Source organism: Beta vulgaris, chromosome 1 (assembly GCF_026745355.1).
Source record: "Beta vulgaris subsp. vulgaris cultivar EL10 chromosome 1, EL10.2, whole genome shotgun sequence".
Taxonomy (NCBI): Eukaryota; Viridiplantae; Streptophyta; class Magnoliopsida; order Caryophyllales; family Amaranthaceae; genus Beta; species Beta vulgaris.
This window is the reverse complement of record NC_079202.1, coordinates 46,511,848-46,794,384: the sequence shown is the minus strand read 5'-3', so window position 1 is coordinate 46,794,384 and position 282,537 is coordinate 46,511,848. Positions and strand designations below refer to the sequence as shown.

The 282,537-nt window shown below is 36.1% G+C and overlaps 13 protein-coding genes, 4 long non-coding RNA genes, 1 other non-coding gene and 2 pseudogenes across 24 annotated transcripts; 8 read left to right on the top strand and 12 right to left on the bottom strand.

The window, feature by feature from the left end:
* Positions 1–8,522: 8,522 nt before the first annotated feature.
* Positions 8,523–8,612, bottom strand: LOC125494554 (small nucleolar RNA Z107/R87). Its single transcript, XR_007270801.1, has one exon. It is a non-coding gene; the product is annotated as a small nucleolar RNA Z107/R87 (small nucleolar RNA).
* Positions 8,613–16,308: 7,696 nt separating this feature from the next.
* On the bottom strand, positions 16,309–20,768 carry LOC104892266 (probable protein phosphatase 2C 10). Of its 3 annotated transcripts, XM_010678150.4 has the most exons (6): positions 20,352–20,757; positions 20,150–20,224; positions 18,624–18,863; positions 17,968–18,244; positions 16,970–17,124; positions 16,309–16,880 (listed from the first exon to the last, which is right to left on the bottom strand). In XM_010678150.4, the coding sequence occupies exons 2-6, from the start codon at positions 20,180–20,182 to the stop codon at positions 16,743–16,745; spliced, it is 843 nt and encodes a 280-aa protein (XP_010676452.1). In that variant the 5' UTR covers positions 20,183–20,224; positions 20,352–20,757; the 3' UTR covers positions 16,309–16,742. The 3 variants fall into 3 exon arrangements, with proteins under 3 accessions (XP_010676452.1, XP_048498198.1, XP_048498202.1); XM_048642241.2 differs by lacking the exon at positions 20,150–20,224 and having other exon boundaries at positions 20,352–20,758; XM_048642245.2 differs by lacking the exon at positions 16,309–16,880 and having other exon boundaries at positions 16,989–17,124; positions 17,873–18,244; positions 20,352–20,768.
* A 9,424-nt stretch (positions 20,769–30,192) lies between these two features.
* On the top strand, positions 30,193–34,682 carry LOC104892276 (uncharacterized). The gene is made up of 4 exons (XR_789911.4): positions 30,193–30,795; positions 31,416–31,543; positions 34,169–34,241; positions 34,422–34,682. It is a non-coding gene; the product is annotated as an uncharacterized LOC104892276 (long non-coding RNA).
* Positions 34,683–46,847: 12,165 nt separating this feature from the next.
* Positions 46,848–52,421, bottom strand: LOC104892284 (cryptochrome-1). Of its 3 annotated transcripts, none has more exons than XM_019248858.3 (6): positions 51,533–52,421; positions 50,307–50,525; positions 49,511–50,217; positions 47,948–48,762; positions 47,348–47,414; positions 46,848–47,266 (listed from the first exon to the last, which is right to left on the bottom strand). In XM_019248858.3, the coding sequence occupies exons 1-5, from the start codon at positions 51,843–51,845 to the stop codon at positions 47,381–47,383; spliced, it is 2,088 nt and encodes a 695-aa protein (XP_019104403.1). In that variant the 5' UTR covers positions 51,846–52,421; the 3' UTR covers positions 46,848–47,266; positions 47,348–47,380. The 3 variants fall into 3 exon arrangements, with proteins under 3 accessions (XP_019104403.1, XP_010676474.1, XP_010676482.1); XM_010678172.4 differs by having other exon boundaries at positions 47,357–47,414; XM_010678180.4 differs by lacking the exon at positions 47,348–47,414 and having other exon boundaries at positions 51,533–52,417.
* Positions 52,422–56,674: 4,253 nt separating this feature from the next.
* LOC125492348 (uncharacterized) lies at positions 56,675–59,861 on the bottom strand (annotated as a pseudogene).
* Positions 59,862–66,570: 6,709 nt separating this feature from the next.
* Positions 66,571–69,177, top strand: LOC130591008 (uncharacterized). Its single transcript, XR_008968887.1, has 2 exons — positions 66,571–67,270; positions 68,948–69,177. It is a non-coding gene; the product is annotated as an uncharacterized LOC130591008 (long non-coding RNA).
* Positions 69,178–77,045: 7,868 nt separating this feature from the next.
* LOC104892306 (signal peptidase complex-like protein DTM1) lies at positions 77,046–82,755 on the bottom strand. The gene is made up of 2 exons (XM_010678201.4): positions 82,213–82,755; positions 77,046–77,275 (listed from the first exon to the last, which is right to left on the bottom strand). Exons 1-2 carry the CDS (start codon positions 82,452–82,454, stop codon positions 77,188–77,190), a joined length of 330 nt encoding a protein of 109 aa, XP_010676503.1. The 5' UTR covers positions 82,455–82,755; the 3' UTR covers positions 77,046–77,187.
* Positions 82,756–84,033: 1,278 nt separating this feature from the next.
* LOC104892313 (multifunctional methyltransferase subunit TRM112 homolog A) lies at positions 84,034–84,644 on the top strand. The gene has a single exon (XM_010678213.4). It carries the CDS (start codon positions 84,144–84,146, stop codon positions 84,510–84,512), a length of 369 nt encoding a protein of 122 aa, XP_010676515.1. The 5' UTR covers positions 84,034–84,143; the 3' UTR covers positions 84,513–84,644.
* Positions 84,645–84,772: 128 nt separating this feature from the next.
* LOC104892323 (hypothetical protein) lies at positions 84,773–92,147 on the bottom strand. Its single transcript, XM_010678224.4, has 8 exons — positions 91,766–92,147; positions 91,521–91,661; positions 90,304–90,531; positions 89,414–89,621; positions 88,951–89,087; positions 86,813–86,893; positions 85,391–85,457; positions 84,773–85,293 (listed from the first exon to the last, which is right to left on the bottom strand). Exons 1-8 carry the CDS (start codon positions 92,038–92,040, stop codon positions 84,991–84,993), a joined length of 1,440 nt encoding a protein of 479 aa, XP_010676526.1. The 5' UTR covers positions 92,041–92,147; the 3' UTR covers positions 84,773–84,990.
* Positions 92,148–116,336: 24,189 nt separating this feature from the next.
* On the top strand, positions 116,337–116,981 carry LOC104892333 (hypothetical protein). The gene has a single exon (XM_010678237.4). The coding sequence runs from the start codon at positions 116,416–116,418 to the stop codon at positions 116,893–116,895; it is 480 nt and encodes a 159-aa protein (XP_010676539.1). The 5' UTR covers positions 116,337–116,415; the 3' UTR covers positions 116,896–116,981.
* A 713-nt stretch (positions 116,982–117,694) lies between these two features.
* On the bottom strand, positions 117,695–127,226 carry LOC104892341 (probable mitochondrial adenine nucleotide transporter BTL3). The gene is made up of 4 exons (XM_010678249.4): positions 126,706–127,226; positions 125,169–125,472; positions 124,342–124,803; positions 117,695–118,221 (listed from the first exon to the last, which is right to left on the bottom strand). Exons 1-4 carry the CDS (start codon positions 127,086–127,088, stop codon positions 118,153–118,155), a joined length of 1,218 nt encoding a protein of 405 aa, XP_010676551.1. The 5' UTR covers positions 127,089–127,226; the 3' UTR covers positions 117,695–118,152.
* Positions 127,227–134,590: 7,364 nt separating this feature from the next.
* On the top strand, positions 134,591–145,593 carry LOC104892351 (monothiol glutaredoxin-S15, mitochondrial). Its single transcript, XM_010678259.4, has 7 exons — positions 134,591–134,776; positions 134,947–135,043; positions 139,418–139,552; positions 139,685–139,784; positions 140,704–140,770; positions 145,078–145,156; positions 145,235–145,593. The coding sequence occupies exons 2-7, from the start codon at positions 134,972–134,974 to the stop codon at positions 145,292–145,294; spliced, it is 513 nt and encodes a 170-aa protein (XP_010676561.1). The 5' UTR covers positions 134,591–134,776; positions 134,947–134,971; the 3' UTR covers positions 145,295–145,593.
* An 8,037-nt stretch (positions 145,594–153,630) lies between these two features.
* LOC125492352 (protein FAR1-RELATED SEQUENCE 5-like) lies at positions 153,631–154,782 on the bottom strand. Its single transcript, XM_048634749.2, has 2 exons — positions 154,411–154,782; positions 153,631–154,024 (listed from the first exon to the last, which is right to left on the bottom strand). Exons 1-2 carry the CDS (start codon positions 154,740–154,742, stop codon positions 153,757–153,759), a joined length of 600 nt encoding a protein of 199 aa, XP_048490706.2. The 5' UTR covers positions 154,743–154,782; the 3' UTR covers positions 153,631–153,756.
* A 3,399-nt stretch (positions 154,783–158,181) lies between these two features.
* On the bottom strand, positions 158,182–159,377 carry LOC125499623 (uncharacterized). The gene is made up of 2 exons (XR_007276585.2): positions 158,982–159,377; positions 158,182–158,469 (listed from the first exon to the last, which is right to left on the bottom strand). It is a non-coding gene; the product is annotated as an uncharacterized LOC125499623 (long non-coding RNA).
* Positions 159,378–161,174: 1,797 nt separating this feature from the next.
* On the top strand, positions 161,175–168,117 carry LOC104892358 (synaptonemal complex protein 1). Of its 3 annotated transcripts, none has more exons than XM_010678280.4 (19): positions 161,175–161,711; positions 161,788–161,837; positions 161,940–162,147; positions 162,241–162,366; positions 162,514–162,612; positions 163,026–163,702; positions 163,788–164,036; positions 164,126–164,254; positions 164,343–164,411; positions 164,533–164,643; positions 165,351–165,458; positions 165,551–165,661; positions 165,738–165,824; positions 166,359–166,424; positions 166,540–166,647; positions 166,806–166,892; positions 166,991–167,053; positions 167,325–167,434; positions 167,751–168,117. In XM_010678280.4, the coding sequence occupies exons 1-18, from the start codon at positions 161,555–161,557 to the stop codon at positions 167,430–167,432; spliced, it is 2,613 nt and encodes an 870-aa protein (XP_010676582.2). In that variant the 5' UTR covers positions 161,175–161,554; the 3' UTR covers positions 167,433–167,434; positions 167,751–168,117. The 3 variants fall into 3 exon arrangements, with proteins under 3 accessions (XP_010676582.2, XP_010676574.2, XP_048498234.1); XM_010678272.4 differs by having other exon boundaries at positions 166,359–166,454; XM_048642277.2 differs by having other exon boundaries at positions 166,359–166,454; positions 167,325–167,438.
* A 26,646-nt stretch (positions 168,118–194,763) lies between these two features.
* LOC130590179 (protein MAINTENANCE OF MERISTEMS-like) lies at positions 194,764–195,666 on the bottom strand. Its single transcript, XM_057392208.1, has 2 exons — positions 195,232–195,666; positions 194,764–195,075 (listed from the first exon to the last, which is right to left on the bottom strand). The coding sequence occupies exons 1-2, from the start codon at positions 195,664–195,666 to the stop codon at positions 194,764–194,766; spliced, it is 747 nt and encodes a 248-aa protein (XP_057248191.1).
* A 2,984-nt stretch (positions 195,667–198,650) lies between these two features.
* On the bottom strand, positions 198,651–199,870 carry LOC104892378 (uncharacterized). Its single transcript, XR_789917.3, has 2 exons — positions 199,080–199,870; positions 198,651–199,004 (listed from the first exon to the last, which is right to left on the bottom strand). It is a non-coding gene; the product is annotated as an uncharacterized LOC104892378 (long non-coding RNA).
* A 3,714-nt stretch (positions 199,871–203,584) lies between these two features.
* LOC104892391 (carbon catabolite repressor protein 4 homolog 1) lies at positions 203,585–232,549 on the top strand. Its single transcript, XM_010678319.4, has 12 exons — positions 203,585–204,034; positions 210,748–211,471; positions 211,686–211,772; positions 212,012–212,095; positions 212,190–212,273; positions 212,395–212,475; positions 212,946–212,999; positions 213,079–213,167; positions 223,249–223,357; positions 223,555–223,696; positions 224,675–224,848; positions 232,031–232,549. Exons 1-11 carry the CDS (start codon positions 203,853–203,855, stop codon positions 224,812–224,814), a joined length of 1,776 nt encoding a protein of 591 aa, XP_010676621.1. The 5' UTR covers positions 203,585–203,852; the 3' UTR covers positions 224,815–224,848; positions 232,031–232,549.
* Positions 231,669–233,239, bottom strand: LOC104892385 (hypothetical protein). Its single transcript, XM_010678307.4, has 2 exons — positions 232,731–233,239; positions 231,669–232,447 (listed from the first exon to the last, which is right to left on the bottom strand). The coding sequence occupies exons 1-2, from the start codon at positions 232,980–232,982 to the stop codon at positions 231,998–232,000; spliced, it is 702 nt and encodes a 233-aa protein (XP_010676609.1). The 5' UTR covers positions 232,983–233,239; the 3' UTR covers positions 231,669–231,997.
* Positions 233,240–272,738: 39,499 nt separating this feature from the next.
* Positions 272,739–274,553, top strand: LOC125492357 (uncharacterized; annotated as a pseudogene).
* The last annotated feature ends 7,984 nt before the right edge of the window (positions 274,554–282,537 follow it).

Below are 282,537 nucleotides of genomic sequence, written 5' to 3'. Positions count from 1 at the left end.
TTTGAATTAATGCATAGTGAAATGAGGCAACAACTTACTATCTAGTGAGTGAATTCTCTTGAACTCACTAAGTTCCGTTGAGACCCCCACAACACATACCTACCTTAAGATCGTGCAATCTCTCGCGATACATCACAACGCTTTATAGCCATGCGCATTCCTTGGGTCTAATAAGTGCTCTAGAAAGACAGCCCAGTCTTTCATAGAAGGCGGCTTAACCTCCACACTTACGTAGGTAGTCCATCAAGTGTTTCTCAATAACACCACCCCGGAGGGATATGGAACTATTAAGAGCAAAAGCTCAACCTCTCAATGTATATCCATCAAGTGCGTCTCAGAAGCACCACCAATAGGCTATGGATAAAAGCACTACCATGGTCATAGGGATGGAAATGTAGTGCAAGTTAAGATTTATGGCTTCGTTTGACCTCAAACGGGTATCCACCTTAAAATCTCAACTAATGGGCTTTAGCCCCATCCCCCTCGACGACTCTAGGAAACTCTCCTAGATAACCCCTTAGTAAAGGGGTCTGCAAGATTTCTTTCGGACCTCACATAGTCCAAAGAAATTACCCCATTTTTCAGGAGTTGTTTGACGACTCCATGTCTGATCAGTGGTGTCTCTTCTTACCATTCTGGACACTGTTCTTAGCAACACCAATGGCTGCTTACGAATCACAATGAAGAGAGATAGGTGCACCCTGTCCTCCCCATAAAGGAACATCAGACAACAGTTTCTCAACCATTCAGCTTCTTGCCGCCAACTCGAGGGCAATGAACTCAGACTCCATGGTGGAACGTGCTATACAAGTCTGCTTCGAAGACTTCCACGATATAGCACCACCACCAAGGGTAAACACATAGCCACTAGTTGAACTAATCTCATCATTACCAGATACCCACTTGCATCACAAAATCCTTCAAGAATAGCAGGAAATTTAGAATAATGCAAACAAAAATCAACAGTTCTTTTTAGGTATCTGAGAAGACGATGAAGAGCACTCCAGTGTTCATTACTAGGGTTATGTGTATATCTACTAAGTCTACTCACTGCATAAGTATGTCAGGTCGAGTACAGTTCATGAGGTACATCAAACTACCTATGATTTTCGCATATTCACTTTGAGAGACACTTTCACCTAAGTTCTTGGTCAAATGAATACTAGAATCATAGGGAGAACTCACTGGAACAACATCAAAGGAATTAAACTTTTTAAGCACCTTTTCCATATAATGAGACTGACTAAGGGAAATGCGACCGGAGTCTCTTAAGTTTACTCCTAAAATCACATCAGCTTCTCCCAAATCTTTCATCTCAAATTTTGAAGACAAGAAAAGTTTAGTATCATTAACCACCTTTAAGTTGTTACCAAAAATCAGCATGTCATCCACATAAAGACATATAATAACACAATCTGATCCTATCAATTTGGATACACAGAATAGAGTTATTTACAATGAAGCCATTTGACACAACAGTACTATCAAATTTTTCATACCATTGTTTTGGTGCTTGTTTGAGACCATATAAGGACTTCCTCAACTTACACACTTTATCTTCTTGACCTAGCACCACGAAACCCTCAGGTTGAGGAAAGCAGTCTTAACATCCATCTGATGTATAACTAAATAATGAATAGCAGCAAGAGCTACCAGGGTCCTAATGGTGGCTATCTTAGTCACAGAAGAATAAGTGTCAAAGTAATCTAGTCCTTTCCTCTGAGTGAAGCCCCTGATGACAAGCCTATCTTTAAACCTCTCAATAGTCCTATCAGGTCTTAACTTCTTTTTAAAGATCCATTTACTATCTATGGTCTTTGATCCCTTAGGTAAGTCAGCTAACTCCCAAGTAGAGTTAGACACTATGGAATCTAACTCACTCTTAATGGCCTCTTTCCAAATCTAATTCGCTCTTAATGGCCTCTTTCCAAAAACTCACTAGTAGAATAAAGGCTACTTGCTACGGTTAAAAAGTGCCCTATTGCTGCGTTTTGGGGCGCGCAGCAATTAAGGGCGCAGCAATAGGTATTAATAATATTGTTGTGGTTTTAAACCGCAGCAATATATACCAATATTGCTGCGATTTATTAGGCCAAACCGCAGCAATATATGAATTTTTTGGCGAAAAGTAAGGTGACTGAGAGATAATATTGCTGCGGTTTTTAGACCTAAACCGCAGCAATAGGGTCCTACAAGAAATTTTTTTTTTTTTTTTTTGCATTTTTCCATAAGATTTGAAAAATAAAACCCGAAAACAAACCCATCCACAAATGAGCATTATATCATTTAATAGAAACCAAAATCAAAATGAAACCCACATCACCTCTCATTCACAATAGATAAAACTAACAATAAGAACCAGAAAATTATATTATGCAGTAAAATCTAAATAAAAAACTGTACCAAATTATAATTGTACCAACTTACAAAGAAAATAAAGATAATGAAAACAATCAGATCTAAGAAATAAAGATAATGAAAACAATCAGGTCTAGCCGTATGTTCTTTCCCGGAGATTCATCTGAGAAGGAACTTCGAAAATCCAGATCTGAAAGGGACAAAACTTCGAACAAAAGCCATCCACAACTTCGAAAATTCAGATCTGAAAGGGACGAAATTCATCTAAATAATGAAAAAAAAAACGAAAAAAAATAAAAACGAAAAAAAACCCGAAGAAGGAAGTCGTCGGCTTCGTGGAAATTCATCGCGTCCGCTTCGTCGCGTCGTCCGCTTCGTTGCGTCGTCCGCTTCGTCGGCTTCGTGGAAATTCATCCACAAATTCATCGCGTCGTCGCCGGAAATTCATCCACAAATTCATCGCGTCCGCTTCGTCGGCTTCGTCGCTTCGTCGGCTACGTGAAGTCGCCGGCTTCGTGAAGTGAGGGTTGAGAGGTTGAGAGAGGTTGAGAGAGATGAGAGAGAAGAGGGGGTTGAGAGGATGAGAGAGAGAAGAGAGACTGAGGGTGAGAGAGAGAAAATGTTCAAAAAACCCTAAGTTTTGAGCGCTGAAAGAACCTTTTTTTTTTATGGGTAATTGACAGCTAATATTGCTGCGGTTTTCTAGTAGGACCGCAACAATATATTAAAAAAATATTTTTTTTAATATATTGCTGCGGTCCTACTAGGAAACCGCAGCAATATTAGCAGTAAGGGGCCCCACATATTTTTAAAATGGTAACCGTTAGACAATATTGCTGCGGTTTTGGGCGGGAACCGCAGCAATATTGTCAATTTTTATTTTTTATTTATTTTTGTGTGTTATATTGCTGCGTATAGGTAAAACCGCAGCAATATCACCGCAGCAAATAGCATTTATTCTACTAGTGACTAGCATCCACATATCTCATTGCCTCTTCAAAGGTCTTTGGATCCTCTTTTACCATGAAAGCATAAACTAGTTTCTCACTCAACAAGTCAACACAAGAACTTTCAGACAGAAAAGCAGTAACAAAGTCAGAACCAAAGTCTTTTGCTACTCTAGGTCTTTTACTTTTCCTAGGCTCATCTACAATAGAGGAACTACTAGCATGTATGTCAACTGAACTACTACTCAAAGTCAAATCAGCAGGAATATCACTAGTAGGTAGAGCATCATGCATAGAACAAGTAGATAAATCAACAGCAGGAGAAGAACAAGAAATCACATATGCGATATCACCCTTTTTCAAAGGAAACACATGTTCAAAAAACTCAGCATCTCTGTATTCACAAATAGACCTATCACTCAAAGACATGAATCTATAAGCAGCATGAGCATAGCCAATAAACACAGCATCAAAAGTCTTGGGTCCAATGTTTGACTTCTTATAGTCAGGTAGCCCAACTTTAGCTAGACACCCCCACACTCTAAGAAAACTCAAGTTCGGAGGATAACCCTTCCATAACTCATAAGGGGTCTTGTTTAACTTTTTGTGAGGTACTCGGTTAAGAACATGACAAGCTGAAAGAACTGATTCCCCCCACAGCATCAGGCAACCCATAACTTACAAGCATAGCATTCATCATATTTTTCAAGGACCTATTTTTCCGTTCAGCTATACAATTTTGTTGAGGTATATAAGGAGCACTAAGTTCATGAATGATACCTAAAATTATGGACCCGTTGGATCCGGGCCGGATCCGGGTCTGCTTGTCATATCACGGATCCGGGTCCGCATCTATAAAATAGACCCGGATCCACATATCCTTTTTTTAAAAAAAAAGGAAAAATTGTGAATAACCACCTGTCAGATACCCCTGTTTCAAAATAACCACCCCAATTTTATTTGCATTTAAATAACCACCTCTACTTAGCTTCACGTTTTTAAATACCCACCTCTTAACGGAAAAAGGTGACTCCGTTAACAGTGGGGCCCATTTTTTTTTACTGACCTAATTTCCCTCCAACAGACCACGCATTTCTCACTTTTCTTCCTATTCTCTCTTTCCTCCTCTTCTTTCTTCTTCAAACTTCAATTATTATTTCACCTTCCCCTCCCCATTTGAAATTCTTCATTCAATTTTTCTGGACAAGATTCTTTCTCTCTCTAAACTGCAACTCAGTTTTTTACAATGAGAAGAAGGTGTGAGTGACGCTGGTGTTACTGCATTGTGTCGTCAGTGAAGTTGATTATATGCCCTAAACAAGGTAAAAAACTGAAACTTTAACCTTTATACTATACTAATCTGTGTATAAAGTATACAATTAAGTAATTAGAAGCTTGGTTAAGCAATTTCTTTTTCGTTTTTGATTGATTTTTAATTGTTGTTGATTGCCTTATGAAATTGGTAGAATCCTAATTTCAGTTTTGCCCTTGCTAGAATGTCGAAATATCAAATTAGGCTTCAAGTTGGTGGGGATTTTGTGAAGAAGATTATTAAAGGTAGAATTTTTAGAATTCATAAGAATACAAGAAAAAGCCCTAATTTTCCCTAGATATATACATTAAAACCCTAGAAATTGCAAAGAACATACCTTAATTTTGAGCTTCAAGAGGAATCACATTGGAATTGAAGTAAATCATTGCCAAATTTGTTTAGATTAGGTTTGTCAATGTTACAGAAATATATATATAGATCAAAGTCGAGGAAAATTGGCGGGAAATTTAATAAAAAAGCGTGTCAACAGGCCCCACTGTTAACGGAGTCACCTTTTTCTGTTAAAAGGTGGGTATTTAAAAACGTGAAGCTAAGTAGAGGTGGTTATTTAAATGCAAATGAAATTGGGATGTTTATTTTGAAATAGGGGTATCTGACAGGTGGTTATTCACAATTTTTCCAAAAAAAAACCATTGGGCTGGGCGCCTAGGCCTCTCTCCACTTTACTTCTAAAGTTCTAATGTCCTAAACTCCTAACTCCTAATTTTCTAATCTAACTTCTCCTGCGGTCCTGCAAACTAGTTCTAAACCCTAACTCGCATTTCCTCTCATTCATACAATCGTCTGTCGTTCCGGCCAGCTCCAGCCAGTTCCAGCCTCCAGTCTCCAGCAATTCCGACCACCGGTTCCTGCGCACGTTTCTCCACCAAATCTGCCATTCCTGCGCGTGTTTCTCCACCGCCGGTTCCGTCATCCTGTCTTTCCGGTACATCTTTTTCTCTTTCCCGATTTACTTTTCGAAATTTGATGTTTTTCTTGTTATCTTATTTGATATTGATGATTTTCTAGGGTTTTGATTTGGTATGATATGTTTAGGGTTTCGGTTTTTGATTGAATCGACTTTGTTGTTGAAAGTTATTGTTTGTTGTGGTTGTATTGTGGTGTTTAAGATGCTGTTTTTCGTTGTTAGGGTTGAATTTGAGTGAATTTGATTTGTTTAGGGTTGAATTTGAAGAAATTGCATGAAATAAGTAGGACCCATTTTGGACCAGGATCCGCAAGATCCGTCGGATCTGGATCCGGGTCCAATTTTCTTAGACCCAATGGATCCGGGTCTACCTGGACTCGGTCCAGATCCGACCCGTTGCCATCCCTAGTAGACGCATTCACCTTCTGTTGCATCCTGGAAATCATGGAGCAACTCCTTGTTCGAACACAAATGCTTTGAAGCCCCGATGTCCAGAATCCAATCAGTACTGTTTTCGATCAGGTTTGCTTCAACAACTACATCAGCAATAACATCATCAGATATAACAAGGTTAGCCTGAGGTGTTTCCTTTTGGACAGACCTGAGGACATTCATAAGCCTTATGATCAAGCTTAGCTTGCCGCATACATAGCAAAGGACAGTCCTCTTCTGAATCTTATCATTCGATTTGTTGAATTTCCCTTGCTTCTTACCTTTATTGACCTTCTTACCTTTACCTTTACCTTTACCTTTGAACTTATCAGAACCTGAAGAAGCAGTAGCAGATTCCACCAGATTAGCTTTGGTAACATTGACAAGAACCGAGTCCTGATTTTCCTTGATCCGGTTTGCCTCTTCAATCCTCATATGACTGATTAGTTCTTGAAGAGACAGGAACTCTATCCTATGGTTAAGATTGTTACGGAACTCCCTCCAGGAAGGAGAAAAATTTTCCAGCAATACATTAGCCTGAAAAACTTCACAAATTTTCATGTCTTCATTTATAACACCAGCACACAGATTTTCGTAGACATGAACTTGGTCCATGACAGGTTTGTCATCAACCATCTGAAAAGCCAGCCACTTTCCGACAACATATTTTTGTTTCCCAGAATCATCAGCCCCATATTTTTTCTCAAAGGTTTCCCAAATCAGTTTAGATGACTTATACACCATGAATAAATCAAACAGATTATTTGTCATTAGATTAAGAAGATGGAAACGAACAGTTTTATTGATTGTTTTCATATTTTAAAATTGCATCGTCATTCTACTTAATAACAGTAGCAGAAGGAGAAGATGATGAATCACCTATAGCAGAAATAATAGCAGAACAATCCTTGAAGAGAACATAGTCAATGTCCAACTGTTCAAAAAACATGAGCAGTTTATGAGCCCATCGTTTATAATTATTTCTGTGAAGGGACTCAAGTTTGGACAGATGAGCCATGGATTAATTTGGTTGAACTTTTAGCCATTGCGAATTAAAATAATTGCTTTCAAATTGATAGAAACTGACAGAACGCAATGGCAAAAGAACAAAAATTTCAAGGTTGTGCAGTGGTAGAAGACCACTGACTTAAAAGCAATTACGGTCCGACAACGGTGGTAATCGATCTGGCCGGAAAGCTCCCCAAGGTTTACACAGCAGCCTAGACTGCCACCACTAGGAGAATAGACTTTGGAGAAAAGCACGAAACCCAGGAAAGAGAGAAGAGAATGTTTTTGTGTATGTTAAACTGATTAGAAACACTGATTTATAGGAGAAAATCAGGCCAAAAAACGGAATGCAGTAAATGGGAGGATATTAAGGGATTGTCATAAATCCTGTAACGGTCAAAACGTTACAAATCTCCAACGACCACACACGCGCTCAGCCCGGATCCATGTGAGCGTTTAAAGAATTTGTTATTGGTTTTTTTGTTATTAAAGATGTTGATTTGTTGATCGAAATTTGTGCGGATTTGCGACAGTTGTCAAGACTTCGTTTACAATCACTTGAATTGAATCCGATTCTACTTCAAAACTACAAAAGATCGACAGATACCCTTGCAGAAGGTTGTATCAGACAGCGATGTGAAAGACGAGGGTTTTCATAAGTGTTAAATTCACTCAACGATTGTGATTTTGTTATATTAGAAATTTATTTATCTCGTAAAATTCTCTTGGTTGCAAGGTCTTGGGGTTTTACACCGGGGTATCAACTCAGTCCGAATTCGACCCTAATTCGTTCCGATCCAAAGGAAAAAATTTGAGTCGACTCCGAAAAAAATGATCCAACTCCGTTTAAAAAGTCTTACTCCAAGTCAGAGGGTCGGAGTTGGTTCTCATAAAATAGTCCGAAATCCAAATCCAACTTTTGAGCTTTCAGGAGCTTTAGCCAACAATATTATATAGGATTTTTCCATTGAAAAAATAATTGTTAAAAATAATAGTAATATTTATATTATTTGTACAATATAAAATTTTCATATAATTATAAAAATAAATTATAATTATTAGATTGTTGTATTATAAAGACTATTCTATTATAAAAAATGGGCGGAAAAATAAGTCTAATCTAGTTCAAAGTTAAATGTTTGGGTCGGATTGAAATCAGATATCGTAAGATCGAAATCAGATTATGCATAATCCGATCCAAATCCAACCCAATATCATTCCTAATTGTAAGTTTGTAATATCTTTAGTAATAATATACATTTTGATAGTAACGCCAACATACACCCAATGTATGTATAACCTTTGCGTATTTTAGTAAAATATCCTGTCCATAAATTTAACTAAATAAATGGTCTAAATTAGACAAATTATCACAAGATTGTAATTTGTTGCGTAAAATTATCCAAAATATATAACATAAATCCATAAAATGATATTATATAATCACTAGTCTTTATATTCGCATATTTCAAATCGAATTATATAACTGAAAAAAAATCCATCACTGGCTAACTGAAAAAGTTCGAATTAAAATAGAAATCGCTCAGCAAAGAAATATCGACACACACAGGAAATTCCTGTTTTCCGGTCTGTTGAGCTTGATAATTTAATAGTCATCACTGCGATTAATTACACGTCTAATTTCAAAAAAAAAAAAAGGAAATTGAGAAATCAAAGTTTTTATATAATTTACCAAACAGAGGGAATATCCAAATTGAAGAAAATAATTCAAATTTGGAAAAAAATACCCTCAAATTTTTGGAAAGATAAATTTATGCCTCCAGAACAAAGCGATACAAGAAATTGATCTAAAGATCTCACGCCTTGCAGCCGAAAGGAGAGGCATATGATATAATAATCAACAAAAAATTATGAATTAACGATGAATCTTGAAATTTGAGGAGAGAGAAAAAGTAACACTTACCGAATGTTGAAGTGCGTTAGATAATGAGAAAGATGGATGGGATTGGATGTTATATATACCATTGTCACCTTAAACCCTAATCTTTTTTAGGAACTTATTAGGGTTTATGATGGTCCGTAAAAAGCCCATGTGTTGAACCCATGTACATTAGTTTCTATAGGCTTATTATTTTAATGGCCCAATTTCTAATCGAGGGTTGTATAAGTCTACGACAAGAAACATGCTAATTTGTTGAATACTCTTAGGAATCGAGGTTGGCTTAAATCATGAGTACCCGATAATAATTTAGAGGATTTATTCTTACTTTTAAAATAAATAAAGGTTCTGTTTGACAATTAGAGTTTAGAGTTTAGAGGCTAGAGTTTAGAGTTTGTGGTTAGATGATTACTTTTTTGTTCAGAGGATTTGACTGTTGATTTAAACAATTGTTGTGTAAAGGTGTTTGGTAACACTTAGCTGATTGTCTAAAGTTTTGTACTTTTTAGAGCATGTAAAATGACATTTATGGACAGTATTAATTATATGGACAAAATAGTCATATGCTTTTTCTCTCTCCAAAACTCTCATGAAAAAGCTCTTCTACCCAGCTTTTTCAAAAGAGAGTTTTGATCAGAGTTTTTGGTACAAAACTCTCTTTAATCCTCTCTCTCACCAAACACCCAAATTAGAGTTTTTACTAGTCAAAACTCTAAACTCTCTATAAAACTCCCTCCCCCAAACACCCCCAAAATGTTTGTATCAATCTTACTACTAGATTCAAATTCACGCGTTGTATAATTCAAATTATAAAACGTGGGGAAAATTCACAAGATGAGGCTCAATCAACTATTACCTATTTTCTTTCATAAGTCTCATGTATGGATTATTCTCTGCAGGTCTCGAGTTTACCATATTGTGAATTACTTATAAATCAATTTAAAAGATAAGATTTTTAAATGTTCATCCCAGTTTATAGGTATTTGTCACTTGTTGGAAGTGTTCGAACATGGTAAAACATTTAAAAATCTTACCTTCTAAACTGGTTATAAGTAACTCATGACCTATAAAAATCAAAAGATGGTAAACATGAGACCTGCAGGAAATAATCCATAGTTGAGACTTGTAAAAGAAAATAGGTAATAGTTGGACCCGTTCTTGTGAGTTTTTCCTAAAACGTGTATAGTAGACATAAAATATTAACAATTAAATTATAAAACAATAAAAAACAAAAGACATTTAAGATATTTTAAGTGTTCTATATAATAGACATTTTGAAAAATTATTAATTGAAACCATTACAATTTATAAAAACCTCTTTGTCTCCTTTTATATTCTGAAGGTAATCAATTGTTTTTAGTTGCACCATTTCAATTTTGGCACTATTAATCAACCAACTTAGAAGTAAATTCTCTTACTATTACATAAGAAAAAAACATGGTCAAACATAATCTTGTTAGATTCATATAAATGCAAGGATTTTAAGTATCAACTTTTTATAAATTTTACTTATACACAAAAATAAAAGATACTAATGTTCAAATAAGCGTGTTGAAGTACGTGAAAAGGCAAATGGTACGGTGCAACTAAAAAAACAGAGGTATTACTATAGGAGAAAACATATTTAATGTTTATATGTAACCCTAAGAGCTTCATTTTTATTCCTAAAAAGATTACATATTACTCGAATTGATGTAATCTTTTTGAAGGATTACATTTTCATGGTACAACTCTAAGTGAGAAGTGTTATAATTTGGGTGTGTTTAATTGGGAGGAAAGTGTTTTTCCAAAAACTATATTTTATATTTTCCTTTGTTTGGTTTCGGTCGAATTAGAGGCGGGAAAATCTCGGATGCATTTTGTTTTCAAAGGGTAGAAAGTAACTTTTCCGAGGGAATTAGAAGTCTAACTTTTTTCGTCATATGAAATGCCCGATTCATCTCACTTGACACAAATAATCTCTCTCCGCTTCAACCACGTTGTGAAGCTCTCGTTCATTCTCTATTGTTCCACTTATTTGGTTAGCTACATCTCTTCGCTCTCACTCTATTTCCATACTTTCGATGCAACCAAACAAAATCAAACTAGAACTGAGTTTTCATCTGAAAAATGGATTTCCGACAAATCACTTTACATCGAGATCATTTTCTGTCTAACCAAACACACCCTAAGTCCTTAAGTGAAAACTGATGTCATTGAGATAACAGTTAGTGGCGGAACCAACATGGCTTTAACTGAACCCACACGAATCCAGCAAAAATCGAAAAAAAAAAGGTGTGGCTCAGTGGTACTCAGTGTGAGATAAACTCATCTGTCCTAAAGTCGCTTGCTCGAAGCCTCGAACTTGCATCAAATTTTTAATTTTCATAGTTATTCTTATTTTTTTAGTCGTTTCTTTTAGTGTAAGACATCTTTTGCAATTGGTCTACTCTTCTCCCTTCCTCAACTTCCCTTTTGATTGTAAGCTTATAATTTACATATCTCTCCCTTGTACAGTTGGACCCATGTATTGACACACTATTAAGTAATTGCTAGGATTTTATTTTAATACCGCAAGTGTACAATGTTTTAGCACATACGGGTCGAACTTAGAGAGGTAGAAGATTAACCACTACTTGATTTTAGATCATAAAATAGTTACACAATCTAGAAATGAAGGATAATCTATAAACTAAAGGCTAAGGTCCCGTTCGGTATTACTGCATTTTTCTTTTTTTGTTTTTTTGATTTTCAAAGTGATATGATACATGTCCTATAATGAATAAAAAATTAATCAAATTTATCGAAAACATGATGATTTTGAAAACTGACAACTAAGAAGTGAAAACCACTTTTTCTGGTGTCCTGTTCTTGGTTTTTAGTTTTCAAAAAACTAAAAACTGAAAACAAAAAAACGATAACAACAATCTTATCAAACCCTAAACATATAATTCAATAACATGAGAATTATAGAAGAATTTACATGATCAATTCATACTAGGGCTCAACTCAATCCTAGATAGCAAGACTACTCACTAATCATGGCAATAAAAACAATAAACATAATAGAAAACATAATTAAAATTATACTCCCTCCGTCCCTTAATAGAGTGCCCATTTCTTTTTTGGACACTATTCAAAGGTAAAGAAAGTCCTCAAAAAATATTTCTAATATATAAGAAAAAACATAGTCATGTGGGGTCTTGTTTGATTCGTCTCATTACGTACATTAAGAAAATCAAACTTTTATAATTTTTACTAATATGAAATTAAAGATATTAACGATACAAAACGTGCATTGGCAAACGTGCATTGGAGAAATGGGCACTCTATTAAGGAACGGAGGGAGTAATAATAAAGACAAGATGAGAGAATAAAAACTTGATTGAATTGAAGGTGAATATGAAAGCTTGAATTTTGAATCTCCAAAGTAGAAAAGTGAGTAATAGATGTCATACTCTAATTAGAAAACCCATAATATATAGTTCTAACTCCTAAAACTAGTAGGGAACCAAAATTACAAGATAAGGAAGCCAAATAAATCATTAAATGGCCGAAATTATTAAAATCGCGTGCGCGTAAGAAGTTTCTGGCAGACTGAGCCAACTTTCGAAACACATATCTCTCAAAATACAACTCGCCTTGGCCCGTGCGACATATTGTTGGAAATCTCTTCAAGCCTTCTTTCCAATGACGGTGGAATCAACCAAATATCAACATCGAGTCAGAATTTATGGATAAAAGAGTGAACATGACTTGATTTCCACAATTCTATCAATGAATTCCAACTCCAATTTAGCTTCAATTTGCACTCAAATACATCCAAAATTAATGATCTTTATTAATATAGGTTGCTTCTAATTGCTCCTAAGTACTCAAGCTTGTCCAATAATACTCCAATTATGTTCTCGATACCTGAAATTCATCAAAGAATACCAAAAACGCACAAGAGGAATAATATTTCGCAGATTAAGTAATAGCATGCAATTATGAATTACAATACACCTAAATGCTCCTAGAATGCAACATGAATGCAACTAAAACCTATATAAAAATACGTCACATCAGTAATAAATATGGTCCAATTTTCGTTTTCTTCCAATTGTGCTTGCTTAAGCTATTAATCAAGAATAATGAAATATGTAGTCATTGTTAGAAGGATTACATATAAAAAGTTAATACATTTTTCAGCATGGGAAGAATTTAAAAATGCACGATCGACAAAATCATGCGTTGATGAAAGTAATAGAAGTAAATGTTTGATTAAACTTACTATATTTATTTTTAGATTTTTTATAGGTCACGCTAACCCTTTATGTATATAACTTTCCGTTACTTATTTATACATTTAGTAAAACAAGTCACTAAAAATTTCATAACATTGATAGGTTAATTCAATGGAAATTTGTCTTAATAATAGATGCTATGTGATTTTCTTATGAAAAAAGTTATTAAGATGTAATTAATAAATTAAAATGAACGAAAATTTTGATAAATACAATGGTTAACCTTTATTTTCCATTAAAAATTGTAACACCATAGTAAAATGTGATTTAGAGTAAAAGTTAATTTTTGATTTATGTTCTTAAAAATTCGAACCCACAAGTTTCAATTCCTGGATCCGCCACTAATGATACTAACTCCACTTCTCACCATGAGAAAGCCAATCATAGACCGTTTTGCGGTTTTTGTTTATTAGGCTTGTGTGTACTCTGAGATAGGATTGGCTAGCCACAATCCATGTACCATTATTTAGTTAGCTACATCTCTCCGCTCTCACTCCGTTTTCATACTTTCTTTGCAACCAAACAAAATCAATCTACAACTGAGTTTTCATCTGAAAAATGGGCTTCTAATAAATCATTTTCCATCGAGATCATTTCCCCTCTAACCAAATACACCCTAAGTCCTTAAGTGAAAAATGATGTCATTGAGATAACAGTCAGTGACGTATCCAATGAGGGTTCAACTGAAAACCTCTATGGGTAAGTACTTATGTATATAATATTCTGTTACGTATTTATACATGTAGTAAATTAGTCACTAAAAATTGCATAGCATTGAATGGTCAATTCAATAAAAATTTGTCTTAATAATAGATGCTCTGTAATTTTCTTATAAAAAAGTTATTAAGATGTAACTAATAAATTAAATGAACGAAATTTTTTGGGAAATACAATTGTTAATTAAACTTTTATTTTCATTAAAAAAATGTGACACCATAGTAAAATGTAATTTAGAGTGAAAGTTAATTTTAGATTTATGTTCAAACAAATATGAACCCACGCGACTCAATTCCTAGATCTACTACTGATGATACTAACTCCACTTCTCACCACGAGAAAGCCAATCATAGACTGTTATGCCACAATCCATGTACCAAACTAAAATACAAGATATGTCAATGCCTGGATCTGCTACTGATAATACTAGCTCCACAATCTCCACTTCGTCTGTACTTTGAGATAGGATTAACTAGCCACAATCCATGGAGTTAAGGTTACAACTGGGTACCAAACTTTACCAAAAGTTTCAGTTTGGGTACTCAACTTTAAAATGTTTCAGTTTGGGTACTCAACTTTAAAATGTTTCAGTTTGGGTACTCAAACCAAACTTCTGTTACTTTTTTTGTTAACTCCAATTAAATAAAAAAAAAATTCTGCACAATTTGTTTTATTTCTCTTCTTTTAAAAAATTAATATCTCTTTCTCTCTCCTCTCCATAAGCACCAAATCCACTCCCACCAATCCACCACTCCACCTCCTCCCACCACACACCACGCCAAAATTGATTTTGCCATCGTTGATGATACCCAATGACACCATCACCGACCCATCAAAATACCCATAAACATCATCAATTTTAAGAGAATCATCACCATTACTGTTCTAATCACCATCAAAACACTCATGACTTTTCCCTAAATCAAAAACACTAGCACACTTCACATCATCATGATCATTTTTTTTTTGCCAATTAAGATAGGTAATGGATCAATTATACCTCCCTATTGATGCAAAACGACTCTGCTAAGGAACCAAGTTCTTATTCGATTTACTCTGCTCTAACCAATTTGAGAAATTTTCCCCTCGCCATAGCTTGATTCTGCAGGGGTTGGATCGATGCACGTGGTGTGAGAATCTTCTTGAATCACCACTGAACCTCATCCTCGATTTCCAGCATAGAAACCCCTAAAATCGCATCCATTGATTGTAAGTTCTTCGCCTGAGAATTCGCATCCATTGTACCTTGCTTGTTTACTGCCGAGACTCGCCTGAAGAACTGTCGTAAGATCGATCTACGCAGAGAGGAATTCTAGACAGAGAAAGGCGCGAGGTTCAATCATGTCTACATCATCATCTTAATCTGATGAAGAGGAGAGATAACTAATGGATTCAACCAGATTGACACTTTGAATTACGTAAATGCTTTCATCATCAATTTCGAAATCAAATCGTGATCCTAATTGCATATATTTTTTTGGGTAGAGATTGATACCATTTATTGTTTCGCCATTGAAGAATTTGAAGTTTTTCGTGTGTTTCGTTGATTTTTCTCTGTATTTTGTTTTGTTTTAGTGGAAGTTTCCCTGTCCAATTTTTGGGGATTTATCTATCAAATGTTGATTTTGCTTGTGAAATGCAGTATGATCATGTTGTTTTGGTTGCCGGAGAGGAGCGATGGAAGCAGGAGCGGAGGAGAGAGAAAAACTATGGGAAAGGGGGAGGTGGTGGAGTGTTGGTTTGATGGATTTGATTTTGAGGGGAGGAGAGAGAAAGACAATAATTCTTTTTAGGAAGGGAAATAAAAAAATTTGTCCAAAAACACTTTTTTTTATTGTTTAATTGAACTTAACAGCAAAAGTAACCGAAGTTTAATTTGAGTACCCATACTGAGACTTTTTAATGTTAAGTACCCAAACTGGAACAAAAGCCAAAGTTTAACACCCAGTTGTAACCTTAACTCCAATCCATGTACCAAACTAAAATAAAAGTGCCACGGAAGAGAACCCTAGTCTGAAATGAAGAGATGCTTATAAACACAAAGAATAACCACCTCACGGTAGTTGGTCATAATTGGTGGTAATGGGAATGAATTTATGTGTAAATTTGTGAAAAATATCATTGTCCATTACCATGGTAATGCTAATTTATCCTAAAGTGTCCACTTTCTTTCTTGAATTTTCATTCCCATCCAATACCACCTTGTAGGGTGGTAATGAGTGTTAATGAAAATTGCTTCCCCTTGGAGACAAAAACACAAGTTTAGGGGTGAGATTGCTTGTCTATGGAGAAAAAATGCCTCCCCATGCAGATTTTAAGGATGCTTCCCTAATAAAATTACACTTAAAATTCATTCCCATTACCGCAATTTATTAACGACTACCAAACGGGCCGTCAGTGCCTAATTAAAAGAAAACAATAAAGGTCACTAGCAGAACTCGTTTGATGTTCAATATACACATGAATATATATTACTAATAAAATCCAATCCCCATTACATCTGTACAATGCAATGTCTTCCTCACACGAACAATGACATATTCAACCCACTTCATTATCATCTTCCACAAACTTCAACATATAAATGAGAAAAAAAAACTCTCCATGTATCCTTAAACCACACAGAATAGTACCTATCACCCAAATTCCTCCAGTTATTAATAAATCAAATTATACATGGCAGAATAACTCATTCTGGCAAAAGAATAAAAATATTTGCATCAAATTTCGAACTTTTTTCTTCTGGGTAAAGAAAAAAAAGTTTACCAAAAAAACATTATGTCTACAAACAAGCATATTCCCCTGATCTTCATGGCAATGATCTGCAGCACCTGTGTGTTTATCTTACTAACATAGCTTCTGAGAGAAGTTTATATCACCGAAATCTCACTACAATACAGGATATGTCATCTTTGCTCTCTCTCTTCAATGCTTCCGATGCTAATTGTTTCGCTGCCTTCTGTGGATCTTTTATCTTTTTTGCGATGTCAACTGCCTCTTGATTATTCATTACCTGAACAAAGTACAAGCAGCGAAATTTGCTCAACAACAGCGTAGTAGTTTAAAATAAAGCAAAAAGTAGTAGAGAAGTCTAAGAATTACCTTCCATAGACCATCACTTGCAAGAATAAGGAGATCAGTGCTGAGATCAATAGTCATATCTTGTACATCTGGGTCTGAACGGAGATGTGATTTAAGGCTCTTGTCACCAAATGCACGGGAAACTGCTAGCTGACCGTTTACTCTAGGGACGTCTCCTGATAAATAAACAAGGGACATTCTTGAGCCATGTAACTGATATAGCTATGAAATATGATGGATGTTAAATGATACTAACAGAAATAGCCGCAAAAAATAGGATGGGAAGAAAAGCAAAAAGCTAGAGAGCAAATAACTGAGAAATGAGAAGCAACAGACATGCTGAATTCTTTTTGATTACAGACAATATCCAATGACAATAGACAGTCACAGTAATACAGAATACATAATCTATGCAGCACAGAAACAATTGGGGTCTCAGAAACAGAAAAGTCTTGAAAACAAGGGAAGTCCAGGTTGCAACCATTTGTAGGCTTCATCAACGGAAGAACGAGGCTGGGATTTTTGAGGAAACAAGTTTCCAGGCTTCATAGGATGTAATAAGTGTTGATGACCTTCTAAGCCAACTTCTCAAGTACCATGACTTTATACACACATTTGTGTTTAATCAAACTTCTAACCTCTTCCGTAATAGTTATGCCAATTTCATCTGAAAAAAAAAGACTTCTAGAAATGGAAACACAGAGCTCCTGAGATCTACTTTCTTAGGAACAAAAACCATATACTCAAGATAAGCGGTAGTTCTATGAGCAATAAACTCCTAATGAAGTCTCTCTCATTCCATACAATCATCGCAATTTGGTAAGCTGAAAACACTTTAAATCATTAAATGTGAAATGTAAAAACACCAACAATATGCTAAGCAACATTGAATTTTGTGAACATCTCACTTAGAAATGGCAATACCTGTTAATGGTTCAGAATGATAATTCCCATGATTGTAGAATGCCACATATAATGGCAAAAGATATGGGGATAAAAATGGAGTTGTAGAACCCAACCTGGCATATTTGAGACAAAACCTCCTTTGCCTTCGATGGTTGCTCTGTCGGTGTTTGGCTCATGATCAACAGTCATCTGCAGAGCTTGACCCCCTCTTGAAAGAACTGCTCGGGAATCTCCCAGATTAGCGATCCATAATCTTCGACCATTAATAAGAATAGCGGTAACAGCAGTGGAACCGCCTCGGGCAATATCAGATTTTTGAGACAGGATTTCTTGGTCAGTCTTCTGATAGGCCTTTGGAATTGATCTTCCAGGGTCAACCCAAAACTCTTCCTAAAAAGTAAGAAACATTGGGCCAATAACGTGTAAGAAGAAAGATCGGCTAGAGAAACCAAGCAAGGAAAATGTGATCATATTTGAAAGAAACTCAACTACACAACACTACCTCCCTCCCTAAACATAGGCCATATTTGACCTTTTTATGGCCAATTTTATCGACTTTGACCATAGCTTTTATCATTAAACCGCAGGAGAACTCATAAATCTATATATATAGAAATTAGTCTTCAAATATATCTCTAAGGATTGCTTTCACATCATAACTCTAGATAGTTCTTAATAAATTTACAGTCAAAGCTAGTATGTATTGTCATATTGACCATCAAAGTCGAATGTGAGTTATTAATTGGTTTAAGAGGGTGTCAACTTTTACCTCCTTAAAAATGTTGCGAAACAGATTTTTTTGGAGGTAGGCAGGTACAGCATCGCCCAAATGGCCATCAAATATAGCAAACAATCCAATCTCATGTTCCTCCATCGTTACAAATTTAGCGACATGGTAATCCTCCATCGGATGATTGGCTTTTCCTTTAACAAGACTGTATCCGTATGTGGTTTGACGTTGATTGCTTCTTCCTTTTCCTGAAGTACAGGAACTTTGCTGCCCACCAACCTAGAAAATGGAAAAAAAATTCTTATATTATTGAACACAACTATTACATGCAACAGGCAGAATATTTTCATTGTCAACTTGGAATCTATGGTTTCTTTCAATTATCATACTTAGTACATATGCTTTCTCTTTTCTACATAGCTGCAATACTTTGGCTTTCATATTTCACAATACAAAGTCTTGACCAATAATATCTTTGATCATGGGTCTAATTTGTTCACTGTACTTATACTCAGAAAAAAAAGTTTAGATAATGTCTAATAAGAATTAATACGGTATAATAAGTTCAATTCAACAAAATTAGGATTTGACACACTCACAAAATAGGGTCTAATAAGTTCATATAAATTCAAATAAGAATAAAAAAAAGGTCTTAGAAGTTTAGATAAGCATAAATAAGTTGAAAAGAGCTAACACTATAAGTGAAACATAAATATTTAACCATCTTAGAGATAGCATTGAGAAAAATCTAACACACACCATTTCACATAATACCATTTCTTTTGTAAATTAATGAAAAAAAAAAGTAGTCAGAATTAGTGTATGAATAGTCCAGACGTCGAAGTGTTGCATTTATTTAGGAACGTGGGAACGCATAAAAGGAGGTAGCCCAAAGAATTTCGAGTGCTCCAATGTAAAAGGTACCGTCCATAGAAGAATATCAAGATAAAATCAACTTTTCAGCAACTTTTTTCTTTTGAAAGCGGCTTACAATTGTAGTCAGCTGGTTTCAAGAATTAAGAGGACCAGTAAACAGTGATAATACTTTCAAACTAATTACCAGATACATAACAATCTTTATTTCCAATATAACAAAACTTACAACTATTAGCACTATATGAAACTTAAGCCCCAAGACACTAATTATCCTATAAATTGCAATTTGATTTTATTTATATAAAACTAATAATTAATATAACAATTCAACTACCAATTTTATCTCACACCCAGATATACCGTGAGCATTTTGCTGCTCATCGCTCATTTAAAATAATTCGAATAAGCAAAATATACTAATAAAAGAGTTCTAAAAGAGCAAATGAGCAGAAATTAGTATTGAATGTATTTTTTTTTTTTTTTTCGTTCTAAATGCAACAAATGGGTATTATTTGTGAGATATAAAATATTCTTTTGTTGCAATTAAAACGCAACGGAGGAAATACCATGCATGTGGTACACCCGAATCCAATACAACAAGTAAAATTCAAATTAATCAATCATAATCTAATAAAATAAATGAACAAAAAAAAAGCAGAAAGCAGAAAGCATGCGAGTATAAATTTTACCTCAGAACCATTGAAGCAACCCAAACAGTCCATAGAAATAATTGATGATCAGCAACAATTCAAAGTTCTATAATTCTACCAAAAAAAAAACAAATATAAGAATAATCCTAAAAATGAACCAAATATATAAAGTCAACCAAACTTTATATCAAAGTAACACCATACAAAAATACATAATACATGATATTAATATATATCTTACCAGACCCAATAAAACGCTGAAAAAACAGAATTTGCAGCAAAGTATAAAAATCAGTGATATAAAGAGAATCCTTTAATTGTTAGGGAAAGAAAAGAGGAGAGAGAAAATTAGGGAAATAAGGAAGTAGTAATTCTTCTTTTTCTTCTGCGTGTATCCAACTCTGTAACCGCCTTGAAGAGAGAGAAAGAAATGGGAATTTTAATTTGTTAGGGTAAATATAAAACAAAATAGTTATATAAATGATGATAACAGAAGTATTTTTATATGAAGGGGAAAAAAAAGAAAGGGAGGAGGTGAAGTTGGAAAGAGGTTTAGGGAATGAAGAAGAAGAAGATGTTTTTTTAAGGATTAAAAAGAAGGGGAAAACTGAAAAGGAAAGAAAAAGGGTGGGTAGCAGTAGCCTTGAAGGGAAGTACGACTTCTTCCGTGTTGACTTTCTTGTCTGTACCAATACTTATACAATACAACATAACACAAATCAATTTTGACTCTTCTACGCTAATTTCTTTCTTTTTTTTTTTATTATTTTATTAATGTAACAGTATTTGATTTAAATGATTTCTCACCTTGGTTGGTGTTTGAGCGAGTACATTACTTAGGCGCGGCTTTTTTCTTTTGGCTGTGGTCTGTGGAGGAGCTCACTTCTTTCTTTTTTTTTTTTTTTTTTTTTTTTTAAAGAAAGAAAAGAGATTTCATTAATATTTCGCCAAACGGCACTTACAAGTCATTTCTGAAAAACATAAAATTCTAATAGAAATACATATCACCCTAGAAATGTAAATGTCGCAGATTTGACTTAATTTTGCCTTAATAAAAATCTTCATGTGAAGCAATGCAATCTGTGAGTTCGCTCTGGTTCGGCATACGATCTGCAGGTGCGGAAATTTTGGGATGAACGTACTCCAATAGTCTTCCATAATTTTACAGAAGTTGTGAAACCCTAATTCTTCAGGTTGAATCTTGAACTTCAACCAATGAGAATAATTTCTCATACCTAAAAACAAAAGAACCATACTCACAACTCCCACAGGGGAGAAGGAGATTTCCAAAACAGAAACTAAAAACCCCATAAAAGGGTTTGAGAAAATCTCATAAAGAGATACTAATTTATTGAACAAAACAAGAAAATGAACTAAAAACTGAAAATAAAAGGGAAAAAGGGGCTTACCATGGATGAAAACATTCATGGCAGCCCCCTAATTGATGAACAAGGGGTAAGGGAGGCTAGGGTTTTAGAGAGAGAAAAGGAGAGGGGAGGCTAGGTTTTTTTTCTCTCGGACTACTAATATAGCTTCAAATGATCGTTTATTTTCTCTTTTTTTTTTAAACAAACCTGATTTTTACACATTTGTATCTATTAACACTAAACTTGTATTTTATCACTAAAATCAATAGAAAAATAATGGTGTTATGTACATTTGATTTTGGTGTGTTTGGTATTTAATTAAATATATCTTTAAACTTATTTTTACGACATTTTCTCTGTCATTTTGGCATGTGTCGAGGAGGAGAAAATTTCGTAAAAAGGGATAAGAGGTTGGGAGCTATCTGCCATATATGCCAAAGTCAAATCCACGTGACACCATATATTCTTTCTTTTTTTTATGAGAAAATACAGTTTTAAGGTTATTTGTAGATAGAGGTGTGATATATATATATATATATATATATATATATATATATATATATATATATATATACTGCTAGTCTTAATTATGAAGAGTTTGATTTAAAAGATCTTAGTGTTTGATTATTTCTACATAGTCCCCACTTTGTGTAATGTTTGCCCAAAATTGTCATTTAATTATGGCATAGGGTGTCTTTTGTAGCTCATTTATTCAAGTATTGAAATAATGAGACATGTGATGAGTCATAATTAATCAATTTAATATGTTAATTAAGATGAATAATCGTCTTGGAAAGATACCTCAAAGTTAGGACCATTGTGAGATGTCGCAATCTTGTGAAATTGGGACTAATTGTGCTATTTTTTCAAGTAAAAATGAGAGATTTTCTGTAATAGTTGTCTAAAATTGTTAAATTTGAGTTGTGCTACATTAGTGTGTTTGAGTTCGTATTTATGATGATGGTTGATGTTACGAAGTGTATGTTCTCCCTTATGATAATATAAATAAATCGTATTTAGCCTCAAGGCCAACTGATCCCCAACCTGAGGTGAAATGACTAAAATATCCCTAGTATTTCGAAAGAGCCAAATCCTCAGGAACCCATAAACATAGAAGTGAATATACAACCTATGACTCCCACCTGTTGGGCTTGTCTAGCTCATGAGCCCAGCTGAACTAAGCCAAGCTCGACTTGAAAAGCTCGTCTCGATTGTTATTTATATAAAAAATTAGAATTTTTGTCAAAAAGTATGTTTTTTTTGTGAAAAAGTACCTTAAAAAAATTATTGCGAAAAAGTACCTTTTACCATGTATATCGTCTGTTTCGGAAGAGTGCATTTACCATATTTTGGGAGTTGACCATAAACTCCGATGATGACTAAGTCACATGATCATTTAATCCCCAAAAACTCCCAAAAAAAATCCTGAAAAAAAAGAACCCCCCCCCCCCCCCAAAAAAAAAAAAAAAATTCCCCGGCTCCCAAGTTCCTTTCTTTCTTCTCCTCAGCTTCTTCAGATTCTCCAATTCAATTCTTAGGCCTTCAATTAGTAACAAAACTTACAAAATTAGAGATTTTAGAAGGAAAAAAGGGCCAAAAGAGATAAATCTGAATTGAAGTAGAGAGAAAGAGTTTGAAGAGAAGATAACACTTGGAAAAGTGCCAGTTGGGATGGAAGTCGAATGTTCAAATTAGGCCTAGAAAAATAAATGTTTTGAAGAGAGAAAGAGAGAGAGTGTGTGTGGTGAGTTGAGAGAGGGGTTTGAAGGAAGGAAGGAAAGTAGCAGAGACAGACTAAGAAGCAAGATTTACGGAGGTTACTTAGTTGTCACTGTTACAATTTTATGCCTTTCCAAGAGCATGAATTTGTGGATGAATCCCACCCTAGAGAGGGAGTTGAGAAATCTTTTAAGAGGCTATCATTGGCGGATTTGTCATCTACAAAACACACGGAAAGGAGAAGAGAAAAAAATAAAAATGAACACACACACATGGTTCTTGCAGTTCTTGTTCATTCCATTTGGTATCAATCGGGTTTTCTTGATGGATAGAGAAAACGAGGAGGTTATGAATATAGAGAAGAAAATGGTTGAGTGAAATTCGAGCTTAATCCTTTGTAATTAGCTTTAATTTCATCTACCATGTCCACTATAATTAGCTTTGAATCGAATTTGCCTATAATATCTGTCATTTCATTTAGTGATTCACTTGTAGATTATGTTGAGTTAAGGAAGAACATATTAAAAAAAAGGGGAAGAATCGTATTTATATAAAAAAAGAGAGAGAATCGTGGTGAAAGTTGAAATTTTGGGGGGAATTTGGGTAAAAATGGCGAACTGGGTCAAAATTAGGGATTTTAAATTTATTAAATGATCACGTGCAAGTCACATGACCAAGTCAACGCCGAAGTTTGTTGTCAACTCCCAGATTCCGACATACGGTACTATTTCGCAACAAAAAACATGGTAAAAGGTCATTTTTCACAATAATTTTTTTACAAGGTACTTTTTCACAAAAAAAGTCATTTATCATAAGGTACATTCTGACAAAAAATTAAAAAATTATTGTAACTTAAAGCACTTAAAAGAGTTACTATAAGCTAAAACACTTTAAAAAGTTATTATACGTATCCTCTAATACAAAATTTTTACATTGAAAGATTAATGGCTTTTCTTTCCTGTATCCTTTTTGATCTATTTTATTAATTATTTTATGTATGCTTGTAAGTAATTCATTTGGTTAGCATGTAAAAATAAAATAAGATATTTTTATTCATGTTACGTTATAAATTTAGTCTATAATTCTACAAGATATCACTACCACAAAAAGAGTGTTTTCTCAACACTATTCCCTCGACACTATGTTAAAGCGTTCTTCGTGTATTTATTATTCCGTGTTTTCTCGACACTTTTGTGTGTCTAGAAATATTCTCAACATATAAAAGCGTCGAGATTGGTCACGTGCCAAGCGTGTGACCATTTGACCGCGTCGTTTAAATTTTGGGAAAAATCATTTGCCCGCTCGTTAAAATTTTGGGGGAAAAAAGCGGTTGTCTTCATTCACTTCAATATTTCAGAAAAAAGGAAAATTAAAAAGAAAAGAAGAAAATTAAACCCTTCAGTCACAGACATAGGGCCTGTTCGGCAAAAGTAGCTGTTCGAGTAGCTGTTGGCTGTTCGAGTAGCTGTTAGCTGTTTGAGTAGCTGTTAGCTGTGTGATAGTAGCTGTCAGCTTTTAACTATGAAAGTAGCTGTTTAAAATATATGTGTTTGGTAAAAGTAGATGTAGAGATTATCATTATAATATTAATTTCAATAACATCATCAATTATTTTACGATATTATGAACATGCACAATACGTTACTTTCTTTTTGTAATAGATAGATTTTATTCAATGTTTATATTAAGATAAAAAATGTTTAAACTTTAGCTTATTTAATGTCAAGAAAGTTATACTTTATCCAGTCCAGGATCTATATACATCAGAGAACAAAATTATACAACTACTGGTAATATACGATCACCACAATACAACTAAACAAGTACTAAACAAGTATAATAATTTATGGGATCTACTATAAGTCTCTCACATGTTTTTATAATGAAACTCATCATAGTATGCAAAATGCCATAGAGCCCGTAGAAGGGCCCAAGAGGCCAAGATACTTAAGTCTAATTGTAAGCTAAAAATGACATGTATGCATCTCATCCTTCGCTGCCTATTTCTCTTCCCCTCTCTCTCAATTCCTTTAGAGTTTAGAGTCACCATTAACAACCACCATACCCTCTCCTCCATTAATGGCTGAAACGGCTGCCGCAACCACCACCACAACCAGAACCTTCGCTGCCGTTGACGAATTCTGTAGGGAATGATTTTCCTTAGTTGTATTGATATTAGGGTTAGCAATAAATACATCCTAATCAAGAGAGCTAATGGGCTATACACTCATAATACAAGAGAATATAATAAAGCATACATATATACATGGGCCTAACACCCCCCTCAAGTTGGAGCATGAAGATCACAAATGCCCAACTTGTCTAACAAGTAGTGAAATTGTCGTTTTCCTAGAGCCTTGGTGAAAACATCCGCAAGTTGGTCCGTAGTAGAAACATGATGGGTAGAAATAAGACCGGCCTGAAGGGCATCCCTAACATAGTGACAATCCACCTCGATATGTTTCGTGCGCTCATGAAAGACGGGATTCTGCGCAATATGAAGGGCAGACTGACTATCACAATAAAGGCGCATAGCACGGGGATGAGCAATACCAAGACTCTGAAGAAGAGCCTTAAGCCAAATCAACTCACAAGTAGTAGTGGCCATGGACCGATACTCAGCCTCAGAAGAAGAGCGAGAGACAGTGTGTTGTTTCTTAGTCTTCCAAGACACAGGGGAATGACCAAGAAACACAAGCCACCCAGTAAGAGAGCGACGAGTAAGGGGACAACTAGCCCAATCAGAGTCACACCAACCAGTCAACTGTAGATCACAATCCGCACGAAGGAGAATTCCCTGCCCAGGGCAACCCTTAAGGTAATGAACGACACGGAGAGCGGCGGCCCAATGTTCCTGACGGGGGGCCTGCATGAACTGAGCCAAAATATGGACCGTATAGGCAAGATCCGGGCGTGTGAAAGAGAGATAAATCAAACGGCCAACAAGGCGCCGATACTGCTCCGGATCAGCAAGAAGATCACCAGAAGCAAGAGCCAGGTGATGATTCGGTTCCATAGGAAAACTAGAGGGACGAGCACCCAGCAGGCCTGATTCAGCGATAATATCAAGAGTGTACTTGCGTTGACTCAAGAAAATGCCCTCAGAACTCCGAGCAACCTCAACCCCGAGGAAGTACTTGAGGGGACCCAAGTCCTTCATGTGAAAACACTCACCCAAATATAACTTGAATGCAGTAATGGCAGAAGAGTCATTCCCAGAAATGATAAGATCATCCACATAAACAAGAACATTGAGCTGCACAGAGCCCTGGGTAAGAGTGAAGAGAGAGTAATCAGAGTAAGATTGCAGGAAGCCGTACCGGTGAAGAGAAGCAGCTAGCTTAGCAAACCAGCACCGAGGGGCTTGACGAAGCCCATAGAGAGACTTCTTAAGCCGACAAACAAGGCCCGGGGAAGACCCATGAAACCCAGGGGGAGATTTCATATAGACTTCTTCGGCAAGATCACCATGAAGAAAAGCATTGTGAACATCCATCTGATGTAACTCCCAATTCTTAGCTGCAGCAAGAGCAAGAAAAACCCGAACAGTCACCATTTTTGCCACAGGAGCAAAAGTCTCATTATAATCCAGGCCCTCAACCTGACGGTTGCCAAAGATCACCAGACACGCCTTAAGGCGCTCAACCGAGCCATCTGCATGATATTTAAGTTTATACACCCATTTACACCCGAGCGCATGCTTTCCTGGAGGGAGAGGGGTCATAGACCAAGTATCATTAGCCTCCAAAGCAGTAATCTCCTTTTGCATGGCCTCACGCCAACCAGCATGAGTCATAGCTTCTTTGAAGCTACGGGGTTCATGACCTGTAGTAAGAGCAGCCAGGAAAACACGGTGTGGCAAAGAAAACTTATCAGCAGACACAAAATGCGCTAAAGGATAAGGAGTACCTGAGGAACCAGATGAAGCAGGAGAGCTAGAGGAGGGACTCAAAGTGGGATTCAGAGGAGTGACATAATCACGCAGCAATACAGAGGGGCGCTTAGCGCGACGACCACGACCCAAATCAGAAGCAGAGTCCAAGGAGGGGCAGGCGGCCTAGACGAGGCTAAGGAACCCGGGGCAGAAGGCCCAGCAGTATCGGTAGGCCCAGCAGTAACCGAGGCAGGTGGGCTGGAAGACGAGGGACCGGGATCTGTGCTGGGAGCTGTAGGCCCAGTAGTATCGGTAGACTCAGCGGGAGCGGTAGGCTCAGGAAGAGGGGGCCCAACAGGAGATGCAGCGGACCCAGAAGAGGACGAACCAGTAGGGTGGACCTCATCGAGGATGACGGACGAAGTAGTAAGACCCCAAAAATCCAATAAATCCGACTCCAAGCCCACATTAGTATCAAGCATGGGAAACTCATTCTCAAAAAATTGAACATCGCGCGAAACAAAAATTTCGTGAGTCTCCAAATCATACACCTTCCATCCTTTTTTATTATGAGGGTAGCCGACGAACACACCCTTCCGACTACGAGAGGCAAACTTGTCCCCCTTGGCACGTTGGTTATGAGCAAAACAAAGACACCCAAACACCTTCAGTTCATGAAAATCAGGGAGAACACCAAACAACATCTCAAAGGGAGTCTTATTGTTCAACAAACGAGAAGGGGTTCGATTAATTAAGTAAACAGCACCAAGCACACATTCACCCCAAAAAGAGATAGGAAGAGACCCTTGAAACATGAGAGCACGACTAACATTAAGAATATGACGATGTTTGCGCTCAACACGTCCATTTTGTTGTGGAGTGCCAACACAAGAGGTTTGGAACAGAATACCATGAGTAGAAAAATAATCAAGCATGCAGTTGAATTCTGTGCCATTATCACTGCGGACCCGTTTAACATGAACCTCAAATTGACATTCAATCATAGCAAAAAACGAACAGAAGGACTGATAAACGTGAGATTTGGACGGCAACAAATACACCCAAGTAGCACGAGAGAAATCATCCACTAAAGTTAAAAAATAATGTGCACCACATGAAGAGGCAGTCTTATAAGGACCCCACAGATCACAATGAATCAACTCAAAAATACGACTAGCTTTATTATAACTAATAGGAAAGCTAGGACGCGACTGTTTTGCCTGAGGACAAACAATACATGCCTTATTTAAACATTTCTTGCTACTACTATCACGAAGCACAGGAAGAAGCTTGACGACCTTATCCGAGGGGTGCCCCAAGCGGCGATGCCACAACTCAAATTCGCTGATCTCAGAAGCGGTCACAGCATGTATACGCGGAATCCCACGATAATAATAGAGTCCCTCCTTTCGTTCACCGGCTCCAATCAGGTTCCCCGAGCGAAGGTCCTGTATAGCACACAAAGAGTCAGTGAACCGAACAACACACTGAGAGTCATCAATCAATTTCGACACCGAAATCAGATTACAAGAGAGAGAGGGAACAAACAACACATGAGTAAGAACTAGACCCCCGGGAAGATGAACAGTTCCAGCCTTAGTAGCCATAACACGTTTACCATCGGGCAAACCAACACAACAATCAACAAGATTAATAGTGTCAAGTAAGAAAGAAGAAGTGCCAGTCACATGATACGAAGCTCCCGTGTCAAGGAGCCAAGAAGAAATAAACGACTCACCCATCATAGCATCATTAGAGCGTTCATTAACCATATTTAAGAGCACCTGCATTTGAGCGGGAGTGAGGGAGTCAAGGGATGTTCCCCCACCCCCACCGTGAGGAGCCTGCGTGGGCAGGGAGCTGCTGCCAAGAGCAGTGGCAGCTTCACACACAGCGAGTGCACGCGCAGCAGGTGCGGTAGAGCGACGGTCCGGCGGAGGAGGTGCGGACAGACCAGATTTTTCGGCGAGATTGGAGGAGGACAGATTAGAACCCTTGCCATATTTTTCCTCCCACCATGCGGGTCGACCATGGAGTTTAAAGCAAGAAGAAATATCATGGCCTCGTTTTTTACAGTGAGAGCACACAAGTTTCGACTTGTCCGGGCGGTCCAAGCGATCAAGAGGACCTTTCACAGCAAACACATGAGCATCCTCCGCCACAGATTTATCGCGAGCCATACCGCGAACCCGTTCCTCCTGTAAAAAGGCATGGTAAGCGCGAGTGAGATCGGGCGGTGGTTGTTGAGAGAGGAGATTGGACCGCACTGTGGAATACAATTCATCATCTACACCAATATAAAATTGATGCAGTTGCTCCTCATCACGATCGGCGGCGAATTTTGCAGCCACATCACAAGTACACGACCCACATGTACAGCCATGTAAAGGTTTCAAACGAGCCAAATCATCATATAAACCCATTAACGTGTTATAGTAATCCTCCATAGTCATAGTTTTGGTTTGTTTACAAGTAACAATGGCGGCCCGAAGTTGTTGGAGACGAGGTCCATCAGCGACACAAAACCGACCCTCCAAGTAAAGCCATAAGGGTCGAGCCTCCTCGTGATACGGGATAGAAGCCGCCAACTTCGGATCCATGCTACGGAGCATCCATGATACTAGCATGGAGTTAACAGTGTCCCAGTCAAGTAATTTTTTCTTTTCGGTAGGTTTATGAATAGTGCCATCAATGAATACGAACTTTCGACGAGCCTTGAGAGACAACGTGATTGCCCTAGCCCATGATAAGTAATTATCCCCTTTGAGAATCACGTGAGTGATCAAGTTGCCGGGTTGGTCGCCGGAACTCAAAAAAAACGGTGAAGATGCGTCGGTTTTAGAGTCCTCTGTCATGGTATTACGAACGCGCCGCTGTGGAGGGGCGTGAAGTAGGGTGGTGCTGCCGTGAGGAAGCAGTAGTAGAAGAGGGAAAAAAAACTGCAGGGAGGCTTATAGCTCCGATACCATGTAGGGAATGATTTTCCTTAGTTGTATTGATATTAGGGTTAGCAATAAATACATCCTAATCAAGAGAGCTAATGGGCTATACACTCATAATACAAGAGAATATAATAAAGCATACATATATACATGGGCCTAACAAATTCGAGAATTTTGAAGCAAACCCGATCGCTTAAGCACCTTCAATTCATATTGGTGATGGTGTTCAATTAAATATAATTATTGCAAGAAAAATATGGATATTCCTCAACATTCATTGAACTGCGTTAGATCTGGATGGAGGCAGAGCAAGAATGAAGATGAGATTAGGAGTTTTTTGTAATTTTTTTTTTTTTAAAAAAAAGGAACGCTACTTTCCTATTCCAACGCTATACATTATAACGTTTGCCAAAAGCTATCTAAACACTACTTCAAACTCTAACCACTACTCTAAACTCTATCATGCCAAACACTCAATTAGTGTTTTGACCAAGTCAAAACACTAAAAGCTAGTTGAAAAGCTATCGCCGAACAGGCCCATAATATTGTAGGTCTGTAGCAAGGCACTTATCCCACGAACTCCATTCTTGTTCATCTTTTCCTCCAAAAAAACCTAAATCAGAATAACAAAAAGCTATTGTTATCTCAATTTAAAGCAATGAGCTAATCTTCAAACAATCAATTTTTTTATGGCACTAATGTTTGTGAAGGTTGTCCAATCATCTTCTCTGATTTTTACCACTGAGTAGTTTCAGATCTGCAACAATTGAAAATGAGCATGAGGTATTCTGTATATCTCAATTGTATAGTTTCGATTTTTTTGATTTATTGTTATTAATTTGTCACAAGTTTTTTGAATATCTTCAATTATCCTATAGGGTTTTCGGTTTAATTTTGTTGGGATACTGGATATGCATTTCCTTTTGATGAGGTTTATTTTTGTTCAATTTAGTATATATTGGATTACAAAGTGTTAAGTCTGCTTTGCGTTTGATGAGGTTTATGTGATTTTTTTTTGTTATAATACTCTAATTTTGTTTTAATTCTATTGTACGATTGGCTAGTCGGAAATATGTGGACAATTTAGGAGATGGGCAAGTTCTGCTAGACTGTCATTAGCAGTCAGTCTAGTGCAATCGTTTGTATGGTGAAAGAAGAACTTCTTTGGTAGGGATACAGTTAATTTTTTAGAAGCAATTTGTCTTCTTGAAAGGATATATTGTTATACATTTACGTTGCAAAAATTGTTAGCGGTTTCATATGGTACGTGGTAAATTTGGTTTTCACGGATTACAAATCTTTGTTCATTTTACACGTATTGTGAATTTTGGATAAATCAGCTAAGTGAACTGTAAAGGGCTTGTGAATTCATTGTGTAATCATTTTTCTATCTTGGATAATAGAGTGACTCACAGAACAATAAAGGTATGATTGACTTAGACCCACAAGTTATTGCTCACTATGGAATCCCTTCTACGACTTCCTGTCTTGCTTACGATCCCATTCAGCAGCTTTTGGCAATTGGAACTTTGTAAGTTGAACTATGTCGTCGTTTTGCTAATCTGTGTTATCAGTATACTACTACCATACCAATATGCTTTCTATAAACGGTTAATCCTGATGTATCACTTATGAGTACACATGTATATATAATGATCGTTTCAATGTTATTGAGAACAAAATTACTGATAATTTTTAGTAATGATTAGGTTGTTGCCACACATTCTATCTCTTGCTCTCTGTCTATCTAAACTTTCTTGCCTCTCTTTTTGGCTTTTTTCCCTTCTATATGTCCAGAAGAAAAGAAAAGAAAAAACTGCTTGATTATTGCTGTGTGTTTTTATTGTAGTTTAGGTATCGATTTTGTACTGTTTGTGCTGCAGTTTGCTGCAGATTTGGGGCTATGAATGGGGTTGTTTTTGGCTTCTCATATCATCTGAATAGAGTATTGTTATGGCTACTGCCACCCCCTCTCCTAGGTACTGCCCTCCCCCTGTACCCCCCCTCTTTCTGCCAACCCTGCTAGCTGCTGCCCCCCTCCTCCTTTCTGCCAACTCCTAGCTACTGCCAACCTACCCACAGTGTAAGAGACAGATGAAAAGCTCTTGCTAAATGGTATCTATCATCATCTCATCAATGGCCTTTTGGCACTAATATGATGCAAATTGCTATTAGAATAAACTGTTCTCAAGAGCATCCACTTTCATTCTACCACAATCTAAATAAGTAGTAACTTAATAAGATAATGTAAAAACAAAGATTATTGACAGCTTTCCAAATGCCCCTCATCCAGTAAAGGGGGCATTTGGTTCAAAAGGTTGTAATGGAAGGTATGAGAATGAGAATCCCATGTTCTGTTATACAGTTAAAAGGTTCTAAAAGATAAAGAAACCTATAAACATTTGTTGTTGCATGTCTTGAAGCAGATCCAGTAATGCTAAAAAAAATACATGTTGTCAGCAAAATAATGGGCCAGCAACTAACAACACACAGGGAAACTTTCGAGGAAAAGAATGAAGCCTTTCAAAAGGCACAACACACACCTCAAATTGAACTTTTGTAATCAGAAGATGCAACAAGAATATCAAGGCAACATGAACTTAAGGGGCCTATTGGTTCCACTTCCATTGATCAGTTTAATGGGCTTATTTGTAAATAAACTAAGTTAATTCGGTTGTAACGTTAGTAGTAACAGTGCGTCATTAAGCTTGGAAGTGAAAGTAATTATACTTGGTCACATGTATGTTAAGTTCCCTATATGCTATTATTTTCCTTATTTAGTTATGTTTCCTATAAGTTGCAGATACAAAAAGGAGTTTGATTAACATATTTATATATTCATAAGTTCACCACTGGAAGGTTGGACAATTTTGATTAAACTTTTGTGTTTGGCTTCAAGCTCTAACAGAGAACCAGATTCAAAAGTGAATCCGGAGCCAGAGTTTTGTTTCTCCTTCATTGGAGATTTAGAGCAGTTACTAATTTATCTTTCAAACCCTTAAAGCCAGTGTGACACGATTTGTATCATACAGATCCTTGTCTATAAAGTTCCTTCGAGCCTTCCCATTCCTTACCCTTCATCACGAAGATAAATATTGCAGCACACCAAGAGGCAAGACAGACTGGCTGGATTAATTCAATGCGATTTGATTTTTGCTCACCTGAATTATAGCTAGAAGGGGCACCTGGAGATCCTTATAATCTTCCGAAGTAAAGACAATTGCCTGTAAAATTTACATAAAGATTAGAACACTTATAGGTTGCCTGTCAGAACATTATAGAATTCCAAATTGCAACGCCAGAGCCAGATTGGCAGTATAAATTTGCATGCTCTCTTATGTTCACAGAAAGATGAAAGGTTCCCAGGTTCAGTACAAGCTCATAAAACATAAAACACTTGGTCACATGTATGTTAAGTTCCCTATATGCTATTATTTTCCTTATTTAGTTAAGTTTATTTTCTTCTGTATTCTTCACTTTTGGTGCTTTAAAGAGCAGATACAGAACTGCATCAGATTGCTAACTGACAATAATCATTAATGATCTCATACTATATACACATTAAGCTTATAATTAAACATGCTATAATCAAACCTAATTAAGTTTAATTAACCTCAGATTACGTACCACTTAATTTTGTTGCTTCCATATATATATTGCTAAAATGATATGTACAGGTGAGGATTTTTTAAGCTTCTGCTGGATTAAAGTTCCAGAATGAATACTATCCTTCGTCTCTGGTTTTGATATACTAGTTTATCCTTAGTGAAGAACTTAGATATATTGTAGATCTTGTCTTCCAAATGTTTATTGTCAAATTTTGGCTAGTAGAAGGATTTTGACATTCCTAGTTTTCCACATTGCTAACCTACATTGCTCTTGTAACCTTTATGATGTATTTTCCATCTTGACATGAATCTTACAAGTATAATTTTTGTGATGAGGTGCAGTCATATCAATTACTAATGATGGTTAGCAGTGTAAACTATCCCCTTAAAAATTTAGGAATTTTTTGAGTGTTGTGGACTTTGCAGCACTACCATATGCCCTTTGAGCAGCCTCTAATTACCTTATATGTTTTCAGATGTTTCCTTGTAAAGAGTCTTGGATTCTTGCTAATGGGTGCTCCTAAGCAAAAGTATATTTTCTTTGGCAGATTCTAAGAGTGAACTTCAGTTGATGAGCGGTTCAATTCAGTCCATAGACGTTTGGCACAGTCGTGGTGTTAGGTACCATGTGCAGTTTAATGGGTTCTACCAACCAATTAGGAAAAATCAAGTTGCTTACTAGTTACCTATTCTTTTCTTTTGTCATTAACTGACTTATTTTACATCTTTTATAATTGATCATCACTATAATATATCACATTATATAAGATTACTTATGTCATTCTTTGTTTTTTTTTCAAGGATCAAGATGATGGTGAAGGAAAAGAAGCCAAGGATCCATTAAATTAGTACAACTCGTAAAGCTATTAATGATTTGAAAAGGCCTTGTAAAAGATATATTTCTTTTGTTATGTTTTTTTATAAGGTTTTAAGAAGTTGATAGTAGACATTATCTAATTGACTTATTTGTGATCGAACAGAATATTTTAGTGTGTATTTAATCATTAGTTAATTAAGACAGATATTAATATTATTATATATATTATTGGTCATTTCTACGTACTTAAGTATTTTTTATTGGAAAATCGCTTATAATATATTATATTTGATCCATATCCAATTAAATAATGGCTATTATTATTAGATGTTTTTTCTAAGCTAAAATCTCGACACTTTTTCGTGTTAAGAGTTCTTTTGGCTCTAAAAATTTATTTGTGGAGGTAAAATAATCTTGACGCTAGAATGTGTCTAGAGCATATTGCGCGACGTAGAAAAGCGTTGAGAAACCCAACACAAAACAGCATCACGCATATTTCAAGACGTAAAAAAAGCGTTGAGAAACTCAACACAAAAAAGCGTCACAAGTCATACTAGACGCGTCTCTGCGTTGGAATCTCAACGCAGGAAAGCGTCGAGAATTCTCCACGCGTGAAATCTCGACGCTTTTAGAAAGCGTTGAGAATCAATTTCTCAACGCATTTTTCCGTCTCGAATATTGAGGAAAAGCGTTGAGAAAACACTCTTTTTCTAGTAGTGTATGTCAACAATGTTTTTATATGTCGAATATGAATTGTTGCTTAATTTAATGTTGTGTTGGTTTATTTTTAATTTGTCTCAATGCAAATAGAGCTCGAGCCTTGATATAAGCTCATGAGTTCGAGCAAGCTTCACTTATCAGGCTCGTCGAGCTGAAAGATAAACAGGCCGAGATAGTATTGTTCAGGCTCGACTCGTGCGATAAGCAATCCTAAAAAGGACCAACGAGAGAGATAAATAAGAAGCTTATGTGCTAAGAGAGAGAATGGGAGAATATATTGCCGAAAATAAAAATCGTGCAAGTAATAAGGTATTGCCAAAATGGAAAACTATGCAAAGAAAAAACACGAATGAAGTACAATAAGAGTGGTACAATAATATAATAATGAAAGTGTTTAAACTAATACGAGACAAATAAAAAAGAAAAGTGTTAAACTATTATGAAATAGAGGAAATATATGATAGTTCGTTGAGAAAAATTTTCCATTAGCATGTAGCATATGTGAATAGAAGAGAGACAAAGGGAGATGATAAAACCACATTACCTTTATTAATTAAGGAAATGAAGAATCTTTAAGAACGCACTAAAATGAAAAACGGAGCAACTTTTTAGAAACCTACTTTCTCCATATTTTTATTACTTACAATATTTTGACTTTTTGACTATTTACGTTTTCGTTTGACCGCGAACGTGGCTAAAATATAATACAAACTTTAGCATGCGAAAAGTTGTTGGATTAATCTCATATATTTCAAATTCTTATAATTCTCACAAACAAATTATTTGAGATATTAATAGTCAACATTATGTATTGATTAAGGGTAAAAATCAAAACATTCCGAAAACAAAAAAGTAGGAAGAATCTATGTATTTTATTATTAAAACATGTGGTGGGGTATTGGAGCCCACCACATGTAACCAATGCTATTTATTAGGTTTTGATCTCTTAATCACATGAGTGTTATTGTTCTACCACCATACTACATCTCTTTATTTGTAAACTGCTATATTTTTTAGAAAGATATAATCATTTGTTCATTTCATATCATGTCAATTTTTTAGAAAAAATTGGTCTATCTCACAAATCCAACAACTAGTTAAGTAATCCAACTTCCTAAGAAGCTCAGTTGATTCCAATCTACCGGCCATCAAAGTTATAGCCGAAGTCCTGAAATGTCGGATAACAGATTTGATTTGCAATCATTATCGATATGACACTGAAATAAACAGATACTATTGCATTACTTGAAAAAAAAAAAGCAGATCCTATTGCATAATCTAAAAGATCGTCTTGGAAGAGATCAGATCAAACATTTGAAAAGTCCTGAAAGACATTTAATATTTGTTGAGACTAAGGTTAGCTTGTCCCGGATGGCTTCAGTTGTCGATCGTCCACGCAAAATATATCTACACTGGGTTGCTAAATGATCCTTTATAATTTTTTGATAACGTCCTAAATACGTATAAAATAATTATATTTTTACATTTTTTATTTCTTTCTCACTTTGTCCTCTTTCCTCACTTCCCCTTCTTCTTTCATACCACCACTACCACCACCACCTTCACACCTCCACCATCACCACCACCACCACCTTTCATAATGCTCTTTTTCTTTGAGAAAAGAGGGTAAAAAATCCAAACAAGAAACATTTGCTAAAATTAACTGCATAGTCCTTGCATAACACACGAGATTAGGGTGTCAAATAGCAATTCCCTATATTTAATTTTTTTTGGGCCCCCTTTTGGGAACCCATGGTTAAATGAATTTCCTCTAAACTACCCTCGCACAGGACCACTCACCCAAAGGTTCAAATAATTACTTTTATTTTGTAGCTAGTTTTTTTTCATTTATATCTTGCGTACTTAAAATATTCTATTCAAAGCTTATCGATTTTTCGTTTACTATATTTAAATGATTGTTATATAAAATTATGCAGAATATAGTTCTTTGACACCTTATTGAATTCATTCCATTGTGTAATTATGAAAATATCATACTTTTCATATGTTCTAGTAATTACTTAATTGAAAACATCAATTGAAAATGTGCATTGGAGATTGTGTAAAGCAAACCAACAAGACAAAATAATTCTTCTTCCATGACAAAAATAATGCAACAATTGAATGTTTTATACCTTATTGTTGATTTGGGTGGCCCAAATTCTTCTTCGGCCCAAATCATATGCTGCCCACACTAAATATATGTCGGTAAGTTTCAAGAATCATCTAGTAAATTCATGATATGTTGAAAATTAGAAGGGATGATGCTACGTGGTTTTTGCTAGATGGATTCTAGAGCTTTCTAGCTAAGCTCTTCTTGTTCCTCAACTAACCGACATTGTACACCTATAAATCTCGTTGACTTCATTTTGGTATCATCATCAAGATACAACAAGCCATCCACAACAAGCATCCACATTCTCATATACACACAATCTCCTACTCCACCATTCACTCTAATTTTTTTATCCTTTGTGAGTTTGTAACTAAATATTGTGAGAGTTGTTATGTTATCTTTACCCTATTAATTTGGGGTACTTGTACTCTCATAATTTTTATATAGTGGATTTTGGCGCTCGTCGTCTGTGGGTTTTTTACCTCATTTAAGAGGGTTTTTCCCACATTAGATATTGTGTGCCCCTTATTGCTTTTCTTGCATTATTTTCTTATAAATTTTTTTAATCATACTATGTTTCCGCTACACTCTTATACCTAGCAAGTGGTATCCGAGCTAACGATTCAATATGCCGACTGTCACTAAGTTCGACATCGAGAAATTTGATGGTAAGATAAGCTTTAGTATATGGAGGATTCAGATGAAGGTCGTTCTTACCCAGAACAAATTAAAAAAGGCCTTAGAAGGAAAATCTAAAAAGCCGACAACGATAACTGACGAGCAATGGGAAGAAATGGATGAGAAAACAATGTTAGCGATCCAATTATTATGTCTAGCCAAGGAAGTGATACGCGAGGTTATCCATGAAGAGACCACAGTCGGGTTATGGTCGAAGTTGGAGTCTCTCTATATGACCAAGAGCCTCGCTAATAAACTCCATCTCAAAGAAAGGCTATATACAATTCGTATGGTGGAAGGTACTTCCATTCAATCTCATCTAAATGAATTTAATTCTATTCTTATTGATCTTGAAAATTTAGAAATCAAGATTGATGATGAGGATAAGGCTGTTTTATTAATTGTATCCTTACCTCCCTCTTACAAGCACTTTAAGGAAATTATGTTATATGGTAATGATGATACTTTATCTTTTGAAGATGTTAAATCTAATTTACTCTCAAAAGAAAATTTTGACCTTGAAGTGCATACTTATGATAAAGCTGAAGGTTTAAATGTAAGAGAGAGATCACGAGAAAGAGGAAGTACCCATAAAAAGAAATTTAGATCTAAATCAAGGGGACATAAATCAAACATAACCTGTCGTTATTGTAAGTGGGCATGAAATTTCTGAGTGTTACAAGTTGAAAAATAAAAAAGAGAAAGAAAAAAAAAGTCTAAACAACCTCAAAAATCCGCCGAAGCCAGTTTCATTGAAACTGACTCTGAAGTGACTCAATATTATTGGTAACTTCTGAAAAGAAAGGTCTTCATGAATGGATTCTTGATTCTGGTTGCACCTATCATATGTGTCCAGTGTCCTTATAGGGACTGGTTTACCACTTATGAATATGTTGATTGTGGTATTGTCTTAATGGGAAATGATACTACTGCAAGGCTGTTGGAATAGGTTCAATCAAAATCAAGACTCATGATGGCGTTGTCAGGACTTTAACTAAAGTTCGTCATATTCCTGACTTAAAATGCAACTTAATTTGACTAGGCACTTTTGAGTCTCTTGGTTATAAATTCTCAGCTTAAGATGGAGTTTTGAAGGTTACTAAAGGTGCCCTGATTGTCATGAAAGCCTGTAGATATGGAAGTCTGTATGTCTTGCAGGGACATACAGTGAGAGGTTCAACATCTGTTTCATCCTCACTCTCTGATTCTGATTTCACTCAGTTGTGGCATATGCGCCTTGGCCACATGATTGAGAAAGGTATGGAAATCCTGAGCAAGCGTGGTCTTCTTACATGTGGTACTGGTAAAATGGAATTCTGTGAGCATTGTGTTTATGGAAAACAGAAGAAAGTAAGTTTCTCTACAACTACTCATAGTACCAAAGCTATTATTGATTATATTCATTCTGATTGATGGGGACCTTCAAGGGTCACATCTTATTCTGGTAAACGCTATATGATAACCATTATTGATGACTTTTCTCGTAAAGTCTGGACATATTTCTTAAGACAGAAAAATGATGACTTCCCTACTTTCAAAAAGTGGAAGGCTTTTGTTGAGAACCAGAGTGGCAGAAAAGTCAAGAAGCTCAGATCAAGGCTTGGAGTTCTGTGATGGTGAATTTGAGGAGTTCTGCGCACAAGCCGGTATTGCTAGACACAAAACATTACCTGACAAGCCTCAATAGAATGGTGTAGCAGAACTTATGAACATAACTCTTTTTGAGAGAGCTCGTTATATGCTCTCTAATGCTGGATTGTGGCATTGTCGTGACCTATGGACGGAAGTTGTCTCCACGGCTGCTTATATTGTCAACCGTTCTCCACACTCTTCTATTGACTTCAAAAATTCCAGAGGAAGTATGGTCAGGTACAACTGTTGACTATTCTTCTCTTAAAGTATTTGGTTGTACCGCTTATGCTCATATCAATGATGGGAAATTAGCTTCCACAGCTATGAAATGCATTTTCATTGGTTATTCATCTGAATCTAAAGGTTATAGATTATGGTGTCTTGAGTCTGACAAAGTTATTTTTAGCCGAGACATTACTTTTAATGAAAATGCTATGTTAAAATTCCTTGGATTGAGTCCTCTATTTCTTCTAACACAGGTGACCAAGATGGTGAGAAGGTGGAGTTGGAGACACGTAGCCAGTCTCCCATGGTTGATGTTGGCTCTTCCTTAGGCTCACAATCCATTAATGAAGCACATGATGATGATCATGCTCCGGTTACCACTGATACTAGCCAGCTACAACAGCCAGATTATAATCTTACAAGAGGTCGTCCGAGAAGGCAACAAAAGAGATCCACGAGATATCCAAAAGAGGAGTACGTGGTTGCCTATCCTCTCACAGTAGGTGAAGAAACTCTAGTTGGGGTCGAGCCATCTACTTATTCCGAAACCATCTCTGATCCAAATTCATCTAATTGGCTCGTGGCTATGAATGAGGAGATTGAGAGTCTCCATAAGAATGGCACTTGGGATCTGGTAGAGCTACATAAAGGCCGAAGGGCGCTTACATGTAGATGGATTTACAAGCAAAAGGAAGGAATTCCACGGGTCGAACCTGCAAGATGGAAGGCACACCTTGTTGTCAAAGGCTGCAATCAAAGAGAAGGTATTAACTTTATTGAAATTTTCTCTTATGTTGTACGTCATACCTCTATTAGAATCCTTCTTGCATTAGTTGCTATGTTTGACATGGATTTAGAACAACTCAATGTCAAAACTGCTTTTCTTCACGGAGATCTTGAAGAAGAGATATACATGAAGCAACCCGAGGGATTTGTTGTTCCTGGAAAGAAAAACCTTGTTTGTCGCTTGAAGAAATCCTTATATGGCCTCAAACAAGCTCCCAGACAGTAGTACAAGAAATTTGACTCTTTCATGATTGGACATGGCTACATACGTAGTCAATATGATCACTGTGTTTATTTCCAGTAGTTTGATGGAGTATACTGCTAATAGCATCTTATGATAAGTCTCTAATCAACAACTTGAAGTCTCAACTCAGTAAGGAGTTCGAGATGAAGGATCTTGGCGAAGCAAAGAAAATTCTTGGCATGGAGATACATCGAGATCGACAAGCCCGGAAATTATACTTATCACAGAAGAATTATATCAAGAATTGATAAATTCAGCATGAATAACTGTAAGTCTGTCTCTACTCCTCTTGTTGCTCATTTTAAATTATCATCTACCTCTTGTCCACAATCAGAGGAAGAAAAAGAAAAATGTCTAGCATTCCCTATGCTAGTGCAGTTGGTAATCTCATGTATGCCATGGTCTGCACTAGACCTGATCTTGCATATGTCGTTAGCATGGTGAGTGGGTATATGCACAATCCCGAAAAAGATCATTGGAATGCCGTTAAATGGATATTCCGTTACCTAAAAGGTATCATAAATCTGCGGTTGATCTTTGATAGGACCCTAACATCTTCAAGTGATGTTGGGTTCGTTGACTCTGACTATAGTGGTGATCTTGACCGTCGAAGGTCACTCTCAAGTTACATCTTCACTTTATGTTCTGGTGCAATAAGTTGGAAGGCTTCATTGCAGTCTAAGGCTGCTCTCTCTACAATAGGATCAGAATATGTTGCAGCTACTGAGGGTATAAAGGAGGCTATATGGTTGCGAGGCCTTGTTATAGATCTTGGAGTTCCACAAGGTGCTACGATAGTGTTCTTCAATAGCCAAAGTGCTATCTTTCTCACCAAGAATGATGCATATCACTCCAAGACTAAACACATATCAGTCAAATACCACTATGTCAAAAATACAATTGCTGAAGGTGAAATTATTGTCAAAAAAGTTCACATTTCAGATAATCCAGCAGATATGCTTACAAAGTCACTTTCTAGCACTAAGTTCGATCATTGCTTAGACTTAGTGTGAATTCATGCTTGCTAAGCCCGCTGGGGTTTAGACGACGAGTGACCTACGAAATTTGTTCCAAGGTGGAGATTGTTGATTTGGGTTTCCCAAATTCCTCTTTCACCCAAATCATATGTTTCCCACACCAAAAATATGTCGGTAAGTTTACAAAATCATCTAGTAAATTCATGATATGGTGAAAATTAGAAGGGGTGATGCTACGTGGTTTTTGCTAGATGGATTCTAGAGCTTTCTAGCTAAGCTCTTCTTGTTCCTCAACTAACCGACATTGTACACCTATAAATAGAGGTGTTGACTTCATTTGGGTATCATCATCAAGATACAACAAGCCATCCACAACAAGCATCCACATTTTCTTAGACACACAATCTCCTACTCCACTATTCACTCTAATTTTTTATCCTTTGTGAGTTTGTAACTAAAGATTGTGAGAGTTGTTATGTTATCTTTACCCTATTAATTTGGGGTACTTGTATTCTCATAATTTTTATATAGTGGATTTTGGCGCTCATCGTCCGTGGATTTTTTACCTCATTCAAGAGGGTTTTTCCCACGTTAAATATTGTGTGTCCCTTATTGCTTTTTTTACATTATTTTCTTATAAATTTCTCAATCTTACTACGTTTCCGCTACACTCTTGTACCTAACAACAAATAATACCTAAATGTTACTCTTTTACGATGTGTAACATAAGTACTCCATAAAGTCCATATAAGTAATGTTCACCTATTAACATACAACAACCTCCTCCACTTCTCAAGCTCCCTCTCACATATTTTATACTAACAAAGGTAAAATTTAAACATCAGACATGTTTTTGGACTAGCTAATTTTGCTGATTAAGCCTATATCCCCTAACCATATCCGTCTTTTATTATTTATTTTATTTATACTTTCTTTAAGATTTTAAAAATTAAAACTGATGAGCAATAAAACACAGATTTATTAGGTATTTCTTATACTTTTATCAACAAAGTATTTTGTTTAATTAAATCATTTCACTTTGTTAATTGATTATATTTTCCTTTTTGATTTACTACTTGATTGTGTATTGATTGATCAAATATTTGATTGATATAATTTTGGGATATTCCATTTGGTACCATTGAATTTTTGGCTTTTTCATTTGGTACCACTGTTATTTTAAAATTTCACATGATACCACTCTAGTTTAATATTAATCTTTATCATACCAATTTTTAAGTAAATGTTAGTAAATGGTTGAACAAGAATACAGTTTTGTTTGGGTTTGCATGTTTCTATTTGCAGTTGCAAAAATTTAATAAATTAAGATTTTAGAGTATCGTTTTAACCTTTAAAGCTCTATTTTTCAGTCAAAATTTTCATAAAAATGATCATAATATTCTATGTCTTTTTGTTGTCAAATATGACCTCAACTTTAACCTTAACGACTAAAACGATTACTAAAACCTTAACCCAAATTAAAACATGTAAATCAAAGTAAAACTCTAGTCTATTCTAACTTAAATTAACACATTACTTAGTTGAATGCTACAATAGAGAATAAAATCAAATTATAGTGGTACCATGTAGAATATCTGAAAAATAGTGGTACCAAATGAAAAAGCCAAAAGTACAATGGTACCAAATGGAATATTTGAATTTGATTTTCTTTCATTTTTTTGATAGAGTAGTTGATTTACTAATTACTAAGGGCTAATTAAGTAAATTTTTTATTGAGAGACGCCATAGCTCCTCCTTCCTTTATATAATAGAGATATCTCATAATTACACATTTTAAATTTTGCTTACATGACAAATATGCAAAGAATCATACTTAAAAGCATATAATTCTAAGAGCTCACGAAAGTACCTAAAAATTTCCGTGTACACACCTCCTACAATATAGCCAAAAACCGCCGTGGATTTTTTACCTCATTCAAGAGGGTTTTTCCCACGTTAAATATTGTGTGTCCCTTATTGCTTTTTTTTACATTATTTTCTTATAAATTTCTCAATCTTACTTCGTTTCCGCTACACTCTTGTACCTAACAATAAATAATACCTAAATGTTACTCTTTTACGATGTGCAACATAAGTACTCCATAAAGTCCATATAATTAATGTTCACTATTAACATACAACAACCTCCTCCACTTCTGAAGCTCTCTCTCACATATTTTATACTAACAAAGGTAAAATTTAAACATGAGATATGTTTTTGGACTAGCTAATTTTGCTGATTAAGTCTATATCCCCTAACCATATCCGTCTTTTATTATTTATTTTATTTATACTTTCTTTAAGATTTTTAAAATTAAAACTGATGAGCAATAAAAGAATGTTTCACAGATTTATTAGGTATTTCTTATATTTTTAAACAAAGTATTTTGTTTAATTAAATCATTTCACTTTGTTAATTGATTATATTTTCCTTTTTGATTTACTACTTGATTGTGTATTGATTGATCAAATATTTGATTGATATAATTTTGGGATATTCCATTTGGTACTATTGAATTTTTGGCTTTTTCATTTGGTACCACTGTTATTTTAAAATTTCACATGATACCACTCTAGTTTAATATTAATCTTTATCATACCATTTTTTTAGTAAAATGTTAGTTAATGGTTGAACAAGAATACAATTTTGTTTGGGTTTGCATGTTTCTATTTGCAGTTGCAAAAATTTAATAAATTAAGATTTTAGGGTATCATTTTAACCTTTAAAGCTCTATTTTTCAGTCAAAATTTTCATAAAAATGATCATAATATTCTATGTCTTTTTGTTGTCAAATATGACCTCAACTTTGATCTTAACGACTAAAATGATTACTAAAACCTTAACCCAAATTAAAACATGTAAATCGAAGTAAAACTCTAGTCTATTCTAACTTAAATTAACACATTGCTTAGTTGAATGCTACAATAGAGAATAAAATCAAATTATAGTGGTACCATGTAGAATATCTGAAAAATAGTGGTACCAAATGAAAAAGCCAAAAGTACAATGGTACCAAATGGAATATTTTTTCCCTCAAAAAAAAAAATGAAATATTTGAAATTGATTTTCTTTCATTTTTTTGATAGAGTAGTTGTGATTTACTAATTACTAAGGGCTAATTAAGTAAATTTATTAAGAAACGTCATAGCTCCTCCTTCCTTTATATAATAGAGATATCTCATAATTACACATTTTAAATTGGAAAAATTGATTTTATCAGTCCCAACTATGAGCGCCCTGACTAAAACAGTCCCAACTATTGTTTTTTAATGTTCAGTCCCAACTTTAGAGGGTATTTTACAATACCAGTCCCAGCAGGTTTCTAACCTGCTGTAGCAGGTAAACTTGCCAAAAAAACAATTCCCTTTTTTTTCTATCTTCTTCTTCCTCTTTCCTCTCTCCTCTCTTCACTGCTCCCCCCACCCCCTAACAACCCCAGCCCCCAGCCCACCACCCCACCACCAACCCCGACCCCACCAGCCCCACCAACCCCCTCCCTCAAAACCACCAACACCAGTCCACCAGCTCCCTCCTCTGCAGCCACCACCCTCCCCCACCCCCGCAGTCCCCTCCCCTGCAACTGCCGCACCCCCCGCAGCCCCCTCCCCTTCCCCTACAACTACCGCAACACTCCCACCCCCTCTCCCCACCCCCCGCAGCCCCCTCCCCTTCTTCTGCAACCGCCGCACAACCCCCTCCCCTTCCCTTCTCCTCCCCTCCCCTTCCCCCGCAAATGCCGCTAACCCCCTGCCCTTCCCCCGCAAACACCGCTAAACCCCCTCCCCTTCCCCCGCAAACGCCGCTAAACCCTCTCCCCTTCCATTCCCCCGCAAACGTCGCAAACACCCTCTGAAACGCCAAAAAAAAATAACCGACTGTGCACGAAGGGACGAGGAGGGGGGTTACGCGACCGGCGGGGAAGGGGAGGGGCGGCGCATCTGGCGGGGAAGGGGAGGGGGGCGGCGCGACTGGCGGGGAGGGGGAGGGAGTGCTGGGGCTGGGGTTGTTAAGGGTGGTGGGTTAGGGGAGAGAGAGAGGGGGTTAGAGCAGGGGAAGGGAGGTGGCAAGGGAGGGGGAAGGGGAGGAAGGAGAGAAAAAGATGAGTTAAAACAATAAAAAAAAAATGTTAAAATTGTTGAAAAAAAATTGACCTCTTCAACCGGTTACTGGTTAACCTGGACCGTTATTGTAAAATACCCCCAAAAATTGGGACTGAACAATAATAAATTAAAGTTGGGACTGTTTTTATCAGAGCGTCCATAGTTGGGACTGATAAAATCAATTTTTCCTTTTAAATTTTGCTTACATGACAAATATGCAAAGAATCATACTTAAAAGCATATAATTCTAGGAGCTCACGAAATTACCTAAAAAATTTGCATGTACACACCTCCTACAATATAGCCAAAAACCGCATTCTAGAAAAAACAAAGACAGAGAGATTTACAATTACTGTTACAGTGATGCTTAATGACAAAGCAATGCAATTGGTTCACCAGTAGTTGAGTTATCTAGAATCGATTCTGAAAGCCAATTAATGATGCTTCCCTGAAATTCTGCAAGTACTACACTTATCTCAACTTGGGTAGCACGCTATCTTGGCATTTTCGGTTCATATGTGACTCTGGAATCATAAAAGTGAAAAGAAAAACATAGCTAAATGGTAACAAATATTTGTCAGGAAAAATCTTATGTAGATGTTTATGATAATCTGAGAAAAACACATATGTAGGATAAAAATCCTCTTTTCCTCTCTATTGTTCATTTAATGAAAGAGCATTTCTTTTGAGGGGGATTCAACGAAGAGCATAGGTAACCTTCTTCAAAGGCAAAAGATACACACAAACTACAATTTTTTCCTTTTTCCCTGGAGAGTAATCACCTCATTGACATTAAAGTCGATGAGCTATAAATATAACAGTTGTAAATTATGAGTTTCTCATTAAAGTTGAGCTAAAGCACACAAGCATAGTGTAATATCTGCAAAAGCAACTTCAAAATCAGGTAATAGAAGTGATGCTGCACAAGAGATGAGAGGACCAAGCACCATAAACACCATTACTGACGATAGTAGCAAATATATTTCACATAATGAAATTGGACAAGCATGGGACTTATTCGAGGCTACACATCCCTGTAACAACTCGACTCTTCTCTCCCTTCGCAAAGGACACTACAACTATACAGCAAAACTACACACTATAATGGTACAAGCTACAATGGCATAACTCATAAGCAGAAGTGTCGATATCAATAAACCAGAATGGCATTATGCATAGCTGCAGATATGAATCGACCTTTCAAATTTCATGACATCAGGACGATGTCTGCTTTCAGCTGATAAATGGGATGTGCAGAAACATAACAAGTCCTCGCTCCCATATGACTTGTCTTTAGTATCAGGATATACAGTATTCTATCTTCGGGCGTTCTCCCCAAAATCATCTCAACTGTCAATAACAGGGTATTTTAGAAGAGTTTCTACAAATTTAATCAGTAATCAAAATGTTAGAACTTAAAGTAACTGCAACCTTAACAACCTTCTCCTAATCCTTATTTTCCATTTACTGTATTCCATGTTTCTTTTCCAGCAATGTCCTATAATCAAATAATGCATAAGCATGATTTATAAATGAGTGAACATTGATCACCAGTTTTCACATCAGATTGTTTGTATAAAAAGGTTATCCTTTTTGCCACATTGCTATAAAAAAAAACATATCCAACAGGTTAGCACATTAATTTTAAGCGGGATTGGTCTAGTTCTCACAGTAACTCATTTAACTTTTGAGCCTAAATTCGACCACTTCGGAGAGGGAGTGATGCTAGTTTATGGTAGTTTGAAATAGAAGGTGATAATATGACACATATTTCATACTCAAAGATCCATATATGATTCAGATTCACTCTCTCCATAACAATATGTCTGCTGTTTTCATACCAAGGTAGGGATAAAGAGAAAATCGTTTTGGCTAAAGCCTAACTTCCAAATGAACTTGTTCACTCAATGAACAAGGATCCGGTTGAATGGTTATATTGGTGCCTAAAACACCAGAATCAGGCATGGCACCGACATGTTTCTGGATAAACTGGTTTTGACATTATCCCAGACTTCAAAGTAAAGGGCTTACCCGGTTTGAGAAAGTCGTCTCCAATTCACCAATTCGTGAGACTGTGGATGCCTCTGCAAGAATGAGGAATTGGGTCCTATTGCTGTTTCATCATTTAGATACTGATCTGCAAAGGTAGAACTTGAGGGAGACCAAACAGGAACCACCCCACTACTTCGGCTACCACCACTAATAGAACTTGAATCAGCTGTAGACTCCTCTATTTCTATATTCTGCAGCCCAAATGTGATGTTAACCTGTGGTGGAGCAATGGCATTATTTCTTCGCTGAGCAAGTAAAGCTCCTTGGTTTAGTGGCTCTCGTTCCTGATGTCCATTCAGATTTCTTGGAACCTCTGCTCTTCCCTGTTCCACTGATTGTTGCTGAACATCTGAAGAAGTTTCATAATCTTCAACCCTAAACAAGGTTGAGGTGATGCTTGGGACCATCTGGTCCTCATGACGTCGGTTAATCACACTATGGTTATTAATTCTCACTGGTTCACGATCAATATCCATTTGTAAATCTTGTGGAAATTCAATGGGATCTGTTTCTGCAGAATCACCGAGCCCTTCTTCTGTCCCATTTTCAACAGCAGCCCTGTGAGCTGCTTCCAGCTCCCACATCCTTGTGAGTGCTTCTTGAAGTCTTGCTTTTGCTGCATCAATTTCTACAATGGGAAGAGGGTAATTCGATCCCAACTCTACCCCTGCAGCTTGTAGTACAGATTCCGGAGTATCCCATGGATGATGGATCCATTCAGTCGGTAGCCTTGCTAGTTCAGGGAGCCAGCGCCTTACATATTCTCCATTAGGATCAAATTTGTAGCCTTCAAACTAGAGAAAGAGACAGAAAGATTAAGGTTATATACTCACAAAGGAGGTGATGTTCATTAATAGAACAAACATAGCAGAACGCTTCCCCCCCCCCCCCCAAACATCAATTTTAAGGTTTAGGTATGTTTTCTTCAATTTATTTCAACAACTTTTTACTTATTCTTGTTACAATCAGATGAGACTGGAAAGATCAGACTAGAAAGTTTCAGGCTAAAAGATGTTTTAATATGAAACTTGCCACATCCAAAAAGATTGAAACCAGATCAGAAATGTTCAGACAAGACTAAATCAGTAAATCATACGATATTCAGATTAAAAAACCTCATTACAGGATGAAAGAAATCCTAATCTGTTAGAGCTTACTTTTGGTCAAAGAGATAGTAGTGTATGACAGGAAAAAGAAGCTGAGATGAAATTCTTCATTTTGTCAGAACTCAGAAATTAGAACACATAATAAGCTGGAGAGGGGAAAAGAAGAGAACACTTACCTTCTTCAATATGTTGTCTCCCATGCTAAATGGAAATTGTCCTTACAATGAAGAGTGATCATTTTCATACTATCGTCAACCCAAAATGGTAGTAATCTATTACGGTCTTATCTAATTTATTTAATGCTAGATAATAGCAGAAGGAAGCTCTCGTTTGAATTCTCCCTTCAGCAATCAACTGATTGAGATGAAACGAAATGAAAGAAACATCTAAAAACTGATGTCTAAATCATAGCTAAATATTAAAGATGAATAAATACCTGAGGATTATCAATTCTGTCAAACTCACGGGCATCAGGGAGAGTACCCGTAATATATTGCCACCCAAGGGCGTCACTTTCGAGATCTGCATCCAAAAGGGTATCCCAGAAGTATTTCATACCCCACCTCCATGGAAGTTGCAGAACCTTAACAAAGAAGCTGGAGACAACAACTCGTATCCTATCATGTAGCCAGCCAGTTGCCCATAACTCTCTCATGCCAGCATCAACCAAAGGATAGCCTGTTCTACCTTGTCTCCATGCCTTGAAATAGCCTTCGTCTACCACCCAAGGGAAGAACTTGAGGTGCCCAAGTAAAGGTCTTTCGTGGCTATATGGATGGTTGAAGCTCATATACCTTGAATATTCTCTCAAACCAATAGATTTGAGAAACAAATTGCAACTCTCATCACCAGCTGTGTTCCCTTCATTTGCCCATGAGACCTGCTTAATGCGCACTAGGTGGAAGGCCTTTCGTACACTGACCTCTCCAAAATGCAAATGAGGAGAGAGAAAGGAGGTTGTCGCACTATCTGCCTTTCTACGATTCTTTGCGTACTCGATCAATGCTCCATTGATGAAAGTGGTGAGAGCCTTATCAGCATTGCTCCAGCCAGGTGACCATGCTCGAGCAAGTAAAGCATTGCTTCCCCTCTCCGATTCATCTTCAAACACCAATGTGTCTGATGGACACTTTGACACATCTCCTAAAAAAAGCCCAGCATGAGATTTACTTGACAGATCAACTATTATAAATATTTCAACTCTAAATACTGGAATATTGATGAAAACTAACCAGAGATTATCCTCTTAGGAGGAAGAAGTGGAGCGTCAGGATCAAAAGGCATGCCAAGGCATTTTTCCCAGAAAGAAGTAAAGGTAGTAAATGGTTGGCCTCTTTCATCCACAACTTCCCAAGGTTCATACAGCAAATCTGCATTAAAGGACCGCACTGATACACCATTTGCTGTTAAAACTTCCTTTGCACGGTGATCTCTAACAAGTGACAGAGGATCTGAAAATTTTGCAGACAAAATGCAAAACGGCGAATGCAGTTAGTTAAGCCTGTCAAAAGAAACATGCTAAATGAAAATGAGCTACATACAATGTCACAGTCGAACTAATGTGAATTATGTTAACTTGCTGCATCTAGCTACTAGTACAACTGCTTAAAACGAAACCTGCTCAAGTGAAAGATGAAGTTTGTAATTTCTTCTACATAAAAAAATCGATAAAGTTGCAAATTTTAGACATAATCACTTTCGTAAATATGTATACAACAAAAATCAAGCTAAAACATCAAAAGTTTTCCATTTACATGAAGATAAGCTTCAAAAATTGTCTTCCATACACATCCTATTATATTCCACAGATAAAGGCAACTGTTGAACTCAGCTTCACAAGTAAGCACTAAGCAGCAGTAGGCTTGAGCAAAAGTACCAGCATTCACTGGTATGAGCTGCAGCTTGCAGTAGCTGTGTACAATCCCTTGCTAATACAAAAATTTGCATGTGAGGGCAATTTTTCTTTAACATCAAAAGATTTCCTCCAAAGTCATAGTATTACCAAGATTAAACAAATACCCCAAAAGAGTAAAAAAAGTACTACCACAAAGGCACAAAGCACAAAAAGTTGCCAATTCTTTTTGGTAAACAATCCTACTCAATACAGAAATTGCATGCTCACTAAAACAACAAGCTTCAAATCACCACATATAGTAAACTAAAAAAACCCTCATCACATACTTCCAATTAATTACTTTAATACTCCATATCAAGAGACTACCTAGAAGGCAAAAAAAACCCAATTTTATTTTTAAACAATTGACAAAATCCATGTCTCAAAATCAATAAACAAATCCAAAAAGATCAAAATTCCAACATAACCCATCATTAAAAACACAATATTAAACAAAACCCATGTACCAAAAAGATCAAAATTCCAACATAACCCATCATTAAAAACACAATATTAAACAAAACCCATGTACCAAAACAAAGAAAAACTAATCAAGAATTATACCATATAAATGATTAAACAGGATCTGAGATGCACCAGTTGACTTAACAACCTCAAGAAGAGATGAAACACTATCAGTAGATCTCTTGGTGATAAGACAAGTACCAAGACTGCGCAAAGATGAATCAAGTTGAGCTAAACTATTTTTAAGCCACCACCTTGAAACTCTTCCTGGATAATAATGACCTTCTTCTTCAGGTGCCCATATAAATACACAAATTACTGCACCTGCTCTTACTCCTGCTGCAAGTGCTGGATTATCTTCAACCCTCAGATCCCTTCTAAACCAAACTATACTACACCCATTTCCTTCCATTTTTTTTTGTTGTTGTCAGAAAAATATTTACTTTATCTCTGATTTTTATCAAATATGAGCATAATATATAAAAATATAGTTATTAATGATATGTAATAATTGAAGACTTTTTTGGTATGTATGCTGAATTTAGGATGGTATTTATTATATAATTAGGTGGGTTTTTTTTTTGTTTGATGTAGAAAAATGATTGAATAATTTCCTAATCAAGATGTTTGAGAGTTGAAAATTATGGTTATATGATTTTGGGGGGCTTAAAACATGAAAGCAATAGTACTATAATTCAAGGGTCACTCCACATGGAGAGAGGAGAGAGAAAATGGGTTATAGGCCAGGTTGATGAAGGTTGAGGATAGGTTACTACTCTTACTTGAGTGGGCATACAGAGAAAATTGATAGGCAAATTGCAACCACAACTTTTTATGTTTCTACAAATTTTTTTTTTTTTTTTTATTGAAATTAATATTCTTTCCTCTTACATTTCTTTGTTATCCCAGTTGCAGAAGAACCAAAATCTTTTTTTCTTCGAGTTGCTTCTTTCTAGTATTTTCTCACATGGATAGGAACTTTTTCACAAGTGCCTTTTTGTATTGCATTAGTTGGGAAAGAACTATGATGTGACAAATTAAGAAGGAATAATATATGATTAAGGTTAAAGCAATAGTAATTACCAAGTACAGTACATCTCATTTTTGTCATGGTATTTTTGGATGTTAGGTGGTCTAAACCATCAAGTATATTTAGGATTGATTTTTCATTGTTCTTATCCTACACAACCTAACCAAATACAAACAATTTTTACCAGTCAACTATTTGTTTGGTTATATAGAAAGAGCATAAAAATATTATAATAGGTAGTCTAATTTTAACATAAAATTAGACGAACCTCTAGCCTCCCCCTCTCTCTTTTTCTCTCTAGAACCCTAGCCTCCCCTACTCCTTCTTCATCAGTTAGGGGTTGACATTGATGATTTCATCCATGGTAAGCCCCTTTTCCCTTTATTTTCAGTTTTTAGTTTATTTTCTTGTTTTGTTGAATAAATTAGTATTTCTTTATGAGATTTCTTTAAACCCTGTTCTGGGGTTTTTAGTCTCTGTTGTAGAGATCTCCTTCTCCCCTATAGGAGTTGTGAGTGTGGTTTTTTTGTTTTTAGGTATGAGAAACTGTTCTTATTGGTTGAAGTTCAAGACTCAACATGAAAATATTGGAATCTCGGATGCGGTTAACATTGCTCGATCAAGAATGATCTTCCCAAACTATGTCAGAATGATAGACTTCCTCATCAATAGCTGTTTGATTCAGCCAATACAAGGGGGCTGCATTATATTACTCGATCTGGTTCATTATAGTTTCTTCGAAGACGAATTTGATTTAATCTTGTTTAATTGTATCTTGTTTTTCTTTAATATCTATCGTAGATGCCGTTTGGCCTTCAATTAATGAAATTTCTTTTTCAAAAAAAAAAAAAATTAGACGAACCTAATACTGAATTTTTCTAACAAGTTCATTCCATTTTACTCTAACCCAACACTATCCTAGTCATCCCTTCTCTTCTCATTCCTTGTTTTCTTCGAACTAAAACAACCAATTTCAAAAAATAACTCGACAGTCTTATCGAACGGATTAAACTAGTCACTAAATGGATTAAGCTAGTTACTGAATGAGTTAGAGAATGTCATTACTGAATAGATTAAATTGATCACGAAATAAATTAAAATGGTCCCTAAATAGATTAAACTAGTCATTATATTAAAAAATGTGTCATGTTCTCTTCTTAATATTGAACTTGGACCGTGCCTAATTTTAAACTAAATATAAGCGGTCTCTTACAAGACCAACTGGTTTAAATAACAAACTAGAATTTTTTGCACGCGCTGCGTGCTTGAATTTTTTTCGAAACAGAAACTCGATTTTCTTCAGCATAAAAGTCAAATTTTGAACATTTTAGAAAAAAAAATTATATATCATTGTAGATTTCGGAAAATGTCATTGCGAACATAATAATATTCTAGAAATGCGCGAATATTGTTAATCTAATCATGACCTATTAAGTTATTAGCGTTTTAAATTTATTTTAGTTTTTTCACTCTTTTGTGAGGAGCTTCTCTTCTGAGTTATAAAAAATTTATTAGATTGTAGTATTGTGTAGTTATAAGCCCATAATCGAATCCGCGCAACCTGTATGATATATGGCACAAAATATTTTTTTTCTTGATTGTAGCTGTGGGAATTGGATATCGTAACTTCTTTTTGAGGGAAAAAAAGGAGGAATACAGTTTGCCAAATATATCCAGCTCTTAAATTTAGCAAAGTCAAAAATACAAACACTATTTTGTAATTTAGAAAGAGAAGGGGGCAAAATTGGCATTTCAAAAGAGGACATCATTACTCCCCCTTCCCTTATATAATAGAGATAAAGAGGTGTGAAGTATTGTAATTCACCAAATTATACTTAGACTTGATTGTCATTGTTCTTAGTTCTTACAAAACCAAACCAAATACGATAGTATCTACTTTTCAATTGTTTGTAAGGATTGTTTTTCATGACATCAAGGTTGTGATATCAATTTCTATTAAGGCGTACTCCCAGAGCTAGTATTTCCCTTATTCTTAAGGGGCATCATCTAATTTTCTTGATTGCGTCGGATTGTCCTAAGAGATTATTTGGTCTAGTGACAAATTTCTTCTTACCATTTTCCAGGAAAAAGAAAATTGAGTAGATGATAATCAACCAAATTATGTTTTTACAGTTCTCGAAAATAATAGTTCCTTTAGAATGCAATTTTGTAGGAAGTTACAAACGAACTACTGAAAAAGTCATTTTCCATTTTTTTTATTCCTCCCACATTAATAAATTAAACTTAATTTTACTTTTTTTTATTATTGTTTTTCCTAGTATTGTTTACTAATTAAAACTGAATCGAACTAATTTTTTCAAAACGGAACTAATTTAACATCATATATTATAAGGTGAATTTAAGACTTAAGTTAAATAGATGCCAATAAAATTAGTTTAGATATTTCAACAAAAATAATGTAAAAAGAATGCATCTTAAGAGCAAATTTAATGATTTATCCATTTACTTAAATTTATTTTTACAAAATTGTGTTTGAATAAGTCTCAATAAGTTCATAAATGTGTTCCATTTCATTGTTCTTAATTACTTATATGCAAATATATATGCCTAATTAAAACTAATAACATTTTATATTCCAATAGCATCAACTTCGTCAAATCATTAACCATATGATTGTTCAACACATAAAAACTTATTATTGATTTAGTATAAAGACAACTAAGTCTTAATTATGACCAAAGAAATCACATTTTGTCTAATTCTTGCTTGGTGTACTTAGCATCCTTCTAACTATGGTACTTGGGGATAGTGTTTCCCTTACCTTTCCCCCTAGTCTATCTGGCCTATAAATGCTAAATCAGAACATTGTTTGAGTTGAGATCTAAACATGCTCCTTCTCCGTCCTTACCCATTAATTTTGTTTTTTCCTTACATGAGTTACATCATTACCTTTAAAATATCCCTTGGCTTGAATACCTATATAAATACAAAGGAAAATTGATATTAAAAATCCTAAGTTATAGGCGTCTTCCTATTATTAAGCCAAATTTTGATTTATAGCTTACTAATATGTGACTTACTACCGTTTCAACATGTTACAATTTGCTCTTTTCGGGTGGAGAGGAGGCGGAGGGCTCTCGTTCTTCTTCCTCTTTTAGTGATTTCTTGGATTTTCTTCATCAACTGTCTCAATGATAATATAACTACTTCTGTTCCTCTTTTCATGATTATATTTTTCCAAGGTACCACCACTTCTTCGCTTTCTTCATCAACTCCACTATACTACTATTGTCAGTTAGAGTTTGACATATGCCTTTTCTTTTTACATGTTGAATTGATCAACTTTCAATTAGCTCAACATGGAAAATGTATCCACAAACTCGTGATAACTCATAATAAATCGAATTTGGGATTATTATGGGAGGACACCCCAAACTTGACATATATGGTGTAATTTTTCGTACAATAAATTATAAATAGCTAGATTAATTTTTCAAATAATTTAATAAACTAAGAGTCATAAGCACCTATTAATTCTAGCCCATAAAATACTTATTAGTACAGATCCACAAGGACTTATACTAATTTATTGAAAAAAAATATAAACAACGCTAACAACTAAGTTGCCCTCATAATTCTTCTAATACGCGGGACTTCATCTTGAGTCAGTTAATCATGTTGCATTCAAATCCTTAAATTTATAAAATAAGTATGTATTTGCCACCAAAATATAAGATAAAGATATTTTTTCACAATTTTGGAGAAGATAGTTTTTATAAAGTTGTTCCTCATATACTTTCATATAAATATTAAATATTATTGATCGACTTATAATAATATTAACTAGTTATTAGGCCCGGGCTATGCTCCGGGTAAGAAAATTTTCATTTATTAGTATTGTACTTTGATATGATATCACTAAATAAAACTTGGTCTAGTGGTTAAAACTTTAGTACATTGAACTTGAGGTCACGGGATCAAAACCTATACTATGCAATTTCTAATTTTTTTATTGTACATGGATTACATGAACTAAAACTCCTCAGAGAGAGCGCCATGTGGCACCGTTCCTGATTTATGCACGCCTTTTAATATATTAATACTAGTTTTGGGACCCGTGCAAAAATGCACGGGAAGTGATTTGCTTAATAAGACAGACTTTTCAATGAAACCAATAGCAAACAACGAATTTTGTAATGAAAGAATAAGTAAAAGTTATATTAACAAACATTACAAAAATGTGTATGAAGTTATACATTTTGGAACACTTCCTTGTAAACAACATTTGTGGTTGTTTTGCACACATTATTCTCTTTATCACAAATCAGAATTTTAAGTCCTTTTTTGCTCGTGACTCGGGAAATAGCGACATATAGCTGACCATGACTGAAAACAGGCCTCGGTAAATACAACCGACGTGCGACAATGATTGTCCTTGACTTTTATTTATTGTCATGGCAAAACACACAGTCAAAGGAAATTGTCGTCTTTGAAATCTGATAGGAAATTTTGTTGAGTCAGACGGTGTTAGTGTCATTCGTGGGATGAATACCTTGTCACCAACATTGCTCCCTGAAATGACAGTAGCTTCAATCACTCGATTGCCTAAATGCTTCACTACCAGCCTCGTGCCATTACACAATCCAGATGTCTGATCAATATTACGAAGCAACCATGATAGGCGCACCAACTTTTAACTTAATACTATGATTTGGCAGCCCGAGCACTTTATTGTGTTTAAGAATTCAGTGGAATATATATCATGAGCCCCTAAGTTCCCTTCATCTTTACTAATTGCATCACAACTCAAGTAAATTTTCTCTTCACCTGGAATTGTGGACAACACATGATCATTTACCTTCTCAACTATTTCATTAGTTGGAGCTAGAATTGCTCTTTCTTGGAAGTATTTGGCTTCCCAAAGGTGATCAGTGAGTGAAGGGTATGTGCTGTCGACAATGGATGATATGGGGTCATCTCCACCGTCTATAAGAATATCTTCAGTGATTTCAATATCGACTTCTCCATCATTGGGCCCTCCAGCTCTGCCATCACCAACGCTCAGTATCCATTATGAGAAGTCCCTGATTTCATTAGCGCTAGACGATGAAGAACATGATTGAAGTCTCATATTGCGTGTAAGCTTCAAAACCTTATATGAATCCCATAGAAACGAAGAGTTTAACGTCGCAAATACTATATCTTGCCTTGTACCCTTGGGTATAACAGGCAGAATCTTTCGTAAATCACCACCAAAGACAACAACTTTACCTCCAAATGGTCGATGCAAATTATCTCGATCAACAGCTTGCATAATATCCTTTAAACTCCTATCAAGTGCTTCAAAGCAATATTTGTGCATCATTGGTGCTTCACCCCAGATAATTAGTTTTGTTCTCATGAGCAATGCAGCTAAGTCAGAACCAGGCCTAATAGCTACACACGTGGAGTTTTCACAAACATTGAGTGGAAGCTCGAACCTTGAATGGGCGGTTCGGCCTTTTGGAAGAAGTAGGGACGCAATTCCACTTGATGCTACTGGCAAAACAATTTCACCCATCTTCCTAATTGCAGCACACAATGTCCTCCAAATGTACGTTTTACCCGTGCCTCCATATCCGTATACAAAAAACACACCTCCTGATTGGCCATTAACAGAGTGCATTATTTCGTTGAAAACCATTACCGCTATTAGCTTGTTTTGACCTTCAAACACGACCAATTCATCTGGAAAAGGCATCTCACTGAATTTTCGAAGGCTACTTCCATTACTTTGCAGTTTAGCTTCAATATCTGCCAGTGCAAAAGCTTGAATTTGTTCATCCGTTAGAGTTAAATCTGCAATGCGATAGGGAAGATTTAATATTAGATGCCTTCATTTATGTCATAGCGATCCTTTTTTCGTTGCACAATTATTAAACATCCAAGTGAGCGAAAAAAAAGTAAGTATGCAAAATACTGCGACTTTTACCTTTGTTTTTATGAATACGACGTTGTTTATATAGAATGTCATCAGAGAGTAGGTGCCATGTCTTTTCCCATATGTCTTCTGGTTTAGATAAGCTACCAGACATAAGTAACATGCAAAATAGATTTCGCAGATAATGCCCCGTTTCTCTAAAGCTTGCCTCTGTTATGGCGTCTATGTATTCCTTGTCGTCATCAAGCAGCCCCCTTGCGTAGCAAGCTTCTTTGAAGGTTGGATACACTACACCATCAACCGTTCTTATATCCTCGTAGCACGTCGGGCCTTTTACAAAATTAAGGAGCGTTCTTAGATAGTATTTCTCACCAGAACCTGGAGCGACATGGTATACCCTGCCAAGTGCGAACCCTTTCGACCTAGGTGTCCATTCTCGCGTAGGTTGTTTCCAAACAAATTTCGTGGGAATTCTACATAACTCAACTGTCTTGCTTCTTCATACTTTTGGTTGCATTCCATCCACGATAAAAACTTTGTGCTATCGACATTAGGTCTATCAAGTACATCTCCCACGTCCATCTGGTCAGTGTAGACGACCGTTTGCTCCTCAGGTAGATGGAAACTCAATCTCTCAACAGGAGGGGTTCGATAGTGAATAGGAAATCCATATATCCTCCACACTGCCTCACAAGCAGATATGTAACGGCAGTCGTAATACATTTTAATCTCATCAATCTTTTGTGGATCATCGCAGCTATTTTTGTTCTGATAAGCAGCAATAGTTACTCTATCGTAACCCTTATTTATGTACTTGAACAAATACTTTATCGATCTGGATTGATTGCACCATTCAACGTTTATATGAGCACGATACTTACGAAGCAGTTGTGGATTATAAGGAACAACAAACCTATTATCAAGATGCACTCCGTTCTTCTCAACCGAGATTCCGTTATCTCTTCTTCTATAAACTGGATATCCTTCCTCATCAACCTTTGTTTCGTCAATAAATCTTTTAGGAAAATGCTTTGTACACTTATTTTGATCCATGCAAGGTGCATTAGTGTTTGAGGGACCACATGGACCATGTAGCATCATTTCTGTAACAGTCTCATACAAATCCGGATCCTCAATTGGATCTGGTAACTCAGCGCATATAATCTTGTCAATATCGCTTGCCTGTGGATATTTGTCAGCAGGGTGCAGGAAAAGAAGTATATGAGCATGGGGAAGGCCACGCTTTTGAAACTCAACTGTATAAACAACTGGAGAAAAAAGAAGATATGTATGCATCATTATTTGAACAACTTTATAAGTAGACCAACTAATCTTGACTGTGTAAATTGTTTGTAAAATAGTATGAAATTCAAGTAATTCAATCTATATATATATTAAAGATGAAAAAAGCTGTAGAAATCAACATAATTATACCGGATTTATTTATACGTACCAGCTTTGACTCGGCCAAATATCTCATTCTCCTTTAGGTCTTTAACCAATTGGTCGAGCTTCATTTTAAAGACTCGACAGATGATATCCGGTCTGTCCTCGGGTCTAAGTCCCCTTTTTTGAACGAATCTGTTATTTCTGGCCATTAGCATTACACGTAAAGGTTATGAACAAATCTGGATAACCATACCATCTACAAATGGCCATTGCATCCTGATAGTTCTCTCTCATGTAGCTATGACCACCTGTGAATGACGGTGGTATAACAACGCGACTACCATTGGAAGATCCCTCTGTATCACCTCTTTCCACAGCCCCTCTTAAATTCTTCACATTATCTGATCTTAAACTTTGTTGGTTATTCTTTAGAAAGGAGAGCCTCTCCGCCTCAATCATAGTGTAACCGTCAACCAAAAATTGTTGATACAACGACGACATAAATAACAAAGTATCGGCTTCATGTTCACGATCTTGCATTCTTATGCAAACCACACCCTCCGCATAGTAAGTCGTTCTCTTTTATTCGTAGAACTACTTGATGCGGTCTTGTCTCTATGCATAACATCTACTCGATATCCATCTTCCCCATATGGGAAAATCAGTGGATATTGTAACGGTAAATACGATGGGTGAAGCTCAGATATCTGCCTTAATCTTCCATTTTTCCTTTGGACTACTATATTCCCTCTTATCTGCTGTATCAATGTCTCCAACTATAAGAGCGGCCACTTCAGATGTTGTTGGAAGGTTATAAGTCCTTCCATCAGAATCCCTTCTTCCAATTAGCCTAAGTTTTAAGTCTTCGCCGTTGTTTGATTCAAAACGATCTCTAGCCATTCTAAAACTCTTGGCCAATGGGTTATGTTGATCAACCATATCCTTCAATTGTGCAACGACACGATCTTCAAATTTATTAGGGTCTTTAGAACTGACGAAATATAGTGTGTTTTAACGTTAGCATTGCTTTATTATGAATGAGGATATATATATTACATTTAATACAAATGACATGTTCAAATATTTGCAGTAAAATAGCACGATACCTTGCCGCATTCTTCCTATTGTTAATCTCTTCTTCAGTGTCATATATGTATAATTGAGAGAATTTAGGACGTGCTCCATCGTTCGGCAACAAACTGCCTATCAGGTGATGATTTTGACCTCCAATCTTGTATGTATATGGACCACGACCATGGGTAGTTGGTGCAATTATTACCTCCCATAGAAGTGAACGAATACATCATGTTATACCCTCTAATATTTTCAAGGAAGTGCGCACTTCTACTATGTCTCTTTTTCAATAGATCTTCCAAAAGTTGGGGTGGACGCTTTAGTAAAGGTAATTGTACTTTTCCTTGCATGCAACACATCCCAAACTTTGGTCGTCCGCTCTTATTCCGTTTGTTTACTCGTTCACCAAACCACATTTGTGCTCCACAAAACTCGCAAACACATGTGGGATCTCCCAAATCTGAATAACCTTCTACAATAAAGAAAAAACTTATAACTTTAATTAGTCTTTTAAAGAATATACCAAACTATTATATGCCTTACTGCAGGATTTATACCTGAATCAATTATTTCTACTCGCGCATTAGAATTTGAATAATTGTCAACATCCATATCATTTCCTTCACCATCACTGTCATCTGTACACAAAATTTAAATTTTTAATGCATAAACACACAAGTTTACTAATTGTATAACTTATCTACATACTATTTATTGTGCTATATTAGTTAATTAACAGTTACTATAACATACCTGGAATGATTCTCTTTGAAACCGATTCAAGACTTGCCTACTTCGGATTACACGTGTCTTTGATCTAAATGAACTGCATAATCGCATTGGTTGTATAACTTCCGTTGACAGTGGAAATGACGTAGACGCTATGTCAAGCGACAATAGGTGATGTCAGTTGGTCACAACGTTTTATATATTTATGATCATACTATGCCAAACTGAAATAGTATAAACGGTTATTTCACCAAATACCCCCGACAAATCAAAAAATTCACAATATACCCTCAATGTTTCAACAATTCACCATATACCCCTGACTTTTCATTTTTGTGCACCAAATACCCTTTTTCTAACGGACGTTAGGTTGCCATTTGCTTTATTTACAATTTTGCCATCATTATTCACTAACCCTAATTTAAACCCTAATCCCTAACCCTAATTTAAATACTAACCCTAAAATCTAAACCCTAATCTTAACCCTAAGCCCAACCCCCTCCCCTTCCCCTCCCCCTCCACCATCCCCCCCACCCCTCCCCCTCCCTGCCCTCTACCGCAGCCTCCAACCCCTCCCCCTCCCCTCCCTCTGCCGCAGTAGCCAACCCTCCCCTCCCCTCAACTCCCCGCCGCAGCCCCTCCCCCACCCCTCCACTGCCACTGCCCCAACTGTTACTCCTCCTGTCGATTTCCCCTGCCTTCCCCGTCGATTTCCCCTCCCTTCCCCGTCGATTTCCCCTCCCCTTCCCCATCGATTTTCCCTTCCCCGTCGCCTGCGCTTAGCTCGCTGGAGCTTTACTTCCTCGCTCTCTCTCCTGGGTCGCTGCTTTGCCATGGTTGTGTCTCGTGCCGTTGTGTCGACGGGGAAGGGGAGGAGGAAATTGACGGGTAAGGGGAGGGGCTGCGACGCCTGCGACGGTGGAGGGGAGGGGAAGGGTTGGGGTCTGTGGGGATGCTGTCTCGACGGGGAAGGGGAGAGGAGGAAATCGGCAGGGATGAGGAGGAGGAAATCGACGGGAAGGAGGAGGAGGAAATCGGCGGCGAGGGGTGAGGAGGGGCAGCGGCGGTGGAGTAGGAAATCTACGGGGAGGGGAGGGGAGGGGAGGGGGCTGTGGCGGTGGAGTGGAGTGGAGGAGGAGGGGTGGGGGCTGTGGCGGTGGAGTGGAGTGGAGGAGGAGGGGTGGGGGCTGAGGTGGATGGGAGGGGGGAGGGTGGGGCTGGGCTGTCATGGGCTTAGGGTTATGGGTGTGTTAGGGTTTAGGGTTAGGGTTATAATTAGGGTTAGAATTATGTTTAGGGTATTAGGATCTTAGGGTTAGTAGTTAATGGTGGCAATATCGTAAATAAAGCTAACGGTCACTTAACATCCGTTAGAAAAAGGGCATCTGGTGCACAGTTTTGAAAAGTCAGGGGTATATGGTGAATTGTTGAAACATTGAGGGTATATTGTGAAGTTTTTGATTTGTCAGGGGTATTTGGTGAAATAACCGTAGTATAAACATGGCATATTTATAATAGTTTTATTTATTACCAGAACTTCGTTTCTCTTCAATTATAAGTTTTCGTTGGTGCCTTGCTATCTTTGATGCATGTTCTTTATCTAACGCACATAATTTCACAAAATATCAATAGATTGTTTATACAGTAACATTATTAGACAAATTAACAATCAAAAAGTTAATAATTTAGTATAAACAAACCGATACTAATTTGTGTTATAGCACTTAATGGAGATTGAGTTGTCACGTGCACATCACAACTAATATCTTGTGAACTTGAAGATGGTAGACTTGTCGAAAATACTGCATTAAGAATAATGTTACATTACTATCTTGCAAGTAATACGGTTTCAAAGTAAAAGAAATTATATACACTCACCATTAGGAATCGGAGTTACGTACGAATTAGTAGAGAAGTTTGTAATTGTCGACGATAAAGGAGATAATCCATAAGTTGAGGAAAACGCTTATAATGGGAAGACAATAAACATGTTAGTTGCATATATAAAAACAAAAGGATAACTAATTATTGTCCAAAATGGTTGGATGATATGTGTTAACTACTTAATCTAATTGCAATTTATACCTGATGAAGATCCGTTAAGAGGTAAGTTGGTTGTCGTGGCCATTAAATTTCGTGATCGTATAGGAGCAGAGTTACGCGTAAATCTTGCACGCTTTTCTAACATAATAAACTTCCTCTTTTGTCTTGCATATTTTTGTTGAGCTTCTTTTGATAACAGTTGATTGAGTGGATGAGTGGTAACTAAAATAAGAAATGTTTTCCACGTTAAAATCCAAAATTTGTACGTATATTTAGATGGTTTTGTATTCATATGTACGTTCAATGAAATTAATGTTATAATTCTACTTATGTTATAGTAAGTTGTTCTTGTCAAAGTATAACAATAAGCAAATTAAAATAGTTAACATATAAGAATTAAGGTGTAGTATACTAAAAGCGAACTTTGAAATTCCACGTTTGCTCAATAACATAAACATTCAGTCATTTATATTGTTAATTTACAAATTAAATAATATAAATTTAGCATGAATTAACAATTTTTTAAATATGTATATGAAACAATATTGAATGGATGATAATAACAAATTGATTAGTTTACATAAAATAACACTTACGAATGAAATATGTTTAGAATGCTTAATGAGAAGGACATGACATTTCTATATTCTATAAAAAATTTGTAAATACATAGTATGATTTCCAAGCCCAATATAGATATATATATATATATATATACTTCCTTTAAAGCCCATTATACATTTCCATGTAAACATAACCGTAATATGATACTCTTGATATACTACCTAATATTACCTAAGCTAAATCTTAAATACCTAAACATATGTTAACCTACATATAACTTATATCAGTGTAACTATTAAAAAAAATTTTATGACGTATAACAATGATTTATAAATAGTTGCGACGACAATTATTTATTTAGGCATAAAGTGATTTATTTAATGTGGCCTTATAATAATATAACTTGTTTTTAAAGCGCATTATACATTTACACCTAAACATAATATTTACTATAATAAGATTTCCAAGCCAAATATAAATACACAATTATATATATATATATATATTATATATATATTATATATAATATATATATAATATATATATATATATAATATATATAATATATATATATATATAATTATATATTATATATATCTCTTTAATTATAAAGCCCAAGATACATTTCCATTTCCATTATACATAATTATTTACTATAATACTCTATTTATACTACCTAATACTACCTAACACAAACATTAAAAACCTAAGTATATATATAATTCCATCAAAACCAAATGCACCAAACCAAACATTTTCTCATTCATTTGGCCGTTCATATTCCCTCTCTCTCTCTCTCTCTCTCTCTCTCTCTCTCTAATTTATCTCGAAGATTCATTTCCAACATCTCGAACATGCATGAACATATTCTCATAAAAAATGGCAACTTTCCTTCTCTTCTATATTTTCTAGATTTTTTTAAAGCTATTTACACAACAAAAATAAATTCGATTAACAAAGAAGACAGCAGAAAGTTTTAAGATCATCCGAAAAGGGGATTTATAAATTGGGGAGTTCAATTTCGGAAATTTTTATGCAAACCGGAAAAAAAGTTCATTGCCATTGATGAAGAATTGAAGAAACGAATTACAGGTGTAGTTCATATTAGTTCATGAGTATATGATTATATTAGTTCATGAGTATGAAAATTTTGTAGATCTTCAATTTTTTGCTTAAAAAACAGTAAATTAAAAACATGCATCTATATCCTCTATTTGTTTTTCTTTCGTTTTTAGTTTATATGAATCTAGATTTTTTTTTTCGCATGCATGTGACCAAAAAAAAGAATTAGATGAAAATATTACGATATCTGAATATCTAATTTGTGTTTTCCTTATACTTTACATGGTGATCTATATATTTTGTTGATAATTTTTATGGTTAAATACATTAAAAAAATCAGTTTTGCATTAAAATAATGAACGTATTAAATGGTTTTGACTCTACCTTTCTCGCAACCAAATTGCACAGAAATTTATGATATTGTGTAATATTGTTAAAAGTTAATTTTTTTTACTATTTACAACCTATATTATTTCATGAATATATGATTTAAGATTCAATCTTAAATCGGTTCTTAAAATTTGCATGCATATCCTCTATTTGTTTTTCTTTCGTTTTTAGTTTGTATGAATCTAGATATTTTTTTTCACATGCAAGTGACAAAAAAAAGAATTAGCTGTAAATATTACGAAATTTGAATATCTAATTTAAGTAGAAATATCATAATACCATTTAAATTTTGCATTTTTGCTAATTATTTCCTATATTATTTCATGAATATATCATTAATTAATCAATCTTAAATTATACCTTTTTTAAAAACCGTAGAATTAAAAACTAAAGTGTATCCTAAAGTGCTTTATTGTTAAATATAAGCTTAAAGAAAAAATGATTTCTCGCATGCATGTCACCAAAATTAGCTTTAGATTAATAAAAATAATATATAATTTTAAAAATAAAAATCGTAGTAAATAATCATATATCATTTAAAAAATAGTTTTTTTAAAAATAATATCATTTCGTAGAAAAACAACAGTTAAGCATTAAAATAATAAACGTATTAAATAGTTTTGACTCTACATTTCTCGCAACTAAATTGCACAGAAAATTATGAAATTATGTAATATTGTTAAAAGTTAAATTTTTTTACTATTTACAACCTATATTATTTCATGAATATATGATTAATGCATCAATCTTAAATTACAATTATATTTGCATGCATATCATCAATTTAATTTTTTTCCGTATTTAATATGTATGCATCTGTAATTTTTCTCGCATGCATGTCACAAAAGTACGAAATATAAAATAAGTAAAAATATCATAATATCATTTAAAATTTTGCATTTTTTCTAATTATTTCCCATATTATTTCATGAATATATCATTAATTAATCAATCTAAAATTATACCTTTTTAAAAATCGTAGAATTAAAAACTAAAGTGTATCCTAAAGTGCTTTATTGTTAAATATAAGCTTAAAGAAAAAATAATTTCTCGCATGAAAGTCACCAAAATTAGCTTTAGATTAATAAATAATAATATATAATTTTAAAAATAAAAATCGTAGTAAATAATCATATATCGTTTACAAAATAATTTTTAAAAAATAATATCATTTGGATAATAATTTATGAATGTATGAAATATCTATCCATAGATATAGGTATAGAATCGAATGTTAATTAAAAAAGTAGGTGATAATATGTAGTTGATCCTTTAAATCAAGTAGTTCATATCCTTAATCGTATATCCTTAAAAGTAATTTTTTTCAATTTCATATTATGTTCTGATTTTATAAATTTAGTTGATAATATTTATGATTTAATAGATTAATAAATAATCATAAATCCTTGATAATATGTAGTTGATTCTATAAAAAGTAGTTGATATCCTTAATCGTATTTTCTTAAAATTTTATTTTTTTCAATTGTATATTATGTTCTGATTTTATAAATGTAGTTGATAATATTTATGATTTAATAGATAAAAAAATAATCATAAATATTTTTTTAAAAAATATCGTTAAATACATAAGCTAAGCTATGTTTGTTTTTTTTTGGAGGGTTTGCTTTGGATGCAAAGGATGGTGGCCATTGAACAAATAATGTGAGATGAAAAGGTAGTCTTTTCTTTTCCTCTTTATAATTATTAATAATTATATACTTTATATACATGATAAATATAAGATATACTAAATTACCTTGACTTATGTATGTTATAGTAAGCACATTTCATGATGAATAACTTTATTTGTTTAGTCAATGTTTGATTATTCCATAAAAACTGTACAAATATGAATATAAAAAAAATGTGAGAAAGTAGTTTATATTGTTTCACATCTTCTTGAAAATTTGTTTTGATTTAATTTTAGATGGAGTAGAAAATGTTAATATATATATATGGGAAATAGTAATAGAATTCAACCATTTATGTTTGCATTAGTTTAAAAACGCGATATAATATTTTACTATCATGAGTAAGTAAGACGACATCAGAAAATATATACACTACAAATAAAAAAACTTGGCAAACACCATTAGTCTATTACAACATATGAAACATGGAGTCCTGATGAATATGTTGGTGTACATAATAATAAGATTAAGTAGTTTGAATACAAATGTATACACATAATATATGCCAACATACTAATCCTAAAATTATACTATACATTTATACTAACCAACAATACATACCATTAGGAAATATTAATTTCAGGAGATAAAAGAATGGGTACACTCAATTCCTGTGTTTTCCTTTTATTTTCAATCAAGCTTCCCTTCCTCCTTCCCCTACTGACCTTGTCATCATCATTTGTATTAGACGCTGTCTTTGTATGTAGATCATTATCTCTATTGTTACCTGGAATTAATATGTTTAATATAATATGGCTTAGTTAATGTCAATTCACAACTATGTTTAAAATAAGTAACTATATAATGAAAAAAAGAATTGCAAATCAACTTACCATTAGAAATGTCAATTAAAGGAGTTCTCTCAGTCGAAAAATTTGACCATTGGCTTCTACTTCGCTTATCGTTCAAAATTGATTTCCTCCTTTGCATAGCAACCTTTGCATCATGAAGTTGATTTGAATTGTTACACACAATTGGTGTATTGCCACCAAAATCGTTTTCTTTTCCGTAATCTGAAGGTTTCTTTACGCGTTTACTATTAGAGGAACTCATTTCTCTAATTATTTTTTATTAACGCAAAAAAATATGGTGTAATTCAAAAGATAAGAACACTATATAATTAATTTGTCTAAATGACCATGAAGAATATATGTGCGTTTTTAGTGGAGTGGAGGTATTATATAGACTCTAATATGCTAAAGTTTCTTAGTAGTTATATATCTTATTATATATATAGAGTCTAATATGCTAAAGTTTCCTTAGAATATGGTGGAGTGATCTAAAGTATCTTTAAATAAATATTATGTGAGCAATGGTTATTAGGAATATCATATAATAGGAAAAAAAATAAGATTTCCGAATAAATAAAAGACTCAATTCCTATTATTAAGCTTGTCAATATCTCCCACGTTTGGAAACAAAATTGTCATGATCATATATAGGTTTAAAAACGTAATTAGGGCCTTTTAATTAAGTTGATTTGATGCGCATTTAGAAAACTTGCCTAAATTTCTATAGTTAGTTATTTAGGAATAATAACGTGTTTTATATAATTTGTTTTATAATAATTGATATTGTTTTCCTATTATGAAATATGTTAAAGTAGTGGATTTATATGCACCGTTCCTGATTTATGCACGCCTTTTAATATATTAATATAGATGATTAAAGTAGTGGATTAAACTCGAAGCAATTGAAGGAGTAAGGGCTGGGGGCAGTTTGGGAGTACAATTGTACAACAAAACAGTTGGACAAAGATGTAAAATGTGATAATATCATCATATCTACTATGAACTATGAAGATTACATTGTAATCTGACATGTGGGAAGAAGATAACAGCAATTGAGCCTCTCTCTTGGTAAGATATACTAGTTGTCATCTGCCCTTTCACTTTCTAGTTTCTGGTGGACCAGCTTGTCTATTTTTCTTTGGGTTTTTCTTCTTCAGTTAAGGCCCAGATTCCATTCAGCAATTGAATTTATGCAAGTGTGCAACCACTATTACCAAAAATACCCACCCCGTTTTAGTACGACTTCTATATGATTGATAAATAAATTAGCTCAATCACTTTACATTATTATGACAAAATCCCAATCAATGTCTCCCATGAACTGAAATGGGGCTTCATGGTCTCCAAATCACTGTGACATATTGTACTAACCAATGAATACAATTTTTTTACCTGCCTAATTTATGTAAACATGCCCACTAAATTGCAAAGGCTACACATACACTAGGTGTATATGAGCTACAAATATACTAAGTATAGTGTTATTACTAAAGTTTATATATTGTGTAGGGGGTAAACTACCTCAATCCTGGAGCGAGTTGATTTATTTAAAAATCAAGTTCAATCCCGACATTATTTTTGTACTTGAAACTTTAACTAATAACGCCAATAGCAAACGCATTCTAAAGACGTTGCATTTTCATAATACCCTCATAGTCGATCCCATTAATCATTCGGGCGGCATCTGGGTATGTTAGAATAATAACAATCTTGCCCTCCATAATCACACTATACATGAAAGGCTAGTTCATTAGAAATTCAATACAAACCCACAAACAAAATGTATTCAATTTATCGGGACTTATTGCCCGCACAACCTGCCGACAAAGGTATCTTCTGGACATTTCTCAATCAAACCTTACTATAGGTGCCATGCCCGTGGCTCCTTATTGGCGACTTCAACGAGATGTTCCTTCACCAAGATAAACTTGGGGGTGCTTCAATTAAAAATAGTCAACTTCAACGCCTTCCCCATCTAATACGAACTCAATCCGCCATCGATGTTCCTTGTCATCACCAAGCTTACTCCTGGAAAGGACTGGCCCGCATTGGGCCAATTTATGAACGACTTAACCGGGCACTCTCTCATCCGCAATTTCAACATGAATTTAACCAAAGCACCTTGACCTATGGCAATTTCACAGTATCAGATAATGCACCTATTTTATTTTCTAGCAATCCAACGCCTCTAACCCACGCTCCCCCGTTTAGATTTCAAAACTTCTGGGTCATAGTCAAGGATTCTCACTCTCTTGTCCGGTATCATTAGCCTACTCAAATTACAGGCTCCCGCTTCTATCGTGTACAACAAAAACTTCAACTTGTCAAAGCTGCCTTAAAGTCTTGGGCTAAACGCAAGTATAAGCACACAACTAATAAATTACTATGTAATGACGAGAAAATTCAAGAACTATAAACTAAGGTTTAGACACAACCTTTTAATAACATCTGGATCAAACATATTAACCGCCTTATCCTAGAACGCGAGAAATTACTCCTCTTCACTCAGAAAGCTTGGGTCCATTCCGCCTGTAAAACATGGCTCACCCAAGGGGATCTTAACTCTAGATCTTCCATAACAAAATGAAACAAATCCGAACGCACTCCACCATCTTTCGCTTGAAAAATGAGGTAGGCCAATGGGTCGACTCTCAACATGATATTGCTACCCTGCTCTTCAAGTCCTTTCAACAACGATTCACAACCACTATTCATGGTCCACACAATATTGACCTACCCTATATCACTCCTTTTGTTTCACAGGCCGATTCCGATTCCCTCTTAGCCCCATACCCCAGAAGACATTAAGGACGCCATATTTGATATTAACCCTAATAAAGCGCCGCGCTCCGATGGTTTTGAAGCCAATTTTACCAAGCCTACTGGCCCATTATTGAAAAAGATATCACCCTCGCTATCCAAAACTTCTTCCATCATGGAAAACTACCTCCCTCACTTAACTACACCCTCATCACACTCATTCCCAAAAAAGTTATCCCAGAATCTCCGGAACATTATCGACCCATAAGCCTCATCAATACAATCTACAAAGCCATTTCAAAACTCCTGGTTAACCGACTACGACCACTTTTACAACGGGAAATCAACCCCCTTCAAAACGCTTTCACTCCAGAACGCTCCATTCATGACAACCTCCTCATTGCCCAAGAAGCTTCAAATACATTTCACAAATCCCAAAATAAAACAAGATGGCGCGCCTTAAAACTCGATATGGAAAAAGCTTATGACAGAATCAAGTGGGACTTCCTTTGGGTAGTACTCACTGCCTTCGATTTTCAACCAACTTGGATCCTGTGGATGGACCCCTCTCTCTCAGTTATTTTCTCTTCCCAGTCAGGCTCGATTAGAAGGAGAGTTGATGACATGGAGAGTGATGATGCCTCTTCTGCCTTGAAGAGGAAGAGAAACTAAGTTGGTTAGCATCCTTTTTTGTCAAAGTGATCATGCACTAATTTCTTAAGTTATGTCGATTGCTTTATGGAATGTTCGTGGAATTGGTAGAAAGAATGCTCTGTCAAAGGTGAAGGACTTTTGCCAAAGTTGTAATATAAAAATAATGATGTTGTGTGAAGTAAAATCTCAATCCCCTCCCTCTGTTAGTATTGTTCACCAAGCAGGATTTCAGTTCTATGATTTTATCCCCACTATTGGCTATTATGGGGGTATTTGGTTGTTTTGGAAATCTTATAACTTAAATCCGTTTAGTTTGTCTGTTATCTTTAAATCAAGTCGATTTATTACAAGCTCTATTACTCTTTTAAATTTAAACTTCTCTTTTGTAGTAATTTTCATCTATGCTCCTGCTAGAAAAGAACACAAACCAGAATTTTGGTCAAAGTTAAGGTTGTATGTGAATGATTTAAGTCTGCCTTTTGTCATTATTGGAGATTTTAATGGAATTGGTTCTGATTTGGATAAACTGGGGGTTGAGTTTAGTAATAACAGATTGAGTATTTTAAATCAGCTTTTTTCTCAAGTAAGTTGTGCAGAAATTCCTTTTTATGGAACCAGATTTACACGGAGGAAAAAAAGGACCGGTGATAATAATATTTTCGAACGATTAGATGGAGCTGTAGCCAGTGTCCCATGGCTAACAGAATTCCCTCAAGCAAAAATAATTCATCATCCTTTTACGTCGTCGGATCATTGCATCATTTCTCTTAACTATATTCCTTTGAAGAATGCTAAAGCGCCCCCACTTAGATTCGAAAAAATGTGGCGTACCCGAAAAGATTATGTTACTTTAGTTAAGAAAACTTGGTGCACTAGATTTAATAGGTCTTTCATGTTTTGTCTAATCAAAAAAATGTAGACTCGTAAAGGAAAAATCTAAAATCTGGAATAAAACGCAATTTGGAAATATATTTTGCCAACTTCGTTTAGTAGACAAAAAACTTTCTGCAATTCAAGAAGCTATTATTCATAACCAATTAGATTCATCTCTTCAAGCAAAACAAGATTTGCTTCTTTTAAAAAGAAATAACCTTGATCTTTTGACCATGAGTATTGGAAACAAAAAAGTAAGGTTATGTACCTCTCCTAAGGACATACCAACACAAGTTTTTAATTACCATGTGCATGCTTCTATTCAACGTAGTAGAAATCAAATTAAAGATTTTTTAACAAGAGACAACATATCTCTTACTTCTCCAAAAGAAATTACTTAGGCCATTTCCACAGAGTTTCATGCTCGTTTCTTGTCCAACCTGACTTGCCATTTTGATAGTAATCTGGATTTTGAGACTATTTCCCCAATCATCTCATAAGAAGATAATAGTTTTCTAACAGAGGATGTCTTAGGACTAGAAATTAAATCAACCACTTTTGACCTTACTTCAGACAAATTCCCGGGACCTGATTGATTTCCTCCTTTTTTTTTTTCTTTCAGAAATATTGGCCCCTAGTAGGTAATGTTGTTATAAGGATTGTAAAAGTTTCTTTCATTCTGGTAGAATTCTCAAAGAGATTAATCTCACCTTTCTAGCTCTAATTCCTAAAGTTGATAACCCCTCTTCAGCAAATTATTTTAGACCTATTAGTTTGTGTTCTACCATCTATACGATAATTTCTAGAGTAATCACAAATAGGTTAAAAGTTGTGCTGGGTAAATTAATTCATCCTTTGCAGGGAGCCTTTGTTCATGAAAAACTTATCCAAGATAACATCTTGCTCACTCGTGAGGTTTTTCATTCTTTCAAGATGAAGAGGGTTTTATCTGGGTGGATAGCAATAAAGTTAGGCATAGAAAAGGCTTATGATAGGCTAGAGTGGCCATTCATTTTCGAAATACTAGCTAAATTAGGCTTTTGCTCTCGGTGGATTTGGTGGATTAGAGAGTGCATCTCTACCACTTCTTTCTCGGTTTTAGTCAATGGTTTACCTGGTGATTTTTTTATCCCTTCAAGAGGAATCCGCCAAGGTGATCCCTTATCTCTATATCTCTTCACTTTATATGCTGAGATGTTGGCTCGACAACTTTTTGTTGCCAGTGGCCAAAGAGAAAAATTGGTTGGTGTTACCATTGGTCATTCGGGTGTCATAATCCCTTTTCTTACCTTTGCGGACGATATTATGATCTTTGCCAAAGCATCGGAAGCTCGTTATGTTTTGATTCGATCAATTCTAGATAAATATTGTTCTCAGTCGGGTCAATTAGTGAACTACCATAAATCCTCTTTCCAAGTGACGGCTAATATTTTAGATCATGAAAAAAGAAATTTTGCTAGCATTTTGGGAATGGTTGAGACCCAGGATCTTGGAGAGTATCTCGGCTGCCCGATTATTTTATCAAGGGTCAACAAAGAAACTTTTGGCAAAGTAGCTTCCAAAGTCATCAATTAGTTACCAAAATGGAAAGCTAACTCGCTTCCCCAAGCAGGAAGAACAATTTTAATTCAATCAAATTTGGCTAGCAAAGCCAATTACCAGATGCAAAGCTTTTATCTGCCTAAAACTATTCTAAATTCTTTAGATCAAACATATAGAAATTTCTTCTGGAACAAGGATCCTTCTAATGCTTCTGCTAACCTTATTAGGTGGGATAGGATTTGTAAACCTAAATGTTTTGGAGGTTTGGGTTTAAGAAAAGCGGAAGCTAATAATATAGCCATGCAATTCAAGCTTCTTTGGAAGCTTGTCAAAGATACTAGTAGTCTTTGTGTGAAACTTGTTCGCAAAAAATAATTTAAGAATGATTCTTTGCCGTCCCATAAAGTGCCAATCCTAGCTTCCTGGCAATGGAAAAATCTTATGCGTTTGAGGAGCATTTTTTGCCAAGGTTTGAGGTGGCAGATTGGGAATGGGACTGATATTCATTTTTGGGACGATAATTGGTTATTTTAGTCCCCTCTTAAGTCAATGGTGCAAACTCCCGCACATTCTCTTTCCCTTAAGGTAAGTGAATTTATTCTACCTTGTAGGTCTTGGGATAGTGTGAAACTAGCTTGTTTCCTCCCTTCCCACCTGGTAGACAAAGCCCTCTCTTTGTTCATTCCTTTACCCCCGCAACAAGACTCTCTTGTGTGGGGGCTTATAGCGGACGGGGAATATTCGGTGAAATCGGGTGCCCTCCTTGCCCAAGGCCTTTTCAACGAGAATGTTATCAAAGTAGACTATGTTTGGATTTGGAAGCTTCATCTTTCCCCAAAGATTAAGAATTTTATTTGGAAAGCCTGTGATGATGGCCTTCCCTCTAAAGAGCGATTGGAACGTAGCCATGTCTTTCTTCCTCAGGAATGTCCATTTTGTAATTTTCATTTTGAAACTACCAATCATTTGTGATTTCCTTGTCCTTTCATGATGGATACCTTTTCTAAATTACACCACGATTATTTTTGGCGTGTTCTTCATCCTCTGTCCCATTTGCATAATAAGTCTTTTAGTCAGGTTCTTAATCAGTACCACTCTCTCCGGTCAATAGATGATTTTAATTTGTTTGCTATTAGGTGGTGGTTTATCTGGTATTTTACAAATCAAGTTGTTTTTAATGAAGAATCTTCCTCTCATTCAGTTGCAGCAACCGTTATAAATAATTTCACTAAAAACTGGTTAAAGACGAGCTCTGAAATGCATAATTATTTGCCTAGTTCTAATGGTTCAACCCCAAATTCTGCTAAGTTGCCTCGTAAAAAATGAATTTTGATGGTTCCAAAATTAAATGTGGCAAAGCTTCTTGTGGGTTTGTTCTTCGTGATGAGCGGAGAACGGTGCTTCTGGCTGGAGCTAAGGCTCTTGGTAGTGCACCTTCGATCCTTCAAGCGGAGGCTTAGGGTCTTAGAGAAGGCGTTAGGGCCTCTCTAGTTCAAGATTATAGAAATATTATCATTGAGGGTGACAACCTTACGGTTATCAATTCGCTGAAGAATTCTTGGCGTATTCTTTGGGAAATCGCTAATATTATTTTTGATGCAGGTTCGGAGCTTCAGCAGTTTACTAAATTTTAAGTTGTCCACATCTTCAAGGAGGCCAACAGAGCGGCGGATTCCATGGCTAATAGAGGTCATCTTTGTTCAACGCTTGTTTATTCTTTCCCTCCTTTTGATGTTGATTTCTCTCTTACATCCGCAACGATGTTTTAGGCTGACCGCCGGATTAAAGGGGTCTGCTTAAGTTCTCATTTTTTTTATTTTTTAAAAAAATGAATCAAACCTTTTGATGTAAGCTTGCTCAAATTTCGAAGAACATCGACTTTGCTCTTATAATTAATCACCAGTCACCACAAAATTAAAAAAGCCGCAAAGATTCTTAAGTAGCAAGTTCAATGCAGGTGAACAACTTATCTCTATTATATAAGCCAAAGGAGGAGGTGTGGTGTCTCCTTTTGAAGTGACTAAAATACCCTCTAATAATTTTAAATAATATTTTCCTTTTTATAAAAAATTGAAAAATGAGAATCAATGGAAACTTGCCATATGAGTAGGTCAAACAATACCATTAATAACTTGAAAAACTAGATTGACACAATCAATTCACGAAATCAATTAGAATCTTCAACCAAAAAAAGTTTAGCAATATATCGTGATAACATAATATTTCATATTTACAAAGTTCAGACAATATGGTTTATTAACATTTATAATTGTTAAAGAATTATACTAAAGTCTCTGAAAAGAAAATTATTAAATCATCGATCAAATTTTACAGTGACGGTATTGAACAGTTAAAAATCATTCACCTTTAATTTAAAAAGATAATAACATCTACAAAAGAACCTTAATAATTTACATCACTATCAAAATAATTTTAGATTAAAAAAAACATCTCCATTTGTATATAACTACATAAGATTGTCGATGCACCAAAATTAAAGGTGAACTGAAACTCTACCAAAAAAACATTTACTTAAAGAGTTTGTGATCGTCACTAAAGGTAATAAAAAAATTACTTTGTCTAATGATCAACTACAGAAGATCGTCCTTCAATAAATTTACTTAATTACCCCTTAGTAAATCAACTACTCTAACAAAAAAAGATGAAAGAAAATCAAACTCAAATATAGCATAAAAAATTAACATACAATCAAGTAGTAAATAAAAAAGGAAGATACAATCAATTAACAAAGTGAAATGATTTAATTTAAACAAAATACTTTGTTGATAAAAATATAAGTATTCATCGAAAGGAAGGATTTATTTGCTTCGACTTGGATCAATTGCAATATCCGGAAACACTCTTTTTTTTTTATCATTTCTTCAATCCTTAACAAATCTGCGTAACATTCTTTTATCGCTCATTAATTTTAATTTTAAAGATCTTAAAGAAAGTATAAATAAAATAAATAATAAAAGACGAGTTTGGTTAAGTGATATAGGCTCAATCAACAAAATTAACTAGCCCAAAAAACATGTCCAATGTTCAAATTTTACCTTTGTTTATGCCCAAAAAAAGTTATAAATTATAATATAAAAAGTGAGGCACGCATCGCGTGCATAAATTGCTAGTTATATCATAATCAAATCAACAATATTGCATTTTTCAGAGTATTATTAATATGTAATAAGAATCATCAAAATCAATTAATCCAAACAAGTATTTGGTAGCTGAAAACTGAAATGTGAATCTAATCATATGGTGATTTGATCTTTATTGAATTATTGCCTTACATACGTCCACCACTTGTACAAACCAAAGCCGTAGACTACTGCGTATATCACTGTCCTTAACGGATAGAAGCGAAACCTGTATACATCATCAGTCTGTTATTAGTATTACTTCAATTAGTTGAACGGAGAAAGCGCAATGTATATACTAATTAAGTACTATTTTTGCAAATGCGCCAAAAGAATCCACTTATTAAGAAAGGGTTCAAATTCATGACTGCGAAAATATATACTTCAATGGTATTGCTCCTCTCCTAGGTATACTTATGGTGTACTTCCTCAAATGCCCTTTGGAGCTTGGGAGTGGAGGAAAGTTAAAAGAATCTCGTCATCAAAGTGCCTTTAGTGGGTTTGATCCCACAATCCAAAGGTTATGAGACACAAATGAAACCTTATCACTATATCAGATACTACTTAACATGTTCTCCAAGTTTTATAGAGTAAAAAGTATCCCATACATAACTTCTGTTTTATATGGTAAAAAAGAGACAACATTATTGAAATGACACATCTACAAGTTAACAACAATCCAACTTAGCAAATCGTCCATATGGGAGTACGGGAAGGGATAAAAAAGTCCCGTACGTAGATTTAACTTCAACATTATAAGGAGCACTACTTATTACCACTAGGCTAAATACTACATAATACTTTATAAACATGAATCTAAAAAATCGTAATAGATTCAGAGTTACAATTGAGATCCCAAGTATCCTTGTAGTAGGAGTATCATGTACTACTAGGCCAAGTACTATGGGGTACTTCAACGCCCCTCATAGTTAGGCATGATGAGGGCTGGAACGTGTAAAGTTGTAGTATTAGTGAAAGAAAGCCTTTGGTAATTCAATAGAACATCATCTTCGAACATGTGTTTTTCATCATATATTCTCATTATTACTTAATACTATCATATTTCAAAGTGGTAGCGAAATATTGTGAAGATTAAGAGATAGTTAAGGATACATATTTCACTCTTCTTTAGTTGATAATAAAACTGTTATTCATGCTTTCTTCCCCCCCCCACCCCCTCTAACCGTAGTTGTTTGAGTAAAGCAGTTTGTTGGCCCCCTCTTACTATTGGGTCTTTTAAAATTAATTTTGACGGTTCTAAGCTTAAAGATGGTCTTGCCTCTTATGGGTTTGTGATTTTCAACCATCTGGATTCACTGGTATTGGTTGGGGCCAATGTTATCCCTTCTTCCAACTCTATTATCCAGGCTGAGGTTTGGGGACTCCGTAAAATTATTAAGGCTGCAGTTTTCCTTGGTCTTGCCAATGTTGAAATTCAAGGAGACAATCTATCTGTCACCAATGCTATTTCAAATATTTGGAAGCCCTATATATATCATTACCTCTCTTATTGTGGATGCAGGTCAAGATGCAGATAGGTTCCAAAGTGTTAGTTACTCTCATTGTTTCAGGGAGGCGAATCAAGTTGTGGATTGGATGGTCAGCAAAGGTCACTCGGTGTCCAATCTTACTTATTGTTTTCCTCCTTTTCTCAATCTTTTTCCACTATCATCCACATGGATATTTAAGAGTGGCCTCATGATTAGGTCCAGCCCTAGTTCTCCTCTCCTAGTTAAAAAGAAATGGATATTGACAAAAAACTTTTTTCATAAAATTATCTGTAAATTTATTAGCATTACCAACTTTTTACCACGTATCAAACGGGTCCATTAAAGAATAAAATTACCTTTTAGGCTTTTATTGCTATTAATCAGGCAATTTGTTCATAGTTTTCAAGAAGAAATGTAGATATGTAATATGTACTTTTTTTTTGTTGTTGTTCATACTTCAACTTTTGTGATTAGAGTCAAATAAATGGATCGTTTTTTATTTATATAAATGAAATAATTATCAATGTTTATTTTCAAACTTTATTATTCAAAAACTTTCCTTCTTATGTGCTAAAAAGTAAAAAATTTATATGGACTTGATCCACACTAAATTAATGTGGACCTAATGTTAGTTCGTATAATTAATGAAAAAAAAAGTCACTATATAAAAAGAATAGATATAAAAGATGAGTAGATATAAATTGTGAAGTTTGACTATGTAAATAAAAAGGTTACTATGTCACAAAGTAAAAATTTCATCATGATAAACTAATGTGAGAAAAAGTGACTATATTAAAAAAAAAAAAAAAAAACAATCACTATGGTAGACATTAAATGTATAGTACTCCTTCCGTTTCTTTTTAATCTACCCACTTTCCTTTTTAGTCCGTTTCTTTTTAATCTACATATTGTTGCTTTTTCTATTTTTGGTAACATGTCACCTCTACTGTCTCCTCTTTTTCCACTCATGTCATTCACTTTTAAAATTTTTAACCCACTATATTGTTTCTCTCTCACTTTTCAGTTTCTCTCTCCACCTTTTATACTTCCTCCTTGGTTCTCCCCCAAAATGAAGTGAGTAAATTAAAAAGAAACGAAGGAAGTATAACTTAAGATTTTAAAAATGTTACTATATGGATATCACTATGTTAAATAAGTGGTTGGGTCTACAATAATATTATAATGGACCAGGTCTACATAAAACTAACTCAAATGTTCAATCATTAATGGGGATAATATTATTTTTAATGATTGAAACTAATTTTAGTTGATTGAACTACATTGTGCTAATCTCTTGTGCATTTCTCTTATGGCCTTTACTCTGATTTTTACAGATTATAATTTAATAGTAGAAAGTGATTTCTATTTAATAATATTCCTCTATTTCATAATAAATGCAACATTTCGAGTGACTTACTTGCTAATCACTAACTTTGAACATTAAAGCTCTAATTATTTACTAGTACAAATCATGAAAAGTATGTCGGGAGTATGCATTAAGATAAATTTAGTAACATTTTAAGCATTTGTTTCTATATAATAGTTAAAAGTTATGAGAGTTAAGGGCACAACAATTTTCACCGTTCAGGATCCATTAGTTTTTTCTTCACCGTTTAGGATCTAGAGTCATATTCCGGTGATAATTTCTAACCATGATTAAGCATGGGGTCCACTCTCGCTCCTCTCTTCTCTGTCCATATACTCTAAACCTCAAATTTTATTTTCTCTCTCCTCTCTCACTCTTTTTCTCATCTTTCTCTTAACATAATCAACTAAAGAACTCAAGAGCCCTAACACAATTTTTTCTCTCTCTCCTCCGTTACTCTTTCTTCCTAGATCTTCCTCATTTGTTCACCAATTTCTACCAAAATTTACCACAAATTCGCTTATTTCTGTTTTTGTCGAGTTAATGGAATCATTATTTTGTGGGTTTGAACCATTTATGGTTTACGATTTTGGTTTTTTTTGCGAAAAAACATCCGAAATCATTCAAGTTGGAAGAAGATGTTCAAACCCAAAAATCGAATTTTTCGGTTTGAATATAAAAGTTTCAAACCAAAGAATTCGTTTTTTTGAGTTTTTAGCATAAGATATGTTCAATGTGGATGAATCTCGAAGTTGGTCTTCGTCGTATGGTCTCTCTTTCTCACTCTTGAACTCTCTTTTTCTTGTGGATTTTTTTTGGATTTGTTGTATTCGAATTTTATGGGTATGTTTGATTTTTGTGGTATGATTTTTGTTGTGATTTTTTGTTGGGGTTGTTCTTATTTTCTGTTGGAATTGTTCAGATTTTTTGGGTTTTCTTTCGAATTGTTTTGATTTTTTTTGTTTGAATTGTTTTTATTTTTTGGGTCGTATTGTTTTGTATTGTTGTTTGAATTCTTTAGATCTTCAAGAATGGAGCAGTAAGTTCGAATTTTTCTAATGGGCTTGCGATAAATGTGAATTTGGCGATTATTAATTAGTCTTGTTCATTTGGGGTTTTAATTATCATTTTTTTTGAAGCTTTGGAGAAGATGAGAATGGAGATTGAAGTTGTAATGGAGTTTATTTTTTGTGGTGTTCTTGTACTTTTTGGATATTAAAGTATTATTTATTTTATTTTAGGGATGTGCTATATACAGCAAAAAAAAGCTAAATACAGCAAAACATATCAAAAGACTAATCTATCCTTGAGGGGGGTCATCTATGACAATTGACCCCCCTAAGGGGGGTCATCTATGACAAATGACCCCGCTTTGGGGGGTCATCTATGACAAATGACCTCCCTAGGGAGATCATCTATGATAAATGACCCCATTTTCATAATCGCAACTCGAAAAATATAAAATATGACTTACGCGATAAAGGAAAAAGTGTTTGTAGTGAGTGAAATTATATTCTCAAATTTGCTATGGGGTGAGTAATAATTGTGCAATTATATTATAAAAAAAAATTTAAATTAACCATGGTTAAGTTAGGCATAATTTTAGATGTTGTATTTAACCTTTTTTGTTGTTGAATATAGCACTTATGTTATTTTAATAGTTTTTTTTGTGTAGTTAACCTCAGTTGAGTTAACAATGAGTTAACTTGCCGGAATGTTGTCCACAGGTCCTGAATGGTGCATAAAATAGTTATAGGTCCTGAATAGTGACAAAAGTTATAGTTTGGGTCCTTTTTGTATCCTTAACTCAAAGTTTTTTTTTTTTTGACAGAACTCAAAGTTATGATTAAAGTGAGATCTGTAAAAGTGTAGAAAAAGTCAAATTATCGCATTTATTTGAGATAGAGGAAATAAATTTTTGAAGTAAAGTGAAAATAGCCTGAGTGATGCAACTACTATATATGAACTGCCGTTAATAGACTTAAGATTCTGTAAGGGCATAGTTCAAACAAATATTGATCTCTTGGCATAATTTCTAATTAAAAATTAAATTGCAGGAAACTACTATTAAAAAAGGCCATCTTGTATCACTCTCTCCAAAATTCTGATATATAGCACTTTTATTTAGCTAACATCAAACTATTATTCCCTAGCTAAATAAACTACGTATCAACACAGAAATATACAGTTTAAACTACATGAACATGCTTGTGTGAGTGTGTCCAAAAAAAAAAAAAACTAGATGAACATGAAATAAAACTATAGTTTAAAACTTGAGGATATAGGATACAGTAGTAATTATATACTAACCTTGTAGATCCGAGCCTAAGAACATCTGATCGCTTAATTTCATCAACAGAAACAGGTTGAGTCCATTCAGAAAAATCCCTATCAAAGAAATCCCAATCTGGCAAGAGCACACCACCTATACCAGCAAGTCCCATGAAATAAGTTACCACCATTTTCTTGAATGAATGAGTGTAAAATCCCACTATTATTACCACCATTGCTAGCCACACCAAACACCGCCTTAGGGCGACATCATCCCCCATCAGTCTACCCACCTTATTTAATTAGGAGAGAGAAAATAAAAACAACTTCTATATGTAATTTTTGGATGTAATATATATGCTAAGGTATCATGAAGAAGGCATGAAGTTGAACATGTGGTATTAGTGTGTGTGTGTGTGTGGGGTAGTAATGATATGTAGAGTTTTTCAACTTATGGAAGCAATGGCATTTGCATTGGTAATTGGTAGTTTGAGTGGGATTTTTAGGGCAGGATACAATTTATGTTGTTGTGTTTGTGCCATATTATTGAATGTCTCTCAACTGTTTCCTAACTCTATCAATTTAATGCACTGCCCTGGTGTAGTAAAGGGAGTTTATTAAGGGAGGACATCTATCTTGGAACGGTTGGTCATAACTCATAAGACGAGAAAATTTAAGTTGATCAAAATTTTGACTACTAGTACATTTGAGTGTATCGTGAGTGAATATCGGTAAATTTATATCAAAGTTTTGTACGTTTACTATCTTTGTTTCTACATGAAACGAACTTCTGACGGGGTTTGTCAAACATTACCCCCAAAATTATTTAAAATCGTTCTAGTCCCACTTTGAATTTACTATTTTACTCTTTTCTTTTTTCCACCACTCGTCACCACCTACCACCACCCACCCTCCACCACCTACCTCCCCCTGCCACCACCCACCACCAACTGCCACTCGCCACCACTTAACCACTTGCCACCACTTGCCACCACCCACGTCATACAAAAAATGATTTTAGTTGGGGATCTAGTTCGACCCTTAATTTAAAAATTTTCGAATTTTTTTAAGGGGACGAACATCTGGCCAAGAAGTTCGACCCTTAGTCCCAAAAAAAAATTCGAAATATGGGTAGTTGACGAGGTGGTAATGGAGCTTGAGGTGGCGATGGAGGGCTGGAGGTGGCGGTGAGACGGTTGTTGCAGGAGGTGGTGGTTTGGGAAAAGAAAAGAAAAAAAAAAGGAAAGGTAAAGTTGGAAATATTTGGTGGGACTAAGGAGATTATAAGTAATTTTGGAGCGATGTTTAGCAGTTTAGTTTTTTGACCAATCATGTCAATTAATAGCAAAAATTTATATTTGACAGTTTAGAACTTCTTTTTTAATGCAAAATAGTTATTTGAAAAACTTATCATAAACTTTTTAAAATTCTAAAGTACTTAAAGTCAACTTTTTATTAATGAAGATAGAAAATCATATTCAATGAGAAAATTTAGAGAAATTATTGGAAGTTGGAACTATCTTTGCCAAACTATTAAAAAAATAACTTTCAAATCTTATAAGTTTAGATGAGGTATAATCATGTTTAACAAATCAAGTTTAACACAATACTCAAATATAAGTTTTAATAAGATTTAATGAGATTTAAATCATTTAATAAGTTCAGTTCAGTTCAACTCAGGGCTTGTTCTCCCCCCCAACTTATTTTCAGTTCAGTTCAAATTCAATTCAATTTAGCTCTAGACAATACTTTTACTTTCACATAACACTTTTCATTTTAGTTTAGTTCAATTTAGTTCAGTTCAATTCAGTTGTTTTATACCGAAAAGAACCGCCTCAGTTCTAATAAGATTAGTTATTTCCTAAAAAAACCTCAGAAAGGCATAAACATCAACGCAAAGACTCGACTGCCGCCGGCTTTGCTCCAGAAAGATCAAAGCAAATAGAAAGAGAGAGAGAGACAGGTAGAAGATGAGGCTGTTAACTCACAACATGTTATCCTCAAACATCAAAGGTGTTACCAATGGTTTTCCTCTTAAAATAGAGCCCACTAAAGTTGTGGAGAAGCAAGTCGACATGAACTCCGACTTCCTCAAAAACATCTTCAACAAAATCGAATGGACACCCTTTGTTGAAGCTGCTAAAACCCTAGGTTTTTCCGAATTACCTGAAAATGCCGACGTTTCTTCACTTGATTCCGAGGATTTTCTTACCAAGTTTCATCATGCTCTCCTCCAGATTCACCTCGAAGAAGGTGCCCTTGTTTGTCCTGAAACTGGTCGCAAATTCCCTGTTAGTAAGGGTATTCCTAATATGCTTCTTCTTGAAGATGAAGTTTGATTTATTTTACGACTTACGCAGTTTATGTTGTTTTTGTTTTTGTTTTTTCTTTGGAATTTGATTAGAAACGATGCATATAAGATGTTCGATGAAATGTCTCAATGAACACCATTATTGTGCGTTTGGTTTTGATTTCGAGTGGCTCAATTGCAATTTTAAGATTCCGTTTTAGAGTTGAATCACTTGATTATTATCATACGGAACATTGTGATTTTGTATCTAGTTGATCATTGGTGACAAAATCTGGTTTGAGATGATGGTTTGAAGAAGGCGAATTAATGTAACTTTGCAAATATGAGTTGATTGATACATTCATTTCAATACCCAGATGGGCATTGTAACTTAATTTAACACTATTGCTAATAATCTAGCTAAAATCTAATTGTTGTACAAATTGCTCCTCACTAAATTTGGAACATTACTTGAGGGGAGAAAAAATGACAATCCCTAATGCGTTGCATGTATATTTTTCAATCTTCTACTTGTTTTTATAGCGCGGAGTGTAGCAGGGTGGTGGTGGCACACCAAAGACCCAATCGAGAACGTTTAGGTACTTGGATCTGAACACTTCCCTCTCTTGAGAATAACAGTGCATAATAATAGCTGTTGATAAGCTGAAAACAACCACATCAGCTCTCTTGATATTTACTAGTGATTGAGGCAGATATCCAACATCAGCCATACAAGTGAAGAAGCTCTCAATGGCGCGAGCTAGACAATAGAGCGATATTTCCATCCTTCTGCTTTTCTTCTCAATGGCTAATGCAAAGCCAGTCGGAAACTGTTTGAGAGCCAATGTGCATTATAATTTATAATCAGATAACACGGAACAAAATCTGATGTGCACATCAAAGGAAAAGGAAAGCGTAAGAGAATACCGTCCCCATTGCCACCATTGGGATGTTGCACGTCTTGAAAATCCTAAAAAGAATGCATGTCCACATCCTGAAACAATGACAAGTTGGGACTGTAAGTTCAGCTCTTCCCAGAACAAGCTCAATACAACATTCACTAATATTCCACCAAAGATCCTGTATATACTTTATAACTACGAAACTCACTGGGTCAAAGTTTCCAGTTGTTTCCACATAAGTAAATCCACAAAACCATGAATAACTATTACATGCAGTTCCATACTTCAGGACAATAAAAGGACTTCTGGTCAGATAAGCTTTTTTCGCTAAGAGACTATTTAATCTTCAAACTCATAACTTTGCGAGACATGACAATAACAAAAAAGATATATATTCCCCCAACATTGGTTAACAATGGTTTGCCTCTTCTTTCTGTGGTTCACCTATAGCTTATCTCTCTCTCTCTCTCTCTCACACACACACACACACACACATTCATACTGCTTTGTCTTCATTTACGCTCTCCCTCACAATTTTGTTTTCCATCTCATTCCCTCCCTCAACTGTACAGATTGAGGCTGACTTGCAACCAAGGTAGAACTTTGAACACCTTGATTTGATACATAAAAAAAAAGGTTCAAATAAGTTCCAATAACTTCTGAGTTCTGATGCATACAGATAAGTTTCAGTAAGATCTAAAAAATGGGTTACAATAAATTCAAATAAGTCAAAATCAGTTGAATACACAAAACCCTAAATATGATTATGAGGCACAGCTTTCAGGTTGGAGCAAATAGAGTTATGAATTCTGAAATTTCTCTCACAAGTGATGGGGAGGGGAAGTGAGCAAGTATGGAATCTGGGGGGACGAGACACACTGCGGAAGAGAGAGAAAGTTATTGAAGCAGCGCAAACTCCTCCCTCTTTCAGCTTTCTTTTCCTAATCACTTCTCTTCCTGCCTGACCCAATTCACAAACTCTAGTTCTAAATTACGGGTAATTAAGTTTTCTTTTATCACCTATTAGTTGTTATAAGACTTATTCTTCTGCTAAACAACAGTCATTCTTCCAGTAGTGATTACAGAAGCAGCAGCCTTTCTATTCAGAAGTGGGGATGCAGAAAAAGATTCCAGATAATTTGATGGGGACCTGTCCTTAACATTTTAATCTTTCAATTGATTCTAAAATCTTACTGGTTTACATGACTAGCATAAATGCAATAGTCTTCAGATGCATGCATGCAAAACATTCAAGACCTAACTCCAACATGAGTTGTTCTCCAACACATACACTCACACACATTATCATCTCTCAATATGTTTGGAACAAGTACTCTGTAACCATGTGGCAAGCAAAGCACTTCCTACTTGTTAGCAGCCAAGACTTACAACAAGTGCACGTTGATGCATCAATAACACTCAAGGTAGTGGACAAAAGAAGACCTACCAGGCAGAAGCGCAATATGAAGACAGGAACAAGCTTGATCGTGCAATACCGAAAACACTCTTCCCCACAATTGTGTAAGGTCTGCATAACAAAAGGCAGCAAAACATTCATAAACATTTCTAAATGACCCCAATAAATTAGCAAGGATAATAAGAGTTTAAATCACATAACTTAGGTATCATTTGGTATCATTTTAAGTTTTAGTTTTCAGCTTCTAAGAACCAGAAAACAAATTTAGGTGTAGTTCAGTTATCTCAAAACTAACACCCAAAATGGGGAAAAAAAAAATGGACTCATGCTCTTCTAGATACAACTCGGTTCCTTTTTAATCTACCCACTTCCTTTTCGAATCGTTCCTTTTTTAAGGTTACAATGTTACTTTATCTATATAAGGTAAAATGCTTAATCATTATTCCCCACTTTTGTCCCCCATGTGGTCTCTCACCAAATGAATTATCTCACTTAAACCCCCCACATACCCCATTTTTCTCTCTCCTCTATTTTTTATTTACTTTTTGTTCTTCTTACTCCCCATTTTTCATAATTTTTCTCCTCTCTCCCCTACTTTCACTTTTTCTTTGGTTCTAATAAAAAGCAAACCATGTAGATTAAATAGGAATGTAGGTAGTATTTAACCAAAAATACAATTGTTCTATTATATTATAAGCGATGAGATGCTATGCATCGAAATTCTCAAGGAAAAACATATCAAAAATTAAATAAAAGAGTAGACATGAAGGCGATGGAGCCAACACATGGCAGCACCAGTGTTAGTAAAATAAAGAGGCCACTAAAGAGAACATCAACTGAAGTTGAACTCATTATACATCATCTAGAGTTGTACAGTTTCAAACAATGAGTCAACTGACAGGAAAGAATCAGTAGAGCAATGAAGACAAAAGGCATAGGGGCTGCAGCAACGACGTCCTCTCCTGTTAGTGATGGTTGCCAGTGATGGTGTAACAGGAGGGACGCCATAAAGAGGGTGGTAGGATCCCTACTAGTGCAATAGCAGACTCAATGACATGGCAGGAAGAAATTCAAAGACCGAGAAAGATGACAGAAACTTTGAGGCCTTTAAGCTTCATTTTAGGTTTGTGAAAATTTTGTGCAATTTTAAGGGCCATTAGGTTTCCGCAGGTGGTCATTTCCCGGCGGCAATCATGGTTGCAAGGTCGGCCACATGATTTGACTGAGTTGCTGAATGCAATAATCTAGATTCATTCAAGTAGTTTCCTAAAACGATAAATCTAAACAACTAAGAAAGGTTTCACATCTTCCACTTCGGATTTGTAGAATCTGAAGGAATTTTTTTTTTTTCTACAGCATTCCCGAAAAAGTTTTCTTTCATTTTTATAAAATGAACAGAAACATAAAACAATGCTGAATGGCGCCTAAATTTCTACGAAGTGCAAGGTGCATCCATGAGGCAGAGATATATCCATCATGGACTTGAGATGCAACTTTTTGATAAATTACTCGAATATCATTTTAAAACAGAATTTACGGAGGAAAAAAAACAAAAGTTATACTCCTATTGCATTGCAAATTCAATATAATCCAGCTTCAATCAATTATAAACAAGAATAAAAACTGAACTGATTTTGGTGACATCAAATGAGTTGTTTCAATACACTAAGGTGTGGGCCTCACCCTATAAGTTGCAGAGGACAGTGCCTATCCGCAAGGAATCCCTAGGCGTGTTTTCTCAAGAACCCAAAGCCATTCAAAGTCTCAAACACTAATAGTTTGGATAAAGGAACTTGGAGCAAAAGGAAGGGATACATTTTTCCTAGTGTGAATACAGCATGGGGGAAGGAAGGGAACTGGAAGAATTTATTTTCCCTCTCCTCCTAGTAAACCAAAACCTTCCTATTGGAAACGTTAGCAGGGAAATGCAACCTCACTCTTCCCACCCCTTCCTTTCATCCCCCTTCCCTCTCCTACTCTCCCTTTCCTTTTCCTCCATCATTCCTATCCAAATGAAGTGTAAATCTTTGAAGCGATAGAAACTAAAAAGGCCATACTCGTGTACAAATGAGTTGATGTAATATATTTCAATTCTTGCAGCCAATCTTATAATCTTTCATCAATTAGCAGAATGTCACTTCAACATTTAAAATAATAATAATGATTACCTTTTTAGTAGATCTTGGCGATGAACAATTAGTGCAGGAACCAAATATACTGGAAGATACACCGGTAGTGCTCTTTTATACGCTTGGACAAGAAATGTGCTGACATGAGCTACACATGATTGATGCCCATGTACAATCTAGATTATCCATTGAGATGAACAGTTAGACATTGCAAGCAAAAAGTAGTTCCAATCAAGAAATAGAAATTAAGAAATCCCTTTAACTCCAGCAAAGCGCATAGTGCAAGATCCATAACGTATCTTGCCAAAGCGATGATTATACCATCAAAGAATAAATTTATTTTGTAGTGGATACTGTTTTCCTCATGTGATCACTCTAGCCCATAATAAGCAAAATATCTGAGCAAATTAAAACTTGTGAACTGTGAAGGCAAATTGTGCTAAAAACCAACTATCTAAGGAAGTAAATATGTGAAAGCAAAGTGGTTGAAATAAATCAATACCGAGCAGGGAACTTTCATTTCTGGGTCTAATTTGATGTTTATACCCACTGATTTATAATACTTCTCTATTTCCCCCAGATTAGAAAAGGGCATGCCACTAGCAATGTCTTTCACACCATGCAGAATAGACATATCCTTTGCGCCATGTTTATTGAGGAACGACTTGTATGACGAAGGCAGAGATTCTGGCTTCAATATATAGGCCGACCTGAAAAGGCAGGTCCCTACTTATTTATATAGGTTGTGGAAAAGGAGAAAGGCTACATCAACAAAAGCAAGAGCACATTTCAAAAATTCAAAAGACCCATTAGAATACCATTGGAGAAGCCCGCAATCCCCGCATGCTAGCATAACAAATACAGAAAATTGAACAGTAACTCCAATGCACCAAGAGAGAACTACTGTAAAGACTACTTGCAGACAAAACTGACCTAGTAATGCCATTGCACAAGGAATACATACAAGAAACTAGTGCCATAGTTGGACATGCATGCCTTTATTAACTCAATTAACATTGTAACTGAACAACTAAGCTATCATAAAGCAATGCCCTTTTTACAAATTACTTCATTGGTTTCTTTTTACTTGCAACCGTTTGACTTTCACGCTTGCCAATGCATATTTCAACCAATGATATCTTTAATTACCGATAATTAAAAATCATGAAAAGTAGATATTGAGAAAATATATATTGAGACGAATCTAACAAGATACAACATGAATATGTTTTTCCAACCTATAATTCACCAAATATAAACTAAGTAGAGTTGGTTAATAGTATAAAAGTCAAACCGTTGCAAGTAAACAGAAATGGAGGAAGTATAAAATATTGTGATGCCTGCGCAGAAAATGTGCAAAAACTTCATATTTAGAACAATAGATATACTCACAAAATTTGGGCAGAGGAAAGACACATTAGAAAAATATCTCCATGGGCCCAAGTCAAAGGTTTGCAAATACGACCAAACCGCTTGCTCTTAATTCCACAGCGAGATGCCAATACAGCCGCTCGCATGAAAATATATAATGCCAAACTATTATGTTGTGTATTTAACCCAGTTAGTAGCATGGAAGGACCAGCAATTCCACCTGCCAATAACGCCCTCCATCTTGCAGTCCTGAATTACAAATATACAATGTATCAGACTCAATTCACCAACACAAGTGCTGGAAGAATGTGGTTCAAAATGCTACCCAAATATAAAAGCACAGATTTTAGGAACGGTCAGTGTGGATGGTGATGAGATGTCAAAATAATACTCAGCTTCGATAGGCATAGCATGAAACAGCTAGTAGTAACATCCTTTCAGTTACTTCATGACCAACTTGAGAGTTCCCTTTCATTATGAGATATATACCAAATGTGTCACATCACTGTCAGCTACCTCCTTTATGAGTTTATACATCTAATGCATCAAAATTCAATGAAAGATCTCGCGTAATCAATCATATCGTAGTGCCAAGGATGACAATATAATGCATTTGACTTCTCATACACTAGCCCCACCGTGGGCAGGAACCACATGAGAGTTCATGGATAGATGGAATCAAATCATTTTACAAGGAATAACAAGTCTTCTTTTCTGGTTCATTAAAGGCGCAAAAGCTAATTGAACTCATATACTCCCTCGGTCCCTCCCCTTAGTCATTTCTCCAAGGAATAGACATGTTTATTTTTGGATCCCCAAGAAACCCATAATATAACTCAACATTTTTTTTCATTGGTGTACAGAACGCAACGAGGGCCAATGAGGTAAACCGGGGTTGATTGAGGTTTTAAGTATCCTCCACTCCCGACTTTACCAACTAAGCTAGCTGACATCAAATCATCCACATATGATAGAACAATTGAATGTAGGCCAACATGTCTTATCCATATAACCACCAACCTATGATCTCATGGAAAAAACAAAAGCAAGTTCAAAATTAATATCAGAAGAACCAACTAAGATGAGCGCATTGAGCTATATAATTTCGATTTAATTAAACAATAATTAGATCAATCATACAAATCCAACCCAAAATCAGACTAATTACGCACAAAATTAGCAAAGAAATGCATTTCACATTTACAAACATTTGAGATTAAGTTGATAAATTGACTTGCCTTCGGTGACCGCCCAAAGTAGCTACAATCTCATCAACTGATGTAAAAGTTCCAGCAAAAGTACCAAGAAAAAGACCATAACGCAAAGTTTCCTTAATCACCAACAAAATCTCGTCACTACTTGAAACTCCACCTACTTTCCTGAAACATGCCAGCAATAAAAAAAAATTCCAAAACCTCAAATTACACCAAACTACTACACAAACAAAAAAACGAAATTCAGATGAATCAGCAAACAAACTAACGTGAGAGATTTAGAGGATCTCTTGCGACTCAAACGAGCGAGGAGAGAGAAAATCGAGAGACCGCCTTTCAATCCAGCACCAATAACGAAACCTTTAAAAGAGGCAGAGATAATTCGTTTGAGTTTATCGGAATTGGTGTCGGAAATTGAGTAGAATTCGGACGAAGAAGACGAAGAAGGATCGGATTTCCGGCAATGCGAACAATTGAGGTGGTCGGAAGTTATGGCGTCGTCGCCGGAGAAAGAGCAGGTGGGAGCGCCGTCGGGAGGTAGCATGATTTGGGGAGGAGAGAGAGTGTGTGTGTGTGAGAGAGAGAGAACTTGAGAAGAGTGGAGATTGGATATAACGAAAAGGTAGCCAGTTAATATGGCACACGTTACAGGTAGTTTTTAAGTTTTGGAGTGTTAAAAAGGTTTCTTTAATTGGTAACGTGTTGAGTTGAGGGTTCTTAAATTAGTAGAACTAAACAATGTTTTCGTGATACATCTTTTGCTTTAACAATGCTTAAATGGTACACACGTTTATAGGTAGAGCATGGTATATATATTATATATGGTAAACAAGTCAAACTACATGGCTAACAAGTCAAATGAACACATATATATGAATAACAAGTCAAATGAACATATGTATATCTTTGTTGGTGCATGTTCATTAGTATTGGTCTTTGTGTTTATAATCTCATCATTAGTTTGTCTTGTGATAGACTGTCTACTTTTAAATTAAAATTAGGGAATGGCAAACCCAATATCAAAAAGAGAATAAGCCCAGTAGTAATTAGGTTAATTTTTTCGATGACTAGTTTAATTTATTTAGTGACTAAGTCTACTTTTATATTAAAATTAGACCGTCTCTTTTAATAATTTTTGTCTCATCATTCGTGTTCATTGTCTATATGATTCTCATCCTACGGACGTGTATATGTATAAGTTTGGGCTTTTTTGGTGCATTAATAAAATTAAGTCTAGTAGTGACAATTGACCCCAAAAACGTTTAATTGCATTTCTTCTAGATAAATCACATCAAATATGCGGATGAAACTATTAAGTAATGTATTAGGTCCCTAAGCAAAATATCATTTATGTCTAAACTAATATATTAAAAAGTATTTTTTAACATGTCTACGTCACTCCCCCTTTAGTTGTTTCATAAAACATTGCTCTAACCAAAAAGGTGGTGCGACAACTCATTCAATATAAAATTAACGCAATTCATTCACCTAGGTTTTTTCTTGAACTATCTCAACTGAAATGGCAAAATTAAGTGAATTGAGGGAAAAGCATGTGCAAAAATATAATGATGGTGATGGTCAACACTCAAGCATGTTGCCAAGTTTATCCAATTAATTCATGTACCTGTTTGAAGAGTGAAAGTGATATAATGTGAATGGTTTTTTTTTGGTTTTGGCAACAACTGTTAATGAGAAAGTATCCTTGCATAACAGTTATGGGGCAGCAGTTACCCATAACCATGGTAAAGATGCTATTACAGCATAAACTAAGGGTAAAAGCGTAAAAAGTTTGGCGGATATAACGCCCATTGAACCAACATCTGGCCAGGACGTTGGATCCATGGGTCCAACGTATGGCCAGAACGGTCGCCCCATGAACCCAACGTCTGGCCAGGACGTGAGGTCCATAGGGCGAACGTATGGCCAGGACGTGAGGTCCACGGACCTCACGTCCTGGGCAGACGTTGGGCCCCAAAATTACAAAAATGTCCTGGTTATGGGCAACTGCTGCCCCATACCTGTTATGTGTATATCAGCCCTCACTGTTAATGGCTTTGTTGGCCAACATTGATACTTTATTAGTTAGCAGTTGGGAATTTGTTGTAATAGACTAAAAGTACACTCATTCATTCTCGTACTCTTTGATTTACTTCTGCGGCTCCGCCTCAACTCTTGAAACGGATATTGCTATACCTACCTACCTATTGGATAGATAACCTATTATTAATAGAACATTAAAAAATGATTATTATATTGAGTCGGATTATATTATCACAACCCTTAACAAGTCTTTATTAATAATGGGTAGTCTACCCAATGGGTGGACAAAGTTTTTTCCTCCTCAAGCGCCTAAACTTAATGTAGGATTAATGATTTAACATTTATGACTCCTATGAAAAAGAATGTTTGTCGAAAATGCAAAAGAAAATTATCAGATTCCACTTTTCAAATGTTAGCTTTTTGTGAGAAATAACCTTATATAAACTTGACAGTAAACCATCACTTATGATTTTTCTTTTTGAGATGAATCTTTTCATCAAATTCTAGCCATTAACTTTCAAAATTCAAGGTCTTGACACACACCTCATGTGACTAGAGATGCTAGTGGATAATGGACCCTACCCAAATTCGTGGATCCATATTCATTTTTGACGGATCTAGGTCCTCGAATTTGGACCATATAGATCCAATTAGGATCTGGATCCTCCTTGAAAAAAAGAAACTGGACAGATTCCTAAATTATTACCCGGATCCAGATTCGTTTACCCGTTTTTATAGTATTATTATTTAATTTTATATTATAATAATATTACACTATTAGTCATCACATGTAAAACGGATTTTTACTTCAATTTCGAATTATTATTCTAATTAATGTGTGATTTTGTTTGAATTTATTGGATAATTGAGTTCGAAAATTGGGTTGATAATTATTCATTTAAAAAAAAAGTTGATTAATCTACAGTTTGAAAGTTGAATAGTTGCAATGGTTATTTTTCAGAAATTAAATGTATTTTTTGGTTGATATTAAATGACTTTATTGATTAAAATCTTTTAATTATTGTGAAAATTAGGATAGTTTGAAGAAAATAGCCAAGGATCCATTTTGGATCCATTTTAGGACCCGAATCTATAGGATCCATACGAATTAGGATCCATACGGATTTGGATCCTCATTCTTATTACCCGATGGATTCGGGTATGATTTGGATTCTTGCTCTAGAAACGAATCTGGATCTTAGAAGACCCTGTCCAGATAGATCCTATCCATTGTCGTCATCTTTACATGTGACCCACTTAACCCTCAATTTGATTCTTTATCCCCCCCTCTCCGTTTTCATTTTCTCTTCTCTTCGATCCTCACATTTCTAAACTTCTTCCTTTCGAAGAATTTGGGATAAGAAATTAAGAAGGGTTTAGTAGTTCACATGAGGTGTGTCCGTGTGTGTATGAGCCAACACCTGAAAATAAAAGTTAATGGTCAAAATTCAACAAGTTGCATTCGAGAGTCAATGGAGTTTGAATAAGAAAAAATAAAGATGGAGAGTTATTTATAACCCTCTTTCTCCACCTTCCTTTTTTTCATGAAATAACACTCCATCTTTTTTTCTTACTCAAACTCTAAATAGAATACTCTCGCTCCTCCTTATTCCTATTAAAATCCTATATTTTAGGTAGGTAAGATGAAGCGCCCTGCAAACCTCTCGTGGATCAACTCGACTTGGGTTAACAGGCTAGAAACTTTTGGAGTGGTGGAGGACACTCTTTTATCCTCTTTCTTAAAGAAAGCTCACTTACTAGTATATCATATTTTCCTAGCACCTTTATTTTTGAAATTACAATATATCGATATAACAAAAAAGATGAAAGTAAAGGGGGAAAAACTCCTACCTATATAACAATTATTGACATCATAATTGCCTAAAAAAACGGGTCTAGAGAGAGAAACTCCTCCTTCTCTCTAGAATCACTGTTACATTGGTTACTGTTCATCGCTTTTTTATTTTGATTCTCGGCTGATTGCTGAAGCTATGGCAAAGGGATAGAAAAAAGGAAATGGTGGACAAAAATCAAAGCAAACTGTGAGGCTAGTGAAGAAGCCCCAATCTGATGATGCGAAGAAAAAAAGGAATGTTAATGAAATCAATGAGGTTACTGCTTTGAGTTGGACTTTTGAGGAAGATGATGATGAAGAATCAAATGCTTCTGCTTACAAGAATGCTTCATTGATGGATCGTTCTCATTTTAAAGTTGAAAAGAATCAGGTTTCAAACTGGATAGCGTCAATTTGCACTCCCTTGCGCCAACCTAGATTAAATCAGGTGAACCCTTCTCCTCAACCTATGCAGAATTTAGCGAGTAATATTGTTCCTAGTAAGAATTGGCGATCGAATTTGTTTGAAACAATTAGAGAGGAAGGCATGGATTTATCTATAGCTGTGGATAAAGGAGTAGTTGGAGGAAATATTAGTGGAGAGGAAGTGTGCATAACTGAGGAGGATGTCCAGACTGAGATAGATTTCTGGAATACCTCCATTGTTTGCTATGTGCCAGGCAGTAAAACTCCTTATAGGATCATCAATGGCTTTATGAGGAGAGTACGGGGCATATATGGTATTGAACGAGTGGTTCAGAATGCCAATGGGGTCATTAATTTGTAGCAAGATTTGGGACTATTGAGGGCAAATATAATGATTTAGATGTAGGTCCAATCATGTTTGATAACAAGCCTGTTATCATGAAGCCTTGGTCTCGTGATTTGGACCTTATGGCTGAAACAGTAAAGGTTGTGCCTACCTAAATTAAGCTACTAGGGTTACCTCTTAAATACCGGGGGGTAAATGCCTTAAATAAAATTGTTGGGTCAGTAGGGAAACCTATAAGAACGGATAGGACAACAGCTCAAAAGGATATCATTGAGTTTGCAAGAATTCTTGTGGAGGTTCATGTGGATCAAAATTTCCCAATTACAGTGAGCTTCAAGAATGGGAAGGGGAAAAATGAGTCAATTTGTTCAATATGAATGTAAACCAGTGCTTTGTGGGGATTGCAAGGGAATAGGGCATACAACAGAGGATTGCAGGAGGAAGAAGTATGAGTTGGCTTTGGCAAAAATAAAACCAAGACAAATTTGGGCTCCTAAGGCTAAACCTAATACAACTCTTCAAAATCATGTAGCAGATGTTGGTAAGGAGAAAGAGGTGGGTGACAAGGAGATTATGAGTAAAGTAGTAGAAGATGTTGATGTAAGTCAAGCTAATGAAGCTCCTGTGAGTGTAGTTCAATTTCAAGAGGCAAAACAGTCTTGTGCTGGTAGATTAGGGGGAGGCAAGGAGCAGGAGATGTCAACAAGAGCTGTTATGGTAGGAGGAATGGAGGTTCAAGTAGATACAGTGGAAGTGGCAGGGGAGCACATGATCCTCTTACTAATGGATAATGTAGGAGTGTTGAACATAAGCCCAATGAAACATAGTGAGATTAGGTCATTTCTAACTCATTATAAGATTGGGTTATTTGGGTTTCTAGAAACAAGGGTGAAGGCAGTAAATTTTCCTAAAGTCTTCCCTAAGGTATGTTCATCTTTTCTATTGTCACTAACTATCAGTACCATAGAGGTGGTAGAATATGGCTGGTGTGGTTGGCTAGTAGTTTTGTAGTGAATATTGATGAAAGGCAACTCAACATGTGCATTGTGAAGTAATTCATAAAGCTACAGGGCAAGTTTAATTAGTTTTGTTGTTACAATGGTGTATGGATTCAATGAGGCTGGTGAGAGGAATGAGTTATGGTCAGCCCTGGTTAATATCGGCAAGAGAGTAACTACAACATGGATTGTAATGGGGAATTTCAACAATGTTTCAAATCTAGAAGATAGACTTGGCTCTACTGTAATCTTACAGGAGGTAGCAAGCTTATGACAGTGTGTGAGGGACAACTGCCTTCTTGAAATGGGTGTTCATGGTCCTTTCTTTACATGGTCAAATAAGCAGGAGGGTACTAATAGGGTGTTTTCGAAGATTGATAGAATTTTGTGTAATGATGAGTGGCTGAATAGAATGAGAAATGCAAGTGCTACATTCTTAACAGAAGGCATATTATATCATTGTCCATGTGTTATCGAACTGGATAACACTATTATCAGAAGGCCTAGAGCCTTTAATTACTATAAGATGTGGAGTATGGCTGAGGAATTTATGAGCATCGTGAATAACTATTGGCAAGAGAGTGTGACTGGTACTCCTATGTATAGAGTAGTTGTTAAATTGAAGAAATTGAAGAAAGGTCTTAAGCTGTTGCACAAGACCAAATTCTCTAACATATAAAATGAATGCATGATGGCATTGACAAACTTAAATGCAATTCAAAAAGACATCCATACATAGCCTTTGAATATTGTCTTTCATCAGCAAGAAAATGAAGCTATGCAGGAGTACCAAAGACTTAACAAAGCAAGAATGTCTTACCTACAACAAAGAGCAAAAGCTGAGTGGCTGAAAGGTGGAGATGAAAACACATGTTACTTTCATGCTTGTCTCAAAAAGAGAAGAATGCAGAATCAAGTGTATAGAATTCAAAATGTAGATGGTGAATGGAAGGATGATAATCAGGGGATAGAAGAAGCTTTTGTGCAGTATTATAAAAGCCTCCTGGGAACAGATTATAGCTCACAATGCAAAGTGAGTGAGAGTATAATCAAAGAAGGCCCTCTCCTATCTGATTTGCAACAACAGAATTTGTGTGTTCCATTCAATAAAGCTGATGTGAAGGCTGCAATTTGACATTGATGATACAAAATCTACAGGGCCTGATGGCTACTCCAGCAATTTCTATAAGAAAGCTTGGAATAGAATTGGAACTGAGGTTAGTCAAGTTGTGCTGAATTTCTTTCAAATTGGGAAAATACATGCTAAAGCAAATCAACGCTACAACTTTATGCTTAGTGCCTAAATGTGAACAACCCCTAAATGTTACATAATTTAGGCCTATAACATGTTGTAATGTCCTGTACAAAACTATACCTAAGATGATTTGTTCAAGATTGAATGGTGTGCTACTTGGGCTGGTGGATCAAGTGCAGAGTGCTTTTATTGAGAAGCAAATGATAATGCACAATATCCTGATTTGTCAGGATATGACGAAGTAATATAGGAGTAAAAGTTTACCTTTAAGGTGCATAATGAAAATAGACCTTAAAAAGGCCTATGACTCAGTTCATTGGAAGTTTGTGGAAGATCTTCTGAAGCAGCTTAAGTTTCCCAGTAAATTCATAGGATGGATTATGAGTTGTATTACCACTCCTACATTCACTTTGAGTGTTAATGGTAATAACTTTGGTTAATTCAAAGGTAAGAAGGGGCTGAGACAAGGTGATCTAGTTTCTCTCTTGTTGTTGTTTTGGTGATGGAGTATCTGAATAGAATTCTGAAGAAGATGAGTAAAAGACTTGAATTTAGGTTTCATCATAGATGTGCACATATCAAACTAACACATTTAGTTTTTGTTGATGATCTTATGATGTTCTGTAAAGGAAATGTATGTGGGCTCAGTTATGATGATGATAAAGGCTTTAAAAGCTTTCTCTGTTGCTTCAGGCTTGTATGCAAATAAGGAAAAGTCTGCTGTTTATTTTGGTAATGTGAATGATGGAATTCAGCAAAAAGTTCTGCAGATATTTGGGTTTGTCAAGGGAGAGTATCCATTTAGATATTTGGGTATTCCAATATCAGCTAGAAGACTGACAAGTGCAAATTGTGATGTAATGGTGGAAAAAATAGTGAAGAAAATCCTCTGTTGTTCTTCCAGGCATTTGTCTTATGCAGCAAGACATGCACTAATGAATGCAGTATTGTTGAGTATACACACATATTAGGCTCAGATATTTATTATGCCTAAGAAGGTATTGGACAAAATCAACCAGATATGTAGAGCATTCTTATGGGAAGGTAAATCATTCCTTCACTGTCCCCCTACTGTCTCATGGGACTGGATTTGCAAACCTAAAAGAAAGGTGGCTTGGGGTTGAGGAATTGTCATGTATGGAATAGGCTGCCACAGGAAATTTGTATGGCAAATTACTCAAAAAGAAGACATTTTGTGAATAAAGTGGATCCATAGTGTGTACATCAAGAATGCTGATTGGTGGGGCTATACCCCTCCCAGATCAGCTAGCTGGTCATGGAAGATGATATGCAGGGTGAAGGAAATCTTTAAAGTAGCATATACACACAACAGATGGTTTGTGGCGTAGAAAACATACACTATTGCAGCAGGGTATAGATGGCTTGTGGGAGATCAAGTTAGTGTAGCATGGTTCTACTGGGTTTGGAGCAAGGCCAACATTCCAAAGCATTCATTTATCTCCTAGTTAGCCGCACAGGAGAGGCTTAAAACTAGACAAAGAATGCAGCAAGCTGGTCTCTGTAGTGACACCAGATGCTTACTATGTATTCAGGGAGAAGATTCATGTGAACACTTATTCTTTAAATGTCTATATGGTGTTAAGGTATCAAAGGTATTATGCAATGGTTGGGAATAAGATGTCAACAACAGGAGAGTTTATATGCACGATGGAAGCATTAGGGTAGAAGGTACAAGTTAAAAAAAGCAACACATGGTCTGTTATGCCAGTTTAGCTGCTACTGTGTATTACCTATGGAAGACAATAAATCAATCCTACTGGAATGATGTGGTTTTAAGGCCAGAAATTTTGATTAAACGTATACAGGAACATATATGTATTAGAGTTCGTGCAAGGATTAGTGACAAATGGAGTAATGCATAATTAGAATGGTTTAACAAGTTATATATGTATAGTAGCCAGATAGATTGTGTATAGCTGATAGTTATATTTTGGAGGTATTGGTATTTTGGGAGGTTTTTATAGCTGTGGTGGTGGTTTGTTAATTGTTGTTTGCTGTTAGGTTGTATGAAGGCTCTTACTCGCCTTTTTGGTATATATCAACTTATATTTTTACCAAAAAAAAAAAACTCCTACCTATAGGACTATTTGTCCGAATAAATCACACCATTCGATTATTTTCGTGAGTTTTATATATTATGTATGAACACAAACCCTATCCCGTTAGTGTGAAACTAAAGAGAACAAGAAGGAGAAGTGAGTTTGTGGGTCACGCTTAACATTTGAAAGTAAGAGCAAAATTCAAATTTAATATATTTCTTAAATTAATCTTAATTTTTGAATAAACATAAATAAATAGAGTCAATTAACTTTTACCCAATCAGGCTAAAGGCAAACTTTTTTCAACACATTGGGCATCGGGAATGTTTTTTTTTACGTTTTTGATAATCTTTTTTTTTTCTGAACTAAGTTTTGGACCGAACATTCCAATTAGTTTGTCTCAAATTTAAATATTAAAACCATCCTAAAAAGTTGCATAAATCAGTCTGACTCATGATCACCTTGTACTAAATCAATATATATATATATATATATATATATATATATATATAAAGGAGGAACTTTTCGGGAGCATGAGCGCGCCACATAGGATTGCCATGTTATCAATTTTCTTTATTTTTTAACAAAAATAGAGTTCTTCATAGATTTAAATACATATAACGAGCTTTGGATAAGCGAAAGTTAGAGTTTCGTGTTGAATGAACAACTTAAATTATTATATTAAGCTATCTGTATATAAATTTTGCTACATACTCCCTCCGTTTCCTAAAGATCTTCCCTCTTTCCGTTTAAGGGTGTTTCCAAAAGATCTTCCCTCTTTTGCTTTATTCCTTATTTGGCAAAACAAATTTCCCTATTTACCCTCTCATGTCATTATTATATGGTCCACCATTACATTATTAATTCAATTTTACTCCCTTTCTCTCTCCTACTTTAACCCCTTTTTATTTGTTTATTTATTTTAACCCCTTTCTCTCTCCTACTTTATTCACACCATGCCCCACACATCTTGATTTTCCTTGGTATCTGTAGGAACAATAAGTGGGAAGATCTTTAGGAAACGAAGGGAGTAATTCGTGTTGAACCCTAGTTTTAATAATGACAAAGAAACAAAGGAACAAACTAAGTAGTGAACTAATGAATTATTTAAGTGTATGGTGTCTAAGGTATCAATGCAAGGAACTGGGAGAATACGAAGTCAATGAAGAAGTCAAGAGAGGATTTCAAAGGCTAAGTAAAGAAGTTTCTATGTTGATACTGGAGCAAGCATTGGATCAAGAATAATAGAAGCTAGGCGTTTTATTTTCTAGTTCCAATGTAAAGGAACAAAGAAAGAATGGTAAGGAACTGTGGCAGAATATTTGAGAATGAAGCGTTTGTTCCTTTGTAAGGAACAAACTCAAGTGGCACTTAGCAAATATGTTAAAGGAACTGAACTAATATAAGGAACTAGACTTAGGCGTGTACTTAGTATAACGTTAAAAGATAATGGAGTAAGTCATGCCTAGATTATAGGAAATTAGTTATTTCTAATTTCAAATGATAAAATCAGTTTTAAAAAGAAAATCTGTTTTGGAAAAGATTTTATTTTTCGGAAAATAAGAAAATAAATATCCGGTTGTTAGAAAGATTTTATTTCAAAGATATTATTTTCTTAAAGATTAGAAATTCAGATTTAAAGATAAAAAGAGTTTATAAAAACTGATTTTCGGATAATGCTCAAGGAACTCCTATTATTTAGGAGTAATGGCTGCATTTTATCCACGTTCATTTATAGTTCATGGGATCATGGGACATGATGTAAAACGTGTTCCTTAGGGGAAGGAACATCATGGGTAAATGGATTAAAACGTGTACTCTAACATTAATCCCACGTTCTTCATGATTAACACTATAAATATAGAAGTCTAGATAAGTTCCAAAATTGTGTCTGACTAAGTAATTAAGTGAGTTTAACTTATTAAGTGTCAGTGCCTTCATTCTCTCATAATAGCCATTTGTTCTTTGCCTTCTTACTCTAATTCCACTAAGCTTATTTCGATCAATTGTATTTTGTTTTTGGGGTAAGGGAACTTTGAGTGAAGTTCTGTAAGAGAAAGGCTTTGAGTGAAGCTTGTATGTGTGAGAAAACTTCGAGTGAAGTTGAGAGGAACTGCTGTTAAGGGAACAGTGGTTCAGGAACTTGAGTTTAGGAACTCAAGGTGGGCTCGAGTTAGAATTAGGTTGTAACAGAGTTGTTTGGCCTAATTAGTGAAAGTGTTGAGTTTAAAATCCCTAGTGGTCGAGGTTGTTTCTTCTTGTTGGGCCCAAGAAGTTTTTCCTCGTAAAAATCCCTTGTGTTCCTTTAGCTTGTTTATTCGTTTAAGTTTTAATTTCCGCAAAAAGTTACGTTTATTTCTACACCTACAATTCACCCCCCTCTTGTAGTGTTCCTAGGGAAATAACAATTGGTATCAGAGCTAGAACTCACGTAAGATAGGAAACCCTATTGAGGAAAAGATCCAAGGAACAATGAATACCACCGAGAAACTTGAAGAAGGTTATTCCACTCAAAGGCCTCCTATGTTCAATGGGAAGTACTACAACTATTGGAAGAACCGCATGGAGATATTCATCAAGGCTGAAAACTATCAGGTATGGAGAGTCATTGAAGTTGGTGATTTCGAAGTCACAACTACAAATGACAAAAATGAGGTAACTCTTAAACCCCTCTCTGATTATGACAAATCTGATTTTGAAAAATGGAAGTAAATGCCATGGCTATTAAATTATTGCATTGTGGACTTGGACCCCATGAACATAATAGGATCATGGGATGCAAATCCGCAAAGCAAATATGGGATTTACTAGAAGTAACCCACGAAGGAACTAATGAAGTTAAAAGATCGAAAATTGATTTACTTATGAATCAATATGAACTGTTCTGCATGAAATCCAAAGAAAGCATCCGAGACATGTTTACTCGTTTTACTAACATTATAAATGAGTTGGCTTCTCTTGGAAAGTTTATTTCATCTGAGGAACAGGTTCGAAAGGTTCTTAGGAGTCTTCCTAAGGACAGATGGATGGCTAAAGTCACCGCTCTTCAAGAAACAAAAGACTTCACTAAGTTCAACTTAGAACAGCTGGCAGGGTCACTTATGACTCATGAGCTTCACCTTGATACTGAATATGGTGAAAGCTCCAAATCAAAATCAATTGCTCTCAAAGCAGATGATGAAGATGATTCGGACTCTGAAGAAGAAGAAGCAGCCCTCATGGTTCGAAAATTTCGAAAGATGTACAGGAACATGAAGAATGGAAACTTCAAAGGTAAAACTAAGAAATTTTCTAACAAAGCTGCTTGTCATAAATGTGGAAGTACAGATCACTTCATCAAGAATGTCCTCTTTGGGAAAAGACAAAACCAAAGAAAGGAACAAGGAACGCTTTGCTGAAAGGAACAAAGAATCAAAAGCACCTTTCTCTAAGGCAAATGTGCGCAAAGCTATGATAGCTGCTTGGGGAGATTCAGAGACGGAAGAAGAAGAGGAACAACCAACTGAAGAAACAGCAAACCTTTGCCTCATGGCAAACACTGACGAAAAAGAAGATGAAGAAAAAATTGAGGTAAGTCAACATGGACTTGAGTCAGAACTAGATGGTAAAACTAGGACTGAAATATATGATCTTCTTTATGATGCAATTCTTGAATGTAGAGATGAACGTGAAAAACGTGAACAAACGGAACAAGCCTTAAAGGTTTGCAAGGAACACATAGAATGGCTTAAGAAAATGAGAACTGATGTCGAAACTAGATTTTTTGATTTGTTTTGATAAAAACTTAAAAATCAAAGAATGTTATGAAGTTTGAAAAATGAAAATTATCTAATTAATTTAGAGATTTCACACTTGAAGGAATTTGTCCCTGTTCTGAGTTCCTTTGATATAAGATCAACCCCTTTGAAAGGATACAGATCTGAGATTGAAAAAATAAATAAAGAGAAAAATATTTTAAAGGAACAGATCTGTAATCTTAAAAAGGAACTGGTTGTCGCAAGGAACAGAGGCAAAATCATGAAAGTTCCTAAGTGGATTGAGAAACCACAGACCAAAAGGAAGGAAGGTCTTGGTTTTGAAAACTACAAGAAAAGGAACAAGACAAAGAAATATGTTGATCTACCTAGTGATAAGTTCTGTATGTATTGTGGCAAGGTAGGTCATTACATAAATCAATGTCAACTAAAATCTGAGATGATTGGGAAAAATGTGACAATAAGTAAGAAAAAATGGGTTGTCAAAACAAATCCTAGTCAAGAACAGGAACCCACGAAAGATGGGGTTCCTTCAACTAACAACTAGTTGATTTTTGCAGGTTGGAGTGAGGGGGAACAACACTTGGTATCTCGATAGTGGTTGTTCCAAGCACATGACAGGAGACAAAACGAAGTTTCTCTCACTCACAACCTATGAAGGTGGCAGTGTAACATTTGGTGATAATAAGAAAGGTAACATTGTTGCTATGGGTAAGGTGGTAAGTCACCATTACACTCCATTGAAAATGTATTTTTAGTTGAAGGTCTAAAACATAATCTATTAAGCATTTCTCAATTCTGTGACAAAGGAAATACTGTAAAATTTGATAAGAAAAATGCTTAATCATCAACATTAAAACTAAGAAGGTTATTTGGAAGGAACAAGGAAAGGGAACACATACATTGTGGATCTAGACCTTGTTCCTCAAATCAATTTAACTTGTCTTAGTGTTATTGAAGATGATTCACTTCTATGGCACAAGCGTCTAGGACATGCTAGCTTTTCATTCTTGAGAAACTTAGATCAAAAGACCTTGTTTTAGGATTACCATCCATAAAATTTCATATTGATCAATTTGTGATGCATGTGCACGAGGTAAACAAGTAAGATCCTCTTTCAAATCTAAAACGATTGTAAGTACCACTAAACCATTAGAGTTAATTCATATGGACTTATGTGGACCCATGAGAATTCAAAGCAGAAGTGGAAAGAGGTATGTACTTGTGATTGTAGATGACTACTCTAGGTACACTTGGGTTATTTTTCTCTCTAGTAAAGATGAAACTTATGATGAGTTTCTTGTCTTTGCTAAAAGAGTTCAAAACCTAAGTGGACATAAAATAATGCACATTAGATCAGATCATGGCAAGGAATTCGAAAATTATAAATTTGATGACCTAAGCAGAGATAATGGCCTAGATCATAATTTTTCTGCCCCTAGAACACCACAACAAAATGGTGTTGTAGAAAGGAAAAATAGAACTTTGGAGGAAATGTCTAGAACCATGTTAATTGCTAGTGAACTTCCAAGGAACCTTTGGGCTGAAGCTGTTAATACTGTTTGTCACATAATTAATCGTGCCATGATGAGACCTATCATTAATAAAACTCCTTATGAACTTTACTTTGGAAAGAAACCAAACATCACCTATTTTAGAACATTTGGATGCAAATGTTATGTGCATAATAATGGAAAAGATAATCTTGGAAAATTTGATGCAAGGAGTGATGAAGCAACATTTTTAGGATACTCCTCACATAGTAAAGCCTATAGAGTATATAACAAGAGAACTATGTGTGTTGAAGAAAGCATTCATGTAATCTTTGATGAATCTGACAAACATAATCCAAGCATACAGGTTGATGACTATGAGATAGGGTTAGCGCAACCTAGTCCAAGGAACACAGACCCACAAGAAGAAGAAGAAGAAGTGAAAGAGGAAAGGAACGAGGAATTCAAAAATATTGAGATCAATGATAATCCTGTTCCTCAAGGAGGAGAAGATGCTCCTGTTCCTCTAAATGAAGGAACTGAGTCCACCGAGGCTAACAGAGGAACAACAGAGCAGAGCTCCTCATCCAATCAAGGAACTCATGAGGAACAACATGTCCCTATAAGAGAGTTTCAACCAAAACCTTGGAGATTACAAAAGTCACATCAGTGGAACTCATAATCAGCGACATATCCAAAGGTACGCAAACTAGATCTCAGTTAAGGAACTTTTGTGCATTTCATGCGTTCCTATCAATGATGGAACCAAGAAATCATGAAGAAGCCTTAACTGACTCTGATTGGATTATTGCAATGCAAGCTGAATTAAATGAGTTTGAAAGAAACAAGGTATGGCATCTAGTTCCTTCATCTAAACAACAAAAAGTAATTGGCTTGAAATGGGTGTTTAGAAACAAACTAGATGAATATGGAACCATTGTAAGAAACAAAGCTAGACTTGTAGTAAAAGGTTATAACCAACAAGAAGGAATTGATTATGAAGAAACCTTTGCTCCTGTAGCTAGATTAGAAGCCATTAGAATCTTAATTGCATTTGCTGCTTACATGGGATTCAAATTATATCAAATGGATGTTAAGTGTGCATTTTTAAATGGCTATCTAAACGAAGATGTATAGTTGAACAACCCCCTGGTTTCAAAATAACAATCTCCCAAATCATGTCTACAAGCTTGATAAAGCTCTTTATGGGTTAAAACAAGCACCTAGATCATGGTATGAGAGATTATCTAAGTTCCTTTTAGAAAACAACTTTAAAAGAGGAAAGGTTGATAAAACCTTGTTCCTAAAATCTAAAGGAACTGATATTTTGCTTGTTCAAATATATGTTGATGACATCATATTCGGAGCTACTAATGAAACATTGTGCAAAGAATTCTCAAGTCTCATGAGCAATGAATTTGAAATGAGTATGATGGGTGAGTTAAATTTCTTTCTTGGACTACAAATCAAATAAACTGAAAAAGGTATAATTGTTCACCAACAAAAATACATAAAGGAACTATTAAAGAAATATGGCCTTGAAAATTCAAAGATAAATCACACTCCTATGGGAACTTCAACTAGATTAGATGAAGACTCCATAGGAACAAGTGTGGATCAAACAAAATATAGAGGAATGATTGATTCACTTTTGTATCTAACTGCTAGTCGTCCAGACATAGCTTTCAGTGTTGGTTTGTGTGCTAGATTTCAAGCAAATCCAAAGGAGTCTCACCTCACTGTTGTGAAGAGAATTCTTAAATACCTTAAAGGAACAGATGATCTTGGACTCTACTATCCAAGAAGTGATACATTCGAACTAAAAGGATATGCAGATGCAGATTATGCTGGAGATCTTGTTAATAGGAAAAGCACCTCAAGTATGGCACAATTCCTTGGTCATAGTAGTTTCTTGGAGTACCAAGAAACAAAACACAGTTGCTTTATCCACTGCTGAAGCAGAATATGTAGCTGATGTTGCTGCATGTTGCTCTCAAATACTTTGGATAAAACAACAACTTAGTGACTATGGAATAAACTTTGAATGTGTTCCTATTTATTGTGACAATACAAGTGCTATCAGTATATCTAAAGATCCAGTGCATCACTCTAGAGTAAAGCATATACATATTAGACATCACTTTTTAAGAGAAAATGTTGAAAAAGGTTTGATCAAACTTGAGTTTTGTCAAACTGATTATCAGATTGCTGATATCCTAACTAAGCCTTTACAAAGAGATAGATATGAAAAATTAAGGCTTGAGCTAGGCTTAATAAAAACGGTTATTTCATGAGGTAACCCTGAGTTCTTTGAAAATTCACGTGGTACCCATTTTTTTAAAAAAATTCACCAGGTACCCTTGAGTTTACTAAAAATGCACCAGATGCCCTTAATGACTAACAGCGTTAAGTTTCGTTAGTCATTAAGCCACGTGGCAACTTCGTATTGGCTCTCTAAAAAATATTTTGTTAATAATTAAACAAAATTAATTAAAAAACTTTAAAAAAATTAAAAAATTTTAAAAAAATCTCAACCCCTAGCCACCGGCCCACCACTGCCACCACATGCCGGCGGTAATCCCACCGCCTTTACCGCCTCCGTCACCCTCATGCGCCGGCGAGGAGGACCGTTGGTGTCACACCCTCGCCGGTAGCCTTCCCCTCCCCGCATAACCACCATCCCGATGCCAAAACCCCAACCCACCCCCTCAAAAAACCTCCCTCCACCCCACGGCCGGCGCCTAAACCACATCCCCGGTACCGACGAACATTTCTCGACCATCCTCAACCCATTTCACTCCTTAAAACACCACATAAAACCCCCAAATCGAAAACCCCCAAATAAAAAATTAGGGTTTCGATTTGGGGGTTTCAAGGTTTGTAGGTGGTTGTTTAAGGGGGGAAAGAGGGTGGGGATGGCAAGAAGTGGGGCGACGAAGCTTCGCCGGCGCCGTGGAGGGAGTTTTGGCGCCGACTGTGGTGCAAAGGGGGTGTTTCAAGGGGTTAGGAGGGGGGTTTCGAGGGGTGAAGGTGGTTTCGGAGGGAAGAGGAGGGCTGCCGGGGAAGGGGTGGGGGCAGGGAAGAGGAGGGCTGCCGGGGAAGGGGTGGGGGCAGGGAAGGTCGCTGGCGTAGGGGGGTTGCAGGGGTGGGGTACTGCCGGCGAAAGGGTGGCGGGGGTGGTGGCAGTGGTGGCTGGGTTTGGTTTTTTTTTAAGTTTTTTATTAATTAATTAGTTTTTTTTAATTAACTAAATAATCTTTTAGGGAGCCAATAGGAAGTTGTCGTGTGGCATATTAGCCCTTAATGACTAATGGTGTTAACGTCCATTAGTCATTAAGGGCATCTGGTGCATTTTTGGTAAACTGAGGGGTACCATGTGAATTTCAAAAAATTTGTGGGTACCGTGTGAATTTTATAAGTATTCAGGGGTACCTCATGAAATAACCGTAATAAAAATTAAGTGATTGTTCCTATGTCAATTCCCCCCATGTTTGAATCAAATTGAGTGACTTTGTGTGCTAAAAATAATTGTGTTTAATTGCCTAAGACCATTGCAAATTGGAATGTTGTAAAACATAACCATGAAGTCAAAGAAACTAAACAACTCACAAATGTCACATAATACTCCCCTTACTGTTCCTAAGGTCAAGAAACATGCATAGTATGAAGATATTGATATGTAGCATTAGTTGTTCCTATAGCACAAGTTCCTTAGCATTTATTTTCTTTCAAAAATTAAAATTCATAAAAATCCGAAAAATCCGATAAATCCCAAAAATAAGGGGAACCAGTTTAATTAAATCTTGGTTCTCTTTTATCTTTTCGTTTTCTTCCTTTTTATTTTTATTTTTATTTCTTTTGCTTTATTTCTTTCCCGCGTGCAATGATTACTATTACATGCAAAACTTCCTTCTTCAATCCATCTAAAGAAACCGTGTTCCTCTCAAACGCTTCATCTTCACCAAATCCGAAACCTCATCACACCCTTTGATACTCCATAAAAACCTCCAAACCTTCGAAAATCATGGCAAAAACTTCAAGAAACTCACCTTTTCCAACACCAAAAACAACCGACACTTCAAAAATGGAAATTTCTTCATCTCCAACTAAAACCCTTGAAACCGACATAATTCAAGAAAACCCCATAGAGGAACAGCAATTAGAATCTCCTAGAAGGAGCATGAGAAGAAGAAAATTGATTGGGGAAGACGATGAAGAAGAAACCCCGGAACAATCTCAGGGGGAAGAAGAAGAAACTGCACCTGTTCCTTCCAAAGGAACTGTTTCTTCGTCTTCCAAGAAAAGGGTCGAACGAAGTGAATCTAGGTATGTCTTGGGCTTTTGCGTCGATTTAGAATGGGCAATAAAATTGAATTTCTAGAATTAACCTCCATTCTAAAGGAACAAGGCATGGAATTCTTGTTTGAATTCGCCTTTAATAATGCTCTTGTTCCTCTAGCTATGGATGAGTTTTGTGCAAATTTTGTTAATACTAATGGAACTTGCACAACTGAAGTTAGAGGCAAGAAAATAAGGTTTAATCAAGCAACTTTAAGCAAAGTATGGGAAGTTCCTTGCAAAGGAACTGATTTGTATTTTAAAAGGAAAGGAACTGTTTCCTTTCCGAATTTTCCTCAAGACAAAATCTTAGAATATTTTGGAGGAACAGCTGGCCAAAACAAACTTAACATAATCTACTCTCTCCCATTCACAAAGTACTGTTTAACTTGGTTTGGAGAGCACTCATTCCTCGAACTGAAAAGAGGAATGAAGTGGGTCTCTTGGATATGTGTTACATGTTTTGCTTGGACCACACATACAAATAATTTCCCTTCCCTCTTCATTCAACACATTAACCATGCATTGAAAATCATTGTGTTATTGGGTACGGTGCCTTGATAACTTCTTACTTCATCATTTTGAAGTAAGACTTACTGGTTGGACCACCATAGGGTCAAACAAGGGAACATTTGAATGAGAAGACCCTAAATGGACTTGGTTGTCTGTCCAAGAAGGTGTTCTCATTCAAGGAAGAATGGCTTCCAGTTCCTCAGGAAAAAGAAAATGCCCAAACTGACTTAGAAGAAGAATGATGTAATCTTGGATAACCCTGTTCCTAACCGGAGGAACCGAAAACCTAAGAGGCGCAAACACATTGCCACTAAGCCTAAACCCTCTGTTCCTTTGAGAGTGAGAAAGAGCACTCGTCGAAAAATTGCTCCTGTTCCTGTTCCTTCCAACGAGGACTCTCCTTTAGTCCTTTCGGATAATGAGGAACAGGTACCCTCTACTCTCAAGGAACCATACCTCCACCATCTCCCAAACTCTCTGTTCCTTTCACAAAAATACCCTCCATTTCACCTTCGTCCTTCTCTGTTCCTTCAAGTTTTGAGCAGTTGAAGGATGAAATAAAAGGACCAAATCCTTTTGCTTCCACCTCCACAACTCTTCCACCCACACCACCATTTCTTCCTCCCATTTATCACCCTTCACCTTCTGTTTCCACTCAAACCTCCCCAGTTCCTTCACAACATCCCCCATCTGCCTCTAGTTCCAAGGGTAAGGAACAGGAAAATCCGGATGACACTAACTGGGTTAATGAAGTCTGCCTTCCTGCACAACATATGATAAAATTTTACAATCATCTTCATTGGACTTTGGATGCCAAAACTGATATATCTAAGTCTTATGAAGATTGAGTGATACCGTGGTTGCGCAGCAAAGAAGATGGATCTATGGCTCGTGCCTTGGAGGAGCTGAAGGAACAGGTTGAACTACATCATGGGGTGGTGATGAAAAAGTTGGAGGATGTGGTTGAAGAAGAAGTTGTAGAGGAACACCATTCCCCTTCCCTTTCTTAGTTTCTTTAATTGTTGTTCCTGTTTCTTTCATCAAGGAACACAACTTTTGTTTCCTTTTTCTTTTCTTTCTTTGTTTTGTTATGGAACAAGTGCTATATAATCAATGACTTTTGCTATATTGTCTATGTTTCTAAATGCTTTGCATAATTTCTTCCTTGGAATGGCTAGTATTATGTGATTGATGTTTGAGCAAGTTTACTCTTTGATTTTCTAACTTAACCACTAATGGTGCTTGCATATTGGTCTTAAGGTGTTAAATCAATTCATCAATTAATCAATTCATGCAGAGTCTATTCTTTTTGAGGATGACAAAGGGGGAAAAGGATTTAAGGAAAAACGTATAAACAAAAAATAATGAAAATTGAAAAAATTAAAAATTGGATAAGGTAAATGAAAAATCAAAAATAGGTTAAGGTAAATGAAAAATCAAAACTTCAGTTACTCATATAATTGTGTTTTATTTTTCATTTTCTTCTTTATGTTTTTATTTTCATTCACTTATATTATTTGTTTCCTTAGTTTGTACCTTTGTTGTCATCATCAAAAGGGGGAAATTGTTGAACCCTAGTTTTGATAATGACAAAGAAACAAAGGAACAAACTAAGTAGTGAACTAATGAATTATTTAAGTGTATGGTGTCTAAGGTATCAATGCAAGGAACTGGGAGAATACGAAGTCAATGAAGAAGTCAAGAGAGGATTTCAAAGGCTAAGTAAAGAAGTTTCTATGTTGATACTGGAGCAAGCATTGGATCAAGAATAATAGAAGCTAGGCGTTTTATTTTCTAGTTCCAATGTAAAGGAACAAAGAAAGAATGGTAAGGAACTGTGGCAGAATATTTGAGAATGAACGTTTGTTCCTTTGTAAGGAACAAACTCAGTGGCACTTAGAAATATGTTAAAGGAACTGAACTAATATAAGGAACTAGACTTAGGCGTGTACTTAGTATAACGGTTAAAAGATAATGGAGTAAGTCATGCCTAGATTATAGGAAATTAGTTATTTCTAATTTCAAATGATAAAATCAGTTTTAAAAAGAAAATCTGTTTTGGAAAAGATTTTATTTTTCGGAAAATAAGAAAATAAATATCCGGTTGTTAGAAAGATTTTATTTCAAAGATATTATTTTCTTAAAGATTAGAAATTCAGATTTAAAGATAAAAAGAGTTTATAAAAACTGATTTTCGGATAATGCTCAAGGAACTCCTATTATTTAGGAGTAATGGCTGCATTTTATCCACGTTCATTTATAGTTCATGGGATCATGGGACATGATGTAAAACGTGTTCCTTAGGGGAAGGAACATCATGGGTAAATGGATTAAAACGTGTACTCTAACATTAATCCCACGTTCTTCATGATTAACACTATAAATATAGAAGTCTAGATAAGTTCCAAATTGTGTCTGACTAAGTAATTAAGTGAGTTTAACTTATTAAGTGTCAGTGCCTTCATTCTCTCATAATAGCCATTTGTTCTTTGCCTTCTTACTCTAATTCCACTAAGCTTATTTCGATCAATTGTATTTTGGTTTTTGGGGTAAGGGAACTTTGAGTGAAGTTCTGTAAGAGAAGGCTTTGAGTGAAGCTTGTATGTGTGAGAAAACTTCGAGTGAAGTTGAGAGGAACTGCTGTTAAGGGAACAGTGGTTCAGGAACTTGAGTTTAGGAACTCAAGGTGGGCTCGAGTTAGAATTAGGTTGTAACAGAGTTGTTTGGCCTAATTAGTGAAAGTGTTGAGTTTAAAATCCCTAGTGGTCGAGGTTGTTTCTTCTTGTTGGGCCCAAGAAGTTTTTCCTCGTAAAAATCCCTTGTGTTCCTTTAGCTTGTTTATTCGTTTAAGTTTTAATTTCCGCAAAAAGTTACGTTTATTTCTACACCTACAATTCACCCCCCCCCTCTTGTAGTGTTCCTAGGAAAATAACAATTCGGAATATTATAATTTTTGTACCATTGGATAGTGCTTGAAATATGCTTCGAAATAATATCCATATACAATATAGTTCTACAACTTATGAATAGAGCGTGACACATAGGATTGCCATATGTCATCAATTTTTATTTTTATTATTTTTACAAAAATAGAGTTCTACACATATTTAAATACATATAAGGAACTTTGGATAAGAAAAACATAGTTTCATGTTGAATGAACAACTTAAATAATTATATTATATAATTTTTGTATAACTTTTGTTACGTAATTCAGAATATTATAATTTTTGTACAATTGGATAGTGCTCGAAATATGCTTCGAAATAAGATCTATATACAATATAGTTCTACAACTTATGAGTAGAGAGTACCACGTAGGATTGTCATGTCATGAATTTTTATTTTAAATATAATAAAAAGTAGCGTTCTACACATATTTAAATATATAAAAGGAGTTTTGAATAGGGAGAAATTTACGTTTAGTTTTGAATAAACAACTTAAATTATTATATTATGTAAATTGAATACAACTACCTAATTCAAAACATTATCATTTTTTACAATTGAAGAGTGCTTGAAATATGCTTTAAAATGAGAAACATCTACAATATAGTTTTACAACTCATGAAAATATATTTAATTAGATTAATGGTAAGACAATTTTTAGTCTTTCTTTTTTATAAATATAATAATAATAAGCTATAAGTATAGTGTACAACATGTGATTACAACTTTTTATAATAGGTCCAATTTACAGAATTAGACATATTATCTTTCAAAACTTCGGCCTTAATTGCTCCACTGAACCAAAATAACTTAGTATTGCAACAAAATTTATTAAGTAAAGTTATTTATTACAACAAAAACTAAAATCTTTTTTTATTAGGAAATTAAGTCAGCCCAAGGACTAACCCCTACAAGGCTACTAGCCTGTAGGAAACACCAACACGTTGGCTGGTAAGGCATGCATATCATAGTAAGAAAATACCCCAGCATAATGATGGGAGTAAGGATCGAACCCCTGACCTTAGAGGCCAAGGGAGAGCGCTCTGCCCACTTGAGCTAACACCTATCCTTACAAAAACTAAAATCTATGGCGATAAAGTTACATATATATTAGAATTTTGGATGATGAAATAATTAGAGTTTGATTTTAAAAAACAAACTTAAAATATTATAGAGAGCTTCATCTAAGTATGTCATGTTATTGTTTTTAATTATCAATTTTTTTTAAAAAAAAAATAGTGTTCACTGTAGATATAAATACATATAAGGTGTTTTGGATAAGTAAACATTACATTGTGATTTTATATAAAAACAACCTGCATTATTATACTATGTAAATTGAATATAACTTTTGTTACAAATTCGCAATATTATAATTTTTTTTTACCATTGGAGAGTGCTCGAAATATGTTTCGAAATAAGTTTCATATACAATATAGTTTTACAACTTATGAAAATTTATTTATTTGGATTAAAGATAACGTATTATTTATTCTTTTTTTTTAATTACATGTAGAAATAACTATAAAAATAGCATATTATATGTGGGACAATATCAATTATATCTTTGAAAATCATACTTTTAAAAATTGAGTTATCTAAAGATAAAAATACATATTTATAATTTTGAACTTATAACATACCATGGTGGCATTACATGAATCAAATGAAAGTTTGTCAACGACATTGTAAAGGTATTATGGAATTCACTAATTATTTTATTCATAGAATATTTATTATATACATAATTATTCATGTTTGTTTTTTCACATATATCTATATGACAGGTCTTATTCCTTTCTCCATGAACTTGATTCTACTAAACTAATTGAAAAATCAAGGTTCGTGTTTCTAGACTATTTGAGGTCACGAATCATAAAAAAAAAAAAAAGGAGAAAGTTTGAGAAGTCTTGATATGGTCATGATGGATGAAGAGGTATATTTTTCTCTTTAACAGTATTTGCGATTATTAGTAGATGTTAGTTTTATATTTAATTAATTATATTTATTATATCGTCACTATGATCTTTTTTTCACTTTCCCATCTTTCATTCTATATGCGTTAGTGTTTATGTGCCATTAAAAGTTGAAGTTGTGGCTGACACTCATGTTGTCTATAATTTTTCTGTCATACATCTATTAAATAAGTACCCTCTACTTTCTTCAAGTATCATTGGGGTGTTCTTCATGTTAAAATTGTGTGAATTATGTTAGTCATACCAATTATCGGGATACTATTTAGTAATAGATCACTAAGCTAAAATATTTAGTTTAATATTCAAAAATAAAAAATTTATATATCGCAATAAAAAAATCTAGAAATAAGAGTATAATGACAAATACTTTATCCATTCTTTTTCTACTGCAACAATGGATTTGAGAATGGTTTTCAAGGAAATAAAAAAATGGATAGTTTAGCATAGATGTACCCCTTTAATTAATAAGTGTAGGGATAAGTAAATTCTTATTAAAGTAAACGTAACTTTATGAGACAATTTGATGAGTAATTAATGATGATTTTATTAACATAAAGTAAAAGCAATATTGTCAATTAATTTTATTTTTTTTACTAAAAATGAAGTGGTCCAAATAGATAAAACTATTTATAGTGATTATTGCAATAGAAAAAGAACAGAGGACGTATATAAAAAAAATGGTATTGAAAAATCTCATTTTACAGCAACACAAAATCAACACTGTTAACAAAAAAATTTGAAAAAAAAAAAGTAATATAAACAAAAAACCGTATAACACACGGGCTTCAAAACTAGTAAGTAAATATGCTGCAAAAGATAAGCAACAAGTGGAAATGCGTTGATGATAAGGGACAAAAACCAATGTCCACATGATCCATCCATACAAATTCCACACTATCTTTCCAAACAGAAGCAAACCCATCAGAAACAACAGAAATGGCTACCAAACTACTCTTTAATCCATCCTATCTAAAACCCACAACTCCAAAAGCATCATCATCACCCCTCTTCAAACACCAACCAACCATTCATACAACTTTAACCTTCTTCAGACTACACCAAACTCCAACCACTGCACTTGGGCAAACTGTGAGGCGGCTGCCACTGCCAGTGGTGGCTGCATTTTCAGCAATGCAGCCACTCGACTTGACGGAGGAAAACATCGACAAGGTTCTAGCTGATGCCCGCGTTGAGCTGGCTCAGCTCTTTGATACGTCAGTGGGTATAACAGGTCAAGTTGAGCTAGCAGAGTTAGATGGTCCATTTGTGAAGATCAGATTAAGAGGGAAGTTCTGGCATATGAGAAGTACAGTTGTTGCTAGGCTTGAAAATTACTTGAAACAGAGGATTCCTGAGATTTTAGAGGTTGATATTGAAGATGAGAAGCAATTGGATGATAGTCCTGCCAATTTTTAATGTAATAGTTGATTACTACATAGTCCATTGTTAACGAGTATTATTGATATGTTTGTGCATAAATTTGAGTATGGTACTTCGGTTTCTTTGTTTTTGTTGGTTAGATTAAATTATAGTAAAATTCAGCAGCTAGTTCAGGGAAAATTCAAGCTAAGTGTTAATGATACTACGGAATGGAATTAGCTAGGATTGATCAAAGCTCAACTTGAGTGAGCTTGAATGTCATATAGCAGAGTCGGTTAAATTTGCACTCAACTCTTGGACTCGTTCGAATAATTTCACACTCCTATTATTACAGTTCTGGTTTTAGTTTTTAAAGTCTAAATTGGTTAATTTTATTTCTTAACAAGATTTTTAAAAAAGTATTAATCTATAAGTCGATCTTAAGTTCAGCCCAAGATTAAAGGCTTCAAGTCCAAAGTCGAGTTTCACATATTTCGATTGTGTGAGTTTTTGAGTCGGGTCGCAAGGCACGCTATAATCACCCCAAGAAACAACGAAGATGTGAAACTGAAGTTCTAAGACGATTCAAAGCAGCATACTACGTTTTGGTTTTGATACTCCCATTGCATTGTTCATTGCCTAAATTTCTGGGATGTCTAGAGACGAGGGTGTGGCAGCACCAAATAGATTGTTTGTAGATTGCCTTCATAGTTAACAATTAACATGGTGACACAGTCACACAAACACGACTTGCGAATAGCTCTATTGAAACGTAAAGCAAGGCTCAATTGACGATTGAGCTTTTTGCAGTGAAGATTTCAGTCTTTTCAGAAGATAACAATTATTTCCACAGGGCTAAAAAAGGAGATATACGACCAAATAACGCAACGGCAAGATGAATATTTTTTCAACATAAAGGTAAAGAATGAACTAAAGCTCAATTTATTTACAATTCTAAATGGAGGTTCGGGACCCAAAAACTTTTCTCTAACCTAAAGGCAATTCGAAAGTCCTGCTACACTCAGCACTTCACCAGATTTGCTCCCCATTTAACAGTAAGAAAGCGCATCCCTGACCACACCAACTTTGCTTTCTGACAAAACGCACATGCATCGACAGGAAAGGCTCACCAGATTCAAGATCATATGAGAAGAACATACGCTTCCCCTGAAAGATGACTGGACACGAGCTAACCAAGTTGGAACGTAATTTCCTAGAAGCTGTCAAAATGGATTGGCTGAACCAATCTCAATACATGACATGCTCGCCCATGGCTCCAACAACAAATGGCTTCAATGCAGCTGCAGCTTCCCTTCATTCTGCTTTGAGAACTATCTTCATACACTCGTAAACAAAGAAACTAATTGCCGCTGATGGAAGTACCTGAAAAAGTTACAAGCCATAACATATTGAAAATGTGTTGAGACACAGGTCATAAAGGGCTACAAGATATCAACATCAACATTACCCCATGCCTACTATACCATTGATCTAATAAGCAACTAGTATATGATACTTCTCGCTAAATGTGGAAAATTTAGCAAGTCAATTCTATGTAGTCTGTAATCATCCCAAGCCAAAAGAATAGATCTTTTGCCTCTTCTAAAATGGATAAAGGCTATGTTACAAGAGTTCACATCCATAATGGGCAAGTATGTTCAGAAACTCTGGTGCCAGATTGCGCCATGAAAGAAGATAGATCCAATTTGGAAGACTGAATTCAGCAGATTTACTCATCAATTAGGCTCACATTAGAGCTGAAGAAGCCAGGGCCAATCTCCACATTAATCAGTACAATCTGATATTAACAATGTGTTAGTCTCAGTTATACACCCCCCTGTACCAGCACTCATTTGAGCAATGGGCCTCAGCAGACCCGTCTCGAACTATATAGAGGCCCTGTGCGAACTCATATTTGAGAATTCAATATGTAATAGCTCATCCATTCATGATTCTTCACGTCATATAATCAAATCATGAAGAAAAGAGTAGCCCAAATAAGTAGATTATTTGGGGACTATTTTTTTATGATTAAAAGATAAATGTAAGTGGAAATGGAGTGCAAATAAATAGGTAATAAATGAATTTCCTAGTTTAAACCATATTTTTTGGTGTATCATTTGAGGTTAATTGGAAATATGGATTGAAAAATTATGTTGAACTGATGATTAGAGGCTTGAATTAAGAGTAATCAATATAAGGTGAATGCGTTTCCCAAAAAATTGAGAAGGTGAATGGTTTTAAGAATTAAGACTTGTAGAAGATTATAAATACCCATATTGTGGGAACTGAAAAGTCAATAAACCTTTTCTTTTTACTACTTAGACTTTCTCTATTTGGGGGCCCTCATAATTAAGGGGCATTGTTCCATATGTTGAACACGGTAAAAGCCGGCCCTGGGCCTCAGCTACATATTCCTTAATCCTTATTCCAATGTGAACTTGTATTTTGTATACCCCCCCCCCCTGTCCTGCCTTTGAGCAATGGCCCATTCCACACCTCACCCACACTCTTCTGTGTCAAAGAAAGGAAGGTTTTTTTAACAAAGAAGCTCAAACTCTTGACCTACATTTTGAGATGTGAGAACTCTACCACTAGTTTAAGATATCTTTACTGCATTCCCATCACAAGATATTGAGATAATTTAATGAACAATGTTCCCACAAGGTTTTAAAGTACCAACTCCCCTAAATATATCCAACACAAGATATAAATAATATCTCTACCAAATTTCAAACTAGCCAAGCCTTCATATCCTTCAGAACAATTGGTTCATCGCCTAGGATAATAACTAGTTTTTTTTATCACAAGCCACATTTCAAAGATATTAAAGTAAAGTTGAAAACCTGAGATTTTCACAAAGGTATTGAAGTGGGTTGTCTAATTCTGAGAATAAGAAACCAAAGAACAGACTGTTATGCATTGGGTAAAGACAAGGGGTAATATAGGAAGTACATTATAATTAGGCTAGCTTGGAGAGAAAGCAAGTACATTAACTCTAAAAATAGAAGAGATTAGTGAAAGGAAGGCTGGAAGGGGCATGCTGAATTTTGTTGAGAGATTAGTTTGGTAATAAGGAGAGTGTAAGTCTCCCGAAAGCTTGTAGTTATCATTTTATATCTGTTTTCCTGAAAATCAGTCCATATTACTTCTTAATCTTCTTCTTTAATCTACCAAAACATTGTTGGTTCATTACAAAGACTATGCAGAGCTCGAGCTCCATTGGTTAACACGCCTATATATGAGATATAGAAGGAAATATATGAAACAAATGTCACCTTCACAAGGATATGATTGTCTGATTGAAGCTCAGATCATTTCAAATGCATCTTGTAGAAGTGAATTTGATGAGTCATATTAATATAGGTATTTCATGATGCATTTAGGTTGCATTTTAGGATCATTTAGTTGCATTCTTAGCCAATAATTGCATATAGTTACTTAAGTTGAGAAGATATCACTCTTAAGTTGAATAGCCAGCCACGAGGCCCACGACCCCTCTCACACATTTCTTCTGCCAGCCCGCGGCCAGCAGCGACCACCCCCACATCACCATTTTTCTGTCCGCCCGCGGGGTCGACCCCGCGCCCGCGGGTTTTCGCGCTGCACTACCACCATCTGCACAAAACCAACACAAAAAAAAACCCCAACCTCAAACACTCTCCCAACACCCCTCTCGTCCCAGCACCCCTCTCGACCTCTCTCACCTCCCTCCTCTACCGACAACCGGCTGGAGTCCGACCACCCCCGACCCGCCGACGCAGCGACACACCCTTCTCGACCCTCAAAACTCTCACGCACCCCTCTCTCCCATCCGACACGCACCCCCCACAAAGCCACCTCTCCCCTTTTTCCATTCACCTAATCTTCAAACCCTAACCTTTCTCATTGAATTAGGGTTTCCTCTTGAACGCACTTTGCAATTTCAATTGGGACTCTTGGACACATACTTGGATTTCCTCAATCAAGTCCCATACATCAATCAACCTTGTACTTCACATGGTACTCGTGTTGAAGTTCTAATTGCCATCGACACTATTCCTGAGCCATCCTCGATGGACAAAGCTCCCGTTGCGTGAGCTTTCTTTTTTCCCTTCCCTTACTTTTTACACACTGAGACACTGTGCTGTATTTAGCTTGGGGGAGGGATATTCTATTCTCTATTGCTTTCTAGTATAGTTTTTATTGCTTTGTAGTTGTTACACGCTTTTGCCTGTTCATAGGATTTTACGTGTAACCAAAAAAATGTACTGCTTTCTTAGTTGCATCATAGTTGCATTTTAGCTAGCTCATTTCATTCTAGTTTTCATCTATGAGACTATTGTTGGCACACCTTCGAGAACTTTGTGGATATCTCTACTACAGCTCTTCGCTTTGTTGTACAGTGGTTTCATGATTCTTCATAGCTTAATTGTGATACGATTGATTGGCCTTGGTAAGACTGTTTGATCTCTCTGGCTGGCTTTAACTTTACTGTGCAGACAAAATTGACCCATGTGAGCTTCTGTGCCTAATAAACTGACGAATCTGTGTCAGTTATGTTCTTTCATGAGTGATTAGTTCCTCAGTTGATGTATTGATCTTGATTTTGACCTGGTACTCCTTGATACTTGATTGTGTACACTATTTGATATGATTGAGGCGTTCATTTCATGATTTTAGCTCCAGAGTTCTACTTGTTTCATATTTCCCGTCTCTAGCCCCGCTGAGCTTTCTTGACCTTTGCTTGCTACTTTCACCCATATTACAACCCTTAACCTCATTTGATTATTGTCCCAAGCCTAGCTTGGGGGAGCAAGTGTTAGTTTTGGTCATACTGTATTACATGGATGTAGTTAATGCTGGTTTTGTTGAAGGAAAGTGTTATTAATGAGCTTTATCATCGAATTCGAATGTGGTTCAAAGAGATTTTGGCAATATGGAAAAAGAATGAAGAAAAAAAGAATGAAAGAAACAAAGAAAGTGAACATATTTTGAAGGAAAAGTGAAAAGGTTATATATGGGTTACTATGCATGAAAGATATTGTGGGATATTTGGTAATGATGGTGTTATATGAAGTTGTGAATGCCTTGTTTGGCCGTTTTCATTGATATTTGCTCCCTTCTTGGCTTTTCCACCACATTTCCCAAAATATGATCCATACCCTTAACCCTAGCCTCATTACAACCCTTGAAAGTCCTCTTGATCTTTGTGTGTTGCATTTTTCGTGTTGAAGGTGAGTCAAAAGGTCAAAGTTAAAGAGTACTGCTTCTTCTGAGTTGATATATATAGGTTGAGATCGTTGAGTGTCATTGATTTTCGCCCTAAACACAAGAGGTATTATTCACATATCTATAGTGAGGTCTGTCAAGTTTTGTTAAGTCCGCTTGGGGGAAAGGGTTTGTGGTAAGATTGTTGAGTTGATTGGTCACATGACGTGCTATGCGGCTTTGTTTCTAGATACTCGATGCTTGGTTCAGTATAGTTGATATCTCTCGTGTTTTGGATTGTGTGCTTGACCCGTTTTAGTCCCATATTGTAGGTTATCATTTTCTTCCCGTGTCTATTGTTTGATTGCTTGAGGACAAGCAACAGTTTAGCTTGGGGAGTTTGATGAGTCATATTAATATAGGTATTTCATGATGCATTTAGGTTGCATTTTAGGATCATTTAGTTGCATTCTTAGTCCATAATTGCATATAGTTACTTAAGTTGAGAAGATATACTCTTGTGTGTGTTTTGGTGTTTTTGATAGTTTTTGAGAACACAATTGGAGTATTATTGGCAAGCTTAAGCATGAGAAGCATCTAGGAAGGAGCTAAGTCAAATGAGAAGTCCAAAGGGCATCTTCGAGTCGATTGCAACCCAAACATAGCGGAAACATATTAAAAGAAGTATGGAAAATGAGTCATGTGCACTCTTTTGATCATAACTCATTATCCAGAGATCGGAATTTGATGATTCCAGTGGGGTTGGAAACTAGACTTAGAGCGTTCCAACGGTATATCACACGCCCCGATACGACTTCTAGTTTGCGAGATATGGTCTTTACAAGTTGACGCTATTTTGCAGGACGAAAACCCGCGCGCCGGGTTATTCCGTGTTTCCTAGTCGAATAGGGCTTTATCTTTTGACGAATTAGACTCTATTTTTCTAGTTGTTTTAGGAAATAGAAAGGTATAAAGACTCAAGGGAATATTATTATTTCCTATCTTATTTTATTTTGTTTTTTCCATCATTAATTCATTAGAGATTAGAACTTTTTTTCTCTAATTAGTGAAGAACCCTAGTTTTGCTTTTTTCCCCAATTACATTGAATTTTCAATAGAAGCTTTGATTTTTGCAAGATTGGTTCTACAATTGGTATTATTTCTTTTCTCTTTTATTCTATTCAATCCTTTTATTAATTCATGTTTGCTTATTTAATTATGAATATGTTTTCTCCAATTATGATTGAGTAGTCTATTTCTAGGGTTTAGGGGGATCCATGATCAATTAGGAAGGGATGTTATTAAAGTATTGATTTTTATTGATGTTGTTGATCCTATTGAATGTTTTTATGTCTATTCAATCCAATTTGGCCAGATTTGATTGTTATAGTGTTGCAATATTAGGTTATGCGCCGAGAGGTAAAACTTGATTAGGGCTAGTTTCAATAGGTAGAGTTGGTATTAATAAATTGCGAGAGTCTGTTAATACCGTTCTATGGTTGATTTAGACTTGAGAGAGCGAATCAACCTATTTAACTGCATTATTAATTGTTGATTTTTGTGTTTCATTCCGAAATATTGATCATTGGTGAACCTATGCCCTAGACTTTTTATTATTGATAAGGTATAGTCTAATTTAGTATAATTACTCACAAACACTCGTTCCTATACTCTAGATTTGACTGACAATTAGGAAAAGAACACTGTTCTATGTGGATTCGACCCTACTTCCCTGACTACTATTTGTTAGAGGACTTTAGGATTACTTTTGATAAGGTGATACGACTTTAGCCTGTCAGAATTCAAGCTAACAACTGCTTTGCGAAAATTAGATGTAATATCAAGCTAACAACTGCTTGATTAATTAGTGATCGTGGTTTCCTATATTCAGCAAACTCTTCTATAGGTATGGAGTTGGACATGATGCAGTTTAAGGGAGTTCTGTAATTTAAGCTTCTGTACTTTGTAGATGCATTAATACACTGGTTGACTCACCAACAACAACAAAAATTACCACTTATTTAAAGTCTCTTTCTAACAAGTAATGCACTAGTTCCACTTCCAAAAGTTTTACACTTCAATTCCCTTTTCTAGGTGTGGGTGCTGAATAAGGGGAAAAGACTTAAAAATAATCCACCTACGCTAGTAAATTAACTTACTTAGATCAAGAAAAGATGACACAACCAAGGGTAATGATATCTATTGTGACTTCAGAGCGCATCAATGATATAAAATGCCTCTTTCCCAACCTGGAGAGGTTTACATGAACATAAGACACCAATTACCAGTACAAGGGAAGATATATATACATACCTGAAGTACGCTGGGAAGCAGTCCAGCATATAGAGCTGGAATCCCTCCTTGCTCAACTATCTTAAGAAAAGTTGCCGGTGTACTCAATTTTGCTCCTTGCATTTGAAGCTTTCTCCTGACTACTTCAAACGGGTAGGTAGCAGCTTCGGCACAGGCACCAGAGATAGCTCCATACAATAAGGTTCTTAAAGGTCCCAATTCAAGTTGGCCAAAAGCTGTTATATCCTTCCCGTGTAACTTCATTGTTTGTATCCTTTCTCTTCCTTCAGGTGAATTCAGATAGGATGATTTAAGTATATCATACACCCCATAAAAAACTGCACTAGAAGGTGCAATACTCATTATCGATGGAACCAATCCCTTGTAAAGGGAAAAGAATCCTTCTGTTTGAATCATATAACGGAAAGCACCAACAACACCACCCAACTTTTCCCCACCATGAGCAACTATTCTGGTCCGGATCTGATTAAAAAAAAAGAACCACCTTAAAAACAGATAAAAGCTTTGCAAAAAAATGAAGTATGATTGAAAAGGTAAATACATCAGAAGACTTGCGAATTATATTAATTTTGAAAACTTCATAAGCAATTTTAGATTTGATCTTCACTATAAAAGTAAAGACAACAGTTAGACACCAAATTTAAGCTAAGAGAAAAGTAAGGAACTCAAATGCAGTGTTATCAACTAATATGTACGGATGTACCTCTTCCAAACATATTAACCACAAATCTTCGTGCAATCCTGCTAAAGTAAGACTCTTAATACATCTTATTTTAATCAGACTCTATAATGATTATAAGACAGGCAGGTTCCAGTTTGTTACATACAGTGTCTAAAGGCAAACACAGAACAGTAGCAGTAATTCCAGCAGCAGCTCCAGCAATGAACCTTTCAAGATTTGGCGTTCCCTCCAAGAGATGCAGTTTGCGTAGTTGCTTTCTATACGTATCATAAGCACAAAAATTGATTGCCTTAAATGGAGCTGTACGTAGAATATTAATCAAGTTTCCCTTCCAAAATCCCCTCAAGCCCTGAGTAACAGCAATTGTCCTGACAAGCTCCGAGATGTTTTTCTGCTCACCACGAACAATATATTCTAGCTTCAGTCTCTCAAGTGGGGCAACAACAGTTCTGAAACAGTGAAATTCACTCGTAAAGTGATGAAGTCGAGAAACTGTAGACCCAAAGAGAAGGCACAGGTTAAGAGTTAATATCTGAACGATTTCCACGAGTCAGCAAGGATCTAATACATCTGATAGTCTCAAATTCTCAACAGCGTGTGAGACCAGCACCTTATCCTCTTATAGATATTTAGCTGAACTGGATCAGTTGACACTAGGGTGCTAAGATTGAAGAGTACTGTACTTGTGCAATCATCACATTGTCCTAAAACATTATTGGAACCAAATAATGTTCTGTAATATAGACCACACGATATAAAACAGACAAGTATCACTATGCCAGACCTCAAATCAATAATACACGCAGCACTATGCCACTATCCCCATGTATTACATAACTAGCAGTGTCTAGCACAGAGGGGGGGTTATTGGAAAAAAGGGAAAAAATCCACAAATTCAAGCAACATTCACGCTCTAATGACTAATGAGTTTAAAGTGCTATTGGCATTGGAAACCAACAATTTAAGTGAAAAAGGTGAAAAGGTCTGACAATTTAGTGAAGACGGAGCAAGAAGATTCTACACTATAGCTATTCTATAAGCTATATAGAGCATGGAACAGCAGTGGGATATCAACATAGAACTATCAGTGGCCTATAATACGGAAACTGGTATAAACAATCAAGAAAGCTCGACGTACAGCAAACAAACATTCAGGGCTACTAGACCGGAAGATATGATCATTACAGTCATTCCTCACTCTTATGCTTCATTTAGCTCACACGAATCGAAATCATGAAACATACCAATTCCACTTTATAATGATTCAAGGATTAAAACTCATCCCCAATCAAACACTTATTCAAAGGGAACATAAGTTATTCAGCACCAAATCACAGATAAAACCACAATTCTACAGAACTTTGCATCTAAGTTGACATTTAATTGGATAAAGGAAACCCAGAATTGCAAAATAAACCTTCCCAACTTTCCCTGTAAGAATATCTTTAACAATCAACACAAAACAAGATCCAAAATTTAACCCTATCATCAATGTGAAAAAACAATTCAAAAAAATCTATATATATAACTAATTTAGGTTGGTGGTAGAGAGTGATTAAGCATAGTGACATAGACGAGATTCAATCCCAGGCCTTAGGTACCAACCAACCCCGCAAGACTTTGCCAACTAACAATAAAAACAACCATAATTGCAAAGAAAACGAAGAAATGTAGGGAGGCACCTGGCAACCATGGCAGCAACAGCACCAGCCCACAAATGCTTGCTGGGGTTCATAGCGCCATGTTTGGGTAACTCGATTTTCTCTCTCTCCAAACCCACATTCTTAATCCCCACAATTTCTTCACCTCCATTATTACTAGAAGTAAAATCCTTCAAACTAACCGATGAAAAAACACCCTTAAAACAAACTACCCTCTTACCCTTTTTTAGAGGAGTTGCATAATTTCGAGAAGAAGAAGAATTCGGAATGCAATTAAGAAAGGAAGGAGAAATAATGGAGTCGAGAAAGAGACCACCAGTGAATAGATAGGGTGAGACTGAGGAGTGAGAAAGGTGTGGTAGAGTTGGGGTGAATTCTAGAGCTAAGCCATCGGAGGTTGGCATTGAGTGAGAGTGTAAGAGAGAGAAAATGGAGGTAGTTGTTGCAGATTTGCGGATTTTGAAAGTGAAGATGAAGCAAAAGCTGGAGAACAAACTACTGGTTCGAAAAGGAGGTCCGTGTACCCGTGTGACCAACAAAAACTACTTCTGTTTAGTTCATCTGAAATATTGTGATCTAAAATTTTCTGATATGAACGTATTTGATCTGATTTGAACTTATTTGATCTGAACTTATTTTTTTTAATTTGATCTAATTTAAATTTATTTTTTGTAATCTAATCTGAACTTATCTTTTTCTGATCTGATCTGATTTACAAGATCTTATCTTTTATAAAATATATTATTAGTAGTATATTATTACTTTGTAATTCATTTATGTAATAGAAGTACATTATAAGATCTTATTTATAGTATTATTATTATTATTTTATTTCTATCACAACTTTTACACAACTTTTACTAATAATAATAATTATTATCATTATTATAATTATAATTATAATCATAATAATAATTATTATTACTAAAAATAATTCTATAACCCAAGTCATTAATTTATAAGAGCACTTCTAAAATGTTTCACACTTACCCTTTAAAAAAAGATTTCACACTTGAAAAGTTGGTAGACTCAACTCTTTTAAAAATAAAAATATAAGATATCACATTCTCGAATTTCAAAATGGCCCCCCTCCATAAGGCATGTTAGAAAATTTTAATTATCATCACTCATCTCTCCGTACTACAATTGAAAGATGTTTTGAAACCTTTAAAAAGAGATGGAAAATATTGTCAAACATATCGAACATGGATGTCCCATATCAATTGGCTATTATGATTTATGCATTCACACTCCAAAATTTCATCCGATTGTATGAGTTCGATATACCGATTTCAAGGACCGTAAATATTGCACTAAGTAGAGTAGATTGTGATATGTTCAATGACTTGCGCAAGAAAGAAATGGATAGGGTGCAACTTCAAATAGCTAGAGAGATTTGGTATTCGGTAGAAAGAGGTATATCGAATCTAAATTTATAATTCGTATCTCGCATTTAGCTTATTTTGAAAAGTAATCTGAACTTATATTAGTAGTTTTGTTTTCATGAATTTGAGCTATCATATTTTTTATATTTTTTATTTTTGCGCTAATCTATGTTCTTAACACGTGGCTTTTAATTTTATATTAGTTAATAACAACAAAATAACTTAAAATAATGATAGCTTTATAATGATAACAACGAGATTAATAATAGTTACCAATATTAATAATGAATAATAATCCTTTTGAACAAACGTACTAGTAAATAATAATATTAATAGTAGTAATGAGTTTTTAATTATAAGCATGATCTGATCTGAACTGAACTTATTTTTTTCTGATCTGGTCTGAACTTATTTTTTCTAATCTGATCCGATCTGATCTGAAATAAGCAAAAATAAGACGAATAGAACATAGCCTAACTATATTAGGTCACTAACCTTTAGCAAAAGAGTAGGGACCGATTAAAACAACTAACTACAAATATAATTGCTAATTTTGTCAAACAATCTCTTAATTAGTTGGGGGCATTTGGAATCCTTTTAAAAAAAAAAAGTTGGGGCATTTGGAAAAATTGTTGACAATCAACTAATTTTTGAGTTGCGGTGATGTGAATTGATGTTCGAGGTTATTGTACGATCAACAATATTAACTTTGTAGTTATAATGACAAAATATTAAATCGAAATATGAAAATTAGATTGATCGAATATATGAAAGTAGGTTGATGATAGAGTTATGTTGGGTTGAGTGGAGTATAGTGAAGCAAGCTCGAAGAAGACAAGCCAAGGAGGAGTTAGGCCCGGGCAAGTAGCAGGTTCATGAGCCCGGGCGGACGCCCTTCTTCGAGGCCTAGGGCAGTAAGTTGGGCTCTTGATCCCCCGAGCAGGTGGCCTAAGGCTCGGGTGGGCGAGTAGTGTGTTATAGCTTCTACCTCGAGGCAGGAAGTTACAGTGAGGTTTGGCCGGTCGGACAATTCTTCGGGCCCACCCGTACAATTCTTCGGGCCCACCAGGACAATCCAGTTTGCACGTGTTTTTTTCGTGATTTAGTTTTAAAGTATGGTCCTCAGTGGCGGAGCTAATATGGGTCACGTGACCCCTTGAATGAATTTTTTTTAAGGATTTTTTTTTAAAAAAAAATTTAGCATCAGACGCAATTACATAAGCACGCAACGATCAGCACTTTAAAAGAGGAAAAGGATCTGCACTCCTGTATTATCGTCTGCCATTTGCATACTTTTTTGACTTTATTAATTAGAGTGGGTCCAACTTTCAATTCCATATTTTTTAGGCTATGTTTGACAATACTGTCTGAAATGGAGCTAAAACTGATAAGGTGTCTGAAACTGATTAGGTAACAACTGAAAATGTTAAGGTGCTGAAACCGATAACCTAGCTGATTGCATAACCTGTTTGGTAAAATTATTTATGACTGTTGCTGAAATCTCTTTTTAGGCTTTAAAAGATAAAAAGAAAATATCTTTTTAGACTTTAAAAGATAAAAAGAATAAAAAAAATAATTTCCAACACCTTATCTCATACGCTATATTTTACTCCAACTCAATTTCAGTCAAATTTTAAACTTATTTTATTTAAATATCTCCACCAAACATCACTAATATATAAGGTTACTTAAAATTATAGCACCTGGAGTATTATTTAAGTCACTTGAAATATTTACCTAAACAAAGCCTTAACTAAATCAACTTAAAAGAATTTAATTTTTAGAACTTTTCACTTTCTCTCTCCTTCCTTTCCAAATACTCACTAAAAAATATTCATACCGGAAAAAATATTTCAAACCGAAAATAATTTTCGGACCAAAACAAAATTGCGGACCAAAAATAATTGCCGGACCAAAAATAATATTCGGACCAAAATTAATTTTCGAACGAAAATAAAATTTGAACTATAGAAAAAAATTTCAAACAAATTCAAACCTAAAAAAAATAAGGGCGTCCTTTCATCCATGGCGTTCACAGGTTGTGTCAACGTATCATTTGACAATGTTGTACATCTCTAATGGAGGAACAACATCAATGCTGAAGGGAAACTAAGAAATGGCGAGATCATGTTATCTAACAGCTACAAAACAGACCGCTAGAAGAGTTTAAGTGGAAAATTTGAATCCGCCAACACGAAAACAAAGAACAGCTCAGGGAAAAGCTCAGATTGTGAGACATTTCACGCAATTCAAAACTCAAAAGTGCAGCCAATAGTTCATCGAGCAATCGACCAGCGACCACCGCGCTGCACGCCGACCAGCGACCACCGCCCGCACGCTTGCATCGTTGTTCTCCTCCGAGGCTTCGACCTCCGACCTCCGCGGCAGCCCGCAGCCACCAGGTATTGAAATAGTTTAAATTTTAATTCTTTTACACTATCAATTTCCTAATTGCTATATTGTATATTTAAAATCTTATTTGGTTGATATTAATTGTAATATTTGTGTGGATTTTTGAATTTGTAAATTGTGATTGATACACTTTGTCAGTTTGTTGTTATTTCTTTTGTGAATGTGTGAATTTGTATAAATTAAGAAGGGTTAATTAATTTATAATTTTTTTTATGATGATTTAGTTTCTTTATGATGGTAATTTATTGATTGATTTTCATATAATTTAATAGTTTGTATGTTAGTTCATATGTATTAATTTGTATTAAATAATGAATTAGAAAACGATGAGTGATACACCTAGATCAAAATATGAGGCAATGGAAAAAGAACCCACTTTTCGAAAATTTATGTTTAAGAAAATGAAATCTCAAGGTAATTCATGTTCTTAGACAATTTTTTATTTGTTTACGATGTATGACACTGAATATTGGATAATGTTTCTTTGCGTTGTGAAATTTTTAATATTGAATATCTTTTGTTTTTTCTGTGACCCCTCGATTTTGAAATCCTGGCTCCGCCATTGGTGGTCCTTGGATTGCTTTTTTAATCCTATGAGTATAAATACCCTATTTTTTGGTTTTAGAAGGTTGTAGCACACATATCTCAAAGTTCAAACTTAGAGCCTCATCTTTCTAGGGTTTTAGGAGAGAGAATGAGTTTGTGAGATATTTTATGTTCACCATTGATTCTCCATTGATTTCATAGTGTAAGTTTGTGGGATTTTCTCCTGTATTCGGGTTTCCCACGTTAATCTTGGTGTATTCTTTCTTTTTTTGTCTCTCTTTGCATTACTTGATTGTTATTTCAATTTCGTGTTTTCTTCTTGATTATTGTTGATTGTTACATACTCCCTCCGTTTCCTAAAAATCTCCCCTCTTTCCGTTTGAGTGCGTCTCCAAAAAATCTTCCATCTTCTAGTTTATTCCTTATTTGGAATTTTTTTTCCTTTTTTACCTTCTCATGTCCCTATCATATGGTCCACCATTACATTATTAATTCAATTTTACTCCCTTTCTCTCTCCTAATTTAACCCCTTTTTATTTGTTTATTTATCTTAACCCCTTTCTCTCTTCTACTTTACCCACCCTACACCCCACACAAGTTGATTCTCATTGGTATCTGTAGTAACAGTAACAAGGAAGATCTTTAGGAAACGGAGGAAGTAAACTAGTTAGCACTTGTTTCTAAATCACAACAATTTCTTTAGTTTTATGTTTGATTTTTTGAAAAAATTTATGAAACTGGCTTGGAGAGAAACCTATTAAATAGGGGAGGAGCATTGTATGGTAAATCAGATGACTTGGTAATTAAGTTTAATAGATATTTGTAGACTAGTAGGTGTAAAATCCCATCGATGTTTTGAATATCACTTATCACTAACAATAGTTACTTCAATCAATGTAAGGGTTGTGATTCCAAAAAACAAACTTCATGTGGTGATGGAATGTAACAATCCGAATAACCATATTTGTTGATCTACGAATACTGCACTTGTTTCTTTTTAATCTACGCAGTTTGACTTTCACGCCTGCTAACACCAAATTTTGACTATTAGTATCTTTAATTACAAACAAATAAACTTTACGAAAAGTTGATATTTGAAAAATATATGTCGAGTCTAAACTTGTTATAAGATTAGTATATTTCATTGCAGAAAAAACTGTTAAAGTTCTTTAAGTAGAATAATTTTAAGAAGTTATTAAATAATACAAAAATTGGTCGAAGATTAATATTATGGAAATAAGATTATGTACTTTCCATACTAAAGATCCTAATCTATCACGACTACATATAAATTAAGGAAACATCATATGTGATTAGTGCTTTGAAAAATTTGCTATTTATACTGCATCTAATTTTCTTAAAAACATATGGACACTTGACATTTGAAAGAGGACTCAAGTGTTGTCGATTTCTAACCTATTTGACTTTTTATATATAGCAAGATGGTATGAGATAAATTTTGTTCTCTTACTTGGTACTAACCGGCAAGTATAAGCCCATCGAAATTCACCCATCTTGGAATAGTAACATATTAAGTTTCAAAGGGAGAGGATTGTATGTATGTGGGTGTTAAGAAGAGATGTTCCCTTAATCCTTTTGGGCAGGGGGATTATTAAATTTTAATTGGCTGTTCATCATAACCTCCGAGAACTATTTGTTGTAAATTAAGAAATGAAAGTTTATAATAACACTTATTTCAACGCAATATAACATTGTAAATAATTTATACTCTTAGTTTTGGATGAAAATAAATTATTAGCTTTTAAATAAAATTTAAATTAATATATTAATACTGTATATATTAACATGTTTAGATATTATTAAACCGCTTAATAATGCCTCTAGTAATGTTTAACCCCATACTAGAACAGTTGTGATTTGTGAGATACAAACATTTAGTAGTATGCTAAGCAATGCTTAGTCAACGCTAGTAGAAAAAATATTTATTGCTATTGTTGCTGTTTTGACAAAATATAGCAATGAACAACATGAGGAAAAAAAAATTAAATCCCCACATGAGTTTGTCAAACTCAATCTAATAAGCAAAAGGCTCTTAGAATAAGTTACTAGTAGAAAAGTAAGAAAATCTTCACCCCAAAGTACAAGTTAAGTATACGATTGAGACTTAATCGTTTAAGTTTTCACCATATAGGATCTCACAAAACTTATTAATGTCACAGAAAGAGGAAAAGAAATGTAACACCGGAGACAACGTAAGGAGGGAGGAGCAATTTTTCGAGGATTAAGCAATTAATTCGCAAAAATATCTGCTCTTATAATTGTTAATCTGACATTCTTCCATAAATTGAGTTTATTCTGGTAAATGTTTATGCAATATTATTGTTTAATCCCAAATTAATCCATAAAAAGCGAAAAATATTATTTAAGGTTTGAGAGGAAAGTGGAAACAATTATGAAGGCAGAGTTGACGAGCAAGAGAATCTTCTTGGATTTCTTATATATTTTTTTTCTCTAAAAAAATAAACAAAAACCTTAAGACCCGTTCATTATCATTTTTTTTTGGTTCTCTGTCTGAAAACTAAAAACAAAATATAGGAAACCATAAAAGTGGTTTTAGCACTTTTTAGTTGTCAGTTTTCAAAATCATCATGTTTCTAATAAGGACTAATTTTTGATCCATTATAGGATATATATCATATGATTTTAAATACGAAAAACCAAAAACCTAAAAACCACAGTGATACTGAACGAGCCCTTAGCAACACTACTTTGTTAACTAAACGTTCTATATTCTAACGCTTATGAAAAGTTATCCAAAAGCTACTTAAAACTCTAATCACTACTCTATCCTCAATCATGAAAAACACATAAAGTTGGTCTTGTAAGACACCATCTAATTTTAACTTAAAATTAGGCATCGCCCAAGCGGCCAAGCCCAATATCAACAGGAGAACATGCCACCTTTTTCTAATATAGTGACTAATTTAATCTATTCAGAGATTAGGTTAATCTATTTCGTGACCAGTTTAATCTATTCAGTAATGACATTCTTTAATTCATTCAATGAGTAGTTTAATCCATTTAGTGATTAGTTTGATCCATTCGGTAAAACTACCGAGTTATTTTCGCATATCAAATGCACCGTTCCACCTCCTCGGTAACTCTCTAGTCGCTTCATGCAGAAGCCAGAACACATCATAATTGTATCGATTATCTCTATTCTATATGGGAAGAGGGGAAGGACACCAAAATATTAGAAACCCCATTTTACCCTCATAACATCTCTATTCTAACTACTTTTATGAAAAAATAAAAAAGAAAACTACCTAATTTATTTTAAAAAATGAAAAAAGATATTACAAAAAGAAAACCATCAACCATTCAAATATTCCTAATTTATTAGAAATAATTATCCTCAAAAAAAAATTTATTAGAAATAATTAATAATTAATTTAATTTTCTTCATCTGCTAAAAAAATTAATTTTCTACGTATCTTCGCACGCATCGCGTGCATATAAAAACTAGTAAGCCTTAATTGTTAGAGTTTGTCTTATAAGATACCGTCTCTTTTAATAATTTTTGTAATCGTTAGGCCCTTAACAACATTACATTTCTCCACTTCCTCTTTTCTCCATCCTCACGAGAAAAGCAAAAGTAGAGCACTCTCTAATAAATTCTCTTCTTCCACCACACACGACACCACCGAAGGCTCCGGTACATCCATCCGTTGCCTCTTCACAAATTTGAGCAATAATTAAGAATCGAATAAACCGCGAAAGAGTCTCCGGTAACTAGTCTTACTGCTTTTGTTTCATTTCTTCTATCCCTCACATTATTAATTTGTTTCTAATTCCTTTAAGAATTGATTATATTTTGATTATTCAAAGTTTAATTGAAAATTAAACTATTATTGCTAATTCATCTCATATCTTGTTAACATTGTTGTGTATGATTCAGGCATTTCAGTTGGTATATTAATATTATGGCAAGGTCATTATCTAGTATGCTAATCAGGAACATGGCTAGTTTCTCGGCTCGTCGTTCCAACACTCAAGTAAACATCTTATTGCCTTTTCGATTACGTGTTTTTTATGCTTTAATATTATGATTTCTGGGGGTATTTGCTTCAACTGCTTAGTATAATAAGGGCAATGGTGATTGTGATTTCTGGAGGTTGTTTGAAACTGTTGTTCAAATTAAATAGGGATTGTATTTATACATTCATTCATGATTCCCTTTGTTGTTGTTTGGCTCCTATAAGAATCCCGATATGGACTACTTTAATTCCTTATTAAGGGGAAGGGGAAGGGGGCGGGGGCGGGGCCGGGGGCGCCTTCCTTGAATGATTTTAAATGATCTATAAGTTGTTTAATTGGCTGTTATTTTAGGTCTTCTTCAAATTTAACGTTTGTATCACTCGTTGCCTCCCCTAGTGTTTCACATATTATCGTTTTATGTTCTTAATCCGTCTTTTAAAGTTACCTGATCATTTTGAAAAGACATCCTCCTTAGTGGGATTATAATGGAATAACTTGAAGTTGGCATTATTATGAGAAAACTTTTCATAGTTGGGACTATTTCTGTGAATTTTTCCTAGTATGCTAAAGTGCTTACAATATTATTATGAACTTTAATTATAGAATACGACCAAGTAAGCTTGTAAAGAGAAAATCTTTTTTTTTTTTTTTTTTTGACAACGAGGAAACATACAGAAAATAAAACCAAAAGCTCAACTAGTTCCTTAACCGTAGTCCATGTGATGTTAACGACACCAGAGAGCTAATTGTTGTGCGTCTGTTATCTGGGACCTCGAGACCTGGACGACTTGACAAGTTGTGAGAGATCTGGCAGTGTTCTTGATGGCTTCCAGAGTCCATTTGATTGTTATGTCTGTTATCTAATTGATGTTGACGACACCAGAGAGCTAATTGTTGTGCGTCTGTTATCTGGGACCTCGAGACCTGGACGACTTGACAAGTTGTGAGAGATCTGGCAGTGTTCTTGATGGCTTCCAGAGTCCATTTGATTGTTATGTCCCCATAATCCCTCGAGCGGAGCTGTTGAATTAGTTGAGACGACTTAGTCAGGACGGTCAAATTCAAGTACCCTGCATTCGTAGCCCACGTGATGGCCTTAAGACAAGCGAAAGCCTCTGCCGCAACTTCTGAGGATGCATAATAAAATCTCCCGTACTAATCTGCAGTAACTTGAATCCTTAGGCCCCTGTCCCCAAACGGTTGTTGCCCAATATGTACTAGGTTGCACCCAGGAGGTGTAGAGGGGTCCCGGGGATTCCTTAAAGGCACACTCCCCCCTTCGAGGAAAACTGCATGTTGCTGGTCACTCTTAATGAGTAGCATATTAATTGAATCCGCGGTCGGCCGAATTTGACGAAAGACCTGATTGTTTCTTAGTAGCCAGATCGACCAAAGGGTGGCTACAAACCTTGGAAGTCTAATTCCCTCATAACCCTCGATTTTGTATAGAAGAAGGAACCCAGACGTCAACCAGTCCCTGAAGCATAAGTCCGGAGCTAAATTCAGGTGCATGGTGATTTGACGCTGTTCCCAAGCCTCGAGTGCCAGGGTGGTTAGTGTCTTCGATCTTGTGTAGACAAACCGGACATTCGCTAGAGTCGCTAATTTGTCTTTGGTATAGGTTCCGATTTGTTGCTAGACCGTTATGCCACAATTTCCAAATGAATAGTTTCCATTTTGGCATGATGCGCGATCCCCAAAGGACACGGAAGAACTCCCTGTGAGATGTGGATGTCATGCTACATATTTCTTGTTGGTGATGGAGTAGAATCGCATACCCCGATTTAGTGTCATACTTGCCCGATTTACGATACGGCCAAAAAACCCCGTCCTTTATATTAGGCTCAACAGGGAGTTCTATACTCTTGATTTTACGTGCCGAAACTAGTTCAAAAAGATCATTTATTTTCCTCGAATTCCATTGGCGTTGATCTTCCAGGATTAGGTGCGCCACTCTGAGGTTGAGAGCGGTCGTCAATGGAATGTGGTCCCGAAAAATTGGCTTTGACCCCTGAGCCTAAAAATTATTAGTAACTCCTATTTCACATCCATCTCCTACTTTCCACTGAGAGTGAAGACGAAGCAAACTATCGGCCATGACCATGCCTTGCCTTCCCCAGGGGTTCATGGTGTTTTCTGGACGGGAAGATCTCCGGTAGACTCGTGAGATAAGCAAATTTGGGTTGTGTTGGATCCTCGAAGCCTTTTGCATCAGGAGAGCCTTGTTAAAAATACCAACATTCCGAATGCCCAAACCCCCCTCTCTTCGCGGACGTTGAATAATACTACGATTTTTCCAGTGTAAACCTTTACCATGCTTATCCTTCCAGAAGAAGGCCGCAAAGAGGCTATCCAATTTGTTTATAATGTTTGTTGGAATCCGGAACACCGCCAGGTAATGCATTAATGCCCCAATAAGAATGGAGTTTATAATAATTATCTTTGCTGGTTGAGAGAGCAAGGAGTGGTTCCAACTCGCTATTCTCGATGAAGCCTTGTCCAGCAAGTGGGTGAAGTGTTGAACTTTTGAACCTTGCAAATCAATGTGAATACCAAGATATGTGCCCAAAGAAGACTGAGCTTCCACTCCCAAAAGAGCTTTGTAATCGCTTTGCGCGGCTTCTGTAATATTTGGGCTAAACTTTACAAAGGATTTTTGTAAGCTCACCATTTGTCCCGAGATGCCACAGAATCTTCGAATGACCTGTAGCTGCCGAGCATGCCTCTTTCGATGCTTTAAAGAAAAATAAGGAGTCATCGGCGAAGAACAGGTGAGAATCTGCGGTCCGCGAACCCCTAGTTTGATACCTTGAAATTGGTGAATGTCCGTAGCCAATGTTGTCATTCGAGAGAGAATGTCCATGCAAAACAAGAATAAGTATGGCGATAATGGATCCCCTTGCCGAAGACCGCAAGTTGGAGTAATGGGAGCAGTGGCGGCTCCATTTATTAGGAGACGATAGCTTGACGTTGTAATACATTCACGTATCAGCTTTACCTAGTGAGCAGGGAAACCATAAGCTTGAAGGACTTTTAATAAGAAATTCCAGTTGACCCTATAATAAGCTTTATTCATATCCAGTTTTAGCGCTGCTAAATGTTTGTTACCTCTCTTTTGCTTGTTGATGACATGTGTGAGTTCATGGGCTACTAGGGATGAGAAAATATTTTTTGAAGATTGTAAAGTTGCATAAAAAAGTTTGATTAATATGTTAAGTTGTAGTAGCTCTTTATTTTTTCACTCCTCTTCTCCAATGTGGTTGTATAACATTGTATTTTAGTCTATCATTTAACATTGTACATTTCTGTTTTCCTAATTTCATCATAGTAAGACATTATTGGTTATTTTTAATTCATAATTGCACTTTTTAGTACTTGTGAATACTCAGATAGTTGTTTCTTTTGGGATGGTTAATGAAAATATGATAATTCAGATCTGATCACCTTTTTTTGGTACTTGTATTCCTAATTTCATCGTAGTAAGACATTATTGGTTATTTTTAATCCATACTTTTACTTTTTAGTACTAGTGAATAGTCAGATAGTTGTTTCTTTTGGGATGGTTGATGAAAATATGATAATTCAAACTCTGATCACCTTTTTTTGGTACTTGTATTCATAAGCAACCTCACTTCTTATAAAATATCTCATGTGGAATAAAATCTGAATATTTCTGTACATACTGTAAACCTATATACTACCTCCGTACTTTTTTAGTTGCACCATTTGGTTTTGTGGCACTATTCATCAATCAACTTTGTTAAGCTGTCTCGCATTATTATATAAGAAAAAACATAGTCAAGTGGGGTCTTGTTAGATTCGTCTCAATGCGAGGATTCCAAATATGAAATTTTTATATTTTTTACTTGCACCTAATAAGAGATATTAACGTTCAAAGAATCGTCTCGACAAGTGTGAAAAAGCAAATGGTGCAACTAAAAGAATACAGAGGTAGTACTTAGCAATGATCAAAATACAAATATAACTTATCAAATCTCGAAATGAGCGAGTAATTGCACAGTTTGTCAGAGAAGGTAATCCCATCTCCACCTTGAGACCAAGATACTGCAAGTAAATTATTAGCCCCTCTAGCAAAGGTGTCCTCAAATATGGACATTAAGAAAGATATTGATGTTCCAAAGAGAGTGAACAAAGGACATAACTTGTTGAAGTCCTTGTTAATATGTTTCAGAATTGTCTTCCCTTCTTTATGACAAGGTGGAGCTCTCAAATAATCTATCTGATTAAATGCATTTTTACTTATGAAACATGTCCTTTTATCTACCTTTTCTTTGGCATTGATGGTTTTGCAATTAATATCGTTCAGGTATGACCTTTATGAGTTCATAGTTCAAGTTTATGGGTTATTTCTTACTGTTTGTTTGTATTAGGTATCTGGGTTGTCATACCTAAATTCAATGAAGTACTCAACTACGTCTTCTAACGATCCTGATTCACATGAAGATTTCAGGCCAACCAGTAAGATTGAGAGTTCTGACCTTTCTGTAAAAGAGATTGTTGAGCAGGTGATAATATTCCTTTTTCTGTGACTATTTGTGTAACGAATTTTGCCCATATGCCATTCTCTTTAGCTTGAAATTTTATCTTTTAGCTTATCAATCTAATGGTGAATGCATCTTCTTGCTTGGTATCTTCAGGATGTGAAGGGGAATCCCATTATGATTTATATTAAGGGGGTGCCTGAAATGCCGAGATGTGGTTTCAGCTCTCTTGCTGTGAGGGTACTGAAGGAATATGGTAAGATTTTCAGTTTTGGTTGATCATATGACTTTTTTGTCTATATGTTCATTGGATTGCTCTTAGGTACTCTTTAATATATTGATCAAATCTTTTGAGGTTGACTTTTGTACATAGCTGAGCGGTATGTTTTTATGTGATGGACCTTGTGAACCTCCCCTTCCCTCTTAATAAGTAAATAATGAAGCTACCCTGACCAAGCTAAGCATCGGCTTGCCCAAGTTTCGGTGGTTCTATGAAAGTTCTTGGCTTGAAAATTCTATTAGTCAAAATTTTAGGGAACGTTCTTATATTGTGCTTTTTATTTTAGATTTCTGCTGTGATCTCTCTTAATTTCTATATAATTTCTTTCATTCAGTCTGTCATCCCCATGTATTATAAAACTTTTTGCTTTGTAGATACATCTGAAAGGTTGAATGATCCATGGAACTTTCTTTTCTTATCTGAACTATTATTTTACTTATCCTTGTATCTTCTAATCTTCTTTAGCTTTTGTTGCTGTTGTTGTGAAGCTCCTTAAGTAATGGTAAGTGGGGAATCTAGTGAGGACATACTTGTTGAGTCCATATGCTCCACATTTTATTTATGCTTATTTTGGTTTGTATTTATGTTGTTGACCTCTCTTTGTCGTAATTTTCTGTCCATGTTATAAAGTCTTATGAAGAGAATTCATTATTAGTGTCATCCTAGACTTTTTTCTTTATCTTTTATCGTGAACTATTTTAAAAATGGCTAAAGAAGATATGGGCGCCACGGGCCTATTCATATTTCTTAATATGTTCACCACTGTAGCTGTTTCTTTGTACCATCCTTCTTAGACCTTGCTGTTGGTTTCTGTAACTTCTTTTATCACCTTCAGCTGGTCTACTGAGCTGGTTTCTTCGTCCTGCGGTCCTAATGATATGTGTGTTCTGCGCAGGTGTTCCTTTTAGTTCCAGAAATATCTTGGAAGACATGGAGTTGAAGAATGCTGTTAAAGCCTACAGGTGCATTGCCACTTGTTTTCTTATTTAAGTTGCTTCTTCTCACAAATTCATAAAATTGCATGATTCAGCTTGATTCTCTTTTTGAAATAAGTAACTGTTTCACTGATGAACACTTGTCTATGATGGGAGTCATCGTCATGTTCTACTAGGGCATGGCTGCTTGACTTACTATGGCATTTCTTTTGATACTGCCTTTCAGCTCTATATTGAGTCATACAAGTTCCCATAATTTTGAATTGATATAGTCATCACACTGTACAATTTTAGGATGCTGCTATCCTGAATTAACGGTCCTTTAACTTGGTGGACTATCAGCTTATTGTCTGATGTTGCTATAATTAACCTTCAAGCTACTGCCTTATCGTCTTGCCTGTTATTGCTGACATAGTAATTGGTTTCATCATTTAGTCTGTGTGGCATTAATTGATGCAGAATAGCAATTATGTCGACACACTGATTAAGAATAGACCCTATGTTATCATCTTTTGAAAATTGGAAATCGAGCAGACATCCCCCCAAAGGCTAAAACCTTCCTGATATATCAACATATTTTTTCATTTTTTCTAGTGCTTACATCTCATGGCTCGATCCTCATACCACTGATAGGCTTCCTGCCTTCCTCATCACTCAACCTTGAACACCATCTGCTTGCACACTCTCTGAGGCTGTTCTGCTTAGAACTAATAAGGCTCACTTCCAAAGTGCAAATGGTTTCCAAGTGATTAAGCTTTTCATGCTGTTGCCGGTAGCACATTTTGTAAATGTGGAAAAGAGTATGTGAAGTTTTGAACTTCTATACAGCTAACAATCATAGGTTGCCAAGAAGCGTGCAACTTGTGCAAATTCCTCCAAGTGTATTGGTGTTAGCAGGCTAGCCTTGCCACACCATCATGCTCATGGATGCTCATTATATACCCCCTCCTCCTTTCCTTTTAGCCCTGAGACTACCCTTTTGCTCTCATGCAATTAACTGGTGCAACAGTCATTGGTAAAAAAATGTCTCCTCCTTGGTGGCAATCTCCAACAGACCGTGATGGCGCTTTTCAGAAATGTGAGATGAGAAGATAGAGGGAGTGGAGATGGAGTGTAAGTTCTTGTGCAAAGCTGGTCGGGTAATGAGAATTTAATTTCTTCCTCCTTTTTTTGACCTTTCTTGGGCTGGACCTGGCCATCAGGTTTTGTGGTTTAGGCGTTTGGAAATTGATCTAGTTGTTTCTCTATTATGCAATTAGTCTTAATTGGCCCGTCTTGGGCACATTTCGTCGGCGTTCCTTCGCGTTTCATACATGATAATTTTGACATGTTGAAGTTCAGAGTCCCAAATGTTTCCATGATTCATAGATAAGAACCATCCCCACTCCCCATGTCGGCGTCAGTCATGTGTGAGCATGAGTGGTGGAAGTGCCATGTACAAATTTAGATATAAAATGGGGGCCAACACTTGGTGTGCTGTGAAGGAAGCAATGCTGGACTGCCTTGTATGATGGCTTCCATGGACCATGGGTACATGCATGTAGGTAAGCAAGATAACCAAAGAGTATCTATGATGGGTTCTGTATAGAGATTTTTGGGTTCAAAGGCCGATACAACAAAACTTGTCATTTTAAGGAGTCTGTCCCCGTGCTAAAAATCTTTATATATAAAAGAATAGTGAAAAGAAGTTTTTTGGTTGCCTCATTCAAGTGGCAATGAGAAAAAGCCTCTTTCTAATGGGTCCTTATGGGCATCTATAGTGAGCTTCTCCATTGTAACTTGGAAGGAATGCTTATTTAGTGATTTCAAGCTCCATTAGGCCTCATGAATGCAAGTAATGAGCCAAAAGGCTTGGTTAGGCTCCTGTCTTTGATGACATGAGGATCACAGTGCTCCCAAGACAAGAAGATAGATGTGAATAAGAATGAGGGTTCAAAGATAGTGGTTGATTGCATGTGAATAAGAATGAGAGTTTAGTTGGACCTCAATAACCAGATTACAAATTAGATGGTTTCTCCCAGCTCAGTTCCAAAGCATCAAACATCATTTCTTTTAGATTCTTCTTAAACATAGTATTTAGTATATGTTCTCTAATTATTAAAACATAGATAGTTTACTAACGTTTTATAGACTATAATTGCTAATCATTTCCATATTCCCTCGTTTTTGAGAATTTATGTTTCTCCTTTTCCCAATACCGTTCCTGTTTCCATTTTGTGTGCTACATAGCCTCTTGCCATTCACTTGGATGTTGGGATAAGTGGTTGAGGATTTATTCAGGATCAAGGATCGGGAGTGCGTGTCTCTAGACTTCTGTCTATTTCATTGAATAGCCTCACCTTTAGACATATTGCTTCTATGCGTCTCGTCTCATTTCCCCCGCTAATGCTTAATCCTCTCTACGTACTTTTTCTATTTGGGGGAGGGGGTTTTTGCACTAGCATTTGCTTATGCTGCTGATACCTTACGTCCAATATCGTTGGAGCCTGTCATGCATATTCTAGAATCTGGATTCAGAGAGACATGGAGCTAATGTGTCTGCTTCCAGGACTAGTCTCCTTCGTGTAGTTTTGGGGATTGATTGGGTTGGGTTGTAGATTGTAATACAGCGCTAGAGCATTTTCTGGGGGCAATTGGTTACTCTTGGGATATAGATTGGGAGGAAATCACAATGGCAGTCAGTCAAACTTCCCCTTTGGTATTGTGGATCGAACGGAACGATTTAATATGTTGGAGCAGGTCATCTGGAAGAAGGTTTGTGGCATAGAGTTCTGTTGACTTTCTTTAGCACGTTGATGCTTGGAATGGTTTAGGGTTTTCCAACGAGGATAAACCATAATAATCTAAAATTTTCAATTTTTTGCATTTATGGTAACCCTTTTTTTTAGTGATTAAACTTAATGACTTCATTGATATGAATATCTATTCTAAGGTTGGATGTGTGACTCCATCGAGACGGCTTTGGGAGGTAAAGAATGAAATTTGCAAAACTTGTAACAAGGAATGTTAGGAGGGTGTTGCTAAGGTCTTTACTCTGCAAAGGTCAATAATGTAGAAAAACGATAGTTTGGTTTATTATGTGCATTGATGTGGAATTCTACTCTATTCTTTTGATTTATGAGGCCACTATAAGGGGATGACCAAAATAAATCGTACAAAAATTATAGTTAAGGGAGGTAAAAAATGAAATCGGCCAATTATATGTAATAAAGGATGTTGCTTTGCTGTAGGAGGGTGTTGCTAAATGTTTAGTGCTATAAGGACAATAAAGCTGTAGTATATTTTCTTCCACTGATGGTTTTTTTTTTTCTGGGTGTACTGATATTTTTAGAGTGCTATGAGAAGCTATGATAAATGCTATTTCCCTATCTCATATGTGTGGAAGTTGTAATTTTATCTTATAGTGGCTTCTAAGCCTTGTGGTTTCTTATGTGATACTCAAAATGAGCTCCCTGAAGGTTATAAGGCGTACATATCGAAGCAAGTATAGGAAAATTATGGTTAAGACGGAGTGGCTCTAAGGGAGATTGTCTATTTCTGTTGAGACTTTTTGACTCTGCTGAATGATGTAGGAACGGTTTAAAGGGCTCTGCTAATTAGCATTGTAAAGAATGGAATATTTTACTGAGACTTGGAACACTGATAGTTAAGAGAAAGCGGAGCTGGTTAGAGCGTCTTGGTAGTTAGGGAAGAAAGGAAACTAATGGCATGTCTGAGGCCATCAGACTAACTGGTTGGTTGAGAATATGTCAGTGCTTCATGGCCTTATCGATGATCGTTTTTTCGTAGTCAATGCATATAATGTCGTTCTGCTCATGAAGCAACTGCATCTGGCTCTTCTACCTCAGCCGGTAATTGAACTGATACAGAGACTATCCTTTAATAGGCAGCTTAAGGAAGTGGGAATGATATTGCAATTGTTGTGGTCGTAGCTCTTAGAGTGTGATATCCTCCAACTGGTTCTTACTAATTCTCCATGAGTACAACCTTTTATACGATTCATTCATGCAATGTGTATCTTGAGTGCCATTGTATGAGTGTGCTCTGAGTTTTGCTTTTCAGCCTTCACAACTCGTCGTTTTTAATGACCCTGGTTTAAAAAAAAAAAAAAAAAAATCTGAGACCTGCTTACAGCAAGTACAAGTATCTTCTAAAGTCACTTCCTTGAAGTAAAATGTTTTTACGAGGTTTATATTTTATAAAACAAGTACGAGAAATGTTCTGTTTAATCGTACTATTGCACTTCGAGAGTATAGTACGGTACACTAAACGTCTAAACCTAGTTGTTTACGTAGTAATTGTTTCCATATTGAATCCTTTCCCCTCCTCTGCAGCCACTGGCCTACCTTTCCACAAATATTTATCAAGGGAGAGTTCATTGGAGGATCAGATATTATACTTAACATGCACCAGGTAACTTCTCATCACTATTATGTTCTGCTGCTATTATTTATGAACCAAATTGTCTTTTGATATATGTTGTCTACCCAGACTGGTGAACTGGAGCAGAAGCTCAAAGAAATTGTTCCCAGCCAGCAGAAAGCAGAGTGAGTATTTCGCGGTTTCTCAAGCTTTATACAAAATGAGAAATTGTTTTTCGAAGAGTTGAGCGAGCATATGTAATATTTTTCTTTTGTGCCGTAGCAGAGTGGACATCATGTATTCTTTTTCTACGTAGTTAAACATACTTGCAACTAACATTCAATAATCTATAACCTGAATAATGGTAAGCAAAGTGAATTTTAGGTATTTCACTTTTCTTGAGCCATCTTCATTGAGTTTTATATTTCGTGATGAACCACTTTAAATTGAACGAACTATTTAATTCTGGGAACTGGAAGCTTTTTCTATCGTCTACGAGTAATATGATGTGTTTCTCATCCTTGATTGTTTGAATAATGCTTAATATTGTATAACAGTACTATGCAATTTGCCGATTTCCTACAAGTTCAGGTTTATGTGTGCCTGTTTTTGGTCGGGGTTCAGGATTAATGATCTATGTTGTATACTTCCTTCGTTTCTTTTTACTCGCTACACTTCTCATTTCACGGACTCCTAGATAATTTACTAATTTTTGGAGAAGAAAGAGGTAGATAGTAAAAAGAAAAGGGACCTATGTGGGAGGAGAGAGATAGAGAGAGTTTATTGCCCAAAAAAGAAGTGTAGCAAGTAATGTGAAACTTTTTATAATGAAAAGTGTAGCGAGTAAAAAGAAACGGAGGAAGTATTACTAGTACTATCCTCGTAGTAACTTGTAGTTTATAAGTGTCTTAATGAGATCTCTAACGTTGTCTCATCTAATTTTGGGGTTCGAAACCGAAATAATTAGATTAAGCTTCATGAAATAATGTGAATTAAAATATGTATAGCAAATTTTTGCCATTTTATAGTTTAAGATAATGGGTTTTGAATCCCAACAGATGGGTTGTAGAGCACATGGACCATTTAATCAACAAAATTTATTAATTGAAAGATAGAGAAACTAGTAAAATCATTTGGTACTGTGAAAATTTTGAATAAGTGATACTACAATATGATTTTAAACAACGGTAGGGCCTAGGGTAATTGAGCTTGGACTCGAGCTTGCTTTTGTCATTCTTCTACTTCTTCTGTTTAATTTAGTTGTGATATTTTTTAAATTACAGATTCTTATGCAATTTTTGGAGAGGAGAGAGATAGAGAAAGAAAATAAAAGGGTCTCATGTGCTAAAAGAGAGATAGAGAGAAATTATTATCCGAATTGAAAGTGTCACAACTAAATTGAAACTTCTTAAAATAGAAAGTGTCACAACTAAATTGAAAGGGAGGAAGTAATACATTTCAAAACATTTCCGATGTTTCTTTTCCAAAAAATTTCCAATAACTACTAAATGATAGACACTAATACGATTTGGCAACCCTAAAATATTCTAATCTCTCGGTTTCTTCTTTGAAGCAGTCTACCTAATTAATTAACAAGTCTTTTTCTGGATATGATTTAACTCCAAGGTGAGGTAACAAAATCAAATTCAAGCTCCAACCTCGTAATTACATGATAAATTTATCAAAATTAACAAGTCTTTTTCTGGATATGATTTAACTCCAAAGTGAGGAAACAAAATCAAATTCAAGCTCCGACCTCGTAATTACATGATAAATTTATCAAAAAGAAAAACATATTTTGCTAAAAAAAAAAGTGCTTGTTTTCACCAGAATTTATGAGAATTAAACTAATTTGAATTTATCACAATTTAAGTGAACTTATTAAAATTTATTGAATAACTAGGCCTATTAAAGGTTTGTTTGGCAAAAGTAGTTGTAGCAGTAGTCGTTAGTTATTGTACTAGTTATTGACTGTCAGATATTAGATATTAGAGTCATAACTAGTTCTTGTCCTAGGTCATACATCTCAGATATTTAGTGATATGCATTTGAAAAAAACAGAAATATTTGTCTTTAAATGATTCCCCCTCTGAAATACTAACATGAGCATTGTATTGTACTCCCTCCGTATTTTTTAGATGTAACATATTGACTTTGGGCACTATTCATCCAATACACTTTGACCACTAATTGTTATTTATACATAAGAAAATATAGTCATGTGTGATCTTGTTTGATTCGTCACGGTATACACTTTCCAAATATATATTTTTTGTAATTTTTACTTTTATACAATTGGAGATATTATTGGTCAAAGTTGTGACTCGGCAAATGTGAAAAGTCCAATGTTACATCTAAAAAAAAACGGAAGGAGTAGTTGATTAGTACATTAGCATAGCAAATGAGAGGTCATTTGTTCGAGTCTTGACACACATTTTTATTGTTTAACTAGTTATTAGGCCCGGGCTATGCTCCGGGTAAGAAAAAAAATTCATTTATTAATATAATACTTTATGATTATAACACTAAATACAACTTAGCCTAGTGGTTAAAACTTTAGTATATGTACTTGAGGTCATGTGATCAAACCCTATACTATGCAATTTCTTATTTATTTTATTGTATATGAATTACATGAACTAAAACTCCCTAGGGAGAGCGTCACATGGTACAATTTCTTGTTTTCGCATGCCTTTTAATATATTGGTATAGATGTCTCGTTTCATTGTATGGGGGAAGGAAGAGCACATGTGGCAGCATGACATTTGTTTGTCTATCTATATATATATATATATATATATATATATATATATATATATATATATATATAGAATTGAGTTCAGGTGAGAATGAGGTTTTACATGAGAAATGAGAAAGAATAACAGCCCTTAGATCATGTTACATGTAACGGCCAAGATTAAAAATAAAAAAGGGATTACACTCGAAAATCCCACGCTTCTCTCTCCTATCTCTCTTCTCTCTCCTCTTTCATCCTCTCTCTCTCCTCTCTCGTCTCTCCTCTCTCCTCTCTCCTGCAAATACTAGGGCCTAAAATCAACTAGTTCAGCGATTTTCTGCAAATACTACCCTCTGCTCAACTTCGACGGTTTCAACTTCGACACTAAATCTCAAGTTCAAGTTCGACTTCTTCTGCAAATAGTACCCTCTGATCAACTTCGACGGTTTCAAGTTTTTTCCTGCAATTAGTTCAGCGATTTTCTTCTGCAATTCACCAAAATCAACTAGTTCAGCGATATTCTTCTGCAATTCGACACTAAATCTCAAGTTTAATTGTTGCAGACAGTATGGGAGAGAAAGGTAATTTTTTTTCCGTTCTAGTTTACTTCTTGATTTTTTTTCAGAATTGTGATTATGATTTCTTGACATTAATTATGCGAAAATTTTCGAGTTTATAAAAATTAATTTTCTTGACATTAATTTGTTTAAAAATTAATCTTGTTTAAAATCTGTTTAAGTTTACCAATTCTTTGTCTAATTTTTTTCAAGAACTTGATTTTGGTGGGTTTAATGAAATTTTGGGTTAAAGATTTAATCTTTACTGGTTAAAGATTTAATCTTTTTTTTTTTAATGAAATTTTACTGGTTAAAGATTTAATCTTTACTAAAATTGAATTTTGGGTTTCGTTGTTATCTTGTTATGGGAAATGTGATTTGTTGTTTTGGTTGGTTTTTAGTTTCTGGGTAGTGATTGTTTTGTGTACCCATGTGAGTTTTGTGTTGATTTTGTTGATTGTTAGGTGGGTTTTGTGGGTTTTGATGGAAATTTAGTACAATGTTGGTTGCATGTTCATGGCTTTGTTGGTACTAGCTCCCTAGTTAATTAGTTGTTGATTAGCTTGAATCAAATGACATTTTCATGTTCCTTTGCGAATTTCGAACATTTGGTGGTTGTAATGTTCTTGGGTGTGGGAAGGTTCATAGTTTTAGCAACTTAGCATATAGTTTCAGTACTATAAAGCTTCTTCAACACATAATTTGTTTTGGTTGGTTCACTGGCTAGTTCCCAATAGTTCAATATAGACAGGAATGTAGAGTATGGGTTTTGTAAAAATTAGAGGTCAGAAACATTTCTTTCTTTTTCAACATGTTTATTACCCTGCACCAGAATGCATAGAATGTAGTTCATTTTTCTTATTTATTTGTTGTACCATGACGATTATATATGCTGACCCCAAATAAAATTGGGACTAAGGTTTTGTTGTTGTGGTTGTATTTGTTGTAATACAACAGCTTTGCTCTTCTATTTGTTTGCTAGTACTGTGAGCTGTATGGTTTTTATAGGACAGTGCCTTGCATATAAGATTATAATTTATAAGGTATTCTTTTAGGGTGTGAAGAGTACGGAGCAGTATAGAAATTGCGATTTTCAGTCTCAACAGATTTGATTGATGCATTTTCAGGGGTTTGTGGTTTGTGTTCGATGTAGAGAGAGGATGAAAGAGGAGCTCTTGTTGATGGGTGGTAGCGATAACTTTGACATAGACGTTGAATTTGTTTAGTGTTGTATTCAATATTGACATTCTTAGCATTAATTATTTCACCATTGTTTGTATAATTTTTTACCAGTTTGGAGTTTGAGACTTTTTTTTACCTCATGTATATACTCTCTAGAGCTTGTAATTATCAATCATCTTAATGATAATTGATTACAACTTTTAAACATGTATTAGCATCACTCTAATAGGTATTTCTGTAAAGTTAACTACTCATTCGTATAACTCTAAAGAGGACTGCCATAATTCTAATTTGTACATCCTATAACTCTTAACAAGCATTGTTATAACTCTTAAATACTACTACCTACTACTCTAATTAAGTGTTGTCAGTACTCTAAATAGTATTTCTTATAACTTTAAATAAGTATTGGTGTACTTCTTCACTACTATATCCTACAACTTTAATCAAGTGTTGTCATAATTGTAAATGATAATTGATGTATACATGTGGGGGTTACTTAATGTCATGATGTTTTAGTGATGGTTTAATTTGTGTTTTATCTATGTGTTACTCTTAACTTGAACACCTGTGGCAAACATGATTATATGAGTACCACTATAATCGATATTTTATGTTTTGAATATTCAATTCTGGTTGTATGAATTTGTGATTAGTTTATGTATGTGTATGTAGATATGAACATTGTCGAGGTTGGTAATGTGAACGGTAAGCGTAGTGCAGGTCAAAGTATGGATTTGATTGATAAGAAATGGGCCAAATTACTTAAAAAGGATAGTTTATCACATGTACCGAAACAGAAAAAAAAACCTTCAGAGTTGTCTACTCAATGTAGACCGAATGAGTTGGTAAAGCTTATAAAGGACTTATCTTCGCAACAAGTTCAAGATGTGAATGACATTGGTTTTGGAGGTCTTTGCAGTTTGCATTTGACTCAAAGTCCTACAACCATGATCCCTTTTTTAATAAAGTCTTTTAATCCTGGCAGTTGGGTGTTTAGAATCGATGCGGTGAATAAATTTGTGGTTAGTAAGTTTGATGTGCATGAGGTCTTTTTGCTTCCCATGGGTGATTATGAGGTTGAGAAAATTTCCACTGGTAGAGGATCTAAGGAATCTGATAATATCTTGAAAAGAGAGTTTCGATTTAAGTTTGATGTTGTTGATGACAGACAAGGAATTTTTTTGAAGGATGTAGCTGCTAAGATTCGATCAAATGAGATGCAGGCGGGGGAAGATGAATTTAAAAGTTTGTTTGTCCTTTATGCTATGGGTAGGTTTCTTGCTCCTACGTCGAACAATAAGGTGGATTTGAAACTTTTAAAATCTGTGTCTGAAGTAGGTAAAATAAAAGAATTTGATTGGTGCTCATATGTACTGGAGAAGCTATCTAATGGATTTGTGAAATATCATGTAGATAGTTTGGCTAATCTTGGAGGTTGTGTTATCATGTTAGAAATTATATACTTCCATAGCTTAGTTTTCAAATCTCAGGCGTTACCTAGAGATCCCCTTGTTTAATTTTGGACAGATGAAAATTTCCAAAAACGTATTCATGATGAGTTAGGTTCTGGGAGTTTTGGGAATGGGATGTTGGATTTAGAGAGTCAGCTCTCTTCGCGTCTTCTATGTAATTCAGTACCTTCAGTCCAGGATATCCAAAGGAAGTGTTTGCCTGATATTTCTCACTGCAAGAAGGTAATTAGCTTTGAGATTTCAGATAGCTTGCCTTCTGATGAGGAGATACATAAAACTGCAACAGATGTATGTCCTCCTATAACTCTTATCTTATCATATATTTTTATTGCCTTTTCATGATATTCTATTATGTTTTTAATCATTATTCATGATATCCTGCAGCAGATGAAATGTATTTATTGGAAAATAAATATCATAGTTTAGATATTTTCGTCCAAACTAACTAAATACAACTAGAACTCCCCCTCAAAAAAAATAATACAACTATAAGTCTATAACGGTAATGTAACACATGTTATCATCTCTAGTACGAGGGAGTCTTCTAGAAGATTTTGGGCTAGCACTAGTGTAACTCTTATTATAAATTCATACAACTCTAATCAAATACTCTTGTAACTCTAATTAGTAATTTATATAAGTCTAATCAAATACTCATGTAACTCTAATTAGTAATGCATATAACTCTAATCATATACTCCTGTAACTATAATTTATCAGTCTATTGTGCAGTTGTAGGATATAAGACTATTGTGCTACTCCTGTAACTCTAATTAATAATTCATATAACTCTAATCAAATACTCCTGTAACTCTAATTAGTAATTCATATAACTCTAATTAAATACTCCTGTAACTTTAATTAATAATTTATATAACTCTAATCAAATACTCTTGTAACTCTAATTAGTAATGTATATAACTCTAATCAGATACTCCTGTAATTATAATTTCCCAGTCTAGTCTATCATATATGTATCTTCATATATTTTAAGATTTTTTCCTTTCTTTTTCACAGGGCCTGCATGAGATTTTGTTGTTAATGAAAAGAGACTTGGACGTTGTGTCTTCCCATTATATTGATCGATTGTCAAAAGCAAAGAGTATGATCAATAACGCAGAAAATAAAGGGAAAGATAATATACATGTTTCTGATTCTCCTACTTTGTCTCCAACTCCGGCTTTTGTTCATGAAGATGCATGGCAAGTATATATCGATAATGTCACAGATTCTATTTCTGCTATGAAAAAAGCTGCTGATGATATGCCAACTTTCCAATTACTCTCTCAGTCTGAAAACGAGTTATTAATTGGTGCCAAGGGTTCAGATGTAACTTCCCCATCCTTTGTTGATATTTCAATTATTGGAGATGAGTGTGTTATTAAGTCGTGTTCTCATGTGGACGAAATCAACAAAGAGAGATGGTTGCGTTAGATCTCCAATGTCTTGGTTGCGTACATCTTCTAATAGCCATAATGTCAACAATGATGGTCTTGGTTCTACATATAATTGTGGGATTCAAAATGTCCCTGTCACTTTGGTTTCAAAATTTATGCGCCAAAATGTAACACTATTATCATACATGTCATCCTTCCGGAAACATGTAGTTGATTATTGTATGGTAGATCACAATGAAACTTTGGCACAGAGGTAAACATTATTACCTACATCATACTTCATTATTTTATATTATTTTTTTTAACTTTCTATATATACTTTTTACAGTCAAATTATAGCGTCTTTTGGAGAAAACCACTTTGTTACGCGAGATCAATGGATGGATTTCTTGAAGCCTCTTAGATTTTCAATTAGAGCATCAATATCTTCATCCCTTTCTTCAACGAGACCAATGGTTGTATATATTTCAGTCCACAATTCACCTAATTTTATTTGCTTCATTTCTACCTTTCCACAATCTTTAGGAAAATTTTCATCAAACTCATGAATATGACTTTTGTGTGCTTCCTTCGTCCATCGAGTGAGGATATATTTATCGGGCAACTTATTCAAATGTTTGGCCTTGTAAACCCAAAGAATATGCCTACATACCAATCCAACTCTCTCGAATAGTGAACATGAACATATGGCATCGAAATCATTGGATCTAAAGTGACCTCATAATTCTTTCTTTCTATCTTCAGTGATAGTGATGTATTCCATTCCATCCCTAATTTCAGACCTTGCATGATCACATGTGAAACATGCTGCACTCACTTCTTCTTGAAATAGGTAAAAGATTACATGGGTGTATACTTTAGAGACGCTTGCTTCCATCGGCCAAGGGGTGATAAGTAGAGGGTAGGAAGTATCATTATCTTTGTTCAAACTGCTTTGAGCATGTCTTTGTTGTTGTACAGCCGTTTGGAAACGCAACCAGAACTCAACCAATGTAGCACATGGACTATTGAAATTACCGAAAAAACTATTCTGGCTCTCTGATCTTTGTGTTGTGCGGATTAAGCCAGCTATTGGTTTCTCTTTGAAATATATATGCTGGGATCCAAGACTCCTTTATGTTGAATATGTCATTAAGCCACTTATTTTGCTGTAGATTGAATTCTTGTATTACTTCATTCCACTTATCAACAAACTCTTGTGGCTCTGATTCTTTATCCCAAACACAAGCATTTATCTTATTGAGGAAATCTTTTTCTTTATTGCGTTCAGCTATCCCCACCATGTCATTAGGTTCCGACTCTTCTAACCCTTCTGTATCAGTTGAGTTTGTAATCTGTATGTCTTTCCCTTTCCCCACCTTGTCAGTAAGTTTACCCATAATATGCCACATGCAGAATTTTTGTTGTGCATCATTGAAACTTTTGGGAAAGCTTTCTTCATTGCAGGATCCTGGTCAGTGATAATAAAGTTTGGTTCCTTATTGCCCATAGCTTGTTTGAATTTTTCAAAAACCCACACAAAAGAATTGTCATTCTCTCTTGATGTCAAAGCAGCACCAAAAATCACAGACCTATGAAAAGGAAAGGAAAAAATCTTAAAATATACGACGGAGATACATAAAAGATAGACTAGACTGAGAAATTATAGTTTCATAAGTATATGATTAGAGTTATATGCATTACTAATTAGAGTTACAAGAGTATTTGATTAGAGTTATATGAAAACTAATTATAGTTACATGAGTATATGATTAGAGTTATATGCATTACTAATTAGAGTTACAGGTGTATTTGATTAGAGTTATATGAATTACTAATTAGAGTTACAAGAGTATTTGATTAGAGTTACATGAATAACTAATTAGAGTTGCAGGAGTATTTTACTAGTATAAAGTTATTGAATAACTAATTAGAGTTGCAGGAGTATTTTACTAGTCATAAGAGTTATATGAATTACCTTTTATGATGGTCAATCCCTGTAAATGGGCAGAATACCAAGTTGTACATGTTTGTTCCATACGTAGCATCAAACGAGACAACATCTCCAAAAGCAAAGTAATTTCTCCTACACAAAGCATCGGCCCAAAACACTCTATGCAAACCTTCTTTCGCATTAGCTACATAGTCAAAGAAAAATCCACTATTCATCTCCTTTTGTCTACTTAAGGTGCTTATAAACATATCAGCATCATGTTCTCCAATGTATGCTCTAACATCCCGTGCAAAGTTTTTGAAGTCGCCAACAGTTGCTCCAACATTTCCATAACCACCAACCTTCTCCTTATACATTCGGTACGTCTTTGTTGCTCCAATATTGAGTTTAGAGTTATCAATTATCATTTTTCTTTTGATACATCGTCAAATTTCTTTTCAACTTTTGGAATTGTCCTTCTTCAGGACTTAGTAGCTTGTGGTTATGTCCTTCATGAAAAGACCAAACTCGATATTGGATATCTCATGAAGTCGGAAAACAATCTTGGCTTTGCAACCAACCCGTGTAAGTTTTCTCCTCCTCTTTTGAGTTGGGGAAATTGGCTCAACCGACTCAATATTAGTTGTGTGATTTGCTGCAGCCACTGCCTTCACTCCTTGCTTGTTACACAAAATGTATTTGAATACAATAGTGCCATCCTTTGCTCGAGTCTCGGTAGACATTCTAGTATCAAATCCACATGCTACAGCATATATATTATAAAAGTCTATTGCATCTTTAAGACTGTCGAAAATCTGCCCAACTTTAGGAATTAATTCTGCTGGAACAACTCGAGTGAACTCATGTTCTCCGCATGGGTGATGTTCGTACTTTGCTTAGGTGGTGTAGACAGATTTAATGAGGCAATGTTTATGCTTTGCATAGAGTTACTAGTTCTTGCCTCTGCATATTAAATAGGTATAAACTGTAAGTCAACGATTTAGAATTCAAAGTATTGCACACATAAATTCCTATAACTCTAATCAAGAGTGTCTATAACTGTAATAATTATTTCATATAACTCTAACTACTCACTAACTGTAAAGAAGTCTTGCTATGTAATTAGTAATGCATAACTATAATTGAACTCTTATCACTAGTCAAATACTCATGTAACTGTAATTAGTAATTCATATAACTCTAATCAAATATTCCTATAACTCTAATTAGAACGTACACAACAAGAAATGCCATAGCTATAATTATATCTATTATTACATGTCAAATAATCATATAACTCTAATTAGTAATTCCTATAACTCTTATCAAATAAACTTATAACTCTAATTAAGACGTAAATACCAAGATAATGATATACCTATAATTATTACTCTTATAACTACTCAAAATACCCATATAACTCTAATTAGTAATTTAAAAGGCATTACAAAAAGAAAACCATCAACAATTCAAATATCCCTAATTTATTAGATATAATTCACAAATAATTTAATTTTTTACATTCCCTAAAAAAAATTAATTTTCTATATATCTTTGCACGCATCGCGTGCATATAAAACTAGTATATGACTACTCAAAGTACCCCTATAACTCTAATTAGTAATTCGTATAACTCTAATCAAATACTACTACAACTCTAATTAGAAGGTGAACATTAGTTTGCAAAATATGAATTTCCTATAACTCTAATTAGTAATTCCTATAACTCTTATCAAATAAACCTATAACTCTAATTAAGACGTACATACCAAATTATGCTACAACTATAATTTTAACTCTTATGACTACTCAAAATACCCCTATAACTCTAATTAATAATTCGTATAACTCTCATTAAATACTACTACATCTCTAATTAGAAGGTGAACATTAGTGTGCAAAATATGAATTTCCTATAACTCTAATTAGTAATTCCTATAACTCTTATCAAATAAACCTATAACTCTAATGATGCTATAACTATAATTTTAACAATTATCAAATAAACCTATAACTCTAATGTTCACCTTCATTGACACAATGCATCATAATTGACACAATGCATCATATCATATACAGCAAAATGCAACTAATATTTTAGAGCACAATGCATCATAATTGACACAATGAAGTAGCAGTTGCGTTTAGAAACACAATGCATCATATCATATACAGCAAAATGCAACTAATATTTTAGAGCACATGATCATAGCGAATTTCGTTCCCATGAAGTATTACTTTAGCATACAATATGAATTATGCAGCGAATTATGCAGCGAATTTCGTTCCCAATAAGTACCCCTATAACTCTTATCATATAGGAGTATTACTTAAGCATACAATATGAATTATGCAGCGAATTTCGTCCCCATGAAGCGAGTTTCATTATATAATTATTAACTAATTTTCGAAAAAAAAAGCATACATGTTCATGAATATAGACTAACCTTCATGCGATGCGGTAATGGATTCCATGAAATTTCTTGACAAAAAGAATATGATAGGAGAGATGTGTAGTTGGAGATGGGAGGGATCATACAAACGTTTTTGGAAGAGAGAGAAAAGAGGAGAGAGAAAAAAATTAGATTTTGCATGGAAAGGATGAAAATAGGTAGTTTAAAGTTAACATTAGTTACTTAATCTTGGCCCTTGACAGGATCTAATCTAAGGGTAGTTATTTTTTCTCATTTCTCACATAATCTAAGGGTAGTTATATATATGTTAGTGCTCGATTTCGGAAAATTAGAAAAACAATCTTTATTTAATTTTCAACACCTATTCCAAAAGTTATCTTTATTGCAGAAGCTAATATCTATAACTTTTTCAGAAAAAAAAACTAGTTCAAACACCAAAGCTAATTCAAACATTTGTTCTGTCCTCCTCAACTTGTTTTTGCTCAACTTAAGTATTTGCTAGACTTAACTTATTTTTGTTGAGTCTTTTTTTTTGTTAAGTTCAATTTCTTTATTTTTCGTCAATTGTTGACAGTGGCGTATCCAGGATTCCAACCCTATGGGTTCGGAGCCGATAAAAAAAAAAATTTATTCACTCAAAGTTCAATACATTAATTCAAATATCACAAGCAAGAAATTTCAACTCCATGAGTCTAGACACTACAAAGTTCAATCACATTTAATCATTCATTCATTCACAATCCACATCCACATCCACATTCATTCCTTCAACATTTATTCACATTCACAACTCACAATCCACATTCATTCATTCAACATTTAAATCTGAAATTCATAAAACAACAAATTCATTATATGAGTAATTGAATATTGAGTCTAAGTAATACTAACAAGTAACAAATAACAACTCCACAATCCACAATTCCACATTCATTCATTCAAGTATTCAACATTTAAATGATTAACACAACAAGAATGTCAGCCTTTAGCGTCCGCAAAAATCAGACGCTAAAAACACGGAATCGGACGCTAAAAGAATTAGCGTCCGTTGACGGACGCTAAAAGTCGGATGCAAAACCCCTGGTCGCTAATACTTGGATTAGCGTCCGACAGGCGGACGCTAAAATTTTAGCGTCCGATTTTTACATTTAGCGTCTGATTTTCAGACCCTAATTAGCGTCCGACTTTTCAGACGCTAATTAGCGTCTGAAATGACAGATGCTAATTAGCGTCTGAAAATCAGACGCTAAATGCCTAAATCGGACGCTAAATGTCCAGTACAGTGCAATATACCCTGTCCATTTCAGTAGCTAGTTTCTTTTTCTTTAATACTGTGAACACAAAATGAAACATAAATGGACACAAAATGAAAAGAAAAAACATTGGAATTGAAACATGAAAATGAAACATAAATGGAAGTACTTCTTATTAATTATTATGGTAAATACAACATATTTTACATCCCTCAGTAATATCTAGAACAAAATTACTTGAACTAAAATGTTAAATAAAAAAATTACATCAACTACAATATGAAACAAAACCAATCTCTTCTCATATGGAAGAGAGTATTTCAAAAATACTTTTATTCACTTATCAAAAAAAAAAAAAAATACATCTATTTAACTAATATTTGGATTCAATCTCTTCAAATAATCCTTGAACACATCTGATCTGCAACCACCAAGATCTGCAACCATAGAATTAAAACAACAAAACATTAACACCAAAATTTAACCCCAAGCATAATTAAATGAGATTAACCAAAATTAACCAATTTAACAAGAAAAATAACCAAAGATTAACTGAAAAATTAGTACGAAAAATCAAAATCGAAAATGAATTTTTTAAAAAAACAGAAAACGAAATTAAAATTAAAAAACGAAATTAGAAAACCACAAAACCCAAATTTTTTTTTTTAAAAAAATCAAACTTAAATATATACAAATACTTTATAGCGGAAGATAGAATTTTTTTATAGAAAAAAAAAGGACAAAGATGTTCTTAAAAAACTTAGATCTACCATAATACTAACCCCCTAAAAACAAAAAAAAATATCGAAAAATATAAAAAAAAAACATTTTAAATAAAAACCCCACCCACCCAGAAAACCCACCCACCCACGAACCAAAAAACCAGAAAACCCACCGGATCTTCGATGATGCTGAGCGATGAACACTTTCGGCGGTGACAAAAACCCACCGGATTTTCGATGATGCTGAGCGATGAACACTTTCGGCGGCGACAAAAACCCACCGGATCTTCGATGCTAAGCAAGGATGGCAGGGGTTCGAAGAGGAGAGAGAGGGGAGGGAGGGCCGCGTAAGTGAGAGAGAGAGGAGAGGGAGGGCCGCGTAAGTGAGAGAGAGAGAATGAGGAGGGAGTTAGGGTTTGAGTGAGAGAGAGAGAATGAGGAGGGAGTTAGGGTTTGAGTGAGAGAGAGAATGAGGAGGGAGTTAGGGCCGCGTATATGAGGAGAATGAAAGTAAAGGGCTGCCACATGGGTCGATTTTATTTTAATATGGATTATAATTAGCGTCCGCCTTTTCAGACGCTAATTAATCAAAATCGGACGCTAAATAGCGTCCGGTTAAAAGTCGGACGCTAATTTTCGCAAAACGGACGGTAATTTGCGTCCGCTCCGTAGACGGACGCTAATTTTAGAAAAACGGACTCTAATTTGCGACTGACTGTTATCCGACGGTAATGTTGAATTTACCGTCCGCTTAAGGTGCCGGACGGTAAATTCAGACGCTAAAAGCGCTCATTCTTGTTGTGTAACAAAATTACATAACTACAATTACATATTTTAATCATCTAATGTCTAATTTCTATAAGAATAAAAGAATAAAGGGAAATTCTCACTAGTAACCCCTTTTTTTTCCAATTTCTCAATGGTAACCCCCTTTATTTTTTTATTGCCAATGGTAACCCTCAATTATGAGTAATTCTCAACCATGACCTTAATTAGATTATTTTGGTATTAATTGACATTAAATCAGATAATTTGAAGTTATCTTTGGTTAAATCAGATAATTAGCACACACACTTTGACACACTCTCTCTCCTCACCCAACATACCCACCCCAACCACCCCCTCCCCAGCCACCCCACCCCCTGCCCCGCCACCCCAAACCCTGCCCCCACCTAAACCACCGTCCCAACCATCCCCCACCCCTGAAACGCCCACCCCCGATTTCCCCCACCCCTGAAAACCCCACCACCGAACCCAGCCACCCCGAAACCCCCGCCCACGACTCACCCAACCACCGAACCCCCCCCCCCACCCCGATTCCCCTTCCCCCGAAACCCACCACCACCAAACCCCCACCCTCGAAACCACCCCCCACCTCAGCCACCCCCAACGAGCCTCCCTACCCCACCTCGATCCGACCACTCCTAGCAACCCCCACCCCTTTTCGACCCACCTCAACCACCCCCACCTCATCACCACCGAAGCCGCCCAACCCCCCACCCCAAACCGCCCCAGCTGCCAGACCCCTTCCCTTAATCAATTTCTGTTTTTTTTCTTCTTTTTTCTGTTTTTCTTTTTTCTTTGTGGTAGTTTTGAGCTGGTAGCAGGGTAAATTTCGAGGTGGTATAAGGCTGTAATTGTGGTGGTTGTGCGGTGCTGCAGGTTGGTGAGATGGCTGGGTTGTTGGGTGGGGGTGGTCATTTGGTTTGCTGGGGTCGTGGGTGGGGGATTGTTCATGGTGGCTGGATTTTTTTTTGGAAAAATAATTTTGTAATTAATATTAAGAATATTGTAATTAATATTAAAAATATATGTTAATAAGTAATTAGAGGTGTTAATTAGTGATTTAAGGTCATGGTTGAGAATTACTCATAATTGGGGGTTATCATTGATAATAAAAAAATAAAAGGGGTTACCATTGAGAAATTGGAAAAAAAGAGGGTTATCGGTGAGAATTTCCCAAGAATAAAAGACTAAAATCTGAAATAGTGAAATTCATACCTGATAGACGGGTTTTGAACCTCAGACCTTCTGAATCCCGCGCGCACCAACAGGAAGAGATACAAAACCACTGGGCCACATGCTTCTTTCATGGTTTACTTTGCACGCAAATAGTATATATCTAATATCTAAAATATTTTTTAATTTTAAAAAAAAAATTGGGCAATTTTTTTCGAAAAATCACTGGGTTCACCTGAACCCAGTAAACCCATAGTAAATCCGCCCCTTATTGTTGAACTCGTTTTTGCTGAACTTATTTTTGCTAAATTTAACCTATTTTTGGTGAAACTTATTGTAATAATAAGTTAAGGAACATAACCAAATACTATTTTTCACCATTATTGTAGTTTTGAATTAATCTAAACATTAAAGTTAATTCCAATGCTATTATTGAATCCGTCCTAAATGAACTCATCTAAACTTATTTTTTATGATTCTTTTCCAAATGAAGAGGATAAGAAAAGGAAAACAAATAAAAAACTATAGCACACCATGTAATTTCAACCAACTCCTCGCAACAAAAAACTTCAACCAATTCCCCTCAGGAAAAAAAAAAAAAAACTTGCAACTAATTCCCGCAAAAGATAGTTGGTGAGACGAAAAGTATAAAAGGCGTAATATGGCGCGAAATGCATTTGAAATGCTCATTGCTGTCTGAACTTGAGACGAAAGGAGAGAGAGAGACAGCTTCAATTTTCGGATTTTCTGCACTATCCATCCGCCATTGCTACAGAACTCCGAAGTCGTGATAACCTAATTGTGGTCGACAGCTTCAATTTCGTTATTCGAGCATTTCAAAATGCAGAAATTAGGGTTTTTCGGCATGAAAAGCTTAGATCAGTTCAAATCTTTCACAGGATCTGCTTCAGGAACAGCGAAAACCTTATCAATTTCTTCTCGTTCATCTTCGGATTCAATTACTTCAGGAAGCTTCGCGAACTTGAAGATCACTGCTGGTTCGTTACCTAAGTTTCCATTCTTAATTACAGAGAATTATCTTCTTTTTTGTGCTAAATTTGATGCGAATTTCAGAGAAATTGGTCAAGGAACAAGCGTCTGTGAGAACGGATCTTGATTTAGCAGTAATTCTCTCTCTAATGATCATTTAATGTTCAAATTCTGAAGTTGCAATTAGTACTTTGCTGAAGTATCTGCTTCAATTTGATTTTTGATTTTTTTTGCAGAATTCGAAGTTAAAGAAATCTCTGGAGCATATTCATCTTCTAGAAGAGAAGCTACAAACAGCGTGCAATGAGAATGCGAAGCTGAAAGTGAAACAGAAAGAAGACGAGAAGATCTGGCAAGGGCTGGAATCGAAATTTTCTTCTACAAAAACCTTCTGTGATCAACTCACCGAAACATTGCAGTTCTTAGCTTGCCAAGTTCAGGATGGTAAGTATACCTTCAAACTTTATTGAATTTTGTTTTACAACTTGTGTTTCTATATTGTTCGAGTTATAACCAGATTTATGTGTATTTGAACAGCGGAGAAGGATAAGGAGTTGATAGAAGGGAAATTAACAGAAAATTTGGTTGCATTGGATAATATTAATGATGAAATGAAGAAGTTATCCCTTAAATTGGAGTCAGCAGAGGAAAATATTAAAGAACGTAAGTTTCTTGTCCTGTTAGTATTGAGTTCATGCAAAACGATTTATGTAATCTCTGGTCATGACTTAGTTAGCAAATATCGCAATTGTTGTTGAGTCTACATGAAGGAATATATAAGAGTACATCTTATTTGAATTCTTTACCCAGGTGACGAGGCACTTGAGGAACTTAAAAGGCAGAAAGAGGAACAAGAGGTACTTTACGAAAATGAACGATCCAAAACTACCAAACTTATGGCTGAAAAAGGTAGTCAAACGTGAAACTACAAATGTTCCCTCCCCTTCCCCACAATTTTTGTAAGCAAAAGATATGAATTGAAGTAGTTGCATAACATAGTAGAGGCATATGGTGACTGTACTGATGTCTGTGGATATAAATGTTTGCTCTTATTTGTTTGTCAATTAAAGCTTGATAGCATATACCAGGCAGATCAGCGAGTTTATTAGACAGACCATTTGTTATTGATAGACTTGGGCAACTTAAGTTTAGTCTCTATTTCTCTATATTTGTTTTGTATATATTTGGTACTGTACCAACTTACCTGTAGATTTGTCCAAATTTGACCTTTCCTGGATGACTTAAAAGATTTTGAATACAGTGGAAAGTCGCTTCACTGTGAAGATATTTTCGAGGATTTACTTGTGTTGCATTGCTTGCAGATGATTTTATAAAATGCCTTGAAGCATACCTATCCACAAGCAGATTGGCTGGTGAAAGTTTAAAGTCAAAATTGGATGATGCGAATAGGGAACTAAATTTGAAAGAAGAGGGTCTTACTGAGATGAGAGTTTCTCTTGAAAAATTGGAGAGGGAGAAACTTGATCTTCGATCTAGCAACGATGAGTTTGCTAAAAGATTAGCGGCATCAGTGCAGGAGACTCAAAATCTTAAGGATGTCGTTGATGTTTTCGCTTCAAAACTTATTGAATTGGATAAGCACAGTTTGGCTATTTCAGACAAGATCTCTAAGCTCTTCTCTGGGTATGATTTTTGCTCGAAGTTGGTTGAACATGAGAAGGATCTCAATACCAAGAAGGCTCAAGGGAACTATGATCTTCTGCATCATCAGAACATGCAGCTTATATCAGAAAAGGATGAACTTCAATCATGTAAACTGGGATTAGAGGATAAAGTATACGAGCTACGCATAGCACAAGAGTCTGCAATGGTGCAGCATGCTGATGAATGTCGTTTAACAGAAGAGAGGATTCAAAAGTTAGAGTGTGAAATAGTGGCTCTTGTTGCTAAGAAAATTGAAGCAGAAAAGTTGGTTTCTGAGTTGGAGGAGCAAGTTCGCAATCTTTCGGAGAGCCTAGGGTCATCTGATAATGAAAAGGTTTCTTTTTGGAAAATTAAGCGGATATATGTTTATCATTAGCATCAAATACCATCCTCTCAGTGACCCTTCATAAAACTTGCAGAAAGATTTGCTGATTAAATTGTCAGAGCTAGAGTCAGAGAAGAAGGAGAACACGGAGAAGCTGCAAGGAGATATACAGAAAAAGGAGGATGAAATCGATGGATTTCAGAAGGAGATTTTGAAGACTAATCAGCAGGTGATGTCCTTGGAGGAGCAAGTGAACAAGCTTCATTCCACAGTGGAGGAAAAGGAACAGCTAATCATACAATACAAAGACAAAGAGAAGCAACTGGAAACCCTAAAAGCAGAGGTTTCTTTAATTATCTTGTTAAGATTCTTTTTAAAAATAGTCATTATGACCTGGGATGAGCTTAGAAATCACTTAAAGTTTTTTCACAGATCAAGGCACAGTTAGTTACTGCAGAAAGCAAGCTTGGAGAAGCTAAGAAGCAGTATGATGTTATGCTTGAATCTAAACAGTCAGAGCTGTCAAGGCATTTGAAGGAGATCTCCCAGAGGAATGATCAGGTAAGTCCTTTTTCCTTGAACGTTGCAGGATGAAGACATTATTTGAAAATTATGGCACTTTTTTTTGACATTGGCTGGCTTCCAACAGGCAATAAATGACATCAGGAAGAAATATGAAGTTGAGAAGCAAGAGATCATGAATCTTGAGAAAGAGAAGGTTGGCTATTTCTATTTCAACTACAATTATCTTTTTCTGAGTATAAATTCGAGTAATTGTTTAGGTTGTTTCAATACTTCGGAAAAAGGAAAAGATTGAGGATGTCTGTTTGTACCTTTAGGCAGACAAGACTGTTGTAGAGATGGAAAGGGTGTGTGAGCAAAGACTTAACCAGTGCAAGGAAGAATCAAAGCAGACTTTGGCTCGCATCCAAGAAGAGCATACTGCTTTGGTATGTGTCATTAATATAATCTAACTCATAGCTGAACCAGTTTTGAAGTAAATATATGATTCTCTTGTCCAGTCGGTATGCAATTGAATATTCTTTGTGCATACAAGCTGATATTTTTGTTCCCCATTATCTTGACTTATATGCAAGTTATGTCTGCTAATAGTAAAATCGACAAATGATATCCTTGTCAACAAAGTTGGATGAACCTCTAATGTGAACATTTTCAAATTTGGATTAAAATGGACTAAATCAATTGTTTCATTTAAATCTCCTTTGTTTCTTGTTTGCTTTGTAGTAGGCCAATAGTTTCCGTTACATTAAAGGGTCAATGAGAAACAGTTTCCTTTAAGTTGTAAAGCAAGGCCGAAAAAGCCTGTGTAATTGTAAGAATAGGGTTGGGTACAAGCGACTCTATCTTACTATGAGCTTTGTGGGAGCTTTCTCAGAGGCATTGCAATGACAGTTTGGTGCAAAACCAATGAATGTTGTTGGCGGGTTTGTTTGATAAGTTAGGTACTGTTAGACCATGCTGGTCCTGGATCCTGCAGAAGCTTCACTTTGAAATTGCATGATAGGCAAGCACTTTTACATGTTCTAGAAGGGGTGGCTTATTCGAGTCTGGGCCTCTGGGGACCTTATGATTGATGAATTATTTGCAATTGAAATACTAAACACCTAATTGTACTTTTCTCCCGGTGTATTCCTAGATTGATCGCATGAAAAACGAGCATCAAAGAAAAGAATCCAATCTTCACTCTGACCACCTTGAAGAGCTGAACCGTATCCAACTCCAGGCTGAAAACGAACTGAGAGAGGTCACGAAGCTTTCACTTTTAGGAACTTGAGCACTCAAGCTCTCATCGCTGGATAATTTCTTTTTCCTTTCTAACCTGTTTGAGGTTGCCAGAATACAATGACAATGAAGAATGAGCACGAATCCCAGATAAGAGCTTTGAAGTTGCAGCACGAAGATGAATATAGGAAACTTCAGCAGGAGCTGGATCTTCAGAAATCTAAAGTGCGTGTTATCGCTTTAGCTTCAGTGGATAGGTTTATTTTGTTTATTTTATTGACTGGGATCTAATCAATTACAGGAAGAAAGGCAAAGGGCTCTGTTGCAGCTACAATGGAAAGTGATGAGCGACGTACCCCAAGATGACCAAGAAGTGAACTCGAAGAAGGTTCAACCCTTATTTCATTCACTCACTCACCCCCCCCCCCCAACCTCCCGTTTCTTTGATGGGTACGATATGCATGCTGTGGAAAGATACCCAAAGCATAAGTTGTACTTTCTAATCCACAACATATGTTTACATAGATATTATAAATCTAGTAAAAGAAATGCATTGCTTTAAATTTGTGCATTGGTATATAGAATAACCTATAAAATGTTATAAAGGCTATTTGATGTTGCATTGAGATTGTAAAATATCTTATTGGATAAAACAAAAGGCTAAAAGGAGCATACATTTTGGATCGGAAGGAGTACCGACCTGAACATTTGCCTGCATTTTCCCACTTTAAGTATAATGACATGACCTATTATCAATCAAATAACTGGTACAAGTGTACATTATGGATATTTATATGGCTATTAGTTTTCTATTCTGTCTAAATCATAGCTCTATTATATTTATTGCAAATGTATATGCCTGGTAACAGAGTAATATTTTGGTAGGTGAAAGCAACATTGTTTATTTCTTTCTTTCCATCAGGAACACTCTGTTTCATCGATGAGAAAAAAATATCCAGATGGCATGAAAAAAGGCATGCATGCTCCGGTGAGCGAGCCAAGTGAACTGAAGAAAGAAGTGCTTTTTCCCTATTGATAATCTATTTCAAGGTTTTATTGCTATTGCTGTGATTATAGTTATATTTGACTGTATAATAACACAGGTTTCACATTACCAAGCTACAATACAATCTCCAGTATCAAGCTTGCTAAGGAAAGTAGAGAGCGAAAAAACTGGAAATGTTATGGGTATATCTAAGCATGGAAGGAAGGTGAGCTGTTCATAATTCACCCCAAACTCCCATATATGAAACGCCTATAAGTTGTTTGACGTGCTGTTGGAGATCATCAATGAATTATTTATCTGATGTTTCATTTGACAATTAGGCAGCTTATCAGTTACCCTTTTAACCTACTCCTTCTATTGCAGGTAACTCATCGCGAATATGACGAGGAAACAACAAATGCAGAAACCCTTACCAAACGAAGAAAAACCAAGAGCACTGTCATGTTTGCGGTATGCACTTACATTGATCCCAAAAAACAGTAAAACTTTGGTGGAAGAAGTGGATTGCTGGGAAGTTAATCTGAAACTTTTTATACATGCTGTTGTAGGAACCAAGAAAGCATAAGAAGGTTGCTACTCCTAAAACCAATACTCCTAAAAGCACTATCAAGGTAATGAAAGCTACCCGTATCTGCACTACATGTTCTGGTTGTTTCTGTACCATATACACTGAGTATTTCTTCTTGACAATTAGAGAACAACAAGATTTGTCTTTCTGTAGCGCTTCACAGAGTGGTCACATGCTGTAGGATTCTCATTAAAATCTTGCAAATAGTTATTGTTCAACTTGTAGTTTGGACTGTGGATTTAAACTGCATGGCTCCTCTTTCATTTATGAACTACCGCATGAAAACTAGTTAATGGCTTATCTTTTTGATGCAGGGAACTAGGACAATGGGTTACTCTCAGCCTACAAATCTAGTCGAATTGTTTTCTGAAGGATCTCTGAATCCATATGCAGACGGAGACGATCCCTATGCATTTGATTAGATGTAGGTAGCCATTTTCTAAAAGCTTGTGCAGTTTTTCTTTATGAATTGGTGCATTTTTTTCTTTACCCTGGCTTCAGTACTTATGATACAGGAGTTCTCATCCTAGCTTTCAACTATAAAAATTTAAAAGTGATTAAAAAATTTCTTCCAACTGAGGGCTTTTCGTTGTCCGAAATCCTTCCATGGCTTGATAGCGTACTTCTACTATGTGGATTATGAAGACAACAAAAGGGAAACTTGATATTAATATAATCTGGTATATTGATAAAAAAAATCTTAGTTCCTGATATTTTTCCTTTTTGGCAAATGATGGCAGGTAATGAGTTCCTTCTATAGGCCGACAAGTGTACAACGATTTAACTGGTTATAGAATGTTAGAGTGACAGCAAATGCAGTTTTTTCATGTCCAACTTTAGCGTCAGGATCACACGTAAAAATCCTCGTCGATTACAGGTCGACGAGAAGACTATAACTCCTGTATATGATGTAGAAAGTAACTGTCTATATTGTGGCAAGTATCTCTATATCAATACTCAATAGTTTTTCAATTTTTGAAACTCATTGTTCCACTGCTACTTGTTAGAATCAGCTACGCCCGTCATTAGAATTCTTTTTTGATTCTTTTTCATGGGCTTCATCTGAAGCATCAATTTTGAGCCTAAACTTCAAATGGTTTCATGAAATTATTGTGATGCAAGATGGTATTGAACTTAAAACATACAATTGTTCTAGCAACCCACAAATCATGCCAGTTAAGAGCAATAGCAGGTGTTTCTTGGTTGCACGGTGTACCAAAAGGGTCCAATACAAAGTACAAGATGATCATAGTATCTTTTTTTGTTTCTTCTAATTTGGTTCATTTTAGTGTTTAATTGCATTACATTTTGGCATGAGAACCTATACATAATATTGAAAATGTAAAACAGAAAACACTGAACTACTATCAATCAAAAGGAAAGTCATTCTTTAACAGAAAAGAAGTATGTCGACAATGACTCACTCCTTTTCTTGTGTTTCATTTTCCCAGAACAGGAGTGTGTCATTTCCTCTTCCTCTCTAAGAAATAAAAGCCTCCAAAAATGAGAGACCCAACATATTAATGAAGTCTCTATGAAGGGAATGCTCCTACCTTCCCAAAAACTCGAGGTTACTCTCTATCCTCCAATGGTATATATCTCTTCAGTATGCAATTCCTTCCAGAAGTAGCATCAACCAAATGATAACAAAAAGGAGTAAAAAATGACGCAAAATTGCATGACATCACCAGTGTGGTACTATAATGAAATATGATTCACACCTCCAGAAAGCACAAGTGGTTCACAAGAGCACATCGCAAAAGCGTATTCGGCATTTTCCTGGTGTCCAGTCAATATCTGCATGAAAAGGGATCAGCTAACTACTGAAATCAGATTTCAAACATGATAAATTTTCAATCTTGTTAAATTGCCAAGCTGTTGCAGAACAATATGAATGGTACCACTAAAGGCTTTCTCAAACACATGACGACAAAATGATTAACAAGAAGGTAGACTTCAGGCACACCGAATCTGGACGAGAGCTATGAGCTCCTAAAATAGCATGACGACTAAGTTGATTTTCCACATCCTATATCAAAACCTGAACAGAAGCAATAAGTTAACTTTCAACTTGACATTAACAATGACAGCAATCTCAAAGGTCGCATACAATATATGCATTTCAATCCTCATGTTATGGACCTGCATACCTATTTAAATAAGCAACTCACGTCAGGGCTGTCAGTGTGTATAGCCACTATGTTACTGTTCTGTGGGAGCTCTCTGATCCTGTTGACCCGAACACAAGCAAACATATTGTAGCTACCAATATGAGACTTTACAAGAGCAACAATAATAAACAAGAAATAGTCAAGGCTAATGTTGCCGCTAGTTCAAATCAATCATAGACACAAGCAAAAAGGTGTGGTTTAAGAAGCTCTTGGTATATTCGTCTGCCATCGCTAATGCATGGTATAATACTATAAATGATCATGCTATTCCTGAGGAAAAATGGTCTGATTATTAATGTTTCTTAAATCTGATTAGCACTCAAGAGAGTTGCAGATGCCTCACTACTATAGGAACAGAGTGAAAAGAGCGCTAACAACAAACTTAAATAACTCAAGAATCTTCAGATGACTGCTTAAACTTGGGCAAGACCAACTCGACGTCTAGATATTCTCTATTAAGATCGATCCTCGAATTCGCAATAACTAGCGTATTTGGAACACTCCCGTCAGTCTGAAAAGAGAGGTAACTGCTAAGGAGGATCAACCTTTATAGTTGTGCAAAAATGACATACATACTTGGCAACAATAAATGACAATATATATCATGAGGATGAGATTGCCTGTTCAGATAGTTAAGGCACTGGCAATTCTTGTAAGTGGCTTGCTCTAGAAGTGGACCCCATCTAAAATATTACATCATATCAATTTGAGATAGAATTACAGAAGACAAGCAACAGTCACAATAATGCTTTGAAAACCTTAATCACTGTAAAAGGAAGGAGTATTAGACTAGGTGTTTTGTCTATTTGCTACTGCCAGTTGTATGTTTCTCCTTAGTATCAACCTAGGATCATGTGCCGTTTAATGATCATGTGACCATCATGTGACAGTAGAATATGCTGTTTAGATGCCCTAGGTTTGGTGCACTGACGCAACCTTTTGGAGGAGCAATATATAAGCTATGATGTTAGGTTGTAATGGGGAGATGGAATGAATGAAATGAAGAAACTACGACTGTCACCATATCTTTTGTTGCAAGTCTTCATGGTATCAGAGCCAAAGGTTCGAAATTTATTTCCTTTGCATTAAAAACTCAATCTTTTATATTCTCTCTGAATACTTGTAATCTGAAAGTTCAAGTAGTTGTGTTCTGGTCAAGTAGTAGTAGTTTAAATCTCTCACTGATATCTATAGAGTAGTAAAGATTGAGTATTTTCTAGACTTAGCAACTATTTCCAGCAATATGAGTGGCACAAAGATAGAAGTAACTAATGCATTGTATCTGCATCCATCAGAGGGATCAAGTTCTATACAAGTTGAAAAACTTGAAGTTGCAAGTAATTACAGGTACTGGAAAAGGTCCTTTGAGATATGTCTATTCAAAGAGAAAGTTAGGGTTTATCACAAGGGGAGTAAAAAAGGATAAAACTGATGAAGTGAAGGCTGAAGCCTGGGAAACATGTAATAGCATGGTGATTTCTTGGCTTCTGGCATCTGTAACTGAGCCTATCAAGAAATCAGTTATGTTTCTTAATAGTGCAACTGAAATATGGAAGCAACTGGAGACAAGGTTCTCAGTTGCTAATGGTGCAAGGAAGTACAAATTTAGTAAAGTTGTGTATGAAAATAAGCAAAGTGGTAGACTAATACTACTACACTAAAATCAGAAGTTTGTGGGAAGAGTTGGAAGCATTGAGTGATTATCCTGCAATAACTCAGATAAACACTGAAGTGAAGGCTTACATAGATGCTGTTCATAGAGAAGAGGAAGAAGAACAAAAACTCTTCCCGTTCCTAAATGGGTTGGATGAGCACTTTGGGCAATAGAGGAGTCCTATTATAATGATGACTCCACTACCCTCAGTTGATATTGTCTGTAGTATGGTGCAACAAGAAGAGTCACAGAGAGAGATTTTAAAACCAATCAAAGAAGAACATGAAGCATTTGCTATGTATGAAAGAAAGACTGACCTGATCTGTTCAAATTGTGGGAAAATAGAGGCTTGTGGAAAGACAGGTCACACTTATGAAAAGTGTTGGAGTGTGACAGGAGTTCCAGCAAGGAATCCTAAAGCATCCAAGGATAGAAAAGGGAAAGGAAGAGACAATTTCAGTAGAGGGGGATTTGTGAAGGATCACAACAAAAATGCACCAAAATGGAACAGAAACAAACAAGAGAGAAGAGGGAACATGGTTGCGAATGCTTGTAGCCAAGGTGAAGGAAGCTCAGGAAGTGGAATTACTGCTCATCAACTTGAGCAACTCTTAAAACTCCTCCCATTACCTTCAAAGCAAGAAGAAAGTGATGATGACATGTAAGTAAACTTTGTGGAAATGGCTGAGTGCAACCTTGCACAATCTGTGAAGGAAGAATGGATAATAGATTCAGGTGCAACTCATCACATGAAAGCTTGTAAGGACTTTCTTGTGAATCAAAAGAAAATATCTCACCAGGCTAGGATCAATCTGCCAACAGGAAATACATCTGATGTGACTTACAGTGGAGATGTGATGCTTGCAAATGATTGGTGCTCAAAAATGTGATGCTTGTTCCTACTTTCAAGCACAACCTTATCTCAGTTCAAAATCTCACACAACACCAAGGATGTAAGGTGTCTTTCATGCCTGAGTACTTCATTATTCAGGACAATGTGAGTGGACAAGTGAGAGGGTTTGGAAGAGCAGCGAACAGAATGTACTATCTGGTGAATGGAAGTGTGGATGTGATCTTGAAGCATTTGAGTGAGTATGTGAAGCAGTGGAGAAATGAGAGTGAGACAACAAGATTGGCTGCAAGTAGTGAATTGCTTGTTCCCACAACAGTAGAGGTGAATCACACAACTCTATGGCATCATAGGCTTAGTCATGCTCCCATAGACAGAATTAAGCAAATACCAGGACTGAAAGGGGTTGATAAAGGCATAGAAGAAGAGTGTCCCAGTTGTCCTGTAGCCAAGTTCACCAGGCCATCATTCAAGAAAAGTGAGTCAAGAGCTTATGGTGCCTTTGACTTAATTCATATGGACACATGGGGTCCATACAGAGTGGCAACAAGACAAGGGCATAGATACTTCCTCACCATCTTGGATGACCAACCAGAGTTGTATGGGTATATCTCATGAAAAGCAAAGATGAAGCTTTCCAAGCTATTACATAATTCATTCATCTAGCCAACACTCAATACAATAAAAAAGTGAAGAAGATTAGAACTGATAATGCTATTGAGTATGATAACAAACTGTTTAAACCCATTCCTGTCTTTGGGAATCATTCATGAGACTACTTGTGTAGACACACCCCAACAGAATGGCAGAGTGGAGAGAAGACATAGGAATCTGCTTGAAATGGCTCGAGCCATCAAGTTTCAAAGTGGCCTCCTAGTGCAATATTGGGGTGACTGCTGTATCATGACAGCTGTGCACATCACCAATCTTCTTCCCACTCCTATGCTCAACAATGATACACCATTTGAGGTACTTCACTCAACTAAACCTAAATATTCAGAGTTAAAAGCCTTTGGATGTCTTGTCATTGCTAGAGATCCTAGTAGAAATCATGACAAATTTAACCCTAGAGGTGTACCATGTGTGTTCATAGGATATCCTCAAAAACAAAAAGGTTACAAACTGTTAAATTTGCTTGATAACACTATGTTTGTGAGCAGGGACACCAAGTTCTATGAGCATATACCCTTACCAAGTGTTCAACTCTAAAACTGCCAAACAAACACCCCTTCGACTCAATGTTGATGACTTTGGACCTAGTGAATGCTTTGAATAACCCGAGCTCACTCCTCTTCCTGACAACACTCAAACAACTCAATCACCTCAAACAACCACTACTCACTCTCCTGTCACAACAACACCACATGTCCTTAGACAATCCAACATAGAACACAAGCCACCCAACTGGCTCTCTGACTATCATACAAACCTACCCTCTCTAAACCAAAACCAACTTGTCAAACTTAACACTATTACAAAAGCCTCTACTTCATTTAACTTTGCTTGTTTCCTGAGCCAAGTCACCACTATTAAAGAACCCACCTCCTTTAAACAAGACAGATCTCAAGCTTATTGGGTAAATGCCATGAATGATGAGCTAAATGCCCTTGAACTCAACCATACTTGGGTCATTACTGACCTTCCCGCCACAAAAAAAATCATAGGTTGTAAATGGTTGTACAAGACTAAGTATAATCCAGATGGCTCCGCAGAGAGGTACAAAGCTAAATTAGTAGTATTGTGCAACAAGCAAAAGTATGGCATAGACTATGAAGATAACTTTGCTCGAGTAGCAAAAATGGCTACTATCAGGTCTTTTCTTGCTGTTGCATCCATCAAAGGATGGATTGTACATCAAATGGATGTCAAAAATGCATTCCTTCATGGGGATTTGCATGAGACTGTCTACATGAGCCTCCCTCCTGGCTATCAAGGCATGGGTCATAGACTCACTCTCAACACTGACAATGATCCTTTGGTGAAAAATCCTACCAAAGTTTGTAAATTGCTTAAATCACTCTATGGCTTAAAACAAGCACCCAGGCAATGGTTTGCAAAATTAAGCTCAGCCTTGAAAGATTTTGATTTTCAACAATCTAAATTAGATTACTCCTTGTTTATTGAAATTCAAGGCAACTCTTTCACTGCCATACTTGTCTATGTAGATGACTTATTAGTTGGTGGTAATGATATGCAGTGCATTAAAGAAACCAAGGTTTTCCTGTCTTCTCAATTCTATATGAAACACCTGGGCTCGCTGAGGTATTTCTTGGGGCTTGAAATTGATCTCACTGATCAAGGCTACTTCATCTCTCAGAAAAAAATATTTGCAAGATATCCTCTCTTCTTACAACATGTTTAACTGTAAGCCTCTGAAATTGCCTATGGACTCTCACCTAAAGCTCACAACTCACATTGGTGACCCTCTGCCTCACCTTGAAGAATACATGTCCTAAGTAAATTCATGCATTCACTTACTACAGTTCATCTCCAAGCTGCCAAGAGAGTACAAAGATACCTATCTAGCACCCCTCAACAAGACATCTTACTTGCATCTAGCTCTCATGCTCATCTAGCAGCCTACTACGATAGTGACTGGGAGTGTAACACCCCCAAAATCCATACACGTCTAATGCTACGTCGCATCGACTTTGGGAGTGTTACCGCCGCGATGGAACGCAAGGCATAATTAGAAATACGGTAACTCAAATTCATTGTCTCAAAACCAAATTGCAGCGGAATAGAAAATGTAAATACAACTCGGGAATCATAGTTGACCCCTCTTTATTCAAACTCAAACCATGTAACAATGTTCTATAAAATTCAGTAATACTTAAACCAAAAGTTTAACTTCAAACTACAGACTAGCCCCCTTATGCTTGATATCATGCAGCAGCACCAGCTCACCTAGTCTGCTCCCCATTGAAGTGTCAATGGTTCATCACAGGACAACAAACACATAATAACACACAGAGTCAGCTATGCTGAGTACGTAATGAACCATTGAAACTATATGAACATAAATGATGCATACATTACAACTGCTATATGAACCTACGTTATCTCACATCCTTTAATCTTTCATAATTTGGCATCGAACGGGCACCGTCATCTTACTAGAATCATACGGGCTACTGAATCCTTAATAGACAACTTGGTCTATTAGATGAAATGCAAATACGGTTTTGTTCCGTCTCACACCCATCACCTTAGTATGCATACCCCCAAGATCGAACGGAACCTTCCGCCTACTTGAGTTATCAAAATATAAGGACACTACTGTCGTCACAGTAGGCCTGCGTAGGAGTGTAGGACAAGTCCCACACTCCCTCCATTGTTCTATACTTGTAGGGAATCCAACTACAAGTATCGCCATAATCTTCTTTTACTACCAACCATTCTTTTATAACTTTAAGGAGTCATTTACATGCTCTCTTAATTACCAAACTCAATCTTATCTCTGGTAACACTCTTGTTACCCTATAGATCAGATTAATAATGCTGATGTTACACTACGATAGAACTTCGCATTTCAATGCAACATATTTCAATGCATCATATTGATTTCACGTTATAAACGTCTAACCAAACAATCACAATCAAATGTTCCCTATCATGGTACTAGGTTCCAATAACATGAACTGCAGCCTAATCATGATACTAAGCTTTGAAAGTAAACTGGTACGCGTACGTACCTTGTAGCGGAGAATTTTCGCTGACTTAATAGAACGAGCCGCTTATGAAATTGGGACCTAAATCGTTAAAACAAAGCTTTAGTGTTACGTCCTTGATAACACTATCAACTACTACGTACTAAGACCATAACGATCTAACGATTCGAATTAAACAATAGTTAAAACCTTATTCCAGAACTTTTTTATAATTCTAATCTAGTGAATTTAACGTCTTTTAGAAGTCAGCGTTAGTGAGTAACTAAGTTAGTTAGTAACATTAGTCCACTATTTTACCAATCCAAAAAGGTCATAAGTCCAATCTGTCTTATGTCCAGAAGTTAAGTCATATGTCCAAAAGTAAGTCATATGTCCAAAAGGTAAGTTCCATGTCCAAAAGGTAAGTCATAAGTCCCAAAGTCAGGTTCCGTGGAACAAGTCACCCATGAAACGATAATAATTGTAACTAATAATAATACACACGTCTCCTACTTTTATCTTATTCCAATTACAAACCTAACCATAGTTTTAACTTAACAACAGAATAATAACTTAACTAGTTAAACAAACAACTAATTTACTAACCATTCCAATTACTAATTATTAATTACAAACCTTACGTACTTATGAAAACTGTAAATATAAACCTAACAAATAAACTGTCATACTAAGTTAAAGTACAAAGATTATACCACTGACTTTCGCCGGCACAAGAATTCCGGCGACGGCGCACACTTTCCTTCTCCTACGTGCGGCCACGACACTCGACCGGCGCTCGTACCACCTTCGCGCACACACGACGAACACCTTCGCACCCCTCTTCGTTTCGTCGCCCAAACCCCTTACGCAACCAGATCTGTCGCGCAACCGCACTCGCACGACGCGGACCACTCGAACACCCTCGAACTCCTTCTTCGCACACTCGAACCACACACACGCCGCACGAAACTCGCGAACGAAAACCTCGACACACCCGCACGAAAACTTCGACTCTTCGCACCAAACCCTCGCCTGAATTCGCACCAAAACTCGACCAACCTTCGACGAACTCGCCCAATATCTCGGCCCTCCTCGCTTGCGCACCCTCCGCGCGCTCGAACCACGATCCCCTTCGCACCCCTCGATGATTTCCGAGAAAGAACACGGCGAGGGAGACGAAGAAAATGAGGAGAACAGCGAGAGAGGGAAGAATCTGAGGGAGAGAGAGATCCGAGAGAGAGAGAAAGAAAATTCTGAGAGAGAGAAGGCTGAAATCGGCTGAGAGAGAGGGAGAGGGAAGAGAAAAGTCGGCTGAGGAGAGGGAGAAGCAAGGGTTTAGGGTTTTCTGAAATTCCCTCTCCTTTTCTTTTTATACTCCCTTCAAAAAGTTGTAACTCTAGGTCAAGTGAAGATTAGGTTACTCTTTTGAAACTCTGAAAATTCCTAACAAATTCCTATTAATTTGTAAATAAGTTAAAATATTTTTTTTTTATTAATTCTTTATATTTTCTTAATTAGTACGAAATTACTACTAAAAATACGGAGTATTACAGGCTTCCCCCCTTAAAAGAAGTTTCGTCCCGAAACTTTGAGGTAGCCCGTCTTAACGACGATCTTTTGCATTTCTAAGTCCCAAATTTCACAAGCGTTTTCTAACGTTCACACAATAGATAAGCAGTTTTCACACATAACTAGCATATAACTAACATAATTAACATAACTATCATAATTAACATACTTTAGGGTGAAAGCGCGAAATTCTATCGCATTCTTCCCCCCTTAAAAGAAAAGTTACGTCCCCGTAACTCACGTACCTCTTGGAAAAGCTCAGGGTACTTCAGACGCATTGCATCTTCGGCTTCCCATGTGGCTTCCTCGGTAGTTTGATTTCTCCACAACACTTTGACAATTCTGACGTCCTTATTCCTCGTACTCCGCACTTTGCGGTCTAGGATCTGGACAGGTTGCTCCTATTTTCAAAGACGTTTTCGAAACGATTTCAAAACGGGTAGTATGGGCTAGGAGCATATAGATCATGTCATGTGCATTAAGTCATAGGAATGTTATCATTGCAATTTTGTTCGTACCTCGAACTTGTATGTGCTCTCTGTGTAATTGAAATGGTGAAAGATTCTCGAAATCTTCAAATGTGACTAGATTAAAAAGTGTACAAGGATAGGTCTAAATTGATATTAGACTCAAAACTTATTTTAGTATAAAACTATTTTATTGATCGAAATGAGCTTGATTTCACTTGTTGATTTCAAAGTTAAAATGAGCATTTACCTCTTTACAAAAACTTAGACTATTCTATTTTGTTTTTACTTTCGCAGATGGTTCATGACATAGGTTGTAAGGACTATTTGATGAAACAAGTAGGGGAGGACTGGGATATGTGGTTCTTTAAAATGAAGTCTGCTATGGATTACAGAATTATGCAAGGGGAGTAGTGGTTACGATCTGAGGGCTCTAGGATACACTTCATGCTTCGTTATGTTCCAGACATAGAGCCATATAGATTTGTTCATCGTAGGTATGGGGATATGTGGACTACAGAGGGGTATTTCAATAGGAATAAGCATACCTACGGATACTAGAACCTTCCTTCCGAAAACCACTTCCTCACTGACCTTAAATACTGCGAGAATGAGTGGAGGGTTCGTGAAACCAGGGGTCAAAACCCTTCTACTTCATCTGAAGGGGAAAGTTCGAGCAATAGGGCCATAGATGGGAATTCTGAGAACCCAGGGGTCATACCTGAACCGCCATCAGCACCTGTGGCAAAGAGGTCAAGATACCAGCCATTTGAGGATGAGTTATTAGCCGATGACTTTCAAAATCTTAGGACAGTCACTTACGTCTCCGATGATGAAAGGAACAATAGGACCTTCATTATAGTGTTGGGTGGGGTCCAGGTTGTACCAGGGTTACATGGGGAGGATGATGACGAGCCACCCCCACTAGAGGATGTACCAGTTGAGGAAGAGGACCCTGCTGAGAATGAAGACCCTGTTGAGGATGAGAATCCTGTTCAGGAAGAGAATCCCATTGCGGAGGAGGATCCCATTAAGGAGGAGGATCCCATTGAGGAGGAGGATCCCATCGAGGAAGAAGACCCCGAGGAAGACCAAGGACCCATACTAGAGGATATATTCTTTGAGGACGGCGAGCCTGATGCAGAAAAGATTGACCTTGATGGGGGGATGGAGGATTCTGGATCAGAGGATGAAGCTCACCGCCTTAGCCCATAGTTCTTTTGAGCATATATATAGGATTAGGACTTTTGTTTTATTTTGGTCGTTTTTGTTCATTTGTTATGTTAGTGATAATAAGGCTTGCATGCCGATTAGGGAGTAACATTATTTGATTTATATATATATATATGGTATTTCTTTACAAACATTACATTCCCATTTTCAATAATAGTGCATAGTGTTATCTTTTATTGTTAATTGTGGCATCTTATTTTGGATGATTGTAATGCAAGTCAGTACAGACTTAAAGGTGTTCGCAATATATGTTTATATGTTAAATGTGTATTCGTTGAATAAGTTAAAACAAAAATTATGTGTAAGTCACTGAAATAGCTACTATGTTAATTTCAGCGCAGAATGGTTCGAGCGGGAGGCGCCCCTGAAACCTCTCTTAATATCGAGCAATCGATACGTGACCTAGTGCAGATTACTGCCAACTTAGCCCAAGGTCACAACCGGGATGGGGACCTATCTGAAAAAGTGGCCCGTAGGAACCCACCTGTACTAAATGGAAAAGGGGGACCTGAAGAGTTGGAGAACTGGGTTGGGGAATTTGATAAACTTTTCTTCACCCTATCCTGTCCTGACGAGAAAACCGTGCCCTTAGCTAGCTACTATCTGCAGGGGGATGCCCATTTCTGGTGGACCCAGGCTAAGGACAACCTTCTAAGTCAACCGGGTTTCGGGTGGGAGACTTTCAAAAAGGCCCTAAGAGACAAGTACTACCCTCCATATCTTAAGAAACAAAAAGCCCAGGAGTTTATGATGCTGGAGCAAGGGACCATGTCTGTGGAGGAGTATTACCGAAAATTCATCGAACTAATGAGGTTTGCCCCGGAGATTGCCCCTACTGAGGAGGCTAAAGCCTCACGTTTTGAATTGGGACTTACCCTTGACCTGCAGGGTAGACTGGGGGGAGATACATTCACCTCTCTGGACCATGTGTTTGGCAAAGCTGCCCACCTTTATGCTGGTAAGGACTGTATATCGGTGTAGAAAGTGCCCTAACAACCATCCTGGTAAGGACTGTGAGGGTAACAAGGTTGAATGCCGAGAATGTGGGAAGATGGGACATAGAGCCTATGAATGCTATTCGAAGAACAAGTTAAACCCCAACGGCCAAAGGAAGGGGAATTATGGGGACAAGCCCCGAAACGGAAATGGAAACGGGAATGGTAACGGGGGAAGTAATTACAATGGGAATTCTAACTATTCCAAGCCCGCGACCAACACCAGCAACCAAGTCTCTAATGTGAACAATGCAACTAGTTCCCAAGAAAAGGCAAAGGGAAGTGTACATGATGACGGCTAGAGAAGAAGAGGCTCGTAGAGATGTTGTCACGGGTACATTTACTATCAACTCCACTCCTGTTAAAGTTTTATTTGATTCAGGAGCATCCTTGTCATTTATTGCCCATGCAACTGTTAGAAATTTAGCATTGGTCGAGTCTGAGTCGATTTCTATGCCTATAGTCATTCCATCTGGGGAGACTGTTAACGTTCTAAAAGATTCCTAAAAGTGCCATTAAAGATGGTGAGGGATACTTTCCCTCTGATCTGATAGAGTTTAACTTATCGAACCTAGATATCATTCTGGGGATGGATTGGCTTGGGAAGTACATGGCTAAGATAGATTGCGATGCGCAGAAAGTGGAACTAAAGGACCCTTCGGGGAAAAGAGTGTCATATAGGAGGATACCTCGAGAACCAGGAATTAAAGTTATCAATGCGTTACAACTTAAGAACTACGTAGACAAGGGTTGGCCCCTATTTATGTGTTCAGTGAGAAGAGTTGAGGATGATCCGTTAAGGCCTGAAGATGTGCCCATAGTCCGAGAATTCCAGGATGTCTTTCCTGAGGAAATACCTGGTATGCCTCCAAGGAGAGATGTAGAGTTCACCGTTGACCTAGTACCTGGGACTGGACCCATTTCGAAAGCCCCATATCGGATGGCTCCGGCAGAAATGAATGAGTTAAAGAACCAGTTAGAGGAACTACTAGACAAAGGGTATATTAGACCTAGCATGTCGCATGGGGGGCACCCGTCTTATTTGTGAAAAAGAAGGATGGTAGCTTGAGGTTATGTATAGACTACCGGGAGTTGAACAATGTCACTGTGAAAAACAAGTATCCATTACCTAGGATTGATGATTTGTTCGACCAACTTCAGGGTGCGGGAATGTTCTCCAAAATCGACTTAAGGTCGGTTACCATCAGTTGAGGATTGTTGATCATGATATACCTAAGACTGCCTTTCGAACCAGATATGGCCACTAGAGTTTACGGTTATGCCTTTTGGGTTAACCAATGCACCTGCAGTTTTCATGGACCTTATGAATAGAATTTTCCGACCCTACCTAGACAAATTCGTCGTGTATTCATAGACGATATCCTGATCTATTCTAAGAACAAGGAGGAACATGAGGATCATTTGAGAGTCATTTTGCAGACACTTAGGGACAACCAACTATATGCAAAGTTTTCGAAATGTGAATTTTGGTTGGAAAGGGTGTCATTTTTGGGTCATTTTATCTCTAAGGAGGGTGTATCAGTAGATCCTGCGAAAGATCAAAGCCGTGAGTGAATGGCCTACCCAAAGAATGTCACGGATATAAGAAGTTTCTTGGGTTTAGCCGGTTACTATAGGAGTTCTGTGAAAGACTTCTCCAAAATAGCAAAACCTATGACAAACCTGATGAAGAAGGATTGTAGGTTTACCTGGAATGAGGACAGTGAGAAGGCCTTCCAAACGCTCAAAGCAGGTTAACCTCAGCCCCTGTCCTAACCTTGCCTAACGGGAACGAAGGATATGATGTGTATAGTGATGCATCCAAAAATGGGTTGGGTTGTGTTCTGATGCAAAACGGGAAAGTTATAGCTTATGCGTCGGCAGTTGAAGCCATATGAAGTCAATTACCCAACACATGACCTAGAATTGGCCGCCATAGTATTTGCACTCAAAATCTGGAGACACTACCTCTATGGGGTAACCTGCCGTATCTTCACCGATCACAAAAGCCTTAAATATATCTTCACCCAGAAAGACCTCAACATGAGGCAGCGCAGATGGTTAGAGCTCATCAAGGACTATGACTTAGACATCCAATACCATGAGGGTAAAGCCAACGTTGTTGCTGATGCGTTAAGTCGCAAGTCTAGCCATAGCCTGAATACATTAGTCGTTGCCGACAAACTTTGTGAGGAATTCTCTAGACTTCAGATAGAAGTTGTTCATGAAGGGGAGGTAGAAAGATTGCTGAGTGCCCTAACCATCGAACCTAACTTCCTAGAAGAGATAAGGCGAGTCAACCTGGGGATGTGAAACTTGAGCGAGTCAAGGCAAAGCTTAAGGAGGGCAAAGAGAGGGTTTGCGATCCATGAGGATGGAAGCATACGATATAAGGGTAGGTGGTGCGTGCCACAAAAGTGTGAAGAGCTGAAACAAAAGATAATGAGCGAGGGTCATAACACGACGTATTCTGTCCACCCAGGGGGAGATAAGTTGTATAAGGACCTCAAGAAGATGTTTTGGTCCTGGTATGAAGAGAGCAGTAGCTGAGTTTGTTTCCAAATGCTTAACATGCCAGAAAGTCAAAAGTGAACACAAGAGACCTCAAGGAAAGATTCAACCCTTAGACATTCCGACATGGAAATGGGACTCGATATCCATGGACTTCGTTGTCGCCTTACCTAGGAGTCGGGGAGGCAATAATACCATTTGGGTGATAGTGGATAGACTAACCAAGACAGCAAGGTTCATACCTATGAAGATACGTGGAGTATGGAAGCCTTAGCCAAGGCTTATGTGAAAAATGTCATTCGATTGCATGGAGTACCCACAAGTATAGTATCAGATCGAGACTCTCGATTCCTGTCGAATTTCTGGAAAAAGGTCCAGGAAGCATTTGGTAGTGAGCTATTAATGAGTACAGCCTTTCACCCAGCTACCGATGGTCAAACCGAACGAACTATTCAGACCTTAGAGGACATGTTGCGAGCATGTGCTTTAGAATACCAAGGGTCATGGGAAGACCATTTGGACCTCATAGAATTCTCATACAACAACAGCTACCATGCTAGTATTAAGATGGCACCATTTGAAGCATTGTACGGGAGAAAGTGTCGTAGCCCTTTGTGTTGGAACGACATCAGTGAGACTGTAGTGTTAGGACCTGAGATGATTCAAGAGACGATGGATCAAGTGCGAGTCATTCAAGAAAAGATTAAGGCTGCACAGGACAGGCAAAAATCCTATGCGGACCAGAAGCGAAGGGATGAAAATTTCGAAGTTGGGGAAAAAGTGTTGCTTAAGGTGTCCCAATGAAAGGAGTGATGCGATTCGGGAAAAAGGGGAAGCTAAGCCCTAAGTTCATAGGACCCTATGAGATACTGGCGAGGGTAGGGAAAGTTGCTTATCGCCTGGAATTACCCAACGACTTAGAAAGGGTCCATAACGTGTTTCACGTATCCCAACTCCGGAGATACGTACCTGATGCGTCACATGTCCTTGAACCTGAAAACGTAGAGATAGACGAAACCTTGTCCTATGAGGAGAAACCTGTCCAGATCCTAGACCGCAAAGTGCGGAGTACGAGGAATAAGGACGTCAGAATTGTCAAAGTGTTGTGGAGAAATCAAACTACCGAGGAAGCCACATGGGAAGCCGAAGATGCAATGCGTCTGAAGTACCCTGAGCTTTTCCAAGAGGTACGTGAGTTACGGGGACGTAACTTTTCTTTTAAGGGGGGAAGAATGCGATAGAATTTCGCGCTTTCACCCTAAAGTATGTTAATTATATAGTTATGTTAATTATGTTAGTTATATGCTAGTTATGTGTGAAAACTGCTTATCTTTGTGTGAACGTTAGAAAACGCTTGTGAAATTTGGGACTTAGAAGTGCAAAAGATCGTCGTTAAGACGGGCTACCTCAAAGTTTCGGGACGAAACTTCTTTTAAGGGGGAAGCCTGTAATACTCCGTATTTTTAGTAGTAATTTCGTACTAATTAAGAAAATATAAAGAATTAATAAAAAAAAATATTTTAACTTATTTACAAATTAATAGGAATTTGTTAGGAATTTTCAGAGTTTAAAAGAGTAACCTAATCTTCACTTGACCTAGAGTTACAACTTTTTGAAGGGAGTATAAAAAGAAAAGGAGAGGGAATTTCAGAAAACCCTAAACCCTTGCTTCTCCCTCTCCTCAGCCGACTTTTTCTTCCCTCTCCCTCTCTCTCAGCCGATTTCAGCCTTCTCTCTCTCAGAATTTTCTTTCTCTCTCTCTCGGATCTCTCTGTCCCTCAGATTCTTCCCTCTCTCGCTGTTCTCCTCATTTTCTTCGTCTCCCTCGCCGTGTTCTTTCTCGGAAATTGTCGAGGGGTGCGAAGGGGATCGTGGTTCGAGCGCGCGGAGGGTGCGCAAGCGAGGAGGGCCGAGATATTGGGCGAGTTCGTCGAAGTTTGGTCGAGTTTTGGTGCGAATTCAGGCGAGGGTTTGGTGCGAAGAGTCGAAGTTTTCGTGCGGGTGTGTCGAGGTTTTCGTTCGCGGGTTTCGTGCGGCGTGTGTGTGGTTCGAGTGTGCGAAGAAGGAGTTCGAGGGTGTTCGAGTGGTCCGCGTCGTGCGAGTGCGGTTGCGCGACAGATCTGGTTGCGTAAGGGGTTTGGGCGACGAAACGAAGAGGGGTGCGAAGGTGTTCGTCGTGTGTGCGCGAAGGTGGTACGAGCCGGTCGAGTGTCGTGGCCGCACGTAGGAGAAGGAAAGTGTGCGCCGTCGCCGGAATTCTTGTGCCGGCGAAAGTCAGTGGTATAATCTTTGTACTTTAACTTAGTATGACAGTTTATTTGTTAGGTTTATATTTACAGTTTTCATAAGTACGTAAGGTTTGTAATTAATAATTAGTAATTGGAATGGTTAGTAAATTAGTAGTTTGTTTAACTAGTTAAGTTATTATTCTGTTGTTAAGTTAAAACTATGGTTAGTAATAGCTGACTCTGTGTGTTATTATGTGTTTGTTGTTCATATGCTGAGTACGTAATGAACCATTGAAACGATATGAACATAAATGATGCATACATTACAACTGCTATATGAACCACCAGAAGTACGAAATTACTACTAAAAATACGGAGTATTATAGGGAGGGTGTGCAACCACCAGAAGATCAACATCTAGCTTTTGTGTTCTGTTAGATAACTCTCCCATCTCTTTGAAAAGCAAAAGACAGTCCGTTGTAGCCAGATCCACAGCAGAGGCTGAATACAGATCAATGGCCATGACTGTGTGTGAAGTAATCTGGCTCAGGCAATTTCTCAAGGATCTTGGTCTCAAATTCAAGCTACTACACCTGTGTTATGTGACAGCCAGGCTGCTATTGCCATCTCAGCCAATCTTGTCATCATGAAAAAACAAAACATGTGGACATAGATTGTCATTTTATCAAAGACAAGGCCACTGAAGGTGTCATTCATCCTACCTATGTCCCTACTGCTCACCAGCTTGCAAACATCTTTACCAAGCAACTTTCTATCTCTCAACATAACTTCTTACTGCATAAGCTGGTAATGTCTTCCTCCCACTCTTAGCTTGAGGGGAAGTGTAAAAGGAAGGAGTATTAAACTAGCTAAGTGTTTTGTCTATTTGCTACTGCTAGCTGTGTGTTTCTCCTTAGTATCAACCTAGGATCATGTGCCTGTTTAATGATCATGTGACCATCATGTGATAGTAGAATATGTTGTTTAGATGCCCTAGGTTTGTGCACTGACGCGGCCTTTTGGAGGAGCAATATATAAGCTATGATGTTAGTTTGTAATGGGGAGATGGAATGAATGAAATGAAGAAATTACGGCTGTCACCATATATTTTGTTGCAAGTCTTCAATCACAAATAAAAATCATGAGCACAAAGACGGAAAAACCTTATAAAGCATTAGACTGGCTAAGAATTTACACAATCCATCAACAATCACCTCATACCACCAAGAATTCACATTGAAAGTCCCCCAACCCGACCTTACATTCTTGCAAAGCTCGTGTGCATATAAAAGCATCAACCAACCACCACACTAGTCACGAAAACAACCGCAGTATGAGTTACGCTCTAGGGAGCTCCAAATGTAGGCAATCTGACCTCCAACTAGCTGAAGCAGACAATGATTTAATAGGATGCAAGAATACTTAAAAACTTTTTTTGGGTGCAAATCGTGAACAGAGTCCGAAACAACAATAATACTTAAAACTTAATCCATCCTAAAGTAGATTCTGATTGTGTGCATTATGTTATTACTTTAAGGTTCCGTTAAAAAGACATAAAACAAGCACATTATAAGCAACCTTCACATCCAATATTTGTCCTCGTAAAAGCTTAACCTTGAAAAAATTAAACCCATGCCAACATCAATAGCACGCATTTCGTAAATTAACATCAAAATACAAGAAGAATAACAAAACATTTGTTTTCCTGATACATAAACCCAAAAAAGCCCAGTAAATTTGACATACATTTCCAGTCTTGAGTATAAACAAACGAGCCGGGGCATTGTGGACTGTTATGCTTTATTAGGGCTTGGATCGTGTCAAAAAGCCATTAAACGCCTCTTGCCCTTTTCAACGTGCCTCTTATGTCGTGCATATTTCAAAATGGATTCTTTAATTTTTATTGAACTAAACTTATAGAGTTATAGTTCAATTGTTTCAAAAGCTCGCTGCTAAAAAGAAATTGTTTTTACACTGCTAAACACAGCTACACAACCTGGTCTCCACGTAAAAATGTTGGCATCACCCTAGGTGGAACAAATTGCAACACTATTTTCAGTAGAAAAGTCACATTTAGGTTGCGACCTTGTTTGGCAATTATCAGCGGATAACTGTTAGCTGTGAAACACAAGAAGAATAACAGAACATTTGTTTTCCTAATAGTCTGATATATAGACTTTGTTTGGTAGGAAGGATTTGGATGGAAAAAAAAAGCAAAGGAAAGGTAAAAACAAACTTTCTCATGTTTGGTAAAAGAAAATAAGAGGAGCTTGATTGGAAAGAAGAAATGGAAGGAAAAGAATACTCTTAAATTATTGCTTTCTTTTCCTTCCAAAATCGGAGAAATTTGACAAAAAGAAAACTAAGAAGCTTTTACCTATATTTTCTTTATTTCGATAACAAGACATGTTATTCTCTCAAATCCACCAATTATACCAAACATTAGAAACTACAACTACTTTCTTTTCTCTCCTTTTCCTTTCTATTTCTTTCTCTTCCTTTCTTTTTCCTTCCTTTCTTAAAAAAATAACAAACAAATAAACCCAAAAAAGCCCAGTAAATTTGACATACATTTTCTTGAGTATAAACAAACATATCCGGGGCTTTGTGGACTGTTATTGCCTTATTAGGGCTTGGATCGTGTCAAAAGGTCCTTAAACGCCTCTTCTATGTGCCTATTCTATCGTGCATATTTCACAATGAATTCTTTAATTTTTATTGAACTAAACTTATAAAGTTATAGTTCAATTGTTTTAAAAGCTCGTTGCCAAAAAAAATTGTTTTTAAAGCTAATACAATCACTAATAATTACTTGCCATTGTCTCTCTTCTCTCACTAAAACAACCCTAATCTTTCTTAAGCCACTCTGAAACATAATGATAATCCTCAGTTTTTTTACTCTTATGGACTCTACACTCTACAAATATGTCAAAGAAGTGCTCAAAACACTACAAACATGGCTACACAACCTGATCTCCACGTACCAATGTTGGCCTCCCCCTAGGTGTGGAACAAATTGCCAACACTATTTTCAGTAGAAAAGGCACTGCTAGGTTGCGACCTTGTTTGACAATCAGTGGATAGTTGTTAGCGAATTGTATTAGCTGATAGTATTAGTTGTTTGTATAAAAGTGCTTGGTAAGTAGCTGATAGTTGTTTGCCACATTATTGTGTAAAATGACCATTAAGGACATGTACATAATCTATTGTTGTACCTTTTATTATTTATTAATGTAATTTTTAACAAATTTAGGATATAAATGTAATTGCTCCACTCCCCAAACCTCTAATGCCAAAAAGCTCATCCCCCGACTTTTTCAAAAAGAGCTTTTTTGACTCAAAAAGCTAAGTGAAACCTCTTTTTATCAAACACTCAAATTAGAGGATTGACTAGTCAAATCCTCTAATATGATCTCAGACCTCTAATTATGCCCCCAAACCTCTCTTTACCAAACAAGACCTGCCATTAAGAAGTCATACGCCCCAACATGAGGTGAGGATCAAATTGCTCCGACCTCTAATCTTCTTTCATGATAGTTGAGATACAAGTATGTTGTGGAGATGAATCATATGCCACAATCATCCTTTGATGAGTATCTAAACACCCTCTACGAATATATTTCTTCAGCATACGGGAAGATACCAGAGGAACTTTGCAGATGCATCTTCTGAATCCATTTCCTACAAAAAAAAAACATACATGAGGAATGAACATAGAAATATGAAGAATAGTTGTCCTAAAAGGTCAAACATATGGAGAAAATGAGCAAATAACAGACAAATATAGCACATAAAATACATACTTCCTCCCTTCATTAACTTTGTAAACAAGTCAATGCACATCCAATAGTTTGATACTGAATGCCTTGGGAGACTAGTCCCTAGGGGTCAACAGTTTTAATTAGATAAAACCTTGCCAACGTACTTTGTTGCAATTTTCTCAATTGTGTATGAGTGATTTGTAAAGTTTCTTCTTTTAAGTGATTTGTGAAGGAGTGTTGCAAATTAATTTATGGTAGTTTTCTTTGAGTGCCGATTTTGATTTTGACATTTTTTTTGTAATTTAGAAAGAAAAAGGGGGAAAAATAGACATTTCAAAAGAGGACATCATTGCTCCCTCCTTACCTTATATAATAGAGATATCTATCTAAACATATACACTAGTTATCTTATGTTTTTCATTTATACTTGTATTTCTCTCTCTCTCTCTCTGTATATATATATATATATATATATATATATATATATATATAGGAATGTGATCTTGTGAAAACCACTATCTAATCTGAAAACTGAAAACAAGCAATCTCAACCGTTAGATTATCCATAGTATAATCTAATGGACGAAATTCATGGATCTCCTCTTCTCCTCTCTCTCTCCTTCTTTTATCTTCTGAAATTCAGAAATTTTCTCTCTCCTCTCTCCTTTCTCCTTCGTTTATTCCATATCAAACTTTCTCTCTCCTCTTCTCCTCTCTCCTTTCTCCTTCTAGGAAAAGAAAACTTGATCATCAGCAAATCCAAGAGAAATCCGCAGAATTTTGAACCATGAAAAACAAAATTCGCTTGAAACTACTTGAGAAAACTTGCCGATTTTCCAATCACAAATCATGCGAGAACAAAATATAACAATCAATCGAAAACGTAAATTGAAGGAGCGATGCAAGAACGCAAATCGAAAATTCAGAAATCGAGATGAAAATTCGAGTAAGATTTCCTCTGTTAAATGAAATATTTTCATTTAAAAGGTTCGTTTCTAAATTTCATAATCTTTAATTCAATGAATTACATAGGTTTAATTGTTGATTATATGATATTGAAAGAAATTTATCAACTTTCATGCATCTGATTCGAGATTGCTTTGCTATTTCGTATGCAACTTCAGAAATGGAAGTATGAATTATTTCATGTTGTATTTTTTCTTTTCAATTTTCAAATTAAAAGTGGTTGTACAATTTTGATCTATGACATTTCTCGAATCTCACCTTTGATTAGGTTCTTCATCCAATTTCATGAGTGAAATAGGCTTGTTAATATAGATCGAATGAAATATTTCTTTCAAATTAAAAGTGGTTGTACATTTTGATCTATGGCATTTCTCGAATCTCACCTTTGATTAGGTTCTTCATCCAATTTCATGAATGAAATAGGCTTGTTAATATAGATTGGATGAATCTAGTAATTTTCAATCGAAATTGCCAAGAGATCTTCATTTTCCATTTCTGAAGACAAGCTTGCTGAGATCTTCATTTTCCATTTCTAAAGAGCTGTGCAAATAAATATCAAGGATGAGAATGTGATATTGGAAGTAAATTCACTACAGTAAATTGTCCATTGTACATTACTGCTTACTCTGTCCATAATTTCTTGAAAATGTATCCTATAAGTAATTTGATGAACTCTGTGGTTGGTTTTTGAATTATTTGCCGTCTTCAAATTCGATCTGTTTGGTTTGGAATTTTGAAAGATCATTCACATTTTTCATAATTAATGTATTTATTTGAATTATTTGTAGCAGATTTTGATTGCACTGGACAAAAATGAAGAGATATGTTTATATCAATGATGATGAATCCATGCGTGATTTTTTTTTTGACAATCACATATCGAACCAGAAATATACAATTCTTAATTTCTTGTATTTTTATTGATAGTTAATTTGCTTTTTCTTTATCAAGCATTTGTTGTTGCGAAATTGAATGTTATTGCAAGTGTTGATAAATCGAGTTATTGTTGTTTTGATATTTTTTTATAGTTACCTTAGAAGTGGAAGAAGTTACTCTTATAGCATATAAAGGTACCCTAAAAGTGCTAAAAGTTACCCTTGAAATATATATAAAATTATCTTAAAATTGCTAAATATTACCCTAAAAATGGTAAAAGTTACCCTAAAAATGGTAATAGTTACTCTTATAATAAATAAAGTTATCCTTGAAATATATAGAACTACTCTTAATATAATAAAGTTACCCCAAAACTGGAAAAAGTTACCCTAAAAGTGTTAAAAGTTACCCTAAAGGGGTTAAAAGTTACCCTTGTTTTCAGTTTTCAGATTAAGAGGTGTTTTCAGCGGATCCTACCCCTATATATATATACTAGAATTTTTTGCACGCGATGCGTGCTTGAATTTTTTTCGAAACAGGAACTCGATTTTCTTCGGCATAAGAGTAAAAACTTGAACATTAGACATACAAAGTATAAATGTTTTTAGTTGCAAAATTTGATTGGTTTAGTTTCTGTCACTTAAGTCTTTCATCATTCTTTTTGTCTTTTTTTTTTACTTTTCAAAGTTAAATTTTATGAACAAAATAGAAATTTTATTGAATTTATTTATAATTTCTAATATTATAATTTTTTAGTTGATTTTTGAATTAAGTACAATACTTCATAAGTTGTAAAGAAAGTGGACACTTTGATTTCAAGTCAAATTTTTCATAGGTTGTAGTTTGTAATTGAATTTTTAAGTTTTTATATTTTAGTGATTTGCATAACGTATATAAATTATGCAATTTTATGATTTTAGTTGACTTGTGAGTGATTGTTATAATTATACTTTTGGTATTTTTGTTTGAAGCCCCCTTTGATTTGTAAGTGAATTTGTAATTTAGAATTGGAAGGGGGGCAAAATAGGCATTTCAAAAGAGGACACCATTGCTCCCCCCTTCCCTTATATATATATATATATATATATATATATATATATATATATATATATATAATATATATATATATATATATATATAATATATATATATATATATATATATATATAAATTTTAAAAAAGAATATGCCAAAATTGTCATCTATTTACTCAATTGAGATGAGAAAACCTTTTCAAAAACATATAAAAATAGAAAAAATCAAATGAAATTATAATGAAGTTTGGCAAAAAAAAAAAAACAAATTTCAGAATTAAATACTTCCTCCATTCCAATTTAGTTGTGACACTTTTTATTTTAAGAAGTTTCAAATTAAATGTTACACTTTTATTTTAGGTAATAATTTCTCTTTATATTTCTCCTATCACAAATCACATGTGACCCTTTTATTTTCTTTCTTTATTATATCTCTCCTCTCCAAAAATTGCCTAGAAGTCCGTAATTTTAAAAATATCACAACTAATTTAAAATGGAGAAAGTAGAAGTATCATGTACCCATGATTTCATGAAGGACGGATCATAAGTCTATCAAAATGAAGTAACCATGATTCATACGTAAACAAGTAGAATGCAGGGCCAAAATCTAGTAGAAAATTTTGCCATAAAAAAGTAGCATAAATTAAGGGCTTTGCTAAACACCGCCCTGATTTTTCCTATTTACGCCCTGTATTTTAGTACAAAAATACATGGTATTTTTTTTTAATACATGACATCCTTTCCTCTTTCCCTTTCTCCTTTCCTCTTTCCCTTTCTTTATTTAAACCCCCACATTTTCCATGTTTTCCACACATTTCACTTTCATTTTCCAAACTTTGTTTATTGGCTTTCTTTTTCAAGAAATTTCCGGCATTGACCAAGGTGTTTGGCGGCGTTGACCAACATTGACCGGCGTTGACCAACATTGAGCAGCGTTGACCAATCAAGAAGAATTTCCTCCGGCGTCATACAAACAATGTGAGTTTTTTAGAACCACGAAACTGGTCAGGCGCCTAATTTAGGCGTCCCACCATATGGTCAGGCGTCTAACTTAGGCGTCCAACCATGTGGCAAGGCGCCTAAGTTAGGCGTCCAACTATATGGTGAGGCGCCTAATTTAGACGCCCAACCATATGGTGAGGCGCCTAATTTAGACGCCCAACCATATGGTGAGGCGCCTAATTTAGACGCCTGACCATATGGTTAGACGCCTAAATTAGGCGCTTCACCAGTCCATATGGGTTGACAATTTTAGACGCCTAACTTGTTTTAGAGTTAAGTCAAAGCATGATGTAGAATTTACATATGCTTAAAATATCCGTTTAGAATATGTAAAACAATAATATCTTTACATGGTAGAATATTTGTAAAAATTTACTATGTTTTTGAGCTTAAATGTAGAATTTACATGAATATATGTAGATTTTTAGCATATTATAATACTTATACTTATATTTTCACATGTATCACATGTAGATGTCTTATATGTAGATTTTTAGCATATATTAGAGTAGTTATATTTAAATTTTTAACATAATAAATGTTCAATTACATTTAGATTTATACCTATAATAATAGTTATATATAATTTTTAACATATTAGATGTAGAATTTACATAAAGTGATATATGTAGAATTTAATAATATTATAATAGTTATATTTTTATTTTTAACATGTTAGAGTAGTTATAATATAGTAGACATAAATTATTTAAATTATAATATTTTGCATATTATACTAGGTTATAAGTTCATCCTAAATTATAAAAAACATGAAATATGAAGCAGTATTTTTTTTGGCTATGAATTGCTTACAGGCGTCCTAATTAGGCGTCTGCACCATGGGTCAGGCGTCTAATCAAGGCGCCTGCACCAAAGGTGAAGCGTCTAATCGAGGCGCCTGCACCAATGGTGAGGTGTCTAATCGAGGCGCCTGCACCATAGGTCAGACGCCTCGTTTAGACATCTCACCTTTGGTGCAGGCGCCTTGATTAGACGGCTCACCTTTGGTACAGGCGCCTTGGTGAGACGCCTCACCATTGGTGCAGACGCCTTTATTGGACGCCTCTCATATGGTCCAGGCGGCTTGATTGGACGCCTTACATCTGGTTCAGGCGCCTAATCACCACTGCTGACTTGTATTTAGATATGTAATTTAACTATGTGATTTAGATATATAATTTATTAAATAGTTTCTATTACTTCTATGGTATTTAATAGGTTCCATATTCGAGCAATGATGGGGACGGGGTTAATTATCACGGTAGATTTCAGATAACTGATGCATTCCCAACGGTTAATGATGCGGTTAACCATCTTAATGAAATTGCAATTTCCATAGGGTTTGAATTGGTTATTGAGACGTATAAGCAGAATCCGACTGGTCCACTGCGTTGCTATTTCAAATGTTTTAGGGGGGCGAGATACTCGGGAAATAAGATAGATCCGAATATTATGGTGCGACCTAATACATCGATAAAGTTTTGTGGATGTAATTTTATGATTAGGTTGGTTTTGGGGGACAAATGGCATGTGTCTATTCCGAATAGTGATTATGGTTTCCACAACCACGCATTCATAGTATATGCGGAGGGTCACAGACGGACTAGTGGGCTCAATGATGATGCTAGGCGGATGGTTCGACAGCTGGCTGATGCCGAGACCGCACCTAGAAACATTCAAGCTGCTGTAAATGAGGCATTCCCCCATCTTCACCAAACGATAAAGCATATATACAACGAGAGGTATTTTTACAAGATGGAAGGGCGTGAAGAACGGACTTCAACTGAAAATTTTCTGTACCTTGCTCGTTCGAAAAACTATGTGTATTGGTCATTACGGGATGATGATGGAGTGATCACTCATGCATTCATGTCTCATCCTGGTGGTACGAACGCATTTCGTACCTATCCATGGGTAGTTGGCATCGATTCAACATATAAAACGAATCGCTATGGTATGCCTTGCATTGAGATGATAGGGGTGGCACCGACAAATATAAACTTCCTCATCGCCTATGCCATAGTGAGGGATGAGAGTGCATACAGTTACCAGTGGGTGTTGCAGTGTCTGCGTATTCTAATTGGCGATGATGTGAGCCCGAGTGTCATATTTACAAATCGAGAATTGGGTTTGATTAGACCTATTAGGGAAGTTTTTCCAGCTGCTACTCATCTTCTTTGTACATGGCATATTAACAAAGATGTGGAGGCACGAGTTAGTAGATTATGTGGGGGGCGGAATTTGGAGAGCGATTTCGTGTTGGTCATTGGTGGAGTGTAGTAAATGCAAACACAGAACATAATTATGAGGTTGCATTGGGAAATTTGAAGTCTGCTTGGGCATGGAAGCCCTCCGTTATTAATTATGTTGAGACAACGTGGTTGAATCCACATAAGACCAAGTTTGCTAAAGCATGGACCAACAATGTGCTTCATTTTGGGAACACAACCACATGTAGGGTGGAGAGTGCACATGCAGCTCTGAAAGCGTGGCTGCAAACTTCCACTTGTGCCTTGGATACGCTCTTCGCACGTGTTAATTTGTTCATAGATAGCCAGATGATCAAGATCAGGGATAGTTTAGAGAAATCTAGGTGCAGAATTGGAAGACAACATATGATAGATCCTTTTCGTCATTTGGTTGGTCATGTCTCCCATTACTGTCTCAATATGCTGAAAATGGAAAACACTAAACGCCTAACCATGGGTAGGGAAGTGTTTGATTATTGTGGTTGTGTGCTTGTGTGTTCTTTTGGTATCCCATGTGCATGTGCCATACAACTTGCTATTAACGAACCTCCTGAATGAATCCAAGCTGGCGTAAAGTACGATCTGGCATATACGGCTCAACGATATCCAAGTATCGCAGCCACCCGTAGTACGTGCTACGAGGATAAGCAGATACCGGACATATACCATAAGGTAACCAATCAGGCTGCATGTCGTTCGTCTGATCCAATGCTTGTCGAATACTCAGTAGCCGGTCAATCCCCCTGTTCTCATGCCGAACCTCCCAACTCAGTGCCGAAGCAGATCCTATAGGTCTCATCCTCCTAGTGCGGTTAGGCCGAAACATGGGAAAATACTCGTAAATCCATGCCTGCAATAGCGTGAGGCAACCACAAATCTGGGCTGAATCAGCACGACTAGCTATGCCAAGCTACCTGTATAAATAGGCTAGTGTAGCCGCACCCCAAGAATACCGGCTCACATCCTATGGGCTACAAGACAAAAACGACAGTGGCCAAGGATGGACTCGGTTACCACTCTTATCAACGAATAGAGTGGCACCAAGGAGGGTCAGCATATATCCTCGAAACTGGTGGGTCGGACTCCGATCCGGAGCAGAACATCTCTCTATCAAAGAATCAATGAATACACCACCACCGGACCAATGCGCCTTCAAAAAGGCGCTTCTCTCCATCCCAAATAGCTCTGCACATGAACTATTCACGTCATCCCATGAACCAAAGTCACCTGTAATCCATCCATCTGATGGGATATGGAGGATAGAACTGACATCGTGTAGCAAGATACTAATCTCTCCAAAAGGGAGGTGGAAAGAGTTCGTATCGAGCTGCCACCTCTCGACAAACGCACAGATCAATGGCTGATCCAAATGATCAAACATGATCTCAGGCAAGTGCCTCAATCCAGTAGCATCTACCATCCCCTGAACCTCGGGTGTCATGCTAGCGTACCACGCCTGAAGCTTACTGCACGTCCCTCCCGGTTATGACACTTCAACATAGTCTCTCATCCTCCCCAGCCCAAACGCGTGCCGCTATGTGGCCTCCAAAACTAGGTATGACATACGTCCAACGGCCACCTGGCCTAGCGTCACGTACTAGCCATGAAGTGTCCTCCTCCGTCCCTTCCTCTTGCCCGGCCTACTACTCCCGGATCCCTCAGCATTGCACGATGCTCCATCTGAAGAACGTGCAAAACGACCACGAGAGGTACGTGGTTTGCATCCCCGAGACGGACGACCTTCCTCTGCGTCCGTTGATGGATGCTCCGGCTGACTATCGTAATAAGCACCCGCCTCCTGATCGTTCCCGCCATCGGGTTGCCTCTCCATGGTGAGTGAGGTCTCCACGACTCAATGTCCATAATAGGAGTAGGCAATGCAACAGATAAAGGAAGAATCTCTGGTACTTCCTCCGTTTCCGCACTTGATGAAGACTGAGTGCTCCTGAAAAGCAACTCTCTAGCCTTCCTCGATGAGATTGTCACCCTCTATCATGAGGATGACGATGACCCGAATCTGTAGGCAAAGACTTTGCTTTGCCTTTGTCTCGCCCACTCATCTTTGATTAAACGTATAAAATTTAATTAATATTAATACTGTCAAAATATGAATAATCAAATTCAATAATTAAAATTGTTCTCATATAAATATATTTCTACGCTTCATTAACTATATTTTCTATTATTTAATTCATTTTTCGCAATAATATATTTTCCAATTTTAATACACCATAATTAATATAATTTTGTAATTATTTTCTTTAAAAAAAATTAAAATTAATAGCAATTCGGGCCCCTAAATTAAACTCCCAACCAGTGGTACATGCGCCTAAATTAGGCGCCTGCGCCATTGGTGGGGCGCCTAAATTAGGCGCCTGTACCAATGGTGGGGCGCCTAAATAAGGCGCCTGCACCAATGGTGGGGCGCCTAAATAAGGCGCCTGTACCACTGATCAGGCGCCCAACAAAGGCGCTTCCTCCATTGATTAGACGCCTAAATTAGGCGCCCCACCAAAGGTGCAAGCGCCTTAATTAGGCGCCTGTCCAGTGGTTTAGGCGCCTATTCAAGGCGCCAGCCTCAATTTTATAGATTTCATACATTTTCGATGATTTCAATCCTCTAAATACTCTAAACTACCAAGAAATTATCAAATACGGGAAGATTTTAATCAAACACCAAGAAATTTTAATCCTCTAAACTACCATACTTTCAATTTTAAAGGGTTTCAAACACATGCGATATATCAAATTCTACAAATACGATTTTTTTAAAAAAATTAAAATTTCAAATTAACTAACCTTTATGTCGCCGGAAATTCGAAGTTTTGTTGCCGGAGGATCTTGTCGCCGCCGCAACCTCGCCGGAAGTCTGCTCGCCTAGCCGGAAATTTGCTCGCCTAGCCGGAAATTTGCTCGCCGCCCCGCAATAGTCCTCGCCGGATTTCTCTTCTCCTCGGAAAAACTCGCCGGAGATACTGCCCGGATGTTTTCTTCTTGCAATGTTTGTGTGTTGATGAGAGAGATGGAGTAAGAGAGTGGAGAGAGAGTGAGAAGTGAGGGAGGGTCAAGAGAGTGAGAAGGTGATGAGAGTGGGAGAGTGGGAGAGTGGGAGAGTGGGAGTATAAAAATACTCAAATACATACATTTTTTTTATATACAGGGCGTAAATATGAAAATTTAGGGCGTTGTTTAGCAAATGAGTAAATTAAGTAATTTTGAATACTTCCAAATGAATACTCCACTTAACACGCAATTTGAGGAGGAGGAACTATGAAGTAGGAAGTGTCACAAATTCACAATTATAGATTGGGCAACCCTTTTCAATTTAATTTGCTGTAACTGTAGAATGTAGATAGTATAACAAGCGCAAACCGGGTTGAAGTCATTGACGGATCTATGTAGTAACAAGGGGTAGCACATGCTACCCCTCGAAATCAGGCAGGAAAAAAATAAAGAGAAACTAAAATTCTGTAACTTTATATATATATTTTGTTCAACAAACATGTACTTGAAAGCTTCAGTAGCACATTGGTAGAAGCTTTCAATTAAAGCTTGTTGTTAGTAAGGTCGCAAGTTCAAAACAGGTTGTATCCATTTTCTAACTCCTTTCTTTTATTTTTTTTCTTCTACCTTATTTGTCATTCTTTTTTTTTAAAATTTGGCCTTTACATTCTTCAGATTTCTCTTAGCTTTATCTTTTATTGATCTTTTGACTGGCCTAATTTGTGATTATTTCTTAGACTTTTTTTTTACTACACTTCATTTATATTTCCTTTCATCTTTCATTACCTCATTCTTTATTATTAAAAAGTTTGGACTACATTTCCACAAAAAATAGTTTGTTATTTAAAAAATATCATTTATGAATGTGTTGAATGTTGATTCAAGGCAAAATAATATACAAACACTAGCCATATTTATATTTCCATGTAAATTTTTTTTATCTAGTATTCTATTCTAATTATTTTATTTTCTAAAGAAATTTGGACTACACCTTTACAAAAGAAGTCAATTGGAATAGAGAAGAAAACTTTTTTTTTTTAGAAAAAATATAAATTATTGGTATTGCTATATTGTTTTGGTAATAAAAGTTGATACCATTGTAAATCGGTTCTGAAAATCGAGAAAGCGTCATAAACAATTATAATTTTCTCTTTGAGGTTGTATTTGGATTTTGTGACATGTTGAATTTATTAGTTACAATTTTTTTGGTATTCAATAGTATCGCACAAACTACGCTACCCCTCACTCAAAATCCTGGATCCGCCACTGGTTGAAGTACCAAGTTACCACCTATCAACTTCTTTGCAAAATCAGAGAAAACATTTAGCATTTTCCCTTCAATTACTTGAAAGTAGATGATTCCTAAGCGTAATCTAACTGCGAGTTAGCGAACAAGAAAAAATTACAAAGTAACGGGGATAATATATGAATGTGCAAGAAATTTTGTGTATTAGCATCGATCAAGTTGATATACTCAAGATTACACTTCAAAATATGCAAAATTCGACGTTCACACTCAGTAAAATCAAAATTCAACACAAATCACGAGGTTATTTCGTTGTTTTATTCTACTTCATCTGAAAGTGTAACTATGACAGATAATCTTCAACCTGATTTGAAGGCAAACAAGATGAAGAAGGTGAGTAGAGAAAACATCAAAATGATCTGAATGGTAAACTCCAGCAGATTAAAAATCTTCAAATTTCTCTTCTGAAAACGCTCTTTAACCACCTCCATCTTCAAATCATCAATTGTTTGGTTCATCATCTCCTTCTCCTAAATCAATCATTTCGCTAAATTAATTGTTTCAGAGACTGAATTTTAGAGAGAAAGAAAGAAAGAAGAAGAAACCTGCTGATGGTGGCGATTTCTGAGGGACAAAAGCAGCATAGCAGCTTTCGCACAGCGTGTGGCGTTGTGAAGTTTGGAATCGCCTTCCATATCTTCCTTGAAATCTTTCTCCATTTCCCTCGTCCTTTTTTTCACTCTCTGTGTTGCAACTTTTCAACTTTGAAATTGCAGCGTGCCCGCCAGATTTTTCTTATAAAGAGCCAGCGAGGGCGAAGGATTAAAGGAAGAACGCATTTTATATACGGAAATCGCTTGGTGTAGTGAGTTGGTTCTTGGGTTTTTTTTAAACAATGGTTAAAACAAGTGGAGTACAAGACTACAAGTTAACTGTTAATCCTGATTTTTGACGAGTGGAAACAAGTCTTTTTATGAGTCGACGGTCGACACCTTAAACTTATCACATATTTTACGTGACACCATACTAGTAATAAATTTATTAAACGGGAAGGTAAAACATAAAAAAAGATGGAACTTGTTGGCTTGCACTTGCGACCAACACAAGGGGAATAAGGCTTGGAAAATTTATACTGGTGACAATTGAAATTTGGTTTCCCTGAAGACTTATTTTCTTATTTGATTCGAGGCGACATAGGAAAATAGCTTCATAAGGTCAAATTTGATCATTAAAATTGTAGCTTTGAAGTTTTATGGTTGAATTCGACCTAGAAACTTCAAAGTTGACCATTTTAATTGAAGGAGCTCACTATAAGTAAATATTAAAATAAAGAAAGGGTGGCGACGGTGGCAATAGAAAGGGGATGGGCGGTGATAGTAGTGGGAAGGGGAGGGGGCAACAACGACATATCAAAGGAGAGGGAGAAATGATGGAGCAATGGTGAGAGGAGGAAGAAAGGTGGGAGGGTTATATACCAACCAAACAATCTTTTTTACCAAAGGTTTTTATTTCCTTTTTCATTGTACCCTTTTCTTTATTCCATATCATTTACCCTATAAAACCAAAAACGCTCCTTGATATTAATGCTTAAGGGGCGTTTGGTTCACAAAGAGGGAAGGAAAAGGATTTAAGAAAGATAAACAAGGAGAATAGAAAGCAAAATCCTGAAATTGAAAAGGTTGTAAAGGAAACCCTAATACACCACCCCTCTACGGCTCTACCACTATCACCACCACAACTTCTCTTTCAAATCAAACAGCCTGCCACTTCTCCCTTCCCCTCTTCCCCACCATAGCCCCCTCTTTTGTCACTACCCCATTTCCCTATTTCGTCGTCGATCCCCTCCTTTCTTTCTTTCGGCGCTTCTTTTCTCTCTCTTCTTCCCATCTTTCCTCAACCAAATAACCTTTAAGGAAATGAAATTAATCTCCACCCGTCCCCTTTCTTATAACCCCATAACGAGACACCCCTTAGGGGGAGTTTGGGTCATATAGCGGTATGGGTTTAGAATCAGGAATGAAACCAAGACGGAATAGGTTTGGAACTTGATACATAATACCATATGCTTGGTGTATTTGGGAATGAATTTTTTTTCTTTATTTTATACCTAGAGGTATTGGTATGACTTATGAGCCATACCCACCCCCTTTGGGTGTCTAAACACCATACATTATCTGCCTGTTTGGTAGTTGGTTATAAATGGTGTAATGTGAATGAATTTGTATGTAAATTTGTGAAGAAAATCATGGTTCATTCCCATGTTAATGCTAATTTATCCTATAGTGTCTATTTTTCTTCTTGAATTTGTATTCCCATCCAATACCACTTTGTTAGGTGGTAATGAAAATTAAGGGCGACATTGCTTCCCCATGGAGAAAAAACACAAACATGGGGGTTGAAATTGCCTCCCGAAAGAGATTTTAAGGGTGTTTCCTTTGTAAGCTACACTTAAAATTCATTCCCATTACCGCAATTTATTAACAAATATCAAACGGGCCGTATGGGTTTGAGGTATGAGTTTCAAACCTAATTAAAGAAACACTAGGTATGAGTTTTACTCATTCTAAATCATAACTCATATCAAAATCATATGAACCAAACGCCCTCTTAATATCTCCTTCATAACTTACTCGAATTAGCCCCTAAGAATGCATATAATCTTCAAATACTTCCTCTGTTTAGAAACAATTGCAACCATTTCATGTTTTCACGTTTGTCAATGCAATATTTTAAAGTTCAAACATTAATATATCTAATTATCAATAAGTAAAAATTATAAAAGTTGATATTAAAAAAATATATATCGAGAGGAGTATAACAAGATCTTATATGACTATATTTTTCCTAAAATATAAATCACCATAGACAATCAAAATATAAGATATGAAAATAGTAAAAATTATGTAAATGGTACAATTATTTCTAAACTGAAAAAGTATTATTTAACATTTTACAAAAGTATAACTAATTCTCCCCTCTTCCCCACCATAGCCCCCTCTTTTGTCACTACCCCATTTCCCTATTTCGTCGTCGATCCCTCTGTTTTTTTTATCTTTCTCACTTAGAATCTTGTCACTATTCATACTTAGAGAGAATCTTCTCAATTGTTTTCAATCTATAAGAAAAAATATAGTCATGTGGGGTCTTGTTTGAATCGTCTCAGTTAATACATTATTAATATTCAATCATTATAATTTTTACTAATATATCATGAAAGATATTTAAGTTCAAAGAAGTGCATTGGGAGACGCGCACAGAGAAAGTGAGAATGATAAAAAAAAAGGATTTTTCGCCAAATGCAGCCTTTTATAATAACGAGTTTGTTAATTGCAGCACTTTCATTTCAAACTCTCCAATTGCAGCCTTTTAAATTGAATCTACATTTAAGTTGCAGCCCAATTTGGATTTGGGGCCAATAATGACGTCATGGTTAACCATGGTTAACCCTCCAATGGGAAATTTTTCCCAACCTCTTGAAAAACCCTCGATTTTTCTCACTCTCTCCTCTGAACTTCAGTTGCTTAAGTTTATTTCCCTCGTTTTTTCTCTCTGTTTCTTCTCTCAACCATTAACACATCTGAGATTGTTTTTCTCTCTCCTCTCCTTCAATTTCTTTGCATTTTCATTTGATTTGGAGTGTTGCGCATCATAAGACAAGGTTAGTACAACTAAATTCTTGGTTTTTCCCCAATTTTTTTGGGTTGGGGATTTTTAGGAATTTTTATTTCAAATTTTTTGGGTGAAACAATTAGGGTTTGTTGATCTCAAAATTAGGGCTTTTGATTTCAAAATCTAAATAAGTGCAATTGTAATCATGATTTGATACTTATGTGGCAGGAATTATGTTTAAGAAGGGTAAGAGGTGTAATTGTGGGCTGTACATTTCAAAAACGAGAGCTTGGACTAAGGACAATCTGGGGCGAAGGTTTTATGCATGCCCAAACTTTGATGCTGACACCAACACAAGGGGATGCAAGTACTTTAAGTGGGTTGATAAGGAAGACCCAACAGAGTGGCAGAGAGATTTAATATTAGGACTAATGGAAGACAAGAGCGAGACAACTAAGCAATGAAGTTGAGGTGCTGAAGAGGAAGCTGATGGAATCAGTTGTACTTGGAAGGAAGAAGGACACAGAAAAAATTATGTTGAAGATGAAGAGGACAAGGGTCAGTTCAAGACTGAAATGTGAGGTTTGGGTAATATGTGCACTTTTGGCCACATTGTTGTTTTGGTACTTCATCTTAACTTGAGATATAATGGGGGGAATTGTTAGTGTTATGATTTGTAAGAGCTTCTAATGCTCATTATCTAAGTGTATTAGCAATATGTAAGGTTTTATCAAAGGTTGTAGTAAGTGGATTACTAATGTAATGAATGAAATGGGAATGAAATAACATTTTGTGTCTGTTCAACCAAATTTCACTTGCATATAAAGTTGTTCCAAACTCCAAAAAACTAATTGTTCTCCAAACTAAGAAATGCAACATAACATTGTTCTAAATAAACACTATTACACAAATTTTTTCAAAAGCAACATAACATTGTCTAAGCATTGGAAGACTATCTATTCTGACATCATGTGACTTGGACTATGTGGTGGCCTAGAAGAACTTGTTGTGGTTAGCTGAGAAGCTTGTGAACCCACCATATCCATGTTTGTAGCCTGTGAAGCTTATGCAGCATCTCTGGCAGCAGCTCTAGCAGCCTGGAAAGGAGAGAGGAGAGAGAAGAGAGAAGAGAGAAGAGAGGAGAGAGAAAATGGTGGTCCTGGAGAGAGAGGAGGGACAAAGAGGAGAAAGAGGAGAGAGAGAGCAACTAAAGGTCAGAGGAGAGAAGGAAAAATCGAGGATTTTTCAAAAAAATCGAGGGTTTTTCAAGAGGTTGGGAAAAATTTCCCGTTTGAGGGTTAACCATGACGTCATTATTGGCCCCAAATCCAAATTGGGCTGCAACTTAAATGTAGATTCAATTTAAAAGGCTGCAATTGGAGAGTTTGAAATGAAAGTGCTGCAATTAACAAACTCGCTATTATAAAAGGCTGCATTTGGCGAAAAATCCTAAAAAAAAAAAAACTGAAGGAGTATCAACTAATTTGATTGAATGCAATTGAATAAGAATACAATAGGTAAGCGACAAGCGAGACTCAATCTTCTCAACCATACTTTCACTTTCACTTTCACTTTCACTTTCACTTTCACTTTCACTCTCTCTATCTCTTTCCGCAATTTCCCCGCCAATAGTATTTTATTCAACAATTGCAACTCCCTCAAAAACAACCACTACGTCTACCACTAAACATTCAACGAAATTCTCACGTAATTTTAAAAACCCTTAATTTCTCTATGTTGCTACGAACACGAAATTTCTCTGCAACAATATGTCCAATCCCTCAAAATTTTCTTATTCCATCTATATTAATGTTGCTAATTTCATCAAAAACTCTTCAATTCAAATTTCAATAATCAAATTGAGTTTTCAAAGCACACAAATGATCCGTTGTGAGTCTATTTCGATTTCTTCAGGCTCTGATGGTCCCACAAATGCACTCTTCTTTCATCGGTTAGCAATTTTCTTCACTCCTTTAGTAATTTCAATCACTCGTTTTATCTTTGACCAATTTTGTTTTGTGCATGAGAAATTTCAGTTTAAGGTGCTGGAAAACTTGGAATCAGGGAATTTATATTTTTAGGTTTTTTATTTATCGTATGCTTTGATTGATAATGATATTAGAAATGCGCTTACTTTCTTATTTTGGAGGTTTTAATCCGAATTTCAATGTGAAATACTACTAAAAACTTAGTATTAAGTATGAAATATTCCCTAAAAAGAAGAGAATTATCATTATATAACGAAATACGATCAATTCCTATTTTATTTATCAGTGAAAATTAGAGAAATACACGTTGTGATTAATCTAACAAATTCGTACATAATAACATTTTTTTTCTATATAATAGTAAAAAATATGTTAATATATCAATAATGCAAAAATTGAAGTATCACAAGTAGGTTGAAATGGAGGAAATCTATCGGTAGAACCGTAGAAGAAGTTGAGATACTAGACTTTTGCTTAAATTTCCTTTTGTCTTCCACCTTTACAATATGTTACATTCTATTGTTTTGCATACACTTTAAAGAGATTGAGAGAGTTCATGTGAGAGAATGTATCTCAGAGAGAATGAGAAATGTAGAGAGAGATTTTATTCAGAATATAATGAAATCAAGTGAAGTTTACAGAGAGAATACAAGGCTATATATACAGAAGATTAACAGAATAAGTTATAACTATAACAAACTTTCTGACAGATATAACTAACTGTAAAGTTTGTTAGAGGTAGTTTCAATCATTAGGTGATGTGGCAGCTTGTAGTATATGCCTATCTCCAATACCCCTCAAGTTGGGAGGTGGATGAGTTGGATCATACAATCCCAACTTGGACAAAAGCTTGTAGAACTGAGGAGAAGAGAGGGATTTAGTAAAAATATCAGCTAGTTGAGATTGAGTAGGTAGGTAGGAAAGTTGTAATAAGCCTTCAGGAACCTTCTCTCTAGTGAAGTGGCAGTCAAGTTCAATGTGTTTGGTCCTTTCATGGAAGACCGGATTCTTTGCAATATGTAGGGCACTTTGATTGTCACAGTAGAGAGTCACAGGTTGTAGATTAGGAACACCCAACTCTTCTAGGAGCCTGACAGTCCAAGCAACCTCAGATGCAGCTGAAGCCATTGCTCTATATTCAGCTTTAGAGGAAGATCTGCTAACTGTGCTTTGTTTCTTAGATTTCCAGGAGATAGGGGATTTGCCAAGAACAAGAACATAACTAGTTACTGATTTTCTAGAATCTGGGCAAGCAGCCCAATCTGAGTCAGAAAAAGCTTGGAGTACCAAAGTATCACAGCCTTGCAAAAGTATACCTTGACGAATGGTATGGTTAACAAATCTGAGTGTATGATGTAAAGCATTGAGATGTGATGTTCGAGGGTGATGCATGAATTGGCTAAGACTTTGAATAGCAAAAGATAGATCAGGTCTAGTGTGGGTAAGAAAGTTGAGTTTACCAACTAGGGATCTATAGAATTCAGGGTTAGGAAGAAGTGAGCCCTCATCAGCATGTAACTTGAGGTTGGTAGGAAGGGGTGTGGCAACCTTTTTGGAGAGATCTAACCCACAATCATGTAGAAGCTCCTTGGTGAATTTCTTTTGACTAAGCAAAATACACTCAGATAAGTAGCCTACTTCTATACCCAAGAAGTAATGAAGAATGCCAAGGTCTTTAATGCTGAAAGTAGAGTGAAGATGATGCTTAAGAGAGGCTATAGTATCAAAATTGGTACCTGTGAGCAGAATATCATCAACATAGACAGCTGCTATAGTGAGATCAAGGTTGTCTCTTTTAATAAAAAGACTAGTCATTTTTAGATTGACTAAAACCTTAGGTGGTGAGTTCATCAACCAATCTTGCAAACCACTGCCTTGAGGCTTGTTTAAGCCCATATAAAGATTTGTTCAACTTGCAAACTTGTTGTTTAGGATTATGAAATCCAAGAGGAACCTTCATGTAAACATCCTCTTTTAGGTCACCATGCAAAAAAGCATTGTTGACATCTAGTTGAAAGACAGGCCAGTTTCTAAAAGAAGCTAAGGCAAGTAAGCATCTGATAGTAGGCATCTTTACTACAGGGGAGAAAGTTTCTTCATAGTCAATCCCATATTTCTGATTAAAACCTTTAGCAACTAGCCTTGCTTTACATCTATCAAGAGAACCATCTGCTTTGACCTTGACTTTGTAGACCCATTTATTACCAATAGGTTTCTTCCCAGTGGAAGATCAACCAAATCCCAGGTGTGATTGTCAATTAAAGCCTAAATTTCTTTGTTCATAGCCTCAGACCATTCAGGTATAGCAGCTGCAGCTTCATAGGAAACAGGCTCTGTGAGATCAAATGAAGGAGCAGAAAGAAAAGCCTTGTGTGGAGAAGGGTAAGCATCAAAGGAAATGAGATTGCACCAATGTGAAGGGAGAGAAGAAGAGAGGGTGTTACAATAGTAATGACTGAGGTATGCAGGAGGGTGATGTGATCTAGTAGAATGTCTGACACGTGGTAATGAAATATTAGGAGGAGAAGGTGTAGTAGAAGGAACTTGGATGGGGCTACTGAGGTCTAGCAATTCAGAAGAGAGATTAGGTGGAGTAGTGGTGGCTGTAGGAGTAGATGAGATACTGGGTGTGGAAGAAGAAATATGAGAAACGGGAGAACAATCTGGTGGAGTAGGTGGAGAGGAAGGAGAAGTATGGATGGGAGGTGTGTGATCATCAGAATAAAGACTGTCAAAACAATCCAAAGAAGAAGAAGGAAGAAAGATAGGGGTAGAATCATGATGAGTAGAGAAATGAAATGGAATATGCCTTTCATGAAATGAGACATCTCGAGAAACCATTATCTTATGAGTTACTAAATTGTAGACTTTGTAACCCTTTTGTGTGACAGAATAGCCAATAAACACCCCAGGTTGGGCTTGTGGATCAAATTTAGACCTATGGACCTTTGTTGTAGAAATGTAACAAAGACATCCAAAGATCTTTAAATGGTTGAGAGATGGAGGTTGATGAAATAGTTTAGTGTATGGTGTGAGGTTGTTAAGGCTAGAGAGGGGCATTCTATTAATAAGATAGGCTGCACAGACCACACTATCTCCCCAAAATTTATCAGGAACATGAGAATGAAGAAATAAAGCTCGAGCTGTTTCTAACAAATGCCTATGTTTGCGTTCAACCACTCCATTTTGTTGTGGAGTGTCAGAACAACTAGTTTGGTGAATGATGCCATGTTGCTTATAAAGAATTTTCATTGCACCTTCTGTAAGTTCCTTGGCATTGTCTGATCTGAACATACTGAAAGAAATCAGTAAGAATGGAGACAACCTCAGTTTTATATCTCAAAAGATGCACCCAAATAAAACGAGTGTAGTCATCTACAATTGTAAGAAACTGATTACATCCTCTGTGAGTCTTTATTCTATATGGACCCCACACATCTACATGAAGCATTTCAAAAGCCTTAGTAGTCTTGATGCTACTCTTAGGAAATGGTTTCCTAGTTTGCCTTGCAGCTGGACAAACTGTACAGATGGTGTCATGTAGAAGAGACTTTGCATTGCAATCAGGTAATGCCAAGTTGAGTTGATCAAATGGAAGGTGTCCAAGTCTGAGGTGCCATAATTTGGCCGTATCAACAGCAGATAAGCAACTTCTTGTGTTAGCAACAAGTGGAGAAGACACATGAGAGTCAGCAACATTGTATAATCCTGCTTGGAGATTACCAAGAAGCATGGATTGACCTTTCTGAGAAGGGTCCTGAATAAAACATTTGTCAGGAGTAAAGAATATATGACAATTAAGATCTCTACACAATTTATGCACTGAAAGTAAATTGAATTGAAAATCAGGCACATTTAAAACATTGTGCAGAGTAATATCTTGATTCAGAACAATAGAACCAATGTTCTGTATAGCAATTTGCCTACATCAGGAATAGTAATATGGTGTTGTGGTCCAGAGACAGAAGAATAAGAATGAAACGGTGATATGTTGTTACATATATGGTCAGAAGCTCCACTGTCCAACAGCCAATTAGTATTCAAGCAAGAAATAAAACATTGTGTAGCTGCCATCATAGCATGACTAGACTCATGATCTGCTTCTTTGTCAGCATTTGAAGAAGATAATGTAGTAGATGGCTGCTGATTGTTAAGTAAAGAGACTAAGTGATTGTACTGCTCAACTGAAATCATCTCTGGAGTAACAGATGTCCCATGAGAAACAGTCACAGATGCTGCAACTTTTCTATCTTTTGGTTTGTAACCAGGTGGGTATCCATGCAACTTGAAGCATCTATCCACACTATGACCAGGTACTTTGCAATGAGTACAAAAGTAATTTGCTCCTGGCCTTTTATTACCAGCCTGTTGTCTGGTACCAAAAGAAGGCTTCTGTTGTGAAGAAAAAGGAGGTTTGTATCTGGTTTTATCAGCCATAAAAGCTAGGGATTCAGTATTAGTTGCAAGTTGTGTCAATTCTTTGTGCCTCTCTTCCTGAGCAAAAATTCGATAGGCTTGTGAAAGTTTGGGAAGAGGTTGTGTCATCAATAGGTTACCTCTAATAGTAGAGAATGTGTCATTCAGTTTCATCATAAACTGAATCAGCTTATACTCTTGCTCTCTAATGTGAACCTTCTGTGTTAAGCCACAGGTGCACTTATTACAAGTGCAATAAGGCATAGGATTTGCATCATGTAATTCATCCCAAAGAGTTTTCATTAGAGTGTAAAATTCTGACACATTCATAGATCCTTGACATGTATCTGCTAGCTTTTGTTCTAGGGAGTAAACCTGAGTCATTGAAGACTGACCAAACCTATCCTCCAAGTCTCTCCAAATTTCAAAGGCTGTTGTAAAGAACAGAACACTTTTCTTGATAGTGTTATCAAGGTTAGTGTGTAGCCAGGAAATGACCATATTATTGCAACGTTCCCAAGCCTTATACTCAAGTGTATCAACATTAGGAATAGTAATACTGCCATCTACAAACTTCAGTTTATTTTTAGTTGATAACATAATCAACATAGATCGTTTCCAATCATTGTAACCTGTTCCATTGAACTTGACTGACACTATTTGACTAACATTAGTATCAGAAGGATGGATATAGATAATGCTTGAAGGATCTTGATTTGGAGGTAAGATATTAGATGTAATAGATGCAGATTCAGTCATAGTGATATTGAATTAGTTCAGGAGGAAAGAAAATGAGGTAGTATTTGAACAAAAATCAAGGAGAAATAGGAAGATTCAATTAACTTTCAGTGGAATCTTAACAATAATAGGTAGATTTCAGAAGAAGAATAGAAGAATTTCAGACAATATGTGCGGAATTTCAGAAATTCAAAGAAATATGTAAAAGAACTCAATCAATCAGAGGATCGCAAATGAAAACTTAATGATTTCAGAAAGAAGAACAAGATCACCTCAGAATCTTGATGATGACGTTTTCGCATTAACTTGATGAATTCCAGATGTGAAGAACAACTTCCTCCATTACAGACCAAACCAGAATGAATCCGACATTTCCAGTTAAAGAAATGAGCTAAGAATTTGTAATTTCTAGCTCTGATATCATAAAGAGATTGAGAGAGTTCATGTGAGAGAATGTATCTTAGAGAGAATGAGAAATGTAGAGAGAGATTTTATTCAGAATGTAATGAAATCAAGTGAAGTTTACAGAGAGAATACAAGGCTATATATACAGAAGATTAACAGAATAAGTTATAACTATAACAAACTTTCTGACAGATATAACTAACTGTAAAGTTTGTTAGAGGTAGTTTCAATCATTAGGTGATGTGGCAGCTTGTAGTATATGCCTATCTCCAATACACTTATTATTAGGAGTGTTATCGCGGAATTCAATTGCCTATCTCTGATCCCGAAGTTGAAGAAGTGTGAATGTCCCAAAGACGTTTTTGGCAATTGAGTATAAACGATATGATATTCAATACAATTGCACAAAATGCACTTATTAGTATGATCCGTTTGAGGTGTGAAAGTGTATTTTGTGCAAACAATTGCACAAAATACACTTAGTATTATGGTATTTTGAATTTCGAGCTATTGTTTGAATTTTGTTCTTTTTCTCATGTTCGGAGGGAGGGGAATTGTTTAGCCCATAATGTTGCCAAATTTGACCATGTAGACAATATGAAGCGTGCTTGGTTGGAGGACTTCCCAAAGTTTGCTTGTGACATTGCAGTTTGCACGCTAGTATATGATTTGCTACCTCCAACTTGAATTATTTCTCTTTTGCCTTTGGTAATTAAAAAAAGAGCCTTAATTATTTGTTCTTTTTTGTGTGGAATTGGAAGTATGTCATTGTGAATTGGAAAGGCTGTCCTAGTTTATATGCAAGTATATATCTTAGTGGCAGTTTTTAAAAAGTGACTGGTATTCTGAAAAGTTCCCAGAAAATATGGGTTTTGGGAAGTTATTTCCATAAAATTATAAAAAATGCTACTGAGATATGCACTATCTGCATACTGTAGATATAGAGTTGGCGTATCGCATAATCTGATTTTACTTTGTGAAAAGTTAGAATCACTTGGTTCCATGTTTTAGTTGGGCTAGCTTTAACTTCCTCCACCTCCCACTTCTTTCCTTCCACCAGTCCATGTATATTGTTTTTTGCTTGTGGATGCCTCTAAACTTGTAAAACTATAAACAGGTTTCCTGCTCATGATACTGATTCCACCCACCACGCCGACTTACCTAAATGTGAAATACACCGCAATGTTGTAGCAGCTGTACAGTGTATAGATTGTGTAAAATATGGTTTACCTGTCAAACATAGCTATCATTGTTCAAACAAGTGCTTCTTAGATGCATGGAGGAAGCATGTTTCGTATCATCGCTATGCAAACATTAGCAATACTTTTAAGGAAAATACTATATTACGGAGAAAGCTAAAGAGATGTAATTCATGGCCGCCTGGTGAAATGGTGTCATGGTTCGATGAAAAGCTAGAGGTTGTTATACCAACAGGGAGGAATTGGGTCAATAGGTTGGGCCCTTCAAATGCTTTAGTACCATTTGCAAATGGTGTTGGTTTTAGTTTCACGCTGCAATCTGCAAGCCTATACAATATAGAAGCTGCAGTAAGTGCAAAAGAGACCTTTGTGACAGATCCTACTATTCAAAGGCTAAATTTGTCGCCTCGTTCTATAATTTGGCTTCCAGATTCAAAGAAAGTGGAGAAGTTTGACACTACTAAAAAGGTTTCTAGAGTTGGAAAGTTTAATGTTCTGACTTATAATATTTTGTCTGATATCTATGTATATGTGGACAAATATCATTACTGTCCTACATGGGCTCTCACCTGGGAATACCGCCGGAGAAATCTGCTTCTTGAAATTGTACTATATGATGCAGATATTTTGTGCCTTCAGGAGGTAATGGCTCTCAATGACTTTCATGACAATCTGCCATCCTACTTCTGTCACTGTGTGCTCGATTTACTTGTTACTCATATGCCTATCTGCAAAATTTATAAAATAGGAATAACTCTTGTGTGTTACATTTTGTGATTGGACCAGCTGAAAACTGTTTCTATTATAAACTCTCAGTCCATTATCTGTGTTTTATGGGTATACTTTTCTTTGGCAGGTTCAAAGTGATCACTTTGAGAATTTTTTCAAGCCAGAGTTGGAAATTTTTGGCTATACTGCTGTCTACAAGAAAAAGACTAAAGAGGTATTTTGCAAATTTGGTGTTTATTCTTATTGGTATGCTAAGAAATAGTCTCCTGGATGGCAATGAGGATATAACTTGACTATTCTTAGTGCTAATTTATATTCTTATTTTCAAATAAGAATTTGTGTAAGACCTTGGGAAGGTAGATATATCAACCGGCGAACAAAATCTTCCTAGCAGTTTATGTGGTGTTAACACTTGTTCTGTTCTCATGTCTTATATTTTTGTGATTTACCCAGGTATACACAGGAAATGGGTATACAATTGATGGATGTGCCATTTTTTTCCGCAATGACAAATTTAAGGAGGTCATGACCTATGAGGTAAAAGAAACCTTATCTTTCAAGGGAATTTGTGGGTTTATTTGAATGCTGATACATTAATATGTTCGATTTTGATTGTTCCCTTTGGTTATAGTTGGAGTACAGTAAGTCTGCATTGTCATTGATGGGAAAACTGGAAGTGAACCTGAGAGATCAAGCTGGAGTTCGTCTGATTAAGGTTTATCCTCTATATTCTTTTTCTGTTATTCATACAATCATACATATTGGTTTTCTTATAACTGTCCTCAAAATCATTGCTTTTTGTTTCTTTTTTTTTTTTTTTTTTTTTTTTTTTGCAGGACAATGTAGCACTTGCCGTCATATTGGAGATAGTGTACAATGCTGCTGAGAGTGCTATATCTTTTTCTAGACTTTGCGTGGTGCTGTTTGACTTTCTACTACTAATTAGTTATTGCTTTGCTTTGTATCAGTAATTGATACTTCCTCTTTCTTTTTTAGGTGCAATAGTTTGACTTGCATGTTTGCTAATGCATTACTTTGACCATTAACATCTCTAGTTGTCTTTTAGCTAAAATTATTGAAAGGATGTAATTTTGAGAACACATTGAGATAAATTCTATGAAATCTTAAATACTATAATTTGTTTTTTTATATATAAAATTTCCGGTGAAGGTCAGCAAATGAATAGTGCCAAAAGTAAAAACACTGCTACTGGAAAAATAAAGAAGAATGCATGTTTCTCAGACAGTAACAGTATGAAGTGCCAGTTAACATGCTTCATCTTGGTCACTCTACAGTTTATGTGATGTTGTTCTAAGTTAAATTGTTTAAAATTTATGTTATTGGATATGTAACTGATGCATTTCACGATCTATTTCTTACTATGCAGGTGAATACGCATATCTACGCTGGTAAGGGCTTCCCGGATGTAAAGTTACTCCAGGTATATTAGGAGCTCTTATTGTCTTTTTACTCGTGCTAGCGTACAAAAGCCTCACCTGGTGGTCTTTTTGTATGTAAAGGTTTCTGATCTCATCAATGAGATTGAAAAGAATATTGACCCAAGAATGCCTCTCTTGATCTGTGGGGATATTAACTCTTGTCCTGGAAGGTGAGGCATCTAATCTTAGCACAATGCTTGTATTTTGAATTTTGCTGATTTTTATGGACATGGATTTCATGGTGAATACGGGTCATTTTTGTTTGTATACTAGTTTTAGCTACTAGATATCAATGATTAATATGCTGCTGCTAGGAACTGAATCAAAGTAAGGACAGAATAATTGAGAAAAGGCATGAAATAGGCCAAGGTTAGATTAGATTGTCTAGCCAGAATATGTGATCTCATTCATTACAACCTACTTTATCTTTTGAGAGGTGAGGATCTCCAAATTGTGTTTCTCTCTACTTTCCGAAATTACATTCCTTCTTAGTCAATTCCCCTTCTAGGTCCCACTTGCTTCAACTAACTTCTTGAGGATATTACTTGTTAGCCCTTAGTTTCATCATAGCATATGTGCACGGAATAGGAGGTTTAGGTGGTTCCTTGCAGTACTCCCCCGAGTCCCCAACTGCGACCTTGTCCAGGTGGAAAATCGGAAACGATTGATTTATAGCACTGAACTTTTCCCATGTAACTTCAAAGTAAGGTAGCTTTTTCAACTTCAGCCCAAGGAAGTAGTTGGCCCATGATTTAGACTGGCCATTAATGAAGCACGAAAGCACATTAGATAAGTTTCCAACACTCTTGCAGACCACTTCAGTCTGTCCATTTGACCGTGGATGGTAGGCTGTACTTCTGTCAAAAGGTGTCCCTGGAAACCTGGACCTCGTTGCAAAAGATGCTCGTGGATACTTTATCTTCCTCCCATACTATGGTGGATGGGTACCCCATGTAAATTCACGACCTCTTTGGTAAAAAGTATGGCCACTGAGTATGGAGTTTTTGAGAATAAATAAATGAGCATACGCCTTCAACTTGGCAAGCTTTCCACCAATCCCATGGAGATACCTTTTCAGACACTGGCTGTAATGGGAAGGGGTTGGCTGGACTTAGGGTAGAATGATTCTGCTGCTGACAAGCGAGACAAGCTTTCACATATTATCTCGCTTTTCTTTCTCATTGCAGGCCGAAACCAGTCTCATACTATCTTTTGGTAGGTCTTGAATCCCTTGCATGCCCCCCTATAGGATACTCATGCTATTCTTTAAGTAGAGAGTTAGGGTCAAGGGAGAATCCTTGGGGATGACAATGCACCCTCGAAATACCATGATCTAAGCTACACGTCTCTGGAACATATTTCCATGTCTCTATATGTACTGCGAGCCCCTTTACATCCCCATATGATGTAATTAGAGCACTTAACTTTACTCAGCGAGCAAACTCCCTAAAGACTGCATCAACCACTGTATATGAAGCCCTTGGCTTTTAGTAAATTTTAAATCAAATCCCATAAGTTCGCTCACCCCCTTCCCTTTACTCCAATAAATTTGACAATGAATTCTTCCCAGAGTATAGTGTCTCCATTTTTGCATGGCGAGAACTATAGCCATCAACTCCGTCTCATATATGGACTTAAGCCTAGCCGAAGGTCCCAAAACATTGTTGAAGTATGCAATTGAGTGCCCATCGTGTAGCAGGACTTCTTCTAAACCAAACCCAGAGGCGTGAATCTCCAATATGGAGATCTTGCTGAAATTTGGCCTAGCATGGATCAAGGCAGTCATCATTGCTTTCTTGAGGTTGTTAAGGGTGTGGAGCCTCAGCTGTCCACCCATAAGTATCTCTCTTCAGGTGATAAGTTAAAGGAAGGGCTATGTTTGCATATGCAGCTATGAACTTCCTATGATATCCTTAAACGAATCCTTGAAGCTCTATCTTGCACCTTACTCAAACTAATTAACACTCATCACATGTGAGGTGCACCGAACTCACAATTTATCCCAATTGCATGTAGGTGATGTTTAGCCGAGGTTCCCGGCACCAATGTGAGGTGTTGTGCATGTTCTTCGTTGCTATGCTTTACAAATGGATATCATAAAAAAAGATAAATATAAACTTCTGCAAAAATGGCGTGAAGACCTCACTCATTAAAGCTTGAGAAGTGGTTGGTGCATTAGTAGTTCCAAAGGACATTATTAGGAACTCATAGTGTCCTCATGAGTTCTAAAACCAAGTTTAGGGATATCCTCCTTCCGTAAATTGATGATATCCTGATTTGAGATCCAACTAGGAGAACACTGGCTCAATACAATTAATTTAAGAGTTCATCTACAACTGGAATAGGCAAGTTATATGGAATCATTACCTTTTTTAACGCTCTATTTTAACGCTCTATACTCTGTACAAAAATAATGGGATCCATTTGTTATACTTCACTAACAATGCAGGACTAGAAAGCAGGCTATTTGATATTTGTATGATCCTGGTTTCAGCATATTATATTATGATGGATCAGTTTTCAACATCATTCTTCTGGATTTAGCGATACCTATGTGGCCTTATACTAACCGGGTTTGTGCGATCCTTTGAAATGATTGCGTGCTCATGTTCTCTTGTGGTTAGGAAGGCCATTAAGCATGTGAAGCACTTCTTCATGCTGTTTAATGACCGCCTTTTGGATTCCAGGTAGTGACTCAGTGAAATCTTCCATCGCTGCACCTTGCTGCTCTGATGATATCCAGAAACTCATTTTCCTCTTTTCCAAGTGTTTTGATCATAGCTTTCTGGGAGATCATAGTTCCTCCTAAGACGGATCTCCTTACTGAGTTACCCCCCCCCCCAAAAAAAAAAAAAAAAGAAAAAAAAAACTTGGAACTTAAGATTTCATGTCTTCCAGTTTGTAGTCATAAGTCATAGCCCCTAACTTTTCCATCAATTGAACCCCGAGGATTAAGTCACAGTTTCCCAAAGGTAGAGGTGATAATCCTCCACTACTGAGAGGCTCTCTTGAATAAAGGGTGACAGCTTGTTACTCTCCTCTGATCAAGGATACACCAAATGCTTTGGATAGAGTCAAGGGTAAGCCTTACTTCTTGAATTCATCTACTGAAATAAATGCATGTAATGATTGAGAGTCTATCATCATTATCACTTCTCTCTCCCACTATTTCGAGTGTTTTTGGGCTAGTTATACTCACTACAGAGTTCACAAAATTTTCAAACTGTGTAGGATGAAATATATCCTGATCAGGTGAAGGGTCTGGATCACTCACCAAGCCTGTTTCCTCTTCCTCTCCTTCCTTGTGCATTTAACAAAACAGGCCGAGGATAAACTAGATTGCATTACTAGATCGAGGTGATCTCATTCAATCACAACCTACATACTCTTTGTTATAACGGATGTGAGAGAGAAACAAATAACGAATTCAAAAGCAACAAAAACAGACAACAGAATTACGTGGTTCACCAATTTGGCTACGTCCACGGCAGAGAGAGAGAGAATATTTTATTGATGATGATGTGAGGAATACAGAGGTACAGATTTTATATAGGCTATCTTAGTCGAATAAACGACATTAGGTTAAATAGGACTTTAACCCGTCTAATAACAATTAATGAAAACACGCGTCGAACTACACCCGCAAAACCGCGAGTCGCGGTGCCCGCCGCGAGTCGCGGTCAGCTCTCGTCAATTCTTGCCGCGAGTCGTGCTGAAGAACGCGAATCGCCAAATCCTAGATAGCTTGTAATATAACGATTCAAGGCATATTTTCACGAATCTCCACCTTGACTTGAATCCTCTCACCATAAACCCCGAAAACAGATGCATTGATCACAATGCTCAGAATCTCCCTTCAAACAGATTTGTCCTAAACGACAACCAGACCAGATTAGTCCCTAAGGACCCCAGAATCGCCCCATGAGGGTAACTAACAATCGCGAACATTGAGTAAGTCCAAACAATGCTGAAACTTACTCTGCGGAACTGGCTTGGTGAACATATCAGCAGGATTATCAACAATTCCTACCTTTTTTACCTTAATTCTAGTCTCACTCCTCAAGAAAATGATATCTCACATCAATATGCTTAGTCCTCTTATGATGGACTTGATCCTTGGCTAAGCATATTGCACTAAGACTGTCACAATACAGAGTAGCCTGATCGTGATGTAAACCGAGATCACTAACTAGCCCCTTTAGCCATATCCCCTCTTTAGCAGCTGCTGTCAACGCCATGTACTCTGCTTCAGTACAAAGTAACTGTAGCATGTAAAGTTGCCTTCCAACTAACGACAGAACCACCAAGAGTAAAAACATAACCAATCATTGACCTCCTACTGTTAACATCTCCAGCATAATCATAATCAGAATAACCAGTGACTAAACACTGAGTATCATTCCCATAAATAAGACCAACGTTGGATGTACCTCTAAGGTAACGAAAAATCCTCTTGACTGTCTGCCAGTGCTCCTTACCATGATCACCCATGAACCTACTAACAACACTAACTGCATGTGCAAGATCCGGCCTAGTGCAAACCATAGCGTACATCAAACTCCCTAGTGCACTAGCATAAGGAACCCCGACTCATGTACTCCTTCTCCTCAGCAGTCTTGGGTGCAAAAGCAACAGACAAGTGATTATTGGAAGCATTTGGAGTGTCTATAGGCTTAGCTGTTGTCATGCCAAACCTTGACAGAATCTTCTGAATATAACCTTTCTGTGACAAGAAAGGTTTCTTCTGACATCTTTCCCTATAGATCTCCATCCCCAAAATCTTCTTCGCAGCACCCAAATCCTTCGTCTCAAACTCAGCACTAAGGAGACCCTTTGAATATCATACTTAGTCTTTGCAGCTATGAGCATATCATCTACATACAGAACCAGATATATGAAAGATCCATCACTCAGCTTGTACACACAGCAATCATACTCACTCTTGTTGTAGCCTAACTCAATCATGTAGCTGTCAAACCGCTTATACCACTTCCTAAGAGACTGAGACTGCTTAAGTCCATACAATTACTTCTTCAATCTGCAAACATAAGGAACTTGGAACCCATCTGGTTGTGTCATATAAACTTCCTCTTCCAACTCCCCATGTAGGAAAGCTGTTTTCACATCTAGTTGCTCAAGTTTAAGATCCCGATGTGTAACTATTGCTAGTAGCACCTTGATGGAAGTATGTCTGACTACTCGTGAGAAAATCTCATTATAATATACTCTTTTCCTTTGTGTGAACCCTCTTGCAACAACCCGAGCTTTATACTTGACCCCCTCAGTTGGTGAAGACCCTTCTTTCTTCTTGAAAACCCATTTGCATGTTACAATCTTCCTCTCCTTAGGACGTTTGACTAGCTCCCAAGTCTGATTCTTATTTAGAGACTCCATCTCATCTCCCATTGCAGCGAGCCATAGAGCAGACTTACTTCCATAAACAGCTTCTTTATAGGTGGATGACTTATGATTTTCAACCTCCACCTCCTCAGCGACCATGTTTTCAAAACCATACCTCTTTGGAGGCCTTACACCAACTCTTCTAGCTCTATCAAGTGCTATGCTTGGTTGATGTATTTCAGATGACTAATAACTAGAAGACTCTTGAGTAGCACCATGTTGATCTTCTCCACCTTGGTGCTGTGATTCACTCTGAGCCGTGACTTGCAGACTCACCTGTTCATCTACATCTCTACTAACAGACACCACAGTAGACTTCACAGGAGAGTTAAGCATAGAATTTTCATCAAATACTACACTTCTACTAAGTATAACCCGTTTTTCAGAAGGTGACCAGTTTTTATAGCCCTTAACTCCACTTCCAAAACCCACAAATACACCCTTCTTAGCTCTAGGTTCTAATTTTCCCTCATTTACATGATACTCCCTCCGTCCCAAAATATAGTTCCCATTTCCTTTTTTTCACGGTAATTTATGCAAGTAGAATCTAAGAGGGATAGTAAAGATTTTTTGTTTATTTAAATAAATGTTGTATTTGAAAAGATGATTTTAAGAGAGAGAGTGGAAAATAATTGGTGAAATAACATTAATTGTAACATTTTGGTTGAATAAACAAAGGAAAAAACAAATTTCAAGAAGAAAATAAATGATGGGACACGGTTTTTCTAGACAAATTACGGAAAAATGTGGAACTAAATATGGAAATGGGAACTATATTTTGGGACACCCAAAATGGAAATGGGAACTATATTTTAGGACGGAGGGAGTAATAAACAGTAGAACCAAAAACTCTCAACAAGCTGTACTCACAGCTTCTGCCCAAAATCTCCTAGCCAACCCAGCATTTGAGAGTATGCACCTTGCTCTCTCCAACAGTGTCTGATTCATGCGTTCTGCAACTCCATTTTGCTGTGGCGTATTTCTAACAGTATAATGGCGGGCAATCCTTTCATTCTTGCAGAACTCATCGAACTCAAACCAACAGAACTCTAGACCATTATCAGTACGCAGTCTTTTGATCTTCCTTTTAACTTGATTTTCTACTAAAACCTTCCACTGCTTGAAATTCTTGAAAGCCTCACTTTTATGTTTCATCATAATTACCCAAGTCATTCTTGAATAATCATCAATCATTGACACAAAATACCTGTGACCTCCAATAGATGCAACTCGAGAAGGTTACCAGCAATCGGAATGGATATAATCAAGAGTACCTTTCGTTGTATGAACTACCTTTGGGAACTTGCTGCGATGAAGCTTCCCAAACACACACAGTGTTCACAAAACTCTAGATCATGCACCTTGTGCCCACATAGAAGATCCCTCTTTGACAGAATTTGCATCCCCCTTTCGCCCATGTGCCCAAGTCTCATATGCCACAACTTCGTCAACTCCTACTTGAGAATTCAGATGATGCAACAGTAGTAGAACCTGTCACAATAGAACCCTGAAGAATATATAAGGTACCATTTTTAATATCTTTCATAACTACCTTTGAACCTTTACACTTATAACTCCACCTTCACCTTGAAAGCTGAAACCCTTGCTATCAAGAAGACTCAAAGATATCAGATTCTTTGTCATTAATGGAACATGCCTAACTTCGTTCAAGGTACAAAATGTACCATCATGAGTCCTCACTAGAGCCTATTCCAACTACTTTGCAGGCAGCGCTGTTGGCCATAGAAACATTGCCTCCATTTATCTGCTTATAAGTTGAAGGCTAATATGATACGACGCCCCAAAATCAAGATCCCACACTTCTCTACAATGTGACTGGCTATTAACTACTAGAGCCACATCTTCCTCAGAATCACCTCCAGTTTCTGCTCTGCAGGAACCTTCATTCTTATCCTGCTGCTTCTTTTTCTTAGGACATTCATTTTCCAGTGTCCCTTCTCCTTACCGCAATTATAGATATCAGTAGTTTTAGGACCTTTAGAATTCGAATTTTTAAAGTTCGTTTTGTTTTTACCTGATTTCTTTTGTCCCTTTCCCCAGTAACTACTAATCCAGATGCCTGATTCTCTGTACTAGAACCAGATGCTTGATGACGGACCTCTCTAGTATGAAGAGCATATCTTACTTCTTCTAACGACAGACTATCTTTCCCAACAATTAAAGAATCCACAAAATTTTCATATGATACAGGCAAAGATACTAACAATATTAAAGTAGCATCCTCATCATCTACTTTAACATCAATATTTCGCAGATCTAGCAAGATAGTATTTAGTTTATCTAAGTGATCCCTTAGAGACGTACCTTCCTGCATACGAAGGCTGAACAGACGTTGCTTCAAGAGCAACTTGTTGGTTAGAGATTTCGTCATGTATAAACTCTCTAACTGCAACCACAAACCAGCAGCAGTTTCCTGCTCTGCAACTTCAGTAATTATGTCAGAGGGACAAAACATAATTGTTGAATGCGCCTTTTCCTCCAGAATTTCCATCTCAGCGGTGACTGAATCCGTTGCCTTCTTTGCCAACGGCGGCGCCCACAACCCCTGTTGCTTCAGTAAAACCCACATCTTGATTTGCCACAGACTAAAACTAGTCCTCCCAGTAAATTTATCAATTTTGACATTCATCCCAGATATCTTTCTCACACAGATCGAACACCAAAGCTCTTGATACCAATTTGTTATAATGGATGTGAGAGAGAAACAAATAACGAATTCAAAAGCAATAAAAACAGACAATAGAATTACGTGGCTCACCAATTTGTCTACGTCCATAGCAGAGAGAGAGAATATTTTATTGATGATGATGTGAGGAATACAGAGTTACAGATGTTATATAGGCTATCTTAGTCGAATAAATGGTATTAGGGTAAATAGGAATTTAACCCGTCTAATAACAATTAATGAAAACACGCGTCGAACTACACCCGCAAAACCGCGAGTCGCGGTGCTGGCTGCGAGTCGCGGTGCTGGCCGCGAGTCGCAGTCAGCTCTCGTCAATTCTTGCCGCGAGTCGTGCCGAAGAACGCGAATCGCCAAATCCTAGATAGCTTGTAATATAACGATTCAAGGCATATTTTCACACTTTTCAAGAGGTGAGGATCTCTAAGCCATGATCTCTCTTATTTTTGAGAATGATCTACTCATTTATGTGTAAATACACCTTCCTAATGATAGGATGATGGATTTAAACTTATGGAAATTAGAATACTCACGGATCACTTAGGAATCTCACAGAAAGAAAGATAGACCAAAACTCAAGAACACACTCAAAGTTTTGGGGTTTTAGGCTAGAGATAAGGCTCACTCAATCTCCCCTGATCTTACTACTCAAGAACTCACTCAAAGTATTAAGGGTACACTCAAACTTGAGACAAACTCAAAGTTAAATTGTTTAACACAAGGTTTTCAATCAATCACACAAAGCTGATCTTCTACTTATCATTAGCTCTCTCTTTATAAGAAGTTTAGGGAGCAAAGAAAATGAAAAAGTACAGCTTAAAACAATCCTAAAACCGTCCATAATGTGACGGTTATAAAGCACAGAAGACTCCCCCTTTCACTCCTCTTGTAATGGTCCATAAATGCACCACTAATGAACTATTTTGGAGGCTCTTTTTTCAGCTAAACTCACACGAATCACTAGGCTGATCATTAGGGCAAGAGTTGCTAGCTCTTAGCTTTATTACAAGCATGATGGTCTAAAGCAGCGAATGGTCTAAACACACACACGCCTAACCATGCACCACCACACTTCTCCTTGACAGCAGCTCCAATGGACTCTAAGGAACATCCCATGTAAGATAAGTGACAAACTCGGGCTTAAGAGCAACCCTGAATTCTAAGATGATCCAAATCCAATAGTTGAAAATATCATCTAATTCAATATTTTCATTCGCCTTGTCGCATTTGTATCATCTAGACGTGTATTTATTACATCATCTCCCATATTTTACATGCTTTCCACATGCCTGCTACTAATTTTGTTAGGCAATTTTCCTTCTACCCCCATCTCCCACTTGCTGCATCTAACTTAAGGAGATTATTGATTAATCCTTGACTGCCTTCTAGCATATGTGAATAGAATAGGAGGTGTAGGTGGGTTCCTTGCAGTTACCTATACTTGTTCATATTTCTAACTGCTTTGCTTCCAGCAGCTGTTAAGTTCTAGATTATGTATTAACTTTCTTGCTGGCTGCCAATGATTTATTCATGCACTCAACATTTTGAATATCTCCTATATAAAACCATACGTCTCTATTGTGCTTGAGAAATGCTTGTATACTGCTAGCCTACTACTTCCCGATAATAAAATACATATCAGGTGCGGTGATGAAATTATATTGAACTTCTTGCTTTCAATCCTATAAAGTTGTCCGTCTTGCTATCTTTATTGTTAATGTAACTAGACCATTATAATTTTTGATGGCTTCCGAATTCGGAATAAAGGCTTCATGGGCTGAAGTCCAATTATGAGAAATGAGGGCTGATTTACTGTGATTGCTTGTTGGCTGTCACTTCTTAACATTGAGCAAAATATAGACAGGTCAATGGCTACGATATATGGTGCTTCGTTGTGTAGTATGTAAAATGGACTGATCAATGGGTTTATTGAGGACTAGGATTCCTGAATTACTTGGGGGATAATAAGGAAAAACAGAGGTGTATAAAGGCGACTTTGAGCTTTTGCCAAATGTTTGCGTAATGTAACTTAATTTGTTACTATGCTCTCCATTCAAATTGGAGAGCAAATTATGCATGTGAAATCTATTTATGATGGTCATAAATTTATCACGATCTGTTTCTTAGCCAAAGATCTTTTGTTGCAGTGATCCTTATGTTCTGCTCACAAAACATGAGTTGAATCCTGAATATGCAGAGGGATATGATCCACTGTGTATATATCAGCATCTCAAACTTCATCATTCAATGAAATTGGTAACTTCTAATTTGTGCTTCTTACATCTTTTCATGACTGTTGGCAGTTGCTACATTGCTCAAATTAATATATGGATAGATTTATGTAGTAATTGTGATGCTTCTGCTGGTAATGATCAGCAGGTCATTTCTCTTTCCATATTTCAAATAATTTTAATGTATGATTGTATATTGATACAGTGGGTACTAAATTTCAGGCAAGTGCTTATGCATCAGGATTTATCAAGCCTGGCAATGATATTGAAGGACGAATTATGATGCATCCAAAAACAGGAGAGCCTTTTTTCACCAGCTTGACACGGATCCATGGAAGTACCTTGGATTATATATTTTACACAGGTATTCTTTCAACTAAATGTCTGTCATATTGCTTGCCAAGATTTAGTTTTCTATGTTCTCTTTTTCTTCCTGCTGTTTTACAAAGTCATTTTTTTTTGAAATTCTTGGAAGGGGTAAGGCTGTGTAATCCCTGAACTCAGACCTGCCATATAGGAGGCTGGGAGCCTTATCCAGTGGGTTGATGTATAGCTTTTTTTTATTTTCTTCTACCCTCAGGTTTGCCCGAAATCATGACCTGTTTGCTATAAGGATCACCCTTCTTTAGCATGTGGATGTTCTACTTTCTAGTAATAATTATAAATTTATAATTTACCTTACCTGCCCGTTTGGTTAGTAGTAATAAATAGTGGTAAAGGTAATGAAATATAGTGTAAATGTGTAAAGGAGTTCTCATGCCAATGACCATGGGAATGAAACTTTATCACAAAACATGTGTTTTCCTATAAATTTTCATTACCACCCAATACCACCTTCCCAAGTGGTAATGGATGTTAATGAGTTTTTAGGAAGAAAATGGATATCTCGGGATGAAGTAAGCATTACCATAGGTAATGACATTGGATTTGTAGTACAAATTTACACTATAAGTCTATAATACATTACCATTCACACCATTTATGGCCTCTTACCAAACGAGCCATACAAAGCTGTATTGATAGTTTTAAACTCTCAAGTAACTGGTCAAAAAACCTGGTGCTGAATGACAAGTTGTTTTGTTCTTGATAAATTACTCATCTTGCTTTTTGATGACTAATTACTTGTTGATATCTGAACTCTGTATATAAGAGGCACACTATATATGAACCTAACTATACATTCTTGACTTCAAGTATTTACATATTGATGTGTACTATATATCTTAATTCTTAGGTCATTGTTTATGAAGTGTAGATAGTTGCGTGACTTTAATCTATTTATGCATTTACTTGTGTTAAAAACGAATTTTTAGCTTATACTAAAATATGATTGTTTTTCCAGTGGATAGCTTGGAAGTTGAAGGCCTCTTGGAGCTTCCTGACTATGAGAGTGTGGGCAGAGCACTTCCCTCACCTTTGTGGTCATCAGACCACATTGCTCTCATGGGAAGTTTCAGAATAACAAGACCATTTCTCGGGTGAAACAACGCCTTAAGGTTGCAAGGGGCTCATGATGGTATGTGAGCTAGGAATTTTATATATAGTCTTTATCTTTTATATCCTGGTTCATGAATTTGCTATAGTAATTCTGGTTGAGTAAAATCCCATCATGACAATTGTGTTATAAATGTTTTATGATAGCTTGTGTTTTGCATCGAAGAGTTTAGTAACTATACCTTGTGTTAACTTTTTTTGGGAGGTGCAGCAAATTTTTTTTTTAGCTTGCCTCCTGACCGCTATTAATGGACTTGTGATTGTGGAACATTGATGATATTCTAGAGAAAACATATTTTGATTTTGCTTTTGATGTTGTCCTTTACTCTTCTAAGACCCTCTCTTGATTATGATTGTGGAGCATTATTGGCGACATTCTAGAGAAACCACATTTTTATCTTGCGTCTATGTTATCCTTTAGTCTTCTAAGACCCTCTCTCGAAATGCAGATATCTGCTTTTGGTAGTTACCTCACTTTCAGACGTTCTTTGTTCTTTTTTATTTTAGGGGGATCATTTTTTAAAAGTTGATTGAAAGGGAAGTAGATTTTAGCGAAAAGAGAAAGTGCAGAAAAGATGAGAAGAAAAGTAAAGGAGAAATGAAAGAAATTAATGATATCAATCTTTGGACAAATTGTGATGTTATTTAATATAATCGTAATAAGGGCTACTTTCTTTATAGTAGGGGCTAGTGGCATACTATATTTCTGCTATATGTCTTCATGAGGTCTTAAAGACTGATTCGAGAGATAATGTCGAGTGAACATGATGAGATGGTATAAGCGTTTGTTGGAAAATTTATGTTCATTTTGAAATCAATTTACTTAAATTCACAAATATATAATATTTCAATCAGGTAGTGGAACATACAAATTGAGAAGCTCTCCTAGTCAGGGTATTACCTAATTTGTCCTTAATGGTATAAAATAATTTTGGAGTGCGGCAACACTAAATATCTAACTAATTAGCCGAATGGGTATAAATAATCACCTCTTTGTCAATAGATCTACTTCTTCATCAAAATTTATAGTATGAGGCGCGTACTATTGACTGTCTTAATCTTTTTTCCTTTTCTTTTCCTCATATTTCTCATAGATTTTTGTTACTATTTGAACTAATTATTGGTGGTATTTAACATAATGGGACCTGAAATTTAATCCCACAAAGGTACTAGATCATTTGAATAATAAGGTGTTTGACTTTGTAGTAACAGAAATAGTCAAAGATGATAGTATAAGATTGTCATAACATGACTTGCAATGAAGGTAATTCTACATAGAAGCCCTTTTAAAATTTACATAGGACTGTTAGAATCGTGTCTCACTGCTTTTGATTTGTAAATTTTGATCAAATTATTGACATCATATTCTAATTTTATTTGATGTCAAAACTATATTTAATGTAGAACAAGAAATAGTCAAAGATATTTTCATTATGTATTTAGAATGAACATGCAATGATTTATTTTAAGGTTTGACTTTTTTAGATTGTTTGTCTTAGAAAGTTAGACTTGTTGTGTTACCAATAACTGTGGTAAATTAGTTGTGAAGTCAACCAAAGATTTTGGGTTCTGAGAATGCTTCAGCCCTTCAATAGGCACTTTCAATTCTATTTGTAATTTCCTTCAGTTTATTGTGTATTGCCACCTGATTTATGATGCATCCTAGTTCTGTTCTGAATTTAGTCATGACTTTAAAATTGCAAGTGGTTGGCTTTTGTGTTTGGCATTTGATGAGTGAGTCGTGATTGAATTCTGCCTCTAGATGCTAGGAAATCTCGAAAATGTATAATTTATGAACTTAATCTGTTGTTTGACGGTCTTAAGAATCTCAGTTCTGAAATTTCTATAATTATTATTCAGTAAGCTCTGAAATTTTGTTTTAAGACTAATATGTGAACAGAGTCTTGGTTCCAGTTCTTTAATTAGAATTGTTGACCCGTGGAAACTTCTTAGAGCAAGGTTTATGATTTCCAATTTGGAGGCTGATCTTCCATCACAGGACTTTACACCTGACTCAGATCCATCTTTTCAGAAAAAGTTGGAACATTAGATTTCCTTAGACTGCTCTATTTACCTCAATTTTCATTTGTTGAACTTAATTATTTTTTCCGAACTTGACTTACTCTGAACACTCAGGTTTTCATAACTTACCTTATTTTGCTCAACTTAAATCTTGTTTTTGAACTTAACATACTTCCTCCGTTCTGTTTTAAATGAAAAGTATGTTTTTTCACGCAACTCAATGCGCTTCTTTTATCATTGATATCTTTAGTTCTGCACACGTAAATATTATAAAAAAGTTATAACTTGTGCATCGAGACGAATTTAATAAGATCCCACTTGACTATGTTTTTCTTTATATAATGGTGATAAATTGGAGTCAAAATTGATTTATGAATAGTGTCATTTTACCCAATATTTCATTTAAAACATATAGGAGGAAGTATATTTGTTGAACCAAACTTATTTTAGTAAGAACAAAGTTGTAGTGGATATTGGGAAATAGTGTAGCTTGTGGCCTAAGTGGTTTGCCACTAGAGCAAGCATTTTTATGTTTTAAAAATACTATGATTTATTTGTAGCCTTGAGACTAGGGCTGTTTAAAACAGAGCTTACCCGTTTACCGAACTCGAACCTAACCTGAAATAAGCAGGTTTGGGTTGAGATTTTTGACCTATTTAAGTAAATCGGTTGACACGACTACCATTTAATTAGATGGGTTAGGTTAAGGTTGACATTTTCAACTCGAAATTAACCTGCTTTGAGTTGTTTAACTCATTAAAATATAATTTTTTTAAAATGTTGTGTTAAATTTTGTTAAAATTTTAAAAATACTAATTGTAGAACACAGAAAATAAAATCTAATCATGCATACTTTTATGTGAATTTATTGTTGAAAACTAATGAATTTTAATAAAAATCTAATTGTAATAAATATGTAAATGGGTTAAACGGGTCATATGGGCAACCCGTATAATAAACTGGCCGTGTCAAGGTTAAGTTTTTCAATCCGGTTTGGGTTGGGACATGTTCAACCCTTTTATTATCAACTCGAACCCGAACACGACCCGACCTCGTCTGTTAATCAGCCCTACTTTAGACCCTTATGGCAAGTTGGAATCTTTTGTGATCAGTTGATTTTCTTATCAATTATGCTCAAACATATTTTTTAGTAAAACACACTAATGCCATTTATCTCATAAAAGAGGCAAACCATGTCCTTTTTGAGGCTGTTGCCTTGTTTACGTCAAGGTCGGGTTGGGTTCTGGTTTCTCTTGGTAAATTCAGGTCGGTTCCGGATTTCTCTCATTATCTCTATTCGGATTATTGGGGTGCTAGAGATCACCAGCTCTTACTTTTTTTGACGAGTGGATTATGGTAATTAGAATATGCTGCAAGCTAGTGGAATGCAAGTCTTGTTCAGAAAAACTTTGTCTACCCACCGAGTAGACTATCCACTATTAATAAAGACTTGTTGAGGGTTGTGGTAATGGAGTCTAACTCAACATAATAATTCTTTTTAATACTCTTCAGTAGTGGGTTGTCTACCTTATGAGGTGTGGCAATGTCCGTCTTGTTCTATCCAAAGATGGATCAGCATTTACGGAAAAATGTGCACCCTTGAGAGTTGAGACATTAATGCAACCGTAGCTTGCTATGAGTTTTGCAGCTGGTGAATACAATAGAATATTGAATACTCCTAGCAAGCAAAATGTTAGGGGTCATTGAATAACTAGTCTGGACTATAAATGAAAACCTTGTCTGCGTATCCAATAGTAAATGAACTTCCCTCCTACCTGGTAGTGACCCCAGCCTTTATTTGTGGGGCTAACTCTCATTTTCTTTTCTTTAACTTGTTTTCTGCGACTAAATAAAGGAAATCGAGCCTATGGCATATGGCAATAATATTATTAGAATCCTCACAATTTATCTTCCATTGACTATGATAAGATTATGACACCTAAACTGATAATTGAAAATAAATTTCCATATGATCCTCCTATTTTCGCCCTTCATGGTTCCCAAACGCTAATTTAAGAAATGAACCAGTAATTTCTTTAAGGAGCAAAATCCCATCGCATAGCAACAGGTATTAAGCTTATCATCTGTAATTCCATCCCTGTCCGATTAAGATGTTAATAAATCTGCATGATGCACGCAATCTCTAAGACACACTTGCTAATGTAATTTATTTCTATACAATACTCTATGCGTTTCTTTTGATTTTTCATATTTTTCAAGTATAAGTATCAATTACTATTTTGTCTTATTATATTCTCTGGTTGTTCATTAAAAATCTTCCATTTGCTTGTGACATGGTTTCTAATGCACACATATGATCATCAATATCTTCTTTTACATTTTAGGATATACTCCCTCCGTTTCCTAAAGATCTTCCCACTTACTGTTCCCACAGATACCAAGGAAAATCAAGTTGTGTGGGGCATGGTGTGAGTAAAGTAGGAGAGAGAAAGGGGTTAAGATAAATAAACAAATAAAAAGGGGTTAAAGTAGGAGAGAGAAAGAGAGTAAAATTGAATTAATAATGTAATGATGGACCATATGATAGTGACATGAGAGGGTAAATAGGGAAATTTGTTTTGCCAAATAAGGAATAAAGCAAAAGTGGGAAGATCTTTTGGAAAAACCCTTAAACGGAAAGTGGGAAGATCTTTAGGAAACGGAGGGAGTATTATGAAAAATTGATAATTTGATAATATATATTAAAATAAATTTGTACAAGGTCCTACATTATAATTTTTAATATGTAAATCAAAAGTTTATAAACTTTGACTACACGATTAATAAAGATTTTTTAGGAAGGGAGGGAGTCGTAACAATATGAATACTTTACTTTCAGTGACATAAGTTTTTTAAAAGGAGATAGCTATATATTGTACTTGTAAAGATATTGGTTAACAGTATATTTTTTATGATATAGAACAAGATATTAAGCTCTAACAGTAGATTACTAAATGTGAAGTTTTTATGGGATGAAGTGGCATTTCTCCAATGTCTCTTCTTAGATTCTCATGCAGGAAGCAGGATAGGGGGGGGGGGTGTTAGTATCTGATGTTTTCAGGTTCATTGCATGACTAATAGATGTTCAAATGAGAAATCATGTAACTAACTGCATCCATCTCTTATGATGTCAGTAAGGCTGTGTTAGGCATAACTTCTAAGTTACTTTCTAGTTTGTCTACGATGGAGAAAATGTAGTTCAGCCTGTGGTGTTTGGTTAACTTTTGGGGAAACAATAGCTTAAGAAACCGAATGGTACTTTCTCTCGCTTGTGAAAAGCTAGCTAAAAATGCAGAATATAAGATCTATAATATTATTGTTTGACACTTCTGGAACTGATTTAATTGCTAATCTATCAGAAGTACCCGTTTTAATTACTATCTTAATACCTATCAGCTATCACCTAACATTTACATCACTAGAAGCTAGCTCAACACCTTTCTGTTGGCTTGGATATGCATCATGTTCAGCACAACCTAAGCCTAACAAACTGAAATGCTTCAGCTTTATTATTGAGCCATGTGAGAGCCCTGCTCTATTCAAATTTATCATTGAGGGCTTCCCCATTTCTTCTAACCACTAGAACTAACTATAGCGGTCGAAGAATCATTCCATGGTATTTTCTGCATGCTATTCCATGACAGATCTTAACTTCATCATTGTGATCACTGATCAGATGTAAATGGCATGATCTTTTTTAAGGCTTGTGCATTTGGTTGTCTGTATGATCATTCCATGTTGTGACATTGTGTCTTGAATGATCTTTGCAACTATTGAAGCCCCATATTTTTCAATTGTCATGTTTCTCTCATTTAGGTCTTCTTGTAGGATTCCTAAAACTGAAAGCTAGTAAAGAGCTCCCATCTATAAACCTCTTCAGCTCTGAAAATTAGTGTGGCTGCCAGGTTCATGTAGCACACACTTTGGCCTAGAGAAATCTGGTGTTGATCATCGCTAGGCATTGCTAAGTGGTCGTTTGGTCGGATATAGGGAGTTATCTTCCAAAAAGTTCTGCAATTCCTCGGGAGTGTTTATTTCCTGTAAATTGTTTGGTTGATCGCGGGAAATAGTACTTCCTATAAGAAGTTCTGCTTACCCAACGGTTGGGGGAACTAGATAAACAACTTCTCCAATCTGTATATTGTATGTCAACCAAACTATCACTAAAAGTTGCTTCACTAGTTATTGTGATAGATCGTCCCCCATAATTCATGCATTTATTTCGTTTAGGTCTCATTTTAAGCATTAGCTACTACTGTTATCATTAGTAATAAATAGGTCTACAGTTGCCAGCCATTGTCAACATGAATGTTCACTTTGTAAAGCATAAGCGTAAGCTGGACAGTGAACTAAGATAATTGAAGTATATCCCGTAAAAGAGATATATTTGTAACTTGGAAGTAGTTAAAAGTCTTTATGTACGACACTTGAACAGGGACCTTTTATTTTTAACTTAACTCTTAGGGGAAGATCACACTCTCACCCTTTCTTGGGGGAATTTTAGCACACATTATGTTTGCTCTGTACACTCTCAGAGGAACATGCATATAAACTTTCGCTCTCATCCATTCAGTTTTCAGGTAAGTGTTGGTGAATGTAAACATCTTCAGTCATGAATGTTGTTAGCTAGGTGGGAGTTGGGTGTATTAATAGGCGTAGATTACTCTTTGCCTTTTATAAGGAAGAAACCATAGCGGTTGATATAGTACACCACTTGTTTTGCATGATGAAATAGTACCAAAACACAAGACTCTAGTAACACTTTGGTAGCCCATCACTTTGTGTAACCATTGTGATCAATGCAGTTGCACAGAAGAAAATAAGAAGAAAAAAGAACAGTATTAAATATATGAAGATTGATTGAGATGGCTCCTCAAAACTTTTTTTTAAATCTCCCCCCCATATGTACACTTGGTTCTTCTTGACCTTTCCTTGCAATTCTACACTTTGACCAGTTTGAAGAGTGATGATTAAGGAGCCAACTAAGCAGTAAACTCACCCTGATTTCTTACTAATGATCTGTATTTTTTAAGAAAGAAGCATAACTAACAATATTATTACTATTATTATTATTGTTATTATTACCTAAATAACTATTAACACTCAAGCTTATGATCATTAGTTCATTTGTTGGTATGACTAATATAAACTAGCAAGAGAGGCTAAGTCTTGGCTTGAACAGGTCAAGAAGGCTCTGGCATGGTGGGTGCACATATTTGCAGTTAGGACATGTTGGTGAAGACTTGCAGAGCATCACCAGCATATGGCACCGCTTGCAAGCGGTCGCCACCATCTCTGCTGCCTCGTCTGTAGCCTCGATATCAATGGTGTTTGTCTTTCCAACAGTGCTCAAATTTCTTAAAAGATCAGTAGAAGCTGGTGGTGGTGGTGAGTTGCTGGATTTCTTCTTCATCGTAGTCATGTTCTTTTCTGATGTTGATTTTGAGTAATTATTATGGTTGAGTGAACCACAAGGCAGGTTAAGCTCAAGGTCCAAACTCATGTGATAATCCCTAGGACTTGATGGCTCTGAACTTTCCCTTGGATCTCTCAGTGTTCGTTTTTGTGTTCTGGTGTTGTAGAAGTGGATTTCCCCTGACTGCATGCAAAATATAGAATGTTTAGTAAAAACTTTTTACTTTTTCAACTATGAAATTAAAGAAAGAGAAGGAAGTAATATACTCATTCTATTTTCATATTATCAATCGTTCAAGGTTATGTATCAATATGTTAAAACTTGTTAGTCTTTGCAAAATCGACCAATAGTAATTTATCAATACTTTATGATTACATATAATTTCTGCATCCGAAATTTAAAGGGATGACAAATTGGGAATAAAAAAGTTAATTAAGTAGTCGGATAATAAAAATAATATCTTTACCTGAATATCGAGGCAACGTTGCCACTCGGATGGCAACGGAGTCTCGAGATGAAGTTCGATATCGGAAAAAGTTTTGGTAGCAAAGGTGGCTTTAGGATTCTTCCAATGTTTGTAAGGAAGAATGACCTCCTCATCTTGTGTGTCATTCCACTTCCTTTTCATATTCTTGAAATTGGTATGATCATGATCAGTTTCTGAAATAGGTTTTCTTTGATCATTTAATTGGAGGAAAGATGTTTGAAATGATACCATAGTTTCTCTCACTTGAGCTCTAATCTGGGTGTGTTGGTGAAAGATCAAGTGGGGGAGTGTAAATGTTTTGGTCCTTAAATAGGAAGGGAGAAGGGCAGGCAAAGAACTGTAAGGAAGAATCTAAGAGGGCAAATATAAAGGTGGATTTAGGGTGGCCCACATTTAATACTACTACTACTACAACTACGATATTTATTAATTTCCTTTTTTAATTTTTATTTTCTTTAAATTTTTTTGTTGACACCTTTAGTTTAGTGAGTTTGTCTTGTTAGAGACCGCTTACTTTTAAATTAAAATTAGGCAATAGGTAAGCCCAATATTAAAAAGAGAACTAACTCAATAGTGACTAGGTTAATTTCTTTCGGTGATTAATTTAATCCATTTAGTGACTAGTCTATTTTTATATTAAAATTAGACCGTCTCTTTTAATAATTTTTGTAGTTTAGCATGCTCAAGTCTCAACCAAATTGAAGTTGGCTTCTTGAATTCAATTAATCCACTGTATTTCCGGAGCTGCTGATCTTTAATAGCTTGGATGGCGTAGTCCTAACCAACTCTCATAGTCAATATTTACGCACCCCTTTTTATTTATTCAATTGTTATTACGTTCCCTCACTTAATTGCAATACCTGATCCTGCTGCCCTGTCTAGCGGTTGCATTTCAGTCATCACAACTCACCACTTGCGTCCTTTTTTTTTTGGTATTATACGTTCTCGTGAAACTTTCCTACATTTTGTATATCTGAAGTATTTGAGATTATACTTTCTCCGGTAGGATATAATCAGGCCTTTTGGAAGAGGATTTCCCCTTGCTATTCCCTCCAATCTTCAAGTGTCTTCCCGTAAACCCTAGTCGGTTTAACCTGCGAGAGGTGTCGGTTTGGCAAGACCCTTCATTTTACCATAGGATCCTCAATGGGGATTCTAAAAAAGGAAAAAAGAAAATATTAGGTTATGTAGAATTCATGCATATAACAATTGTATAATTGTTGAGAACTCGAGCTCCTCAAGGGTTGATAGGTACGGAGTAATTTGTAATTTGTAATTTGTAATTTGTAATATGTAGATTTTATATAGTTTAGTTGGTAAAGTATCAAGAGTTGTATTTTAAGATATTAGATTGAGCGTTTAAACGATTGCCACTACAACTCAGGGTTAAAACGAAACATAGAAATCATATATGGTGATATAAATTGATTCTAGGAGATCCTTAACGTAGTAAAAAATGAAGGAAATTTTCCATTTCTTGCTTGTCAAACTTATTTGTTATAATAGTATTTGACTTTTTAAACGAGAGGTTAGGGATTGAATCGTTGGTATCCTGACCTTGGCCACACAACTTTTTTGTCCAATATTCGCCATTGCATGAGATGAGAATACAATTTTGATAATCTAGTAAATATAACTCACTTTGCTAATGAGTCATTTCATGAAAGAGTTAGTTGTGTTTCTAATCATCAAGATATTAGTTCTTATGATGATAGATAAAAATCACATCGTCTATTATGGGAATTAAAATTATTATGGTCTTTTTATGTTTACAGCTATTGACTTATCATTTTTTTGGCATGAGGTGTTGCGTTTGTTGACTTGTTTCTCTGCAATATATTACTATCAAAATTATCTATAAAGATCAGCAACCACATAAAATTAAAGTACGACACAATTATAAAACATGAATTTTGATTTAAAAATACCCAATCTTAATGAGCAATATTCAGTCTAATCAATTAACATGTTAATTAAACAATTGCTTACCATATTGTTTCTTTGAGGAAAAGTAAAGAGAATTGCATATCTCAAAGAGCCTTTACTAAGTTTGTTCATATGATCTTAAGGAGCATCTTACCACCCGACCATGTGCTATATTGTATATATAGCTCATAGTAATATAAAAATAAATTGGGTAGCCAAGTATATGTATATCCAACAATACAATGCATGAGTGATGAGTGATGAGTGATGAGTGATGAGTATTATTACAAAATATTTTTATCTATACTAATATATTAAAAGGCGTGTATAAACAAGAAACTGTGCCACGTGGCGCTCTTTCTATAAGGAGTTTTAGTTCATGTAATCCATGTCAATAATTTTTTTTAGAAATTGCAAAGTATAGGGTTTGATCTCAAGTACATATACTAAAGTCTTAATCACTAGGTTAAGTTGTATTTAGTGTTATTATCATTAAGTATTATATTAATAAATAAAATTTTTTCTTACCCGGGACATAGCCCGGGCTTAAAAACTAGTCAGAATTATACAACTTGAATAGCACTTAAGTTGCCATCACATTCACATATAACAATACTGGATGCAAAATGTTGGGACGGAACTAACCTAGGTAAAATGATCATGGATGATCCTAAAATAAGGAGAGAGAAAGAGAGTGAAAGTAGTAAATAGAGGCGGTGACGTTAGAGGAGAGAGAAAGTAAGCCATTAAATGGAGAGTCTGTTGTACAGTTGAACAAGGGTCTTCAATGCCCCCCTTCTCTCCCATTACTGATGAGTTTTTAATGGGGAGGGCGGATTCAATATTCAATATTCAATATTTAAGTAGTAGTAGTAGTATTCATTTCCATTACATGTAATAACATGAATACAGCTTCCTGAATTGGGTCACTCAAACAAGTATACCCTCTCATTCATAATTTTATAATTTTTATACTAAAGTTTTTTAAGGAAATTAAAAGCACTCAACAACACTTTCTCCTAGCTCCATCGTCAGCTATTATAAATTTATAACAACCACATCCCCATGACCTATGAATCCAACACTTTTATTACTCTATCCTATAAGCTTTAATTCTTCTCAACACCCCTGCTTTAATTTAACAACTACATCCACCTATATTGCTTGTTTGCTTCATGTCCCTCTCCCCCGCGCCTATTTCTCTCTTTTTTATCTAACGTTGGAAAAAAAAATCTATGATTTTATGTTCGATAGATTACCCGGCCACTAGGTAAACGTAGCAAGCTCCGAGTATGTGTGGATATATCCAGTGAATAAGTGTAGCGATATTCTAATACTTCCATTCTCTTTTTTTTTTTTTGAGTAAAATTATGTATACATCTCTAAGTGCTAGTTATTAAAAAAAATACCTATTGTTGTTGGGTAAGAGCCGCAACTAGATCTGGGCATGGGCTGGGCTGGCACGAGGGCTGGCACGAGGGCCGGCACGGCACGGCACGGCACGACACGATTTGAGCCCGGCCCAGCACGAGCCCGCTATGAGCACGACACGAGTGGTGGGCCGTGGGCCATGCATGAACAACATTCTAAAAGTTTGGCACGAACCCGGCACAAGCACGACGGGCCGGCCCACAAGTTGGCACGCTTATTTTGGTTAAAATTTCATAATATTTAAAATTTTGTATAAGGCATGATGGCACGGCACGAGCCGGCCCGACACGGACGTGGGCCGGGTCTGCATGGGCCTTAGATTTTACAACTTGGCACGAGCCCGGCACGGCACGAGCATTTCTTGGCCCGTTTTGGCACGGCACGTTGTGGCACGAGGCATGCGGGCTTGGCACGTGGGCCGTCCCGGCACGACCCGTGCCCACCTCTAGCCGCAACAATAAAACGCAGCAATAGGTAATAATTGTTGCACAGCCAAAACCGCAACAATATGCCCTTTAATGACCGTCGCAATTAACATTTATACTAGTGATAATAGATCATCATATGATCACTTGGATATAAGATGGATTTTATAAAGCAAATAATGTTTAAAATCTAGTATATACATGGCGGAAGAATTCAAATTTCGTATTTAAAAATTACATGAAATGCTCGAAAGAACTTGGTTGGATCTATGTGGATTTACAAGGCAAACTAAGAGTCTGATAGGTCAGGGTGCAAGTTTCAGCATGAAAAGATTTAACCAGCAAGGTGGAATGGATTTTCTAAGACTTTTAAGCATGTTATTCGATCGATCAATTTGCAGTCGGTTTCGTGATCCCTTTATGTGTTTTATGGTTGGGTCATTTTTTTTAAAAAAAAAAGAAATTTCATCAATTGAAGGCCAAACGACATCTATAATAGATATTAAAGAAAAACAAGATACAAACAAACAAGGTTAAATCAAATTTGTCTTCGAAAAAACTACAATGAACTAGATCGAGCAATACAACGCATCTCCCTTGCGTATTTGCTAAATCAAACAACTATTGATGAGGAAGGCTATCATTCTGACATATTTTGGGAAGAACATTCTTACGATGAATAAAAAGAATCCCATAACGAGATACTAATTTATTCAACAAAACTAAAAACTGAAAATAAAAGGAGGAGAGTGCCTTACGATGAATAAAAATATCCATGACAACCCTAACTGATGAAGAAAGGGTAAGGGAGGCTATTAGATTGGGTCATTCTTCAATTAGATGTTAAACTAGCTTTCTAAGTATGCGTTGCGCGTAATAACGATTTCTTCATTTTGATATTTTGTAATGTTGAGTAGCTAGTTTTACATACAATAACGACATCATTATAGTAGTTTAAGTTGGCAATTTTTTTTCTAGTAAAGGGTCTATTTTGTTCAATTTATTAAAAGTTATGTTCAGCAAAAATAAGTCCAGATCAGTTGATCAGATAAGCAAAATAAGTTGAATGAAAATGGAACCAACGTAGTTTAAAGAAAGCATGCACTTCTAATTAATATTTTCAACATAGTACTAAAAAAATATTCATAAAAATTATTGCATAATCACCTCTTTTGTCAAGTCTAATCTGATTAGCAAATTAGTTCATGATTACAAATATATTTATCCGTGGAAATAAAATAAGAAAAAAGAATCTTCCTTTTCGCTATTTTTTGCTTTTTTTATTCCCAAATTTGATTCAAATTTATGTTCTCCATAATCGCAAAGATTACCTTCACATTTTTGTGCATTTCTTTTTAGTTGTGAATAGTTTTTAATTCTAACATTTATTTATCTATCATTATTAGTATAGCTAAAACTTCAAATGTAGTACATTGTCTTGATCTAACCTTATTATCTATATGTAACTGGATTACACAAATTGAAATTATATAAACCCATTAAAATGATCATTTCTTTACATTAATATAATATTATGGAAGTATATTGCTGATTTTTTTATTTTGGTAATGTTTCCTTTTGATGGAAGATTTTGATAGTTTGGTATATTGTTTTTTTTTTGTGAACTTTTTAGTCTTTCTTTTTTCTAAAACCTAATTTTTTAAGTTATTCTAATTTTAGTTGTTTTAAATCACAAATATTTTGATTGATCAACCATTATTATTTAAAAAATTTAAACAAAATTGATGTAATTAAAAAAGTAGGGGTATTATAGTCATTTAATTGTGGGACACCATGCCTCCCCCTTCACTTATATATTAGAAATATGCATTTTTTCTTGGTTATCTAATCGATGAGGCCGATAGATGTTGAATGTGCATTTGTTCTTGGTTATCTAATTGATGAGGTATTGTTGAGCCCATAACCAAACCCACGTGTGAATGTAAGTGTTGTCCCACAATTAATGAATTTGAAATTAAGGGGGATCGGAGTGTTGGGATGTGTTTCCAACATTGAAGAAATATATGAGATATGCCCACTTTATAACACAAAGGGGCTACTCTCCTTATTGTTACAGTTTTAAGGCGGAACCTCTTTGGTCTTGTAAAGTGAAAAAATAATCTATGATTTTATGTTCGATAGATTACCCGGCCACTAGGTAAACGTAGCAAGCTCCGAGTATGTGTGGATATATCCAGTGAATAAGTGTAGCGATATTCTAATACTTCCATTCTCTTTTTTTTTTTTTGAGTAAAATTATGTATACATCTCTAAGTGCTAGTTATTGAACAGTAAAAGGTAAACATATTAATCAATTGTTAAGCATTATTAATGCTGATCAACCATGATTTTGTCTAAGGTCCTAATAAATAATGCACATGTTTCTTGTTGTGGCTCATGCTCATCCATTGCCCATGTTGTCCACATCCGTGCACAATACACACAATACATCTCTCCCTTGCTTTGACAACCCTGCACAAAACACAAGCGGCATCTGACAGCTCACTTAATTAGTCGTGAACGTTTACTTGTGTTTCATAAACACCCTCGATCGTGTGTCCTACTTTTATATAGTTGCTCTGATGAGGGACCTTGTTAATGAGGCGATCAAACACTCCCACGCAGCCCCTCAGCATGGCCATCTCGTCTGAATTTCTATCTATTGGTAATGCCTTGCGAGTATTGTGTTTGTCTTGTCCTTTCGAGTTTCTCTCCTCGCCAAGTCCTCTAATCTCCGACGAGATGTTATGTTTGTAACTCCCTTGTCCAACACACTAGTAGAATAATTGCTTATTGTTACGGCTGAATTGACGCGATTTAACCCATACGTAGCAGTAAATCACGTCAAAAGAAAAAAAAGAATAAAAAATTAACCTATTGATGCGGTTCTGGGTGAAAACCGCAACACTAGACATCAATGAAAAATTTTCAAAACTATTTGACTAGTTTGACAAGATCTATTGCTACGGTTCCTACCCAAAACCGCAGCAATAGATTAAAATATTAATATTTTAATCAGCAATTGATTAATATATTAAAATTTTAAGCTATTGTTGCAGTTTCTTGAAAAAACTATAGCAATAAAAGGCCCAATATTATATAACAATATTTCAGTCGCACCTTCCTTACTAAACCCTAAATCTAACCCGCGCCTCCCTCACTTCTGAGTTCTCTATCTCAATCCTCCTTCCTCTCTCTCATGGCAGATACACTTCTCCCTCTCAATTCTCTCAACCTTTCTCACTCTGTCTTACTCCCATCCATCACTTTCGCTCCTCCTTTCTTCGCCTCTCACTTTCGCTGCTCCTCACTTTCGCTGACACCTATTGTTGTTGTTCCTATCAAAAGCAGTAGCAATAGGTTTCATTTTTTTATCAATAAAATACCTAATGTTGTTGTTCCTATCAAAAACAATAGCAATATGTTTCTTTTTTTTATTAAAAAAAATACCTATTGTTGTTGGGTAAGAGCCGCAACTAGATCTGGGCATGGGCTGGGCTGGCACGAGGGCTGGCACAGGGCCGGCACGGCACGGCACGGCACGACACGATTTGAGCCCGGCCCAGCACAGCCCGCTATGAGACGACGGTGGTGGGCCGTGGGCCATGCATGAACAACATTCTAAAAGTTTGGCACGAACCCGGCACAAGCACGACGGGCCGGCCCACAAGTTGGCACGCTTATTTTGGTTAAAATTTCATAATATTTAAAATTTGTATAAGGCATGATGGCACGGCACGAGCCGGCCCGACACGGCACGTGGGCCGGGTCGTGCATGGGCCTTAGATTTTACAACTTGGCACGAGCCCGGCACGGCACGAGCATTTCTTGGCCCGTTTTGGCACGGCACGTTGTGGCACGAGGCATGCGGGCTTGGCACGTGGGCCGTCCCGGCACGACCCGTGCCCACCTCTAGCCGCAACAATAAAACGCAGCAATAGGTAATAATTGTTGCACAGCCAAAACCGCAACAATATGCCCTTTAATGACCGTCGCAATTAACATTTATACTAGTGATAATAGATCATCATATGATCACTTGGATATAAGATGGATTTTATAAAGCAAATAATGTTTAAAATTAGTATATACATGGCGGAAGAATTCAAATTTCGTATTTAAAAATTACATGAAATGCTCGAAAGAACTTGGTTGGATCTATGTGGATTTACAAGGCAAACTAAGAGTCTGATAGGTCAGGGTGCAAGTTTCAGCATGAAAAGATTTAACCAGCAAGGTGGAATGGATTTTCTAAGACTTTTAAGCATGTTATTCGATCGATCAATTTGCAGTCGGTTTCGTGATCCCTTTATGTGTTTTATGGTTGGGTCATTTTTTTTAAAAAAAAAAAGAAATTTCATCAATTGAAGGCCAAACGACATCTACAATAGATATTAAAGAAAAACAAGATACAAACAAACAAGGTTAAATCAAATTTGTCTTCGAAAAAACTACAATGAACTAGATCGAGCAATACAACGCATCTCCCTTGCGTATTTGCTAAATCAAACAACTATTGATGAGGAAGGCTATCATTCTGACATATTTTGGGAAGAACATTCTTACGATGAATAAAAAGAATTCCATAACGAGATACTAATTTATTCAACAAAACTAAAAACTGAAAATAAAAGGAGGAGAGTGCCTTACGATGAATAAAAATATCCATGACAACCCTAACTGATGAAGAAAGGGTAAGGGAGGCTATTAGATTGGGTCATTCTTCAATTAGATGTTAAACTAGCTTTCTAAGTATGCGTTGCGCGTAATAACGATTTCTTCATTTTGATATTTTGTAATGTTGAGTAGCTAGTTTTACATACAATAACGACATCATTATAGTAGTTTAAGTTGGCAATTTTTTTTCTAGTAAAGGGTCTATTTTGTTCAATTTATTAAAAGTTATGTTCAGCAAAAATAAGTTCAGATCAGTTGATCAGATAAGCAAAATAAGTTGAATGAAAATGGAACCAACGTAGTTAAAGAAAGCATGCACTTCTAATTAATATTTTCAACATAGTACTAAAAACATATTCATAAAAATTATTGCATAATCACCTCTTTTGTCAAGTCTAATCCGATTAGCAAATTAGTTCATGATTACAAATATATTTATCCGTGGAAATAAAATAAGAAAAAAGAATCTTTCTTTTTGCTATTTTTTGCTTTTTTTAATTCCCAAATTTGATTCAAATTTATGTTCTCCATAATCGCAAAGATTACCTTCACATTTTTGTGCATTTCTTTTTAGTTGTGAATAGTTTTTAATTCTAACATTTATTTATCTATCATTATTATAGCTAAAACTTCAAATGTAGTACATTGTCTTGATCTAACCTTATTATCTATATGTAACTGGATTACACAAATTGAAATTATATAAACCATTAAAATGATCTTTCTTTACATTAATATAATATTATGGAAGTATATTGCTGATTTTTTTATTTTGGTAATGTTTCCTTTTGATGGAAGATTTTGATAGTTTGGTATATTGTTTTTTTTTTGTGAACTTTTTAGTCTTTCTTTTTTCTAAAACTAATTTTTTTAAGTTATTCTAATTTTAGTGTTTTAAATCACAAATATTTTGATTGATAACCATTATTATTTAAAAAATTTAAACAAAATTGATGTAATTAAAAAAGTAGGGGTATTATAGTCATTTAATTGTGGGACACCATGCTCCCCTTCACTTATATATTAGAAATATGCATTTTTTCTTGGTTATCTAATCGATGAGGCCGATAGATGTTGAATGTGCTTTGTTCACGTTATTAATTGATGAGGTATTGTTGAGCCATAACAAACCACGTGTGAATGTAAGTGTTGTCCCACAATTATGAATTTGAAATTAAGGGGGATCGGAGTGTTGGGATGTGTTTCCAACATTGAAGAAATATATGAGATATGCCCACTTTATAACACAAAGGGGCTACTCTCCTTATTGTTACAGTTTTAAGGCGGAACCTCTTTGGTCTTGTAAAGTGAATTTCCACTCTTCAGTGGCGGGAGCAACCAGACCAATTTGACATGGTATCGAAGCCCAGGTTGTTGGGCTATATCACTAGTATAGAATCGACGATTTGGGTCAGATGCCAGACCCCACATGTCTGACGCTACAGGCCTCGACGCAAATTAAGGAGAGATGATTTGCGTTGTATCAGGACTCGATGCAGATATTAAGCTATTTGCGTCAGACTTAAGCAATGTCTGACGCACATGACCCTTGAGCCCAATTAGATCAACACCACTAGCACCATTTGTGTTGCATGTTAGACTATGTGCGACGTAAAACAGTCAATTTTTAATAAAGAATAAGTGAATATGCGTCGGATTTTACATGGATTCGATGCAAATGGGTCATTTTTATAGAATACATACAAATCAGTGTTGTCAGCCATTCATCAATGCCACAAATTTATAATACAACTCCACAATAATTATTCGTTCCATTATTGCTTCAATTATACAACTTGTATACATATTTGATTAAATTAAAATTAAACAACAACAATCGAACATCTTAAAACCCAGACTTCAATCAAACCATACTTTTTAAACATAACAAATTTTAAGCACAAAATTGAGTAGCAAACTAAAAAAAAAAAAAAGTTGAACCATGAATAAGATATTGATCTTCTCCTTCAATTTATAGAAGAATAATAAAATTAATTACAAAATCACTAAAATTCAAAAAAGAAAAAAAGTAAGATGAGAAGGATGCTACAAACAGAAAATAAAAATGAAAAGGTGTTGGAACATTTATACATAAATGGACTTAAGTGTACAAGGCAATGAAACAACATTGGATACCTTGTGTTCTTGGATGCTCTTGGTTGATTATGAGGGATGTTACTAGTCATTGATTTAGCATTAATCTTGATGGTTAAGTATAGTATGTTACATGGGTTTAATACTCATTAACATGCTAATGAATTAAGATTTTAATGAGTTTTTCAATGGTGTATCATTACTCCTTTGTGACTAATGGCATCCTAGGTTGATGGCTATAAATAGGCCATTGTAGTTCACTTGTGAACAAGTAGAGAGAAAAAAGGTGTTAAGTGTTCTCTCCTCTAAACACTTGCTTGCTCTTTGAATTACTAGCTAATTTTCATTGAGTGTAAATCACAATCCAAAACACAAAGTCCTTTAGAATTCACTTCGATTGATCATATAAGTGAATTACAACTCCATTGTATCTCATTAGTTATTTCGTGGTAACCCAGTGATCCTAGTGGGGCGAAATTAAACTAATAGGAAAGCGTAGATTCCGTTCCTTGGAGTGATATATCCGGTTCTCTCATTGATCACACCTAACAATCTATTAGTTTAATTTTCTTTTGGATATGTTTTCACCTCTCAAGGATATGGGTCTTGGAAGAGTTGGATATGGTTTGTTCTACGTACTATGGTTATTATTTGTTAAAGGTAAAATGCATGTCTATTCATAATTGTTTTTGCTCTACATATTCATATCATATGTATGATGATCAATTTAATTATTGATGTGGTTTTATGGTTTAATAGAACTATGTGCATTTGTTAACAATGTTCTATGATATATGGGTTTTTTTTTCTTTTCAACAATGATAATAATCTAAGATTATTAAGAGTACTTTTCTTGGTAAAGATAGTATGTTTATTGTGATGTTTACTTCCACAATAATTTTTGAGATATGGTCTCATGATAAATCAAAAGTATAAGTGTTTATATACAAATTTGGTAACATGTGGTCATATGGTAAAATTTGTATATATTGGGAGGAGAAATCTTATACTTGGATATTGATTTATGAAATGTATTTTTATGCATATAAATTAAGCCTTTATACTTGGGATAAGTATAAAGAAAGATAATTATTTAATTTATTATCTTTGACTCAATTTTTTAAGTGACATGTCTTGATTGAAAATGAAAATATATGGCTTTTGGTATAAGAAGGATTATATATTTTGATACAAATTAAGTCATGGATTAAGGAATTGGTATTTTTTACTAGAAGATGAGATTTTCATGGAGGTTTATTCTTTATGAAAATATTGTTCTTTGTGGAGGAGGTTTATTCTTCATAAAGGAGGTGTTTCTTCTTGGATGTGTAATTCCTTGGAAATCCAAGAATTAGTTTGTGGAGCATTTTCAAATACTATAATAATTGTCATGTAAATTAAATAGATGGAGTGATATTCATTTGATATGTGAAGTGATTTTATGGCTAGTCCATGTATCATATCACTAGTTATTGTGATATACTTCTATTTTATCAATGGGGTATACTATCATGTTTATATCGTACTCCCTCCGTTTCCTAAAGATCTTCCCACTTACTGTTCCTACAGATACCAAGGTAAATCAAGTTGTGTGGGACATGGTGTGAGTAAAGTAGGAGAGAGAAAGGGGTTAAGATAAATAAACAAATAAAAATGGGTTAAAGTAGGAGAGAGAAAGAGAGTAAAATTGAATTAATAATGTAATGATGGACCATATGATAGTGACATGAGAGGGTAAATAGGGAAATTTGTTTTGCCAAATAAGGAATAAAGCAAAAGAGGGAAGATCTTTTGGAAACACCCTTAAACGGAAAGAGGGAAGATCTTTAGGAAACGTAGGGAGTAAATCATAGCACATGGAAATGCGACATTATTATATGCTTGATTTTATATAACATGGAGTCGCAATCTTGAATTTTTATACGGTTCATTTTAACTTGGAAAAATCTTTGGCCAAAGTGTTGTCAAGTTAAAATAGTATAAAATTGTAAAGGGGTGGAAAGCCCAACTTAAATTACTAAGTAAAGTTGGATCCTCATTGAATTCAAGAATAGTAATTTGGAGCACTAAATTAGCAAATCATCCTGAGGTTAGTGCTCAATATTGCAATGAAGGAGGTTGAGAATTTATTTCTTAATAGACTTTTGGAGGATGCTCATATTGCAAGAGTGATTATTCTATAAATAAAGTCTACCTATATGAGTAAGAAGTTTGGCCGCTTCACCAAGTTAGGGGCTTAACTTGGAAAACTCATGAATGGATATGGACACCATGTCGTCAAAGGTGTAGAGGGTTAAAGGAATTTTTGTTAGTACTTGTGTGTATTGTATCTTCGATAATTCGTAGTGATTGTTTGATTCAAAACTTAGTCTATCATAACAATTGGAGTTATCGTAAAGTATACATATACTAAGTAGGAATTCAATCTTTATGACATTTCTATTTATGCACAAGTATGTTGTTTTGTGAATAATTTTATGCAAGTCGTTAGCCATTTATATTATAAATGGGCGGAGGATTGTTGGAACATTTATACATAAATGGACTTAAGTGTACAAGGCAATGAAACAACATTGGATACTTTGTATTCTTGGATGCTCTTAGTTGATTATGAGGGATGTTACTAGTCATTGATTTAGCATTAATCTTGATGGTTAAATGTAGTATGTTACATGGGTTTAATACTCATTAACATGCTAATGAATTAAGATTTTAACGAGTTTTTCAATGGTGTATCATTACTCCTTTGTGACTAATGGCATCCTAGGTTGATGGCTATAAATAGGCCATTGTAGTTCACTTGTGAACAAGTAGAGAGAAAAAAGGTGTTAAGTGTTTTCTCCTCTAAACACTTGCTTGCTCTTTGAATTACTAGCTAATTTTCATTGAGTGTAAATCACAATCCAAAACACAAAGTCCTTAGAATTCACTTTGATCGATCATATAAGTGAATTACAACTCCATTGTATCTCATTAGTTATTTCGTGGTAACCCGGTGATCCTAGTGGGGCGAAATTAAACTAATAGGAAAGCGTAGATTCTGTTCCTTGGAGTGATATATCCGGTTCTCTCATTGATCACACCTAACAAAAGGGAGGAAAGAGGGCAGATTCATGCCGTTAACTCGAAGCTCAACAACACGCCTCTCCCTTTTCATTCCAACTCGAACTCAAGATCACAATTCTAGGTTGTCATCCAATAAAAAATCATGGTATCTCCATCAATTGTGGAGTGAACAAAAGGGGGCCGATAGCGATTTGGGTTCAGGGGAAATGTGACCGCAGAGAAAATCAGTGGGTTCAAAGCCGAATCTCGAACAACGAGGAACTCGATCAACAGACGTTGATGCTCGACACTTCGAAACCTAATATTCATTTCAAAATTCGGGAAATTTTGTGTTAAGATAGGCAGGTTTTAATTCGAAAAATGGAAGAAACATACTCAATTAAACTTAGATAAGGAAGAATCAGAGAGAGAGAGAGAGAGAGAGAGAGAGAGAGAGAGAGAGGAAAAGTGATGAACCTTTAACCTGTGAGGAGAAGAACTGTGTTTTTGAAGTTTGACGAGAAGATAACAATAGAGAGTGAGAACTGAACGTGAGAAATTCGAGAAATTTACAGCTTGTGTAGTTGAAGACGAGAGAAGAATAGAGGGAAGGAGAGAGACTGAATGCTGGGTTTGAAGGAAATGCTGGTAGGGTTTCAAATTTTATTTTTGGCCTTATGGCCTATGTGCGTCGTACATAAAATAAGATCCGACGCAAATCAGATCCAAAATAAGGTCGTAATGCAATTAGTGAATGTGTACATGTCGCATGGATAATAAGGCCTTAAAACCCATTTGCGTCGGATGGAATTACATATCCGACGCAAATCGTTGGAAACAACCATTTGCATCGCATTTAACTTATCTTTCGATGCAAAATTGGCTTTCATGATTTGCGTCAAACATTGACCGGGGTCCGACGCACATGAATCTCGCACCCATTTCTTTTAATTTTTTGCGTCGAATGCATGATACATATGACGCATATAAAGCATTATTTGCATCGGATGTTGTGAGTGTCCGATGCAAATGATGCGCTCCTCCACTTCCACGTCGATTTATGTGTTGTGCGACACAATTCAGGAGATGCAAATCAACGTTTTCTACTAGTATTTGGGCATTTGTCAAGAAGGGGACTCTATTGGATGAGGATTATTATTTACTACCTTACTAGTATGCTCTAATTCTAAGGACACTCACATGTTAGGGGAGTGTTGAACTCCATTTTGTTGTGCACATGTGAATTGTCCCACATTGGAGAAGAGAAGATAAAGAACCACATTATAAGGTAAAGAATTTGCTCCTACTACTATCAGTTGGTTTCAGTACGGAACCTCCTTGGAGTTGCTCATTTTGGTTGCCTAGACCCATTTTCAGTTCTATCAAATTTTATCATTATATAAAAGCCTAAGTTGGGTTTGGATTGATCTGGGCCATGCTTATGTACAACTCACATGTGAGAGGGAGTGTTGAGCCCATGAACAAACCCACATGTGAATGGAAGTGTTGTCTCACAATTAATGAATTTGGAATTAAGTGTTGGGATGTGTATTCCACATTGAAGAAATATATGAGTTATGTCCACTTTATAAGGCAAAGGGGCAACCCTCTTATTGCCATATGGTTTTAAGGTGAAACCTCCTTACTCTTGTAAAGTGAATTTACACTCCTCCGTGGCAGGCTCAAGCTCTTTATATGTATATATGAAACAATATGTAGATTTCATAAGCCATGATATTCGTACTCATGTTATTTGATCTAAAGAAAGCTATATATGGTTTTAACTTCGAGCTTAGTTCCACCATTATTTTAGTAGTTTTTCTTTACAACAAGGTTGCTTCTTATGTCATATCGATGTGTCTTTCACCATGGCACATTGATACATTTGTTCTCTATGTTAACTATACTTTTTGATTCCTACATATCTATTCTTGCTGTCCGATTTGTATTAAAGTCTTGGGAGATTTTCGCTATTTCATAGGAAAGATGTGCAAACTTGTCGAGGATTATTTTTTTATCTAAACTTAAGTTTGTTGCAAAACTTATTCAAAACTTCCACCTTCATACTTGATACTACTATGACCTGTTTTGTTCGTGGTAATAGTGGTGGTAATGGTTTTTAATGCATATTTGTGGAGGCATTCCCATGTCAAGATCCATTATAATGCTAGTTCACCCAAAACACCTATTCTTTTTTTTTTTCTAAATTTTCATTACCATCCATTACCACTTGGTAAGGTGGTATTGGGTGGTAATGAAAATTTATGAAGGAAAACACATGTTTAGACATCATGTTTCATTACCATGAATGTTAAAATTGAAATGTATTCACAAACTTACACTAAAAAAATATTACCATTACCACAATTTAGTACAATTAACCAAGCATGACATAAGTACTAAGCATGTTTGCACACTCCTCCCCTTTTAATTTGTACCACCGTCTCTCACACTTTGGATATGGCGAAATGTTGTTAACAAATTTGATTGAGGATCAATTTGTCTTTACCTTATTTCTGATTAATTTCAAAAAAAAAAACTTTCGAAAAAGTTAAGAAAAAATAAGAAAAGTTCAAATAAGTTAATAAGAAAGGTTTAGATAAAATAAAAGAGTTCAGAAAAATAAGAGAAGTTCATGATGTTTAGAAAAGTTTAGAAAAAGTAAGAAAAGTTCATAAAAGAAAATATAAGGTGAAGAGAATATGCCATGTAGCACCGCAGTATGATAACAATACTTGGCTAAAATATGACCTAATATATATTCTCAGTTTATGCGAGTTGAACGCTTCTCGGTGTGCAACATATCACATATGTTGGTTAGCTAAGTAGGTGTTCAAGTATTTGCATGGCACAAATGATTATTACTTTTTGATATTGGCTTTGCCTCGTAGATGATATTTCTTTCATTATTACTTATTCGGATGTTGATTGGGTTGGGTGCCCAAAAGCTTGTTATGGCTAAAATTTTAGGTTGACATTGGCGTAATGGAATAAAGACGTTGACATGATCAGATACGACACCGACGTTATGACCTAAGTCAAGGACCTAAGAACTACCCGGTGAATAAGCTAGGAGTATGGCTGCTATGTTGTTGCTAAGTTACCGTTGAGGACTCAAGTCATAACCACATGGCGTGAGTGCAGGAGGTCAATTGGGATTATGCGGAGATACCTTTGAGATCTTTGGGTGTGCGTTACAGCTAGATATGTGCTATTTAAATTCTTTGGAGTTACAAGAAAAAGGGTTCAAGCTTCACACATCAAATATACGTGCAACAACCATCATTCTGAAGTTATTCATACATATTTTACATTTCTAGCAACTTTCCTACTTTACTCGAATAAACATCTCTTGTACTTGGAACAAATATTTTAGGGTGTATTGATTGTCATTCACTCTGAGCAACAATTGCATATAGTGGATTGGTGGACTCATTTTCACCCGCGGTTTTTTACCCACCTTCATTGGGGTTTTTTCGCGTCAACACTTTATGTCGTTCCTCATTAATTCCTTTTTTGCATTCGTGTCGCATACATAATAGCAATCTGGTTGTTTTCGTCCCCATATCGAATCTTGTCGTTTAGGCAAAAAACAGCATAAACAATCAAAATCGATTCTGGTCCGGTCCGGACTGATTTTTGCACACCCATAACTAGCATTGGTTTGCTTGGTCCATGAAGATATGACAGGTAAAAGTCCAGACGTTATCACTCATAAGCTGAACGTCGATCCGGAGCGTAAACCAGTCAAGTAGAAACGACGTATATTCGCTCCTAGACACAATCAAATTATAAACGACGAATTACAAAAGTTGATTGATACATGTAAGGTACGTGAAGTTACATATCCTGATTGTCCAGCTAACGTTGTCCTTGTTAGTAAAAGAAGGACAAGTGGAGGGTCTTGGTCTGCATCAACTTCATAGACCTTAATAAGGCTTGTCCTAAGAATCCATTTGCACTTCCCCACTTAGATGCAATGGTCAACGCGACGGCAGGACACAAGCTCTTGACGTTCATGGACGCATATCTGGCGACAATCAAAGCCTTATGCATCCCGACGACCAGGAAAAGACAGCCATCGTTACCGACAAAGGTATTTACTGTTATGAGGTTATGCCTTTTGGACTTAAAAATGCAGGTGCGATATAGATGTCTATCATATTATTGCAAGAAAATACAAAATACAATTTGGATATGTTTTGAACTCCTTGAGTTATGACTAATTGTTTGTCATCCTCCTTAAGTTTAACCTTATAATTGATGGTCAATCCTATTTAGCATGATCATAGCAACACATTACTATAGATTTTTACTTAGTTTATGAGAATATTCTTTGCAATTAGTGGTTCATTATCTCTACTCCATATCTAAATTAAAAATTGTTGATATTTTTACTTAAAATTTCTCAAATTAGCCTTTTGAGTGTATACGTTCCAATCTACTTGTGTTTTCCCTTGCAAAGTTTTTGGGGGCGGCATAGACTTACAGTGGAAACCTAAGAAAAATATGTGAGGGCTCTATGCCTCTATTTAATGGTGAGCCATATCTCATTATTCATATTCTTGAGATTTAATGGAAATTTTTTGGCTTGTAAGGCTATGTTTAGTTCACCTGAAATTTTCTGATATGAACTTATCTGAACTTATTTTTTCTGATCTGATCTGATCTGATTTGATTTACAAGATCTTATCTTTTATAAATTATATTATTACTTTGTAATTCATTATTATGCAACACATTATAGGATCAACGTTAGGGAAATATATTCCTAACTTCCTATGGATAACCTTAGTTCTAAAATAGAAAGGAAAAATAACATGGCATTGGCAATTATGGAAAGTTGAGGGACCCAAGATAGAAAAGCCGAAAAAACCAAAAACAATTGTCCTTAGAATTAAACTCGTGACTTGATGCCTAGTATACTCGCGCTCCAACTACCTGCTCCACCATATCTATTTGCATTACTATCCCAAATAAGTTACTTATAAATATTTTGGATCATGGGGTGCGCCGAGGCCCGGGTAGGCCACCCCCTAGATCCGCCCCTGTCCCTCAACTCTTTTGATGGCCTCCCCCCTTTACTACCCTTCTCCCAATCCATTCTTTTAATCCATCACCGCTCGATTTCACAAATCTTCCACTCTTTAACCTTAAATCCCATTGCTATACTTCCACAATAAAGAGTTTCCTTTCTCTATAATGTATACGTACCATTATGACACAGAAATGACTTCCTGGCGACAAGCACTATAGGCGAACGATGAAGCAAACCCTAATTTCGATACATCCACACCATCTTCGCCACAAAATCCAAATATCACAATTTTAGTTTCTAAATGGACAAAAATTGTCTATTTCTCCTCACTTTTGTTGCACCCACAAGCGTATCTTCTCATGATTCACTTAAAAATTGATAGCGAACTCAAGTGATCCATCCTCATGAATGCCATATGAGGGAGAAAGAGGTGGGAATTTCGTGGGTATTGTTGTATTGGTGAGATTTTGTCATTTTGTGGGTTCCCATCGTAGTAGTGGGTATTGTCGGGATCGACGGTGGTGTTTCGTTGCTGGGATGGGTTCAGGGGTGGGGGTTGGTCTTTTGAGGGTATTTTGGTGAGAGGCAAGTTGATTTCAAGGCTTGGGTGCATGTTTAATTTAATGTGGTGGGTTTACTGGCTAGTAGTGCGAAATGGTTGTTGAAATTAAATTTGTGGTTGAGAGAAATGAGATTGTCCTTTTTTTTAATGAGGAATGTAATTTAAAGAAAGATAAAAAAATATATAAAAATAGAATTCATACTTTTACCTATTAAACTGGTCACCGGTCATATGACAAATAAAATTAAATGAGTATGAAATGTAGACTTACTCGAGAATGATCAATGCTTGCCTAATTTTGAAAATACCATGCATATGTTAGCTTATCTAAAATAATTTTTCCTTATTTTTATGGGTTATTTATAGACTTTTGACCCATATTATATAGATGGCTGAAAATTTATTATATGCATTGATTTCTTAGTCAAAATTTACTAAAAAGTATACAATATTAAAATAAGTAATCAGAAGCGGATAAGCCTTAATAATATAGCAATTGGTTGAAAATAATTATGAAAATATTATAGTTCTCTATTATTAGTTTTATCAACTATATTTCCATAGCATCTGATCGAGTTCCTAGCTATCCACTATGAGATATAACGAAAAATCTAACGGTGAGCCTAAAACACATAAAGTTCGTCTTGTTTGTTTGATTCCAGGTCACAAGAAATAGCATGACAATGGTATATTCATCAACTATATGTCAAAAATGTCTTTCCGCATGGTGATTTGAAAGAAACTGTCTATATGCATGTGAAAAACATTATATGAGTTGAAGCAAGCTCCCCATATTAACGGTTTGCAAATTTCTTACTTCACATGGATTTTATTATTACTAAAAGTGACTCTTCCATGTTCAAATACAGTTAAGGACCAGATAGAGCATACTTTTGCTTTACGCAGACGAGGCATTACCACATCAGGGGAATGTCCTATTTGTTTACATGAGCACGAAGATACACAACATCTTTTCCAACAGTGCCCTCTGTCACTTGAAGCTTGGGATCACAAGCCATTACATGTCCTTGTTTACAATACCCAGCACATGTCCACCAAAGAATGGATTCATCATTGTCTGTGCAAGCTTTATAACGCTAACAGATTCTGATATTATCACATACATAGGTACTCTTTGGGCCATTTGGAAATTACGCAATGCGCAAGTTTTTCGCCAACACCAACCTACCTCCGCTTCAATTGCTTTACAGTTGAATGAAAACTTGCATCTCCACACTATTTTTGTGCAACAACAGCATGACCCAACTCGAAACCCGCTTGATCCGCCAACCCCCCAGACTTCGATGTTGCCAACATCGGCCAACACACCTCCTCCCAACAGCCTATCATCTTACAAATTGCAGGCCACAAACATAAATTGAAGGGTGTGGGTGGTTTAGCGTGGGTGGAGGGACGAGGGAATCAAAACCCAAATAATCAACATGGTTCTTTTTGCTACTTGAATTCCATCATTTCCATGGTGGCTACAGCTTGTCAATATGCCTGTACATGGGCGACGTCTAACAATTATATGCACATCCGTATCCTCACAGACTCACGGGAGCTCGTCCGCATCCTGCGAACGAGTAATACTGGGCCAATAGATACTAAATGGACCATTGCTAATATTTTACGAACGGCCAAATCCTTTACAACATGCCAGGTGGTTCGAGTGCCGGGCCATCAGATTGAGGTGGCCCATGAACTAGCTAAATGGTCGTGCCACTACAATAGGTCTTTTTCTTAGTCAGATTAGCCTTCTGAGTTTGTTTCGTTTACGAGTTTTCTTCTAGTTTTTCTTTCTATTTCTTCTTGTACGTTATCTTGATGTCAAAAAAAAAGATGATATTATTTTAACCACTTCTTCAGAAGGGTTACACGATAGACTTATTTCTTAGTTAAATAATAGTTGTTACCATTATAGTGCTATAAGAGGGAGTCAGACTTGGGACAATTGAGTTACTTTATGATTATAGTTGTTACCAAAAACTTTCTCTTATTTGATGTTCTTTCAGCAGAAATATGCATAGGAAATATCGGAACGCGCAGGCATGGGTAATTGTAAGCCTGCAGCTACTCCTGTAGACACTAAGTCTAAACTTAGTGCATATTCTGGCTCTGAGTTGCAGGATTCTACGTATTGTACTCTTGCAGGTGCTCTTCAGTACCTCACTTTCACTCACCCCGATATTGCTTATGCGGTAAGCATGTTTGCCTTTTTATGCATGATCTTAGGGAGACTCACTATGTTGCTTTAAAGTGCATCATGCTAGTATTTAGGGAGCTATTAATCATGTGTTAATTTTATATCCTACTACTTCTATATATGCGGTTGATTACTTATGTTGATGTTCATTGGGGTGGGTGTCCGTCGTTCCACCTCGAGCTAATGTTGTTTTCTTGGGAACAACCTCATTTCTTAGTCCTCTAAGCATCATGCCACTCCATCCTACTCAAGAGCAGAAGCAAAATACAGAGATGTTGCTAATGTAGTTGTTATTGTTGGCTTCATAACCTCCTCCTTGAGTTACATTGCCCTCTCCATCAGGCCACTCTTATATATTGTGATAATGCTAGTGCTATATGTTAGAATATATGAAAATATCTCATTGTATTTTCATTATTCATATTATGTAAACATAGATAGCATGTATATCTCTTATATTTCCTTTAGTTAGTTTGCCTTCCTGATTAAAATGATATGGTTATCTTGTAAACCTAGAGTATATATACTTAGGATGTAATTCTTAATTGGATAAGGAAAATAATATCTTTCATGGTATCATAAGCTAGGTTTTTATTTTTTTCCCACAAGTCTTCCGCTGCCCTAGCACGCCGTCTTCCTCCCGACGCCAGCCCACTGTCCGGCCACCATGACCGGAAAACAAAATCCTCCTCCCACCTCTTCTTCTTCTTCTTCTTCTTCTTCTTCTTCTTCTTCTATTTTCTCTTCTCTTTCTGCTACCTCTAATATTAAACACAATGTTCCTATTCTTCTTGACATGGAAAATGTTCAATACTCCACGTGGGCGGAGTTATTCAAAATCCATGCTCGTTCAAACCGGGTGATTCATCACATCATGCCCTCTAACAAGACCAAAGTTCCCACCACGGAGGATGAAAAGGACGGATGGTCCACCATTGATGCCACTGTTTTGAAGTGGATTTATGGTACGATTTCCGATGATCTCCTGAACACTATTCTTGAGCCCGATTCTACTGCACAAGCGGCTTGGGAAAGGTTACCTGACATCTTCCAGGAAAATAAAACGTCTCGTGCCGTCACTCTTGAGCAAGAATTCTCCACCACTACTATGGAGGATTTTCCCAATGCCTCTGCCTATTGTCAACGTCTCAAGATCTTATCGGATAAATTGAAAAACGTCGGTGCACTGGTGTCCAATAATAGGTTGATTTTGCAAATGGTAACGGGATTAACGGATGCTTACAACGGGATTGGCACTCTCTTGCGTCAAAGTGACCCTTTACCCCCTTTTTACCAAGCACGCTCTATGTTAGTGCTTGAGGAGGCCAGATTGATGAAGAAAGCCTCGCTTGGCTCGTCCTCCTCCACTGCCCTTGTGTCTACGCATAATGACGAGGCCATAGTGACTACCCCTACAAATCATGGACAAAATTCATCTAAATATAAGACCAACTGGAATAATTCTAAAAATAAAAATTCCAGTCCGGGGTCATGGTGGTGGTCACAGTGGTGGTCGCGGCAGCCGCCCGCAGTCTGGTGGTGGTGGCAGTGGCGGGGGTGGTGGCCGTCCCACCCAGCCGCAGCATTATTATGGTGGACAGCAGGTTCCACGGCCTCCTTGGGCATATGGGCCGTCTGCCTATGGGAGTCCACAGAATGGTCCTGGGCCGCTTGGCCATGGGAATTTCCTCCATGCCCCTTCCCCACTGCAAACTAGGCCAGGCCACAGTTGTCTCGCCAGCAGCATGGACGCCCCCAGCAGCCTCCTGGACCGAGTATTTTGGGCTCCCGTCCTCAAGCCTATGCCATGGGCATTTCCTCCATGCCCCTACCCCACTGTAAACTGGGCCAGGCCACAGTTGTCTCGCCAGCAGCATGGACGCCCCCATCAGCCTCCTGGACCGGGTATTTTGGGCTCCCGTCCTCAAGCCTATGCCATGGACTCTTCTCCTACGGACATTGAAACTGCTATGCACACTCTTGGGCTCACTCTATCCATCGGATCCGTATTGGTACATGGATACGGGCGCCACTTCTCATATGACCTCTTCCCAAGGTACTCTTAAGTCTTATTTTAATTTGAGCAAACAACATGGTATTATTATCGGAAATGGTCATAGTATTCCAATTAGTGGTTACGGAGACGCTACACTTCCTTCCCCTAACCCTCCTTTAGCTCTCAAAAATGTCCTTCATGCACCTCACTTGATTAAAAATCTCAATTTTGTTAGAAAATTCACTACTGATAATAATGTCACTGTTCAATTTGATCCTTGTGGCTTTTCTGTGAAGGGTTTTCGGACGGGGAGACCACTCATGAGATGTGAGAGTCAGGGGGCCCTTTATCCTATTACTTCTATCACTTCTCCAGACTAGTCTCCATCTACCTTTGCTGCTCTTGCACCATCTCTTTGGCATGATCGTCTGGGTCATCCCGGTGCTTCTATTCTAGATTCTCTTAGGAAAAATAATTTCATCAATTGTAATAAACATAGTACTTCTACAGTTTGTTACTCTTGTCCTCTTGATAAACATGTGAAATTTCTGTTTGTTGATTATGTTTCATCTACTACGATGCCCTTTGATATTGTTCATTGTGATTTGTGGACTTCGCCTGTGTTAAGTTCTCTGGGACATAGATATTATCTTGTTGTGTTGGATGACTACTCTAAATTTGTTTGGACTTTTCCTCTAGCTAAAAAGTCTCAAGTATATGCCACTTTTCTCCCTTTCCGTGCATATATTAAAACACAGTTTCAGAGGGACATTAAAAATATTCAATGTGACAATGGTCGAGAATTTGATACTGAGCCTTTTTCGCAGTTTTGCAAAGCAAATGGGTTAAATTTTCGTTTCTCATGTCCTTACTCTTCTTCTCAAAATGGTAAAGCTAAGCGTCAAATTCGGACCATTAATAATGTTGTTCGAACTCTTCTCACTCATGCATCTATTCCTTCTATTTTTTGGCATCACGCTCTCCAAATGGCCACATACCTCCTTAATATTCTTCCTCATAAGAATCTCAACTATTATTCTCCTCTTAGGACTCTTTTCCACAAAAATCCGACATATTCTCACGTACGGGTTTTTGGGTGCTTGTGTTTTCCCCTTTTTCCTTCCACCACTATCCATAAGCTCCAAGCCCGTTCCACTCCTTGTGTTTTTCTGGGCTATCCACATCATCATCGTGGTTATAAGTGTTATGACCCATCGTCTAGAAAAATATTTATTTGTCGTCATGTTACCTTTGTCGAAAATAAATTCCCTTTTTCTTCTCTTCATACGCCCACTGCCACCTCCTATCAATTTTTAGAGACAAATGCCCCCCTGGGTCTCCCCTCTTTACCCCGTCAGCTCAGCCCACGAGCTTCCCCTCCTTTTGTTGGCCCAACACAGCTGGCCACGCCTCCTGGGTCTCCCTCCCATGCTCCACAAAACCTGCCCATCCCACATACTATTCGGAGCCCCGCGCCTCCCATCAGCCCGCCTCCCTCTCCCATTCGCGGGCCCAGCTCTCCTGGCCCATATCTTATTTCCCAGCCATCTCTGCCTCTCCAATCAGCCCCCACACACGGTCCCCCCCGGCCTATTACGCGAGCCCACAACGGTATTTTTAAGCCTAAGAAAATCCTTTCTCTTCTTACTAATATCCACCGCTCCCCCCTTCCTCGTAACCCTGTGTCGGCTCTTCAGGACCCTAATTGAAAATTGGCTATGGATGATGAATTTGATGCTCTAATTAAAAATAAGACTTGGGAATTGGTGCCCCACCCCCCTGATGCTAATGTGATTCGTTCTATGTGGATTTTTGCTCATAAAGAAAAATCTGATGGTACTTTTAAGAGGCATAAAGCCATTCTTGTAGGTGATGGCAAAACACAGCAGGTTGGTATTGATTGTGGTGAAACGTTCAGTCCAGTGGTCAAACCCGCCACCATTCGCACTGTTCTTAGCTTGGCATTGTCTAAGGGATGGTCACTTCATCAGCTTGATGTTAAGAATGCGTTTCTTCATGGAGAGTTAAAAGAAACTGTTTATATGCATCAACCGGTGGGTTATCGGGACTCTCAGTTCCCGAATCATGTTTGCTTGTTGAAGAAGTCTCTTTACGGACTTAAACAAGCTCCTCGGGCTTGGTATCGCAGGTTTGCAGATTTTGTCACACAGCTTGGGTTTCATAACAGCCGGTCCGATCATTCCTTGTTTATCTATCGTCAGGGTAACCACACTACTTATCTTCTTCTCTATGTTGATGATATTATTCTGACTGCCTCATCTGACACTCTTCGCCAGTCTATCATGTCCCGCCTAGGGACTGAGTTTGCTATGAAAGACTTGGGCCCATTGCATTATTTCTTGGGTATTGCTGTGACTCGTCATGCAGGTGGTTTGTTCTTATCTCAGCGTAAGTTTGATGAAGAAATTATTGAACGTGCGGGTATGCCCGCTTGTAAATCATCTGCTACACCCGTTGACACTAAGTCCAAATTAGTGCCCAGTCCGACAGTCCCTGCTCCGATCCTTCCTTATATAGGAGTCTTGCGGATGCTCTTCAGTACCTCACTTTCACTCGGCCAGATATTTGCTATGTTGTTCAGCAGGTTTGTCTCTTTATGCATCAGCCTATGGAGGCTCACAGGCTTGCTCTTAAGCGTATTGTTCGCTATGTTAAGGGCACCCTTCATCATGGTCTGCACTTATATCCATCCACGATTTCCACCCTTATTTCATATACTGGTGCTGACTGGGGTGGATGTCCTGACACTAGACGCTCCACGTCTGGTTATTGTGCTTTTCTTGGTGACAACTTACTCTCCTGGTCCTCGAAACGTCAGGCCACTTTGTCTCGTTCCAGTGCGGAATCGGAATACAGGGGAGTTGCTAACGTGGTTTTGGAATCTTGTTGGTTACGAAATCTATTGGTTGAACTTCATTGCCCTCTTAAGAAGGCCACGTTAGTATATTGTGACAATGTGAGTGCCATTTATTTATCTGGGAATCCGGTTCATCATCAACGAACCAAACATATTGAGATGGACATTCACTTTGTTCGTGAAAAGGTAGCCCGTGGTGAGGTTCGTGTTTTACATGTGCCGTCACGACACCAGATTGCTGATATTTACCAAGGGCCTCCCTTTGATACTTTTTGAAGATTTTCGGGACAGTCTCAGCGTCCTTCCTCCTCCCGCTTTGACTGAGGGGGTGTGTTAGAATATGTGAAAATATCTCATTGTATTTTCATTATTCATATTATGTAAATATAAATAGCATGTATATCTCTTGTATTTCCTTTAGTTAGTTTGCCTTCCTGATTAAGAGGATATGGTTATCTTGTAAACCTAGAGTATATATACTTAGGATGTAATTCTTAATGGGTTAAGGAAAGATTTTCACTATATATGATTTTTCTAGTAACGTGTCCAACATAGTGCACCAAACATACATGTTGAGATGTATATTTATTTTGTTTGGGACAAGGTTGCGTTGAGTCAGGTACAATTTCTTCATGTTCCTTCAGTGTATCAGTTTGCAGACATCTTCACAAATGGCCTACTCGACAACTATGTACATATTTTTAATCCAATTTTAGCGTTCCACCTCCTCCCGCTATAACTGCAGGGTCTGATAGAAATAATATTACAGATATATTTTCTCCCCCATTTAGGATATACATACTTTGTATAGATTTATTGTTATATCTTTTGGATTCCTAACGTAGTTAGGTTTCTTACTTTATAATCACTATAAATACTAATCAATGAAATTACTTTTAATTCGCAGTTTACACAATCTAAGAGTTACTATGTATAGTTGTGAATAACAATCTTTTTATAGGAGGAAGAGAGTGGTTCAAGTCAGATGATTGTAGGTCTATACGTTATCTCTAGTGCACCCTCTTTTTTTAGGTTGTTATAGCTAGCTGTAATACTATCACTGAAGAATATATGAATTAACAAGAAAGAGAAGGCTTTGAGAGGAGAAAGGGAAGGTTAGTTCATTATCTTGTACCAATGATATACTGAGGAAGTTAAAATGAAAAGAAATAATAAAGATATAGCACGTGTAAGTGCTTTAAGTTATGTGACATCAAAAGAAAAAGAAACGAAAAAAGAAGTGCTTTAAATTATGTTAGAGGAGATTTTCAACTACGTATTTAAGTTTGCATAGTTATGGTTGGCCCCTTAATGCTGGTGGATCATCTCTTATGTGTGGTTATAAATCTAGTGAAAGTCTGAAAGAGTCATATATGGAGTACTAATTTAAACCTGTCGTGTTCTTTTTCCCTAATTGAAGAGCATTTATTGCGTATATGAAGAAAGTGTATATAGCAAGTAATAGAAATTATGGCAAAAATAATAATCCAATTTGTAAGTTGAGCTAGTGTCTTAATACCTAGTAGTTGAACATCTATGTGGTAACAGTAATAGGTTCAAGCTGGTGTTTATTTGAACTTGGAATATATCAAACTTTAACAAATTTTTACTCACGATGGATTAATCAAATTTGAAGATCAAAGAAATATTAGAATGACCACGTCGGAACTTATCCACTATTAGAATTTGAGTCATTGATGACAATTTAATAATGACGGGCCAAATATTTCGTCGCAAAAGCTTTTTGCGACGGGGCTAACAACCAAATAAAGACGGGAACAACCGTCGCAAATGCCTTTTACAACGCGCTAACGACCTGATTTTCCATCAATGGCGACCCCCTTTAATGACGGATTTGCGATGGAAAATCCCATCACTATTGGCCTTTAGGGACGGGATTTCCCGATTAATAAAACATTCCGTTATATTTTTTTTCTTTAATTTCATTATAATTATTTCTAATATATTTTTGATAAGATAAGAGTGATGCGAGACATTCAGATAAAATAAGTTATTTATTGATTAGTAGGAAGTACACATGATGGGAGATTGTACAACATTTAATTTCTTTGTTGAATGAGTGGAAGCGTAGTTCTCCAACATTCTAGCTAATTGTTGGAAGAGAGAGAGACAATAAAATTTAGATGTGTGCAAATTAATTTGGTTAATACAATAGGAAAGCTTGTAAATCTTTTTGAGACCGAGTAAATTAAAAATTGTAATATGTTTGTTACACCATTGTAGTATAAGATATTTTTTTTAAAGAGAAATTTCATTAATTGAAGGTCAAATGGCATCTATAATAGATATTAAAGAAAAACAAAATACAATTAAACAAGTTTAAATCAAATTCGTATTCGAAGAAACTATAATGAATTAGATCGAGCAATAAAACACATCCCCCTTGTATTTGCTGGATCAAAGAACTATTGATGAGGAAGTCTATCATTCTGACATAGTTTGGGAAGATCATTCTTGATCGAGTCATATTAACGCATCCGAGATTCCAATACCTTCATGTTGAGTCTTGAACTTCAACCAATAAGAACAATTTCTCATACCTAAAAACAAAAAAAAAACCACACTCACAACTCCCGCAGGGAAGAAGGAGATCTCCACAACAGAGACTAAAAATCCCATAACAAGGTTTGAAGAAATCTCATAAAGAGATACTAATTTATTCAACAAAACAATAAAATAAACTAAAAATTGAAAATAAAAGGAAAAAGGTGGCTTACCATGGATGAAATCATCCATGACATCCCTAACTGATGAACAAGGAGTAGGGGAGGCTAGGGTTTTAGAGAGAAAAAAGAGAGATGTGGAGGCTAGGGTTGACAATAAGTGTGTCTTGTAGGTTTATTATATTTTTTGTAGTAGAAGATATATAATAAAGCACAACTACCCTAAACAATCGAATTATTTCAGATCGAGTCATTTTAAATTAGGTTAGTTTTAGGTGTAATATGCAAACATTCAAGATGAGTTCGAATAGGTTTGAATCCATTCAGATTTCAAGCTTCATTGAATTTAGTGAATAATCAGTTCGAATTAAGTATCAAGTCAATATTGGATAGGATGATTGTCTTGCCTGGTTGGTTCCAATTTGATTGGGTCGTTGACGGGTCGGTCAACTATTTTATTTTTGGATTTTCGTATCCGTGTTTAAATTTTGTCATGTCTAGTTAGGTCAAGACAACCATTAAATCTCTATGAATTTCATGTTCGGGTTGAAATCGGGTCATTTCGAGCTTGATCAGATCAACAATTTGATCTTATTAATTCTTTGATTTAGATCGAGTCATATCAATTAGATTAGTCCATTCTATATTAGTAGTGTTATTTTCATTTACTACGATAAAGGCAAATAATAATAATAATAATAATAATAATAATAATAATAATAATAATAATAATAATAATAATAATAATATATAATAATAATAATAATAATAATAATAATAATAATAATAATAATAATAATAATAATAATAATAATAATAATAATAATAATAATAATAATAATAATAATAATATAAATTCCCATATAAGATCGTCTTATAATAATTATTTATGGTAGGATGAATATTATTTTATTTTATTTTCACCTGAAGAGGTCATTTCTCTTGAAAAGGTCCCCTTTATGGTACAAAATGACTCCTTATATAAAATAACTCATTTAACATAAAAAAATGGCCCTTTTAACATAACACGCTATCCCCTATAATTTTTAAAAAAACCTTTTTTTTAGACAAAAAGCGAGATAGTCTTACACTAATGTAATGATAAGGTAGACTTACATTAGACGTACTATATATAGTAATAATAGTAGCAATAATAATAATAATTATTATTGGAATTCTATTTTACTGAACAATGATACATCTATCCATTGGATAGATAAACTCTCAAGATAAACCATGAATATAATTTAATTTCATGATGAGTTCTAATTGCAAAATACTTTGTCTAGTGGGTATAAACATTAATTAATAATTAGTAAATCTAACTCATGTTACTGATTTCTTGATCGTCTATTTTTAGTGGATACTTTATCTAGGGGATAAATATATTAATTTTCAGTTGTATTCTACTAATTATCAATATCTATCTTTATTAAGTTAATTATTTACTTAATAGGTAGATTAAGTTGTTTTCATACTTATATGTGTTCATATCCCTCCGTTGTTATGTGGATTGGGCTACTACACCAAAACGACGACTCGTAAGAACGGAGAAGAGTATTGTTCACAAGCCATGCAAAAATCATAAAAGCAAAAGGGTCCCTCCATGCAAGTATATATTGATGTGTAAGATTATGCTAAATAATAAACCCTACTTTATAAAGGGCCAAATTAATTGCCTAACAACCAGCCCATGCAATGTTGGTTGACAGTAGTGACTAGTGAGATATATGACGAGAATTGGAGATGATTTTCCAAAGCAAGAAGTCTACTTTTATAAGTTAAGGTACACACGAATGAATATAAAGATGGCAAATGGCAAATTGCAAAATAAATTACGAAAAATTATAAGTATATTGCAAAAAAATAATAAGGATCCAAAAAGGGTGAGAGACTAACATATAATAAAAGCTTGTTTGGTGAGAGAAAAAGAAAGGTTTTTTTTTTTTTTTTGTGCCAAGTGACTCTGATCTACCTGCCTTCATTAACTCCTGATCATCTTGAATTCACTTAAATGCTGAATTTAAGGATGAGCATTGAAACGCCTCGCTTACTACAACAACAAAAAAATAAGTACTCTCTTCATGTACTACTACATCATATTGATACTACTACTACTACTACTATCTTCTCTCTCTCTCTCTTTCTTCATCACTCTCATCACCAATATCTGTTAAATGCTCCCAACCCACCCTTCTACTTCCCTTCATTTAAGCCTTCTCTTGTCTCCTTCTTCTCTCTTTCGAGATTAAATAACACAAGTAAAGAATAATATATAAAGAGACGCAGTAAATAATACAATTATATATATGTGATTTGACGCACTTATACGTACGTACATATTAATTGTATTGCAATGAATGTGTAGAAGTAAGTTACTAAGTTCTGTAACTCGTGTAAGATAAGTTTGCATAAGTTTTTCTCTTCCCATGCACCAATCTAAGAACTAGTACTAGTTTTTAGGTTAAGAGCTTCGCTAGAACATGTTATTCTATGGAGAGCAAAGTGAATATGGTGTTTATTGCTCAATGATTGTCTTATTACAAATAATTTGCAGATGTAACACTGAACTTTTAAAATGCTTAACCTAATTGCTCATCTTTAAAGAAAATAGATAGCACGGCCCATATAAGGTGGGGGGAGATAAGGGAATCTCAAGTCATAAGAAATCATCAGTCGTTATTTAGACTAGACTTTAACTTATAAGAAAACCTCCCATAATAATCCATAAAGTTTGAGGTGATGAGAATCAAACTTGCAACCTCATGGTTGAGACTTGAGAGGGGACAGGTGAGAGGTGAGAGCTCATTGCTTGTCTGAGTGCATAAGGTGAATTTTTTACTTTAAATTTTTTACATAGAATGAATAAGTTACTTTTTTTTAGCAAAATAGGAATTAATGAGATACCATTATCTCATCATCATAAAACAAAGGAAGATTGGCTTAACTTAGCTAGGAAAAACTAAGCCGCCTCTTTTCTCCCTCTTTTTCTCTCTTCTCTCTCTTCTCCCACGGAACCCTAATTTTTAACCTAGGGGCTACCATCATCCTTTTAGGCAGTGGTAAGCCACTTTTCTCCTTTATTACTAGTTTTTTATGTTTATGTTTTTAATAAACTTCAGTCTCTCTCTAATGGAGAGTTTTTATACCCATATATTGGGTTATGTCTACCCGTATATTGGGTTTAATTTTATCTCTCTCCATGTGAGAGTCTAGAGAATTTATTTTTGGGTTTTTGTGTAATTCAAGATGTTGATTTGTTGATCGAAATCTGTGCGGAGTTGCAACAGATGTCAAGGCTTCGTTTGCAATCACTTGAATTGAATCCGATTCTACTTCAAAACTACAAAAGATCGATAGACCCCCTTGTAGAAAGCTACATTAGACATCGATGTGAAAGACGAGGGTTTTCAGAATTGTTAATTAGATCTACTCAACGATCGTGGTTTTGTCATATTATAATTGTATTTATTTCATTTTGATATGTATTTGTTTAGTTTTGACTTCTATTGTAGATGTCGTATGACTTTGAATCAATGAATTAATGTTTATTTAAAAAAAAAAAAAAAAAAAAAGGAAGATTGGCTTAGAAAAACATCATAAGATATTACTGATATGTTCAAGAAACAATACAAATCGAACTATTTGCTTAGAGTAACATGCACTTGTTTCCTAATTATGCAAATCGATATAGGCATCAAAGCTAAAGGAACCTTTCGATGGAAATCAATCTAAAAAAAACACTACTTGAAAATAAAGAAATACAGTAATTAAATTAATTGTAAAAGGAAAAAACTTCGGTTTAGAGCAATTATTTTAAAGGTGTAGACTATAGAAACAAATGAAAAAGAGATATTAAGAAGTAGAAATTTTTTGTTAGAATACCTTTTAATTACATGTTTTCTAGAAATAACTTTTAAAAAAAATCTGGTAAAATAAAACTTTAAGTAGAAAATATTTTGCGAGAAATAACCTCGGCTTAACCAAGCATTTTTCAATATTGACTCTTTAAAACTAAACATGTTGAGAGCAAGCAAACTGTATCTCTTATATTACATTGCTTCAAGGATAGGTTTATTGAAAATTTTATTGATTCATAGAGTTGGGACGTTGTTATTGGTTTTGTGTTTGGTTGATGCTTGTAGTGACTTTTGCTCCCCCAATCTTGGTTTCTCCACCACATTTCCTATACATATTCCCTACCTTACCTGAGGCACATTACAATCCTGAAAAAATCCTCTTGAGCTTGTGTTTACATTGTCTATTGGATTGATGTGGAGTCAGTTTGTCAAGGTTAAAGAGTACGTTCGTTACTTGAGTCGACATGATTAGGATGAGTGGCATTATTACCTTTCTAAACACATGAGAGTGTGAGTGGGAAGGGTTGTTATGGTTGGGATGGTAAGTGTTCGGGCACATTTATTGTCTGTCACAAAACTGTTGAGAGGAGTGACACCCTAGTGAGTGCATTTTCGAGATTTTCATGTCATATAAGGCAGCCGCATTTGAGTGCTTGCTTGGAAGATTGGTGGATAGAGTGATCTAGACAGTTGAACTTGAATTATGCTTGCTTGAATGATTTTGAGCCTTAAAATTTTGATCTTTGTTTTCATTTATAAAGGGGTGAAGCAATCATATTCATGTTCATGTCATGTTTTTGCTTAGGGACAAGCAAACGGTTAGCTTGGGGTATTTTGATGTGTTTATTATATATCGATTATTTACTCCAATCTCCTTAGTTTTGATAGTCGATTTGAGCTCTTTTGAGCTCGTTTCTTGTGTGATTTGATGTGTTTGGAGTTGTTTTCGTGTGTTACATGTTTTAGTGCAGATTAGGCGTTTGGTGCCTTTATTTAAGTTGCGAAATAGGAGTCCAATGGTCACATAAGGTCCAAGGAAGATCTGGAAGATTGCATGAGTGATTCCGACGAATTGCACGGAAAAGAAATTGAGAATACACACCCGCCCGGTCGACCGGGCGGTTTGGCCCGACCAGGTGAGCCACGAAAAAATACCTGCTAGCATGGCCAGGCAGCCTTGCCCTGTCGACCGAGCGAATTTTCCCCTTCTGTCATAGTTTTAATCATCGTCGCCCGACCGGGCGATTTTTCGGGACGGTTTAATTTGCCTTTTTTAGCCGGTTTTGTAAAAAGTATAAATAGGTTTTTAGTATTTTCGATTAGACTATCTTAATTTCTACGTTTTAAGGTTTAAACACTTAGTTTTTCTCTTTCTAGCTTTGTATTAACTCTTGATTTTGAAGATTATAGAGATCATTGATTCCATTTTCATTGTTCTTCAATTATTAGGTATTCCTCTTTACTTTGTTTAATTTAATGAACTCTTCTACTTTCATTATGTTTATTAAGTTTATTATTATTATCATGAGTGAGTAATTTATTTCTAGGGCTTAGAGAGGGGAGCCATGTTTATACCTATTTTATTGTGGTTTAAAGTTCTTCGATATTTGGATTGAATTAGAATAATTCCTATAAAACTAACAAGTTTAATGCACAATAAGTTTTTTTTTTCTCTCTCTAAACTTGAGAGCATTTCTCTATAGAATTCTAGAGCCTTATTACAACTGAACCATCCCCCAAGTAGGAAAAACCCTTTATTCCCTCAAACCTACACTTTTGGTGTTCTTCCGTTTAGCAAAAGTCCCCAGAAAAATAGCAACATCATCCTAACTTCCCTTTTCTCTTATAGTCAAACTAAATCACCTACAGTTATCTTGATAAAGGCATCTATTAATCCAGCTGAAAACGTCTCATCTTTATTTGCATCATCATGGATGCACAATTTGGGAGTTTTGCTCAATGTCCCCTGCATGGGATTAAAAAAAATGGGACCAATTATCCCATCTCAAGTAGGAGATATGAACCCGGAGGATGCGATGTTTCCTATGGCAGTGATTGGTCAATTCTGGGATTATCGAAATTTCTCGGCTAATTAAATCCAAAGCTGGATAAACGCGTTCTGGGTAACAAATGGAGAAATCAAAGTGGAAAGAATTGGTAAGATATTTTTCTTTTATTGTACGGATATTGATGATAGAGATAACCTCCTATCCAGGAGAAGTGCAAACTATAAAGGTGCACTCATAATTTTTAAATGTTGGTTTCCAAGTGCTGCATTAAGGAGCTTCAATTTCAGTCAGTGCCTGCTTTGGGTACGGGTGGAAGGTATCCCCCTTGCTTCAAACAAGGCTCATGTTGCAGAAAGAGCACTGAAAAAGCTTGGTCGTGTGGTAGGGTTCGATGAAGGATCCCTTAGAGATGGACCTAAGGAATTCATCAGAGCAAGAGTTCAAGTGGAGTTCAATAAGCCTTTAGTGCCAGGCTATTTTTATGAATATTCTCAAGACCATTTTAAATGGATTGATTTCAGGTATGAAGGAATTTTTATCATTTGTAAGAAATGTGGAATGGCAGGGCACAAAGCATATGCGTGCCCATATTCGATAGTGGAACTTTTATCATTTGTAAGAATGTCGGAAGTTTGCATTGATATGTAAAACTTGTTAGTTGGTCACCCTCCTTCGCAGTGCTTTACAAATAAGTTAATAGGACTTAGGAGGATTGAGGTCTTAAGAACGTCCAGAATTGATGAAATTCCATTCGGTGCGAGTTTTCAAAGCTCCCCCTCAAAATATATGTCATCCTCCTCTTCGGATAGGCCCAGTAATGGAAATTGCTCGGCCGCGGGAAAACGGCAGAGGTCAGAGACTTCAAGTGAAGAGGACAGACCGAGGAAAAAAATACTCCTATGGGAAAGGAGGAACTTCATACCTATTGCACCCATAATAACGAAATTCAACTCGGAAAAAAAACGAGGCAAAAGGTATCAAGGTTCAGCAGGAAACAACTCAAATCATCACCGGAGAAGGAAGGCAGGGGGATGCACAGGAAAAAAAAGAAAGGCCTACTATAGCATGGTCAATTCAATGGAGGCTAAGAAGCTAAAGTTGCAGCAATGCAGTGGGAGTCAAAAAGTCCAACCAAGAGAAAAACCCAGAGGTCAATCTTTAAACCCTGTAGAAAACATACTGGAATTGCAAGAAGGACGCTTTGAAAGTCTTGTAAGGCTCTATAGTCCTAGTGTAGAAGTCATTAGAGGGGATAACTGCGGGGTAAATAACGACTTAGGGGAGGACTTAACTGTGAGTAGGCCCTTAAACCATTTCATTAATTGAAACCTATTTAATGCAAAAAACCCCAACCAAATTTTGATTGAAAGTAGCGCTTTGAGTAATGACTTCCTGCAGTCTAAACATCAGTCCATTGCTTCTTCCCTGCCCTCTCTGAGTTTGGATTTATTGAACTTGTATAAAATGGCGGCTCTCGGCTCTAAGCCCATAGTCATTTATTCCAATATGCCTCTATAAATTCCATTTAGGAACCCACACACCTCTGGATTTTCTGATAGTTCTCCTCATAACTCCAAGTCTATTTATACCCTTCCAGATTTTCAAAACTTGACCCATCCTTTTCTCTCTTTAAACGACCCCTTCTGTCTATTTTTTTAAAAAAAAACCAGCTTGGTCAAAAATGGAAAATGAATGGAGTGAGCTGGATGCTCAGGTGTTAGAAAATTTTAGCTTGGGTTTGGTAGATTCTTCTAGGCTCTATCGTCCTTCCAACCCACTTAATGACCCATTTATTCCTATGGGGTAAATCTTCACATTCAACATGGCCCTCGTCTCTCTTAGAGACCTTCTCCAAAGCCCCCAATTCCCAAGCCCACACTCTTCGGACTCAGATCACCATGAAGAGTCTAGTGACTCAACCCAGTCCTTTACCTTTTCTACCCCCTTGACAAACCCAAACTCTTCCTCCTATCTGTCAAAAAAAATTGTCTTATCTCTTCAAGACAGGGTAAAAGTCAAAAAAGGACCAGCAAGCCCAAGGACCCCTGAAGACTACCTTGAGAGAAAGGAAGGCTCATATCTAAAAGAATCTTCTAAATATGAGGTTTCCTGTTTACAATACCCTCAAAAAGGCCCAGGTAAAACCCAAAAAGAAAAGGTCTCTTATCCTAATCCATTCAAACTGGCCGTTGGGCCTATTATCCGTTACTATGAAAGCCAAAAGAGTCATTGTGGTCCTACAGATGCTAAACCAAAGCCTCTTATTATTTCGGGAAAGGAAAGCCCAGTTCCAAAACCTGCATCCTCTTCTAAGTGGACGAGTTTTGAGGAAAAAGGGCTGGGACAAGGAAAAGGGAAGGAGCCTATGGGGATGGAAGACCCGTATTACTCAGCGGACTCGGATTTGAGCCCAATAGAAGAGGACCTGATGGAGCTGGATGTAGCACAGGGGGTGATTGGAGACCCAGGGAATCAGAGTGGCCCAAGTAGGGTGGGAAGATCTTTTTACAAAAAAAAAAAAAAAGGAAAAGCTGCTGACAAAATAGCGAAGGAAAGAGCGAGAAGGATGAAAGCTCTTGCTAAAAAGAAGCTAGGATAGGTAGGCAACTTCTGGGAGAGACTCATCATCTCGGAAGATAAAAAGAAGAAATTCATTGAACCGCAAGTAGGGGGAAAGCTTGTGACAATCGAGGAGGAATCAGAAGATTGGGTGCCGCTTAAAAAGAGATGCAAGTTCCAGAAGTGCTTCAAAGGAAAGAATAAACTCAAATACGGTTTGAGTGGAAGCGATGATATAAGCTCAAGTTCAAATGGTTCGAGCTACGATATGGGTGTGGAGACTGGCCCAAAGCAGTCCCCCAAGGTGATATGAAGGCGGGAGCCTGGAATTGTCAGGGTCTTAAATCTACTGACTCCCCGACTATTCCGTTCATCAAATGGCTCGTCAGTAGTCAAGCTTTAAATTTTCTTTTTCTTTCTGAAACTAAGAGTAAGGTAGTAGAATTAGATAGTATGTTATGTAAGCTAGGATTTAAAGGTTGGGTAGGACACGACTCTAAGGACCTTTCTGGGGGCCTAATTTTGTGCTGGGATTGCTCTATAGATGTGTCTGTACTCTTTGTTTCTGTTAACTATGTATGCTGTGAAGTAAAAGATGAATGCAATGTTGTTTTTTATGTTGTTTGTGTTTATGGGGAGCCCATCTATGAAAAACGAGCTCCGGTGTGGAATACCATAAGAGCATTTCTATGGTCACACCCTGGGAAACATCTCCTGCTGGGAGATTTTGACCAACTTGAATCCAGTGATGAAAAGCTAGGAGGAACAAGTAACATCAAAGGGTCAAAGCAGTTGAAAGAATGGAAGGACGACTGTGACCTTATGGACATTCCATATCATGGAATGCAATTCACATGGTCTAATAATCGGAAGGAGGATAAGGTGATTTTTGAAATATCGGATAGGGCTTACTGTAATGATAATTGGAGAAACGAATTTCCGGAGGCTTTAACATTAAATTTCCCCATTTTCATCTCGGATCATGGTCCAATCATTGTGGATTGTCACCCTTCCTCTTGGAAAAAACAACGTACATACAAAATAGAGGCGTGGTGTCTCAAGTTTGAGGCTATAGACGAAATTGTTAGCTCAGCTTGGCACTCGACAATAACGGGGTCTGCATTATTTAGAATACAACGAAAATTGCAGAAGATAGCCACATATTGTAGACACTGGTGCTTAAACTACAAGAAAGAGTATGATATTCAATGGGATAACCTAAATCAGGAACTCTTAGCAGATCAAATGGAAATTCAATGCCCAAAAAAACGTGAGAAGGAAAGCAACAAGAGAAGGGAGTTTAAGGCTTCTATGGACATCAAGCTAGAATATTGGAAGCAAAGGGCGCGAGTAAAATGGGACAATCTTGGAGATCAACCTAGTAGCTTTTTCTATAAAAGCATGAAATCAAGGAAAGGAGGAATGATATAGAAGCCATTAAAGATTCGGTGGGGAACTAGACGACGGATGAGAATAAGATTAAAGAAGAATTTGCTTCTTTTTTTTAACATCTCTTCAACCCAGGTGATTCAGTAGAAGAAAGGACGTCTATCAGCGAGTGGTTAGGGGAGATGCCTCGCCTTTCGAATGATCAGATTTTGCAACTAGATGAACCCTTCTCTTCAGAAGAAATTAAGGGTGCGATCTTCAGCATGAGCCCTCTTAAGTCTCTTAGACCGGATGGGATTCCTCCCATCTTTTATCAGGAAAAATGGGACATAATTGGAGAAGAGGTTTGTCAAGCCACAAAAAATTTCCTCGGGGGAGGGAATATGCTACGAGAAACTAACAAGACATTCATTGCACTAATGCCAAAAGTGAGTAGACCAGAGAATGTTGGCCAAAATAGACCTATAAGCCTGTGTAACACCTCTTACAAGATCATCTCCAAATGCCTCGTTAGGAGACTTCAACCCATCATGAACTCTCTTATAGGGCAATTTCAAAACGCTTTTGTCCCGGGAAGATCGATTGATGACAACTGTATTATAGCGCATGAAATGCTATTTAAGGTGAAAAAGTCAAAGAAGGATGCCAAATACAGTATGATTCTTAATCTAGATCTTAACAAGGCATATGATAGGATTCGATGGGACTTTGTAAGGGATGTGCTTAATGAAGTATTCTTCCCCGCGAGATGGACCAGCATCATTATGGAATGCATATCATCTGTCACATATTCCGTACTTGTGAATGGTGAACCCACAAGAAGCTTCACTCCTAGAGCGGGATTAAGGCAAGGAGATCCGCTTTCCCCGTACCTCTTTATTCTGTGTGTGGAGGTTTTATCTAGGAAAATTTCTCAACAACAAAATCTGGGGCTGATCAAGGGTCTTAAAGTTCATAGGAGAGCCCCGGAGATATCCCACCTTCTGTTCGCTGATGACGCCCTCTTCTTCTTAAAGGGAACTCTAGAGAATGCTTGGAACCTTCAAAAAATTCTAAGTTCCTTCTGTGCTATGTCAGGTGAAATGGCAAACAACAATAAGTCATATACTGTCTTCAGTAGAAACACCCCTCAAAAATTCAGAAGGCTTCTTAACAAGAGGTTGAAAGTGGAGAGTAAAGAGAAACTGGGGACATATTTAGGATGCCCGATGGATGTGACGGGCCATTCACTTCAGGCATTCCAGGAGTTACCACAAAAAATTTCGAACACCATAACTTCGTGGAGTTTTTCATCCTTGAACCAAGCAGGTAAGCTTCTTCTCATAAATAGTATCCTTATGGCTTTTGCTTCTCACATAATGGCTATTTACTTGTTTCCTAAGAAAGTACTAGCGAGCTCCACCTCAACTCTTCTAAAATTCTGGTGGAAGACAAATAAGGATGAAAAACCGATTTATTAGAAGAAACGAAGCCTCCTTGAAAAACACAAGCTAGAGGGAAGGTTAGGGTTGAGAAACCTCCTTGCAATAAACAAAGCCACGTTTTTCAGGTAAGCATGGTGCATGCATCAGAACCCCCTCCTATTGGCAAGTCAAATTTTTAGAGCCAAATATTCGGATGATTGGTTCTTGAAAAGTTTAAGTGGTAGAATTCCGGCTGCTTGCTCGTGGGGAGGAAGAACCATTATGAGGAGTGTTCAATTCTTGGCCTCGGGAGTGGGGACTATGGTAGGGAATGGAAGGAAATCGAAGATCTTAGGTCCTAAATGGGTGGAAGGTGACCCAATTACTTTTGAAGGACAAGGAATCCAATCTCAAGATAATAAACCATAATGGATAAGTGATTTAATAAGTAATAATACATCTTGGAATGAAGAAGCACTTATCAAATGGTTTGGGGAATAGAATGCTAAGAGGATCAAAACAATCCATATCCCCCTCGTCGATCGGGAGGACGAGCTTATTTGGTTACACTCCAAATATGGGCACTACACTCAAAAATCGTGGTACTGGGTCACAATGAGAAATAATGGGAATTCATCGGGAACAATAGCATTTTGGAAGAAATTTTGGACGAAAAAACTCTAGCCAAAATGGAAAATATTCTATTGGAAGCTAGTTAATGGTGCTTTAGCCACCCGAGTAAACCTTAGGAGGAAGAAAATCCTAAGCGAGACTCTTTGTACGTTCTGCGGACAGGAAGAAAAGTCGAATACTCACCTATTTAAAAATTGTGAAGTAACGAAAAGAATTTGGGCTGCCTCAAGCTCAGGACTAATAAATGTGGATAAGTGCAATGAGCAAATTGCGGTTTGGTCCAAGAATTGGATTTGGTACTTCATGATGAATGAAATTCCAGACAATGACCGCATGCATGAGTTTGTGGGGATACTATGGAGTATTTGGTTATGCAGGAACAACTCCATCTTCAACCCAAGAAAAAAGTTCGACCCAAGGGAAGTCTTTAACATCCTCAATTCATGGAAGAAAAGGGATGAGGAGAGCCGAAAGAGGTGCAGTCAAGAAGAAGACAATAAGGTGATCCCTAAAATTCAGTCGACGCAAAAATCAAACATATGGAGTTATAACTGGACGGATCAGGATTTGGGATATAAGCTCCTAATAGACGGAGCATGGAAGATATCAAGAGGAAGAGGGCAAAATCCAGGTATAGCAGCATATGGTTGGGTCCTGAAAAAGAGGAATGAGGAAGTGGATAAAGGCGGGAAGATTATCAATACCAACTCAGCAGACCAAGCAGAAGCTCTAGCACTACTATGTAGTCTTAAGGAAATGTTAAATAGGAATATTTTGAAATTAGAAGTTTGGACGGATTCGAAAACCCTAGTAGATGGGCTCAGGGAGGAAAATAAAGCACCGACATCTATAAGAAACATCTCTCTAGATATAAAGTTGTTATTTACAAATTTTAACTCTGTTAAAATTTGTAAGGTAGATAGAACTAGTATAGTAAAAGCTCACTCTATTGCTACTAAGGCAAGAAAGGAGGGCTCTAGGCTGTAATTTGGGCTTGATTATCTTTATTGTTGCCAAAAAAAAAAAAGAATAATTCCTATTGATTTGTTACGCTTGTTTAACTCATGTAATTGTGCAATATCGAAAGATCGTATTCATTAGAGGCTTGTTACAATAGGTAGGTTTGATTATGTTGAGCGACTGTACTGGCATATGTTAATCTAAGAGCTGTTGATGCCCGACCGTACGATTAACGAAATACTGTAGTTATTCGAACCTCAATCTAAGTATTGTTGAACTATATTGTGGTGATTAAATTGGTATAAGCATGGTGGACCGATCGATTACCCTAGGTTTTTAATTATTTGATAAACTTTCATCTTTTTGTGTTCAAGACTATTCTAGTGTAGTTGTTAATTATTCAATCAAATTCCTTCCTTGAAGTAGTTAGATAATTGAGCATAAATCTATAGAACTCCTCTCCCTATAGATCAACCCGTATTTGCCAATTTATGCTAAACAGACATCGAGCATTTGCGGTATATTTTAAAAACCATCAATGGCTGAAGATCCCTTAGGTATAAGAATGATTTTTCAGCAAAAAATCATTATTTTGTTCAGCCACAAGTAGTATTGAGTTTAGCTCAAAGTACTTTTTGAAAGCTCTGAACATGTATTGTTCTGCCAATATTATATTAGGAGCTTGGAAAGTAAGAAGCATTTTATTTATCATTTGCTCTTATGTGATGGGATGATCACAATATCTCAATAATAATACAATTCTAAACAATGTTGAATTCTAATCATTTACTGTTTTAAAATCTTAGAACCTCAGATTGGTCCATTCATAATGTGCCTTTAGGAGGAGCACATTTCTGCGATGCCCATATCTTTCATTTAGGCTATCCAATAGTTCTTTTGGATCCTCCACAAGTAAATATTCAGTTTTTAAACTTTCATGTAAACACTAAAGGAAAACACCTTATCTGTCACTTAGTAACAAATTTGATTTTTGTAAAACCGCATTCGAAAATCAATATAAAAAATAGGAGGAAAAGCTGGGAGGACAATATGATGTGGTCCATTTATGGACCGGATCAGATTTTAGAAACTGATGTGATTTTTTTAATCTGATCCTGTCCACAAGACCGTATCAGATTTACGTTGTTTTTTCTAAAAAAAACGCACGGCCTTGTGGCTCATTTTCTTTGTGGCCCATTTCATCCATTTAGTTTTGTAAAAAAAATGCGTAGCCCATCTACTCTCCCTCACTCGCCATCTGCTCAGATTTTAGTTCTCCGGCATCCTCACCCCTACGAAACCCTAACTCCCCTCTCAATTCTCTAGTTCTCCGGCATTCTCCAGTCAATACAACGACGAACCGCCACGAATTTCTCTCTCTTATCAACAGCGAACGAAGCTGCGCAAGTCATCTCGCGAAGATTGCGAAAACATCAAGCGAAGAATGATGTCGCGCAGAAGATGAAGATCTCGCCATTGATTTTTCCACTTTATGGTTTGTAATTTCGGGGTTTTGCTTTTGTTCATAATAAATATCAAGATGAGGCTGCGAAGGCTGTTGAAAAGCTTGATTGTTGGTGTTTTTCTTCCGCTCAATTTCTTGAATTTCTTGAATTTCCAGTTTTAATTGGTTTTGATATGCATGCATAGTTGTTGATGGCCAGAGAGATAATGGTTCAGTTACCTCAGGGGCGTTAACTGAGTCCAAAAACTCCTCTAGTTCCTCCTCTTTCACGCCTTTACATATTAATCTTTGCCCATCACTCTCCTGCAGCTACTAGAATCCTCAAACATTTCTTAATCTCATCTCTAAACTTCTCTTGCTCTTATAAGACAATCTAACTTGTATTTTATTGGAATTTGAGTCCATTAAAAATTTGTTATCGTCGTAGTTGCTTGGTATTTGACCTGAACTTCTTATCTCTTTCTCCATCTAATACATAAATTTGTTTTCTATTACCCTTTACAATATGACTCATGTGATTTGTTAGTAGCAGGCATGTATTTATGTACTATTGTTGCTTGAGCTGCTTACATCCTATCTTTTATGATTACTTATACTACATGCTTCACGATTTATGTTTTTAGTGTATATGTGGAATCGAGAGCAGTTTATATTATCGAGCGAAAGTTGTAATTTATAATGTTGCAGTTTATACTATGAGCAGTTTATATTTTCACTGTTTATTAGTAATATCGGTGACACTCTAGTTTACATGCAAGTAATTGGTGTTAGTCGAGCATTGAATAGTCTCTTAGTTTTCTGTAGACTGTATTGGAAGATGTTGAACTTGTATCAATTGTTTAAATATTTTAATGTTTTGAAAAATGTAAACATCAGTTTGTAGTATCGAGCGAATTCGAACTTCTCTCTTGATCGATCTTTCTTTTCATTTACTTGTCACTTTACTGTTATGATTTGGAAAATTAGAGTTGTAATTTATAAAGTTGCAGTTTTATGAGAAAAGGGAGTTTTATAATGTTGAAGTTTTATGCAATAACATGAAGTATCTAGTTTTGCATACATAGAAAAGCTTTTGCATTTCTTGTCATTTTCTATGGTTATATTTGAGTCATTCTTCTTTCTTACAGCTCCAATATTTTTAAGCAGCATATGTCAAACAAGATTATGAATCTGGTTAAGATAATATAACAATGGTGGTTTTTTAAGATGGACTTTGACAAAGTTGGCGGTTTAGAAGATGCTATTAAAACTAGTTATATATGGCAGAGATATGTATTTCTTAAACACTAAAATGGCAAAGTTGTAAATAGTCTTATCTACTTTGTGACAATAATTTATACTCAGGATATCAAGCTTGACTTGTACAGCTGTGTGTGAATTGCATCTGGCAGCTTTTTTTAAGGATTTTTTTGGTTAAAACACCCTTATGTTTGGTGATTTTTAAAACAATCTCCCTTTTGTTTTTTTTTTTTTGAAATGAACCCCCAAATGTTTTATAAAAATTTTGGTTGCACCCCCAAAACCTAACTTCCGTTAAATCCAGACGTTTGTGGGGCCCACCTATGCTATTTTATAACAACCACTTCATCCCCAAATCAGGATATTCCCTCTCTCACAACATTCATTTTCCGACACCCCCAAATTGAAGGTGCTAATCCAAAATTTCAAACGGAAAATTGCAATTCCACTCTCTAAGTGACAATTCCTGACATCCTTCAAATCAAGTAAGTGTTACATTCATTTCTAGGCATTAAATTTTGGGTAATTTTGCAATTCTAGGGTTTATTTGCTTATTTCAATTTGGGTTAATTGTTCAATTAGGGTTATGGCAACCAAATGCAATTGTCGAAATCCTACTAAGATTTTGAGGTCATGGACGCATGACAATCCTGGCAGAGTTTTTATGCCTGCAAATTCTCAGATGTTCATACTGGAAGAAAAGGGTGTGAATTCTTTGGATGGGTTGACAAGAATCAGGAGGAATGGCAGAAGATGGTCATTAATGAAATGGTGTTGGAGAAGAGGTTGCTGACACATGAAGTAACGTTTTTAATGAGTGAAATCGCAAGGATTCAAGACACTAAACCAAAGGTGGAAAATTTGGTTGTGTTCAACAAAAAATCATGAGCATCAAAAAGGCAAAATGCACCAAAAATTGTGGATTTATCACTGGATTGTTTGTTGGGGTAGTTGCAAGTTTTTTCATTTTATTCCTCATTGTTAATGTAATTTTTAAAGAAAGAGAGAGAGAGTGTTGGATAGGAGAGACTGAAAGAGAAGATGAAAAGGTGTAGATGATGACAAGAAAGACGCTAAATTTCTGACTGAAGCAAATGAGAGATGAAATTAGAAACGAAGGAATTGAATGAGAGAGATGAAGAGGTTAGTTGAAGGGTTTTCTTACCCAAGGATACAAATGTCATTTCACGCAACATTTAGGAAGGAAAAATGGAAAAAAGGGCCTACAAACATTTGGATTTGACGGAAGTTAGGTTTTGGGGGTGCAACCAATTTTTATGAAACGTTTGGGGGTTCATTTTAAAAAATAAAAGGGAAATTCTACATGGTAGCCTCCTACTTTTAATTTTTCTATTTGGTGGCAAGCTAAAAATTTTTTTATACAAAGCGACCTTCTACTTTAAGCAATTATATTTAGTGACCCTAATCTACTTAAAATCTAACTAACCACCTAATTATAAGTGAATTACTAATCTGTCCCTAAGTTAATTATCATAAAACAAAAGACCCCCCCCCTAATTAAAAATGATGTTTCTTCTCAACAACACTGTTCTTACTTCTTAGGTAAAATTCTTTCACTATCCACCACTCTTCTCCCTCTATTTTCACTTTTACGTTAGTAGAAGTCTTGTTATGTTCCTCGTCAAACTTGCTTGGAGCATCCTGCATTTATTATAGTCAGATTTCTCTATAACCTGAAGGTATAAAGTTTGATTGCAAGGTGGAATGCCCCAAAACTCCTGCAAGGCATGCATTGTGAAGGGCAGAAGGCCCCATTTATTCTCTCAAAACTACAAAAACCACTATAGGCATTAGATCATCAGATGATTGAGCTACTCATGCCTACTGCTTAAAGCGAAGAGAACAGATGGTAGTAAGTCGTATCAATTTGAACAAAAAGAACCACACTCTTTTGCAAGAGATGGAAATGATGTCACGTTGAGAAAGGATCCAGAGAAACAATGTATCACGATTACTAAATGACAATGCTTCTCTGGTTCGGTAGCAAACAAATACCTAGCATCTTCAGTATCAAGACTTGGCAGTGGCCTCAAGCAAGTTTGACGAGGAGCACAACGAGGGTTTAGAGGGGTTTTTTGTTTTATGATAATTAACTTAGGGGTAGTTTAGTAATTCACTTTTAATTGGATGGTTAGTTAGGTTTTAAGTGAATTAGGGTCACTAAGTATAATTGCTTAAAGTAGGAGGTCATTGTGTATAAATCTTTTTTTAGCTTGCCACCAAATAGAAAAATTAAAAGTAGGAGGCTACCATATAGAATTTCCCAAAATAAAACAAAAGGGGGATTGTTTTAAAAATCACCAAACATAAGGGTGTTTTAACCAAAAAATCCTTTTTTTTTAATTTAGAACATTCCTAACTAATCCGGTTCTTCCAAACAAACGGATCAGTTAGTTTAACATAGCATACAGCTAAAATTAGGGGTGAGCAGAAATTCCGGGTACCCAGGCCAAGACCCGGTCCCGGTATGGACCCGTCGGACCCGGTCCCGATCCAACTGGGTCCGGGTCTGGGTCCAAAAAATTGGTCCCAGTTGCATCTGGTTCCAATTCTGGGTAGAATTTTTTCGGACCCAGTACCTGGTGGGTACCCAGTTTGACCGGTTCCAGCTCTGGGTACCCGGTTGGAGCGTATCTAGGACCGGGTACCCGGTACTTAGAATTGGTTTTTTTCATGTACTTATATAGAATTGTTAATTGGATAATAGTTGTTAAGTAAAAAGTTAGTACTTAGTAGGCTTTTAGGCCCATTTAATTTTTTTAAAAAAATTTTATAGCTCAATTGGCCCATCTTAGTATGTTGTTAAACTTACAACTGGGTACCCAGTTCTGGACCTGGTACCCACCGGGTCCGGGTCTGAGTCCAAAAATTTAGGATCCGGTTTGACCAATTCCAATTCCAGATTTTTAATACCCACTGGGTCTGGGCCTGGGTCCGGATCTATGAAATTCTACTGGGTACCCGGTTGTGCTCACCCCTAGCTAAAATGGCGCCAAGTATAAATGTGATCCGATTTTGAAGTAATAGTTAACTGATCCGGTTTAACACTGGATAGTTAATTTATGAAAATTGTTGCGAGCCCACCTGATGCGGACCAAAATCGCATCAGTAAGCCCGATTTTGACCGCATCAGATGGGCTTTTTTCCACTAGTGAAATAATGTCTGAGGAGGACTAAGGCCTTTGCCTTTTCTTGTACAGTCGCAATTTTAACTGATGTGGTTGATGTAGTTGCATCCCCTTGTTAGGTTGTCACATCTTTAATTGTATGTTCCAGTCTTTGGGCCTTTGAATTCATTTGGGCGTCCACCGTCCATTCTAAAATCTTTTGCCCAGATAGATCTAGTATGTTAAATTGTCTTTTCACTAGATCTCCCTTTCTTTGACGACAAAATTGTAAATATTTGAAATTAGTAAATGATGATAAATCATATATATTATCTCCCCCTGATTTATATCATTACAATTATACATAAATAATAAAAACAAAAAAAATTACGAAAATAGCATACAATATTAATAAAGCAAGAAAAAAATACCAAAAATAGAAAAAAATACAACAAGTGAAGAAAGAAAACTTCCTAAAATGCACTTAAAGACATAAAAAAATGATATTCATGTGCATTTTTTGTCATTCTTCAGGGGAGATAAATATTTTTTTTGTCTCCTACTTATGTATTAGAAGATATATCATTAATGTCATGATGAGGAAAAAAAAACCGGCTATAAGAAATCTATTTTGCTACTTACAACTTGTTTGGTATATAGATAGTTATGGATTTTGAGTGTAGTTTGGTGGGGGAACTAGAGTATCCCACATGGATCATCTATGAAAATGCTTGTTCACTAAAATACACGTGTTTTCTTTGTTAAACTAGTTATTAGGCCCGGGCTATGTCCCGGGTAAGAAAAAATTTCATTTATTAACATAATACTTTATGATAATAACACTAAATACAATTTGCCTAGTGGTTAAAACTTTAGTATATGTACTTGAGGTCTCGGGATCAAACCCTATACTATGCAATTTCTTAATTTTTTATTGTACACGGATTACATGAACTAAAACTCCCTAGGGAGAGCGCCACGTGGCACAGTTTCTTGTTGTCGCACGCCTTTTAATATATTTGTATAGATTTCATTACTCCTCATATCCACATCTCTTTATGATAATGATTGATAATGGTACTCAATGATTAATGAAGAACAACACATGTTTGTATGTTTAGACTTATTACCTTGGGTTTTTACATGGGACATTCATGTCAAATCATGTGCTTGTATGTTTAGACTTTAGACGTATTACATTGGGTTTTTACATGGGACATTCATGTCAAATCATGCATACATTTTTTTAGTTATTTGCTTAGTTCATTACATCCTTACCTTGTACACCATGACTCATTTGAGTTTCAAGCTGGTGACCTACAACTTTCAAGAGATGGATAGCATATGTGTTCTAAAACATACTATAGTTCTGAATTTTAGATCTCTAGATTCATACTCATATTTACTCTTTTGATGGTAAAGCTCAATAATCTCAATTCTCAAATTAAAGATACACAAGTGTTCATAATTTTTCTCGCATGTCATATTGATATGGTACAATCAAACTTGATGCATGGATTTTGACAATTTGAGAGTTGTAGCAAGAGACTTCATGTTTGGGCAATTGGATTTATTTGAAGTTCGACATCACTTTTAATTTAATAAGAACCCTAAAACAACATATATATTTTTTCATGTTGTTAATAAAACATATGCTTGAATTTGCTGCAGGGTCCCCTTTATGATTCACTAGTTACAGCTGTTCGTCCTCACTCGATGCTACGTACGAACCCACATTGCAAAAAGATTTTTAGCCGAGGTCTGCTGAAGAAATGGTGATGATAAGGAGAAGTGTTTTTGTATGTTGTTTTTCTGCAGTAAAGAAAATGTTGTTTGTTTCTTCTACATAGAACTACTTAGACTAGATAACTTCGTGAATCAATCTCTGCCTAATCAAGTGTTAGCTTTTTAGCTAGAGATACTTTGATTTAATCTATCTCATGGGTATAATTTATGTACATCGCCGTTTTTGAATTGCTTATTCCCATGAAGCTGTTGAGTGTAAAGGAATTTTTGCTACCCTCATACAGATCACAAATGTGAGTTGTATATCTTAGCTGCTTGTTGTTTTGTTTACTTCAAGCTGAAGTTTTTTTTAGTAGTATTACTGATGAGACTATGGAAGTCTTTTTTAGGGTTGTACAAAATTTGTGTGTGACATTTTTTTTCAGTTATCAGT

What these genes read in the sequence shown, in the direction of transcription:
- LOC104892266 (XM_010678150.4), bottom strand. Translation starts at nt 20,182, where the DNA reads ATGGACTGTTTGGGTTGCTTCAATGGTTCTGAG. An exon ending in TTCGCAACATTTTTAAGGAG is followed by an intron (nt 18,245 to 18,623) that starts GTAAAAGTTGAC and finishes CTTACTTTTTAG; the next exon opens with GAAGAGTTTTGGGTTGACCC. An exon ending in CAAGTGATGGTCTATGGAAG is followed by an intron (nt 16,881 to 16,969) that starts GTAATTCTTAGA and finishes TACTTTGTTCAG; the next exon opens with GTAATGAATAATCAAGAGGC.
- LOC104892284 (XM_019248858.3), bottom strand. Translation starts at nt 51,845, where the DNA reads ATGGAAGGAAATGGGTGTAGTATAGTTTGGTTTAGAAGGGATCTGAGG. An exon ending in TCCTAAGAGGATAATCTCTG is followed by an intron (nt 50,218 to 50,306) that starts GTTAGTTTTCAT and finishes GGCTTTTTTTAG; the next exon opens with GAGATGTGTCAAAGTGTCCA. An exon ending in ACAGAATTGATAATCCTCAG is followed by an intron (nt 48,763 to 49,510) that starts GTATTTATTCAT and finishes CTCTTTCTCTAG; the next exon opens with TTTGAAGGCTACAAATTTGA.
- LOC104892306 (XM_010678201.4), bottom strand. Translation starts at nt 82,454, where the DNA reads ATGGGGGATGATGTCGCCCTAAGGCGGTGTTTGGTGTGGCTAGCAATG. An exon ending in CTTAGGCTCGGATCTACAAG is followed by an intron (nt 77,276 to 82,212) that starts GTTAGTATATAA and finishes TGATGTATACAG; the next exon opens with GTTTCGCTTCTATCCGTTAA.
- LOC104892313 (XM_010678213.4), top strand. Translation starts at nt 84,144, where the DNA reads ATGAGGCTGTTAACTCACAACATGTTATCCTCAAACATCAAAGGTGTT.
- LOC104892323 (XM_010678224.4), bottom strand. Translation starts at nt 92,040, where the DNA reads ATGCTACCTCCCGACGGCGCTCCCACCTGCTCTTTCTCCGGCGACGAC. An exon ending in CTTTCCTCTGCCCAAATTTT is followed by an intron (nt 89,622 to 90,303) that starts GTGAGTATATCT and finishes CTGCCTTTTCAG; the next exon opens with GTCGGCCTATATATTGAAGC. An exon ending in TCATATTGCGCTTCTGCCTG is followed by an intron (nt 85,458 to 86,812) that starts GTAGGTCTTCTT and finishes TCATTGTTTCAG; the next exon opens with GATGTGGACATGCATTCTTT.
- LOC104892333 (XM_010678237.4), top strand. Translation starts at nt 116,416, where the DNA reads ATGGCTACCAAACTACTCTTTAATCCATCCTATCTAAAACCCACAACT.
- LOC104892341 (XM_010678249.4), bottom strand. Translation starts at nt 127,088, where the DNA reads ATGCCAACCTCCGATGGCTTAGCTCTAGAATTCACCCCAACTCTACCA. An exon ending in GTTGCTGCCATGGTTGCCAG is followed by an intron (nt 125,473 to 126,705) that starts GTGCCTCCCTAC and finishes TCACTGTTTCAG; the next exon opens with AACTGTTGTTGCCCCACTTG. An exon ending in TGCTTCCCAGCGTACTTCAG is followed by an intron (nt 118,222 to 124,341) that starts GTATGTATATAT and finishes TAACTTTTTCAG; the next exon opens with GTACTTCCATCAGCGGCAAT.
- LOC104892351 (XM_010678259.4), top strand. Translation starts at nt 134,972, where the DNA reads ATGGCAAGGTCATTATCTAGTATGCTAATCAGGAACATGGCTAGTTTC. An exon ending in CTCGTCGTTCCAACACTCAA is followed by an intron (nt 135,044 to 139,417) that starts GTAAACATCTTA and finishes TGTTTGTATTAG; the next exon opens with GTATCTGGGTTGTCATACCT. An exon ending in AATGCTGTTAAAGCCTACAG is followed by an intron (nt 140,771 to 145,077) that starts GTGCATTGCCAC and finishes CCTCCTCTGCAG; the next exon opens with CCACTGGCCTACCTTTCCAC.
- LOC125492352 (XM_048634749.2), bottom strand. Translation starts at nt 154,742, where the DNA reads ATGTATAAGGAGAAGGTTGGTGGTTATGGAAATGTTGGAGCAACTGTT. An exon ending in GGGATTGACCATCATAAAAG is followed by an intron (nt 154,025 to 154,410) that starts GTAATTCATATA and finishes TCCTTTTCATAG; the next exon opens with GTCTGTGATTTTTGGTGCTG.
- LOC104892358 (XM_010678272.4), top strand. Translation starts at nt 161,555, where the DNA reads ATGCAGAAATTAGGGTTTTTCGGCATGAAAAGCTTAGATCAGTTCAAA. An exon ending in TGGAAACCCTAAAAGCAGAG is followed by an intron (nt 164,037 to 164,125) that starts GTTTCTTTAATT and finishes GTTTTTTCACAG; the next exon opens with ATCAAGGCACAGTTAGTTAC. An exon ending in AAGAAGTGAACTCGAAGAAG is followed by an intron (nt 165,825 to 166,358) that starts GTTCAACCCTTA and finishes TCTTTCCATCAG; the next exon opens with GAACACTCTGTTTCATCGAT.
- LOC130590179 (XM_057392208.1), bottom strand. Translation starts at nt 195,666, where the DNA reads ATGACACCCGAGGTTCAGGGGATGGTAGATGCTACTGGATTGAGGCAC. An exon ending in TTGATAAGAGTGGTAACCGA is followed by an intron (nt 195,076 to 195,231) that starts GTCCATCCTTGG and finishes ACGCTATTGCAG; the next exon opens with GCATGGATTTACGAGTATTT.
- LOC104892391 (XM_010678319.4), top strand. Translation starts at nt 203,853, where the DNA reads ATGTCCAATCCCTCAAAATTTTCTTATTCCATCTATATTAATGTTGCT. An exon ending in CGGATGTAAAGTTACTCCAG is followed by an intron (nt 213,000 to 213,078) that starts GTATATTAGGAG and finishes TTGTATGTAAAG; the next exon opens with GTTTCTGATCTCATCAATGA. An exon ending in TTCATCATTCAATGAAATTG is followed by an intron (nt 223,358 to 223,554) that starts GTAACTTCTAAT and finishes ACTAAATTTCAG; the next exon opens with GCAAGTGCTTATGCATCAGG.
- LOC104892385 (XM_010678307.4), bottom strand. Translation starts at nt 232,982, where the DNA reads ATGGTATCATTTCAAACATCTTTCCTCCAATTAAATGATCAAAGAAAA. An exon ending in AACGTTGCCTCGATATTCAG is followed by an intron (nt 232,448 to 232,730) that starts GTAAAGATATTA and finishes TTTTGCATGCAG; the next exon opens with TCAGGGGAAATCCACTTCTA.